Raw genomic sequence first — 268560 nt, 5'->3', positions numbered from 1 at the left:
TCCTCAAAGAAACAACTGCCCAATAAATAAGTGGGCGAAAGACTTAAAGAGAAGCTTCTCTGAAGAAGAAAGAAGGATGGCCAATAGACACATGAAGAAATGTTCAACATCCCTAGCCATAAAAGAAATGCAAATCAAAACAACATTGAGATATCACCTCACTCCAGTTAGAACAGCAAAAATCAAGATCTCTAACAACAACAGATGCTGGAGGGGATGTGGACAGAAAGGAACCTTACTTCATTGTTGGTGGGAATGTAAACTTGTTCAACCACTTTGGAAAGCAGTATGGAGGTTCCTCAAAAGACTTCACATAGATCTCCCCTATGATCCAGCAATCCCACTTTTGGGCATTTACCCAAATGTTTACAAACAAGACCACACTAAAGCTACCAGCACAACTATGTTTATTGCAGCATTATTTACTATAGCTAAGATATGGAACCAACCCAGATGCCCCTCAGTAGATGAATGGATCAAGAAAATGTGGTATATATACACAATGGAATTCTATGCCTCCATCAGAAAGAATGACATTTCCCCATTTGTTAGGAAATGGAAAGGTTTGGAAAAAATTATATTAAGTGAAGTAAGCCAGGCCCAAAGAAGCATAGGTCCCATGGTTTCCCTTATTTGCAATATCTAGTATAGGGTATGAGTCAAGCGGAAAAGGTCAGATAATGTGATGTTAGGAAAATGAACCCTTAAATATGTATTTTAATGTTTTCGTTTCTTTCATGCATGTGTTTCTAACGCATTTATAAGATTATTTCTTTGTTGCTTTGTATGTCCCTCCCCCACAGTGTAACCCCCGCTTTCACTATATTTGATGTCAGTATAACATGTGGAGGAGATGGGGACAAACAAGTCGTTTAAGGATTCAGGTGGACCTGTTGCAACAATGCGAAGTACAAAATGTCATGTCAAAACCAGCTTTACAATGTCGGTGTGGGGGGGGAGGGGGGTATGATTGTGTGGGGGGGAGGGGGGTGGCTGGGAAGGGAGGTGAAGGGTAAACAAAGGAGGAGGCTGCAATGCTTGTTAAGAAATGTATGCATTATCCTGCCCATGTAATTGTAACCCCTCTGTACAGTATGTTCTCAAATAAAATAAAATAAAATTTTAAATTTAAAAAAATAAAAATAAAAAAAATAAAAAAATAAAAATTGAAGTTAGTATTAGTTCCCTCCAACAATAATCATACTTTTCTCACTCAAAATCCTATTTTTCACTCTTACAATCATATTTTCTGATTTTTTCTTTTTCATAATCATATTTCTCTTTTAAAATTGTATTTTTCTGATATCCTTTTTATAATCATATTTATCTCTCAATTAAAATTATATTTTTCTTTTTGCATAACTGTATTTTTCTCTCTCAAAATCATATTTTTCTCTTTTAAAATCATATTTTTTGGGGATTTTTCTCTATCATAATGCTAGTTTTCTCTCTTTTTCAGTACTATTTTCTCGTGGTTTTCTTTTTACAATCATAATTGTCTGTTTTACAATAGTATTTTTCTCTTTTTCATAGTCATATTTTTCTCTCTTAAAACTGTACTTTGTGGTATTTTACTATTTTTCATAATGGCATTTTTCTCTCTCAAAATCATATTTGTCTCTCTTAAAATTGTATTTTTGGGGGGGCGGGGGGAGGATGGGAAGGGATGGGAAGGGGAAACAAAGGAGGAGGCTACAATGCTTGATAAGAAATGTACTCATTATCTTGCCCATGTAATTGTAACCCCTCTGTACAGTATTTTCACAATAAAATTTTTTTAAAAATAAATAAAATTGTATTTTTCTCATATTTTTCTCTTGTTCATAATTGTATGTTTCTCATTATCACAATCATATTTCTCCATATTGCTGCAGTCCGACACCCGCCCTCCCACCTGCTGTTAGAAGCCACCAGTGCCCAGGCAGTCAGGCAGGCGCCTTAGGGTGGGAAGTCACAGACATGCAATAGCTGCGTGCATCTGATCATATAAGGCAATATTTCTTGAAATGAAGTCCAGGAAGTGGAGAGGATCTGTGTGTGGGGGGTTGGTTTTATTTCTTGGTTCCTGTTTTAGCTTTCATTTCTTTTTTTGTCCCATTTGTGCATTTATCTCTCTTTGGGATGGTAAGGGTGAATTCTGAAGTGGAGGGACAAAGGGTGAGCAAATGCAGCAGTGGTGCTCACTCCACACTATGTTGAAAATGAACTATAGGTGCTGGGAAGGTGGCTCAGTGGGAGAGTGTGTGCCTCCCATACATGAGGCCCTGGGTTCAATTCCTCAGAACCACATAAACAGAAAAACCCACAGTGCGGCTGTGGCTCAAGTGTTAGAATGCTAGCCTTGAGCTGAAGAGCTGAGGGACAGCGTCCAGGCCAAGAGTTCAAGCCCCAAGACTGACCAAAACAAACAAACAAAGAAAAGCAAAAAAATGAACTGTACAACTTGTCGGTGGGATGGGAGGGACAACCAGGGAGCTTGCTCTCTCCCTGAAGAGGTGACATTATCCAAAAACAAATGTACTCTTTACATGACTTATGGAATATTAACCCCTCTGTATATCACCTATACAATAACAAATGCAAGAAATGAAAAATAACATTCTTAGGGGATATGAACAGATACAAGTAGATCCAAACAGAAACAGATAACCAGACACAAAACTAAATGAAATCTAATTTTTCATGGGTTAACCAGATACAAAGCAGCTACAGAAAACAAGCCACAGGGCTAGGAATGTGGCTTAGTGGTAAGAGTGCTTGCCTAGCATGCATGAAACCCTGGGTTCGATTCCTCAGTACCATATACACAGAAAAAGCCAGTAGTGGCTCTGTGGCTCAAGGAGTAGAATGCTAGCCTTGGGATAAAAGAAGCTCAGGCACAGTGCCTAGGGCCCGAGTTCAAGCCCCAAGACTGGCATACACAGACACACAGAGACAATCATTCATTCATTCAATCAATTCATTCCCCATGCTCAGTCCTGACACAATGGTGGTGGCAGCACCTGCCTGTCCTCTTTCCTCCATGGGGTCACAGCCCTGGAGAAACTAAGGGGGCTGAGAGGGTTTCCTGGTAGAGGCGACATCTCAGCTGCGACTTGAAGTGGCAATACCAGTGGGACAAGGTGGCTGGGGTGGGGCGTGGCCTCTAGGGCAGGGAGGACAGAGCATGCAAAGGGGCAAAGAGATGGTGTTCCAAGTGCATTGTGGGGACTGGAAATTGGATGGTGGAGGGAGGAGTAGGGAGAGGCCTTGTGCCACTGGGGTGTGGAGGGGTCCCTGCAGTACTTAGGCTTGAACCCAGGGCCTCTCCTACGTGCAGGGCAAGTATCCCAAGCCTTCCCTTTCTCCTGACTGGGACTTGTTTTGTAACCCAGGCTGGTTTCAAACTCATGATCCTCATGCCTCAGCTCCTGGGTGATGGCATTATATACACACACCACCAGCCTTCGCTGTGCTTTTTTTCTTTTTAATTTTTTTTTTTTTGATAGTCATGGGGCTTGAACTCTGGGCCTGGGCGCTGTCCCTGTGCTCTTCAGCTCAACATGAATGCAGTACCACTTGAGCCACAGTGCCACATCTGGTTTACTGGAGATTAATTAGAGATAAGAGTCTCACAGACTTTTCTGCCCCAGCTGCCTTTGAACTGAAAGCCTCAGATCTGTCTCCTGAGTAGCTAGGATTACAGGCATGAGCCACTCAGGCATGACTATAACTCTGGATTTAAAGATCTGAGGATCTTAGTCTGAAGCCAGCCTGGAAGATCCACTCCATCAGTCTCTTATCTCCAGTGAAACACCCAAAAGCTGAAGTGGAGCTGTGGCTCAAGCAGTAGAGGCCCAGCCTTAAACAAAAAAGCTCAGGGACAGTGCACAGGCCCCTGGTTCCAGCACCAGGACTGGCACAATCCAAACAAATAGCAAAACCCGCACAAACCAAAATAAATTATCTTTCATAAATCACTAGAGGCACACAAAGGGATCGTTTAGGAAAACCAGCCATCTTCTCTCAGTCCGCCAGCACCATGGGACCCCACTTTCCTTGTACTGCTCTGGGCCCTCACTTCTGCAATCCGACCAATTCTCCCCTCTCTTCCCTACTCACATCCATTTGTCATAGCTTCACAGGTAGGAGACTCTGTGGGTTAACCCCAACGGCGGGGGCAGCATGAGCAAGTGCACAATGGATACATTCGCGAAGTATTGCACGGGCCGTTCACGAGTTAATCTAAACTCCCTACGAAAGGCAGCTGCATTGTGATGACAGTTTTGGTGGACATCAAGTGGAGCCTCAGCAGGGGATTGAATGAGCATAGCAAGCCGAGTTAACTCACCAGCAAGGGCATTGCCACAGGCATCCCACGGGGCTCTCCCATCTCCGCAGGCCTCTCCCAGCTCCGCAGGCCTCTTGGCTCTTCACAGGCCTGTCCACCTCTCCGCCGGCTTCTCCTCTCTGCCGGCCTCTCTGCACCTCTCCACTCTCCACAGGCCTTTCCCTAGGCCTCTCGGCCCTGCGCAGGCCTCTGCTCTGGCCGGGGCTTTCCAGGGCCTCTCTTGCTAGGCCTCTCTTCCGGCCAGGTCTCCTCTCAGGCAGGCCCTCTGTCTCCCCTCTTCAGGAGAGCCAGGGCACTGATGCATTCTGGGAGGCAAGAGTCTCCCCTCGTGTCTCTTGCCGCTTTTCTCCCCTCACCAGAAGCCCCACCTCCCTATATCCGGTGACTCGATCCTCCGCCCTAAGCCGCCCTTTGAGGTCCCGGCTCCCAGCATCCTGGTGTGCTTGGCATTCACATCACCATGGAGGCGGGACTTCCGCTCAGAGGTTCTCACACCATCCAGGGATAGTGCAGCCCATGGCCCCCAGCACCAGCCCACGAGGCATATTCATTGAACATTTCCTACAGGCCAGGACCGTCCTAAAGAGCGTTGCCTGTGTCCCCATCCCTCCGGGGATCCCCAGTGGACAACTAAGGAAACTGAGGCACAGGCTTGCACCAAAGGCCGCCTCCACTCTGCTGGCTGCTCAGAGACACCCACGGGATTTGAACTGTCCACTGTCTCCCTCTCAATCCCCCCAGTCCGGCCCCAGAGCAGCGCCGTCGCCCTGAAGGCCCCGCATCCACAGTGCTGCGTGTCCACCACCGGGCGTCCAGCCCCCTCTGCGCCCACGCCCGTGGCACTGGGAGTCCACCCACGGGCACCTGGCTGCGCGCCTCTCCTGGTCCGCTCACCTACACGGAGCCCCTAACACCACCCAGGGGCCAGGATTGTGGCCCAGGACCATTTCTGTCTTCAGAGTCTTCTCCGTGGTGCCCTCCAGACAGGTGCACGGCCAGGTCGTCACCTGCGTGGTGCAGCACCAGACCTGGGAGGAGCCGCTGCGGCTGCCGTCCACCTGTCTGTGCTTTGTGCGTGTGTCCGCATATGCCCAAGGGAAAGAACGCCTCCTCCCCCCATGATGACATCACCCTATTCACCCCCACTTCCCCAGGCCACGGCCCACATTGCCTCCAGCGTCTGCCTGGCTCCCCCTTCTCCCACCTTATAAGAGCAACAACAAAAAGTGAGTTTCAAGGCCCCCAGTACTGGCACCAAGACACAGAAGTACCTAGGAACAGAGTAGGCCTGGCCTGCCCCACATGGCCGAGGATGCACAGGCCTCTGTTCTTGGAGGACATGTCCTGACATTCACATGGGTCTGTCCACCCCAGGCAGCTGAGGAGCTTCATGCCCTGAGGGCCTGTGACTCTGACCCCAGTTTGTGCCCATACCCTATACCCCCCCTGAGATCTCCATTGTTGGATATGACCACAATTGGTATGTCGGTAACTGTGATGTCACCCTGAGAAACCCAGTGCATACTCACTTCAACTGGACTACATGCATCATGGGTACTTCAGCCTGCCCTGAGGAGGGAGGCTGGGGCCTGGACCCTGGGTCTCAGGGAGGAGACTGGTGCCTGGACCCCTGGGTCTGAGGAAGGAGGCTGGTGCCAGGGCCCCCGAGTCTGAGGGAGGAGGCTGGTGCCAGGGCCCCCGGGTCTGAGACTGGAGGCTGGTGCCTGGACCCTTGGGTCTGAGGGAGGAGGCTGAGGCCTGGAATCCTGAGTCTGGGGAAGGAGGCTGAGGCCTGGAACCCTGGGTCTAAGCAAATAAGCATCAATGACTCAATCAATCAGTTGTTAGAAGTGATTGCTATCAAAGTTTGGCATCTTTACTGGTGGGAGTGAAGGCAGTGATCAGGTGCTTGCTTGCCTTACACGGATTCCTCCTTAGTAATTTTTTTTGTAATTTTATTTTTATTTTTTTTCATGTCCCAGGGTTTGTACTCAGGGCCTGGGCATTGGCACTCTACCACTTGAGCCACAGAGCCACTTTGGCTTTTTCTGTTTATGTGGTACTGAGGTATTAAACCGATGCTCGGCATGCACTCTACCACCAAGCCACATTCCCAGCCCAATTCCTTTCTTTTTTCTTTTTTTACATGTATGCGGTGGTGCACCTCTGTAATCCCAGTTACTCAAGAGGGAGAAGTGGGAGGGTCCGGGTTCAAAGGAAGCAGAGGCAAAAGTGCCATCCTCTATCTAAGAATTAACTACAACCAAAAAGCCTGGAGAGCAGGAGGAGGGTAAAGTTCAAGAGGAAGCCCCATCTTCCCCAGCAAGCACAGGGCCCCAAGTTCAAGCCCCAGGGACACCAGAAACACCACCAACAAAAAAGCCTGGTGGCCTTGACTTGTCCTACCTTGAACCACACAATTTAAAGCTCCCACAGGGCTGGCTCTGCTTCCTGCATGGCTGATCCTTCCCTGTGCCACCTGCCATTAGCCAGCAGAGGGCAGAGAGAGCCAGCTGAGGTGGTTGGAGGCAGCAGGTGGCAAGTCTGCTGGGGGCGGGGCCAGCTCTGCCTGAGGGGGTTTGAGATGACCTGGGCTCCTGCGACCCCTGCTGGCGACAGACCTAAATGGATTCAGCTGCGCGCCTCCCTAGTGGCCATATAGGGAATGGCACAGACAGGTCTGGTGAGAAACATGCTGGGGAAGAGGCTGGAAAGGCAGCATCCTTCTGAAACGCACAGGGTTTTCAGATGAGCATGGCATGGGTGATACAGAAGAGCCACACCCTGTGTCCCACAGAGCCTGAGGCTCTCTGTGTCTTTGCTGCCCCACCCGGGACCTCCAATGGAGGCATCCTCTTCCTTACCCATCTATCTCTGGGCCAGGACCTTGGGGACCCTGCCCGGCTTGGCTCAGGTCCAGGGCACCCTGCTCCACATCGCTGCGCTGAATGAGGCCATCAACATGACTTTGATCTGCAGCACCACCAACGACATGGGGACCGGCCAGGGAGAAGTAACCATTGTCCTCAGAGGTGAAGGGCTGGCCCCAGGATGCCTTCTGATTCCTGCTTCACACAAGACATCTCATGATGAGACTAGTGTGGTCAGCTTTACTCTCTGGTGCCCCTCTGTAAAACCTGGGTCACTGGTGCCATTGGTCATCTGCTGCCTGGGCACAGACCTGACAACAACCCAGGCTGAGCAAATTGTCATTTGCTTCTTTTCCAGGTTGGAGGAGGGGGAGTGGGACTCAGAAAAGCTCTTCTAAATACACTAAATAGGGCTTTCTTATAATTGATGGAAGAATGGCTGAACAAATCTTTTTTTGTTTTTTGTTTTTTGTTTTTTGTTTTTTGTTTTTTTTTTGACGGTCGTGGGGCTTGAACTCTGGGCCTGGGCGCTGTCCCTCAGCTCTTCAGCTCAAGGCAAGCACTCTACCACTTGAGCTACAGCGCCACTTCCGGTTTTCTGGTGGTTTATTGGAGATAGGAGTCTCATGGTCTTTCCTGCCCGAGCTGGCTTTGAACCGCGATCCTCAGATCTCAGCCTCCTGAGTAGCTAGGATTACAGGCGTGAGCCACCAGCGCCCGGCTGAACAAATCTTTTTTTAAGACTTTTTGAAAATGTGTCTTCAGTCGGGCACTGGTGGCTCATGCCTGTAAGTCCAGCTACTCAAGAGGCTGAGATCTGAGGATCGTAGTTCAAAGCCAGCCTAGGCAGGAAAGTCCCTGGGATGCTTATCTCCAATAAACCACCAGAAAACCAGAAGTAGGGCTGTGGATCAAGTCGTTCAACACTAGTCTTGAGCTGAAGAGCTGAGGGACAGGGCCCAGGCCCAGAGTTGAAACTCCACATCCAACAAAAAAAAAAAAAGGAAAATTCATCTTCAGGCCTAGTTAGATCCATGTACACCCCAACCATGTCACCAAGGAACTGTCTTTACATCTCTTATATCTGATTAGTGATTGATTTCTTTGTTCCCCATTTTCTTTTTCTTTTTGACACTGAGGTTGAACTAAAGGTCGACACCATTTGAGCCACGCCCCTTATGGCCTATATTTGCTTTAGTTATTGTGTGGAGTAGAGTCTCTCATTTATGGCCACATTATCCTGGCCCATAATCCTCCTGTTTACACTTTTCATGCCATTGGGATGGCAGCCACAAGGCCCAGTTATTGCTGGAGATGGAGATCTCACTATTGTTGCCCAGGCTGGATTCAAATCACAGTCCTCTCCATCTGCCTGCCAAGTAATTAGAATGATAGATATGAACCACTGCACCCATCTAGATCTGCTTTCTTTTCTTTTTCGTGAATTCTCTTCTTTTTTGCTTGAACTCAGGCCTGAGCACTGTCCCTGAGGTTTTTCACTCAAGGCTACCACTCTACCACTGGAGTCACAACTCCACTACTAGCTTTTGGGTGACTCATTGAAAATAAAGGTCTCATTGAGTTTCCTGCCCAAGCAGGCTTCAAACCAGGATCCTCAGATCTCAGCCTCTAGAGTGGCTGGGAAGACAGACGTGAATCACCTGCTCCGAGCCCAGTCCACTTTGTTAGCAACCTCCCTGGGGACAGAGCACATCATTCACTGTCAGTAGCTGTAATGAAAATCCAAGGGTAGGCACTCATTGGCTCCACTTAAACCTCTGTCCACCTCTGAACCAATCACAGCAACCAAGGAAAATGAGAGGTTCTAATTGGCTAGGTCTGAGCTCCTCCAACCCAGTCCCATCTAGGTGTCATTGGGTGCAGTGGAGTCCACCAGAATGCAGGGAATGAGGGAGGTGATGTTTTCTAAAGGAAATCTGGGGTGCTCATTCAAGGATGGGAGTGATACATGCCAGGCAGATAAAAAAAAGTACCCAGCATTTCCTCATCTGCCTGTTTCCTTCCACTCCAGAGAACCCCGGGCTCCAGGTCAGCCGGACCCATTGTCGGTGTCATGTTCAAGGTGCTGTGGGAGGTGGGGGGAATCACGGTGGTCCTGGTGCTTCTGATCTTCGGGTATGGGAACCTTCACGGTGAGCTCAATGCTCTGCTTGCCCCCCCCACTGCATTCCTGCTGTGTACAAGGTTTATCCTGAAGGGAGAGGGTACTTGGGGTTCCTAGGTGCCCACCCAGGTTTCTGGCCCATCTCCCCAGATGACTGATTCTCCAGGTGCACAAAAGTTGAACTCCTCTACCAGTGGTGTAAGTGGAGAGGAGAAGAGAAAGAAGGGGAGGTAGAGTGCTCCCTAATGGCTCCTGAGAAGGGCCCTGGCAGGAGCTCAGGCCTAGCCCGTCAGAACCTGGCATTTTCCCTGGCTGCTGTGATTGGCTCAGGGATGGGCAGTGATTTATGTGGAGCCAATGAAAGCCTGCTTTGATTACAGCTATTGACAGCAGACTACAAGCCAAGTGCTGAGGCTATGTCTAGGGGGGGAGGAGCCCATGCCCTTCAGACTTCAAGTCCCATGACAACCAGCATAAGGAGATAAAACAAAGCTGGCTGTAGTGGCGTGTTGCAATCAATAGTGATGTCTGTCCCATGTCTGGGAAAATTTAGCCTGGGTACCATAGCTTGCGTGCTGGGATGGAGTAGTTATGTCTGCCCCCAGGACAGGCATGGGAAGATGGGTCTGGGGAAACCACACAGTCTTCATCCTGTTCTCCCATAAGATTTTTCTGCCCTGAGATGCTGCTTGACCCACCCAACAAATAATGGGAATCTCTGAACTCATTCATTCAACCCATACGTATAAGCACATAAATGGATATGAAGGGTAAGATTATGGATATCAGCTGGATAGGTCTTAAAACTGCCTGTGTTTCAGTTGAGCAACAGTGACTCATGCCTGAAACCAAGGTAGTCAGGAGGCTGAGATCTGAGGATCATGGTTCAAAACCATCCTGGGCAGGAAAGTCCATGACACTCTTATCTCCAATTCACCACTAGAAAACTGGAAGTGACGTTATAGCTCAAAGTTATAGAGTGGGGGCTGGGAAGGTGGCTCAGTGGTAGAGCACTTGCCTTGCATGCATGAGGCCCTAGGTTTGATTCCTCAGCACCACATGAGCAAAAAGAAAAAAGCCAGAAGTGGCGCTGTGGCTCAAGTGGTAGAGTGCTAGCCTTGAGCTAAAGAGCTGAGGGACAGTGCCCAGGCCCAGAGTTCAGACCCCCCCCCAAAAAAAAGTTATAGAGTGGTAGCCTTGAGCAAAAGATCTCAGGGACAGCAACCAGGCCCCCAGTTTGAGCCTTACAAACAAGAGAAAGAAAGAAAGAAAGAAAGAAAGAAAGAAAGAAAGAAAGAAAGAAAGAAAGAAAGAAAGAAAGAAAGAAAGAAAGAAAGAAAGAAAGAAAGAAAGAAAGAAAGAAAGAAAGGAAGGAAGGAAGGAAGGAAGGAAGGGAGAAAGAGATAAAGAAGAGATAAAGAAGAGAGAAAGAGAGAGAGAAAGAGAGAGAGAGAGAGAGAGAGAGAGAGAGAGAGAGAGAGAGAGAGAGAGAGAGAGAGAGAGAGAGAGAGAGAGAGAGAGAGAGAGAGAGAGAAAGAAAGGACAGAAAAGCCTCATTTTATTTTTGCCAGCCCTAGGTCTTGAACTCACAGCCTGGGCACTGTCCCTGAGCTTCTTTTATTCAAGGCTAGCACTCTACCATTTGAACCACAGCACCTCATCCAACTTTTTCTGTTTATGTGGTACTGAGGAATCGAACCCAGTGCTTCATGCATGCTAGGCAAGCACTCTACCATGTTCCTAGCAACAAATATTGTTGACTAACAGCTGACTGTCTCCTTCTAGAATGTTGCATATTCACCTGTACGCAAGGAGGATGGTCCTGTGAAAGACACAGCAGCCAGCAACGGTGACAGCATCACCGGCCCCGACTCCCACCATGTGCCGTGAATGCACAGACAGAGGGCTGGCGGCCTCTCCTTCTCTACAGCTCATGACCCGTCCACAGCCTCACGGGCCCAGCCACTCAGAAGACTGACATCCAGGGATACCAAACATTCAAAACCTCAAGACTCCATCACCAGTTACTAAGCAAAAGGCCTTTCTGGAGGCATGGCACAAGTTGCATAGCACAAGCTGAGCCAACAGAAGACCTTGGGCTCAAACTTAAGACCCCTCCAGAGCCCACACCAGTCAGATATGCCCTCAGCCACTTCTGCCATTTGCAAGGAGCCTTGAGAGCTCTGAAGACACCTATGGCATTTCTGAAGGGACCAGGCTGGATCTGCCACTCCCTTTCCCAGAGGACTCGTGGGGACAGTGCTCAGTCCCTTAATAACAAGCTGAGTGTGGTAGCACACACCTGTAATCCCAGCTACTAAGGAGTCACCAGTCTCAAGCTGGCCTGGGACCACCTCTAAGGCAGAAGCCTCCACCCCGAGCAGCAAAGTAAACTTTTGTTTGTTTATTTATTTGTTGTGGGTCTGGGGGAGGAGTGTTAAACGGGGCCTGGGCGCTTTCCCTGAGCTCTTTTGCTCAATGCTAGGGCTCTACTATTTTGAGAAACAGTGCCACTTCCCATTTTCTGGTGGTTCACTGGAGATGAGTCTCATGGACTTTTGTGCCTGGACTGGATTTGAACCACGATTCTCAGATCTCAGCCTCCTGGGTAGCTAGGATGACAGGCACTGAGGCTTAAACTATTAAAAGCTTATTTGTGGTCTTGGCGGCAGCAAGAAGCAAATAAAGAAGAGTGGAGAATTGGCCGGATAGCAGAAGTGAGGCGCCAGAGCAGAACAAGGAATGCAGGGTCCACAGTGTTGGTAGACTTAGAGAAGATGACTGGTTTTCGGGAATGATCCCTTTCTCTGCCTCTAGCAATTTATTAAATTAATTATTTGTTCATTTTACTTTGTGGAATTTAGTTATTTGTTTTTTTGTCAGTCCTGGGGCTTGAACTAGGGGCCCATGGGCTGGCCTGAGCTTTTTTGCTCAAGGCTTGTGCTCTACCACTTCAGCCACAGCTCCACTTCAGCTTTTGGGTGGTTCATTGGAGATAAGAGTCTCACCGAGTAGGTCTCCCAGGCTGGGCTCAGACTAAGATCCTCAGATCTCAAACTCCTGTGTAGCTCGGATAACAGGAGTGTCACCATTGAATAATGGAAAAGGATTCAAAGTGTGTGAGACAGACAGACAGACTGAAGGAATGTCTGAATCAATGACTAGCTGAATGGCTAGAGGAACTGGAAAATCCAAAGCATCTTCTCTTGAAAATAAATCACTGCAACGCCTTCCCAAGGGGCAGACAAGAAATCGCACAACTGCAGCAAGGAAGACTTTGGGGGAACCCCTCCCAGACAGTGGGGATCACCACCATGTTCCCCAGGGCCTCATGCTCACCGCTTTTGTTTGTTTGGCTGGTGCTTTCCTACCTGAGCCAGGGCCCCATGCATGCTAGGCATGCACTCTACCATCAAGCCACACTTCTAGCTATTTTTTCTCTTTATTTTGTAATGCATGTGGTGGTGCACCTCTGTAATTCCAGCTACTCAAGAGGAGAAAGTGGGAACGTCTGCATTCAAAGCCAGTAGAGGCAAAAGTGCCAGACTCTACTTAAGAATTAACCACAGCAAAAAGACTGGAGAGCAGGAGGAGGGTAAAACTCAAGAGGAAGCCCCATCTTCCCCAGCTAGCACAGAGCCCCGAGTTCAAACCCTAGAGCCACCAAAAACAGCAACATCAAACATGCCTGGTCGTCTTGATTTGTCTTACCTCAAACTGCACAATTTGAGGCTCCCACAGGGCTGGCTCTGCTTCCTGTATGGCTGTTTCTTCCCTGTTCCACCTGCCATTAGACAGCACACCTAGCTAGGACAGAGAGAGCCAGCTGAGGTAGTTGGAGGCAGCAGGTGGCAGGTCTGCTGGGGCAGGGCCAGCTCTGCCTGAGGGGATGTGAGATGACCCGGGCTCCTGCGCCCCCTGCTGGCTACAGAGCTAAATGGACTAGCTGCACGCCCCCTGGTGGCCATATGGGGAATGGCACAGACACGTCCAATTAAAAACAGGAGGGGGAAGAGGTTGGGAGTTCAGCAACGTGGTGAAACACACAGGGTTTTAGGATAAGCAGGATCCTGGTGATTCAGAAAAGCCACATCTTGTATCACACAGAGCCTGAGGCTGTCTGTGTCTGCCAGCCTACTTGGACCGCCAGTGGAGGCCTCCTCTTCCTTACCCATCTATCACTGGGCCAGGACCTTGGGGACTCTGCCCGGCTCAGCTCAGGTCCGGTACCCAGGTCCAGATTGCTGCAGTGAACGAGGCCATCAACAGGACTTTCAAGGTCACAACTTGCAATGCCACTAACGCCATGGGGACCGGCCAGGGAGAAGTGCCCATTGTCCTCAGAGGTGAGGGGCTGCCCCAGGATGCCCCCTGATTCCTGCTTCACACAAGACATCTCATGATGGAACCAGTGCGCTCAGCTCTGCTCCATGACCCTCCCCCCACTTAAAACCTGGGTTCCTGGTGCCATTGGTCCTCTGCTGCCTGCACACAGACCTGCCAACAACCCAGGCTGAAGAAATTGTAATTTGCTTCTTTCCCAGGTAGGTGGAGGCAAGGGGGGTTCAGAAAAGCTCTTCTAAATACTCTGAATAAGACTTTGATATTTAAAAAAAAGACTTTGATAAAATTGATGGAAGTATGTGAGAGAGACAGACAGACAGACTGACTGACAGACTGAATGAATGAATGAATGACTGGAAGAACTGGAAAATCCAGAGCAGCTTAGCTTGCAAATAAATCACTGCATCACCTTCCCAAGGGGCAGGTAAGAAATCACACAACTGCAGCAAGGAGGACTTTGGGGGAACCCCTCCAGACAGTGGGGGTCACCACCGTGCTCCCCAGGGCCTCATGCTCACTGCTCTTGCTTGTTTGGCTGGTGCTTTCCTACCTGAGCCAGGGCTCCAGGCCAGCTTTCTTCTGGTTACTTTGGAGATGAAGTGTCCAGGACTTTTCTGTCCAGACTGGCTCTTGACCTTGATCCTCTAGATCTCAGCCTCGTGAGTCTCTGGAATTACAGGTATGAGCACACAGTGCCTGGCTTACAGAGTTATAGCCAGGTATGTGTGGCTCACGCCTGTCATCCTAGCTACTCAGGAGGCTGAGATCTGAGGATTGAGGTTCAAAGCCAGCCCTGTCAAGAAAGTCTGTAAGACTCTTCTCTCTAATTAACCTCCAGATAACCAGAAGTGGCGCCTTGGCTCAAGTGGTAGAGCATCAACCTTGAGTACAAAAGCTCAAGGATAGTTCCCAGGCCTTGCAGTCAAACCCCGGGACTAGCACAAAAAAAATAAAAAGAATCAAAGCACAGCCAAGGCTGGGTGTGTATGTATATAACTCCAGCACCCAGGGGCTGAGGCAGGAGGATCGGGAGTTTGAAACCAGTCTTGGTTACAAAGCAAGTCCCAGTCAGGAGGAAGGGAAGGCTTGCAACACCTGCCCTGCACGTAGGAGGCCCTGGGTTCAAGTCTAAATACTGCAGGGACCCCTCCCCCCACCCCAGTGGCACAAGGCCTCTCCCCACTCCTCCCTCCACCCCCCAATTGCCAGTCCCCACAATGCACTTGGAACACCAGCTCTGCCCCTTTGCATGCTCTGTCCCCCCTGCCCCGGAGGCCCCGCTCCACCCCAGCCACCAACTTGTCCCACTGGTATTGCCACTTCAAGTCGTAGCTGAGATGTCGCCTCCACCAGGAAGCCCTCTCAGCCCCCTTGGTTTCTCCAGGGCAGGAGCCATGACCACCACTGTGTCAGGGACTGGGTACTGGGAATGAATTGAATGAATGAATGAATGAATGAATGATAGTCTCTGTGTATCTATGTATGCCAATCTTGGGGCTTGAACTCAGGGCCTAGGCACCATCCCTGAACTTCTTTTATCCCAAGGCGAGCGCTCTACCCCTTGAGCCACAGCTCTACTTCTGACTTTTTGGTGGCTCATTGGAGATAAGAGTCTCCTGGACTTTCCTGCCCAGGCTGGCTTTGAACCGCAATCCTTAGATCTCTTCCTCCCGAGTAGCTAGGATTACAGGCGTGAGCCACCAGCCCGGGCTGAATGAATGCTCCTGAAAAGGTTATAAGCGAGCCCTGGGGCAGGCGGGTCAGAGGATGAACTTCCACCTCTGCTCCCAGCCACCTTGCCAGTCTTCCTGAGCCTCAGTTTCCCCAGCTGTGCGGTGGGAAGCAGGGGTGGGGTGTGTGTAATTAGGAGGAGGCTGGGGAAAGCCCCTGGGTGAACTTCCCAGTCACCTGCGGGGAACTGGTTCAACCAGTGTCCCTGCTTCCAGGCAGGTGGAGCCTGGGGAGGCCGTGACAGGACTGTGGGGTGCGGGCAGGCACCAGGCAGCCGCGCTGGGTTCCTGAGTCCCCTGGGAAGCTCCCACCGGAGACACGACAGACACACTGGGACCCTTGGGCATCGCCAACGGACGCCACATGGGGCCCCTTGTTGGCCCCCAGGGCCACCTGGCGAACAGCCTCTTCCTGTCAGGTAAGAACAAACCGGAAGGCTGACTGGAGAAGGTAGGACTTGAACCCAGGTCGGGGAAGGGGAGGAGGTTCCTCCTCAGAAAAAGGGAATATTACTGGAGAAGGTAACATGATGAGAATAAGCAGGGAGCCATACACAGGGGGTGGAACAGCAGAATCACTTCTCCATTTCATCTCTGGAATGTTCTATTAGGTCAGAAATATGGGTTTTGATTCCTGTTTGTTATTGTTGTTGGTTATTCACTTATTTATTTTTGTTTTTTTGTGGGGCTTGAACTCTGGGCCTGGGCGCTGTCTACTTGAGCCACAGCGCCACTTCCAGTTTTCTAGTGGTTCATTGGAGATAAGAGTCTCACGGACTTTCCTTCCCAGGCTGACTTTGAACCTCAATCCTCAGATCTCAGCCTCCTGATTTGATTCCTATTGAATCCCCAGCCACTAGAATTCAAGGGGAGTGTGTGTGTGTGTGTGTGTGTGGACACACATGCGCGTGCATGTATGCATGTGCATCCATGTGCCCATTCTGAGGCTTGAACCCAGGATCTGGCCACTGTCCCTGAGCTTTTCCTCTCAAGGCTGGTGCTCTACCACTTGAGCCACAGCTCCTTCTGGGTGTTTGGGACTCATTGGAGTCAAGCATCTCACAGACTTTCCTGCCTGGGCTGGCTTCGAACAGCCATCCTCAGATCTCAGCCTCCTGAGTAGCTGGGATTACAGGCGTGAGCCACCCATGCACAGCTGAAACCTAGGGAAATTTAAATCCTGTCTGGCTGATATCCATCATCCTACACTTGATATCCATGTATATGCTTATAAGTATGGGTTGAATGAGTTCAGAGATTCCCAGTGTTTGTGGAGTGGGTCAGGCAGCATCTCAGGGCAGAAAAGCCTTCTGGGAGAATAGGATGGAGAATCTGTGGTTTACCCAGGGCCATCTTCCCACACCTGCATCTGGAGCAGACATCACTAATGGATCCCAGCACACAAGCTGTGGTATCCAGACCAATCTTCCCACACCCGCACCCAGGGCAGACATCACTAATCGATCCCAGCATAGTGTGCAATGCAGCCAGAGGGAAGGTCTCTAGAAAGGGGGATGGCAGTGGTCCCTGCCAGCCCTGACTGCAAGCTCAGGCCCCACTCCCTTCACGCTTCCCTGTCCTCCTCCCACAGCTTCTGTCCTGGTCCTGTGGCTGCCTCAATGCTCCCAGGCCTCCCTCAGCATCCAGAAGATTCCAGAAATGCCTCAGAAGAACCAGGATCTTCTCCTGTCCCTCCACGGGGTCCCCAGCACCTTCCAGGATGTCACCTGGTACCTGGGGGAGACCACAGACGGGGGTACCAGACTGTTCACCTACATCCCGGAGCTGCCGCGGCCCCAGAGGGACGGAGAGGCCATGGGGCAGAGGGACATGGTCGGCTTCCCCAATGGCTCCCTGCTGCTGCGCCACGCCCAGCCCGGGGACAGTGGCCTCTACCAAGTCACCCTGGCCGTCAACGCGGTCTGGACCATGAGGGCCAAGGCCCACGTCCAGGTGGTTGGTGAGTGGAGGAGGGGTTGGGGACGAAGTGGGGGTGCTGGTGACTCCCCTAGAAACTGCCACACGCCAGGATCCACCATTCCCACCAACACACACGGAGCGCCCACGGCGTGCAAGGCCTTGGTCCGTCTCCACTCACATGAACTGGCAAAACGCCCAAGGCCAGATGCACTCCAAAGAACACCGCCATCTTGCTGGCTTCAGTCATGCATTCACGAGCCCGGGACTTATTTAGCGCCCCCTGTCTGCATGATCCTGAGAAATGCAGGCCATCCACCATCTTCATGTCTACCCATGTAGCAGCTCTGGGAAAGGCACTGGGGGCAGGGTGGGGGACAGCAGGGGACATCTGACTTTTCTTTTTGTCCTGTGCCTGTCCTGGGACTTGAACTCAGGACCTGGGTGCTGTCCCTGAACTTGTGTGTGTGTTGTTGTTGTTTTGGCTCAAAGTTGGTGCTCTACTACTTGAGCCATGGCCCCACTTCCAGTTTTAGAGTGGTTCATTGGAGGTCAGAGTCTCATAGACATTTCTGACCTGGCTGGTTTTGAACTCAGAGCCTCTGATCTCAGCCTTCCGAGTGCTGGGAGGACCAGTGTGTAGCACCTGGCTGTAGTTTTATAAACCATCCTGAGGGTGGAATGCTGGGGTTGGAAAACCAGAGAAAGCTGGCCCGAGGACCTCACACACTGGAGTGGAAGGCCACCCCCCCCCCCGGGGAGCCTCACATGGTCCTTTGTCACCTGCAGAAGGAACACACACGGAGCCCACCACTGCACACGTGCCCATGAACGCCGGGGTGGTAGCCGCAGCCATCGTGGGCCCTCTGGCCGTGGCTAGTCTTCTCATCGGTGGCCTCGCCTACCTCCTGGTGACACGGAGCTGGGGGGAGCAAAGTTCCAGGTACAGAATCTCCCAGGCCTGCCTTTCTGCTCTCTGTCTCCCCCTACTGGCCGGGCTGGGCCTGGCCTCAGCAGGGACTGGTCTAATGAGTTTTCCCTTGTGCCTTTCCAGGATGCCAGCCAGGGAGAAGCCAGAGCTGAGACCCAATCGTGATACGGGTGAGCCGGGAGCACCCCCCCTGCCATGCCCCACTTATCTCACCCACACCTCTCTGGGGACCCTCCCCCCAAGCCTCCACCAAACCACACTCCACCTCCAAGATCCCCACTCAGTCTCTCCAGCGCCCTTGGGACAAGGTTCAGGCTCCTTAGCATGGGGCCCAAGACCCTTCATAAACTCACACTTAACTTGCTCTGCCGGTGCCCTACCGCTTCAACCACGCCTCCCTCCTGGCTTTTGGCTGGTTAGACAAAGATAAAAGTCTCTTGGGGCTTTCCTGCCTCTTCTTCCCCCACTCCCTCCTCCCCTCCCCGCCCCCATCTCTGGGGCTGGCTTTGAGCATCAATCCTCAGATCTCAGCTTCCTGAGAAGCTGGGATTACAGGTGTGAGCCATTATGCCCGGCCTCTCACTGTCTTTCTTGACTTCATCCCTCACAAGTCCACAAACTGAGCGTGTGTGTGTGTGTGTGTGTGTGTGTGTGTGTGTGTGTGTGTGTGTGTGTGTTTGTGTGTGTGTGTGTGTGTAGCCAAGTCAAATGTGGTTCCTTGAGCTGGGTCAGCCTCCCACAGGCCCCAGGAGGGCAAGAATGGGACTGGGACTGTGATGGTCACAGTTGGGCATGGAGGTAGAGCAAGCCCAGGGCCCCTTCTGTCCTCCGTCTAGGTGACAGCAACGTGTATGAAGTGATGCCATCCCCGGTGTTGCTCCTGACCCCAGCTGCAGTGAGTCTATCCTGAGTCTTCTTATTTTTTAATTTGGTGCCTGTCATGAGTCTTGACCTCAGGGCCTGGGCACCGTCCCTGACCCCTTCCACTCAACGCTGGTGCTCGAACACATGAGCCACAGCTCCACCTCCAGCTTTCTGGCAGTTCCTTGGAGATAAGAGTCTCAAGGACTTTCCTGCCTGGGCTGGCTCGGTACTGGGATCCTCAGTTCTCAGCCTCCTGAGTAGCTAGGATTACAGGCGGGAGCCACAAGGCGGGAGCTGGCAGGCAGCTCTATTTTCTGTCTGTGATCATCTGTGATCCTGAGATTTTCCCTGTATTATGGGGAAACAGAGGCGGGAAGAGTGAGTAAAATAAATGATTTTAATTCTTTTTTTTAAAGGAGAAATCTGGGGCTGGGAAGGTGGCTCAGTGGTAGAGCCGCTTGCCTTGCATGCCTGAGGCCCTGGGTTCCATTCCTCAGCACCATATAAGCAAAATGAAAAAAGCCAGAAGTGCTGCTGTGGCTCAAGTGGTAGAGCGCTCGCCTTGAGCTGAAGAGCTGAGGGACAGCGCCCAGGCCCAGAGTTCAGGCCCCACGACCGACAAAAAGAGAGAGAGAGAGAGAAATGTACCAAGCAAAGGCTTAGCCAGGCATAATGGGGCTGGAGCAGGAGAATGGCAAGTTCTAGGCCCTATCTCCAAAACAAAATAACAGCTAGGTGCTGGTAGCTCACACCTGTAATTCCAGCTACACTGGAGGCTGAGATCTGAGGATCATGGTTTGAAGCCAGCCTGGGCAGAAAAGTACAGGAGACTCTTAACTCCAATGAACCAGCAAAAAGCCTGAAGTGGAGCTGTGGTCCAAGTGGAGGATTAGTCTTGAGCACAAAAGCAAAGGAAGAATGCTCAGGTGCTGAGTTCAAGGTCCAAGTCTGGCACACGTGCACACGCGCACACACACACACACACACAGAGGTAAACAGGGCTGAGGTGGGGCCGGTGGACAGTTCCCCCCCCTCCAGACATTAAGGACACTGAGCACCAATGGACACAGCACCCAGATCATGTGGACCGCAGGGGCTGAGGCTGGGGATATTGGGGGGCCTGGCTCACCCATGCTGTTCTCTTGCAGCCCCCACTTCCTGAGCCACAGCCACAGCCAGAACCCCAACACTACCAGGTACAAAGGGGGGTGCCTCTTGGAGCCAAGGTGGGTGAGGGCAGTCAGGGTGGGGGGGGCTACGCTCACCCTGGGGGATCCCCGAGGGTCCTGGGCAGGCCCGTCCCTCCCAGGTGTTGGATTTACACAAAAGGAACAAGGCCCAGAGAGGGAAAGACACCGGCCCCGGGTCTCACAGCAGCGGGTTGGTTCCCCCTATGTGGACTAGGCCTCAGGCCCGCTCCACCCCTCTTGCCAAGGGGGAAGGCAAAAGTAGACAGCTCACCTAGCGTGTGCAAGGCCCCGGGTTCAAAGCCCAGCACCCTACAAAGAGAAATACACTGTCCAGTCTGCCCCTATGTGTCTCTGGCCCTGTCCCGCACCCCCATCTCTCCCCATGGGGGACTCTGGCATCCTGGCTGTCTGCACCCCACCCCCATCATGGCTTCTTCTCTTGCCCCCCAGGACCTGCTCAACCCCGACCCGGCCCCTTACTGTCAGCTGGCACCAACTGCCTGATGGCGCAGCCCCCACCATCTTCTGGGGGTGAACAGGGGCACCACAGCCAAGGCTGCAAGGACCTTGGCCGCAGCGTGGGGGCCCCGAGGGGATGGGACAGCATGGCCCGGCTCCCCCAGCCCCCCAGACTCCCTTCACCACGCAGGGGTGAGGCCCATAGCTGACTCCGTCCACCCCCCAAAAGCTGCAGTGCCCTCAAAATCCACTCTGAAGGTGGGACACAGTGGCTCACGCCTGTAATCCCAGCTGCTCAGGAGACTGAGGTCTGAAGATCATGGTTCAAAGCCAGCCCGGAAAGGAAAGCCTGTGAGACTCTGATGTTCAATGAACCAGAGAACAATTCACCAGGGACGCTATGGCTTGTGTGGCAGAGTACCAGCCTTGAGCATAGAAGCTCAAGAACAGCGCCCAGGCCCTGAGTTCAAACCCCAGGACTGCCACAACATAAATAAACCATTAATCATTAATGCATGGATTGTGTGGTGTGGAAAATTATACCTCTATAAAACTTGTTTAGGAGGCCAGGTGTTCGTGGCTCACGCCTGTCATCCTAGCTACTCAGGAGGCTGAGATCTGAGGATCATGGTTCAAAGCCAGCCGGGGCAGGAAAGTTCGTGAAATTCTTATCTCCAATAAACCATCAGAACACCAGAAGTGGCACTGTGGCTCAAGTGGTAGAGTGCCAGCCTTGAGCCAAAGAGCTGAAGGACAGCGCCCAAGCCCAGAGATCAAGCCCCACGACTGATCAAAAACAAGAACTTACTTTGGAGCCAGGTGCTGTGGCTCCAGCCTGTCATCCTGGCTGAGATCTGACACCATCCAGACCCTGAGTTCAAGCCCCACAACTGATGAAGAAAAAAAAAACTGTTCTGGAATAAAAAAAACAGGGTTTGGAGGCGTGGCTCAGGTGGTCACGCACCAGCCAATGAGTGAAAGCGTCAGGTACTGAATTTTAGGCCCAGTCTCAGACAAAACCCACAAAACAACGGGAGGGAAGGAAGTGGTGGCTGAGGCCAGTCTGGAGTCCATGGGAGCTGTGGGAGGGAAGGGAGCAGCAGGCCCCTGGAGGCCAGGCTTGAGATACTGGGGTCAGATGAGGTGTCCCCGACACTTTGTCATCCCAGAATGGTGAGGGCTCCTGGCCATGGGCAGGATGGACTTCCACCTGCGGCCAGCAGGGGGCAGCAGAGACCATGACCATCTCCAGTCAGGGTGTGTGTGTGTGTGTGTGTGTGTGTGTGTGTGTGTGTGTGTGTGTGTGTGTGTGTGTGTGTGTGTGTGTGTGTGTGTGTGTGTGTGTGTCCCTCCTCCTCCCTCCCCCTGACATGCTGTTGTAAGATAAATCATCCCAGAAGCCGCACTCTAAAATATAGAATATTGGAGTCTTTATTATACAGTTAACAGGCTGCAGGCCGCCAGTTATTACCAAGGCTTGTAGCATGCAAATACACATAACACAGCTAGGAAACATGATAAAGAGGAAAGAGATAACCAAAACAATACCAACAAGCCAATTCAGCTCCAATGGAGAGCTGACTTGGGACGCCGTGATGACTGGAGATGAGCCAGGAGACAGGACATGGGACACGATCACAGAGACTCATGTGGCATGGAGTCCCAGCGGCTAGGCTGGTCTGGGCCTAAGTAGGTCTGGGCAGGGGGCAGATCCTCAGGAAATTCGCAGTCTCAGGCACTGGACTGACAGATTCAGTAACCTATCAGCCAAGGGGCTGGGAAGGTGGCTCAGTGGCAGAGTGCTTGCCTTGCATGCCAGAGGCCCTGGGTTCGAATCCTCAGCACCACATAAGCAAAAAGAAAAAAGCCGGAAGTGGGGCTGTGGCTCAAGTGGTAGAGCGCTAGCCTTGAGCTGAAGAGCTGAGGGACAGTGCCCAGGCCCAGAGTTCAGGCCCCAATACCGGACCCCAAAAACACACACAAAAAACAAATCTATCAGCCAAGTGCCTGCCCCTGCCTCCAGGGATCCGAGCCGGCACATTACCTGCAAGGCAAGGCAGGTGATTGGGGGGGGGGGTCCTTCCCCCAGCAGGAAGACCCTACCATCCACCATATGGCCAATACGGCACTGGCCAGACCTGACCTCCTTACTTCAACACCAGCCCCCTCCATGCTCAGCTCATTAAACCTCCCGACCCCAGGTCCTTTACACGTGCCATGCCAGCTACCAGAACACATTCTTCGTCCCCTTCCCCCCTCCCCCCATATCCACAGGCTCCCGGTCACCTCTGGAGGAAGGTGGGCCCCCTCCCCCATCTGCTGCCTGGTTTTCTGGTGTCTTCTCCCAGTCTTTGCCACTACCTGACTTTAGGTGTCAGGTTTTGTTTTGGTTTTTTTGGCCAGTCCTGGGGCTTGAACTCAGAGCCTGGGCACTGTCCCTGAGCTTCTTTTGGCTCAAGGCTGGCACTCTACCACCTGAGCCACAGCGCCACATCTGGCTTTTTCTGTGTATATAGTACTGAGGAATGGAACCCAGGGCTTCATGCCTGCGAGGCGAGCGCTCTACCACTGAGCCACCTTCCCAGCCCTGTGTCCTTGTCTTTCTGAAGATGAAGGTTCGTTCGATGATGGGGTGAAGCCCCAGCCTTGGCTGTAGGGAGGCCATGGAAGAAGACAAGGCCCAGCCCTCCCCCAACCCCCACCCCCTTCCACAGGTGAGTGAGTAATGATTGGAAGGAGGCCTGGATTCCCATCTCCCAGCCTGCAGCCACACCCACCCCCGGAGACCACGCCCTATTTCAGAGGCCACGCCCCCCTCAAACCCTGGTGACTGGGGAGGAAAGGCCCCACCCACCACGCAGCCTGGCTCCATCTCCAAGACAGATATTGATAAAGCCAGTGATGGGGGGGGGCAGGCACCCCCTCCCTGAGCTCCCCAAGGGACTGGTGAGATAAGGGACAAAATAAGGTCATGGGGCTGTGTCCCCAGATGGCCCAGCAGAAAATCACCTGCCGCCTCTTGGCCAGGCCGTGGCCCTGAGCCTTGGTCTCCTCTGCAGCCTGGCTGCTTTGGGTTGGGCTGGAGTAAAGCCACCATGGCAGAGACCCCACCCCCACCCCCCCAGCTCCTGTGGAGGCTGGGGCAGGAGGAGGGTTCGGGGCCAGGAGTCCCCAGATCGGCGGCCTGGGCAACCTCGTGAGACCCAGGTCTAGGACTGTCAGAGAGAGATCAGGACAGCCAGACCACCAGTCTGCTTTGCTTGTTGGTTGGTGTTTTTGTTTTATTTTTGTGCCAATCCTGGGGCTTGAACTCAGGGCCTGGGCACTGTCCCTGAGCTTTTTCACTCAAGGCTGGTGCTCTACCGCTTGAGCCACAGCATCACCTCTGGTTTTCTGGTGGTTCATTGGAGATTAGAGTCTCACGGACTTTCCTGGCCCGACTCGCTTCAAACCACAATCCTCAAGATCTCAGCCTCCTGAGTAGCTCGGATGACAGGTGTGAGTTACAGGCACCTGGCCCACCAGTCTGCTTTTGCCACAGGGGTTCTATGAAGCCACTTGGGGGGGGCACAAAAGATTCATGGTGAAAACCCTGAATTTTCTCCCAAGGGACTGGGGGTTGGGGAGCCACAGCAGGATTCGAGCAGAGGAAAGACAGGAGTTTCTGTTTTAATTATCATTATTTTTAGCTGGGAGCTGCTCAGGAGGCTGAGACCTGGGGATCTCAGTTCAAAGCCAGCCTGGCCAGAAAAGCCCCCAGGAGACTCTTATCTCCAGTGAACCACTCAAAAACTACAAGTGGAGTTGTGGCTCAAGTGGTAGAGTGCTAGCCTTGAGCAAAATTGCTCAGGAATGTACCCAGGTCCTGAGTTCAATTCTCACCACCAACCAAAAAAATAAATTAGCTGGGAATGTGGCTCAGTGGTCGAGTGCTTGTCTAGCATGCATGAAGCCCTGGGTTCGATTTCTCAGTACCACATGAAAAAATAAAATAAAGTAAAATATTATTATTTTTTAATTCTTTTAAGCAGAATGCTAGGGTCTTTTTTTTTTTTTTTATCTTTTTGTTGCTGCTTGACACTGAGCTGTGCTCTGTGGCACAGGCTCACTCGTGATCTTCCTGCCTCAGCCTGCCAAGTGCTGGGATTACAAGCATGCGTCACCACGCCCAGCTCAGGTTTCTGTTTGAGAAAGACTCTCTCTCTCTCTCTCTCTCCCTCTCTCCCTCTCTCCCTCCCCCCCCTCTCTCTGCACCCTGGGGGAGGGAAGGGACCCTGGAAATGGGGGCTTGGAAGGGTGGCAGAAAGACAACCCAAAGCTGCCTGGAACAGGATGAGGGTGGAGGGAGAGAAAGAACGGAGAAGGAGAAGAGGCAGGTGTAAGTCACTGCGCCTTCCCTGATAAGAGGCCTGGCCGGGATGCCCAGGGCGATCGGGGACAGGTGAGTCACAGGAGCCCAGGGACATTGGAGAGACATCATCACAGGTTCTGGGACTCAGTCCCAGGGCTAGGACTGGACGGGGTGAGGTGAGGTTACAGGTGGGGAGGGCAACAGTCCCCTCCCCTGACCCCCCCCACCAAAGAGGGCGGCCCGGGACACAGCACACGTGGGAGCAGCCAGGACAGGTGAGGCAGGTATGGCCTCCCGCCCAGAGCCGGTGTCCACAGGTCCAGAGAGGCGCCAGGACCCAGAGCCATCAATATCTGGTACCGCTCGGATGGCAGGAAGTCCCCGCCAGCTCAGAGCCTTCCCAGAACCCCTCTGCCACCCCAGTGTAATCCACAGACCCCCCACACACAATCCCTGCCCTTCCTTTTTTTCTTTAAGTCGGTCGTGGGGCTTGATCTCCAGGCCTGGGTGCTGTTCCTGAGCTCTTTTGCTCAAAGCCAGCACTCAATCACTTTGAACCACAGCTCTGCTTCCAGTTTTCTGGTGGTTCAATGGAGATAAGAGTCTCATACGCTTTTCTGCCCAGGCTGGCTTTGAACCGTGATCCTCAGATCTCAGCCTCCTGAGTAGCTAGGATGACAGGCGTGAGCCACCAGCTCCCAAATCCCCTGATTAATCCCCCATTTCCCCAACTCCTAGCAAATACACTCCTCTTTTCATGTTTATTTTTTTATTGTGTGTCAGTCTCAGGTCCCAGGCTCTGTCTCTGACTTTTTCATTCCAGGCTGGTGCTCTACTGCTTAAGACCCAGCTCCAGTTCTGGGATTTTTTTTTTTTTTTTTTTTTTTAGTGGTTCATTCAAGATAGGAGTCTCCTAGAAAACCAGGCCCCAGTGGCTCACCTCTGTCTTCCTAGCTACTAAGGAGGCTGAGATATGAGGATTGTAGTTCGAAGCCAGCCCGGGCAGAAAAGTTCCCATGTGACTCTTTTCTCCAAATAACTACTCAAAATAAAACAGCAAAGTGGAGCTGTGGCTCTTGAGCAAAAGAGCTCAGAGTTCAGAGACAACCACCCAGGCCCTGAGTTCAAGCCCCAGGACAGACCCAAAAAAAAAAAAAAAAAAAAAAGGCTCATGGACTTTCTTGCCCAGGATGGCTCCGAACCTATGACCCTCAGATCTGAGCCTCTTCATTTGTAAAAGGTTCAGACCTCCAGAGTCATTTGTTTGTGATGGAAGCCAAGGCCTTCGAATCCTAGGCAAGTGCTCCTCCATTGAGCACCCCCAGGTGCCCCCAGGCACATCCCCTTCCTTCCCATCCCTGTCCCCTGAGACCACATCTGGACTTACCTGAAGAGCGGAGATGGGAGAGCCACCCGCCACTGCTCACCCCTGCCTTGCCCCTCCATATGGTGACCATGGCCCCCACGCAGGCCACGGGGTGCCCTGGGGCCCTGCAATCTTGCCCTGTCCCTTCTTCTCCCTCCCTCCCGATGACCTGGTTCTTCTCCCAGCACCAAATCTGGGCCTTTGGCACCGGCAGGTTTAGGCAGCAGCCCCAGGAGGCCTGGCTGGGGTCGTGGCCTTTGGCTGTTCCTGCCACGCCCGCCCTGGTCCCCAAATGGGGCCTCAGATCTTTGGTGACTTGATCCCTCCAAATTCAGGTGACCTCCCCAGCTCCAAATTGCAGAGCCCTCTCAGGTCCGGGGGCAGACGCAGCCGAGCACCGGCCAGGAAGGGCCTGCGGGGTCTGTGGGTACGGCACCCCAACACCATCATCGCCAAGAGCCAGGAGCAGCCGGGGGGGCTGGAAGATGGCGCCGGCCCCGTGCCTCTGCCTCCTCTTGAGTGGTGAGCAAGGAACAGCCCAGCCTCTTCAGACCCCTCCAGGAGCCCAGGGAAGGGGGGACCCAAGCAGGCTGGGGAGGGAGAGTCTCTCAAGAGATCCCCAGCTGGGCAGTACCACCACAGACATACCAGGAGTTGGGGGGGGGACACTGGGGGCTTTGAGGACCAGACAAGGGGTGGCCCCAGCACCCAGGCTCTTGTGACAAACCCCAGTGCAGCAAGGGAAGCCTGGCGCATCGGGGTTCCCTTCCCTGAGGATGGGGCTTTGGGGTGATTGCAGCCTGAGCCTCAGCCTCTCACCCTCAGCCTGTCAGGATGTGTCAAGGTCATTTGAAGGTCGCAAGGGCAGTATGTGTCCCTGAACTCTCCCTGGGCTAAAGGACCTTATTTTGCAGACAGGGAAACTGAGGCTCAGAGAGGGGAGGCCCCTGCCCAGGGACTGACAGCACACAGTGGCAGAGCCTCTTGCTGGACCCAAAGCTCCTCTCACCCAACCACGCTGTTTTACCTCACTCAACTCTCAAACCAGCCCTTGGAGGGGTGGGGTGGGGGTATCTGGGGCTTCTCTGTCCCCTGGGTGGTGGGGTACAGTGGTCCCATCCCTGCTTGTGGCACCTACAAGGCCTGACCTGGGCATCAGGACCTGGAACTGCTAATAAGGAGCTGTAGTGTCGGGCATCGTGGTGCCTACCTGTAATCCCAGCACTCCCGAGGCTGAGGCGGCGGATCCTGAGTTTGAGGCCACCATAATGAGATAAAAAAAATAATAATTCATGGGGCTGGGAAGGTGGCTCAGTGGTAGAGCGCTTGCCTTGCATGCATGAGGCCCTGGGTTCGATTCCCCAGCACCACATAAGCAAAAAGAAAAAAGCCAGAAGTGGTGCTGTGGCTCAAGTGGTAGAGCGCTAGCCTTGAGCTGAAGAGCTGAGGGACAGCACCCAGGCCCAGAATTCAGGCCCCACGACCGGACCCAAAAAATAATAATAATAATTCATGTGTATATATGTATGGGGGGCACTTTAAGCCTCGTCCTGGACCCTCTTCCCTGGGAGGTCCCCTAACTCCCCCAGTTTTCTGCTTTGTGAAGCACTTAGTAGGCACCAGCTGTGTACCAAGCCTCAGGCTGGATCTTTGTTCCAGGCCATTCAATTCTCCACCCACCCCCCCAAGAAGAGAGAGAAGCCAGGCAGAGGGACAGACAGACTCCAATTAAGAATTTGTAGGTGGCTCAAATAAAATAAAATACAATTAAAAAAAAAAAAAAAAGAATTTGTAGGTGGGGCTGGGAAGGTGGCTCAGTGGTAGAGCGCTTGCCTTGCATGCATGAGGCCCTGGGTCGATTCCCCAGCACCACATAAGCAAAAAGAAAAAAGCCGGAAGTGGCGCTGTGGCTCAAGTGGTAGAGCGCTAGCCTTGAACTGAAGAGCTGAGGGACAGCGCCCAGGCCCAGAGTTCAGGCCCCACAACCGGACCCCCCCCCAAAAAAAAGAATTTGTAGGTGGTTCCTTGCAAAGGACCAGCGAGCTCCAGGTTCGAATCCCATCCAACTGTGCCTGACCCCGGTCCTCTCTTTCTCAGCTCTGATCCTGAATGTGGGGGCCGAAATCTCCATCACCCCCCAGCCGGCCCAGCCAGCCGAAGGAGACAACGTGTCGCTGGTGGTCCGCGGGCTCCAGGGGGAGCTGCTGGCCTACAACTGGTACGCGGGGCCCACGCTCAGCCTCACCTACCTGGTGTCCAGCTACATCGTGAGCACAGGGGACGAGACCCCTGGCCCAGCCCACACAGGACGGGAGGCTGTGCGCCCCGACGGCAGCCTGGACATCCAGGGCGCCCTGCCCAGCCACTCCGGCACCTACATCCTGCAGACACTCAACCGGCAATTTCAGACCGAGGTGGGCTACGGACACATGCAGGTTTATGGTGAGACACTCCCATTGGTCCTTCCCAGCCGGCCAGGCTTTCTCCCCTCCTTCTCAAACCTTTGGTGGGGGGGGGGGGATCAGCCTGGACAGGAAAGTCTGTGAGACTCTTGTCTTCAATAAACTACTCAGAAAATGTCGGAAGTGGAGCTGTGGCTCAAGAGCTAGAGCGTCACTAGCCTTGAGCCAAAGCTCAGGGACAGCGCCCAGGCCCTGAGTTCAAGCCCTATGACCTGCACCAGAAAAAGAGAAAAAAAACTAAAGGCAGAAAAAGAAAATTAAAAAACAAAACAAAAAACATCCCCCCCCCAAAAAAAAAAAACAACAAAAAACCATTGAAATGTTTGACTACCTCCAGGATGGCTTCCAGGATTTCAACCTGCCTTATAAACTCTAATTCTTGTATCTTCTCCACAAAGATGCAGTCATGCCCCTAAAGGCCACACCCCAAAGCCACGCCTTCTCTCGCAGGCCACATGCCCCTCCTTTGGGCCACGCCCCCCATGCAGATCACCCCTCATTCTGATGCCCACTTTGACCATGTCCCCATTAAAGACCAAGCCCACGGTCGACCACGCCCAGCATCTGGCCACGCCCATTCACTTGGCCATGCCCATCAGGCCATGATCTCTCCCATAGGCCTGGCCTGCTCTGACCACGCCCCCATCCCAGACCATGAGCATCCCAGGCCACTCCTTCTTTGTGGGCCATCCCCCACCATGTGGCCACGCCCATGCTGTAGGCCACGACCCCTTCCCCCAGGCCTGAAGCTGCCCCCCAGAGCAGGTGGTGCCCGGTCCCCTCCCCCTCTGCCTCTCCCTCCACAGAGATCCTGGCTCAGCCCAAGGTCATAGCCAACAACTCGGCCCTGGTGGAGCGGCGGGACACTCTGCGTCTGACCTGCAGTAGTCCCAGCCCGGCTGAGGTCCGTTGGTTCTTCAATGGTGGCACCCTGCCTGTTCCTGTCCGCCTCGGCCTGTCCCCAGATGGCCGGGTGCTGACCCGGCGGGGGGTGCTCAGGGAAGAGGCCGGGGCCTACCAGTGTGAGGTGTGGAACCCCGTGAGCATCAGCCGCAGCGAACCCCTCAACCTGACTGTGTACTGTAAGTCCTCTTCAGCCCCAGAATCACTGTCTCAGATGGGGAAACTGAGGCGGGGAGAGGGAAGCCATGGGCGTGGGCTCAGTCAGCAGGCAGTCCCCGGGGAAGAACCTAACGGGATTAAGGAACCCTGGTTCTGATGAGCCACCTAAGGCCTAGGGCCTCGAGTAACCCTTTAGTCGGGAGCAAAATACTTCAGCCGAGCATGGTGGCGCATGTCTGTAGTCCTGGTACCCAGGAGGCTGAGGAGGGAGGATTGTGAGTTCTAGGCCAGCCTGGGCTAATTAAGGAGTTCAGGGTGAGCCTAGGTTTGCATAGTGAAACCTTCAGAGGACCCAGGAGTCCATGTCCTTGAAAGGACACAAGAGGCAGGAATGGTGGAGGGACAAGACTGAACATCCGGAAGCCCCCACACAGCACCTTGTGGCATAGATAAAATCCCAGGAGGGAAAATAAACCCACTGAGCACCATGAGGATGGGTGATCTAGGAAACCTAAGATCAGAGGATTCCAGAATCTTCCAGCAAGACCCTTCAATAGCTCAGCTTGCTCTGGGCTCTTGTGCTCACACCTGTAATCCCAGCTTCTTAGGAGGCTGAGATCTGAGGATCAGGTTCAAAGGCAGCCTGGGCAGTGCCTGAGACTCTTACCTCTAATGAACCACCACCAAAAAAGTCAGAAGTGGAGCCGTAGCTCAAGTGGTAGAGCACCAGCTCTGAGTTCAAGTCCCAGTCCTGGCCCAAATGTAAAAGAAGAATAGAAATAAAATAGAAACCACCCTGGAGTGAGTCAGAGACCAAGTGGATTCCACAAAGGCAGGACTTCTTGCTTCCCCAGCCCCTGGCTGTGGGGTAGAAAGCTCTGGGGAGCACTTGTGCACTCCAGCCCTCCACCCCTTCTCTCTCTCCATCCTGCCCGCCCCCACACCAGTTGGACCTGAGCGCGTGGCCATCCTGCAAGATTCCACCACACGCACTGGCTGTACCATCAAGGTGGATTTCAACGCGTCGCTGGGGCTGTGGTGTGTGGCCCGCTCGTGCCCAGAGCCCCAGTACGTGTGGGCCTTCAACGGGAAGGCCCTGAGCAGCGGCGGCGCACAGCTCAACATCTCCAGCATGACAGCCGCCCACGAGGGCACCTACACGTGCATCGCCAAGAACCCCAAGACCCTGCTGTCGGGGTCTGCCTCCGTGGTGGTCAAGCTCTCTGGTGAGTCTTTCCTCTCCCCATGCCCCCTGGCCATCAGCCACCCAGCACCTGGTCACGTGGTCCTGCCACACATGCCCCCCCCCTTGCTGGGAACACAACCGGAAGTCACTGCCATTGGTGGATGGAAAGGCTTCACTTCTGACCTTGGGGGAGGGAGGGGGGAGAGCAAGACAGAAGAGATTTGGGGGGGTATGGAACTGTTGGGGAGTGGGAGGGGTCCCAGAGGGTTCTGACCGCCCCCTGTAAAGGGGTTTTGGGGGGGTGGCTTTGAACATTAGGACTTTGTTAATTCTACCTGGGTTTCTCTCCTAAATGGTGATCATCGCCCCCCCCAGGGGGGAAGGAGGGCAGCAGGATGGTCCTCCCCCTCCTTCTGTGCTCCGCCCTTCCCTCCCCCTACACAGGCTGGGTCTCACCCCAAGGGGGGGACAAATAAACCCCAGAGCAGAGATGGTGATGGGGGCCACAGAGGTAAGTCCACCGCCCACCCAGGGCCACGGCAGGAGACACGGGCGGGTCAGATGGCTTCTGGGGACCCCCCAGCCCTGGCTGAGTAGGTCAAAAACAGAAGAGACAGAGACAGACAGAGACTGACTCTGTGATTCCCTTCCTGGGGGAGAGGCTAGTCAGATGGTAGAGACCTGGCCTCATTCAAGGAGCTGCCAGTCCAAGAGAAGAGGCCATGCTCACCCTCCATCCCTGGGTGTGCTTCTGTTCTGATGGAGGAGACACAATGAGGAGAATATTCCTAGTCTGATGAGGGAGGCCCATTTTCCACCACTGGGGTACTCCCAATCTGATGGGGGAGTACTGGCCTGCCCCTCTTTCTTTCTAGGAATTTCTCATCTGATAGGATAGGCCTGTTTCTCCCCTTAATTAATCAATCAATAAACAAACCTGGGATTCCCCAAGCTGCAATAGTATGGAGTTTTCCAGTCTGATGGGGGAGACACGGCCTCCTCCCTTTTGAATCTTTGAATCTGAGGAGGAATTGGGTGCCCCACATGCTGGGAGGGGGGCGCTTGACCTAACAACACCCACATGGTATGGGGGGGTCACAAATTCTAAGCCTCTGTTGTAGAGAGATGCCAACCACCACCACCACCACCACCCCCCAGTCTAGAATTTCCAATCTGATGGAGGAGACAGACCCTGACCCCTTTAGGGTGTTCATGTGACAGAAGAGACACTGGTTTGGGGGAGATGCTGCTTTTGGTGACCTATCTCCCCGTGCCCACCGCCTTCTGCCTCTCCCCCAGCACCCCCATGGGCAGTGCCAGTCAGACGGGGGAGGCTGGAGTCCGTGGAGTCAACTCTCTGTCTCCCCAGCGGCGGTGGTGGCCATGATGATCGTGCCGGTGCCCACGAAGCCCACGGAAGGCCAGGACGTGACGCTGACCGTGCAGGGCTACCCCAAGGACCTGCTGGTGTACGCCTGGTACCGCGGGCCCGCCGCCGAGCCCAACCGGCTGCTCAGCCAGCTGCCGTCGGGGAACTGGATCGCCGGGCCGGCGCACACCAGCCGCGAGGTCGGCTTCGCCAACTGCTCCCTGTTCATCGCCAAGCTCAACCTGACCGACGCCGGCCGCTACACCCTCAAGACCGTCACCCTGCAGGGCAGGACGGACACCCTGGAGGTGGAGCTGCAGGTGGCTCGTGAGTGTACGGGCCGGGGGGGGGGGGGGGAACACGCCTGTCTCCTCCATCTGACTAGGTCAGAGGGCAGAGGCCTCCTCCACCAGACTGGAGAGACATCCCCCCAGGGGTGCCCGGCCGCTGCCACCCTCCTTCCCCCCCACACTTGGAAGAGGTTCACAGGGTGAGGGCAGGCATCTTCTGCAGCTCAGTGGACTCCCAAGATGGTTTCACCCCTTCTGCTATAATTGGGGGGCTGAGCGCCTGGTGAGTGTGTGTCTCCCCCACCCAGCTGGAGACGGAGCACAGGGGTGCCCCAGGGACCTCAGTGGGCCTACACCATGGGGCCACCTCTCTTCCTTCCTACCATGGGAAGAATGAGGACAACAGCCTCCTCCATCAGACTGGGAGCTCCCAGGAAATTAGGGACTGTGTCTCCTCCATCAGACTTGGACTTCCCAGAAAGTTAGGGACTGTGTCTCCTCCATCAGACTGGGAGCTTGCAGAAAAGTAGGGGTCAGGTCTCCTCCATCAGACTGGGAGCTCCCAGAAAACTAGAGACTGTGTCTCCTCCATCAGACTGGGAGCTCCCAGAAAGTTAGGGACTGTGTCTCCTCCATCAGATTGGGAACTCCCAGAAAACTAGGGGGTCGTGTCTTCTCCATCAGACTGGGAGCTTGCAGAAAACTAGGGGTCATGTCTCTTCCATCAGACTGGGAGCTCCCAGAAAACTAGAGACTGTGTCTCCTCCATCAGACTGGGAGCTCCCAGAAAACTAGAGACTGTGTCTCCTCCATCAGACTGGGAGCTCCCAGAAAGTTAGGGACCATGTCTCCTCCATCAGACTGGCAGCTCCCAGAAAGTTAGGGACCGTATCTCCTCCATCAGACTGGGAGTTCCCAGAAAGTTAGGGACCATATCTCCTCCATCAGACTGGGAGCTCCCAGAAAGCTAAAGACCATGTCTCCTCCATCAGACTGGGAGCTCCCAGAAAGTTAGGGACCATGTCTCTTCCATCAGATTGGGAGCTCCTAGAAAATTAGGGGCCATGTCTCCTCCATCAGACTGGGTGCTCCCAAAACTCAGACAGGCCTGCTCAGTAGAATGGTGCGTTAGAAGGTCACTCAGATCCTGGGAACCAGGCCATTTCCCAAGTCTGGAGTCTTGCCTCCCCCATCAGATTCTCAGGAGTCCTGTGACTGAGTCAAGGGTGTTTCTGCCTCAAACTGGAAGCTTCCAGGCTCTGCCCCACCCCCACCCCATCCCCTTTAGACAGCCTTCCTCCTCAGTGTGTGATGGAATGTGGATGAGGGGTGGGAAGGCCAGCAGCCATCCCCAGCCAAGCTGAGGACGGGGGCCAGGGATGGAGGGGGCCAGGACTGGGGGGAGGCCTGGGGATGGGGGGGGGCGCCGGGGCCTTACCTTGTCTCTCCTCCCAGTCAGGCTCCTCCCTCGCTCCAGGACACGGAACTTGGCAGCTGCCTGGCCCTGGCACCGGCTGAGCAGGGGTGGGGGGTGGGGGGGAGGCCAGGCTGGGGTAGGGGGACAACAGGATGGGGGGGCACCAGGGGTGGTTCCCCCATTTAACTGATGGCCTGGTCCCCTGCCCCATCCTCTCCCACAGCCCTGGAGTAGCAGCCGGCGAGCTCGCCTGGGACCCCTGGGGGAAGATCTCACTGCGGCGCACCCCCGACCCCCGCAGGACCACTGGCTCCCCAGCCTGCCCTTGCTGGGGGGCCGCCTGCTCTGCGTCCACTAGCTAGAGCCCGCAGCGCCCCACTCCTCCCCCACCCCGAGCTGTCAGACAGCCTCGCTGGCCATAAACGTCCTGGTTCACGCAGCTGGTTCACGTACCGTCTCTTTCCTGTCCCGCTCCGGATCTGACAATCTTCTGGGCCCACGCATGCCCACCGTGGCCCAGAACTCAGTACCCCAGGCTCCACCGCTGCATGGCGGTTCCCAGGCCTCCCTATGGCTCCCCAGGTTATATCCCGGGTTGGGGGTGGGGGAGGACAAGACCCTTTAATCAGAGCCAGGTAATGGGAAAAGGGGGCCCCAGGAGCCCCACGCTACACCTCACTCCATCACTGGGCTCTGGAAGGTTCCAGCACCTTCTGGCCCACACCTAGTTACGATGGTCCTTTGCTGCATTGTTTTGGGGTCCCCACTGTGTACACCTCCAGCCACACCACTCCTCACCCACCCCAGGTCCCGAGACTCAGTAATGCGCAGGGAGATGGGGTAGAATTTCTTCTCTGGCTAGTAAGAGACATGGGAAATAGTACCTCACGCCTGTAATCCCAGCTATTCAAGAAGCTGGGATCTGAGGATCACAGTTCAAAGCCAGCCCAAAGTGGGAAAGTCCACAAGATTCTTATCCTCAATGAACCATCAAAAAGCTGGAAGTGGAACTGTGGCTCAAGTGGTAGAGCGCCAGCCTTAAGGAAAAACAAACACACAAACTGAGGGACAGCACCTAGGCCCTGAGTGCAAACCCCAGGTCTAAAAAAGGGTCCCTAAGACAGTAGATAGCTGGATAGCTGGTATGCCTCTGTGTGTGTGTGTGTGTGTGTGTGTGTGTGTGTGTGTGTGTGTGTGTGTGTGTGTGTGTGTGTGTGTGTGTGTGTGTGTGTGTGTGTGTGTGTGTGTGTGTGTGTGTGTGTGTGTGTGTGTGTGTGTGCCTACTTAAATCTGATTGGCCATTTTGGTCACATGTCTGCTCTGGCCGCAAGGGACTCTGGGAAATGTAGTCTTTCCCTTGGGCTCTGGTTTTAATGATGGTCATGGAGAATGCATCCCTCAGTGGGTAGCTGGCAGGTTGGGCTATGGGCCACTGACCTCCCAACTGGACAGAAAAAATAAAAAGAGAAAGGCTTTTGTTCCCTGTCCCATCCACCCCCCCCCCCGGGTGACAGCCATACTCAGGGTAGAACTGCAGAGCCTGGAGGGGTGCATGCGACCTGGGTACAGGAACCAGGCCAGCAGGAGGGGCAGTGGGAGGAGAGACAAGAGGCCACTCAGGTTTCTAGGTCAAGACAAGTATCTTATCTTCAGGGAGGGGGGCATCAGGTGTCCCCAGGAGCCTGTCTCTCTGGGGGTGCCACTGGATCCTTCATCCTCCACTCAGGACAGAGCTGCCTACACACCAGCCAGGTTTTCACAGGCATATCACTGGCTGGAGCTTTTCCACCATCCAAGGAGAGAGGTGCTGTGATTGCCTCTGTTGTAGTCAGGCTGGGCAAAGGCCCTGAGTCCCAGAGATTCCCCAGGAAGAGCCCTGAGGCCACATACCCGACCAGCGCCCCCTCTCGGCAGCCTGCGGAATTGCAGGAGCTGGAGCCACATTTTTCAGCTCTCCCTGCCTCAGTTTCCATCCCTGCCAAACAGGGAGAGCTCTGGGAGGAGGAGGAGAACAACGACTTGTATATAAACTTGTACCTAGTCAGGATTTAGCCCAGAGATGGCAAGACACCAGGCGGAGACACACAGCAGGTTTCCAGCTGAGGACTGACCCTGGGCTCCTCTGTCCAGGGAAGCCGCTCATGGCTCCATCAGCTTCATGCTTGGAGCACTAACCCAGGAGGAGAGCAGGACTCAGCCTCTAGGACCCTTCTGCCTCCCTCTGCCTCACCCCTCCCCTTTCCCCCAAGTAACTGCAGCAGGGAGGGGAGGGCAGGGCAGGAGTGGCCCTGAGACCTTCCGAAGATAGCCCATCCCTGGCTGGAGCCCTGCCCAGGAAGGAAGCCTGCCCTGTTTTCGTACTGCACTGGAATGTGGGTCCAATATGAAAAGGCCAGAAGGTGGAGGAGGAAGAGGGAGGAGGGTGAAGAAGGGGAGAGGGGAAGGGGTCAGACATGGGGGGGGTGTCTCCAAGCTTCAAGGCCACCCTGAGGGCACCAGCAGAGCCAGCCTCCCCTCCCCAGCCTCCTGTCCCCCCCAACACACACACCACCAGCCGTTGTAGGGTTTTCCCTCAGCCCGCAGACCCCTCTTCCTGCCCGGGAAGCCCCGAACCCCCAGTGGCCTCTTCCTCCTTCCCCATCCCAGCAGGATGGGGCTCCTTGAGGCCCTTCATCCAGCCAGACAAAACCCCGAAAGGGGAAGTGGGTCACCCCACCACGGGGTCAACTCGGGACATGAGAAGCTCCCGGTGTCCCCCGCTTCCTCAGCGGCTCTGGAGGCTCCACCGGTTTCACGGGAGAAAATGGGGTTCTGGGAGAGACTTTATGTTCACTTGAGATTCTTCACCGGTGGGACTCGAACCCAGGTCTCCCAAGATTGGCTCAGAGGGGGGAAGGAAGATGGAGAGAATGGAGCCTGGCCCTCTGCATGGTCCCAGCCCAGATGCAGGTGGAGCTCAGAGGCTTGGGGGGGGGGCGCCCACAGAGAAATCCCAGAGGACTTCCTGGAGGAGGGGACAGCTCTTCTGAGAAACACTCCCTGTGTGTGCCAAGGCCTCTGATTAACAGGACACTGAGGCTGTCCAAGCCGATCACATCTCTCCTGTTAGGAAACCCAGAAACAAACATTAGGGTGTCGGGGCCTACCCTAGTCCCACTAGGGTGTGTGATCCCCCCTCTCAGACCTGGGGCTCCACAGAAGGTGTTGAAGAAGGAGATCTTTGCAGGAGGACCTCAGGAGGAGGCCGGAGCCAGGTGCCAGGGAAGAGGCTGGAAGGGTGTTCCGGCACAGGGAACAGCCTGTGCGAAGAGCGGCACTCAGTTCCCCAGGGCCCGCCTCCTGTCTGCCTCCCAGAGCACTGGGGAGCCATGGAAATATGGGGAGCACTGGAGAGAACAGGGGTAGAACTGACCTTTAGAAAAGACTCCCCAGCCGGGCGCTGGTGGCTCATGCCTGTCATCCTAGCTACTCAGGAGGCTGAGATCTGAGGATCGTGGTTCAAAGCCAGCCCAGGCAGGAAAGTCCATCCGACTCTTATCCCCAATAAACCACTCAGAAAACCGGAAGTGGCGCAGTGGTTCTTGTGGTAAAGCGCTCACCTTGAGCTGAAGAGCTGAAGGACAGTGCCCAGGCCCAGAGTTCAAGCCCTATGGACAACAAACTAAGACACCCCGGTGTCCCCGGCAGGCAGGAGGGCACCAGGCCTCTGCCTGGGGGTCCCAGGGAACACCAGCCTCCCTTCATGGCCTTGCGGGGTCCTGTGCTCCACAGTTCCCCCATGGCCATTAGGTGGCGCTGGTGAGCCAACAGCCTACCAAGGCCTGGCTAAGACCAAGAGCAGGCAGAATCGAGCCTGGGGTGGGGGGCAGGCTGACCCACGTTGGCCTTGGGTCCTGGCCCCCAGGTAGGTGGCCCCCAAGACTGCTGCTTGCAAGAGCTGGCTGAGCAACAGGTTAGAGAGCCGGGCACCATGGCTCACACCTGTAATCCTAGCTACTCAGGAGGCTGAGATCTGAGGATCGTGGTTCCAAGCCAGCCCAGGCAGGAAAGTCCGTGAGACTCTTATCTCCAATGAACCAGCAGAAAACCAGAAGTGGTAGAGCGCTAATCATGAAGGTCAGGGACAGTGCCCAGAATTGGCACACACGTGTGCACGCACGCACGCACACACACACACACACACACACACACACACACACAGACTAGATGGAGCTTCTCAATTCCCCTATCAGATTGGAAGAAACCACATCTCCCCCATCAGACCAGAAGAGAAACGCCCTCCCCACCCCTCATCCCCCCTGCAAAACCTTCTTCCTCCTTGCTTCCATCCCAGAGAGGGAAACTGAGGCCTGGGCAAGCAAAGCCTCAGTGCTCAGCAGGGCTGCCAATGCGCCCTCCCTCTACCTTGGCTTCTTCCACATACCTGTCCCCGCCCCAGCCTCACACCCTGGGTAACTCCCCTGGCACAGGGACCAGGGGAATTCTGCCCCATGGCCCTTGTCTGCCCTCCTTGGCGCCGTGGCGGCGACAGGGGTTAAAGTCCGGAGCTCAGCTTGGGGCTCCCAGCGGATATGGAGGGGGGGTTGGGGGGGGAGTTGGGCCCAACCCAAGACAGGGGAATCCCCAGAGGCCCAGCCCTCCCCCCCACGAGCCTCCATGTTCCTTCTCTTCTCCCCTCTCCTCCCCTCCTCTGGGCCCAAACCTTGGCCCTGGAATCTCCCTGTGTCCTCGAGCCTCAGTTTCTCCAGCTGGAAGGTTGTCACCCAGGCCTCTGGGAATGGCCACCTGCTGTCTCTCCAGCCCTTGGCTCTGCCCCCTGCTTACGATCGGTCTCCATTTCTTGTTGTATTAGTGTGTGTGTGTGTGTGTGTGTGTGTGTGTGTGTGTGTGTGTGTGTGTCCAGTCCTGGGGCTGGAACGCAGGGCCTGGTGCTATCCCTGAGCTTTTTCACTCAAGGCTAACCCTCTGCCATTTCACCCACAGTTCCACTTCCAAGTTTTTGCTGGCTCATGGGAGATAAGAGTCTCCTAGACTTTCCTGCCCTGAGCTGGCCTCGAACCCTGATCCTCAGAGCTCAGCCTCCTGCCTAGCAAATGGAAGGCCTCGAGTTCAAATCCTAGCACCATCAAATAGAGAGGGGGAGGGAGGAAGGAAGGAAGGAAGGAAGGAAGGAAGGAAGGAAGGAAGGAAGGAAGGAAGGAAGGAAGGTTCTAGTCAAATGGAGGATTCCAGTTCCAGTCTGATGAAGGAGGCAGACTCAGGAGACTCCCAGAGCGCCTGGTATAGCACGCTGGTGGCAGTCTAGCCTGATGGTTTTTTCCCATGCTACCCCCTCTTCAGTGAACTGCTAGTCTGAGAGGGGAGACTTCCTCATGCTGGTGAAGATGCAAGTCTGACGGCGGAGGCATGTCCTATGGCATCTGGGGAGAAGGCTCCCTCGTTCTCAGAGACGTCCTGATCCCGACAGAGGCGGCAAAATGCAATTCAGATCCACAAGGAATTCTTGAAACTGCTGGGCAAACATGGCCTCCATGGGCTGGGAAGGTGGCTCAGTGGTAGAGCGCTTGCCTTGCATGCCTGAGGCCCTGGGTTCGATTCCTCAGCACCACATAAGCAGAAAAAGCCAGAAGTGACGCTGTGGCTCAAGTGGTAGAGTGCTTGCCTTGAGCTGAAGAGCTGAGGGACAGCGCCCAGGCCCAGAGTTCAGGCCCCAGGACGGGGGGGGTGGGGGGGGACATAGCCTTCACTCAGGGGTCTCCTAGTCTGAGGGCGGAGGCCTTCTGTTCTCCTGGGCCTCCTCTTCAGGACCCATAACCTCTTCCCTCCCTCAAAAAAAAATTCTTTCTTTTTTGTCAGTCGTGGGGCTTGAACTCTGGGCCTGGGCGCTGTCCCTCAGCTCTTTAGCTCAAGGCGAGCGCTCTACCACTTGAGCCACAGCACCACCTCTGGTTTTCTGAAGATAAGAGTCTCACCGGCTTTCCTGTCCGGGCTGGTTTTGAAACGTGATCCTCAGATCTCAGCCTCCTGAGTAGCTAGGATGACAGGCTTGAGCCAGTCTTATTCTAGAGCCTCAGCTGGCCTCAAACTAGCAATCCTCCGGCCTCAGCCTCCCTGGCACTGGGATTACAGGTGTGCACTACCATGCCCGGCTCAGAATCTTCCTTGCCTGTTCTTCTTGACATCTGAGGACTGAACGAATGTATCCTAGGCCTCTCCTTCCTCATTCTGTGATGGATCTGAGAGGGAAGGAACTTCTAGGAGACCAGGAATTCCACGTTTGGGGCCCAGGACTTCTGTGGCCATGACCCCCAGGGCCCCAGTAGGCCAGCATGGTGCAGCGATACCCGCCCCCCTTCCCCCCTCAGCTGGTGACTGAGTGTCCGGGGCAGACGGGAGAGCGTGCCAGGTTCCTCGGGGCTTTCCAGACTCAACCTCGCCCTGCCCTGGCCTGGCCTGGCCTGGAAGGGCCCCCTCTCATCTCCTACATAGTCTGGGGGAGGGGGGCTGGGCCCTGGGGGAGGGTCATGGCGACAGGGAAGAGCGGATGACACCAGAGGCTTTGCTGGGCCGGGCAGCTGTGCCCTGGGGGTCTCGTGACCGACTCACCCCACTTTCCTAGCTATCATCTTTCTTGTCTTCCCGTCAGGCTGTGACGTAGGGGGAAACTGAGGCCCAGGGAGATCAGAGGAGCAGGAGGCAGAGAAGTCCTCAGAGCAGCTCCACCACGCTTCTGTTGAACTGAAGGGGAACAAAAGATGGGGTGAAGCGGCACTGGAGAGAAGGGGGGGCCCCCGTCAGACCCTCCTGTCCCCACCTGGCCAGCCTTTCTCTTTCTCTCTCTGGTTCTGAGGCCTGGGCGCTGTCCCTGAGCTCCTTTCTCATGGGTAGCACTCTACCACTTGAGCCACAGCGCCACTTCCGGTTTTCTGGTGGTTAATTAGAGATAAGAGTCTCATGGACTTTCCTGCCTGGGCTGGCTTTGAACCACCCTCCTCAGATCTCAGCCTCCTGAGTAGCTAGGATGACAGGCGTGAGCCAATAATGCCTGGTTTATTTCCTTTTTGGAGATAGGGTCTCACCACGCAGCCTGGGCTGGTTGTGAACTTGTTATAAAACCTAAACCATCTCTGAACTCTAGATGCTGCCACCTTCCTGAGTGCTGAGACTATAGGCATGCACAATGACGCCCGGCTGAACCCAAACCATCTGAGCATCCTGTTTCCAAAGGGGACCTCAGGGCCCATGGCCCAGCTTTCTCTCATAGTCTCAGGAGGAGTCCTGTGGCCTTCTATCCTAACCCCAACCTTCACAGCCCCTCAGGGCAGCCTCCAGCCCCGCCTCCCCCCACCCCGTCCCCACAGGGAAGGCAATCAAGAAGGGGTTGATGAGCAGTGGGATGGTAAAATCCTGACTCAGCGCCTGCGTGCAGACCCAGCAGTCCCCAGGGGAGAAAGGGGAAGACGAAGCCTTGGCCTGGGCCCTAAATGGGCTGATTTGGTCCAGTGCCAGGGGCTCTGGCAGCTGCCCAACCCCCAGGGCGAGAGGGGCTGGGATGAGTGATCCACCATCCTGGAAGCAGGCCTGTGTTCTCCCCTGGAGGGCAGGGTGGCCCCGCCCAGGGAACAGAGCTTCTGTCCAAGGTAAGAGGACCAGCCCGGTGAGGTCCAGGCTGGAGACTCAGTTTCCCTGACCCCGTTGGTCCCAGGTGTGTCTCGGGATCTATTGAAGTCTAACTCTCTCTCTTCCTGCTGCATGGAGGGTGTCTCTCTACCACCTCACCCTCCCCGTTCCTGGAGGCTAAACACATGACTCCCTCTTTCGAAGGAATGTACGGGGTACACACAGATATGCTGGTCCACAGCCACTGGGATTAATGGCCAGGCTGCTGGGGGCACAGAGTCCTGACCTCATCTCAATTCGTAGGCTTAGTGAGGTGGCTCACACCTACCATCCCAGCTACCTGTGAGGCCTTAAATAGGAGGATCACAGTCCAGGTCCACTTAACTGGCCTTTGAGACCCTATCTGAAATATAACAAAAGGCCTGGGGTTGTGGCTCAAGTGGTAGAGCGCCTGCCTAGCAAGCGTAAAGCCCTGAGTTCAAATCCCCATACTGCCAAAAAAAAAAGGAAGGAAGGAAGACAGAGAGAGAGAAAGGGGGAAGGGAGGAAGGGAGGGAAAAGAAAAAAACCGAGGAGGTCCCGGCCTGAGGGCTGGGGTAAGGGTTAAAGCAACAGTGTGGAGAATGGACATCATTCATTCATCCATTCATTCCTTCCACACACTTCTCTCTACTTCCTCCGCCATTTGAAGTAAGACCTGCTACCAATGGTTGGAGCCAGGCTTGATGGTACATTCCTGTAACTCCTGCCCTCAGGAGGCTGAGGCAGGAGGATCACAGGTTAGAGACCAGCCTGTGCTACATAGTGAGACCCTGACTTCAGAAACAAATCAACAACAACAACAAAAGGGGGGAGCCAGAGAAAAGGCCCAGAGAGGGAAAGCCACTCAGCGGAAGGTCACTCAGCATACACTGAAGAACGAGGACTCGAAACTTGGCATGTCCTTAAATACTGTGGATTGAAGTCCTTTCCCGATGAAATGGGGTCTACACTAATTGAAAACCTGGATTGGGGGGGGTATTCTGTCATATTTGGTGACTCCTGGCAGTTGAGCTGATTCCGGCAATTTCCACACTCCAGGCTCTGAGGACGGCGTGGAGCTTTTTCTCATTTCGCCTCTCCCCAGGTGAAACCAAAGCTCTGCCATGTTCACTCAGAGCTGAAGGGCAGGAGGCAGGATTCGCACTCAGGCCACAGTGGAAAGCAAAACCTTACGAGGCCCAGGAATCGAGACAGCAAGGAACTTGGGATTGGACCAACTTCATCTTCTCTGCTAGTAGGGGAAATCGAGGCCCAGAGAGAGAATCAAAGAAAATGAAAACCTGTCCTTGGTCCTCAGTCCTTTTGAGCTAGACTTGATTTCCCTCTGGGCACCTTGAACAGGTAAAATGTGGGCTTTCTCCCCACACAACACCCCCCCCAACTCCCCAAGAGTACTTGAGAAGAAACAGAAGGAGAAAAAAAATGGGAACAGATACAAAGGCCGGCTGTGCAAAGGAAAGTGGTTAGACAGCAAGCAGGACTTCCAGGCTTTCTCTGAGTTTCTGGGACTCATCCAGGGGCTGTCCCTTGCCGGTGGGAGGCTCAAGGGCCAGAGAGGGGAGACCCTCGTTCTCCAGGGCCGGGGAGAAGGAGGGGCTGGTCATCCTGGTCCCACATCCTCTGTTCCCGACATTGGAGGGAGGCTGCGGTGGGAGCAGGGACTTTCCTGAGCTGCAGAACGTTCTGGGAAATTAGAGACAGCTGCAGGGCGGGGCTCACTCCTGACCTCCCTTCCCTCCCCACTCCCCATAGCAGTGTTGGTCCCCAGGCACCCCTCCTTCCCCTTCTACCCCCCCAGAAGGGGGGGGCTCCCCAACTGCCTCAGCCTCAGAGCTGTGGGCCTCCTCCATCCAAGTTCTCCCTCCTCCCTCAGACCCCCCCACCTCGGCCTTCAGACCTCCCATCCCCTCCCTCGGACCCCTGCCTCCCCCCTTAGACTCGCTCATCATCCCTCCCCACCCTCCGACTGCCTTCTCCCATCAGACCCCGATCCCTCCCCAGGGAAGGGACAGGGCTGGGGCAGGCCTCTGGGTGCGCTGAGGGCGCCCGGCCGCCCACTCTCCAGGGTAAACTGAGTCTCACGAGAGGGGGGCTGAGATCCCAGGGCCTGCAACCCTCACGTGCCTCACCTAAGGGGGGAGTGAGGGGGGCCAGGAGGAGGAGGGGGCACCCACACCCCCCCTCAGCCCGCATCTCTGGTTAACCATCCACTTGGGTGGGGCCCAGCGGGCCAAAGTCCCTTCCGGGGACCGGGCCGCACCCCTGGTCCCGGCCCAGAGGACACAGACGGATGGCAGGGAGCCGCGGAGGGGCGTGGCCAAGGGGCAAGGGGCGTGGTCAAGGGCGTGGTCTGGGCGGGGCCTCTGGTAGGGCAGGAACGAGGGGGCGGGGCCAGCCCTGCCACGGATGGGGCGGGGCTGGGGGGGACGACACAAGGACCCTCAGACAGGAGATCCAGGGACACCCGGTCTGTCCCCTGGGCATCTCTGGGGTGCAATCTCCGTTTTCCTACCACCCCCATCTCCCGACCCCTCCCCTCAAAGCCTGTGACTCAGTGACCCGGACGTAACCCCAGCGGCAGCCCGGCTCCCAGGGAAATCCGGGAAAGCCCCGCGCGCCACCCGGCCCCACCCCGGGGCGGGGAGAGGCGAGGGGCGTGGCCGCGGCTCGGCGAGGGCGTGGCCGCGGGTGGGCGTGGTCTCTCGGGGGCGTGGTCTGGAAAGAGGACGCCTCTGTTTCTGACTCACGCGCCCAACCCGCCCGGCCTGTCCGCCGCTCACCGGCCCCTCCCTGGGGTGGGAGGGAAAATAGGGGTGCAGAGGGGGGTCAGCCTGCTCCCCAGCTGCAGGACCTGGCCTGGGGCGCCCAAGCGACTGCTTGTCTAGCCTCTCCCCTTTCTCTCTCTCTCTGCACCGCAGCCTCTCCTCTGCATCTGGGGCTCCTCCAGCACCTCTTGGCGCCCGGTGGGCCTTGGCTGGCCTCAGAGACACCCCTGCATTCATTCAGCGCTTCTGCGCGCGCACCCCGTACTCCCCCCTCCCCTACACCCCCAAGTGAGGCCTATGGAGGAGGCAGAGACGGACCAGGGGAGGAGGAGAGCCGGGGCTCCTGCCCCGTGCCTGCCCCGTGCCAGTCCCAGCCAGGCTGGGGTTTGTCCTCGTACCCCCCCCCCCAGAAAGGAGGAAGCGGCTCCGAGAGGGCTGATGTCCGCTTCAAGGTCACCCAGCCCGGAAGGAGGAAGGCAGATTCGAACCTGGCCACCGGGGAGGCCGCGCAGGTAATGAATGGCCCGCGACGCAGACCCCGCCCCCGCGGGCGCGGCGGGGCGGCGCGGGTCCAGGAAACCCCTGGGGCCGGCGGGGTGGCCCGGGGGGCGGGGAGGCGGGCGGCACCGCCCCGGCCGACAAAAGTCCCTTCGGCTCCGCGGGCGGCGGGGGGGAAGTCCCTGCGCCCCGCGATCCCGCCTCCCCGGCCGCGCTCCGGCCGGCCGTGTCGGGCCGCCCCATGCCCCGATGCCCCGCGGGGGCCATGGACGAGGGGCCCGTGGACCTGCGCACCCGCCCCAAGGCCCCCGGGACCCCCAGGACCCCCGGGGCCGCGCTGCCGCTCCGCAAGCGCCCCTACCGCGCGCCCTCCCCGGAGCGCGCCGCCCCCCGAGGCACCGCCGCCCCCGGGGTCCCCGCCGACCCCCTGCGTGGAGGCTGCGACGCGCTGGGGGTCCCCGGGGTCCCCCACGGGCTGGCCAGGCCGGAGGCGCTTTACTACCCGGGTGAGTGCCGCCCCCCCCCTCCGCGGGCTGGGGATGGGGTGGGGGGATTGGAAACCACTGCCTGCCGAGACCAGAGACAGAACCCGGGGCGCAAAGAAACGGGGCTCTGGGGAGAGTGGAGGTCGAGGTTCCAGGGACACAGGAACAAGAAGATCTGGGAGCCAGGGAGCAGTGACTTGGGTCCCAAGGCACTGGGGGGTGGAGGGGATCCCGGGAATAGAGCCCCAGGGGGGTCTCTCGTAAGGGAAATTTGGGGGGAGAATCAGAAGTTGGCATCCAGAAACACGGAATTACAAGCTCAGGAGAAGCAGATGAATAGGGTTAGAAACTGGGGTTCCTGGCACCCGGATAATGTGAAGGCAGTTACCCCATCAGAGATGGGGGTTCCCTAAGATATTGGGGGTCTTAAGAGGTGAAAAGTCCCAGGAAGCAAACTCTCAGGAGGAGTCGGCATAGGAGAAGATATACTTGGGGTTCTACACACCCCAATATCTGGAAACTCACAGCTTCAAGGACCTAGACACGGCAAGGGGCTGGAGAGCCAGTGTTCTAGCACCCAGGTGTGCGTGTTCTCCAGTGGTCAGGACTTCCTGTTGGGGGTCACAAGGTTCAGAGTTCCCAGGGGCATTGGGGACCCAAGGAGTTCAGAGATGCTAGGGGGACTGGAGTCCAGAGTATTAAGACTAGCCAGGGGCTGGACACCTGTCACTCTCGCCTGTCATCCCAGTAACTCAGGAGGCTGAGATCTGAGGATCACAGTTCAAAGCCAGCCCAGGCAAGAATGTCTGTAAGAGTCTTAGGTCCAATGAGCCAGGTGAAAACCGGAAGTGGAGCTGTGGCTCAAGCAGTAAAGCGCTAGCCTTGAAAGTTGAAGGACAGCATGCAGGCCCTGAGGTCCAGGCCCAGGACTGGCATGAAAAAAAATTTTTTTAAGACCCGTTGAGCAGTCTTTGAATGGGAGGCCTTAGGATCCCAAGGGCTGACTCTGGACATAACTGGGACCCAAATGGACGGGAAGGGGAGCCAGAGAAAGCCAGATTCTCTCTTCTTTATTTTTATTTACTTATCTTTTGCCAGTCCTGGGGCTCGAACTCAGGGCCCGGGCACTGTCCCTGAGCTTCTTTTTGCTCAAGGCTAACACTCTACCACTTGAGCCACAGCACCACTTCTGGCTTTTTCTGTGCATGTGGTACTGAGGAATGGAACCCAGGGCTTCATGCATGCTAAGCAAGCATTCTACCACTAAGCCACATTCCCAGCCCTAAATTTTTTTAAAAATTTTTCCCCCTGGTACAGAGGTTTGAACTCAGGGCCTAAGTGCTGTCCCTCACTTTTTGTGCTCCAGGCTAGTGCTCTACCACTTGAACCACAACTCCACTACTGGCTCTTGTTCTCAGCCCCCTAAGTAGCTGGGATTACAGGTGTGAGCCAACTATGCCTGGCCACTATCTCCTTATGACTTAAAGATGGGTGTGGGGGGGTTCCCTTTCAGGATCAGCTTATCCTGGTGACTGGGTGACCCGAGAACTGCCCAAGGCAGTGTCCCTAGTGCCCCTAGTTTCTTACTGCCTCAGTGGCCTGTGCCTCTGCCCAGCAGGAGGCCGGCCCCTGCCTCCTCTTCTTATGCCCTCGCTAGAACCTGAGCCTTACTTTTCCTATCTGCACAATGGGTGTGTGCAGATCGACAAAGGTGCCTTCTCCCTGACCTGACCAATGAAAGATGGGGGACTTTTCTCTCTCCCCCAACCCACTGAGCCTTCATTCCATGCCCTCCCAGCACCTAGTTCATTCCTCAGTTATGTGTCCCCCCCACAAAGCCTGAGTAAACAGGCCCCTGGGGACCTCCGCTGGGTCCCTTCAGAGAACAATGATCAGAATCAGAGTTGGGGGGACAGGGAGGCTCAGAGGAGGGCTATGGACTGGGATGAGCACTTGGCTTGGTCTTGGGGCTTTAAGGACCTAGTTCAGGATGGGCTGGAGGCATGGCTCCATTGGTAGCACCTCCGTGAGCCAGGTACTGAGTTCAAGTGGCAGGTACTGAGTTCAAGTCCCGGTCTTGGGCATAATAATAATAGTAATAGTGGAAAGTGGGTCTGGGAGGAAGGGAGATCCCACTGTAGGAACCAAGGCTCAGACAGAACCTGGCTTCACTCAGCCCCTTTCTGTCCTCCTTTCTTCAGGACCATTATTGCCTCTTTATCCCACCCCGACTCTGGGGTCCCCCTTTCCTCTGCTCAACCTGCCTGCACCCTTGTACCCAATGGTGTGTCCTGTGGAACACCCCCTGGCAGCTGACATCGCTGTGGCCACCCGAGCAGATGAGGATGGAGATACGTGAGTGATGCTCAGGGGAAGGGGGGAGGGAAGCCGAGATCTCTACCACCCGCCCAGCGGCCAGTCCTGTCCCCACCCCTGAGCCTCAGTTTCCTCCTCTGAGAAATGGGCTTCTAAGAACATGTATCTCCTGGAGCTGCTTTTGAGGCAGTGGTACTTGCTTGCCCTCTCTCTCCTCTCCCCCCCTGACTCTCGAACCCAAGCCTTCACGCCTTCTAATCTCTTAAGCTATACCCCTGGCTCCCCATGTTTGTTTGTTTGTTTTAGAAAAATAGGAGGCACACATTCCTTGATCACCTTATAGGGTTTGTTTGTTGCTGGTTTCCTGATTTGAACTCAAAGCCCTGTGCTCGCTCACACTGGTGCTCTACAGCCTGAGTCATGTCCCCAGCCTCGCTTTTTGCTAGCTATTATGGAACTAAAGAGTCTCACTAATTTTTCTCCTGGCCTGACTTCCAAGTGTGATATCCTGATGTCAGCCTCCTGAGCAGCCAGGATTACAAGCGTGAGGTACAGCGACCATCTTGATTGATTTGTGTGTGTGTGCGTGCACGCATGCGCAGATACTGGTCTTGAGACTTGAGCTCATGAACTCAGAGCCTGGGCGCTGCCTCTGAGCTCACCTAGAACTCCGCACAGGAGACAGTTTAGCTGTGTGCCTGGTGCATAATTGGTGCTCAGAGCCTTTCACCTTGGGGATTATTGTCACTCATTGGACATGGGTTTGACTCCTGGCTGGCCACTTTCTTGCCCTACCATGCCTCAGTTTCCCTCTCTATGCAAACAGGAACTCTAAGGGTGTGTACCTCTCTGAAATGATGTCTGTAATGCCCTTTCATGGGAATTGAGTTGGGGACTCGAAACCACAGGGAAAGGCGTAGAGACCCATTGGGCTCACCATCCTGTGGCCCCAAGCCTCAATTTCCCATTTTACAAACTGGGCCCCATCCCAGCACTTCTCATAATTCGAATTCAGCAGATCAGAGCCTAGCATAGGCAGTCGGTGCTCAATACTTGACATTGCGCACTGAGACAGAGGAGCCCCAGGTAGCAGTTGGAGAAAGGTAGTTGTCTAAAAGCTTGAACTTGCCGGTGGGTCAGGCACCTGTGGCACACGCCTGTAATCCAGGCTGTTTGGAAGGCTGAGATCTGAGGATTGAAATTCAAAGCCAGCCTAGGGTAGGAAAGTCCCTGAGACCCTTATCTCCAGTGAACCATCAGAAATCCACTAACCTTGAGCAGAAAACGCTAAGGAACAGCATCCAGGCCCTGAGTTCAAGTCCCAGGACTGAGGCGTGCGCACATACACACACACACACACACACACACACACACACACACACACACACACACACACACACACACACACACACACACGCGCGCACGCACGCACGCACACACAGAGCTGTAGTTCTGGATGCCTCCACTGGGCTCTTATGAAGCAGGTGTCGCTCCGGGTCAGCCTCAGGAGGGACTGGTCAGTTGTCTTGGAAGCAGGGTGCAGGCCCTCAGCCTTCTTGCTCTGTTCCCTGTCGCCCCCCCTTCCCTCCCCCCACCCCAACACAAACACTTGTGTCTCAGCTGCCTGCCGGGGAAATCCCTTCTGGGGGAACTTGACCGCAGCCAGCTGCTCACCCCAGCACCCTCCCTCCCCAACTCCCTCCAACCTTAACCCCTTCTACTGGGGCCCAGACTTTACCGGAAAGGACAGCCACCAGCCCTGCTTCACACAGGGAGGGCTGCTAAGTCTGACTCCCCAAAACAAAGCAAAGTTCTACAGGCTGCACTTCAGAGTCCTTATTAAGAGAGCCAGAGCCATGCCAGTGGTTCACGCCTGTAATCCCAGCTACTCAGGAGGCTGAGATCTGTGGATGGTAGTTCAAAGCCAGTCAGGGCAGGAAAGTCCATGAGACTCTTCTCTCCAAGGAACTGCCAAAATGAGCCAGAAGTGGAGCTATGGTTCAAGTGGTAGAGGGCCAGCCATGAGCAGAAAAGCTCAGGGACAGCAGCTGGGTCTTGAATTCAAACCCAGGGACAAAAGAGAGAGAGGGACAGGGCTGGGAAGGTGGCTCAGTGGTAGAGTGCTTGCCTTGCATGCTTGAGGCCCTGGGTTCGATTCCTCAGCACCACATAAAGAAAAAAGCCGGAAGTGGCACTGTGGCTCAAGTGGTAGAGCGCTAGCCTTGAGCTGAAGAGCTGAGGGACAGCGTCCAGGCCCAGAGTTCAGGCCCCACGACTGACAAAAAAAAAAAAAAAAGAGAGAGAAAGAGACAGAGAGACAGACAGAGAAAAGACAGAGACAGAGACACAGAGAGACAGACAGACAGACAGAGGGTTGTGGAGAGGTGGAGGTGTAGGAAGCTTGATCCCAAAGAAATTAGGGACAGGAGAATTAGAAACTGAAGTCTTCAAGAGATGAGGCCCATGACTCTGAGTTGGGGTGCTGTACGTATTCTGGGGAACAGGAGAAGGGACCAGCTGCAGGACCTGGCTCCACAAAAGCCTTAGGGGAAGAAGCCAGCTCCATTCCTTTGCAGAACCTTGAACTCAGTACCTGGGCCTCACAAAACACCATAAATCTCACACAGTGATACCCAGAGACTGTGGGGCTCAGTTGAGGGTGGGGGGCGGTGGTGTCCATCTCCTCCCACCCACCCCACCCAGGGTGGAGAACTCTGAGCCCTTTTTTCTTCACACACACATACACACCCATCCTAGTTTGAAGGTGGAAATTGGGGTTGTAAGGTGGGGGTGTCAGGGTAGATCCCCCAAGGGACCAGCTTCCCTCCCCCGGGAGCAGGAAGCGCAGCCCCGCCCGGCCGGCTGTTACTGGAAGTCCAGGGCTGGGCCTCCCCTCCCTCCCCACTTCCTCCAGCCCCGCCCCACCCCTGCAGCCCTCGCGTTTATGGGAACTCGCGCCGGCTGGGTTTCTCTGAAATCCTTCACTGCACTGCCCTGGCTTAACCCCGCCCGGGGAGGGACCTAGGCTAGAATCCAGGGAGATTCAGGGGGAGGTAGTGGGGGCTGGGGGGGGGGGGCGCCCTGGCCCAGGGCCAGACCCACCCCAACATTCTCTATTTAAATCGGGTTGGCTTTGAGAGTCACCTGCTTAATCTGTCCTGGCATGTGGCCTGCTGCGGTGTTTCACCAGGGGAGAAGGGAAAGGGGGGGGGCTCATCGAGTCATGTGATTTGGCCCTAGATGGCACTGTAGGGGTGTTTGCAAGTGGATCTTGTCCCCTCCAAGCCCCTCCCTCATGGGAGACACCCCAGGATTTCCCTCCACCCCTCCTCAGAATCAGCTGGGACGCTAGCTCCTATTACATAGTTAGGAGTCAAAGTCTTGGCAAGGCATTGGGGTGCTGCGCTCTGTCCCCCCTCTCTAACACCCCATCCCCAGATTGGGGTACCTTGGAAAGTGAGGGCTCACTGAGAGTCTGGCTCCCAACAGTCAGCAGTCTACAAGGGAGAAGAAAGCAGGTCTGGGCAGCTGGCCTTCCCTCCCCGCTCCCATCCTCCACCCTCTCATCCCCAGACAATATAGAAGTTGGGGTGTCCTTTGGCCTTGAGTCAGGAGGCTGGAGCCATCTGAGAGCTGATCAGTTCCTGCTCTCATCGGTCCATCGGTCCATCAGCTCTCTTCCCCTCAGCTTATTTGACAGCCCATGACCCCAGAAGCTAGGAGAATGTCTACTTTAAGGCCAGATGCAGTGGCTGCCACGTGTAATCCAAGCTAGTCCAGAGCTACAGATGAGGAAGATCAGGCTTTGAGGTCAACTTGAGCATAATCCTATGTCAACAAAAGAGCTGAGGATGGTGAAGCCTGCCCGTCATCCCTGCTGTTGAAGGCATAAGTAGGAAGATCGCAGTCCAGATTAGCCCAGGCAAAAATTGGGACACCCCATCTACAAGTAGCTAAAGCAGAAAGGATTATGGGTATGGCTCTAGGGGTAGGCCACCCACCTAGCACTTGTGAAGCATTAAATTCAAATCGTAGTACTGCCAATTAAGGAAAAAAGAAAAGTCCTGGGGCTGGGAAGGTGGCTCAGTGGTAGAGTGCTTGCCTTGCATGCCTGAGGCCCTGGGTTCCATTCCTCAGCACCACATAAGCAAAAAGCCGGAAGTGGCGCTGTGGCTCAAGTGATAGAGCCCTAGCCTTGAGCTGAAGAGCTGAAGGACAGTGCCCAGGCCCAGAGTTCAAGCCCCACGACTGGACCCAAAAAAAAAAAAGAAAAAAAAGAAAAGTCCTTCAATCTAGACTCCCTGTTCCAGAGCAGTGATACCCCCACATCCCAGTTCTGTGCAGATAGCATGAGTTCAATTGGAGAATAGACTTAAATCAGCTATCAGAGAGCTTGAGGCTCCTGCCCTCCCACAATTTACAATAGGAGAAGAGCTTGGCCCAGAGATTGTGGGGTGGGAGCTTGGCCACTCAGCACCGGCAGAACATCAACTGCCCACCAGAGACTGGGCAGTGAGGCAAACCTGGCCCTGGTGCAGCTACAACTATATCAGGAGACCTAAGCATAGGAGACAGCCAGTGCAAAGGCCCTGGGGCACACTGTGAAAGGGTCCTTTTACCTGCTCTTTCTGTCCCCAGCTGGCAGAGAAGGGTGTAGTAAGGAGGAAGGGGAGATTGGAATGTTCTAGAAGGCTGCAAAGGTGGCTATACCAGAGCAAAGGCCTGCAGAGGTAGGCTTCCCAAGCACCCCAGGGCTCATCAGTGTTAATTCTGCCACCATGGTGTGTGGGGGGGGGGGACCGCTAATATCTGTGGTGGTCCCTGCCCTGTCCTTCAGGCCTCTCCACATCGCCGTGGCCCAGGAGAATCTTCCAGCTGTGCACCGGCTGATCAGACTTTTCCAGCATGGAGGCCAGGAGCTTGATGTCTACAACCACCTTCGCCAGGTGAGGTGGGCTGGAGGGAGCTGGACTTGAGGGCCTAGTGGGTGGTACCCGAGAATCTGCCTTCAGAAACAGAGGCTGTGGCTCAAGCGGCAGAAGTCCAGCTTTGAGCATAAAAAGCCAAGCCCAAGATGGAGGCCATGAGTTCAAGGACTCATTCCCCTAGTTTAAAAACAAAAACAGTCCACAGACTCTGGCTTCCCTATGGCCTTGCCCTCTCACTGGTGCTCTACCGTTTGGCCCATGCCTCCAAGCATCTCGAAGGCTTTCCTGACCAGGTTGACTTAGAAGAGCCTGGATCCTCCAGGTCTCAGCCTCCAGAGTAGCTAGGTGAGCCACCAGCGCCCAGCTTGGGCCCTGGTCCTTAAATGTGAGGAAGTGGCTTCCCCCCCTCTCTTCCCCCCCCACGCCCCCAGGCAGGGTTGGGGTGCAGGACACCAGCCCCTCACAATCACCCTCCCGCAGACGCCGCTCCACTTGGCTGTCATTACCACATTACCCACCGTCGTCCAGCTCCTGGTGACCGCCGGGGCCAGCCCCATGGCGCTGGATCGCCATGGCCAGACGGCAGCCCACCTAGCGTGCGAGCACCGCAGCCCCACCTGCCTGCGGGCCCTGCTGGACAGCGCGGCCCCGGGCACGGTGGACCTGGAGGCCCGCAATTACGACGGTGAGTCCCGCACTTGCGGCCTGGGGTGGGGCGGGCGGTCCTGACACCGCGGGACCGGGCTTGACCGCGGCTCCTCCTCCCCCAGGGCTCACCGCCCTGCACGTGGCGGTGAACACCGGTTGCCCAGAGACGGTGCTGCTTTTGCTGGAGCGCGGGGCCGACATTGATGCAGTGGTGAGCAGGGAGGGGGCGTGGCCCACGCGTGGGGGCGGGGCCGGGTGGGCGTGGTCGGCGTAGCAGCGCGCCTGTGGGTGGGGCTTGGATTGTCTAATGGGATCCCAGCCTTGTGATAAGTCATCATAGTGGGGCGTGGCCAGAGGCGGGGTTGGTGGGGAAGCTCGCCTCGGTGGGCAGGGCTTGGAGTATCCAATGGGATCCAGGCCAGAGGCGGGGCTGTTGAGCACCGCCTTGATGGGCGGAGCTTGGAGCATCCAATGAGATCCTAGTGGGGCGTGGCCCGTAGGGAAGCACGCCTAGTGAGTGGAGCTTGGAATGCCCAATGGAATCCAGGCTGGACTGAACTGTGGGTAGTGGTGATGGGGCGTGGCAAAGGGCGCGGTCCTAAGGAGACACGCCCTCGAGGGGCGGGGATTAGAGTAGCCAATGGGATTCGCCCTGGATTCAGCCTCTGGATGCCCAGGGGAGTTTTGCATCCAGTGTGGATTCCAAGACCTCTCCTCCCGCCGCAGGACATTAAGAGCGGCCGCTCCCCGCTCATCCACGCGGTGGAAAACAACACCCTGAGCATGGTGCAGCTGCTGCTGCAGGTGGGTGCGGCCCCGGCCCTTGGCTCCTCCCCAACCCCCTCTGACGCCCACGCAGCTGTCATCCGGACCCCCCCTCTTCCTCTCCTCCCTCCTCCCCCCAGCCCTGCTTCCACATCCAGCTTGGTCTCATGCTAGGAGTCCGATTTCATTCTCTCTCTGCTGCCAACTTGGCCGGGAGCCCCTGCGGTTCATCCTCCGTCCCTTCCAAGGCCACGCCCCGCCCCGCGATGGCCCCGCGCTGGCCCCGCGCTGGCCTTCTGCCCCGACTCCATCCGTGATTCCTTCTTTTTTTTTTTGGTCGGTCATGGGGCTTGAACTCTGGGCCTGGGCGCTGTCCCTCAGCTCTTCAGCTCAAGGCAAGTGCTCTACCACTTGAGCTACAGCGCCACTTCTGGTTTTCTGGTGGTTTATTGGAGATAGGAGTCTCATGGTCTCTTCTGCCCGGGCTGGCTTTCAACCGCGATCCTCAGATCTCAGCCTCCTGAGTTGCTAGGATTATAGGTGTGAGCCACCAGCGTCCGGCCCGTGATCCCTTCTGACCCCTTCCCTACCTACACAAACCACCCTATCTAGTTCTGGTCCCTGTGTGTGTGTGTGTCTGTGTGTGTGCCGGTCCTGGAGCTTGAACTCAGAGCTCTGTTCCTTAGCTCTACCGCTTGAGCCTCACCTCCACTTCCAGTTTTTTGGTGGTTAGCTCATAGGGGCTGGCTTTGAACTTCGATCTCAACCTCCTGAGTGGCTAGGATGACAAGTTTGAGCCGCCAGCTCTGGTACCTTTATTTGAGAAAGGATCTTGCCGAGTCATTCGAGGCTGGCCTCAAACTGGCGATCCTCCTGCCTCAGCCTCCCGAATGCTGGGATCACAGACGAGTGCTATTACTCGGCCCAACATAGCTTCCGTCTTTCTAAGACACACACACATCCTAATCCTGATCTGGCCCTGCTCCAAGCCTAGTGGCAGATGTGATGCGGACCCCAGCCCCACAGCTCTTCCCAAGCCCCTCACTCTGGCCCCACCCCGCCCGCAGCACGGCGCCAACGTGAATGCGCAGATGTACTCCGGCAGCTCGGCTCTGCACTCGGCGTCCGGCCGCGGGCTCCTGCCGCTGGTGCGCACGCTGGTCCGCAGCGGAGCCGACAGCGGCCTCAAGAACTGTCACAACGACACACCGCTCATGGTGGCGCGCAGCCGCCGGGTGAGCCGGGGCGCCTGGGGTGGGGGGCGCCGGGGGTCCGGATCGCGGCGCACGGGCGGGGTGGGCCCGGCCTGGGCAGCGCGCCCCGGGGGCAGGGGGCAGGGGGGGGTGTCTGCGGGCTGCTGACCAGTGACCTAGCAACAGAGCATGGGGGGGGGGGGAGTGGAAGGGGAAGCGCGATGTGAGACCTAGAGATGGGGAAACTGAGGCAGGAAGAAAGATAAGAGAGGGTAGGGGAGGTGAATATGATCCAAGTACATTACATGCACGGGTGAAAATAGTATAATACAGTCAGGCACCGGGGGTCATGCCTGTCATCCCAGGTACTCGGGAAGCTGAGATCTGAGGCTCATGGTTGGAAGCCAGCCTGGGCAAGAAGGACTATGAGACTTTGGGGGAGGGGGGGTTTGAACTCAGGGCCTGGGCGCTGTCTCTGAGCCTCTCTATGCTCAAGGCTAGCACTCTACCGCTTGAGCCGCAGTGCCACTTCCAGTTTTTGAGTGGTTCATTGGAGATAAGAGTCTCACAGGGTCTTTTCTGCCCAGGCTGGCTTCAAAACATGGTCTTCAGATCTCAGCCTCCTGAGTCACTAAGATGACAGGTGTGAGCCACCTGCCCGATGCTCGCTGAGCCTCTTATCTCCAAATAAGCCAGAAGTGGAGGTATGGCTTAAGTGGTAGAACATTAGCTAGCCCTGAGCAAAACCAAACCCCTCAGCAACAGCACGTGGGGCCTTGAGTTCAAGCCCCAGCACTGGCACCAAAAAAAGAAAATAGAAAGAGGAAGAGCTCAAGTGCTAGAGTACCAGCATGGAGTTAGAAAAGCCAAGCAAGAGTACAAGGCCCTGGGCTGGGAAGGTGGCTCAGTGGTAGAGTGCTTGCCTCGCATGCATGAGGCCCTGGGTTCGATTCCTCAGCACCACCTAAACAGAAAAAGCCGGAAGTGGCGCTGTGGCTCAAGTGGTAGAGTGCTAGCCTTGAGCTGAAAAGCTGAGGGACAGCACCCAGGCCCTGAGTTCAGGTCCACGACTGGCAAAAAAAAAAAAGAGTACAAGGCCCTGAGTTCAAGCCCCAGTGCCAACACACACACACACACACACACACACACACACACACACAGAAATGCCTGTCTACCTTCACCTGCTGAGAAGCGGCCCTCCCCTGCATGCCGCGTCCGCTGACCCATCCATCTACCCCAGGTCATCGATATCCTCAGGGGGAAGGCCACCCGGGCTGCCTCTGGGTCCCAGCAGGAGCCATCCCCCGAGCGCAGTGTCACCGCCTCCCCAGAGAGCAGCAGCCGCCTCAGCTCCAATGGTGAGAGCCCGCCTGCTCCCCCCCGAACCCCATTGTGGCCTCAGCCCGCCCTCAACCTCCCCACCTCTCTCTCCCTCCACAGGTCTCCCGTCTGCATCGCCATCCTCCTCGCCCTCCCAGTCTCCCCCCAAGGACATCCCTGGATTCCCTCTGGCTCCCCACAACTTCTTCTTTCCTCCTCCATCTCCACCTACCTTCTTGTCCTTCCCTGGGGTCCTTCGAGGCCCTGGCCGGCCCGTGCCCCCCTCACCAGCCCCAGGAGGCAGCTGAGAGGGATGGGGGGGCAGATCCGGACTTGTGAGGAGCCCCCGCCCCCCCGCAAAGCGGCAAACACTTCTGTAAACTGTGAAGATCTCACTCTGTCCCCCATCTTTGGGAACAAGATTTGCACCAGTGCACATGTCATGTCCACCCTGAACCCCATCTTCTGTGCAGATATCACCCCATATCCTCCCCGCCCCAAGGACTTCACCCCTTCATTCTCAGGCACCTGCTACCTGTCTGGCGCCCATCACAGCCCCTTCTAGAACAGGGGAAACAAACCAGGGAGCAAGGGCTCCCCTTGTCCTCTCCCAGGTCTGAGGAAGGAGGACGATGTAAATTATTAGGCATTTTGGTTTGATATCTTTTGTAATAAACTATTTTTGTACCATACACCAGGCTCAATGGGGGATCTTGTAAGAAAGTCTGGCACAACGGGGTGCATCTGGCTCACACCTGTAATCCCAGCTACTCAGAAGGCCTAGGATCATGGTTCAAAGCCAGCCTAGGCAGGAAAGTCCCTGAGACTCTTATCTCCAATGAACCACCAAAAAGCCAGAAGTGGAGCTGTGTGTGGTTCAAGTGGTAGAGGAACAAAAACAAAAGAGCTCACACACAGGGCATGAGCCCTGAGTTCAAGCCCCATGCTGGGCACTTGAAGAAATAAATAAATATCTCTGGGTGCTTGGGGTGTGTTTGCCCCACATCCGGGTCACATGGTGCTGCCTGACACCAAGCATGCTGGGAAATGTAGTTTGATCTCAGAAGCAGCTACCCAGATGAGATGCAGTTCTGTTTCAAAAGGAAGAGGAGAGGTCTGGGGTCTGTCTGACTCAGACTTAAGTGACTTACCACCCCATGTTTCAGTTTCCTCTTTTGCACAAAGACAATACTTCCCAAGCCCTGAGGAAGAGGAAGATTCAGTGAAGGTGTGAATGCAGATGCTGGACACAGTACTGGTCCTTGTGTGATACGGGGTGTACATTGGAGAGCTGGGGTGCTGGGCGGTGATACAGGCTGGGGGTGAGGGGCCTCTGTGTGTGAGAAACTGGGGTTTGAGGCTGAACTCAGCCTTAACCTTGCACTTACTTCTCTAAAACAGAGGCTCTTGTCCCCTCTGCGTGGAAATCCCCTCTCGGCCTCCAGACCTCAGGATCTTGGCACAATCCGGCTGCCACTCCTTCAGTGACAGCTCATGTCCCTGTTGCCAGTGTCACTGGCTTATTCCACCCTGGAAAACCCAGTGGGCATCAGGCAACTCTTCCAAACTTCCATGTGAAATCTGCCAAACTCATGGGTTGTTTTTTTTCCTTTTTGTTCCAGCTGGCCTCCAACTTTGATCCTCCTACTTCTGCCTCCCAGTTAGTTGAATAACAAACTTGTACTTTATTTTATTTTGGCCACACCTGGGCACTGTCCCTGAGCTCCTTTTGCTCAAGGCTAGCGCTCTACCACTTGAGCCACAGCGCCACTTCTGGCCTTTTCTGTTTATCTGGTACTGAGGAATCAAATCCAGGGCTTCATGCACACTAGGCAAGCACTCTACCACTAAGCTACATTCCCAGCCCTGTATTTTATTTTTTTAGTATAGCTAATCTAGAACCCATGATCCTCCCATCTCCTGTGTAAGCCACTATGATTGGCTTTTTTTTTTTTAATAGTATCTCACAGTGAGCACCAGTGGCTCACACTTGTAATAGTGGCTACTCAGGCCGGGCGCTGGTGGCTCACGCCTGTAATCCTAGCTACTCAGGAGGCTGAGATCTGAGGATTGCGGTTCAAAGCCAGCCGGGGCAGGAGAGACCGTGAGACTCCTATCTCCAATAAACCACCAGAAAACCGGAAGTGGCGCTGTAGCTCAAGTGGTAGAGCGCTCGCCTTGAGCTGAAGAGCTGAGGGACAGCGCCCAGGCCCAGAGTTCAAGCCCCATGTCCGACCAAAAAAAAAAAAAATAGTGGCTACTCAGGAGTTGAGACCTGGAGTACCAAGGTTCAAAGCCAGCCCAGAAAGAAAATTTCACAAGACTCTATCTCTAATTACCCAGGAAAAGCCCAATTGGAAGTATAGCTCTAGTAGTCAAGCACCAGGTATAAACAAAATCAAGAGTGTGAAGCCCTGAATTCAAGTCCTGGTACAGGTATACAAAAAATGTTATGCCAACGTTACAATAGATTTTTTTTTTTGTCAGTCATGGGGCCTGAACTCTGGGCCTGGGTGCTGCCCCTCAGCTCTTCAGCTCAAGGCTAGTACTCTACCACTTGAGCCACAACTCCACTTCCAGTTTTCTGACTGATTTATTGGAGATAAGAGTCTCACGGATGGGCTGGGAAGGTGGCTCAGTGGTAGAGCGCTTGCCTTGCATGCCTGAGGCCCTGGGTTTGATTCCTCAGCACCACATAAGCAAAAAGAAAAAAGCTGGAAGTGGCGCTGTGGCTCAAGTGGTAGAGTGCTAGCTTTGAGCTGAAGAGCTGAGGGACAGCGCCCAGGCCCAGAGTTCAGGCCCAAGACCGGACCAAAAAAAAAAAAAAAAAGAAGAAGAGTCTTACAGACTTTCCTGCCCAGGCTGGCTTTGAACTGTGGTCCTCAGATTTCAGCCTCCTGAGTAGCTAGGATTAAAGGCATGAGCCACCGGTGCCCAGCCCAATAGATGTTTTTAAGAACATGAGACCTGCCAGGCAACCAATGGCATATTACAGACTCTCAGGTAGTCCCAGCTGCCTCTGACAGCAAAGGAAACTGAGGCCTAGAGCAGAAAGAAACTGAACTTTGTATCTATAGGTCCTGGATTTCATGATTTCCCCATAACCAAACCAATCAAATTGATCACATCATGTCCCTCTGTCACCAAGCAGAGGGAGTGTCTAGCATCCTTTCTAGGATATTCCTGACACCAGAATCTAATCACAAGGAGATACAAGACAAATCCACATCAAGAGGTGTCAGTGGCTCACACCTATAAGCCTAGCTACTCGGGAGGCTGAGATTTGAGGATCGCAGTTCAAAACCAGCCTGGAAAGTCTGTGAGATGCTTATCTCCAATGAACCACCAGAAAACCAGAAGTGGCACTGGGGCTCTAGTGGTAGAGCGCTTGCTTGAGCTGAAGAGCCAAGGGACAGTGAGTGCTCAGGCCCAGAGTTCAAGCCCCACGACTGATCAAAAAAAAAAAGAGTCTGTAACCTCCAAAACTGTCAGGTTCATGATACACACACAAAGACAGATGTGATCCTCACTACTCAGAAGGCTGAGATCTGAGAGGATCCTGGTTTGAAGCCAGCGGGGGCAAAAAAAAAAAAAGTCCCTGGGACTCATCACCAGTGTATCACCAAAAAGCCAGAAGTGGAGCTGCGGCTCACGTGGTAGAGAGCCAGCTTTGACAACACCCTGAGTTTAAGCATAAGTACTGGCACGCACACAAAAACAATAAAAAGCAATACACAACCTCAGGTTTGGTGTTCTTTGTTTTTAAGTCTAATTTTCAGTTTTGTGCTTGTAAGTTTCTAAGTCTGCACACATCGCTGGTCAGAACTGGGAGATGAATTTGCTCCCTGGACACAGCTGAATTGAGGTCTAGGGAATGTGGTCAAGGCCGGGGGGTGTGGCCAGAGTCTGAGGGCGTGGCCTTGCCTGGAGGCGTGGTCACAGTCTGGAGCCTCAAAGACTTAGCGCTCCAGGGCGGAGGAAAATCTGTGCTCCGCGCGCCCTCTTGTGGTTAGCTCAAGGAGACTAACTTTTTAAGTGTCTGGTTTCCACTTTTCTTAAAAAACAGATTGAGATCGAATGCAAACACCACACGGTTTACTTAATGTGTACAACTCACCGCTTCATATGCTTCAAGAATTATGGAATCACACCAGAAACTGTGTGTGTGTGTGTGTGTGTGTGTGTGTGTGTGTGTGTGTGTGTGTCCCCGTCCTGGAACTTGAACTCAGGGCCTGGGCTCTGTCTCTGAGCTTTTTTCCTCAACGGCGGTGCGCTACCACTTGAATCACACACTTGCAGCTTTTTGGTGGCTCATTGATGATAAAAGTCTCAACAGAGTTTTCTGCCTGGGCAGGCTTCAAACCACGATCCTCAGATCTCAGCCTTCTGAGTAGTTAGGATGACAGGCGTGAGACCCAATGCCTGGCTTAACCTGGGGATTTTTTTGTTTATTTTTTTTCCAGTCCTGGGTTTGAACTCTGGGCCAGGGCAATGTCCCTGAGCTACTTTTGCTCAAGGCTAACACTCTACCACTTGAGTCACAGTGACACTTGTGGCTTTTTCTGTGTATGTGATATTGAGAAATCGAACCCAGGGCTTCATGTATGCTAGGCAAGCACTCTACAGCTAAACCACCTCCCCAGCTCTGTTTTGTTTTTTGTTTTTTGTTTTTTTTTTTAACTTTCTGCTTCAAGTGACAAAGCCTGAGGAGTCCTGTGTTTTAATGCAAACAGACTCAACGCTCTGTGATACAAAATACAACTCACAGAAACATCAGTCCAGCAAGGACACCAAACCAAACAGTAGATTTTAGGCGTGTGAATTTATATTACATTTTGCTTCATATGTAAGCAAATCTTCCCACCATAATAGATGCTGAGCACTGACACTTAATGCTCAGGTGATGAATGCTGCTTGTATCTTGGTTTCTCATACCAAACAGCCACAATGGCTAAGTTATCAATACTGTCTCAGTTTTAAAATGTGTGCCAGAGGCTGGTGGCTCACGCCTGTAATACTAGCTACTCAGGAGGCTGAGATCTGAGGATCACGGTTCAAAACCAACCCACCCAGGAAAGTCTGTGAGACTCTTATCTCCAATAAACCACTCAGAAAACCCAAAGTGGCGCTGTGGCTCAAGTGGCAGAGTGCTCGCCTTGAGCTGAAGAGCTGAGGGACAACGCCCAGGCCCAGAGTTCAAGACCCACAACTGACAAAAAAAAAAAAAAAAAAGCATGCCAGGCACCTAATGGAACAAAGATCTACAATCCAGGCAGCTGCAAACAACAGACATTTATTGGCTGCAGTGCTGGAGGCTGGGGAACTCAAATCAAGCCCTCAGCTCTCTCCTAGCTCTCTCCCAACTCACCATCCTCCTGCCCTCAGCCTCCTGAATGCTGAGATTACAGGTGTGCGTCACCATGCCCAACCCAAATGTTCATCTGTAAGGACACCCTTAGATATCAATCCTAATGAATCACATCTTCAAAGACCCTGTTTGCAAATATGGTTGTGGAAGTGGCAGGCGAGGCCCATTCCACTCATCCTCACACTTTATGACTCATGCTTCTACTATTCATCCCCACTGCTGACTTGAGGCCCTGTGGGAAGACCACAATTCATTCATTCCATCTTCCAGTGGGCAAACCTATTTCCTTCCTTCTCTCCATTTCCATCCAACAAAACTGAAATGAATATCCCCGTTATGTCTCTTTAGAGCAGCATTTTATGAACTTCCAAACATGACCCATTAGTGGGGTTTGAGGTCCATTTCGTGGGTTGCACACACGATTCTTTCATTAATGTAACCTGAAACTGGGCAAAAGATATGAATGTGCATACTTGTAGCCAAGATAATGGCTAGGATGTAAAATGTTTGTTTTAAATGTCTCTATCTGGGGAATGGGCATGGTAGCCCACACCTGTAATACCAGCATTTGAGACACTGACTCAGGAAAATTGAAAATTCAAGGCCGGCCTGTGATACCTACCAGATCATGTCTCAAATGAAAAAAAAAAAAAAAAGTTTATACTGGCACGGCACTGATGGCTAACTCCTACAAACCTAGTTTAGAAAACTGAGATCTGGCTGGGCGCTGGTGGCTCACGCCTGTAATCCTAGCTACTCAGGAGGCTGAGATCTGAGGATCGCGGTTCAAAGCCAGCCCGGGCAGGAGAGACTGTGAGACTCCTATCTCCAATAAACCACCAGAAAACCGGAAGTGGCGCTGTAGCTCAAGTGGTAGAGCGCTCGCCTTGAGCTGAAGAGCTGAGGGACAGCGCCCAGGCCCAGAGTTCAAGCCCCACGACCAACAAAAAAAAAAAGAAAGAAAGAAAACTGAGATCTGAGGATTATGGTTCAAAACCAGCCCAGGCTGAAAAGGCTGTGAAACTCTTATTCCAATTTATCCCCAAAATAAGTAGTGAGCAGTGGAGGTGTAACTTGAATGGTAGAAAACAAAAACAGTTAAAGGACAACGCCTAGCTCCTGAGTTCAAGCCTCAGTATCGACGCAAAAATAAAGAATAAGAATAAAAACAAAACCAGTGAACAAATGCGCATAGAATCTGACACACAGGACCTCACCTAACAGCGCTTACTGGCACGAGCTCACATTTGTGATTGGGTCCCGGTGCTGTTCCAGGTACAAATGAGTGAATCAACTATTATTGTCTGATTTGCAGCTCTCCAGGGATGCGCATATATGTGCGCCTAGAAGGTCTCCTTGGGCGAGGCTAGAAGGGGATGGGGCCGACAGGGGCGGGGCCTGTGGTGGGCGGGGCCTTGATGGGCGGGGCCTTGATGGGCGGGGCTTCACGGGGCCCACGGCCCGGCGCGCAGCCTGGGTCTAGGTGGCTGTAACCGGTTGGGCCAGTTGGGGTGAAAGCCTCGCCCTGCCCAGCCCAGCCTCCTCTCCTCCTCCCCCCAAGTTTCCCACGTCACCCCTGTGGAGCCCAGGGGTGTGCTGCCTAGGAAATCTACGTATCCGGACTCCAGCCTGTCCCGGGCAGGGCTCCGCACACCTGTAATCCCAGCTATGCCAGTGTGCTGCCTAGGAAATCTACGTATCCGGACTCCAGCCTGTCCCGGGCAGGGCTCCGCACACCTGTAATCCCAGCTATGCCAGCGGAGCCTCGGTTACGAGGCGCAGGATCGGGGTCTGAAGCCCGCCAGCGACAAAAACCGGAGACTTGGGGAAAGTTGTGGGGGTTTTGGGGGGGGTTCTCTAAGGCTAGGGCATTGGACAAGTGGCAGAGCACCTGCCTGAGTTCAAACTCTTAAAACACACACACACACAGAAACAAAAACCTCGAGCCTAATTTCCCGCTAGTCCCCCGCCATGGGGGTGCAGTGGGTCATTCTGTGCCCTGAGCCCCTTTTGGGGGAGCAAAGGGCTAGTACCCGCTCCCCAATAACCCCTGAGAAGGTCAGGAGCAAAGACCTCGGACCTCCAGGTGTGCGGAGTCCAAAACCACCCAGCCCGGGGGCGCCTTGAAGCCCCCAGGAAATCTCCTTTCCTGCCCCCCCCATTGGAAACCAGAGACCCCGCCCCACCTGCAGAGGAGCCCCGCGTCCCCAGCTCCAAGCCACGCCCTCTGGCCACAAGTCCCGCCTCCTACAGCAGGCTCCGCCCCAGAGTCCTCACCCATAGAGAATGTCTACCTACTACCGTGATGTCCCCCCCCCCGCTGGAGGCCACGCCCACTCATGTGGCCCCGCCCGGCACGACCACGCCCATAGGTGGTGTCACGCCCATTCGTGGGAGGCTCCTCCCCCCAATAGAGGCCACGCCCGTTCGTATGACCACGCCCTCGCCCGCAGGCCCGCCCCTGCTCGGACACGCCCATCTGCATGCCTCGCCCTGCGCGGCCACGCCCCCACGGTGCCCGCGCCCTTCCCGGTCGTCCTGGGTCCCCGACACCTGGGGGCCATGGCCGCGGTGCCGCAGGGGTGGCATCGCGGGGAGCCCCGCGCGCTCGGCCGAGCCGTGCGGCTGCTGCAGCGTCTGGAAGAGCGATGCGGGGACCCCCGGCTGGGCTCGGGGCCCCCCTCGCTGCGGGACCTGCTGCCCCGCATCGCGCAGCTCCTCCGCGAGGTGGCCCGAGCCCGGCGGGGCGCGGCGGGAGGCGATCCCGAGGGCCCCGGGGGCGCCGGGCACTTCCTGGCCGTCTACCTGGCCAACCTGGAGGCCAAGGGCCGGCAGGTGGCGGCGCTGCTGTCCGCGCGGGCCGGGGCCGAAGACCGGCTCTTCCGGGAGGGCGCGCGGCCCAGGTGAGCGCGGGCGCCACGCGGCCTCCGCCCCGGGACCTCACGGCCTCCACCCCGGGCCCCCACAGCCTACGCCCCAGGCCCCCACGGCCTCGTCCCTGGGACCCCACAGCCCAGCCTCCTCCCTGGGATCCTCCACAGCCCAGCCTCCTCCCTAGGACCCAGGAAAACTGGGTCCTTGAAACCCTCAGTGTCTCCTTGCTCTTATTTCTGGGTCTCTTCACAATGGGGATCCAGATGCCCACTGTCCCTTAGATGCTGTGAATGTGGGGGGCACAGGCTTCCGGATGGAAAGGCAGCCCAGCCCTGGGCTCCCGTTGAACTCAGGTGTCAGGGACCAGCAGGGCCGACCGAGGACTTTGGACTCTGCCAGTCTGAAATGTGGGGGAGGGAAGGGCACCTAGAGTCCGGAAGCAGGTCTGCATCCCAGTCTGCAGGTCTTCAGGAGCCACGCCCCTTTCTAAACAGTGGCTGCTTAGAACACCTGAGCCCAGGTGACCCGCCTGCATGTCATTTTTTTTGTTTTGTTTTGTTTTGTTTTGGTCGTGGGGCCTGAACTCTGGGCCTGGGCGCTGTCCCTCAGCTCTTCAGCTCAAGGCGAGTGCTCTACCACTTGAGCCATAGTGCCACTTCTAGTTTTCTAGTGGTTTATTGGAGATAAGAGTCTCACAGACTTTCTTGCCCAGGCTGACTTTGAACCAAGATCCTAAGATCTCAGGCTCCTGAGTAGCTAAGATGACAGACATGAGCCACTGGTGCCTGGCTTGTTTTTGAGACAAGGTCTTGCTGTGTAGTTCAGGCTAGCCTGGAACTCTAGATTCTCCTGCCTCTGCCTCCTGAGTGCCCGGATTACAGGCGTATATCACCGCACCTGGTTTTAGGAAAGGACTCTTACAATGCACTCATATATTACACAAGAGTCTGGGGGTTTAACCTTGTGGGGATTCCTAGACACAGATGTGACTGGGAGCCCCAGGGCCAGCTGGGTCCTCAGAGCTTATCTCTTCAGGCGGCAGCTGGCCAAGCTGGCCCTCATCTTCAGCCACATGCATGCAGAGCTGGGCACACTCTTCCCTGGGGGAAAATACCGCGGCCACCTCTACCAGCTGACCAAGGCCCCTGCACATACCTTCTGGAGGAGCTGCTGTGGAGCCCGGTGAGTGATCACCCCCTGTCCAGGGACTCCTGAAACAGAAGGCTTCTTCCTACAGGCCACCCATCCTCAGCCCCCTTCCCTTCCCCTACCCAGGTGCGTGGTGCCCTGGGCTGAGTTCCAGTCGCTACTGGACACCTGCCACCCTGTAGAGGCCGGGCCCACCGCCCAGGCCTTGCGCTCTACCATGGACCTCACGTGCAGCGGCCACGTGTCCATCTTTGAGTTCGACATCTTCACCAGGCTCTTCCAGGTCAGGGTCATGGGGCCTGGGGGGTCTGAGGAAGGAGGCTGAGGCTGGACTCTTGGGTCTGAGAGAGGAGGACTGGGGTCTGGATCTCTGGATCTGGGGGCAGAGGCTGGGCCTGGACCCTTGGGTCTGGGGAAAGCAGGGTCGTGGGTCTCTCCCTTGGAAGGATTACTGTGCCCAGCCAACCCCGCCACGGGTGTAGGCTAGAGCTGGAGGTTAGCCCCAGCGATGTGAGGGGCGTGGCTGCCTCCTTGCCCCGCCCCCTGTGACCCGGCCACGCCCCTCGCAGCCCTGGCCCACGCTGCTGAAGAACTGGCAACTCCTGGCCGTCAACCATCCGGGCTACATGGCCTTCCTCACGTACGACGAGGTCCAGGCGCGCTTGCAGTCCTGCAGGGACAAGCCGGGCAGGTAGGTGCATGGGGAGGGGGTGGCTGGGGGGTGCAGAGGAAGCGGGGGTGGGCGGCTGGAGGGAGCTGGCATTTCCCAGTCAGGACGGTGGAGACCACTCGGCATACCTTCACCCCTCTCTGGCCCCTCCAGCTACATCTTCAGGCCTAGCTGCACCCGCCTGGGACAGTGGGCCATCGGCTACGTGAGCTCGGGTGGCAGCATTCTACAGATCATCCCCTCCAACAAACCCCTGTCCCAGGTGCTCCTGGAGGGACAGAAGGACGGCCTGTGAGTCCCCATCCCCTCAGGTAGAAGGTGGTGGCAAAATCCACCTGGAAAGGTTCTGTCCAAATCAACAGGGGCCCAGGTTGGCCCCCCTGGCTGCAGTACCGCCGCCAGACAGCAGGTGGCAGTCAAGCATCTGGAGTGTCACCGAGCTCCATCCACAAGGGGCTGTGTGAGGTCAGGTGGACAGGTGGACAGGTGGACAGATAAACTGGATTATCAGTGCTCATCGAAGCCGTGTTCTCTGAAACCACATGGAGGGAAGGTATTAGATCCTGAGCTATTGTTCCTCTGGTCAAAACTTTTAGTTATCTTTAGTAGTTGTACAAAGGAGTTGCCATTCGACAAGGCAGTTTATGAGTACAATGCCCCTGTTTTGGTTTTTTGGGTTTGTTTTTGTTGTTGGTGGTGGTGGTGGTCGTGGGGCTTGAACTCTGGGCCTGGGTGCTGTCCTCAGCTTTTCAGCTCAAGGCGAGCGCTCTACCACTTGAACCACAGCACCACTTCCAGTTTTCTGAGTGATTAATTGGAGATAAGAGTCTCACAGACTTTCCTGCCCAGGCTGGCTTTGAACCCTGATCCTCAGTTCTCAGCCTCCTGAGTAGCTAGAATTACTGGTGTGAGCCAGTGGCACCCAGTGTACAATGCATCTTGAACAACATCATCCCTTTCAACATTCCTTCCCTTGCATTGAATGTAGAATATATATTGAATTTTGCCAGATACCAGTGGCTCACGCTTGTAATCTTAGCTACTCAAGAGACTGAGATCTGAGGATCAGGGTTCAAAGCCAGGCCAGGCAGGAAAGTCTAGGAATCTCTTATCTCCAATAAACTATTCAGAAATAGCTAGTAAGTGGCATTCTGCTCAAGTGGTAGAGTGCTAGTCTTTTTTTTTTTTTTTTTTGGGTCCGGTCTTGGGGCCTGAACTCTGGGCTTGGGCGCTGTCCCTCACCTCTTCAGCCCAAGGCTAGCGCTCTACCACTTGAGCCACAGCGCCACTTCCGGCTTTTTTCTTTTTGCTTATGTGGTGCTGAGGAATTGAACCCAGGGCCTCATGCATGCAAGGCAAGCGCTCTACCACTGAGCCACCTTCCCAGCCCCCCCCTTTTTGTTTCTTAATGCTGGTCCTGGGCTTGGCCTCAGGGCCTTGTGCTCTCCCTTAGCTTTGTCATTCAAGGCTGGCACTCTACCAGCCACAGCTCTGCAGGTTGGGGATTTCCAGTGATTCTCATGGAGGGAGGGGGGGAGGAAGGGGGGGGATGGTCCTTGCTAGTCTGGAAGTAGGAGGTGCTAGGCGACCTTTGTGATGGGCTCTCTCCCTCCCCAGCTACCTGTACCCTGATGGGAAGAATCACAACCCAGACCTGACGGAGCTGTGCCGTGTAGAACCCCACGAGCGCATCCACGTGTCGGAGGTGAGCCCCTGACCATAGCCTCTGTCTAACACCTTGTTTCCAAGGCTGGGGTTCTGACCCCCCAGGCTTGGCCACTCTTGAGACTCATATCACCCACTGGAAACTTCCCACCGCCCCTACTGCTTCCTGGGAGTTCTCAGGAAACAAGCTGCAAGTAGAGAGGCCCAGTGTGGTGATGGATGCCTGTAATCCCAGCTATGCAGTGGGAGGAGGACATAGGAAGACCCCCAAGTCAGAGATCAGCCCAGGAAAAATGGATCTGAGACTATTTGAAAAGCCACTAAAAGCTAAAGGGCTGGAGGCGTGGATCTGGTGACAGTGCTTCTTCCCAGCAAGGGCAGGGCCCTGAGTTCAATCTCCACTACAAAAAACAAAAAGCCAGGCACTGGTGGCTTACACCAGCAATCTTAGCTGAGATCTGAGGGTCAAAGTTCCAAGCCAGCCCAGGCAGAAAAGTCTATGAGACTCTTAACCTCCAATTAGAAAAGAAGCCAGAGCCCAGCGCCGGTGGCTCCTGCCTGTTATCCTAGCCACTCAGGAGGCTGAGATCTAAGGATCATGGTTCAAAGCCAGCCTGGACAGGAAAGTTCATGAGACTCTTATCTCCAATGAACCACTCAGAAAAATGCAAGTGGCGCTGTAGCTCAAGTGGTAGAGCGCTCGCCTTGAGCTAAAGAGCTGAGGGACAGTGCCCAGGCCTTGAATTCAAGCCCCAGGACCGCCCCCCCCAAAAAAAAAAAATTCCTCTCTCTGTGCTACAATTTTTTCCCCCTGAGGCTGGCCTGGAACTTACCATCCCCCTGCCCTTAGCTTCTTGAATGCTGGAATTACAGGCATGCGCCACCCAATATTACTTTTTTTTTTTGTTTTTTGGCCAGTCCTGGGGCTTGAACTCTGGGCCTGGGCACTGTCCCTCAGCTCTTCAGCTCAAGGCTAGCACTCTACCACTTGAGCCACAGTGCCATTTCCGGCTTTTTCTGCTTATGTGGTGCTGAGGAATCATACCCAGGGCCTCATGCATGCAAGGCTAGCGCTCTACCACTTGAGCCACAGCGCCACTTCTGAGTTTTTGGTAGTTTATTGGAGATAAGAGTTTCATGGACGCCAGGCGCTGGTGGCTCACGCCTGTAATCCTAGCTACTCAGGAGGCTGAGATCTGAGGATCGCGGTTCAAAGCCAGCCTGGGCAGGAGAGACTGTGAGACTCCTATCTCCAATAAACCACCAGAAAACCGGAAGTGGCACTGTAGCTCAAGTGGTAGAGCGCTCGCCTTGAGCTGAAGAGCTGAGGGACAGCGCCCAGGCCCAGAGTTCAAGCCCCACGACCGACAAAAAAAAAAAAAAAGAGTTTCATGGACTTTCCTGCCCGAGCTGGCTTTGAACCTCAATCCTCAGATCTCAGCCTCCTGAATAGCTAGGATGACAGGTATGAGCCACCAGTGCCCGGCTTCCCAGCCCTCTTGTTCTTAGCATCAGTATGTCCCATGCTATATTTGGGATAGGCTCATGCTTAGAGTCTCTTGGCTGGGCATGGGGAATCCCAGGAACAGGGCACCTGTGTGTTCTCCTGGCTGAATCTCATGCTGAGGAGCTCAGAGAAGGAATCTCAGGCCAACAGGAAACCTACGAAGCAAGGCTTGAACTTGGGACTTGGGGAGGGGGGGCTTGGTTTGGGGGGTGACTTGGGACTGGCCCAGAGGCTTCATCCCATCCCTGCCCCCCTCTCCCCTCCCCTGCTAGGAGCAGCTGCGGCTCTACCTGGCCATGGACTCCACGTTCGAGCTTTGTAAGATCTGCGCGGAGAGAGACAAGGACGTGAGGCTGGAGCCGTGCGGCCATCTGCTCTGCAGCCGCTGCCTGACCACCTGGGAGGTGGGGGTCAGCCCCGATGGGGAAACTGAGACCCGGAGAGAGCAGACGCCTCCTCAGGACACTCAGGGGCCTGCCTGTCTGTGTCCCCAGCTCACCCCACTCTGCGAACCTCCACTTTTCCTTTCCCAGCTGTATAATTAGGACAGAGCGCTCTTTCCTTCCTTGCTGGGCCAGCTAGGGACAGCTGCATTCAGTCTCTGGGCCTTGACCCCTTCTAGGGAGCAAGACTCTGCTGGAGATGATCGTGGCACCCCCCCCCCAAAAGGCTGTTGTGAGGGTCTGAGCCTGCAAGTCCCCCCCTACACACACAAAGGCCTGGCTCTGGGGGACCCTGTGTCCCCTCCTGGCCCCAGGGCTCCATTCCCAGACCCCCACCAGCGTCTCCCTCCCAGCCTGTGACTCCCTCTATCCCCACCATGGGGGGGGGAGGTATTCCCCAGCCCTGGGGGTTGAGTGACGGTGCCCCCCCATCCACCTCCCCCAGCACACGGACAGCCACACCTGCCCCTTCTGCCGCGGGCAGATCAGAGGCCGAGAGGCTGTCAGCATCTGCCAGGCCCAGGGCGGGGCGCATGCGCGGACCAGTGCCCCAGATGGCCTTGGTGAGGAAGAGGAGGAGCTAGGACAGGTGAGAGCCAGGGAGGCACCCTAAGAAGAATTCTTGAGTCTGAGGGAGGAGGCTGGATGATAGAGGCCAGGATGTTTGCTACGTAGGACTCTGGTTCTGGAGCCTTTCCTATCTGAATCTCCCTCCCCCCCCCCCCCCCATACCAGATTCTAGAACAGCCTCTAACTACAGGAAGTAGTTAGAACAGGGCTGATCTCAGCTCCTCCCTCCTGCCTCCTACAGGTATCTCCTCCCCCCCTGCCCCCCAGGAGGCCCAGGAGCTGGCTGGAGGTGGTAAGTGACCTGCAGGGCTGATGTGGGGTGGCTGGGGCCTCAGTTGGTCCCAGGCTTCCTGCTCTAGCCTGGCTCCTGAACGCTGGGATTACAGGCATACACTACCATGCCAGACAGCCAAGCACACAGGTGGCCCGGGCCCTATGTGGGTCTGGTTTATGGGTGGTTCTTATTTTTTTAGTGGCTAAAAAGCAGATTGGACAGCCAGGCCCTGGTGGGTGGCTCACGCCTGTCATCCTAGCCACTCAGGAGGCTGAGATCTGAGGATCATAGTTCAAACCCAGCCTGGGTAAGCAAGTCTGTGAGACTCTTGTCTCCAATGAAGTACCAAAAATATGGAAGTGGAGCTGTGGCTCAAGTGGGTAGAGCACCAGCCTTGAGCAAATAAAGCTCAGGCACAGTGCCCAGGCCCTGAGTTCAAGCCCCAGGAACAATGCACATGCAGACACACACACACACACACACACACACACACACACACACGTGCATGCACAGACCTGAGTCTTGCCAACATCGATAAAGGCAAAAATGTCCCATTTCCCAGGAAGAGAGCAGCTCAGAGAGGGGCCTGTACCAGCCAGAGCCACACAGCCTGAAAGAAGATAAGGCAGCCTTAGGGCATTTCAGAATATGGGGTTTGAACCTGATAGATAAGTGTTCTACAAACAGAGCCGCGCCTTCCCAACCCTTCTTTTCTTGTGTATGTGTGCTGGTCCTGGAACTTGAACTCAGGTCCTGGAACTTGAGCTCTTTTGCTCAAGGGGAACACTCTACCCCCTTTGAGTCACAGCTCCACTTCCAGTTTTCTGATGGTTTATTGGAGACAAGAGTCTCAGAGCCTTTCCTGCCCGGGCTGGCTTTGCAGCACGATCCTCAGATCTCAGCCTCCTGAGTAGCTAGGATGACAGGCGTGCGCCACCTGCGCCCAGCAACGCCCAGCTTTTTGTTTTTGTTTTGTGGGGTTTTTTTTTTCCTCCTCTTACTACTGCTTTGCAGAGGTGGGGATGGAACAATGGCCTTGTGTACCCCAGGCTCCCCTTTTCTCCTGGCCTGCCCGCTTGGGGAGAGGAGGGGGATCAGCCCTCCCTCCCTCCTAGCTGCGCACAAAAATCAATACAGCCAGGACGTGAGACAAACAGCTCAGGAAGTCCGGGAACGCAGCTCCACCAGTGGGAACAAGGGAGCCAGCAGGAAGGGGGGGGGGAGAAAAGGGAGGGGGGGTGAACTGGCCCTGAGCTAAAAACAGCCCCGGATCGCAGCCAGAGGCAAATGGAAACATTAGAGACACTCAGCCACTCCCTGAGGACCAGGCCCGCGGCAAGGAGCCTGCCAGGCTGCCCAGCACCCGGCCTCTGCGCACACCTGCACCGGGCTTGTGCCCCCCACCCCCCCCCGCCCGCCCAGCATGCCCTGCCAGATCTCCAAACCCGGGGTGACCCCAACTCCTGTCCATTCCTAAGTCATTCTTCAGAGCCTGCCCTGGGCATGGCGCTGCCAGCCAGGGTGACCACTGAGCCACGCCCAGGCCCCTTTTCCCATGGCGTCTCCTTCCTGCCGTTTGTTTTGAGGGTGGGGGAAGTGGTACTGGGACTTGAATTCAGGGTCTAGGTGTGGTCCCTTAGTTTTTCTCCTCAAGACCCGTGCTCTACCATTTGAGCCACACCTCCGCATCTGGTTTGGGCCTGGTGAACTGGAGATAAGAATCTCCCAGAGGCCCAGGCGCAGGTAGCTCACACCTGTCATCCTAGCTACTCAGGAGGCTGAGATCTGAGGATCGTGGTTTGAAGTCAGCCCGGGCAGGAAAGACTGTGCGATTCTTATCTCCAATAAACCACCAGAAAACCAGAAGTGGTGCTGTGGCTCAAGTGGTAGAGTGCTCGCCTTGAGCAAAAGAAACTCAGGGATAGTGCTCAGGCCCTGAGTTCAAGCCTCACAGCCGACCCAAAAAAGTCTCATGGACTTTCCTGCCCCAGATGGCTTTGAAGTATGATCCTTAATCTCTCAGCCTCCTGAGTAGCTGGAATTACAGGTGTGTGAGCCACCAGACACTTGTCATTTTTTTTTTAATGTGGGGGTAGCCTGGGATAGAGATCTTCCTATCTCGGCCTCTGGAGGTCTGGGATTACAGGCGTGCATCACCATGCCCGGCTTGCTCACTGTCGATCACAGAGGTCATCTCAAGCCTTCTGTCCAAAGCCTCTGCACTCCCTCTGTGCCCATTCCGTCTCCCACAGCCGCCCCCCCTCTCCCCGCCCCGTGTCCTGGTTACCCTGACTTTCCCCATCAGTCAGAAGGGACTGTGAACATTAGAGGCACTTCCTTGTTTCTGAGCTGATGGCTCAGAGCCAAGCTGTCGCGCGAGCGGTGCCCATCAGCTCGGCAGGATGGAAATTTTCTTCTGTCTTGGTCAAGCTAGGTTCCCAGAGTTTGGGTGGGAGTAAAGGAATGGATGGACAGACGGATGGCGGTGGACAGACAGAGGTTCAGTCAGAACATCTTCCTGCTCCAGGCAGAGAGTGGGGGGCGGGGAACAGCACTGACGGGGGACAGGACTCTGCCTTAAGCACTAGTTCCCAACCAGCAGCTCTCTGGGACATGTATTATTATTATTGTTGTTGTTATTTGTTATCTTCCTCCTGTTCCTTCTCTTTGTTCCTCCTCCTCCTCCTCTTCCTCCTCCTCCTCCTTTTCTTCTTCTCCTTCTTTTGTCGGTTGTGGGCTTGAACTCTGAGCCTGCGCTCTTCAGCTCAGGGCGAGTGCTCTACCACTTGAGCCACAGCGCCACTTCCAGTTTTCTAAGTTTACTGAAGACAAGAGTCTCACAGACTTTCTTGCCCAGGCTGGCTTTGAACCGAGATCCTCAGAACTCAGCCTCCTGAGTAGCTAGGATTACAGGCGTGAGCCTCCGGTGCCCGGCTCTTCCTCTTCTTCTTTTTCTCCTCCTCTGAGCTTCTTTTGCTCAAGGCTAGCACTCTACCACTTGAGCCACAGCGCCACTTCCAGCGTTTTCTGTGTATGTGGTGCTGAGGAATCGAATCCAGGGCTTCATGCATGCTAGGCAAGCGCTCTACCACTGAGCCACCTTCCTGGCCCCAGCCTTCCTCAGTAGCTAGGATTGCAGGCGTGAGTCACTGGGTGCCTGCCTGCTGTCAGTACTTTTTGAATATGATCTCATCTCTCTGCCCCGGGCTCAGCCTGGAACTCCATCCCATCTGCACTTTCTGTGCAACGGAGATCTCAGTTGGAGCCTACCAGACTTGACCCGTTTGTTGTGATGGAAACTTTTGTTTCCAGGCTGGCCTCCCAATTGCGATCCTCCCAATCTCTGCCTCCTCAGTGGCGGGGATTACAGGTATGAGCTACCATGCCCAGCCTACCTGAGACATTTCTTTATCTTCTCCCTTCCAGGCCCCTCTGGTCCTACCCAAACTCCGGGCTCCTCTTCCCCTGCCTAGAATAAAAACCATGGCCTCAGCCCCGTGGGACGCCACCCCCCACCTCCAGGCCACGGAGGAGGCCACGGAGTAAGTGCATAGGGCTTCAGACTGGTCTGGGCCTCCAGGGAAAATCAAGTGGGGTGGGGCGGGGACACTGAGTCCCAGGAGATCCACAGCCCCCCCAATTCTCCTTGCAGAAGCTCCTGAGGGGAAGAGTCACCCCTCCAGCTGGCCCTGGAGGGGGTGGCAACCCCGCCATCCCGGGCCTGGAGACCAGGTGAGGCCACGCCCCGTCTTCCAACTTCCCGGAGAGGATGCTGCTCTGGGCATCACACATTCTAACCAGCTGTCTTCTGTCCCCACAGGGCAGCCCGCCAGCCAGACACACACACAGTGGACCCCAGATTGGGGGCTGGGGGCCCCGGGGGGGCGGGGGTAGGGGGAAAGCCAGGCCAGGTTGGTGAAACTGAAATAAATGCCAGCAACCACCAGGGGGCAGTTTTGCTGTGGGGAAAGATGGGGGTTCCCTCAGCCCCTCATATAACACGGCCAGCCTCCCTCTGCCCTGGCCTCACCCTCCCTCCCCTCCTTTCTTCTCCCCACAACCACATCCTCCACCAGACTGTTTTTGGTCAGCTGCGGGGCTTGAACTCTGGGCCTGGGCGCTGTCCCTGCGCTCTTCAGCTCAAGGCGAGCGCTCTACCGCTTGAGCCACAGCGCCACTTCCGGTTTTCTGGTGGTTTATTGGAGATAAGAGTCTCCGGGACTTTCCTGCCCAGGTGGGCTTTGAACCGCGATCCTCAGATCTCAGCCTCCTGAGTAGCTAGGGTGACAGGCGTGAGCCACTGGTGCCCTTGTCACCAAGGGATTAAATGGGCCAACTCCTGAGGTCCTGCTGGGTGCCCAGCCCTGGGGACAGCATGGTGGTCACTGCCCCCTTCCTGCATGTCAGGAGTGACCCCACGTGGGGGACTGAGGGGGCCTCAGGAGCACACAGGGAGCAGAAGGTGGACCCACCCTGGGAAGTCCCAGAGGGCTTCTGGGAAGAGGCGGCGTCCAGGCCGAGCCGCAGAGGTGAGGGGACGGGCGGTGGCCCCCAGAGCGTGGCTTTCTGTTCCAGGCAACGCCGCACGCCGCCGCTGCCGCCTCGGGGACACAGAGGGACTTTGTTGGAAGGATTTGGGGTCAGTCAACAATGCCAGGAGTCAGTCAGAGAGCTGGGATTGGAAAAGCCAGCCAGGAGACTGGCCACTCGCCAACCAGGTCACCAACCACCGCTGCCGCACGGAACCGGCCCAGCGAGGCCTGGGGGCAGGGGAGGAGGGGCCAGCGATGACCACCGGCCTTGCCATCAGCCAGTCACCTTGTGCCAATGGGGTCCCCCGGGCAGGCGGGAGAGCTGGACCAGACAACGGTCCCAGGGGTCCCCCGTGTGGCTGCCACCCACTACCTTGGCTCCTAAAGCCACAGCACCAGGTCCCCAGGGAGGCACAGAGCTCTGTGGTGGCCCTGGAGCGCGGGCTGGCCTCAACTTACAATCCTCCTGCCTCAGCCTCCTGAGGACCAGGACTGCAGGTGTACACCAGGATTCCTGGCTGAGCCACACACACACACCCCCAACCCTTTGGCTTTCAGTTCCTTTTCTCAGATAGGGTCTCAGGCTTTGGCCTCCGACTGGCCTTGGACTGTAATCCTCCTCCTTCCTCTGCCTCCCACGTAGCTGGGATTACAGGTGTGTGCCACAGCGCCTAGCTGACCCCCTTATCTGTGTGTGTGTGTGTCTGTCTGTCTGTCTGTCTGTCTTTCTGTGTCTCTTGGAGCACTAAGGTTTGAACTCAGCCACATACTCTTGCTTAAGCAGGTGCTCCACCATTTGAGCCACGTTCCAGTCATGTTTCAAGTAGGGTCTCACATTTTTGCCCCTGGGGCAGCCTCAGAGTGAGATCCTCCTGCCTCTCTGCCTCTTGTATGGCTAGGATGGCAAGCGTGAACTACGTACGAAATCCAGCTTGGTGGTTGAGGGGGGTGTCGCGCTCACTTTTCTGCGTGGGCTGGTCTCAAACTTCAAAACCCCCCATCTCTGCCTCCCATGTATCTAGGATTACAGGTGTGAGCCACTGCTCCCGGCTTTGGTGCAGAGAGAAAGTCAGGCTTTGATTCAGATAAGCACCAGGAAGGGGGTGGCAGGCTCCTCTGGAAGACAGGAGGTGCCCAGTGGCCAGGGCTGGAGGAGAGGAGCCACGCCCAGCTCCTCCTGCGGGATTCGCTCCTGCATTTGTCACAAGTCTGGCTCTGCTACCAACGCTGACATCACCTTGCCTCCCACAGAAGCAAGAAAGCAAACATCCGTCCTTTTTAGCTTATAGAGGGAGCATCAGAGCCAGACACCCGTAACTCACTCCTGCCATCCTACCTATTCAGGAAGCTGAGATCTGAGGGACTGGAGTTCAAAGCCAAGCAAGCCCCGGGGAGGGAAGTGCTTGAGACTCATAACTCTGATTAACCAGCAAAAGGCAGGGCTGGAGGCATGGTTCAAGCGGTGGAGGCACCCACTGAGCAAAAGCACGAAGCCTTGAGTTCAGGCCAGAGCACATACACATAAATGCAAGATGGCAGGATGCTGAAAACGTCTGGGCAAATACTACAGCCTTTCACGGAAGGGTAGCAAGGCGTTCCTCACCATGACTGCTGGCCAAGGAGGTGGCCACGTAAGGTCCCATGGCCTAGTGACTAGCTGTTGTGGTTGGAGTGTGTAGCGTTCGCCCCGTGGCGTTCACGCAATGACAAGATAGCCCCACATCACATGACCCCTTGTGAAGTGACAGGTGACTGTGTGATCAGCTCTAACCTGGGAGACAGCCCGGCCAGAATTAGAACACAATTCAGTTCACAAATATTTACTTGTCTTATGCCAAGCAAAGCCAGGCAGGGGCACTGCAAAGAAAAAAGCAAAAAAACAACAACAAAAAACAGAAAGGTAATATAAAACCGTAGCTCACGCCTGTAGTCCCAGCTACTCAGGAAGTTGAGATGTGAGGATCATGGTTCAAAGCCAATCCAGACAGGAAAGTCTGTGAGACTCTGCTCTCCCATGAACTATCAAAAAGCTAGAAGTGGCTCTGTCTGTGGCTTAAGCAGTAGAGCACCAGCCTTGAGCACAAAAGATCAGAGAGAAGAGCCCAGGTCCTGAGTTCAAGTCCCAGCATAGGCACCAAAAAAGAAACAACAAAAGACAGCCAAGCCTCTTAGAAGGGCTAAGACAGGGCCATTCCAATGGGGACCACCCAGAGCATGCAGGATGGGGGCCGGGGCTAGGGCAGAGAGAACTTGAAAGAGCGAGCCCATCCATTTTGAAGGAGGGAATAAATATTGCTAATACCCAATTGCTGTCTTGTCCCACCAAGGAGAACAAAGTCGCTTTGGCAAGTCAGGCTACCTGTAATCCAAGCCTTCTCTGATACTATAGGAAGCTCCCTTCCAGCTGATCAGAGGCGTGACCAGTGACCCCCACCACTGACTACCACCAAGTACCACCCCTCCCATCCACCCCACACACACTCTGAGCTGGTTTGTACAAAGCCTTGAGCTTCCTGATCTGTGACACCCCCACCAACCCATTGCCTGACCTGTGAACCCTAACCACACGTGGCCTGGCTCCACCTCCTCTTTCCCTCTCCTTCCCAGGAGCCCTGGCTTCCACCCCCTCCTCCCCTCACCTGCCTTGGCCTGCCAAAGGAATGAAGGGGAGAGAAGGAAGGAGAAAGGAGGGGGTGACATTCCTGGGATTCCCTGAGCTGGGGGGGGCAGAGATAGGGCCTTTCAAAGAGAGAGGGGGGAAAGGGAGAGAGAGAGCGTGCTTGGGAGAGGAGAGGGCACCCCGCACCCCCACCCATCATTCCAGAGTTCTATAGGCAGAACTGAAAATGGAAGACAATTCGAGATAAGAGAGTGAGTGAACTGGTTTCGTTCCAGGCCACTGAGGGTCGGATGTGAGGTGCAACCAGGGAGAAAGAAGCTGCTTGGGGTCAGAGGGGGGACAGTCACAGGAGGAGAGGCCTCTAACCTCACCTGAGGTCAGATGGTTCAAATCCACACTAAGCCAGGTGCTGGTGGCTCACACCTGTCATCCTAGCTATTCAGGAGGTGCCGTCAGAGCATCAAGGCTTGAAGCACAGTCCCTGAGACACTTATCGCCAATGACCCACCAAAAGTGGAAGCTGTGGCTCAAGTGGTAGAGCACCAGCCTTAAGCTCAGGACAGCATCCACACCCTGAGTTCAAACTGGCACACACACAAAATCCACAGCCACTGGTCACAGGGTAAGGGGGTTGGGGGGTCTTCTAAAGCCTCAGGTCCAAAAGGGAGTGGGGGGACAAGCTCAGGACCCCAGCTAGGCGGGTTGGGCAAAGCCCTGGGCCCCCCACCCCCACCCCCAGGGGGTGGACGGAGCTGGGGTGCACGCGCGCGCGCGCAGGGGTCCGCTCCGGGCAGTGGGAGGTCCTGGCCCGGCGCCCAGGCAGCAGGGAGGAGTGGGCGTGGTCGCGGTGCGGAGTGGGCGTGGCCCAGCGGAGAAGCGGGTGCGATTGGTGGGCGTGGTTCGGGGGCGTGGCCTCTGCCGCCGGGCCCCGCCGCCGCCGCCGAGCCTCACCCCAAGCTCAGTTGCCGCCGCCGCAGCCGCGAACATGGAGCCCCCGGACGCGGGAATCGGGGCGCGCGGGGCCCCGCGGCTGCTGTGGCTCGCGTTCCTGCTGACGGTGCACCCAGGTAGGGACTCGGGGTGAGAACAGGGAGGGGTTGGGGAGAACCCCGGGGAAGGAAACAGGACTAAACACCACCGTCCCAGGGTACAAAATCTGGGGGACCCCTGGAGAGGAGGAGGAGGAGACACGAGGACGCGGTGATCCACTCCTTCCCCTGCTCAGGACCCCAGGAATCCCCTTGTTTTCTGGGGTTCCTGGAATCTGGGCCGTTGGGACCCGAGTCATGACCCTCCACTTGCTAGAGTGAAAAACAAACCCCGGAGAAAGCTGTCCCCCCCCCCCCTCTTCCAGTTTCTCTGGTAGCTCAGGGGGGGACTCTGTGGCCAAACCAGCCATTCGTGTAGTTTGAAAGTAGTCTCCTGGTTCAGCGAGGGCCCAGAGTCCCAGCCCTGGCTGTGAGTCCTTAGAACAAAGTGACCGCCACCCCCTTTCCCCTCCACTGTCCTGTGGGGCCTCAGCTAAATCCACACACCTGCGTGGTGGCCTGAAGGGCTGGCCGGAGGACATCCGATGGCCAGCCCTGGCTGTCTGCAGCTCCACCCCAGCCCTGGGAACCAGCCTGGCCCCATCTCTACTCCCTTGGGGCAGGCTGGGGCCAGAGGTGAGCCCGCGAGCCTAGGAATCCAGGCTCCTAAACAAGCATGGTAAATAGTGGGTCCCCAGGGGTAAGCCCGGGCCTGGCTGGGAGGTTCTCAGAACTGGAAGCTATGCCAAGATGCCAGCCTGGAGGGTGCATTCCCAGCACCGAGTGCTCAACATGCCAGGATCCTCACGGGAGTCCCAGACTCAGCCGCCCATGCCCCCAGGACCCAAATCCTGACCTCACCCGTATCCCATGCTGGGTGACTCACCTTACCTTCTCTGCTCTTCCATTAAAAGGGTTGGAGAGCCAAGGGGCGGGTAGGGGGCTCTGGCGCCAAGCCGGGCAGGTCTCAGCCAGCCTGGCCCTCCCACATTCCTGAAACCTGCCCAGCCCTGTCCCCCCTGGCCACCCCCACACACCCATCCTTCTCCAGGCCCGGGCCGCAGCCTACACCCCAGCCCCCCATGCATGAGGGAGCACAAAAGCTCCAGGAGCTCAGGCCCCATCCAGGGAAGCACAGAGATTCACAGCGATCTGGAGACCAAGCCAGGGAGAGACCCTCTTGCAGAGACCCAAGTCTCTGAGCCAGACCTGCACAGGTGCTGGAGGGCACGGATGAGCCAGGTGTGGCCCTGCCCTTATTAAGGGGCCTTTGTTGTTGTAGGAAAAGCAGGAGTAGACAGTTTATTCTGAAGCATTGAGGGAAGGACACGAGGTTCTTGTGCCACCAGCAGTGCTGGCACAAGAGAGCTGTAGCTTTACGGGTGTAGGGATGAGAAGCTTCTCTGATGGTCCCTACCTGCCCGAAGATGCAGAGGTGGGAGATGGAGAAAGAAGGGAGCTGAGTCTGAGGGAGGAGGCTGCAGCCTGGATCACTGGGTCTGATTCAGGAGGGTGAGGTCTGGATCCTGCAGACTGAGGGAAGAGGCTGAGGTCTGGACTCCTGGGTCTGAGGGAGGAGGCTGGGGTCTAGAGAGCTGTCCAGGTGAGTGGCCATGAACAGTGGCACGCTGCCCGACAGGTGTGCAGGCGGAGGTGCACCTGTCCGTGCCCTCTCTGGTGGAGGTCATGCAGGGGGAGCTGGTCACCCTGGACTGCACCGTCTTGGAGAACCTTGACCAATACATGCTGGAATGGTTTCTTGTAAGTGCTTTGGGCTCAGTTCGGGAGACGGAAGGAGGGAGACAGGGTGTGGGGGGGGGGGAGTCAGGGGTTCAGGGCACAATCAGGGCTGCCCAGGTTTATACCCCAAGAATCAGCAGTAAAATTGGGGAGTGGAAGCCCAGTGAAGGGCTGGGAGGTTGCGTGACCCCAGATATCTGGACAGGAGGAATGGAGGGGGACAGGGGACCCAGAAAGCCAGAGGTGAGAGGCTGGGAGGGAGGAGGCCATGGAGAGCGGGTAGGACCTTGGGAGGAGGGGGGGACAGGCAGGGACAGGGACAGGGAGGGAGAGGAAAGGCCACAGCCGAGGGGAGCAGGGGCTGATGGGAGTGGGTGCCAGAGCCCAGAGCTTCCCCCGTGTCCATCTGCAGACTGACCGCTCAGGGACCCGCCACCGCCTCGCCTCAGCTGAGTACCGGAACTCCAAGCTCCAGGGTTCTGTGGACGATTCTGAGAGCCGCAGCCCCCCATACCAGCTGGATTCCCAGGGGCGCCTGGTGCTGGCTGAGGCCAATGTGGGCGATGAGCGAGACTACGGGTGTGTGGTGAAGGCAGGGGCAGCCGGCACCGCGGAGGCCACCGCCAGCCTCCGAGTGTTTGGTGAGTCTCCCGGGATAGACCGGGCAGATGGCCATGGACCCAGGAAGGAACCCCTGAATTGAACATCTCCCTTCCCCACAGCCAAACCAGAGGCCCCCGAGGTGTCCCCCAACAAAGGGACATTGTCAGTGATGGAAGAGTTGGCCCAGGAGGTAAGCTGACCTTGGGGGCTGACCTCGAGGGGCTCTGGGGTGAAGGATCTGGATGCGAGGGAAGAGGAGAACCAGACTTCAGAGTCCCCGCCCCAAGTTCAAGGCCACGCCCATGTCTGTCCCAGATCGCCACCTGCACCAGCCGCAATGGGAACCCAGCCCCGCAGATCTCGTGGTATCGGGATGGGCAGCACTTGAAGGTACCCATGGAGATGAACCAGGGTGAGTGATCAGGGACAGCCCCATGCCCGGGCTGAGCAGGTGGTGGTGACCGGGGTTGGTGACTGCCTGGCGCCTCTCTCGCAGATAGGTATATGACCAGCCGCACAGTCCGGGAAGCCTCGGGCCTGTTGTCCCTCACCAGCACCCTCTACCTACGGCTCCACAAGAAGGACCGCAACGCCAGCTTCCACTGTGCCGCTCAGTACAACCTCCCCTCCGGCCGCCATGGCCGCCTGGACAGCCCCACCTTCCACCTCACCCTTCACTGTGAGTTCCTGACACCCCCCCACACACACACACACTCTTCCCTGTCCCTCTACCTACCCTGACTTCTTGCTCAAGGCCTGCCCGCTGGCCTCTGACCTCCAATGGGAGCCCAAGGTGACACAGGAGGATCAGGAGTTCCAGGTCAGTCTGGACTACTTTGTTGAGATCTTCTGTCTCAAAAACAAGAGAGAGAGGAAGGAAGGAAAGAAGGGAGGGAGGGAGGGAGGGAGGGAGGGAGGGAGGGAGGGAGGGAGGGAGGCAGGCAGGCAAGTAGTTATCCTAGCTACGCAGGAGGCTGAGATCTAAAGGATGGCATTTAGAGGCCAACCTGAGCAGAATAGTCCTCGAGACTTCATCCTTGAAAAAACAAAACAAAGGGTTGGGAAGGTGGCTCAGTGATAGAGTACTTGCCTTGCATGCCTGAAGTCCTGGGTTCGATTCCTCAATGCCACACAAACAGTGCCAGAAGTGGCACTGTGGCTCAAGTGGTAGAGTGCTAGCCTTGAGCACAAAGAAGCTCAGGGACAGTGCCCGGGCCCTGAGTTCAAGCCCCAGGACTGGAAAAAACAAAATCAGTACTGGAGGCGTGGCTCAGCATTAAAGATGCCTACCTAGCAAGCACAAGGACCCAAGTTCAAACCCCACTAACACACATACATACAAAGTCCCAATGGGTATCTGGCTCTGTACCTCACATTCATTTTCACCCACTCTGACCCCTGACCCTACCCTCAGAGTACGTCCACCTCTGACCTCTGATGTCTCCAATTAGAATAAATGTGAGCTGGGAAGGTGGCTTAGTGGTAGAAGTGCTTGCCTCGCATGCATGAGGCCCTGGGTTCGATTCCTCAGCACCACATAAGCAAAAAAAGCTGGAAGTGGTGCTGTGGCTCAAGTGGTAGAGAGCTAGCCTTGAGCTGAAGAGCTGAGGGACAGCGCCCAGGCCCAGAGTTCAGGCCCCACAACCAACAAAAAAAAAAAAAAAAAAAAAAAAGGAAATAGAATAAATGTGAGTCTGAGATTTGAAATCAGTGCCCTTTGGGGCAGGGCTTGACCTGACTTGTAGTCCTGCCTTTGCGCATGCACGCGAGGGGTGGGGGGCGCTCACCTGCGTGCACCTGTTGCGCATGTGCGCATGGGCACACAGTGGGCGGAGGAATCCTCACACTGCGCATGTGCTGATGGTGCTTGCCTTCTTTGGGTCTTTCTGCAGACCCCACGGAGCACGTGCAGTTCTGGCTGGGCAGCCCGTCCACCACCGAGGGCTGGGTGCGCGAGGGCGATTCGGTCCACATGCTCTGCCAGGGGGACGGCAGCCCCAGCCCAGAGTACACTTTTTTCCGCCTACAGGTAACCCCCACTTCAACCTACCCCTGTGCTCCCCACCTTCGGCGTCCCTGGCCCCTAAAACTCCCTTGCTATTCTAACCTGCACCGGCTTATGATTGATCTATGTATTTTCTTTGCGGTGCTGGAGAGAGAATCCCGGGGGCCTGGTGCATGCCAGACAAGCACTCAACCACCAGAGCCACCCCAACACCCCCATCCCACCTAAGCTAGAAGGACCTCGGACCTCTGGCTCTACACACACACACACACACACACACACACACACACACACACACACACACACACACACACACACACACCAGCTTGGGAGAGTTGTGGCTAAATATATGCAGCTTGGATGACCCCTGACCCTGGGCCCACCTCAGCCTGTGACACCTCAGTCCCTGTCCCCTGGCCTAACGGAGGGTTCCCGAGCCTTGGTTTCTGGTCTCTGGATCACACAGAACGACGAGGAGCAGAGAGTCGGCGTCAACCTCCAGGGAAACTTGACCCTGACGTCTGTGCATCGCAACCAGAGCGGGACTTACGGCTGCCGTGTGGAGGATTACGACGCTGAGGACTACGTCCAGCTGGTCAAGACCTTGGAGCTACGCGTGGCGTGTGAGAGCCTGGGGAGAGAAGGGGGGCCCACCAACTGTCTCCTCACCCCACCCACTCCCACACCTGCCTCTTTCAGTCTGGGCCACCACACCAGACCACCGGACACCTGTCATCCTAGCTGCTCAGGAGGCTGAGATCTGAGGATCATGGTTCAAAGCCAGCCCAAGCTGGAACTTATCTCAAGTGAACTACCAAAAAAAAAAAGTCAGAAATGGAGGTGTGGCTCAAGTGGTAGAGTGCCAGCCCAGGACACTCTCTCTCTCTCTCTCTCTCTCTCTCACACACGCACACACACACACACACACAACCACCACCACCACCACCACCACCACCACCACCACCACCACCACCACCACCACCACCAGAGAGCAATATCATGACCCTCACCTGCATAGAACCTGCTATGGCTCCTTAGCATAAGTGAAGGAGGGAGGAGCCTAGAACCTGTCCTTGGCCTTTAAGGCCCATCTTCCTGCTACATCATCAATGGACCCTTCCTGAAAGCTGTGGTTTCCCCCCCCTCGCCCCCCCCAGACAGACAGACAGACAGACACACACACACACACATACACACACACACACACATCCATCTCCTCACCTGATTGTTAAGTTCTTATCTTCTGGACTCTGTTTTATTTGCTTAATTTGTTTTTACAGTCCTGAAGATAGAACGTAAGGCCTCCGGCTTGCTAGCTAGACAAGAACCACAGCTCTAGTCCTTTTGTTTGTATTTTGTTTTTGAAACAGGGTCTTGATAACTTTGCTCAGACAAGCGTTGAACTTTTTTTATATGTTTGTGCAGGGCCTGAGGCATGATCTCAGGGCCTGCGCACCGTCCCTGAGCTTTGTTGCTTAAGGCTAATACTCTACCACTTGAGCCCCAGTTCTACTTCCAGCTTTTTGGTGGTTCAGCGAAGATCAGAGTCTCACACACTTTCCTGCCTGGGCTGGCATTGAACTGAAATCCTCTGATCTCAGTCTCCTGAGTAGAATCAAGTCTGGTGCTCTAATGCTTGAGCCACAGCTCTGCTTCTGGCTTTTTTTCTTTTCCTTTTTTCTTTGCTCATTAACTGGAGATGAGAGTCTCACAGACTTTTGTGTGCAGGCTGGCTCCTAAAATCCTTAGATCTCAGCCTTCTGAGTAGCTAGGATTACAGGCATGAGTTACCAAGCCTAGACTCGATCTTGTTTTTCTAGGCAGTATTCACAGGGCAGAGGCTCTGTTCCTCTTTGGCATTCACTGGTTCCCCTCAGCCTTCCTGGGGGAGGAGGGAGGAGGGCCCTGAGTGGATGGTGGGGACCCCACTCTAAGGCAGACAGTGCAGTCTTCCTTCCGCAGGAGAGCAGCCAGCAGACACATGCTGGCCGAGACTCTGGTCTTTTTGGGTAACAGCGCTGATAATATCAAGGGAGGGGATTAGACAAGGAGTAACGCAGTCTCCTTGGCCATGCGACTCTGTGGCAGAGTCTGCAGGGCATCGAGAGGGCTCCATGTCTGTTGGGAGATGAGAGTGGGCAGGGCAGAGGTTGGCCTGGGTCTAAAGAAGGCCTGGGTTGGCCCTCCAGGGCTCTTGGACAGGAGGCTGGCCTTTGCCAGCTGTCCCCAGTTGGGACAGGGGAGCAGGCTGTGTGCTGAGGGGGTGAGGGCCCCTGCGCAGCTGAGGCCGTTCCCAGAGAAGCAGGACAGCTGCATCTGGCAGCTGTCAGCTGTGCAACAGCTGGGGAATCTGTCCTTCAGCAGTTAAAGGAGGATCTGAGTGCCCACGGAGGGGGGGAGGGTGGCACGTGGGGGCAGGAGGAGGCCAGAGAGGCGTCAGGAAAAGGGTGAGAAACTGAGAGGGGAAACCCGAAATGAAGGCTGGAGGCATGGATCAAGTGGAAAAGGGCTTGCCTAGCAAGCTTACAGCCCTGAGTTCAAACCCCAGTACCTAGCCCAAGGCACCGGTAGCTCATGCCTGCCATCCTAGCTACTCAGGAGGCTGAGATCTGAGGATCGAGGTTCAAAGCCAGCCCAGGACCTGGGCACTGGTGGCTCACACCTGTCATCCTAACTACTCAGGAGGCTGAGAGCTGAGGATCACAGTTCAAAGCCAGCCCGGGCAAGAAAGTCTGTGAGACTCTTATCTCACAAATAACCACCAGAAAACTGGAAGTGGTGCCATGGCTCAAGTGGTAGAGTGCTAGCCTTGAGCTTAAAATCAGACCCAGAGTTCAAGCCCCATGATGGGGGTTGGTGGGAGGGGGAACAAGCCAGCTTGGACAGGAAAATCCTTAAGACTATTCTTTTTTTTTGGTCAGTCGTGGGGCTTGAACTCTGGGCCTGGGCGCTGTCCCTCAGCTCTTCAGCTCAAGGCTAGCACTCAACCACTTGAGCCACAGTGCCACTTCCAGTTTTCTAGTGGTTTATTGGAGATAAGAGGCTCATGGACTTTCCTGCCCAGGTTGGCTTTGAACCGTAATCCTCAGATCTCAGCCTCCTGAATACTAGGATGGCAGGCATGAGCCACCAGCACCCAGCATCCTTAAGATTCTTTTTTTTTTTTTTTTTGTCGGTCGTGGGGCTTGAACTCTGGGCCTGGGCGCTGTCCTTCAGCTCTTCAGCTCAAGGCGAGCGCTCTACCACTTGAGCTACAGCGCCACTTCCGGTTTTCTGGTGGTTTATTAGAGATAGGAGTCTCACTGTCTCTCCTGCCCGGGCTGGCTTTGAGATCCTCAGATCTCAGCCTCCTGAGTAGCTAGGATTACAGGCGTGAGCCACCAGCGCCCGGCTAAGATTCTTATCTCCAATGAACCACTGGAGAACCTCAAGTAGCACTAGCCTTGAGTGAAAAAGCTCAGGAACAGCGCCTAGGTCCTGAATGCAATCGACAAAAAAAATAGAAATGCAAAGAGCTAAACACAGCAGCATAAGCAAAGCATGTTTGAAGGAGCTGAGGCAGGTCAGGACTTGGCACTGGAGAAATCTAAAACTAGCAAGAGATCCCCTCAGTGGAGCCAAGTAGGAAAAGGAGCAGAAGATGCTGATCAGAAGAGGCCAGCAGGGCGGGATCTTGTGGGCTGTGTCAGGGAATTTGACTATGGGATCCAGAGTTATCCCGAAGCCATTGCAAGAATTGCTTTGAGAAGAGTCTTCTTCATTGGAAGATGCAGTGAGAAAGGGGAATCAAGGAGTAGGGGTGGGGTGTGGCCGTGTGGTGGGCGTGGCTCTAGGTGGGTGTGGCCCAGCTGGCTTTGCAGATGCCCATCAAGCAATGAACCCCGAGGTTCATTCCTCAGGTGGGGAGCAGGGCCAGGAAGTGAGGAGGAGGCCAGATCAGAGATGGAGGGAAGGGAAGGAGGCTCCTTCTTGCAGGTGGAGCAGGTGGCGATTTTGCTGGCACTTGTGGGGCTTGAATTCCAGCTTTGTGTTTAATCTGCAGGCTTTGGGCCTTGTAGAGTCACCCTTCCCACCCAGTTTGCTTCATTTCATTTTCAGATAGAGTCTCCAGCTTTTGCTCAGGGCTGGCCTCGGACTATGATCCTCTTACTTCTACCTCTCACATAGCCAGGATTATAGGCATGAGCTACCAATGCCCACGGTCTGGGCCCAGCTTCATAAAGGTTTTGTTTTTTATTTTTATTTTTTGCTGGTCCTGGGACTTGAACTCAGGGCCTAAATCCCTGAGTCTCTTTGTGCTTAAGCATAGCATTCTACCACTTGAGCCACAGCGCCACTTCTAGTTTTTTCTGATAGTTTATTGGAGATAAGAGGCTCACAGACTTTCCTGTCCAGGCTGGCTTCATACTGCAATAGTCAAATCTCAGCTTCCTAAGTAGCTAGGATTATAGGCGCGAGACTACAGGCACCCAACTAGGTTTTTGGTTTCTTAAATTGTTATTTAAAGTCAGGTAATGGACAATGTCACCTTCATAAAGTCTTTTTTTGGGGGGGAGTGTGGGGGGTCATTCTTGGGACTTGAACTCACCTGAGCACTGTCCCTGAACTCTTTTGCTCAAGGCTGACAACTCTACCACTTTGAGCCACAGCTCCACTTTAGGTTTTTGAATGGTTCGTTAGGGATAAGAGTCTCATGACTTTCCTACCCAGGCTGGCTTTGAACTGCGATCCTCAGATCTCAGCCTCCTGAGTAGCTAGGATGACAGGCGTGAGCCACCAGCCCCATGCCACAAAGTCTTAAACCACATACACATGATGAATGTGGATCCATGGGAAGGAGGCAAAAGTTAGAGCTTGAACAAGCATTTGGATGGAGGCTGGAGGGGCGGGGGTGGTTGGGGCTTGGAAGCAGATCCCTTGCTTTAGCCTCAGGGAGGCTCTGGGATCCATCGCCAGACAACACAACAAAGCTTGGGGCTCAGCCATCAGCCTGAGAGCAAAGTGGACCTGGGCTTTGATTCCTGGACTTGTAGATTTTGGCCTGAGGGCCTAGGTGAGGGATTGGAGGAGGAGATCCGGTGGTGTTCTTACCCCAGACAGCCCTGCAGAGTCCCTGGTTGAGGTGGGGGCTTTCTGGGGTAGGTAACATGCTGTCCCCCCCCATAGACCTGGACCCCCTGGAGCTGAGTGTAGAAGAGCAGCTCCCTGTGTTTCTCAACAGCAGCCTTACACCTGTCCACTGCTCTGCCCACGGCCTGCCCAAACCCACCCTCCACTGGACCAAGGTAAGGGGTGGGGGGAAACGGAGCCCCAAGTCTCCGACCCTCTGCTTGGCCCCCTTCACCTGCTCACAGCCCCACCTGGCCTTCTCCTCTCTCCTCCCCAGGATTCTGTCCCCCTGGGGGATGGCGCCACCCTCTCCATCAGCGACATCACCTTTGATTCGGCGGGCACCTACCTGTGTGAGGCCTCCACGCCCACCGTCCCCCTCCTCAGCCGCACCCGGAGCTTCAGGCTGCTGGTTCAAGGTTCGAGACCAGGGACGGCTGGGATGGAGACAATGGCACTGTCTTCTCTCTTCTCTTTCTCTTTTGTGTGTGGGGGGGGGGGGCGGTTCCCCTGGGACTCGAACTCAGGGCCTGGGCACGATCCTCGAGCTGTTTTTGCTCAGGGCTAGGTAGTAACTCTACCACTTGAGTCACAGCTCCACTTCCAGCTGGCTCATGGGAGATCACGGACTTTCCTGCCCAGGCTGGCTTTGAACTTCGACCCTCAGATCTCAGCCTCCTGAGTAGTTAGGATGACAGGCGTGAGCCACCAGAGCTCAAGGAACTCTTCTTCCCCTCCCCTTCCTCTCTTTTCCCCTTCCCATGTCTTTGGGCCTCCCGCTCACTTGTTCTGGGATCCCCCATTTTGCACAGGGTCACCTGAGTTAAAACCCTTAGAGATGGAGCCCAAGCCCAAAGATGGCTGGACGGAGGGAGACGAAGTACGACTGGCCTGCTCCGCCCGCGGCTACCCAGAGCCCACGCTCACCTGGAGCCAGCGGGGTGGCACTGTAAGGGACAGCCCTGAGCACCCCCCCAACCCCTAGCCCATCCCAGTATCCTGTATTATCCCTGCACCTCTGGGGGACAAGGCCTCCTCTGGCCTGTCCCCTGTCCCCCTCGGCCCTTGCCCTGTAGCCCAAGGGCCGGGCCTCATCCAGGTCTCCGCAGCCCCCAGAGCCGAGTGGAGGCCCGGGCTGGGTGAGCAGCGTGCTGACCCTGAAGGTGAGCAGCGCCCTGGGCCGAGAGGGCGTCTCCTGCGAGGCCTCCAACGTCCATGGCAAAACCAGCCACGTCTTCCACTTCGGGACGGGTGAGTCACCCCCTCTGGGGAGCCAGGGGTGGGGTGCTGGCAGGCCCTGCCTGGCAGGCTGAGCCCACCTCCCCACCCTGTCCCCACAGTGGCCCCCCAGATGGCCCAGGCCGGCGTGGCGGTGATGGCCGTGGCGGTCAGTGTGGGTCTCCTGCTCCTGGTCGTGGCTGCTTTCTACTGCATGAGACGCAAGGGTCGCCCCGGCTGCTGCCGGCGGGCGGAAAAGGGGGCCCCGTGAGTCACCCCAACTTCCTCCTAGCTTCCCTCAGCCCCCCAGCCCACCCATGTACCCCAACCCCTCTGCCCCACCTCTCCTCAGATACTCCCAGCCCCCTACCCCACCTCCACTCCACCCCCCTCCAAATCTATCCACCTCGACTCTCCCCACCCTGCTCACCCCAAACCCTCAGATCTGCCTCCATCTCTCTCTGTTCCAGTCTTTTTGCGGGGGGGGGGGGTCCGGTCGTGGGGCCTGAACTCTGGGCCTGGGCGCTGTCCCTCAGCTCTTCAGCTCAAGGCTAGCACTCTACCACTTGAGCCACAGTGCCATTTCCAGCTTTTTGCTTTTTGCTTATGTGGTGCTGAGGAATCGAACCCAGGGCCTCAGGCATGCAAGGCAAGCACAACTACCACTGAGCCACCTTCCCAGCCCCTCTCCGTTCCAGTCTTTTGTGTTTTGGGGGGAGCTGGGGTGGAACCCAGGGCCTTGTGCTGGCAAGGCAGTACTCTTCTACTTGAGCCTCACACCCCTAGTGCTTCTGTTTTGGCCCCAGCGGGTTAGAATTCTTGTATCACAGCTTCCTGAGTGGCTGGACTTATAGGCATGTGCTACAGCCCCTGGCTTTGTTTCCACTGTTGTTGATCTTATCCAGTCCTCAACCAGTCCCCTAGTTCCTTCTCTTCTTTTTTTTTTTTTTTTAAGTCGGTCATGGGGCTTGAACTCTGGGCCTGGGCGCTGTCCCTCAGCTTTTCAGCTCAAGACGAGCACACTACCACTTGAGCCACAGCGCCACTTCCAGTCTTCTGGTGTTATTTGGAGATAAGAGTCTCCCAGACTTTCTTGCCCTGGCTGGCTTTGAACTGTGATCCTCAGATCTCAGCCTCCTGAGTAGCTAGGATTACAAGCATGAGCCACCAGCGCCCAAGCCTAGTTCCTTCTTAGGGGTGACCCCATCCCCATTCTCCCCCCCCCCCCCCGCCCCGCCTTCCCCAGGCCACCGGGGGAGCCAGAGCTGAGCCACTCGGCATCTGAGCGGCCGGAACACACAGGCCTCCTCATTGGAGGCACCTCTGGGGGCGCAAGGAGTGGCAGCGGGGGCTTCGGCGATGAGGTGAGCAGGGGCCTGGGATGGGGAGCAGACTGGGCCCGGGGCAGCCTTGTGGACATGGGCTGAGTTATCCTCTCTCTCTCCCCAGTGCTGAGCCCAGGTCCCCCCCTCACCCCTCCCCCAGAAGCCATCACTGGACCTGACACCTTGGACATGCGGGACAAGGCCCGCAGGCCTCCGCCCCCTTCCTTCTGCTGCCTACCGGGCCCTCCCTTCCTTCCTCCACCGCCATGGCCTCGGCCTGGGGCGGGTGCAGTGAGGCTGGGGGGGGGGGCCTTCCTCCAGGGTGTGTGTGTGTGTGTGTGTGTGTGTGTGTGTGTGTGTGAGTGTGAGTCTCCCAGGCCCAGAATAGCTGCTGGACACCAGCCCAGCACCCGCCAGCGCCCGGCCAGCCCCAGGCCCCGAGGGTCGGGGCCTGCGCGGCTATTTTTACCTCCGCCTCTCTCGCCGGTCCCCCCCCCCCACCTGACTCCATCTCTGTCCTGCTGCATAGTCTGACACTGGATCTCCCCCCACCCCATTATATGTGAACACTGGAGACCCCAATAAATGCCACCTGTCACATGACCGGAGTCACACGGGGGAGGGTGCCCAGGTGATTGTCCTTCCCTGCAGCTGTTCCTGGAGAAGCATGATGTCATGGAGAAGAGAGAAAGAGAGAGAGACTCCCCAGGGTGACTCAGCTAGCCAAGGCTGACAGAGAAAGCTGCCAGGGATCTTCTGAAGCCTTGGGGACCAGTGGCCAGTGCCCACCTGGGAATGTGGGGGGGGGCGATCCCTTTAAGGAGAAATGCCAGCAACTCTAGCTGGTCCCCCCCCACACACACCTAGGGAACCAAGGCCGGGGGAAGGCATTCATGGCTTCACTGAACATGGTGCCTCCCGCTGTGGGAGGCCAGGAGCCCCCACCCCGCCCTGGGGAAGTCAGGCCAGCTCAAGCAATGCTGCCAAAGCTTGGGGCCAAGCGAAGAGGCACACGGCTGGACTTCCTGAGGTCTAGGAAGAAGGATATGGGAGAAGAATGGAGAGACACAGGATGTCCATGAAGGAGAGTAGAGATGGGGGAAGCTTGGAGAAAGACACAAAAAGTGGGTTGGGAATGTGGCTTAGTGGTAGAGTGCTTGCCTAGCATGCACAAAGTCCTGGGTTCGATTCCTCAGTACCACATACACAGAAAAAGCTGCAAGTGGCGCTGTGGCTCAAGGGGTAGAGCACTAGCCTTGAGCAAAAAGAAGTTCAAGGATGTGAGGATCATGGTTCAAAGCCAGCCTGGACAGGAAAAGGCCATAAGACTCCTATCCCCAATAAACCACTCAGAAAATCAGAAGTGGTATTGAGGCTTAAGTGGTAGAGCGCTCTCCTTGGGCTGAAGAGCTGAGAGACAGCATCCAAGCCCAGAGTTCAAGCCCCATGACTGATCAAAAAAGAAAAAGAAAGCTCAGGGACAGTGCACAGGCCCTGAGTTCAAGCCCCAGGACTGGCAAAAAAAAAAAAAAAAAAAAGATGTGGGGAGCCCAGTGCCCATGGCTCATGCCCACAATCCTAGCTTCTCTGGCTTAGGTCTGAGTATCATGGTTATCTTATCTGCAGTTTACCACCAGAAAGCCAGAAGTGCTGTGGTTCCAAGTGGTAGAGCAATAACCTTGAGTAAAAGCACTCAGGAACAATGCTCAGGCCCTGAGTTCAAGTCCCATGACTGACTAAAAATAAAAAAGATAGGGCTGGGAAGGTGGCTCAGTGGTAGAGTGCTTGCCTTGCATGCATGAGGTCCTGGGTTCAATTCCTCAGCACCACATAAGCAAAAAAAAAAAAAAAAAAAAAAAAAGCCGGAAGTGGCGCTGTGGCTCAAGTGGTAGAGTGCTAGCCTTGAGCTGAAGAGCTGAGGGACAGCGCCCAGGCCCAGAGCTCAGGCCCCATGACTGGCAAAAAAAAAAAGGAAAAAAAATAAAGTCCATGAGACTCTTATCTCCAATGAACTACCAAACAACTGGAAGTGGCACTGTGGCTCAAGTGGTAGAGTGCTCGCCTTGAGCTGAAGAGCTGAGGGACAGCGCCCAGGCCCAGAGTTCAAGCCCCATGACCAGACTCCCCCCAAAAAAAAAAAACCAGACATGGCTTAAGTAGTAGAGTGCCAGCCAAGCAAGCCTGCGGACTTAAGTTCAAACTCTGGTACCAGCCAAAAAAAGTAAATAAATAAAAGCTGAGACTGATGGTGTGCGTCTGTAATCCCAGCCTCTCCAAAGACTGGGGCAGAAGATTCAATTCAGGTAACTGAAGACATCTCAAACACAATCCTAGGATCCTGGGGATGTGGCTCAGACAATGATGATGTGACCTCAGCCAGGAGACCTCACCTCTGCCTCAGCCTTGTGTCTTCATGCTCTGGCCTCTAAAGGCTTCTCCTGTGAACTGGAAGAGCCTTGGGGTAGGCAGCCCAGCAGGGCACCCTCAGACCTCCCTGCCAAATTAAGAAACTCAAATCTCCTGGTTTATTGAATCCATTGAAAACAAACGGGGAGCCGGGTGCTGGTGGCTCATGCCTGTCATCCTAGCTACTCAGGAGGCTGAGATCTGAGGATCATGGTTCAAAGCCAGCCTGGGCAGGAAAGTCTGAGAGACTTATCTCCAGTAAACCACACAGAAAATTGGAAGTGGCGCTGTGGCTCGTTTACCTTGAGCTGAAGAACTGAGGGACAATGCCCAGGCCCAGAGTTCAAGCCCCATGACTGACAAAAAAAACCCTAAACCCTGAAGTGGAGTTATGGTTCAAGTGGTAGAGCACCAGCCTTGAGCAAAATAAGATCAAGGACAGTGCCTAGGCCCTGAATTCAAGCCCCAGGACTGGCACATAGGCGCGCACGCGCGCACACACACACACACACACACACACACACACATACACACTCACACTAAATAACACTGATGTAAGTGAAAATTGAAAAATTATTCAATCCAAGAGCTGAGGACCTCCAGGTATAGCTTGATCCTGGAGCTCAGATCCCTATCTCTGAACCAAAGCCAGTGGCTGGTGAGATCAAATGCCCTAATTGGCCAGGCCTGGGGAGGCGAGGGTGGGGCTGCTGCTGCTGCAGGTTTCTGGGCAGGTGAAATCCTTAGGAGTGTGTCCACTCTGAGGGTCTCTCAGGAAACCTTTGATGGCTCTGCTCTTGAGTGAAGTGCCACCTCTGAGACTCCTTGAGGCAGGAAGTTGACTCTCTAGGCACAGGACCTACCCAGTCATTTGTCATCAAGTGGCAGTGCTCAGCCCTAAGTATCCCCCCAAGTGTGATGGGAGGGGGGAAGGGAAATCGATTGCCACACCTGGGCTTCCTTCCTGGTCTCAACCCAGTGTCCAGACCAGCCAGGAGGCAACAGGGCCCGCTCAGTTGCTGGAGGAAGATAGGAGGCCTTTCTGGAAGAAGACTCCCGGGTTCTTTTTTTTTTTTTTCTGAGACAGGGATTACAGGCATGCACCACCATACTTGACTTTGGTTCTTTTACTCATGGGAGAAATCCAGGATGTAGGGTGCAGGGTTTTACCAAACAAGACTCACGAAAACCCAGACCTCCTGACCCTGGCAGACAGACCTGAGACTTGCATAAGTTCCTTCATCCAGTCTGATGCCAGTGGCTCACACCTGTAACCCTAACTACTCAGGTGAGATCTGAGCATCTAGGTTCATAGTCCTACTAGGCAGGGAAATCTGTGTGACTCTTATCTCAAATTAATTAATGGGTTTCAGAGCACCAACCCTGAGCTAAAAACACTAAGGGGCAGTACCCAGGGCCTGGGTTCAAGTCCCAGTACTGGCATGCAAAATAAAAATGACCAATCTGCTTTTTGTACCTTCATTTTCTTTATCCTACAATGTCCTGGGCAAGTTAATTGTGATAATTGGACATAAGAAGAAGTACTAGACATGTTTTTTAAAAACAGCATCATTATAGGTGACCTACAGTAGTGCGCACCTGCAGTTCCAGACTTCCCAAGGCTGAAGCAGTATGATGGCAAACTAGAACCTGAGCTTCATAATGAGTCCTTGTCTCAAAAAAATAAATCATGAAGCTGGGCACTGTAATCCTAGCTACTCAGGAGGCTGAGATCTGAAGGTCTCAGTTCAAAGCCAGCCTGGGCAGGAAAGATTGTGAGACTCCAATCTCCAATAAACCACTAGAAAACTGGAAGTGGCGCTGTAGCCCAAGTGATAGAGCTCTTGCCTTGAGCTGAAGAGCTGAGGGACAGCGCTCAGGACCAGATTCAAGCCCCAGGACTGGCCAAAAATAAATAAATAAATCATGTTGGGTGCCAGTGACTCACACCTATAATTCCAGTTACTCAGGAGGCTGAGATCTGAGGATCATGGTTTGAAGCCAGCCAGTACAGAAAAGTCCCTGTGAGACTCTTATCTCCAATTAACTACTCAAAAACTGGAAGTGGTGCTGTGGCTCAAGTGGTAGAGCACTAGCCTTGAGTACAAAGAGGCTCAGGGACAGTGCCCAGGCCCTGAGTTCAATCCCCACAACCGACTAAATAAAAAGGGGGAGGTGGATGGGACCTGGAAGCATGACTCAGGGAGGAGGTACCTGCTTAGCAAGTTCAGTTCCCTGAGTTCGAATCCCAGCAACCCCCTAAAGATTTGAATGCGGGTCAGTTAGAGCCTTCAGTCCATGGGGAGGAAAACCCGGTGGATGGTAGGTGGGGAGGGAGGGAGGGTCCTAGCCTGGGAGAGCCCCCCCCCAGTGTTCTGCATCCCTCCTCCCCTGTCCTCTCCCTCCCCACGCAACCCCCTCCTCTGTCCCAGCAGGCTGTGCGGCCTCCCTAGCTCTCCCAGCCCCAGGAATGTGAAGAGGTGGGTGGGGGTGGGGAGGAGGGAGGCGGCCGGGGAGACACAAAGGCCGGTGGAGGGGGCAGGGGAAGCGGGACAAGGACGCGGGGCGGGACCGGCCGTCTGGTGGGCGTGCCCGAATACTGGCCACACCCTCAGATTCGTGGCCCCGCCCATCCCGGCCTGGGCGGTGCTTGGCGGCGCGCGGGCCGGTCTGTGCTGCCCCCTGGCGGCCCAGCGGGGTCCTCCTCCCTGAATGTGGGAGGTCGGGGGGGGGGGGACCCCAGGAGGGGGGACACGAGGAAAGAGGCAGGGGCAGAAACACGGTGCTGGCGGGGAGACAGACACCCAGAGAAACTGACTTACAGAGGACAGGATCAGAGACAGACAGCACAGCCCCAGGCAGGGTCAGTGACGGGCCGAGTCCCGGGGATGGAAGGAGACTCCGGGGACGCGCGACGTGGAAACTCGGCGAGACAAAGAAAGATCAGGAACACGGCGACACGGAGGCGTCAGTCCTGAAAGATCTCCCCACACCCTGAGGCCAGAACCCGGAGACCAGAGTCAGAAAGGCCGAGATGCCCAGCGAGGCAAATCTAGAAAGGCATGATCGAGATCTTTCAGGCGACACGCGAATCCAGAGATCATTAGAGACTGGGATACCCTGAAAGCTGCCCCTGACACAAGCCGGGACCCGGGGGGCGGGAAACACCCGGGGGGGCGCCCCGGAGAGAAGGAGGGCCCACGGGAGCCCACGTGACTCCCGCGGGTGTAATGGGCCCCAATTGAGGCTGAGGGTTCCCCGGGACCCAGGGGACAAGACACCCGGAGGGCAGGGGGCGTGGTGTGGGGGCGTGGCTTCAAGAGGGCGGTGACCGGAAGTTCCGATGGGGCGTGGTCAGAACCTGAGTGCCCGGGCCAATCGAGAGGGCAGAGAGGACTCCGAGCAGGGGGCGTGGCCGTAACGCCAGTAGGCGGGGCTTAACGTCGAGTCGATTCCTGAATGGGCGGGGTGTGAAATTCCAAGGGGCGTGACCACACCATCAAAAAGGGGCGTGGCCGGAGCCCAGGATCGGCTCCGCGGGGAGAGTCACCGGGAGAGGGGGCGTGTCCTGTGACGTCAGCGAGTACGGATCGCCACAACTAACCCCGGGGCTGGGGGCGCGGATCCTGAGAGCCGGGCGCGCGAAGCTGGAGCCCGGAGAACCGAGCTGGGAGCGCCGTGCGGGGCGGGAACCGGGCTGGAGCCGGATTCTGCAGACACCTGCTGGCCCTCCCAGCCGATCGGTGCACGCATAGTGGCCCGCAGGCCCCCGCCCGGGCCCAGACCCCTCCCGGGCCCTCCATGGCCCGGGCCGCAGTCCTCCCGCCGTCCAGACTGCCGCCGCCGACGCTGCTGCTGAGGTCGTTCCTGCTGCTGCTGCTGCTGCTGCTGCTCCGGGAAACAGGTGCGAGGCCGCGGATGCCCTTCCTTTCCCTTTCCCTTCCGAGGGGGCGGAAGCCTGGGCATCTTTCCCCCATGCCCCTCGCGCCCACTTCCAGGCCAGCCCTACTCCCTTACGTCCTCCCACCCCCTTTTCCATCCGAGCCCCCGATCCCCCCTCCTAACCCCACCTGCCCATCCTACCCCGGCTTCCTCCGATCCCCGCGCCGAAGGGGTTAAATCCGAGGTCCGTCGGAGGCCGCGCACCCCCTCCCCACCCCGCGCCGACCGGGAAGCTGGGTTTCCGTCTCCGCCGCCCCCCCTCAGGAATGTGGGGAATGTGATCCCCCAACCCCCCTTAATTTTTCCGTCTTGAAGGGCTTGGGACGTTTGAGGCCCCGGTAAGATTTGGGGGGGCCATTCACTGGGGTTCCCCTGGAGAAGGGGCGGGAAGCTCGGACTTTGGGGGCCCTGGGGGGTGGGGAAGAAGGGCCTGAGGCCAACTCCTACCCCAGCCTCTGGGGGTGGTCTGGGTAGAATTGGGGGGGTTCACATTTGTGGGGTGTCAGTTTAATTGTGAGCAGGGTGCTCTGTCTGATCCTGGGGTCCTAAAGGTGGAAACGGGGTCAGGAGGCTCCGATTGGACGGTGGGCCGTGAAGATCTGAGACTCAGATCCTCAGGTGGCCATGGCGACCCCGTCCTCCGGCCTACTGATGGAAGCCAGGACCGCCCCCCACACCCTAGCGCTCTGCCTGGAAGCTGGAAGTGGGGGGGGGCTGGCGATCGGTTGTGCCTATCGGGGAGCCCCCCTCTCCGGGGAGACTTCCCAGGGGAAGTTTTCCGGGTATCGCTTTCGCCCAGCCCGGGAGGGGAGGGCGGGGAGGGGCGGGGTGGCCGCGCCGGGCTGCGGGCTCCTCTCTCCAGGTCGGTTTCGGGAGCCTTATCTTTCCTCGGGTCCCGTCTTTGTCCTCCCAGCCTCTTGGGGGGTGGGGGGACGGGTTTGGAACCCTGCCTGGCTAATCCCGGCGTCCCCTCTCCACCCCTCCACCCGGGGGGAGGGGCTCCTGCCCCGGCCAGGGCGGGGGCGGGGCGGGAGGAAACAGGTGTAGCGCGCGGCCCCGCCCCTCGCAGGTGGCCTGGCCCAGCGCGCTCCCAGCTCGAAACTCTGGAATCCTGGTGTCGCCCAATGGCTGAGACGGAAAAGGGGGGCTCCGGGGGATCGTGGAGGGGGGGGCTGCTGTCCCTCCACTGGCCAGTGGACATTTGCCCTCTGATGTCGGGGTTTCTGACTTGTGAAACTGCTTCTTCTCTCTCCGGGCCTCTCCCTCCTATGGTAGCCGGGTAGGGAAAAGCGGGGAGCTGGGGGGGGCGGGGGCGGGGGGGGTTGGGGATCAAAACCCCGCCATCCCTGAGCTGAGAGCCTTGGAATAGAGGGAAGCTTTTACTGGGGGTAGGTGTTCGTGGAAGGTTCCAGATTCTCTTCCGCCTTCCCACCCCCTCCCCCCCAAGGAAGAAGTCTTGATTTGTGCAGATGAGGAGACAGGCGCTTAAAGAGAACCAGCCGCTTTTGCCAGGGCCCCACGGCCTCCAAAGCCAGCACAGAGAGCGCCCAGTCAGCACTTCTGGGCTGTTGGCTGAGCAGGTGCTTGTGACACTTACTTCCTTCTGTAAAACTGAGGACAGTCCCTTCCCTGTGGGAACAAGGGGACCTTTAAATCCTGTCCCTGAGGGATGTTCCTTGATGTCTTCAGAAAGATGAGAAGGGGCTTTTACTTTCCTAACCTTCCACCTTCTGCCTCTGCTCCGTCTGTCTGGCTGTGTCTTTCTGTCTCTCTGTCTCCTCTCTGTGTCTTCCTCTGTCTCTCTCTGCCTGCCCCCCCCCACATGTGCCCTTCTCTGGGAATGGGAGTGCACCACCTGGACCTCTGCCTGAGCCCGCAGACAGAGTTCTCCCCCCCCCCCCTTCCCCATCTTCCTCTCTGGCTTTTTCTGTGCTCTGCTCCTCCCTGTCAGCCAGGCGGCAGTGGGGGAGGGGAGGAGAGGGGACTCCAGGCCTGGCTGTCTCTTCTTGTTAGGGAAGGGGGACTGAGCAGAGGAGGATGTGTGTGTGTGGGGGGGGTTTGTGGGGGGGGCAGGGGTTCAGGGAGATGGGGAGAGAGGGAGGGGTCCACAGACAGGATAGACATACAGGAATGGGGCTCGAAGCCAGGGAGGGGGAGGGGAATGTCAGAATCAGACCCAAGGATGGGGTAGGGGACAGAAAAGAGACATGGGGTGGGGGGAGACTGTCCCCTGGGGATGGGTAGAAAGACCAGAGAGGGACAGAGTGGGGGGGGGAGATTACCAGAGTAAAGGCCGGGACAGCCAAAGGAGAGGAGCTGAGAGGCTTGGGGGTGAAAAATGGGGGAGCCCCAAAGACCCCAAAGCTTAGGGAGAGTGTGGGTAATGTGACCCAGGGTTCAGGGCCCCAGCAGGCTGTGAGTGCCGTGGGGAGGGACAGGGAGTTTCACAGGAGCCCCAGCTCCCCCGCCTCTGCCTGGGACTCTTGTTACATTTTTAATGTCCCAGCGCTGTTGAGAAATGGAGCAGAGAGGGAGGAGGAGGACAGGGGACCCGAGATGGCTGCGTGGAGAAAGTGTTGCAGATATAAGGAGAGACTGGAGCGCCAGGAGGCAGGGAGCTGCAGAGACACAGAGTCTCATTACCAGACATCTTGGGGTGGTCAGAGCCCCCCCCTCCCTACCCCCCCATCAGGAATCTTCCCACAGAGAAGATTGAAGGCCCTGGGAGACCCCACACCCTGGAAACTTCAGATGTATAGTTAAAAAGAAGGCAAGGACTCGGAAAGCCGGTCATAGTAGCATCCACCTGTAATTCCGGCTCACTTAGGAGGCTCAGGCTGGAGGATCTAGAGTTCAAAGCCAGCCCAGGCAAAGTTAGTGAGACCTTGTCTCAAAGACAAAGAGGAAAATAAAAGGGCTAGGGCTATGGCTGAGAGAGAGAAGAGTCAGGAATGTGGGCATCTCCGTGGCTACCAAGAATGTTCTAAAACTGTGAGGACAGATGCACAACTCCGAATGAACTGGAAGATGTTAAACTGGATGCTTTAAGTGGGTGGACTGAACCGGGTGACTGTGGGGGGGGGGGGTCAAGCCTATCATCCTAGCCACTCAGGAGGCTGAGATCTGAGGATCACAGTTCGAGGCCAGCCAGGGGCAAGAAAGTCCACGAGCCTCTTCTCTCCAATGAACCACCGAAAAGCAGGAAGCGGAGCCACGGCTCAAGTGGTAGCGCTCCAGCTTTGAGCAGAAAGAGTGAAGAGTGTGAGGGACTGGCATGAAAATGAATAATAAGCAAATAAATAAGGGGAGGGGAGAGAGAGGGGAGGGAGGAGCCCTAACCCCCCCTCCCCCAGGAATGACCCGACTTGGAACCCAAATCAGGGAGATGTTTCTAGAAAAGATGTTTGAGAGAGGACACTAAGGTGTGAATTTCCTGAGACGGATGTAGGGGGGAGAGGGGGGGGGAAGGGGGGGAGCCCGACCTCAGGCCACTGCAGGGGGGTGTGGGGGAGGGGGGCTCCTTAAGGCCTTGGAGACTCCAGGCCAGACAGCCCTGCCCCCCCAGACCTGCTCTGGGTTTCCACTGTGGGGGTGGGCCCCGTGATTAATGTAATTAATTAATTAACCCCGTGGTTGAGGCGGCAGCTGGGGCCTGAGCTCCAACCACTTCCACCTTCCGAGACCTCCAGTCCTGCCCCGCCCTGCTCAGAGAATGGGGTCACCAGGTTTTTATAGTCCACAGAGGCTCCCAGACCCAGGTCTCCTGGCCTCAGCCGCCTCCTCCAGGGCCCCTTTGCTCTCCCCAAGCCTCCTGTCTGTCCCGGTCGTCCCTCCTGCAGTCCCGGACTCCGTGTCTCAGTTCACTGATGTCTTCCCTGGGCCTCTGCGGACCCTAGGCCCTACAGGAAGTCGGACGGCCAGTCCGCAGGGACAGAGGAAGTGTGTTTGGGGACCTGGCTGATCTCTCCATAAAGCCATCACCGGCAGCCTGAGCAGGCACACACTGCATCCCCGCCAAGGTCACGGCCACCGCCTGGCCACCCTGTGCTGGACAACAGGGTCCTAATCCCAGAGCTGCCATCTTCTGTTCTTTCCCGGCCTCCACCTGACCTGCAGGTGATCACGCCCTCAGCCACATCACCTCCCGCCATAGCCTGCCCGCCCCTCTCTCTCTCCCCGCTTCCCTGTTCCCAGTCCCACACTCCCATTCCAGAAAGTTCCAATCCAGAGCCCCAACTCTGTCCTCAGATTGCTTGCTTTGCTTTCTTTTCTTCTCTTCTCTCTCTCTCCCCCCCCCCCTTTCTTCCAGTCCTAGGATTTGAACTCAGGGCTTGGCACTGTCCCTAAGCTTCTTTTGCTCAAGGCTAGTGCTCTACCACTTGAGCCACAGCTCCACTTTGGGCTTTTTGGTGGTTCATGGAAGCCTTACACATGTTCCTACCTGGGCTGACTTTGAACTGTGATCCTCAGATCTGAGCCAACCTGAGTTGGCTGGGATTACAGGGGTGAGCCATTAGACCCCCCCAGCCCCTGGCTTATCAGGCAGCTTTCTAGAGCACCAGCTTCACCCTGTTTCTCCCTGAGGTTATAGGGCCATAGCCGCCCAGGGCTGGCAGAGAAAAACGCTAAATGCAGCCTCAGCCGGTGTGATCTAGTGAGCTTTTGACTCTCCAGCTTGATCTCATTCATTCATTCAGCAGGTGGATGGGTAGGGAGCCTGTGGAGCTCTGTCTCAGGAGACCAGCCTCCAGTGGAAGGAACAAAGATCTCTTGCCCCTTGGGGCTCCTGTCAGGTGGGGAAGACAGACAGGATCTGCCCCACTCCTAGTGACTCTGAGCTTAATTAGTGAAAAGAAAGCCACAGAGTGTCCTTATGGACCCAGTGGTCAAGGAATGTAGCCAAAAGGCCCTAGGGGAAGTGAGGAAAAGGGTGTATAGCCCAAGCAAAGGCCCTGGGGCAGGAGAAAAGCCCAACAATGTAGTTTACCTCTGGCTGTGTGTGAGCCTAGAATCCGCCAGGTGGAAGGTGGCTCCCTGGGAATGCAGGGGTGGTGATGGTGGATTGATCTGGGCTGGCAGGTGGACCACCTTGGGTCTCATAGATGGTGTGAGTGCGTGCATGCATGCATGCGTGCGTGTGTGTGTGTGTGTGTGTGTGTGTGTGTGTGTTTCTGCTTGCCTGCATTAGGGCTTGAACTCAGGGCTTGAGCGCTCTACCATTCCAGCCACACCTCTATTTGCTGCATTTTTGCCAGTTAATTGGAAATAAAAGTCTCACAAACTATGTGCCAAGGCTGGCCTCAAACCTCAGTCCTCAGATCTCAGCCTCCTGGGTAGCTAGGATTACAGGTGTGAGCCACTGGCACAGGCTCACTTCTTCCCTTCTATAATCCCATAGGAACAAATGTTCTCTCCGTGTGTGTGTGTGTGTGTGTGTGTGTGTGTGTGTGTGTGTGTGTGTGTGTGTACATGCATAAATCTGTGTGTGTGTGCGTGTGCCCACGCACACCCACACGCACACCAGTCCTGGGGCTTGAACCCATGGCCTGGGTCCTGTCCCTGAGCTTTTTTTTTTTGTCGGTTGTGGGGCTTGAACTCTGGGCCTGGGCGCTGTCCCTCAGCTCTTCAGCTCAAGGCTAGTGCTCTACCTCTTGAGCCACAGCACCACTTCTGGTTTTCTGGTGGTTCATTGGAGATAAGAGTCTCACAAAGCTTCCTGTCCAGGTTGGCTTTGAACCGCGATCCTCAGATCTCAGCCTTCTGAGTAGCTAGGATGACAGGCGTGAGCCACCAGTGCGTGGCTCCCTGAGCTTTTTTGCTCTAGGCTAGCGTGCTACTTTGAGTTGCAGTTTTGCATCTAGCTTTTTTGGGTAGTTAATCGGAGATAATAATTTCATGGAGTTTCCTGCCTAGGCTGGCTTTGAACTGTGATCCTCAGATCTCAGCCTCCTCAGTCCCTAGGATTACAGGCGTGAGTGAGCAGTCACATGTCTGTCTTTTAAGTTTTACTTCCTTAGAAGAGCCAAAGCCTGGGGTATTTGGCCTGTGGGGCCTGCTTGTCTTGCCTTTCCTCTGGGGTGCTGGGCTGGCATCCCCTCTCCTTTACCCCTCCCCCCACCCCAGTCCCCAAGCTGCAGCTCCAACCAGATTCTGTTTGTGTGGCTGGGGTGTGCCCTGTCCCTTAAGATGGGCTAAGAACCCTTGTCCCCACGCTACCCTGGGTTGAAGTGCCAGGAGAAGGTGTTTTTTGTAACTAGCTCTTATCTTGAGTGTCCGGTGGCCTACATGCTCTCCAGGCTTTAAGTAACACACACCAGAGAAACAAGCACTAATCATTATTGTCATTTGCAGCTGAGAAACTGAGGCACAGAGATGTTAAGTCACCAGCTCAGACAGGGGGAGGATTCAAACACGCACATTCTGAATCCCTGGTCTGTACAGGGAGAAAGCCAGGCTAGGGTATGCCTTTGTGATAGTTCTTACCCAGCATGCCCAAGGTCCTCTGACCCCTAGCACTGTGAACAAGAACACACACACATACACACACACACACACACACACACACACACACACACACACACACACACACACACACACACACACACACACACACACACACACACACACACACACCAAAAACAAGAAGACAGATGGTAGGCTGAGAAATGAACAAATTAGGTTCACACAAAAATTCATATACAAGGGGCTGGGAAGGTGGCTCAGTGGTAGAGTGCTTGCCTTGCATGCCTGAGGCCCTGGGTTCGATTCCTCAGCACCACATAAGCAAAAAGAAAAAAGCCGGAAGTGGTGCTGTGGCTCAAGTGGTAGAGCACTAGCCTTGAGCTGAAGAGCTGAGGGACAGCGCCCAGGCCCAGAGTTCAGGCCCCATGACCGGACCCAAAAAAAAAAATTCATATACAAGCCAGGTGCCAGTGGCTCACACCTGTCATCCTAGCTACTCAGGAGGCTGAGATGTGAGGATCACGGTTCAAAGCCAGCCTGGGCAGGAAAGTCCGTGAGACTCTTATCTCCAGTTAACCACCAGAAACCCAGAATGGTGCTGAAAGGCTCAAGTGGTAGAGCACTCACTTTGAGATAAAGAGCTCAGGGACAGTGCCCAGGCCCAGAGCTCAAGCCCCACGAACAACAACAACAACAACAACAAATTCATATCCAGGCCAGGCATGGTGGCTCATGCCTAGAATCCTAGGTATTGGGTAGACAGTGGGATCTTGTCTCAGTGACACAGTGGGATCATGTCTCAGTGAGGCCAGGCCAAGCAAAAAGTCTTAAGACCCTCTCTCAAACACTTGTTGGGAAATGATGGTACTCATCTATAATCCCAGTTCCTCAGGAAGCAGTGGTAAGAGAATTGGTGTCTGGGCAAAATCAGGCAACTCTTGTTTGCAAAACAAACTTTAAAAAAAGCCAACCCATGGGCTGGGAAGGTGGCTCAGTGGTAGAGTGCTTGCCTTGCATGCATGAGGCCCTGGGTTCCATTCCAAACCACCCCCAAACACACACATACACACACACACACACACACACACACACACACACACACACACACACACACACACACACACACACACACACACATACCACCACCACCACCACCACCACCACCACCACCACCACCACCACCACCACCACCACCACCACCACCACCAAAAAAAAAAAAAAAACCCGCACATGGGTGGCTCCCGCCTGTCATCCTAGCTACTTAGGAGGCTGAGATCTGAGGATCATGGTCTAAAGCCTGCCAGGCAGGAAAGTCTGTGAGACTCCTATCTCCAATAAACCACTAGAAAACCAGAAGTGGAGCTGTAGCTCAAGTGGTAGAGCGCTAGCCTGGAGCTGAAGAGCTGAGTGGCAGTTCTCAGGCCCAGAGTTCAAGCCCCACAACCAACAAAACAAACAAAAACACTAGTGGCTCACATCTACAATCCTAACTACTCAGGAGGCTGTTAGCCTGGGGAAGGAAAGTCTGTGAGACTTTTTTAAGGGGGTGGGGTCTGGTCATGGGCCTGAACTCTGGGGCCTGGGCGTTGTCCCTCAGCTCTTCAGCTCTTCAGCTCAAGGCTAGCGCTCTACCATTTGAGCCACAGCGCCACTTCCGGCTTTTTTTTTTCTGCTTACGTGGTGCTGAGGAATTGAACCCAGGGCCTCCTGCATGCAAGGCAAGTGCTCTACCCCTGAGCCACCTTCTAGCCCCAAGTCTGTGAGACTCTTATCTCCAGTTAACTCTGGAAAACCAAGAGTGGAAGTATGGCTCAAAATGCTAGAGCACTAGCCTAAAATGAAAAAGCTCAGAGACAGCGCCCAGGCCCTGAGTTCAAGCCCCATGACTGACAAAAACAAAAAACAACAAAGTGACTGGGATGAGGCTCAAGTGCTTACAGCACCAATCTAGCATGTCTGAGGCCCTGAGTGGTTAAAACAACACATTAACCACTCCAAAAACAAGTCAGAGGCAGAGCTGTGACTCAAGTGGTACTGCCCCAGCTTTGAGCAAAAAAGCTCAGTGACAGTGCCTAGGCCCTGAGTTCAAGCCCCAGGATAGCACGCACACACACACACCAAAAAAAAAAAAATTATATCAAGCACAAGAATATTCATAGACTATAAGATGAGACTGACTCATCTCCAGTTAACCAGCAAAAACCCTTAAGTGGAGGCATGGAGCAGGTGGTTAAACAGCCTTTAATGAAAAAGCTGAGCAAGAGCAGCAAGGTCCTGAGTTGAAGTCTCCGTGCTTGAACTTGAAAAGGGGGACAATAACTGTAATCCCAGCCATCAGGAGGCTGAGACAAGGAAGATTGAGAACCTACTCTACTTACTGAGAGACCCCCCCCCATCTTTTTGTTTTTGGTCGATTGTGAGGCTTGAACTCTGGGGTTGGGCACTGTCCCTCAGCTCTCTTCAGCTCAAGGCTAGCGCTCTACCACTTGAGCCACAGCACCACTTCTGGTTTTCTGGTGGTTTATTGGACATAAAGAGTCTCACAGATTTTTCCTGCCCAGGCTGGCTTTGAACTGCCATCCTCAGATCTCAACCTCCTGAGTAGCTAGGATGACAGGCGTAAGCCACTGGCACCTGGCGAGAGACCCCATCTTTAAAACCGAGCCGGGGTGTGTTTCTTCCCAGTTCTCTAGGTCAGGTCCAGTGGGTAGGAGGATGGCCCTGGAGGCCCCAGATCCCTTCCCCAGCTGACCCCCTCTTCTCTGTCTCCCCCAGGAGCCCAAGATGTCCAGGTCCAGGTACTGCCCGAGGTGCGGGGTCTCCTGGGCGGCACGGTGGAGCTGCCCTGCCACCTGCTGTCACACAGCCCCAGCGTCCGCATCACACAGGTCACCTGGCAGCTCCTCAACTCCGCGGTGGCCGCCTTCCACCCCTCCTACGGCGTCCACTTCCCCAATCCCCAGTCCACCAAGGACCGCCTGTCCTTTGTCAGGGCGGGAGACGATGCGCAGTCAGACCTGCGCGACGCCACGCTGGTCATCCAGGAGCTGAAGGTAGAGGACGAGGGCAATTACACCTGCGAGTTTGCCACCTTCCCCAACGGCACCCGCCGGGGCGTCACCTGGCTCCGGGTCATAGGTGAGCAGGCTGGGGAGGGTCGGATCGGGGTGCTCCAAAGCGCCCCCCCCCCCCACATTGCTTGTCTTGACTGCAAGGGGCTTGGGAAATAGTTGTAAGAGCACTGTGGGCTGTGTGCGTTTGCAGCGTTTGGGAAATAATCATCGAAGCAGCTACTGTGCTACTCAGGAGGCTGAGAGCTGAGGATCGCGGTTTGAAGCCAACCCAGGCAGGGAAGTCTGTGAGACTCTGATCTCCAATGAACTCCTCAGGAAAAGCTGGAAGTGACACCGTGGCTCAAGTAGTAGAGCGCTTCACCTTGACCACAGAGAAGCTCAGGGAGAGAGTTCACTGGAGATAAGAATCTCACAAACTTGCCTACCCAGGCTAGTTTTGAACTGGGATCCTCGGATCTCAGCATCCTGAGTAGCTAGGATTGAAGGCATGAGCCACCAGCACCCAGCTTCTATGAGATTCTTTGTTGTTGTTGTTGTTGGTCATGGGGCCTGAACTCTGGGCCTGGGCGCTGTCCCTCAGCTCTTCAGCTCAAGGCTAGCACTCTACCACTTGAGCCACAGCGCCACTTCCAGCTTTTTCTGTTTATGTGGTGCTGAGGAATGGAACCCAGGGCCTCATGCATGCAAGGCAAGCACTCTACCACTGAGCCACCTTCCCAGCCCATACTTCTGGCTTTTGGCTGGTTCACTGGAGATCAGAGTCTTCTGGACTGTCCTGCCCCAGGCTGGCTTTGAACCATAATCCTCTGATTACTTGAGTAGCTAGGATTACAGGTATAAGACTCTTTTGGCTTGTTTGTTTTTATGCCAGTCCTGGGGCTTGAACTCAGGATCTGGACACTGTCCCTGAGCTCTTTTACTCAAAGCTAATGCACTGGGGGCTGGGAATGTGGCCTAGTGGTAGAGTACTTGCCTAGCATGCATGAAGCTCTGAGTTCCATTCCTGAGTAACCAAATAAACAGAAAAGGCCAGAAGTGGTGCTGTGGCTCAAGTGGTAGAGTGCCAGCCTTGAGAAGAAAAATTCAGGGACAATGCCCAGGACTGGCCAAAACAACAACAACAAAAGGTTAATGCTCTAACTACGTGAGCCACAGCTCCACTTCTGGATTTTTGCTGGTTCCTTGGAAATCAGCGTCTCATGGACTTTCCTGCCCGAGCTGGCTTCAAACCAAGATCCTCAGATCTCAGCCTCCTGAGTAGCTGGGATTACTGGCGAGAGTCCCTGGTACCCTCCTTACCTCCATTCCTTTTATCTCAATCTGCTTTGAGTGCACAGATTGATTGTAGCTACATGAAAGCCGGACTTTCCGTCAGGCTCTGTTTGTTTGTTCAGTAGTTCTGAGGGTTCACCCCAGGGCCACCCCGCTCTGCTACGCTCCTTCTACCACTTGAAGTGCCTGCAGCACTCTTAGTTTTGTATCTTGTTTCTTAGGGTTCTGCTTTCTACTGATTGGCGTTGAGTTAGTGATCCACCTACCCCCCGCCTCCCGAGAGACTGGGATTACAGGAGGGCAGTGCTGTGTCCCCCATCTGACATTTCTTTTTCTTTCTTTCTTTTTTTTTTTTTTTTTTTTTTGGTCATGGGGCTTGAACTCTGGGCCTGGGCACTGTCCCTGAGTTCTTCAGCTCAAGGCGAGCACTCTACCACTTGAGCCACAGCGCCACTTCTGGTTTTCTGGTGGTTCACTAGAGATAAGAGTTTCATGGACTTTTCTGCCTGGGGCGGCTTTGAACGGAGATCCTCAGATCTCAGCCTCCTGAGTAGTGAGGATGACAGGCGTGAGCCACAGGCTCCCGGCTCCCATCTGAGGTTTCCAAACAGCACAACAGCAACATCATAAAACAGTTCACACCCGGGAGAACATCATGTGTGCTGGCCACCTGTGTGGGTTTCTTTGCTTTCTTTGATCACACACCAATCCCCAGGGCTGAGACTTTGTTCATGTATCTTGACACAGAGGAAACAGTGTTACCACACATCTGTCTTGGGGGGTTGGAGGTAGGGGCTGGTGACTCACACCTATGGCCCTAGCGACTCAGGAGGCTGAGATCAGAGGATCATGGTTTGAGGCCAGCCCGGCCAGGAAAGTCCATGAGCCTCATCTCCAATGCACCACTAACTGGAAAGAAACCGGAAGTGGTGCTGTGGCTCCAAGTGGTAGAGTGCTTGCTTTGAGTGCAAAAGCTCAGGGACAGGATTCAAGTCCCATGACCAACAAAAAAAAAAAAAAAAAAAGACTTGGGGATTCCTGCAGGCCTGCAGTGGGGCCCATGGGATGCTTAGGCAGGAATGACATACCCCCTTTTTCCCCCTTTCCCAGCTCAGCCTGAGAATCACGCCGAAGCCCAGGAGGTCACCCTCAGCCTGGAGCCCATGCCCGTGGCCAGGTGCGTGGCCACAGGCGGCCGCCCCCCTGCCCAGATCAGCTGGATCTCCACCCTGGAGGGTGGGGAGGCCAGAGAGAGCCAGGCACCGGGGCCCTACACGGGCACTGTCACCGTCACCAGCCGCTATACCCTGGTGCCCTCGGGGCGGACGGATGGCGCGAAGATCACGTGCAGAGTGGAGCACGAGAGCTTCGACAAGCCGGTGCTGCTGCCCGTCACGCTGGCTGTGCGCTGTGAGTGTGGGGCGCTGTCCTCCATCTCCCCCAGTCCCCCGTAACTGCCGCCTGTTAGACACTGGGGTCCCATCTGCCAGGGCCATCATCCACCTAGGGCTCTAACGTGTGCATGTGCGCATGCGTGCCAGTCCTGGAGCTTGAACTCTGGGCCTGGGCGCTGTCCCTCAGCTCTTCAGCTCAAGGCGAGCGCTCTACCACTTGAGCCGCAGCGCCACTTCCGGCTTTCTGGTGGTTTATTGGAGATAAGAGTCTCACGGACTTTCCTCCCCGGGCTGGCTTTGAACCGCAATCCTCAGATCTCAGCCTCCTGAGTAGCTAGATTGATGAGCCACCAGCGCCTGGCTGTCCCTTCGTCTTTTTCACTCCACATTGGTGCTCTACAGCTTGGGTCAGGCCCCTCAGCCTCAGTCCCCAGGGGCGCCTCCCAGGTCCCTCACCCAGATCCTGGCGAACTCTCCTGGGCCAGCGCTGCTCCAGGTCACCCTGTCCCCCAAACGCCCGAGTTCCCAGCCCAGGCCTGGGGCTACCTCCCCTGCCCGGCACTGCTGCTCCTCCCTCCTTCCCCGAGGCCGCCCTGCATCAGCAGTGACACCCCCGCCCGCCCTCTGCTGCCCTGTCCCCCCTGGCGCTGTCCCTGTCCCTGAGCCAGGCCCCCCGTCTCCCCAGATCCCCCCGAGGTCTCCATCTCCGGGTACGATGACAACTGGTACCTGGGCCGCACGGAGGCCTCCCTGACCTGCAGCGCACGCAGCAACCCCGAGCCCACGGGCTACGACTGGAGCACGTGAGTCCAGGCTGCACCAGGGCTGAGGGAGGAGGCCAGGCCTGGATCCCTGGGGCCAAAGGAGGAAGAATGGGGCCTGGAACGCTAGTCTGAGGGAGGAGGCTGGGTCGGCACCTCTAAACCTGAGGGAAGAGGTTGAGGCGTGGACTCCTGGGTCTAAGGGAGACTGCTGGGTATGCACCCTTAATCTGAGGGAGGAGGGCCGGGTCCTGGACCCCAGGGTCTGAGGGAGGAGGCAGGGTCTGGACCCCAGGGTCTGAGGGAGGAGGGCTGGCCTTTAGGGCCTTCTTGGGTGAGGAGGGATAAGCCCTGAGGCTCTATCCCGGCCCTCACTGCCCCCCCCCAGGGTCTCGGGCATGTTCCCCACTTCAGCGGTGGTCCAGGGCCCCCGGCTGCTCGTGCACTCGGTGGACCGAGAGGTCAACACCACCTTCATCTGCACCGTCACCAACGCCGTGGGCACCGGGCGCGCCGAGCAGGTCATCGTGCTCCGAGGTAAGCAACTTGGGGCTCGCTGCATGGGAACACAAAGGCCCCAGGGCGCTCTTTGACGTCTCTGACTTTGGGGTTCAGGGCTACGCTGTGGTCAGTGCCATCTGGGAAGGGAGGGGCTCAGACCCGCCTCGCTTGGACATGGGGTAACGAGGGGACCGGGAATGCCAGCCAGGCTGCAGCAGGGGCAACGTGCACCCCAAAGTTCACACCAAGCAACCGAGAGCCAAAACACCCCGAGTTCCCGGAGCCCCAACTTAGAAACAGATCAGAGCTGGGCACTTGCAGTTCAAGCCAAGCCCCAGGGAAGGAAAGTCCGTGAGACTCTTGACTCCAGTGAACCACCAGAAAACCGGAAGTGGCTCAAAGTGGCTCAAAGTAGTGGAGCGCTCACCTTGAGCAGAAAAGCTCAGGGACAGCGCCCAGGCCCTGATTTCAAGATCGAGAACTAACCCCTTCCCCCCTAAAAAAAAGAATAGATCAGCCCAAGATGCAAAGCCAGGAAGAAACGGAGGACTGGGGTGTGGCTTTCTGGTAGAGAGCCTGTCTGGGCAGAGAGCTGTCTGTGCCCCATCCTGGGCAGGATTAGCCCATTGGTGGTGGTCACGCCTGTAATCCCAGCTACTCAGAAGGCTGAGATCTTATAGATTGAGGTGGGAAACTAGCCAAGGAACGAAAGCCTGTGAGATTCTTGTTTATCTCCAATTAACTAGCAAAAAGCCAGAAGTGTACCTGTGGTTCAAGTGGTAGAGCACCTGTCTTGAGTGAGAAAGCGAAAGGAAAAATAAGAAAATGAAAAAGCAGCTGGGGGTTTATGCCTGTAAATCCTTCAGGAAGCTGGGATCAGGGGATTTGCTATTCAAAGCCAGGCCTGGCAGAAGTCTGTGAGACTCTTACCTCCAATGAACCACTAGAAAACCTGAAATGGTACTGTGGCTCAGAGTGATAAGAGTGTTAGCCTTGAGCAAAATGGCTCAGGGACAGTGCCCAGCCCTGAGTTCTAGCCCATGACTGAAAAAAATGAAGCCCGGTGCTGGTGGCTCACACCTGTAATGCTAGCTACTCAGGAGGCTGAGATCTAAGGATTGAGGTTCAAAGCCAGCCGGGGCCAGAAAAGTCAGTGAGACTCTTATCTCCAGTTAACCACCAGAAAACAGGAAGTGGTGCTGTGGTTCAAGTGGTAGATCTCTTGCCTTGATAGCTGAGGGACAGCGCCCAGGCTCCCAAATTCAAGCCCCACGAATGAAAAAAAAGAAAATGAATGATACAGAAGAAAACTTTGGGAGGGCTGGGAATGTGGCTTAGTGGTACAGTGCTTGCCTAGCATTTGAAGCCCTGGGTTCGATTCCTCAGTATCACATACACAGAAAAAGCCGAAAGTGGGGCTGTGGCTCAAGTGTTAAAGAGTGCTAGCCTTGAGCAAAAGAAGCTCAGGGACAGTGACCAGACCCAGGACTGGCAAAACAAAACAAAACAAAACAACAACAAAGAAAACTTTGGGAGATTTAACAGCTCTTCTCCCTTTCCTGTTCCCCAGCCTCTTTCTTCAGTGTGTACCCCCACATTTTCCCCAGACAGTTTGGTGTACCAGCTACCTCGGCTGCCTCCCTCTGTATTTGGTGTTATAAGCAATCCCCTGGCGATTCAAGGTTATGGGAGTGTATATGCAGATTTTATGCAAATACTAAGCTATTTTACGTACTTTACTGGAAGTGGGGGAGGGAACCAATTTCTGCCTGTGCTTCCTGTCTTGTCTGCCTGTCTAACTGTGTACTGGGGCCTGAACTAAGGGCCTGGGCTTTTTGCCATTCAAGGTTAGTGCTCTACCACTTGAACCACAGCTTCAAACCCTGATCCTCCCATCTGGGCCTAGGATCACAGGCATGAACTACCTGCACCCGGCCTTCTATTTTCTTTTGCAGTGCTGGGAATGGAACCCAGCACCTCCCACACACCCACCAGCCCTTTTGTGTTAATTTCATTTGGGGGGGGGGCGGTGGGAGATTTGAACTCAGGGCCTGTTACATTTCATTTTGGGGACAAGGTCTCCAATTACCAAGCCTCTCCACAAATTTAGGATTCTCCTACCTCTGTCTCCTGAGTAGTTAAGATTACAGCCATGTACCACCATGCCTGGGCAGGTTTATTTTTATTTTATTTTATTATTGTTTTTGTTGGTCGTGGGGCTTGAACTCTGGGCCTGGGCACTGTCCCTCTGCTCTTCAGCTCAAGGCTAGCGCTCTACCACTTGAGCCACGGCGCCACTTTGGGTTTTCTGGGGATGCATTGGAGATAAGAGTCTCAATGGATTTTCCTGCCCGTGCTGGCTTTGAACTGCAATTCTCAGATCTCAACCTCCTGAGTAGCTGAGATTACAGGCGTGAGCCACCAGTGCCCAGCTAGGTTTACTTTTTAAAGAAAATTGTATCTTGGGGATACCTATCTGTCCCCCCCCCGCTCCTCCCCCCCCCCCGCTCCATACCTGTACAAGGGTCTCCCTAAAGTGAGAGATCATGCATGCCTTCTCCCATTTCTCCCCCTCTTCTTTTCCCAGCCAGTCACCCCGCTAATTCCTGTCACTAACCCCTGTGTCCTGAGTTCCCCAACCCTCCCCCCAGATGCAGCCTCTTGACTTTCATCTGTCTCTGTTTCTCTCTCTTTTCTCAGACACTCCCCAGGCCTCCTCCCGTGACGTGGGTCCGCTGGTGTGGGGGGCCGTGGGGGGAACGTTGCTGGTACTTCTCCTTCTTGGGGGGGCCTTGGCTTTTGTCTTGCTGAGGAGGAAGAAGAGGAGGAAGAGCCCTGGAGTTGGAGGAGGAGGAGGCGGTGGCGGTGGCGGCTACCGGGGATCCTACGATCCTAAGACTCAGGTGTTTGGAAATGGGGGCCCTGTCTTCTGGACACCGGACATCCCAAGTCCCCGGAGGCCGGATGGCAGGGAGGAGGAGGAAGAGGAGGAGGAGGAAGAGGAGAAGAAGGCTGAGGAAGGCCTCATGTTGCCTCCGTCTGTGGTGCTCAAGGATGACATGGAATCCCACCTGGATGGCTCCCTCATCTCTCGCCGGGCGGTCTATGTGTGATACAAGGACACACGGATGGATGGACAGACAGACACACTCCCGCCCTGACCCCCTGGCTATGGGCTCCAGACTGGTTGGACTGGTTCATCTGGCCACTGGATGTGGAGGACAGAGGGGACAGTGGCAACACACACCAGACTCCTTTGGGCTCTGGGGACACATGGGGGAATGGGGGACCCCAGAAGCTGCATGGTGGTACACCCCTCCTTCCTCCCACTAGGAGGGCCCCTCAGAGACGCGGTTTTGGCCTCAGCCCACCCCTTGGTCTCTTGCCACTCAGGAGTTAATAAATGCCTTGGGGGTGAACTCTGGGGTGTCTTGTAATACATGCCCCCCCTCTTTTGGGAAGAGCATGTGGGGCAGGGACAGCTTAGTCCTGGGGCTTGGGAAAGATGAATGGGGCTCCTTGGGGCTGGGAGGGAGAGGGGAGGGCATTAGGCCATGACCCCTCCCCCCTCCATAAAGCTAATGGGACATTGGGGCTTCTGTGTCCCAGGACAGGTGCAGGTCCAGCCTGGCTGCCCTTACCCTTCCTTGGGGCATCAAGTTTCTTTTTGGGGGGTCAGGGGGAAGGTCAAGCATGGGTACTGAGGATGCTGGGAGAATCTCATCCCAGCCTCCCTTTATCCTCGGGGACCTGGGAATGGATTCCCCCCCCAAAAAAAAACTAGAAAGCTAAAGAGTTGGGGAGAAGAAGCAGCAGGCATCGCCCCCTGCGTGGATCAGCCTGGACCCCAGGACTCCAAGATGACTTCACTCAGTGCCAACCTTCTCCAGACAAGGCTGAGACCCCCACTGGCCACACAGGACCCAGCAATGGCCTGGCTGGACAGCTTGGCCCTGCCTTCCCAGGGCGCCCGCCATTGATACCTGCAGGAAGAGCGTGTTTAGGATGCTGGGGGCGTGGCCTGGGCGCTGGGACCCCCGCTGTCACGCACACTGGAGCTCTGGAGCATGGAAGCCACACAGCCTCCACCCGAAGCCACATCTGCACCTGGGGACATCTGGGTGGCTATCACCTGTGGGTCTCTACTGCTTGTAGTCCCTGGTCCCCAGGCAGCCCCGGGATACACAGTCAGTACCTTAAGGCTCCCTAGTCTAGGAGACAAATGACAATTGAGTAGGTAATGATTGTAGGGACTACTCCCATCAGGAAGGACAGAAGTGGGAAAAAGAAACAAAACGTTGTGACAGAGAAGCCATGAGCCCTCAACCCCTTCTGTTCCTCTGTGATGGACCCTGTCATAAATGAGGGGTTCTGCTGCCTGGCAGAGTGTCTTCCATTTCACCTGTTAGGTGACCTTCTGGCTGGTTCCTTCCTTTATAGTCATCTTCTTTCCTTTCATTCTGGCCCAGCCCTGATGTGATCTTCCTACTCCTTTAAAACACCATGAGGATGCCCCAGGACCTTTGCACTGGCTAATCCCATTGCCTGTGACACTCCCCTGGCTTGCTCTTGCTTCTCCTTCACCTCTTATCTTCGGGGGGTCCACTCCAATACTTCTCCCACTCTGAGGTTTTTTTTGTTTTTTTTTTTTTTGGTGAGCCTGTACTAGAACTTGAACTCGGGGCCTAAGTGTTTTATTTTTTTGTTTTTGTTTTGTTTTTTGTTTTTGCTCAAGGCTGGCACTCTACTACTTGAGCCACATTCCACTTCTGGCTTTTTGGTGGATAATTAGAGGTAAGAGTTCTCATGACTTTCCTGGCCAGCTTTGAACCTCGATCCTCAGATCTCAGCCTTTTGAGTAAGCTAGGATTATAGGTGTGAACCACTGGTGCCTGCCTAAACACTCTACTACTGATCTATATATTCAGTCATTAAGACAGGGAGCCAAGGCAGGCCTTGACCAGAACCTCCTGTCTCAGCCTCCCAAGTGTTGGGATTACAAGCATGTGCCACCACACCCAGCTCCACTCTTGATCTTTATTTGCTGTTGGCAAATGAATGTGTATTCTGGGGAGGTGGACGCTGAATATATTTGGCTCCCCACTGTCAATCACCCATCATCCATCCCCCCCACTCCCCAAAATATTCATACACCTGTGCTTGCTGGTGCTCAGCGAGGACTGATTGGATGGCACAAGGCAGGGGGGTGGTGACTTGGGGCTGGAGACCCTTACTTTGTCTTTCTCCTTACAGAGACGCCCAACACGGCAGGTGCAGGGGCCACAGGAGGCATCATCGGAGGGATGATTGCGGCCATCATCGCCACCGCGGTGGCTGTCACCGGCATCCTCATCTGCAGGCAGCAGCGGAAGGAGCAGAGGCTACAGGGGGCAGAGGAGGAGGAGGAGTGAGTGATGGGTGCTGGGGAAGGGCTGGCAGGATGGGACAGTGCTGGGCTCCTTCATTCACACTCAAAGATGGTGGTCCACTCTGCCATCAAGGCCTTGTATTGTGTACTTGTGATCACTTGAATAGAGAACATGTGACTAGCCTGTAAAGAACATCCCAGTTACTTGGTACCCCTTCTCATTTCCTATTGGCCAGAATCAGGTTACATGGCTGTTCCCCCTGCTGCAAAGGAGCCTGGGAAATGTAGTCTTTATTCTGAGTGGCCATCGGTCCACATTAAATATCAGTCACTATGAAAATAAAAAGGCTGGGAAGGTGGCTCAGTGGTAGAGCACTGGCCTTGCATGCCTGAGGCCCTGGGTTTGATTCTTCAGCATCACATAAAGCAGGAAAAAAAAAGCCAGAAGTGGCACTGTAGCTCAAGTGGTAGAGCGCTAGCCTTGAGCTGAAGAGCTGAGGGACAGCGCCCAGGCCCAGAGTTCAGGCCCCACAACCGGATCAAAAAAAAGAAAAAGAAAGAAAAGAAAAGAAAAGGAGATTGGAGAGAGTCTCAAGGTCTTTGCTGCCTGAGCTGACTTTGAACCATGATCCTCAGATCTCAGCCTTCTGAGTAGCTAGGATGACAGGTGTGAGCCACCAACCAGGCTGGGTTAATAAATAACATAAAGTAAAGCTCAGCTGGGCAACAGTGGCTCACACCTATCATCCTCGCTGACTCAGAGGGCTGAAATCTGAAGATCACAGTTGAAAGCCAGCCCAGGCAGGAAAGTCCAAATGAGACTCTTATCTCAACAAATCACCAGAAAAACGGAAGTGGCACTGTGGCTCCAAGCAGTAGCACACTGGCCTTGAATGAAAAAATCTCAGGGACAGCACCCAGGCTAAGTTCAAGTCCCACGACCAACAAAACAGAAATGAAATAAACTATGAAGGCTCAGCAAGGTCCCTGAGGATGTGACTAGCAGTTTCTTTTCTGATCCCGGAGCGGAATCAGGGATGCTTCCAGGAAACGGTGGGATTCACAGGAGGAGGGATGATGGGTAGGAGAGGGCCAGATCAGGGACAGGAAGAGTCTCCTTGTGGAGGATTTGTGCAGACATTCTCCTGCAGAGGAGGCATTTTCAGGGCTGAGCCTCCAATTGACCTGCCTCCTAATTGCACAGCCTGGAAGCTCCTCCGTCCTACAAGCCACCGACCCCCAAGGCCAAGCTAGAAGAGCCTGAGATGGTGAGTCCTGTGGCCCAACTCAGAACCTACCCTTCCCCGTGGAGGTGGGGCTTGGCCCACTGGGTGGGAGGGGCCTGTTAGGCCAAGTGGGGCTGCCTTGGGTGTGGTTCCGTGGTGGTGGGCGTGGCTGGTGGGTGGGACCGGAGGGGAGGGGGAGGCGATGTGGAGGCATCCTGACCTGGTCCTCCTCTCCTACCACAGCCCTCCCAGCTCTTCACCCTGGGGGCCTCTGAACACAGCCCACTCAAGACCCCTTATTTTGATGCTGGCGGCTCAGGCCCTGAACAGGTATTTAGTCATAGGAGGACCCGGGTGGCTTTTGGGTCTGAGTTTATAGATGACATTGAGAAGTGTTGAGGATTCCTTGAGGGAGGTGCGGGGTGCAAAGTCCAAGGACAGGAGGTTACAGTTACTCTGTCACTGTAGACTGCTGTCCTTAGAGCTGGAACACAACAGTCATTTCCCCTCTCCTGGAGGTCAGGGGGGTCAGGTTTGGAGGCTGAGAACCAACTCTAAGTTCAAATGCAACTTAGGGCTCAAGGTTAAGTAAGGTGAATTCAAGTTTGAGGTCAAAGGTTCATGGGTAAAGAACTGAGAGGTCATAGATCAAGGGTCATAGGTGAGATCCAGGATTGACCAAGTGAGGTCCAGATTCTAAGTTTGGAGTTACAGATTGACATGTACTTGTACTTGTCCCTGTTCAGAGGTGGAGGGGTGACAGGTAAAATTAGGTCTGTTATGCAGAGAGGGTGTTCAGGATTTGGGGTCAAATGGCAGATTGGGATTCTGTAATAGTCAGATGACCTAGACTTCCCGTCCTCTCCAGGAAATGCCTCGGTATCATGAGCTGCCCACCTTGGAAGAGCGATCAGGGCACATGCTGCTAGGAGCCACAAGCATGGCACCCCCCATCCTGGTCACTCCAGCACCACCAACTATAGAGGGGGTTTCCTTAGATCTAGAAGATGACGATGACGATGATGAGGATGAAGACTACCTGGACAAAATTAACCCCATCTATGATGCCCTAACCTACCCCAGCCCCTCTGATTCCTACCAGGGCAAAGGTTTCATTGTGTCCCGGGCCATGTATGTGTAGTAGGCTGCATATGTGGGTTTGCCCTCTCACCTCTCACCTTTGATCTCTTAGCTTTCTGCCAGGGATCTAGTGGCCCTGAACTCCCAACCAAGCCACTGTCACTTAACACATGTATATTCTCCCTGGTGACATCGACCTTAGCCAGTCCACTGTGACCTCTGACCCTGAGAAACCTGCTGCACACAACAGTGGAAAGCTGGTGATTTTATCTCATGTGGCAGGGGGTAGCGAGGATGTGTCTGAGCACCACCTCTGTCCCCAAGAAGTCCTAAGACTTCTTAGGACACCTTACACCATGCCACTCACTTCCCGGCCACCCACATCTCACCACCCACAACTCCAGACCTCTCATTCCTTCTCAGGCAGTAATCGCCGCTGGGTCGGCAAGCACTGGGCAGTAAGAGCTCCCTGCTATCCAGACTTGAGCCCTCCAAGCAGCAGAGCTCCCCCTGCCCCCCCTCATCCTTGCTCCCCAATGTAGGAGGGAGTTCCCCATCCTGAGGGAATGTGCCCATCTCCCTCCTCATCCTTCTCTGAGCCCCTAGCACCCCAATTCCCATGTAAAGAGCAGTTGTAGCTTTGGGAAACATTTGCTGATTTCTTGACTACTGAAGCCTTTTACTTTGGCCCAGTGGCATAAAACCTAAACATCCCTCTTTGGCAGGGCAAACATGGGCCACCTGGGTTGGGTGATGCGATATTGTTTTGTACACTAGTATTTCCTACAAAAGATGAATTTATACTTATCAGGTCTGTGTTTTCTGTGGGCTGTGGAGAAGGGTAAGACACGAGGGGAAGGGGAAAAAAAAAGGAAAAGGCTGCACAACTTGAATGGCTTGCAAACACAAACAAAAGAATCAAAGATGCCCACCAAGGAAAAGAAAAATGACAAGGTCCTCAAGATATAGCAAACCACCAACCAAAATAACCAACGGGTGTGAGGGTAGGGATCGATCTAACAGAAATAAAGTCTGACATCACAGATGATAAACCTACCGTCACTAGGTAGAAGGATTCAAGGGATAAATCGCAGGTAAAGTTAGGCTAAAGACGAAACTAATAATTTACCAGGCCCCCAAGGCATGATGGGTAATTTACCTGAATGAATGGAGGCAGAGACAAAGTGATGGAGGAGGGATGGAGACTGGGGCATGATGGGTGCTGGGCCGGTGTCGGGACAGCCAGCACCCACGTGACGGTCAGTTAAAAGAAAGACCGGAAGGCTGCTGGGAGGTAACCAGGAAGAAATGGGCCACGGGCGGTGGAAGCCACGGGAGTTGGAATGAATGAGGCAGGTGCATGCCGGGTAATGGGACGGGAATGAATGGACCAAAGACAGAAGCCGCAGTGACGCCGGGGCAGGCGGCATGATGGGTAACGGAAGAGGTAGGTCTAGGGCAACTGTGGCTTTAAGAGCTGAATCCGGGCCTTGTGGGTGAGCCAGCACCGGGGCCGGGCTGGCGAAACAGGCGAGGAATGGCCCGCAGCACTGTGGGAAGGGTCAGCACTTCCGGCATTCAGGGGGTGCCTTCCCACCTCCCCCTTCTCGGCCGCAGTGCCTGGTGGGATGCGGGGGCCTGACCTTGCTGCCTAGCAGCGTCTACCGCTCAACCCATCTTCACCGGTGTCCTTTGACCCCAGCACGTTAGCCAATGAGAAAAATCAAGCTGATACGTCACTAGGATTGACCCGCCCTCGTATGCTCCCCGGCCAATCAAGATGCTCCGTGAGCCAAAATTGTCCAATTATCGGGACATTCGCCTTCAGTGGAGGCGGGGGCTTTCCCACCAGGGAGGGGGCGGGGCGACGCATTGATAGGCGTCTCTTGGCAAGCAGTACAGACCAGTGCCGCCCTTAGAACTGAACCCGCGGCGTCACGAACCAATAGACGCAGGTAGTGTCGGCCAATAGGAAGGGTGAGGGTCTGCTCAGGCCCTCTTGCGAGTGACAACCAATTAGAGTAGGACGTTGGAAGTGAGTGGGTGGGACTTCCAACCACAAGCCCAATAGCAAGCCCGGGTCCTGAGGGGAGGTGGGTGGATCTTGGAGAGTACCGAACCAATGAGGTAGGTGGGGCGGGGCGACGGTGGTGGCAGCGGCGGCAGCGGGTTCGGTTGCGCGTGGCGCACGGGGTGGGAGCGGAGCCCAGGCCGGGAGCAGGCGTCGCCGCCAGTGAGAAACCAGGGTCCGGAGCAGGGCTGGGGGAGGGGCTGAGCTGAGGCTGAGCCGAGCGGGGGCGGGGGGGCGGGGGGAGAGGAGAGAGAGGGTCCTGACCTCCGCCCTCTGACCTTTTCCCTTCGCAGGCGACCATGGGGAACGTGTTGGCCGCTAGCTCGCCGCCCGCGGGGCCGCCGCCGCCTCCCGCGCCGTCCCTCGTGGGGCTGCCGCCGCCGCCCGCGCCGCCCGGCTTCACGCTGCCTCCGCTGGGGGGCGGCCTGGGCGCCGGGACCAGCGCGGGCCGAGGGTCGGAGCGGAGTCCCGGGGCCTCCGCGGCCGGCGCCGGCGGGGCCGTGGACGATGGGGCCTACGGCTGCCTGCCCAACCCCGGCACGTTCGAGGAGTGCCACCGGAAGTGCAAGGGTGAGGGGCGCCGGGGGGCGGGGCGGCGTCTGGGGACCCTGCCGCGGGGGGCCGGGGGCGGACCGTGGGGGGTCCGCGGACTACGGGAGCCGATGGTGCAAACTCGGGGTACGGCAGAATCAGACTCCTGGGGGGGGGTGATCACGGAGGGGACCGACACCCAAGGTCACGGTGTCAGCAGGGCTCCCTGGACAGGTGGGAAACCCCCCCCCCTCCAACGCGCCTCACTATCAAGTCTGGAGTAATTGGGGTAATTGTGGGGTGACGGTGGGAGGAACTGACAAAGAGTCCTCGAATCCTCAGTCTGGGATAACTCGTCAAATCCTTCCCGTCCGCATCCTGCATGATGAGGCTCCCCATCTTCCAAGATGATAAGGCCCTGGTGCCATCCACTGTTCTGGTTGGGATGCCTTGGAATCTGTTGTGCTGCTGGCAGGGTCTCCGGGGAGAGAGATGGGGTCGTAAGGAAAGAAGAGTTTTGTGTGGATTTCTCTTCCCCAGAGCTGTTTCCCGTTCAGATGGAGGGTGTCAAGCTTACAGTCAACAAAGGGTTGAGTAACCGTTTCCAGGTGGGTTTTTCCTGGGACCCTGCCCTCCCAGGACCTCACAGCGCTGTCCCCTAAGTCTTCTCTCTGCCTGAAGGACTGGGCTCCCTGGGCTTGGAAACACTTTAAAAAAAAAGAGTGTAGAGACACACACCTATGATCCTGGCACTCAGGAGGCAAAAGGAACAAGAGTTCCTAGGTCAGCCTGGGCTACACTAGGAAGACATGGAGGGCCCCGGGGGAAACCAAAGACAAATAGAATGCTCACCACTTAGTGGTAGGACTTCAGGACTCAGAGGCCTGGAACCCACAATATCCAGGCAAGAGTGAAGGGCTAGGTGTGGAGAACACCCCAGCTCACCTTTTCGGATGCATGGCTTCTAATCTAGTCAGGCCCCACCTCTGAATTTATTCACCTCTGTGCAGATCCAACCCAAGGCCCCTGAAAGCAGTGTCCCATCACTAGGCCACACACTCCCTCCATCCCCCTGCTGGGGACCCTGTCTTTACCCTCTGTAGGGGGGCCAACCCAGGCCAGCAAGTGCCTCAAGCTTTCCTCCTTCTCCTAGGTGAACCACACGGTAGCGCTGAGCACAATTGGGGAGTCCAACTACCACTTCGGGGTCACCTATGTAGGGACAAAGCAGCTGAGTCCCACGGAGGTGAGGTTCCTGCCGCTTCAGTGTCTTTGGACAAATATGTTCACCACATGGCCCGCCTGGCTGAGGTGCTGGAATATTTGGCTGGGTTGTGGGCTTGGGTCTCCCCAGCGTGTGGACTGGAGTACAGGGAGCCTCCTCCTCCATCAGCATCCCCTGAGCCCTACCTGTTCCCTGGTGCACCTGGTGCAGACCAGCCAGGCCTGCTGCCGGGACTGGCTCTAGGGGGCGCTGGTGAGCCATGGAACACCTGACCCAGGCAAACACGGAGCTGTTAGTTGATGCTGTAGACATGTAGACATGCCTGCCCTGGGAGTGCCAGACCTGGGGTGCAGGATTGAGGCTTATGGAAGGCGGAACTGTATTAGGTTCCTGTCTATATTGCCTGAATTCTTTCAGTGAGTTCCTGAAACACCTGGGAGGCTGAGATGGGAGGCTGGCACCTTCCAGCCTCCCTCCCTGGGCTGCATTACCATCTGCCATTGTGGGACATAGCAGGGACTGCGCAGCCATGAGCCTCCATCCCATGTGTCCAGGATCTGTTCCCAGAGAGCTACTGGCCTGGGTGAAGAGGCCTGGAAGGGCTGTGGGAGCCCCAGGGGTCCACAGCTTAAGCAAGGTGGTTTGGGAGAGGGGCTCACGGCTGACACCTGACCTTCGCCTGCTCGGTGTCCCCAGGCATTCCCCGTGCTGGTGGGCGACATGGACAACAGCGGCAGCCTCAATGCTCAGGTCATCCACCAGCTAAGCCCAGGCCTTAGGTCCAAGATGGCCTTCCAGGTGAGTGCGGGGCTAGGGCCTGCCGCTCGCCTGCAGGTGCACCCCGCCTGCCGACGCCGCCTTCACCTCTTCTCTCCCCACAGACCCAGCAGTCCAAGTTTGTGAACTGGCAGGTGGACGGCGAGTACCGGGGTTCCGACTTCACAGCAGCTGTCACCCTGGGGAACCCCGACGTCCTGGTGGGATCAGGTAAGGGGTCAGCCTCTGAGGGGGCTCCCAGAACTTGTCCGCTGTCCCTCCTTTCCTGCCCTTGCATTTGTCAGGGAACCAGTGACCCCAGAATGAGAGCCCTGGTGGCATGGCAGTGCCTTGGGCCCCTCTGCAAGGCCACTCCTCCTCGGGTGCCAGCGATTAGAGAAGCTCAGGTCTGGAGGCCTGGTCCAAGGGGGAAAGCACCCACCTAACATACAAGTCCCTTAGTTCAAACCCCAGTGGTGCCAAAGGAAAAGCTGATGCACAGAGAAAGCTTAGTTGAGGCGGGTGCTGGTCGCCCCTGGTGAGCCCTAGTGGCTGGTTCTAGAACACAGCAGGTCACAGGGTGGCCCAAGACCATGTGCAGGTGGGGAGATGAAGGTCTGGCTGGGGGTGGTGACTACTATTGGGCAGGCGGGGGGGGGGGCAGGTTTGACTACTGACTGGACTTCCAAGTTCTTCCTTGTGGTTCCTCTTGGTTTCTGCAAGTAGCTAAATACCTACACTCTTCGTGTGTGTGACAAGATCTTGCTGTGCATCCCAGGCTGACCTCAAACTCACTATCTTCCCACCGCTACCTTCTTGTGCTGGAATTACAGGCATGAGCACATATGCTCAATGCATTCTGTTTTTTTGTTAGGTCAGTCCTGGAGCTTAAGCTGTGGATCTGGGCGCTGTCTCTGAACTTGTTTTGTTCAAGGCCAAGGCGAGCACTCTGCTACTTGAGCTACAGCTCCACTTCTGGCCTTTTTTTTTTTTTTTTTTTTTTTTGGTCGGTCGTGGGGCTTGAACTCTGGGCCTGGGCGCTGTCCCTCAGCTCTTCAGTTCAAGGCAAGCGCTCTACCACTTGAGCTACAGCGCCACTTCCGGTTTTCTGGTGGTTTATTGGAGATAGGAGTCTCACGGTCTCTCCTGCCCGGGCTGGCTTTGAACCGTGATCCTCAGATCTCAGCCTCCTGAGTAGCTAGGATTACAGGCGTGAGCCACCAGCGCCCGGCTTACTTCTGGCCTTTTCTGAGTAGGTTATTGGAGATGAGAGTCTCATGGAATTTCCTGCCCAGGCTAGCTTTGAACCATGATCCTCAGATCTCAGCCTGCTGAGTAGGTAGGATGACAGGTGTGAGCCACTAGCACCCAGCTTCAGTGTGTATGTCTTCAGCATGTTCTGTACAGTGCCTTCTAGGTCCTGAGGAGAAGGGATAAATGGATGACTGAAGTGTCTGCCCTCTGGACTTCCTTTTTTGCCAGTCCTGGGGCTTGAACTCTGCCTTGGGCACCGTTCCGGAGCTGCATTTGCTCAAGGCTAGCACTCTACCACAGTGCCACTTCTGGCTTTTTCTATTTTATGTGGTACTGAGGAATCGAACCCAGGACTTCATGCATGCTAGGCAAGCACTCTACCACTAGGCCACATTTCCAGGCTGGGCTTCTTTTTTTTTTGGTCGATCATGGGGCTTGAACTCTAGCTCAAAGCGAGCGCTCTACCACTTGAGCCACAGTGCCACTTTCTGGTTTTCTAGTGGTTTGTTGGAGACGAGAGTCTCACGGACTTTCTTGCCCGGGCTGGCTTTGAACCCATGATCCTCAGATCTCAGCCTCCTGAGTAGCTAGGATTACAGAACTCAACCTTCTTCCTGAGCTTGGGGCATTGCCACCAGAGCTGAGCTAGTGAGGGACAGGCCTGGCCTTGTGCTCAGGGACAGGGAGCAGACAGCAGACTACAGGGGCTCGTTTGTGGAAAGTGGAGCGCTGGGAATGGCTGCCAGGGGAGCATGCGTGTTGGTGGAGGGCAGGCCCTGTCCCCCATGTCTTGGACAGAGTCCTCAGGGAGGAAGTTTGAGGTTGCATGGTCAGGACGGGCCTGTGTACCCAGGAGGCTGAAGCCAGAGCATCCTGAGCAGGGGGCAGTGGAGAAGGGCATGGCGAGAAGCTGGGGGCTGGAGGGCTTGACGTAGGCTTGGTCAGGGGCTCGAGGGTGGAGGTCATATTTCCTGTGTCCTGCTGACCTGATGGTATCTGCCACCCACTCGGCTTACACTGTCGCCCCGGTTGAGCCACAAAGCTCCACCAATACGGCACTTTCCTCCGGGCCTTTACACGTGCTCCTTGTGCGAAATGCTTCCCCTCGTCCTGTTGTGCTGGATGTTGACCCTTGTTACTCTTGCAAAAGGCAAAAATGGTGCCACTTTGCTTGGCATGGTGGTACAGGCTTCAGTCCCAACACGGTCTGGAACAGCCTAGCCCAAGGGTGGGTGCTCACTCAGACGGTAGAGAACGGGCCTGCCGTGCTCCAGCTCCGCCTCGGGCCCTTGCTGCCTGCTTGGGTCTCTGGTGTTCTGCAGCCTTGGGGGCTGTCGGGTGCTAGTGGCCCAGGCAAGGCCCACGGCTGCATTCTTGCTGCCAGGGATCCCGAGCCTCCAGCCGTTCAGGGTGGCCCTGCCTAGACTTGTCTGGCCCTGGTCCTGGGCCCCAAGGTGCGGGGGCTCTGTGTCACCTGGGCTGCAAAGATGGGCCAGGACTTGAATCCCGGTTGCCTGACCTGGGCTGTGTTCTCTGCCCGGCGGCCCTGATGGCTCATATAACACGGGACTGGGTGGCGGAGGCCCGGGTTGGCACATCGGTGCCGGCTTAGGGTGCGCAGGCGCGGTACTGGGTCTTGGGTGTGCAGGCATGGTGCTGGCTCCAGTTGCGCAAGCACACTGGCCACCCGGACCCACCTCAGCCTGGCGTTGTGTGTGTCCCCAGGCATCCTCGTGGCCCACTACCTGCAAAGTGTCACGCCGTGCCTGGCACTGGGTGGAGAGCTGGTCTACCACCGGCGGCCGGGTGAGGAGGGCACCGTCATGTCTCTAGCCGGGAAGTACACATGTGAGTGGGGCACGAAGGGCTGGGGATGGGGGAGCTGGGGCTGGAGGGGGTCCCGGGGTCCCACCTGGGACATCACCTCCATTCTGCTCTCCTCAGTGAACAACTGGCTGGCCACAGTCACACTGGGCCAGGCGGGCATGCACGCCACATACTACCACAAAGCCAGTGACCAGGTGAGGGGTGGGTGTGGTGGGGGGGGAGCCAGGGAGGGCGCATGCACAGGGGCCCGCCCCTCACCCCTGTGGCCCCACCCCTCCAGCTGCAGGTGGGCGTGGAGTTTGAGGCCAGCACGAGAATGCAGGACACCAGCGTCTCCTTCGGGTACCAGCTGGACCTGCCCAAGGCCAACCTCCTCTTCAAAGGTGAGCCCATAGAGTGCCAGCCCCGGCTGGCCTGTGCCACCCCCTGCCTGGAAAGTGGAAACTGAGGCTCTGAGAGCCACCAGTCCGATGCAGACCGTCCGTTTGGGCGGCTGTCCTGGCCTTGCGTGTCACCCCCTCTCCCCCTCACCGGGGTTGGTGGCTCTGTCCAGCCCCGTGCTCCCGCACTGACCGCTTCATCCTTGCTGGGCTGGGGAGTAGGGGTCTAGGAAGTAGGGCGCCCGGTACTCAGCTCCCCCACCACCTGCTCGCCTGCAGGCTCTGTGGACAGCAACTGGATCGTGGGCGCCACGCTGGAGAAGAAGCTTCCCCCGCTGCCCCTCACACTGGCCCTGGGCGCCTTCCTGAACCACCGCAAGAACAAGTTCCTGTGCGGCTTCGGCCTCACCATCGGCTGAGCCCGGCCTCCGCCTTTCGTCCTCCACCCTGCGCCTCCCTCCCTCCCTCCCGGGGCGGGGGCAGTGGAAACGGGGTTCCGGCCCCCCCCCCAGCAGCCCACCAGGGGGGTCTCAGGATTCCCAGCGCCAGGGGGCCTGGGGTCCTGGAGGGGATTCTGGAATATTCCGAGCACCGTGCAAGAGGCAGCCGGAAGACCTCAGGGCGGTGTCCCAGCAGCCCGGGGCCCCACCGAGCCGGCCCTGGGCAGCGAGAGGAGCTCCCGCCCCGTCCACCTCCCCCTCCCCCGTATAAATCATGTTTATAAGTTATGGAAGAACCGGGACATTTTGCAGAAAAAAATATATACATGGAAAAAAAAAACCACTTGGGAGGAGGACGTGGTTTTCTCCGGTGTGGGCCGGCAGGGGGCGCTGTGGGGCCGGGCCTTGGCCGCACCGCACCCCGTGCTCCCCTTGGGGGGGCTGGGGGGAATGCGCCCTCGGTCAGATCCCAGGCTGAGCTGCAAGGACTTTGTCCCTGTAAACAAGCCATGGGGAGCCCAGAGTGCAGGGTTGGGGGCCGGAGTCCCACAGCCCAGGGCCTTTCCCGGCCCCCCATGCAGAGCAGGAGGCGGGGTGCCCCAAGCCTGGCAGTCACCTAGGGAAGGACACAGGCCCCACCCGGCCAGACCCAGCCCCTTGTGTTAGGGGCCAGGTGACCCAGGATGGCCTCCTCAGTTCTCCAGCCGCTGACTCCCAAAGGTTGGGACTACCGGAGCCTACCACACTGCCCGCCCTCCCCAGACAGGAACAGAGACCTCACCCGCCCCTGTCCAAGGTTAGGCTGGCGGCCAGAGGTGACCCCTAGTTAACCAGGAACCAGCCTAGGCTCCAAGGCACTGGACCAGGTGTCCACCCTGCTCCCGCCCCAGGGCCACTTTCCAGCTCTAGGGGCCAGCTGGTACCCTGGCCCCAGCTTCTGGCCTGCTCTGCCCACACCCTAGATGGGGGGGTAGGGGGGCCTCAGGCAAGGCTCAGAGGCTGCAGTGCACACTAGAGGCTCAGTCACTTGCCCAGAGCCACCATAGGGGTGACCGGCAAAGTCTGGCAGGCAGGTTCCCCTGACTGGTGCGCTCAGCTTCCAGATTGGTGGGGGGGCACTGCTTGTGTTTCCAGGCCCCCAGGGCAGGGGATAGGGTCCAATTTCTCAGCTGGGGACAGAGGGTCCCAGAAGTGTATCACCCATGATCACAGCCACGGGAGGCTGAGGCCAAAGCCCAGCACCTGTCCATCCAAGTGCCTCATCCCTTCCTGCGCTTCTATGCGAACCCCAGCCCCTTTCCCATAATGTATATACATCGTCCAGTTTAGCGGGGAGTAAGTACTGGGGGTTCCAGTCCGCCCCCCGAAATAGAGGAGGACACCTGTATTACTGGGTGAAGGGTTACCTCCCTTTCAGGGGGCTGGGAGGGGGGGGTCACTAGGCCTCCAAGCCCAGCCCCACCTTCTCCCCTCCCCTCCTCGTGACGGCCTGGCCCAGCCCTCGGGCCCTGGGGAGGGGGCGGAGCAGGGAGCCCTATAATTGGGCCGGTCTGGGATCCCAGATCGCTATTCTGCCCCTGGAGGAGAGGATCGTGCACCCCCCTGGAGCTGGTGAGGAGGATCACAGAGCCGCAGGGAAGGGTCTGGGGACACAGCCTGACCTGGAGCAGTGGGGAGATAAGATGGAGGATCTGGGGACTCCCTGGCCTCCAAGGAAGAGTTGGGGACAGGCAGGACAAGGCTGGAGCATAGAAAAGTCACTTGGGGACTGGAGAAAAAGCAGCCCGTGGCTGGGGCCACAAGAGTCCAGCTAGAAAGTGAGCCAAGGGGGCAGCTGGGAGACCACAAACGACCCAGGATTAAAACCTGTTACTGATCGAACACCACTGAAGGCTCCCACAGTCCTATTTTCATGCTGGGGGGCACAGGGGTACCTCAACTACATTGAAGGACTTTTTTTGGGGGGGGGGGGAGACTTTAGCCTTTCTATGTACTTAGGTTTGGCCTCAAACCTCCGTGCTACCTTTTCCCTCAGCCTCCCTTATATGGGATTACAGATTTGCACCTCTGCTCTGGACCAGGAGTTTAAAATGAGGGTTACATTAGCACAGCAATGGAAAGCAGGGATTTAGATGTAGAGTTAGTTTGGACCTCTGGGAACACAGCAGCAGCTGGAGATTGGGGGTGGGGTGGGATGGAATTTGAACCCTGGGAGAGCAAGGTGGAATTTTTGGCAATGGAGAGGACCTGGGGATGGAGCGAGAGAGGAGGCTAGGACAAAAGACGGGGGTGTGGGGGCATCCTGGTAGGTGTTTGTGATTGGATTAGCCCCCTAACCTGGGGCAGGGCTGAGGGTGGCAGGGAGGAGCCATCTCTTGGCTGTTTATTGACAGTTTCTCCTCCGCAGACTGGCCAATAGCAGGCTCTGAGAAGATGAAGCTTTTGTGGGCTGTGCTGGTGGTCACGTTGCTGGCAGGTATGGGGGCAGGGTTTGTTCCCAGCTCTGCCCTTCTCCCCTGGCCCATCTCACCCCCTCTCCCTAACTCAAGTCCTAGATTCCATTGCTTTTTTATATTTTGGCCACTCGTGGGGCTTGAACTTAGGGCCTGGGCGCTGTCCCTGAGCTTCTTTGCTCAAGGCCCGCACTCTACCCCTTTGAGCTCCACTTCTGGTTTTCTGATGGTTCACTGGAGATCAGAATCTCACCTACTTTCCTGCCTGGGCTGGCTTTGACCTGAGATCCTCAGACCTCAGCCTCATGAGTAGCTAGGATGACAGGTGTGAGCCACCAGTGCCTGGCTTCCATCTCATTCTTTTTGTGTGTGCCAGTACTGAGGGCTTGAACACAGGACCCTGTCTCTTACATTTTTCATTCAAGGCTGGCACGGTACTACTTGAGCTCTAATTCCACTTCTGTTTTTTGTGCTTGGTTCATTGCAGATAAAAGTCTCACGATAAGATGGAGCTGGGAAAGTAGCTCAGTGGTAGAGTGCTTGCCTTGCATGCATGAGGCCCTGGGTTCCATTCCTCAGCACCACATAAGCTGAAAAAGCCGGAAGTGGCGCTGTGGCTCAAGTGGTATAGCACTAAACTTTCCTGACTGGGCTGTCTTTGACCCATGATCCTTAGATCTCAGCCTCCTGAGTGAGTAGGAGGACAGGCATGAGCCACTGGCACCTGGCTACATCTTCTTTTTGAGAGCAAGTCCCATATCTGGGACTCTCCTGACATTTGCCCTGAGCAGTTTTGGACTGGGTGGGCTTTGGGTATAAACATGGGAATTATAGTCAGGTGCCAGTGGCTCACGCCTGTCATCCTAGCTACTCAGGAGGCTGAGATCTGAGGATTGCAGTTCAAAGCCAGCCTGGCAGGAACAGAATGTCTGTAAGACTCTTATCTCCAATGAACCACCAGAAAACCAGAAGTGGCGCTGTGACTCAAGTAGTAGCACACTCACCTTGAGCTGAAGAGCACCGAGGCCCAGAGTTCAAGCCCATGACTGAAAAGAAAAAGGGAGGGAGGGGAAATTGTAGCCCCAGAATTAGTGCCCACACTAGTGGCTCATGCCTGTCATCCCAGCTTTTTAGGAAGCTGAGATCTGAGAACTGTGGTTCAAAGCCAGCCCAGGCAGAAAAATGCAAGAGACTCTTATTTCCAACTAATCATTAAAAGCCAGAAGTAGAGCTGTGGTTCAAGTGGTAGCACATCTGCTTTGAGCAAAAAAGTTCTGGGACAGCGCCCAGGTCCTGAGTTCAAGCCCCAGCACGCACGCACACACACACACACACACACACACACACACACACACACACACACACACACACACACACACACACACACACACACACACACTATAGTAATGTGCCCATCACAGGTACACAGAGACCATAAATGTTGGCCAGGTAAACGAACAGTACCCTTCAGTGGGGAGGGTCTGGGTGGCTCCAAACACACCCAGGAGCATTAATGGAGCCTGTGCTGTGTACCAGCTCCCTCAGGCCAAACCCTCACAGAGCCATGAACTTGCTCCACACAGGATGCCGGGCTGAAGTGGTGGAGCCCGAGTCGGAGCCGGAGATGCTTGAGCGCTCGCAGTGGCAGGCCAGCCATCCCTGGGAGCTGGCGCTCGGCCGCTTCTGGGATTACCTGCGCTGGGTGCAGACAATGTCTGACCAGGTGCAGGAGGAACTGCTCAGCTCCCAGGTCACCCAGGAATTGACGTGAGTCACCCACCCTCACCTTTGACCCTCCTGGTGGCCAACTGCCTGTGGGTGGATCCCTGGGGCCCCAGGTCCCTTGCATTCCCTGTCCCCTCTCTTTAGGGTCCGAGTCTCTGCACCTTCCTGTTCTTCCATTGATCTTCCTGTCTCTGTTCTCTTTCTGGTGCCCCATTCTGCTGGACTTTGAACTTGGGGCCTTGGTCACACCGCACTTGGGCAGTGTCCGACCCCACCTCCAGCCCCCCCATCCCCAGCCTGTCTTGCTTCCATTTATTTTCCAGACAAAAGCTGGCACTTGGGGCATGATGGGCGTCAGGTGGAGAGCTGGGATTGCAGGCGTGTGCTTCCATGCGAGGCCCTTGCTTTCTCATGAGTCCATGTGTCTGTGGATCTATGTCTGTTTTGTGCCTCTGTGAATTTCTCTCTCTGGGGGAGGGTTCCCTCGCTCTATGATGGCCATCCACCCTCGCCTCCCCCCTTCCCCACCCAGGGTGCTGATGGAGGAGACCATGAAGGAAATAAAGGCGTACAAATCCGAGGTGGAGAGCCAGCTGAGCCCGATGGCGGCGGAGACCCAGGCCCGGCTGAACAAGGAGCTGCAGGCAGCGCAGGCACGGCTGGAGGCAGACATGGAAGACGTGCGCGCGCGCCTGGCGCAGTACCGCACCGACGTGCAGACCATGCTGGGCCAGAGCACGGAGGAGATGCGCGCGCGGCTGGCCTCGCACCTGCGGAAGCTGCGCAAGCGGCTGGGCCGCGACGCCGAGGACCTGCAGAAGCGCCTGGCCGTGTACGGGGCCGGGGCCCACGAGGGCGTGGAACGCAGCGTCAGCGCCCTCCGCGAGCGCCTGGGGCCTCTGGTGGAGCAGGGCCGCACGCGGGCCGCGGGCCTGGACGCCGGCGCCGCCCGGCTGCGCGATCGAGCCCAGGCCCTGGGCGCCCGGCTGCGAGGGCGGCTGGAGGAGGTGGGCAGCCAGACCCGCGACCGCCTAGAAGAGGTCCGCGTGCAGGTGGAGGAGGTGCGCGCCAAGATGGAGCAGCAGGCCCAGGCCTTCCGGTCCCGCCTCAAGAGCTGGTTCGAGCCCCTCGTGGAAGAAATGCAGCAATACTGGGCCGAGCTGGTGGAGAAGATGCAGGCGGCCGTGGGCCCCAACGCCGTCCCTGTGCCCGCCGTCGACAACCACTGATCCGGCCGCCCAGCCACCCACCCATCGCCTGGGCAGACCACCCCAGGAAGGGCACCTCCCCGGCCCCCCCTTCCCAGCCCCCTTCCTACCCCCCTCCCCTGGCTCCCCTGTGTCCCGGGGATCGACAGGAGACCCCTGGCCCCCAGCCTGGCTTAATAAAGATTATCCAAGCTACACAGCATCTGCTGGCCTCAGTTTCTCCCCCCTTCCCCACACTGTCCCCTAGATCTGTGTGTGTGTGTGTGTCACTGCCCTGTAAACAGTCCTCAGGAGGCTGAGATCTAAGGATGGTTCAAAGTCAGACCCAGCAGGAAAAGTCTGTAAATTCAACTGCTATACTGGCACACCCACAGGAACAAAAACCACACTCAGTTTTTGGAACCTCTCTGTCCACTGACAAGTTCGAGGTCCCCACCCCCCACCCCGCCCCCGGCTTCATTTTGGCCTCACTGATTCACTTTTGTCTGTGGGTGCCACCCAGAACCCACAGACCAAAGTTACCGAAAGCCCTTAACCCTGAGGGCAAAACCGAACTTTGCTGGGCTCCTGATTCCCTTCTTTTTACCTTATTTTATTTTTTTTGTCGGTCATGGGGCCTGAACTCTGGGCCTGGGCGCTGTCCCTCAGCTCTTCAGCTCAAGGCGAGCGCTCTACCACTTGAGCCACAGCGCCACTTCCCGTTTTCTGGTGGTTTATTGGAGATAAGAGTCTCACGGACTTTCCTGCAGGAGCTGGCTTTGAACTGAGATCCTCGGATCTCAGCCTCCTGAGTTGCTAGGATTTCAGGCGTGAGCCACCAGCACCCAGTTGTCTCTATTTTTTTTTTTTCCTCTCAAAACTAGCGCTCTACCACTTGAGCCACAGCACCACTTCCGGTTTTCTGGTGGTTCACTGGAGAGAAGAGTCTCACAGACTTTCCTCCCCAGACTGGCTTTGAACTGCCATCCTCAGATTGCAGCCGCTTGAGTAGTTGGGGTTACAGGCATGAGCCGCTGGCATCTGGCTGAGACTGGTTTTCTTATCTTCTCTGCCTCTCCCTTCCCTCCCTCCCTCCCAAGGTCTTATCTGATTTTTGATTTTCTTCCTCTAGCTATTATCTATTATCCTTGCCTCCCCTGCCTGCGCTCCCCCTGCCCGGAGGGAGATTCTCCCCCTCCTGTCCTTCCGAATAAACCTTTGAGGCCTGAGTGCAGGCTGGGGAGGCCAGGACGAAGCACCCCATATCCGTCACCAGGCCAGTTGGGGCTGGCAGAGCCGAGAACAAGAAGGAAGGTCGGGGAGCCGCCTGCCACCCCCTCAGTTCTCAGGACCCAGAGCCGGGTTCCCACTTGCAGGCAGGCCAGGGCTTGAGCTGCGAATCCTGGGCCAGGCTTCCTCCTCTCCAGGCCCCTGCTGGCTTGGCACACCCTGAGTCCAGAACTTTCCCTGGCGCAGACAGCTCTAGATGCCCATCTGAAGGCCGGGCCAACTCCTCTCCCACACTTACTATGGGGCCTTTCCAAGGGAGGAAGGGGGTGGGGAGGGTCAACCCAGGAACTTGCCTCTCAGAGCCTCAGTTTCCCCAGCTGTTAATGGGAGAAGGCATCAGTTGTGTCTGCCACTAAAGAACGAGTCACCTTTGGTTTGTTTGTTTTTTGAGGAGGGGGGTCTCCTTCTTCAGCCCAAACTGACTTCCAAGTTAGTCCTCCGGCTGGGATTCTAGACAGGTGCCACCATGCCCTGTAAGGGGCTTACTATTGAATCCCCAGGATGGAAGACCTAAGCCCTGAGCCTCACTCAGACCCAGAGATCTTGTAGGGCAGTGGGGGCCTGGCTGAGGGGTGGGAGGAATCTAGAGGAGAGTGTCAGAAGCTCTCCCCTTTCACTAGATCATTGCACGTGCACAGCTGTGCCTCAGTTTCCCCACACACAGCACCACTGTGCTATGCAAACCTCAGTGATAGTTTCCTCTGTGGGGCTGGACATGTGGGCAGACAATGTATGGGGGTAGGTGTGTGTGTGTGTAAGTGTCTGGGCAGCTCAGGGCACGGGGTTCAGCCACAGAAGCAGGAAGCGGGGGAGGGGGGGTGTCAGTCTCTCCCCACCCCACCCCTGCAGAAACTGGGATGTCGAAATCCTGTCAGGGTCGCAGGCAGTCATCTGTGTGACTCCTTGCATAACCACGTGCCTGCCCCCCCCCCCCGCGCTGACACGTGGTTGTGGCTGAGCCAGGCCAGCCTGGGCCACCTGCCACCCTCCTGCCCCCCCCCTCCCCACCCCCGCCCCCGCCAGCTACCAGGGATCACTAGCGGTCAAAGCAGCCTAGGGGAAGGGGGGGGGGCGTTGGCAGCCGGGGAGGCCGGAGAGGATGTGTTCATGGTGGGGAGGGGAGGCTTGGAGCCAGAGGGGCCTAGATGGGGGGGGGGGGGGGGGGGGGGACGGACCTTGTTTGCAGCAGCAGTTTCCCTCCCTTAGAGAAATGGAGACTCCCCCCCCCAAAAAAAAGGAAGATGGGAACATAAAACTAAGATTCCTCTGTGTCTCCCCCCCCCACCAACCCCCCCCAGAACATCAAGGCAATCTGGACCAGTGGGAAAGAAAAATCTGAGTGGATTCGGGGTGAATCACATGAGCAGAACTGAAGCCCAGGAGGGATGGGGGGTGGGTGCCACCAGGGGACACAGTGTGGGGGGGAGGGGGGGACTGATCCTGAGACCCTCCCCAAAGACGGGAATGCCACAGAGACAGGGTTGAACAGTTGTCCCCTCAAAGAAGACAGGGGGTGACAGGCAGGCTGAGTCACCCCTCCCTCCTTTGTCTGTGGTCAGGGAAGTATGGAGGTACAGGACTTCTGAGGCAGGGGGGGAGGGGGAAAAGTGGGTGGTCACGATTGCAAGGGGGAGGGAGGGACAGAGAGAGAGAGAGAGAGAGAGAGAGAGATCCTGCTGCCCCGCCCCCTCCCCTCCCCACACTAATAAAGGTTGGGGCATCCGGGACCTTCCACTCCACCTGTCCTAAAGTTGTCCTGCTTGACTGCTCAGCAGATCGAGGTTGGTGGAGCCCCCCCCCCCCCACCTAAAGAATGGGAGTGGAGAGGTGGGGAGGGATGAGGTCCCAGCCACCTCCTCTGCCCTGTCTTGTCTCCAGGGAGCCCTTCCAGCCACCATGAGGCTCTACCTGTCGCTTCCGGTCCTGCTGGTGGCCCTGTGTGTGGCCTTGGAAGGTAACTCAGGTGTAGGAGGGCTGGCTGGCAGGGGGTGGGGAGGGTTCGAGCCCCAAGTCCGGACTTACAGAAGGGCCTTGAGAGCTGGGAGGTCCCCTCTGTGTCCTAAGGGTTCCCCTATGGCCCTCTGATTGCCCCCCTCCCCCAGGCCTCACATAGAGGTCAAGGTTTAATCATGTTGGTCCAGTTGGCAGTAAATCTGTCCAGGGAGTCCTAGCAACAGATGATGTAGAGTGCATGCTTTTTTGGGATTGGCTGTTAGGCTTTTCCAAACTTGACAGGGGCTGGGTGGGGAGGAGAACCAGTATTGAGTCTCATGCCAGTTACCCCCATTCTAACATTGTGACCACCCCCCATGAATTGTGGTTTGTTGGGGGGGGGTTGTGCTGGTCCTGGGGCTTGAACTCAGGGCCTGTGCACTATCCTCGAGCTTCTTTTGCTCAAGGCTAGCACTCTGCCATTTGAGCTACAGCTCTACTTCTAGCTTTGTCTGAGTAGTTTATTGAGAGAAGAGTCTCGTGGACTGTTCTGCCTGGATGGTTTTGAACTGCAATCGTCAGATCTCAGCCTCATGAGTAGCTGGGATGATAGGCATGAGCACTGAGCAGGTTGTATTTATTTATCTATCTATCTTTATTTTCTGTCAGTCATAGTACTTGAACTTGGGGCCTAGGCATTGTCACTGAGCTTTAGCTCAAGGCTAATGCTTTACCACTTGAGCCACAGCACCACTTCTGGCTTCTTTTTTTGTCGGTCATGGGGCTTGAACTCTGGACCTGGGCGCTGTCCCTCAGCTCTTCAGCTCAAGGCGAGCACTCTACCACTTGAGCCACTTTCCCAGCCCCCTGGCTTTTTTTTGCTATGGTTAATTGGAGATAAAGAATCTCATAGACTTTCCTTCCCCAGGTTAGCTTCAAACCCCAATCCTCAGACCTCACCCTAGGATACAGCTAAGATGACGTGTGTGCATCATCAGTGCTGGGCAAGAATCTCATTGAAAGACTTGATCAGACAGCGTGGCTCACACCTGTCATCCTACCTACTCACGAGGCTGAGATCTGAGGATCACAATTTGAAGCCAGCCTGGGCAAGAAAGTCTGTGAGACTCTTATCTCCAATGAACTACTCAGACAAAGCTAGAAGTGGTGCTGTGGCTCAAGTGGTAGAGGGCTAGCCTTGATCAAAAGAAGTTCAGGGGCAGTGCCCAGGCCCTGAGTTCAAGCCCCAGGACAGAAAGGAAGAAAGGAAGAAAGGAAGAAAGAAAGAAAGAAAGAAAGAAAGAAAGAAAGAAAGAAAGAAAGAAAGAAAGAAAGAAAGAAAGAAAGAAAGAAAGAAAGGAAGAAAGAAAGGAAGAAAGAAAGAAAGGAGGGAGGCAGGGAGGGAGGGAGGGAGGGAGGACGAACTTAATCGCTCCCTTGAATCCCATCCTAAGGGATCCTCCCAAGTGCTTTTATCCCCCCCTTTGGCAGTACGGAGATTTGAACTCAGAACCGTGCATTTGCCAGGCAGCCACTCTCCCATGCCACCTCTAACATTCCTTCCTCATTTCCCTTCTGAGCAGGGCCTGCCCCGGCGCAGGCAGCCCCAGACTTCTCCAGCACTTTGGAGAAAGTGAAGGAGATTGGAAATACTCTGGAAAACAAGACCCGCACAACCATCGACCGGATCAAAAACAGCGAATTTCTTGCCAAGACACGGTTAGGACCCTCCCAGGTTCCCTAACTCCTGTCTTTGCTTCCTGGGAGAGACGGCTCTCCACAGCACCCTAGCTTCGGAGTCCACAGGCTGTGGTAGACCCTCTAGTCCCTGTGGGTGGATTTGGTGTTATTTGATTTGGGGCCTCCAACTCTCCTTCCTCCTGCCTTTATCTTCTGAGTGCTGAGATTACAGGTGGGCGCTACCATGCCCAGTCTCTCTGTGGTAGTGAGACAGGGGCATCACCATGAGCCTCAGTTTCCTCGCCACTGAAGGGAAGGAAGGAGCACTTATAAATGCCCAGCAGGTCAAGGGGCCAGCTTTCACTCCCTTTGACAAGTAGAGAATACACTTGTAAAAACAAAAACAACTTTTTGAGAGACGGGCACTGGTGGAGTCCAGGAGACTCTTATCTCCAATGAAGCACCAGAAAACTAGAAGTGACACTGTGACGAAAAGTGGTAGAGCGCTAGCCTTGAGAAAACAAGCTCAGGGACAGTGCTCAGGCCCTGAGTTCAAGCCCCATGACTGGAAAAACAACAAAACAGAAAGAGAAAGAGAGAGAGGGGGGTGGGGGAAGACAGGAGGCCGGGACGAAGCTCTTTTGACTTCAAGGTGAAAGTTAGGCACAGAAGCCAAGCCTGGAGATCCAGGAAGAGGATAGGATTTGGATGTCCTGGCCACAGCAGGGACCCCTCCATCTCTCTCCATAGGACCTGGATTTCAGAGAAATGGGACAAAGCAAAAGAAAGGATCAGAGGCGCTTTCTCCTGAGCACATAGGAGGGCTGGGCCTGACAACTGAGCGCACAGAGTGCTCCAGCCCCCCCCCCCCAACCCCAGCCCATTAATAAAAATCCTTCAGAGAACCCTCCCTGAGTGTTTCCTTACTGTGGGGCTGGGGGTGGGGGGGATGGGCAGGGGAGGCAGCAGGAGAGAGGGGCCCTGAGGATCTCCAAAGAATCTTCAAAAAGGCTTCTTTGAGATGGAGCTGGGTCTAGTGGCTCATGCCTATAATCCTAGCTACCCAACAGGCTGAGATCTGAGGATCCCTGTTCGAAGCCAGGACAGTGAAATCCTAGAGACTCTAATCTCCAATTAACCAGCAAAAACCTGAAAGTAGAAATATAGTTCACGTCGTAGAGAGGCCAGCCTTGAATGAGAAAAACAAGAAGCAGAACAAGGCCCTGAGTTCAAGCCCCAGTTCCAGCACATACCCTCAATATCATAATCGTAATCATTATCATCATAATAAATGATGTCTGGACCCACTGGGCAGAGATAGATAAGCCAAGGAAGCTGTTTTGTTTTGTTTTATTTTTGTTGGTCATGGGGCTCGAACTCAGGGCCTGGGCACTGTCCCCTCAGCTCTTCAGCTCAAGGCTAGCGCTCTACCACTTGAGCCACAGCGCCACTTCCGGCTTTTTCTTCTTATGTGGTACTGAGGAATCGAACCCAGGGCCTCATGCATGCAAGGCAAGCGCTCTACCACTGAGCCACCTTCCCAGCCCCTTCTTTTTGTTTATCTTTTGTTAGTCCTGGGGCTTGAACTCAGGGCCTGGGCACTGTCCCTGAGCTGCTTTTGCTCAAGACTAGCACTTTACCACTTGAGCCACAGCACCACTGCTGGCTTTTTCTGTGTATGTGGTGCCGAGGAATCAAACCTGGGACTTCATGCATACTAGGCAAGCACTGTACCACTAAGCCACATTCCCAACTTGACCACTAATGGGTTTTGAGTGGTTCATTGGACATGAGAGTCTCAAGGGACTTTCCTGCTCAGGCTGGCTTTGAACTGTGATCCTCAGATCTCAGCCTCTTGAGTAGCTAGGATGACAGACATGAGCCACCCTGCCCAGCAGAAGATTCCATTTGTGAGAAATGTTCAGGATCTCGCAAGTCCAGCCATACCATCAGAAAGCAAGGGCAGACACCTCAAATCAAGCATGCGGGTGGGTTGTTTTAGGAGATGATGAAATTGTGCTGGAATGTGGATGTGATTGTGCAAACTGGAGAATCAGCTAAAAAATAAATCTCATTGTATACTTCCTGTTATTTATTTATTTGCAGCACTTTGGGTGGAATCCAAGCCCTGCTAGCACGCCAGGCACTAGATCCACCGTGACCCACAGCCTCAACCCCAAAGGGGTGAATTTTCTAGAATGGGAGCATCTCTCTCAGGAAGAGAGTAGAAGGCAAAAGTAGGGGGGGGATATTTCAAAGTCATTTTCACCCTAATTTCGCTGCTCTGAGCAGCCAGAGACTCTCACCAGGACATGGGAACTCAGGGTTGATGGGAAGCCCTAGAACAAGCACCCTGGGGTTTAGAGGAGGGGGGCCTGATGACTTGCAGGATACAGATCCTCTGGTCTCAGGGGTGTCCTGGTCCTGACCCCACTTCCCTCCCCCACACCCCTGCTCCCATTCTCCATAGCTGTTTTCCTCCCTGACCACCCTGAGCGACCTTCAGCCTGTTCTTAGCCCCAGGAACAGCAAACATTGCAGACTGCAAACACCCAGCACCCCACTGTACCCCCTGCCCGCTGACCTTGGTGCTGGGGTAGGGAGTATGGAGGGCAGAGATCTCTTTCAGACCAGCCCACCCTAGCTCCCTCCCTTCCTCCCTTCCTCCCTCCCTCCCTTCCTCGCTTCCTCGCTTCCTTGCTTCCTTCCTTCCTTCCTTCCTTCCTTCCTTCCTTCCTTCCTTCCTTCCTTTTCTTGAGGGTCATAGGGCTTCAACTCAGGGCTTAGACACTGTCCCTAAGCCCCTTTCCTCAAGGCTAGCACTCACAGCCCGACTTCTGGTTTTCTGATGCTTTATTGGAGATAAGAGTCTCATAGAGGGGGCTGGGAAGGTGGCTCAGTGGTAGAGTGCTTGCCTTGCATACATGAGGTCCTGGGTTCGATTCCTCAGCACCCCATAAGCAGAAAAAGCTGGAATTGGCGCTGTGGCTCAAGTGGTAGAGCGCTAGCCTTGAGCTGAAGAGCTGAGGGACAGTGCCCAGGCCCAGAGTTCAAGCCTCAAGACCTGTACAAACAAACCCCTGTACCACCAAGAAAAGAAGCAAGAAAGCAAAGCAGGGAGCCGAGGGGATGGAGGAAAAGAAAAAAATGAACCAGGTGCAGGTGGCTCACACCTAATCCTAACTACGCAGGAGGCTAAGATTTGAGGATCACAGTTCAAAACCAGCCTGGGCAGGAAAGTCTATGAGACTCTCTTCAATTAATCACAGAAAAAAGCTGGAAGTAGAGCTGTGGTTAAAGTGGTAGAGTGCTAGTCTTGAGCAAAAAAAAGGAGCTCAGGAACCACACTCAAGCCCAGAGTTTGAGCCCCAGGATGGACAAAAAGAAAGAAAGAAAAAAAGCCAAGGGCTGGGAAGGTGGCTTAGTGGTCGAGTGCTTGCCTAGCATGCATGAAGCTCTGGGTTCGATTCCTCAGTACCACATACACGGAAAAAGCCAGAAATGGTGGTGTGGCTTAAGTAGAGTGCTAGCCTTGAGCAAAAGAAGCCCAGGGACAGTACCCAGAGTTCAAACCCCAGGACAAGAGAGGGGGTGGAGGGGTAGGAGAGGGAAAATAAAAAGAAAACCAAGGACAGGGAGCACATGCGTACTGGATTCCAACAGGGGTCGAAATGGCTGGGGCCAGCTTGAAATCTGGTCACCTGACTCAGTATTATGACCTCTTCCATCCACCTTTGGCCTTGTTTAGGCTTTGCCCTATGGCCAGTCCTCAAGCCCAGTAGCTCAAAGATCTTAGAAATAAAAAAAGGTAACTATAGGAGTTGGGTATGGCGGTTCTTGTTTGCCTGCCTGCCTAGTCTTCTAGAGGCTGAGGCAGGAGGATCTAAAGTCTGAGGCCAGCTTTAGATGACATAGTAAGACCCTGATTCCCAACAAACACACACACCCAGCCCTTGATGTGTGATCTAGCCTGCTGGCCAGCTCCCCACGACCTGCTTCCTCTTTTTTCCGGGACCCCCGCCCCCCAAGGGTGGGCTGTTGTCCTGCTTGGAGAGGAGAATTTCTCCTGGAGTCAGGATTTGAATCCAGTTCAGTTCAGGATAGCAGAGAGCCTTTGACTTCCCATCAGGCCATCCTGCTGCTGGGAGGGTGGGTGGGAGGAGGCCAGCAGGGGCGGGCATGGCTTCTGACGGTCACCTCTGTCCCCTGGGTCCTTCTCTCTGAAGTCCTGCCAAGGGGCAGGCTCTGCAGGCCTGGACACTGAGCACAGAGGGACAGAGGGATGCAGCCTCCAGAAATGGCCCCTCTGAGTCGCGGGTTCCGGGCTGGGTCCATCCTGGGCTACGGTGTACTGTTCCTGGCCTTGGTTTTGGGTGAGAAACAGGAGGTGGCCGGCCAAGCGGGGACCCCGGTGGGGAGGGGGGAGGTTAACCATGCTGCTTGCCCCATGTGGACATGTGTGTGTGTGTGTGTGTGTGTGTGTGTGTGTGTGTGTGTGTGTGTGTGTGTGTGTGTGATGCTGAGGGTGGACAATGGGGTGGGGGTGGGGCTGCTGCCAAAGATGGGGATCCTTGGTGCACATCTGTGCATGTGCAAAGGATGCAGGATACTCCACTGTGCACAGGTTCCTACAAAGTGCACACCTGCCCATGTTTTGAGTGTCTGTGAATGGCTCTTTTCTTTCTTCTTTGCCAGTCCTGGGGCTTGAACTCAGGGCCTAGGCGCTGTCCCTGAGCATCTCTGTGCTCAAGGCTAGCACTCTACCACTTGAGCCACAGCACCACTTCTGGCTTTTTCTGTGTATGTGGTACTGAGGAATGGAACCCAGGGCTTCATGCATGCTAGGCAAGCACTCTACCATTGAGCCACACTCCCAGTCATTTTTTTTTTTGATACCTGGTTTTGAACTCAGGACCTTGTACTTGCTCTGCTGGCACTTCACTACCTGATCTATGCCTCCCCCCAAAAAAAAATTTTTGTGCTCGTCCTTTTAGAAATATAGTCACCCAAATTTCTATTTGTTTTATTTTAATTTTTTTGTTGTTGTTGGTGGTGGGGCTTGAACGCTGGGCTTGGGCGCTATTCCTGCGCTCTTCAGCTCAAGGCAAGAGCTCTACCACTTGAGCCACAGCGCCACTTCCAGTTTTCTAGTGGTTTATTGGAGATAAGAGTCTCTGGGACTTTCATGCGTGGGCTGGCTTTGAAACCTGATCCTCAGATCTCAGCCTCCAGAGTAGCTAGGATTGCAGGCATGAACCTGTAACTCAAAGATGGTAGAGATCTATCATTGAACCCGGGCTGTGAGTTCAAGCCCCAGAACTGGCACCTAAAAATGAAAATAATGAGCCAGTGTTAGTGGCTCATACCTGTAATCCTAGCGACTCAGAAGGATGAGGTATGAGAATCATGGTTCAAAGCCAGCCTGGGGAGGGAAGTCCATGAGACTCTTATTTCCAATTAACCAGCAGAAAAACAGAAGTGGCACTATGATTCAAAGTGGTAGAGTACTCACCCTAAGCAAAAAACCTCAGAGACAGCGCCCAGGCCTTGATGCCAAGCCCCATGACTGACAAAAATAAACAACAATAACAAAAAACAAAAACAAAAACAGACCACAAGTAGAGCTGTGGCTCAATTGGTAGAACTCTAACCTTGAGCAAAAGGTTTTGAATTCATGGGGCTGGGAAGGTGGCTCAGTGGTAGAGCGCTTGCCTTGCATGCCTGAGGCCCTGGGTTCGATTCCTCAGCACCACGTAAGCAGAAAAAAAAAAGCCGGAAGTGGCGCTGTGGCTCAAGTGGTAGAGTGCTAGCCTTGAGCTGAAGAGCTGAGGGACAGTGCCCAGGCCCAGAGTTCAGGCCCCACGACCGGACCCAAAAAAATAAAAATAAAAGGTTTTGAATTCAAACCCCAATATTGGCCCATGCACATGTGCATTGTGTGTGCGTATACACACACACACACACTACACACTCTTTCTCCTGTATTATGTGCCTACATTGTAATTCCCACCACGATGCTAAAGTAGGTACCTACCCCATTCGCCAGGAGGGGAAACTGAGTCTTGGAGCACTGAGGCGCTAGGGATTATGCCTGTTGAATGGCTGGACTCGGAGCGGAGGCTCTGCTCAGGTGTGCAAGCTGTGTGGAAGGGAGCAAATTGTGAGTGGAAGTGGGGGCTGGGGGAGGAGATGGAGACCTCTGGGTGGAGGCCACTCGTGAGGAGAGGAGGTGGGGAGAGCGATGGTGGGGTCCTGGCTCTTAGGTTGCTTTCTCCCACTCAGCCTGCTCATCCTCCGCAAGCCCGAGCCCTCCACCAGCGCCCGATGAGGGTCGCTGGAGCCTGGTGCGGACCAGGGTAAAGGAGCTGGTGGAGCCGCTGGTGACCGGGACGAAGGACAGGTGGCGGTGGTTCTGGTGAGGCGCTGCTGGTGCTGGGCTGTGGAGCAGAAGCAGGGCTCAGAGTCTGAGAGAGGAGGCTGGGGCCAGGATTCCTGGGTCTGAGGGAGGAGGCTGGGGTCTGGACCCCTGAGCCTGAGGGAGGAGAACTGGGCCTGGATCTCTGGGTTTGAGGGAGGAGGCTGGAGTTTGGATTCCTGGGTCTGAGGGAGGAGGCTGGTGTCTGGACCCCTGGGCCTGAGGGAGAAGGCTGGGGCCTGGACCCCTGGGTCTGAGGGAGGAGGCTGGTTTCTGGAGCTCTGGGTCTGAGGGAAGAGGCTGGTGTCTGGATCACTGGGTCTGAGGGAGGAGGCTGGGGCCTGGACCCCTGGGACTGAGGGAGGAGGCTGGAGTTTGGATCCCTGGGGCAGAGGGAGGAGGCTGGAGTTTGGATCCCTGGGGCAGAGGGAAGAGGTTATGGCCTAGATCTTTGGGTCTGAGAGAGGAGGACTGGGTCTAGATTCCTGGGTCTGAGGGAAGAGGCTAGGGTTTGGATCCCTGGGTCTGAGGGAAGAGGCTAGGGCCTGGATCCCTGAGTCTGAGGGAGAAGGCTGGGTTCTGGACCCCTGGGTCTGAGGGAGGAGGCTGGTGTCTGGAGCTCTGGGTCTGAGGGAATAGGCTGGGGTCTAGATCCCTGGGTCTGAGGGAGGGGGCTGGGGCCTGGACCCCTAGAACTGAGAGAGTAGAACTGGGGTCTGAACCTCCTCTCTGAGGGCCCCAGATGGACGTTCTGGGCAATACCCTAAGCAGCTGGCATCTCACTGGCACCCCCTCTGGCACAGGGGTCCGAGCACCCTTCGGGGTTTTATGCAGACCTACTACGAAGACCACCTGCAGGACGTGGGGCCGCGCGCCCAGGCCTGGCTGGCGAGCTCCAAGGACAGGCTGCTGGAGCGCACCCGCAGCCTGTGCCCGCGGCTCCTGTGCGGGGCGCCGAGCTGAAGCGGGCACCCAGCCCGCACGTGGGAAATAAAGCTGGTCTTCCGTGTCCAAAACCTTGTGTTGCTGTCCCTCTGTGCGGCCACCCAGCCCCTCACACCCCCTGGCCCTGGAGCCGGGGCACCGGGGAAGGGGATCTAGGGGGAAATGACTCGCGCAGGGAAGGGGGGAATGAAAGACATCAAGGGACCCCTGCTTAGGGATATGGAGGGCTTGGACAGTAGCTGGGATACTCTGTCCCCTGGGTGGGCCCTCAGCAAATTCTGGGGTTCTCAACTCCTCCTGAGTCTCCAAACCAGCCCTATGTGTGTCATGGTGTGTTCTCCCAATGCGGGTTCCCCATAATGTCACCTGCTGCTGATGGACACGTCACCAGCCGGCCTGTCCCCTGCCCCCACCCCACCCTCCGCAGCACTGTTGGCCAGGACTTTGGCCTAGGCGAGGCAGTGGCCTTGGAGAGAGGGGGGCCCCAGAGCTATAAAGGCTCTTGGCTGCTTCGCCTCCGGGGACAGCACTGGCCTGCCAGAGTCACAGCCTGGTAAGATGTGTGTGCGCATGCGTGTGTACGGGGGGAGGGGGAGAGGGGAGGAGTGGGTACCTGGGAGTGGAAGTAGTGAGGGTGGAAGGGGCTGGGGATGAACTTCACTCCGTGAGAAGCCCAGGTGGCCATCACAGCGTTCCCAATGGTAGCAGAAGTCAGGCTCACGCCTGTCATCCCAGCTATTCTGGAGGCTGCGATCTGAGGATCAGGGGTGGAGGCCAGCCTAAGCAGGGAAGTCCATGAGACTCTTGTCTCCAAATAAACTATTGACTAGACAGGAGTGGTGCTGTGGCTCAAGCGGTAGAGCGCCAGCCTTGAGAGAAAAAAAGCTAAAGGATTTGTTCTCAGGCTCTGAGTTCAAGGCCTAATGCCCTCATCATCACCACCACCACCATCCCTCGCCCCCCTTAAAAAAAAAAAAATCTGGAGGAGTGGAATTCTGGAATGTGAGAATGGAAGACATAGCTCATGAGCGGCCTGGTGCTCTGGGAATCCTGGCTGGGAATCCTGGAGGGGGATCTGAGGACACAGCCCCTCCCTTGGTGGGGCGGGACCCCAACCCATGGCTCCTCAGGTGATCTTCCTGTCCTCTGCAGTCCAGGTGTCACACCATGGGCCTCCGATTCCTGCTGGCTTTGTTCCTTGTTCTCATAGTACTGGGACACGGTGAGTCGGTGCGGGGCGGGGTGGGGTGGGGCGGGGTGGGGCGGGGCGGGGCGGGGCGGGGCGGAGTGGGGTGAGGCTGAGAACTCTGAGTTGACCTCTCTCTGTGTAGCTTAGTCCTCCATCCTCTCAAGTGCCGGGATTACAGGCGTGTGTCACCTTGCCCGGCAACTAGTGTTTCTTCACTTTTTCATTCCCATGGATCAGGTTCCAGGGTGACATAAACCTGTCCGTCCTGTCTAAGGCTCCCCTCAATTAACGATCAGCCCCTCATCTCGCCACAGAGGCCCAGGGGGCCCTGCTGCCCCAGAGCGAGCCGTTTGCCAGCCCAACTCTACTGGTTCAGGTCCAAGAATCCCTTTCCACGTACTGGGACACAGCCAAGGCCGCCGCGCAGGGTCTGTACGAGAAAACTTACCTGCCCAGTGTGGATGAGAAGCTCAGGTACCTGCCCTCCAACACTTACCTGGTCCACACCCCAAGCCTCCTCCCTCAGTCCCCAGGGGTGCAGGCCGGGCCTCCAACCTCAGACCCTGTCTTCTCCTAGGGATATGTACAGCAAAGGCTCAGCTGCCATCACCACGTACGCCGGCATCTTCACAGACCAGCTCCTCACCATGCTGAAGGGAGACTAAATCCCATCATGGGGGAGGGGGATCTGAGCCCCCTCCCCACGCCTCTGACCCCCTCCACGGACTGTACTGAGCTCCCCATCCCAGCGGCTCGCATTGTGTTGTTGTCTCCCCAAGATTTGCCTGAATTCTTTCAAATGAAGGAAGAAATAAAGAAAAACATATGCCATTTCTTCTTTTTCTTTTTTTTCCTTGCCAGTCCTGGGGCTTGAACTCTGGGCCTAGGCACTATCCCTGAGCTTCTTTTGCTCAAGGCTATCGCTCTACCACTTGAGCCACAGCGCCACTTCCGGCTTTTTTCTGTGTATGTGGTACTGAGGAATCGAACCCAGGGCTTCATGCATGCTAGGCAAGCGCTCTACCACTGAGCCACCTTCCCAGCCCCGTTCACCATTTATGCTTTCAGGTTGCTGCTTTATCTGAGGTGCAGAGCCAAGTATAAGGGTAGATTGAGTTTAGCTGACACGATTGTAGCCTTTACCTAGAACCTGGATCACAGGAATGAACACGTGAACAAATGCTACTAGCTGCGCGGGGCGATTGTTAGGAAAGTGGAGGAGAAAGAAAGGAAACTAGCCAGACTCCATCTTCCACAGGAAAGAACTGTTTCGGGGTTTGTTTTGTCAGTTGTGGGGCCTGAACTTTGGTCCTGGGCGCTGTCCCTCAAGCTCTTCAGCTCAAGGCTAGCGCTCTACCACTTGAGCCACAGTGCCACTTCCGGCTTTTCTGCTTATGTGGTACTGAGGAATCGAACCCAAGGCCTTAAGCATAAAGGTAAGAACTCTACCACTGAGCCACCTTCCCAGCCTGAGGACTGTTTATTGAGATAGAACAGCGAAGGGCATGCCTTCCCATGGGCTTGGAGACTGTGTAAAAAGGTGGGCCAAGATGGACTGGGAATGTGGCTCAGTGGTAGAGTGCTTGCCTAGCATGCATGAAGCCCTGGGTTCGATTCCTCAGTACCACATAAACAGAAAAAGCCAAAAGTGGCACTGTGGTTCAAGTGGTAGAATGCTAGCCTTGAGCAAAAGAAGCTCAAGGACAGTGTCCAGGCCCTGAGTTCAAACCCCAGGACTGGCAAAGAAAAAAAAAAAAAGGTGGGAAAGAAGTTGGATTTTTATGAGGTCTGAGCAAGGAGGCAGAGGAAAAAGCCATTAGGTCTAGGGAGATGGGGGCTTTTAGGTTGGACCCGCAATGGAATGTTTACAGCAGGCTTAGGTACATTGGCCCTGTCTGAGTATACCTTTGGTGGCTTGTCTGATGTCTGAATGCACCTGGGAAAAGAGAATGGGGGTCAATCCTTCAGTGATACACACCTGTAATCCAGGAACTTGAGAGGATGAACCATAGACAGACCTTCTCTCCAACCAAAGAGACAGAAGAAAAAAAAAAAAAAAAACCCAAAACCCAGGCTGGGAAGGTGGCTCAGTGGTAGAGTGCTTGCCTAGCATGCATGAAGCCCTGGGTTCAATTCCTCAGCACCACATACACAAAAAAAGCTGGAAGTGGCGCAATGGCTCAAATGAGTGCTAGCCTTGAACAAAAAGAGGCTCAAGGACAGTGTCCAGGCCCTAAGTTCAAACCTCAGGGCTGGCAAAAACAAAAACAAAAAACAAGCCAAGCACTAGTGGCTCACACCTGTAATCCTAGCTACTCAAGAGGCTGAGATCTGAGGATTGCAGTTCAAAGCCAGCCCAGACAGGAAAGTTCATGAGACTCTGATCTCCAATGAACCACCAGAAAACCAGAAATGACACTGTGGCTCAAGTGGTAGAGTGCTTACCTTGAGCTGAAGAGCTGAGGGACAGCGCCCAGGCCCAGAGTTCAAGCCCCATGACCAAGAACACACACACACACACACACACACACACACACACACACACACACACACCTTGAACCCAAGATGTGACATTAGCAGCAGCCTGGTCCATTTTTTTTGTTGTTGTTGGTCATGGGGCTTGAACTCGGGGCCTGGGCGCTGTCCCTCAGCTCTTCAGCTCAAGGTGAGCGCTCTACCACTTGAGCTACAGTGCCACTTCCAGTTTTCTGGTGGTTTATTGGAGATAGGAGTCTCAAGAACTTTCTTGCCCAGACTGGCTTTGAACCGCGATCCTCAGATCTCAGCCTCCTGAGTAGCTAGGATTACAGGCATGAGCCACCAGTGGGTGGCCATCTTTTTCTTTTGACAGCTGTGGGGCTTGAACTCAGGGCCTGGGAGCTGTCCCTGAGCTCTTCAGCTCAAGGTTAGGGCTCTACCACCTTGAGCCACAGCTCCATTTCTGGTTTTCTGGTGGTTCATTAGGGATAAAAGTCTCACAGGCTTTCCTGTTTAGGTTGCCATCGAACTACGATCTTCAGATCTCAGCCTCCTCAGTAAGTCACTAAGCTAGTCACCAGTGCCCAGCTAGTATCCCAGTCCTTGAGTGGCACTGTTTATGGGTTGGTGGCACTAGGGCTGCATCCATCCTCTACCACTGAGCCACACAGCCAGCCAGGCCCCTGCCTGGTGGTTGACATATGGTCTGGAAGTGAATTGCTCAGAGTCCTGTGACACAAAGATGGCAAGCTTGCAGATGAGTTCCCACTCAGCTTGAGAAATCAATGCCTGTGCTGGCTGTGAGCCAGGAAGACTGTCAGCCAAAGCCTGGGCGGATCTTTATCAACAATGCCTTCACAGTGCATGTATTTATCAAGCACTTCCTAAGGTTGGAGGATACAACACAGCAGGGCAAAGACAGTTAGTGCTGACCTCATGTGATCTCTCAAAATGTCCCTCACTGGTCAGGACCTGGTGCAAGTTCAGATTTTGTGATTATTGAATTCGTGTGTGTGTGTGTGTGTGTGTGTGTGTGTGTGTGTGTGTGTGTGTGTGTGTGTGCATGTACCTGTGGGGGTCGGGGGTTGGTGTGTGTGGGGTGTTCCTTTCTCTCCAGGTTGGCCTTAGACATCCCAGGCCCTCACAGAGCAAAAAGATCCTTGGGTTGTTATCTGAGAATGGTAGTGCATGTCTGTAATCTCAGTTACCCAGGAGGTAGAGAGCTGGAGGATAGTGGGGGGTGGGGGTGGGGCACAGAGTCAGGAAGTCCCTGTCTCAAAAACAAAATTACCAGCCAAAGAGGCTCAAGAAAGTACTTGGCTTGGGTCTTGGGTGTTGTCTCTCTCTGGAGAGGCAGAGTGTTGGGGTGGAGACCCAGAACTGTCACTTAAAGGCATAGGTGATCAGGCTGTACTGCAGAGGGCTATGTGGCTGGAAAGTAGGGGGAAGGTGGAGAGGCTCTTATTGGGCCCCCCGGTCAGAAATGGGGGCGTGGTGGACAGACCAGGGTATCTATCTAGCAGTGGGGACTTTGCTGGGGAAAAGGAAAAGGTGGATGAATAAGAGCAGAAGCTCCATGGTTTGCGGGTGAGCAGGGCCAGGCCCCTGGGTGAAGTGTGCCCGAGGCCTGAGGGCAGCACCCACCCCTTTTCCAAGTGCCATGAATAAGGCTGTTGCTTTCTGAAGATCCACAGGCTGCATTTGTCCTCATTTCTTTGGCATCCACCCTCCAGCCAGTCTTTCAACATTTCTTTTTGGGGCAACTTTCCCAGGTCCTGAGGTTGGGCAGCTGTGAGCCCAGCAGAAAAACAGGGGCCCAGCCAAGGGCTATGGGTAATGCCCCCAAGCCCGGAGGGCCTGGGAAGAACTGAGCTGCCAAGCCTAGTGGGTGACTGGGACAGGGGGGAGATCCTGGGGGAACAATCCTTGCTCTGTCCACTTGTTTCCCACAGACTCAAGCCAAATCAAACCATGGCCCAGGCCAGCTCTGCTTCCAACCAATCTGGAAGCCATTCCCAAGCTCCTCCTTCCTTTCTCAGAATCCCCTCCCCCACATACACACACCCTAACTCCCTTCAGGACCCCAGCATCCAGGCCCCCAGACTCTTCTATTAACTCAGAAATCTGGGCCCCTGATACCTCCTCCCTCACACTTAGCAAATGACTCAGAATCTTTTCTTCCTCAGGACCCTAAAGCTCAGGTCCTCTCCAGACTCATTGGTGTTGGGGCACCCCCTAGTGGAGGGTACAGTGTGTAGAGCATCCTGCAATTCCCTTAAGAGAATGGAATTTATTTATTTATTTATTTTATTTTTAGGTGCTTGAACTAGGGCTTGAACTCAGAGCCTGGGAGCTGCCCCTTAGCAGCTTTTATGCTTTTAGGCTCAAGGTTAGCCCTCTACCACCTTGAGCCACAGCTTCATCTGCAGTTTTCTGGTGGTTCACGGGAGATAAGAATCTCATGGACTTTCCTGCCTGGGCTGGCTTTGAACCATGATTCTCAGATCTCAATCTCCTGAGCAGCTAGGATTACAGGAGTGAGTCACTGTACCCAGCTGAGAATGGAATTATTTATGGTCACTTACAAGCCAGGGAACCTGGATCCCTGCAGGACCTTCTCCAAAGCCTTTGGTCTAGCTGACTGTCACTGTAGGAAGCTTAAGAGAGAATTTGGAGTACTTTGTAAATAGAGCTGAGAGCAGAGGAGCTCAAGGTGAAGCTAGAGGATGTTTATTTTCCCAGCACCTTGCATGCCTGGACTTTCTGTCTTCTTTTATCTAAATCCTCAAATATATTTTTGTTGTCATTTTTGGTGCTGAGGATGGAATCCAGAGCCTTGTGCAAGCCAGGAGACAAATGCTCTATGATGGCCTGAGCTACATCGCTTGAAGTATATTTTGTTTACCAGCTGTTATTTCTGATACAGGGTCCAGGCTGGCCTAGAACTCATAGTCCTCCTGCCTCAGTCTCTCTAGTACTGAGATTACAGGTGTGTAGCGGTGCTTAACAAATTGTCTCTTATTTTGTGTGTATGGGGGGGAGGGATGCTGGTCCTGGTCCTTGAACTCAGGGCCTGGGCATGGTCAAAGAGAGCGCTCTACCATTTGAGCCACAGCACCATTTCTGGCATGTTAGCATTTGATGAACTGGAGTTAAAAGTCTCATGGACTGTTCTTCCCCGGGCTGGTTTTGAACCTCGATCCTCAGATCTCAGCCCCCTGAGTAGCTGGGATGATGGGCATGAGCCACTGAGGCCGGGTTTGACTTGTCTTTGTGGCAGGAGGCGGGCAGGAGCGGCGGGCACTATTATGATCCCTAATTTATGCGTGGGGGGGGGCAGAAACTCCAGAGGCTGTGGCCTCAGGGTCACTCAGCCCACCGGTGGAGACCCACTGCCCCCCCCTCCGTCCCTCTCTCCCTGGCATCCTCGCAGGAATCCAAGCTTGCAGCCATGGGAAGATACATAGTAGCTAATGAAAACTTATGCAATTCATGTAAGGAGCGGCCGGGGTCCAGGACTTGGAGGTAAGCTGGGGAGTCAAAATAGAAGGGGAAGAAGGGGGGTGGGGGGAAAGGAGTCAGGAACGCGCATGCGCATTAAACCAGGGTACCCACTAGCTCCGAGAGGGGGCTGACAAGGTCTCGTCCCAAGGTAGGGGCCCCGTGCCAAGCTTCAAAGAGTTACTTTGTGCTCCCGGCTGTAATCCTAGCTACTCAGGAGGCTGAGATTTGAGGATCGCGGTTCAAAGCCAGCCCGGGCAGGAAAGTTTCTGAGACTCGATTTCCAATAAACCACCAGAAAACCAGAAGTGGCGCTGTGGCTCAAGTGGTAGAGCGCTTAGCCTTGAGCTGAAGAGCTGAAGAACAGTGTCCAGGCCCAGAGTTCAGGACCCACGACCGACAAAGAAATGTCAGTTTGTGACTAGGTGCGTTGGGAGGGAGGGAGGGAGGGAGGGCGAGAGAGACACAGACACACACAGACTACAAACCAGCACGGTCTGTCCGCGCACGCGCAGCCTGCAAACCAGCACGGTCTGTCCGCGCACGCGCAGACGGCGGCCGGCGAGGTTCGTGGCGCGCGGGGAGGGCGTGGCCTGGACAGGACGGGTGGGCGGAGCGACGGTGGCTGGGAAGGCTCAAGAGTCATGGAAACGGACCTCAAACAAGAACAAAGACACTCAAAGAACCGGCGGGCCAACAACCCCGGCGCCATGCGGGTAGAGACCGATCACCCACGCGAACAGGCGGCTTCGTTTTCCTGGGGAGCAATTTTGTGAGGAGAGCCCCCCCTCCCCTCCCCAATGGCGCGGAAAGTGACGGGATTTCGCAGTACGCGTTTTCTTCTACCAACGCGCTACGGTGGCCCGGCGGGGGCCAGCGCCACCGGAAGTGGCCTTTCCGGAAGGCGTGGCTAAGCCTCTTTATTTTCTCTCTCTCTCTCCGGCCGGATATAGGCCGTGAAATCTCGCGCGATCGCGCTGGCGCGGTCGGGGACGGGGCGGGACTGGCGGCGGGGGCGGGGACCCGGAGCGGGAAGATGGCGGCGGCGCAGGAGGCGGACGGGGCCGGCAGCGCCGTGGTGGCAGCCGGGGGAGGCTCCGGCTCCGGTCAGGTACGGAGGCCGAGAGGGGACTGAGGGGGGGTTCTTCCTCACCCGGGGGGGAGCCTCGCGTGGGGCGTGTCCCGGTCCCCCTTTCCTCGTCGTCCGGTGCATTGTGTCTGGGGGGGAGCCCTTGCCCGGGGACGGGAGGACGAGGACCTTGAGTGGTGGGGCCCAGACGCGGCCGTGGGGGTACGGGGAGGCCCGGACAGTGGCGGAAACGGGGCTCTGTTGAGCTCTCGGGGTCGCGGACGCTCGCGCCTGGTGGCCTCAGGCCCTTTGCTCGAGCCGGGGAGCCTGGCGCGGAGGGGACGTCGACCCCGTCCGTCCCCCGGTGTCCGGGGTTCCGGACTCTCTGCGATGCTCGGCGCCCCCCAGACCATTGGGTTGAGTGGCTTGGCGCCTCGCTGGGGTGGGGGGTTGGGGTGTCGCTCTGGGCCCCTGCGATGTGAGGCTGGGGCCCAGCGGGGAGTTGTAGTTATTGGGAGTAGCGGGGGATGGGGAAGGGGATGAAATCAGATGAACTCCCCCCCCCCCCACACAGACCCATTTTACAGACTGGCAGCCGAGTCCAAGCCACCCCCAGGCGCTTGCAGAAGAAGGTCGCTGAGTTTGGCATCCATTTCATGTGGAAGCTGACACCCTTGGGTGGTCTGCACCGGAAGAGGGGGGGTGATAGGAATTTCTAGCCTAAAGTGGTCCTGGTACTGATGACTTCTGACCCCCTCTCCCCCCTAAAATAATCAGAGACACTTTCACCCCCCCCCCCCCGGCCTCTCTCCAAGAGCTTGCCGACTGAGGTACCCAGACACCATGCAGGCATCTGGGGAATTGATGGGGTGACAGCAAGGTGCTGTGGGACCTGCCCACTGAGCTGTCACTGACATGTGGGAGTCTGCTCCAGGGAGGGGAATGCGGGCTGGGAAGAGGAGCATGAAGTGACTCTGTGTGTGTGTGTGTGTGTGTGTGTGTGTGTGTGTGTGTGTGTGTGTGTGTGTGTGTGTGTGTGTGTGTGTGTGTGTGTGTGTGTGTGTGTGTGTGTGTGACCTTGGGTAAATTTCTTCCTGGGGTTCTCCCTCCACGGGAGGGGGGGGAGGGAGGGGGAGGCGGGTGAACAGAAGAGTGCATAGGAGAGCCAACCCTGTGATGAATGGGCCCCTAAGATGGCTTCAGTCACAGCATGTCCTAGCCGGAAAGGAGAGTGAGTGGGATAAGGAGACATCCTTGTAAACAGAGTTATGATCTTGGAATACTGGAGTTGTAAGAAAAGTCTGGATGCAGGGATTCTGGGAGCCTAAGGAGGGGCATATGGAATCATCTTTGAAGGGCAGGAAGGTGGAAATTGTGTGTGAGGAACCCCAGGGCAAGTGACCTGGATGGTCTGGGCTGTAGAAATGTTGGTTAATGTTGTTTTGGTATGAACTCACCTTGTAGGCCTTGTCATCAGGGGCTTTGCATTCTCTCTGAAGGGAGATCTTTTCCTTCTGTGAGTTTCTGTTGATTATGGGGTGGGGGTGGTGGGAGAGAGCAGGTAGGGTTTTGGATTGGCTTGATAGGCCTCACATATCCCATCATCCCTTGTCCCAGCTCTGTGCTTGAAACCTTTCCTTGCTCATCCTTTGGCCTTCAGGATAAAGTACAAGTTTTTTTTTTTCCCCCCCCTCAAGCAGATCAAGGTCTTGCATGAGCTGACTCTTGTCTAGAGAGGATTTGTCAAGCTGGACACTATTGACATTTTGAACTGGCTGGTTCTTTGTTGGGGAGCTGTCCTGTGCATCCTAGGATGTCTAGTAGCACCCTGGTCTCTATACATTACATGTGAGCATACACAGCCCTTCTCCAGAAGTTGCCAAGTGTGCCCTGCTGGGCACAATCACCCTGCACAAGAAATAGTGGAGTAAAGTAGGCTCAGCCACTCTGAGCCTGCCTCCTTTGTTTTGTTTTGTTTTGTTTTTCTGCCAGTCCTGGGACTTAAATTCTGGGGCCTGGCTCTACCCCTGAGCTTCTTTTTGCCCAAGGCTAGAGCTCTACCACTTGAGCTACAACACTACTTCCAGCTTTTTTCTGAGTAGTTTATAGGAGATAAGAGTCTCTCAGACTTTCCTGCCCCAGAAAACTGAGATCCTCAGATCTCAGCTTCCTGAGTAGCTAGGATTACGGGCATGAGCCACTGGCACTTGGCCTCTCCCTTTTTTAGTTTCTTTGTTGGTGGTAAAATTGGGCTTTGAACGCAGTGAGCCATGCCTCCAGCACTTTTCTTTTTCTTTTCCTTTCTTTTTTTTTTTAAGTTTTGTGCTGATCCTGGGTCTCTAACCAGCCTGGGCTCTGTCCCTGAGCTTTTGTGCTCAAGACTAGCACTTTACCAGTTGAGCCATAGCTCCACTTCTGGCCTTTGGGGTGTTTAATTAGAGATAAGAGTCTCAAGGACTTTTCTGCCTAAGCTAGCTTTGAACTTCGATCCTCAGATGTTAGCCTCCTGGGTAGCTAAGCTTACACATGTGAGCCACTGGCACCCAGCAAGCCCCTGGTTTTGATGTTCTGAGAGGGTATTGACTCTGTTCAGGTTTCCTTGAGTTTTCTACGTAGTCTAGGCTGGCCTCAACCTCTCCATCCTCCCATCGCAGACTCCTGAGTGCTAGTATTGCAGGTGTGCACCACCATGTCTGATTACATGTCCTGAGGGAAAGGGCTGGCCCACAGTGTTGCATCTTCATTGCAGTATAACTTAGGATGCTGGCCTTTCTTCCGTTGTTGCCTATGTGGGGTGGTGCATGTCATTGGGCTCTGTGGTAAAGACCAAGGTCCACCGACCTCAGTGGAGTCTCCACAGGTCCCTCGGGCCTCTCCTCCTCAGGACCTGAGTCTTAGCGCTCCTGTTCCTGCTGGATCCACAGCTCCCTGACTTGGGCTATTGAGGCCTGGGACCACTGTGGCAATGGCTGCCACATGGCTGTACCTGCTCACCACACATCAGTTTGAATCCTGGGGTGAAGGCCCCACAGGCCCAGCCACTGTCCATCTCTCCCCTTCATTTTCTTTTGCAGTCACTGTCTGCATTACAAGTTTTGTTTCTTCCGAAAGTGTCGTGTGTGTGTGTGTGTGTGTGTGTGTGTGTGTGTGTGTGTGTGTGTGTGTGTGTGTGTGTGTGTGTGTGTGTGTGTGTGTGTGTGTGTGTGTGTGTGTGTGTGTGTTGGGGTTGAACTCAGGAGCCTGGACATGCTGCAATTTCTCTATAACCACCATTAGCCCTTGGTCATTCCTCACTCATCCCTGAGCTAGGTTGGAGTCAGGGCCTCCTGTGTGCTAGTGCTCTACATGTTGGTTTGGGGTGCCTCAGCCTGAGTGCTGTCCCTGACCTTTTGTTCTCAAGGCTAGTGCTCTACCACTTGAGCACCACTTCAAGCTTGGTGGTTTATTGGACATAAGAGTCTCATGGACTTTCCTTACCCTGCTGTCTTTGAACTGTGCTCCTCAGATCTCAGCCTTCTGAGTAGCTAGGATTAGAGACGTGAGCCACAAGTATCTTTGTATATTGTTTTTGAGATGGTCTGCTACCCACACTGGCCACCTTGAACTTTCAGTCCTATCTCCATATTACAAGTAGGGTCACCATGCTTGGTTCAAAGACTTTCTTTTTTTCTTTCGGGGGGGGGGGGGTCCAGTCGTGGGGCCTGAACTCTGGGTCTGGGCGCTATCCCTCAGCTCTTCAGCTCAAGGCTAGCGCTCTACCACTTGAGCCACAGCACCACTTCTGGCTTTTTTCTTATGTGGTGCTGAGGAATTGAACCCACGGCCTCATGCGTGCAAGGCAAGTGCTCTACCACTGAGCCACCTTCCCAGCCCCGGTTCTAAGACTTTCTTACAACACGCATATCTTTTTTGTGTCTGGGCAAAAGATCGTGAGACCTGCTGTTCCCTTCTGTGGCTGAGCAGTTTTCTTTGGGCACTGGTTTATTTGCCATTCAATTCAGGATTTTGGCTGGTTGTAGCTTTTGGTCACTACTGTGAACATTTGTGCGGGAGCTTTATTATGGATCTGTTTTGCTGTGAGGGATTGGCTTGCTGGTTTGTATGGTAAGTGGAGTTTAACTTGGGAAGAAGTAACTGCTGCTGGATGCTGGTGGCTCATCCCTGTAATTCTAGCTACTGATGAGGCTGAGATCTGAGGATTGTGGTTCAAAGCCAGCCTGGGCAAGAAAGTCCATGAGACTTCTTTTTGGCAGCTGGGGGCTTGAACTCAGGGTATGGGCCCTATCATTGAGCTCTTTTGCTCAAGGCTAGCATTCTACCAATTTTCTTTTTTGTCAGTTGTGGTGCCTGAACTCTGGGCCTGGGCGCTGTCCCTCAGCTCTTCAACTCAAGGCTAGTGCTATACTACTTGAGCCACAGTTCCACTTCTGGTTTTTTCTGCTTATGTGGTACTGAGGAATCAAACCCAGGGCCTCATGCATGCAAGGCAAGCACTCTACCACTGAGCCATCTTCCCAGCCCTCTACCAAATTAATTTTTTTTAATTTTTTATTTTTTGTCAGTTGTGGAGTTTGAACTCAGCCTGGGAGCTATCCCTGAGCTCTTCAGCTCAACACCAGCACTCTACCACTTGAGCCACAGAGTGACTTCCAGTTTTGGGGGGTTAATTGGAGATAAGAGTATCAATGGATTTTCCTGCCTGGCTGTCTTTGAACTTCGATCCTCAGATCTCAGCCTCCTGAGTAGCTAGGATGAGATGACAGGCATGAGCCACTAGTGCCCAGCGTGCTCTACCAATTTTAAGCCACAGTGCCACTTGCAATTTTCTAGTGGTTCATTGGAGATAAGAGTCCTATGGCAGGGTGCTAGTGGCTCACTCCTGTAATCCTAGCTACTAAGGAGGCTGAGATCTGAGGATCATGGTTCAAAGCCAGCCCGGGCAAGAAAGTCTGTGAGACTCTTTATCTCTAGTTAACCACCAGAAAACTGGGAGTGGCGCTGTGGCTCAAGCGGTAGAGTGCTTGCCTTGAGCTGAAGAGCACAGGGAAAACACCCAGGCCCAGAGTTTAAGCCTCACAACCAACAACAAAAAAAAAGTCTTCTGGACTTTCCTGCCTTCGCTGGCTTTGAACCACAATCCTCAGATCTCAGTCTCCTGTGTAGCTAGGATTACAGGCGTGACCCACCAGTACCTGGCTCCTTAAGACTCTTATCTCTAATGAACTACCAGAAAACTAGAAGTGGAGCTGTGTCTCAAAGTGGTAGTGCACTACCCTTGAGCAAAAGAGCTCAAAGACAGTGCCTAGGCCCTGAATTCAAGGCCCACAACTGACCAAAAAACAAAAAAGTAACTACCATGTTTTCCAAAACACCTGACATTCCCCCTTCCCCCTCCCTCTTTTTGTTTTTGGTGTGGAAGCTGTCCCTGACCTCTTGCTCAAGGCTAGTACCACTTTGAGCCACAGCTCAGTGGTTAATTGGAGAGAAGAGTCTCATAGACTTTCCTGCTCGGGCTGGCTTTGAACCGTGATCCTCAGATCTCAGCCTCCTTAGTAGCTAGAGTGATAGATATGAGCCACCAGTGCCCAGCTTTATTTTTTTTTAATCATAGGATCTTGCTATGTTGTGGGCCATAGTGACTGGCTCTGTTACCCCCCTCCCTTTTCTTTTTTCTTTTTTCTTTTTTTTTTTTTTGCATAGCCCAGGCTGGCCTGGAACTTCAGGTCCTCCTGACTGAACCACCTGAGTTCTGAGACTACAGGTGTACACCACTGAGCCCAGCTACATTGCTCTATTTTTTCAAATGGACTTTCCTGCCCAGGCTGACTTCAAACCACAGTCCTCAGATGTCAGCATCCTGAGTAGCTAGGATTTCAGGTGTAAGCTAACATTGCCTGGCTCGTTGCTCTTTTTCGTGTGTGTGTGTGTGTGTGTGTGTGTGTGTGTGTGTGTGTGTGTGTGTGTGTGTGTGTGTGTGTGTGTGTGTGTGTGTGTGTGTGTGTGTGTGTGTGTGTGTGTGTGCCAGTCCTGTTGCTTGAACTCAGGCCCAAGTGCTGTCTCTGAGCTGCTTTTTCTCAAGGCTAGCACTCTACCACTTGAGCCACAGTTTCACTTCTAGCCTTCTCTGAGTAGTCTCACAGACTTTCCTGCTTGGGCTTGTTTCGAACCATGATCCTTAGATCTCAGACTTCTGACTAGCTGGGATGACAGATGTGAGCCACTGGCCTGGCTTCATTTCTCATCTTTTTTTTTTTTTTCTTCTGTTGATCATGGGGCTTGAACTCTGGGCCTGGACGCTGTCACTCAGCTCCTTAGCTCAAGGCTAGCAGCGCTCTACCACTTGAGCCACAGCGCCACTTCCGGCTTTTTCTGCTTATGTGGTACTGAGGGATTGAACCCAGGGCCTCATGCATGCAAGGCAAGCACTCTACCACTGAGCCACCTTCCCAGCCCCATTTCTCTTCTTTTAATGACCCTGTTTTCTGCTGTGCAGCTTTGCTTCCCTCTAGACTCCGCGCTGGGGCCTGGAGCCCAGCAGGTGTGCGGGAAAGCGGGTTTTGGATGTGTGAAGGACAGGTTTCCAGTGCACGTGGTTCCAATGTTTTCCTAACCTGGGCCAAGTTGCTGTGCCGCCAGGGCTTGTGGGCACAGGACTGGTATGGTCTGATTCACCTGGTCCCTCGCTGTCCTCCATGGCCGTGCGTTTCAGAAAGTAGCAGGACAGAGCTCTCTGGTGGTGGGGTGGGATGATGGCTAGGCTCAGCAGGGCAGCAGGGTGGTGGCCTGGCATCCTGGGCAGAGCCTCGGGAGCAGCCAGGTGCTATGTGCTGTGGACTCCAGAGGAAGCCCCCCTCTCCTCCCACACCTGGCCTCTCCAAGTTGCATGTACTAGGCTGTGAATGGAGCTGGTATGGCCAAGGTGTGGGTGTGGCAGAGCATGGGCACCGCCCACTGTGTTGCTCTGCCCCTGTCCCTTGTGTCTGTCCCACCTACTGGACTAGCAGCCTCTGTGGGCCCTGGCCAGGGACCCTTTGGTTGTCCCCGGTTGCCACCTCTGCTAGGCCCCAGCCCTGGGGAGCAGTGGCTGAGTGTGCACAGCCCATCAGCGAGCTGTGATTCACACTCCATGCTGGCCAGGTGCTGCTCAGGCTCTTGCCTCTGGCCTGCCAGTTCTCGGTCTGTCCAGAAGGGCGGTGCAGGACTGGGTGGGTGCTCCATGTCCCCAGCAGAGGTGCTGTAACTGCTTTTCCCTGAGGGAAGACGTAAGCACTCAGCTTCCTCCTTGTCAGCTGCTGATCTTGCTCTGTATGGGCCCTGCCTGGCAGGCCCTTGGGGGTGCCTAAGGCAGCTCCCAGGTCCCCTTGCCCTCCTCACCCTGTCCTTGTCCACCCCCCCCCCAGGTGACCAGCAATGGCAGCATTGGGAGGGACCCGCCGGCGGAGACCCAGCCCCAGAATCCCCCACCACAGCCAGCGCCCAATGCCTGGCAGGTTATCAAAGGCGTGCTGTTCAGGTGAGTGGGTGCCCTGGCCTTGAGGAAATGGGGACAAAGGGGGGGCACCTGCTCGCTTGTTCTATGATGAATTAATCTCTGGCTTGTGTGCGTGTGTCAGTCCTGGGCCTGAACTCTGGGCCTGGGCACTGTTGCTCAGCTCTTCAGCTCAAGGCTAGCGCTCTACCACTTGAGCCACAGCGCCACTTCTAGCTTCTGCTTATGTGGTGCTGAGGAATGGAACCCAGGGTCTCATGCATACAAGACAAGCACTCTACCACTGAGCCACCTTCCCAGCCCTGTAGCCTCAAATTCTTGATCCTCCTGCCTCAGCTTCCTTCCTCTAGGATTATAGGCACGTACTACTACAACATGGAACTTAATTAAATGTGATTGTGTGGTGCTGGAGAAAAGTCCTTACACCCTGTCCCCTGGTCCCCAGCTTCTAGCACCCGCTGTTCACGCTCCCTGTGACTCCCAACCACTGCAAGGTAGAGTTCCCGAATTTACCTAGAAAATGTAGCTCCCCATCACGTTCAGGTGTGGGCTGCACCCTCTGTCCCTGGGCCTCCAAGTGTCGTGCAGGAGCCCCAGAGCACAGCTCCCCGCTGTGTTCAGCCCCAGAAGCTGCGTGTCTTCTTTCCCTGTGTGCCCCAAGCTTCTCAGCTGTGGAGCCCGCAGCCCACAGAATGCTGGGATCACACTTTGCTTTTACCATCTCCAAGCAGCTCTGCGTGCCCACCTTTGACCTCTTGTTGCTCCTCACAGTCTTCTTTTTTTTTTTTTTTTTTTGGTCCGTCATGGGGCTTGAACTCTGGGCCTGGGCGCTGTCCCTCAGCTCTTCAGCTCAAGGCAAGTGCTCTACCACTTGAGCTACAGCGCCACTTCCGGTTTTTCTGGTGGTTTATTGGAGATAGGAGTCTCACGGTCTCTCCTGCCCGGGCTGGCTTTGAACTGCGATCCTCAGATCTCAGCCTCCTGAGTAGCTAGGATTACAGGCGTGAGCCACCAGCTCCCGGCTCTTTTTTTTTTTGGGTTGGTGGTCGTGGGGCTTGAACTCTGGGCCTGGGTGCTGACCCTGTGCTCTTCAGCTCAAGGTGAGTGTCTACCACTTGAGCCACAGCGCCACTTCCAGTTTTCTGAGTGGTTTATTGGAGATAAGAGTCTCACGGACTTTCTTGCCCCGGGCTGGCGCCCGGCTCTGACAGTCTTCTTTAGCCGTATAGCTGGGGAATCTCTGCAGTATCAGAGCCCTGCCTTACCTCACCTTGTAGGCCCAGGCCACCAAGTGGGTGTGAGGTGGGTACTCACTGCCCATAGCGCTAGAGGTCTTGTCTGTTGGAGACGATCTCCCTGCATAGCCCTCGAACTTGTTATATAGCTCAAGTTGGCTCAGAACTCCTGATCCTCCTGCTTCAGCCTCCTTCGTGCTGGGATGTCCGTTGTGCACTACCAGGTGCAGCAGCGTGTGAAGGAGGGTTTGTGTCTTTGTTGGCTCAAAGAAGTCAAAACCTACCAGACACTGATTGCTGGACGCTTATCATCCTAGCTACTGAGGAGGCTGTGATCTGAGGATTGTGGTTTGAGGCCAGCCCAGGCAGGCAAGCCCATAAGACTCTTATCTCCGGTTAACCAGCAAAAGGTCAGAAGTGGAGATGTGGCTTAAGTAGTAGAGTGCCAGCCTTGAGTGAAAAAGTTCAGGGGTAGTGCTCAGGCTTGAGTTCAAGCCTCACAACTGGCACAACGAGAACAAAAAAAAAAAAGGAAAAGAAATTGGAAAGGCTTAAAGGAGGGTGTGCCTCCTTCAGGCACGCAGGAAGCGAGTGTCCCTGGGCCCTCTGTGTGGTTCCCCAAGCAAGGACAGGCAGGGCCCCCTTCTCCAGAGGACTGGCCCCTGGGAGTCCTGGAGGGCCCCTGTCAGGGACGTTGCTACAAGCACAGCGCCACCTGTGGGCGCCCCGCTCCCAGCGCTCCCTTGGAGTTTTTAATAAATTGGGAGGTGCTGAGCTGTAGGCACCGCTGGCTCCAGCCCTTTGACAGCCACCCTCATCAGGGGCACGTTGGGGAAGCAGCAGATGGCTCAGCTGGCCATGGCCCTTGAGACCCCGGACCCCAGGGCTTCAACAGGCCGAGGCATGTCCCCATGCCTCATTCTGCCTCAACCAATTCGGGCACAGGCAGGAGCTCCTACCCACCTGGGCATTCACTCCTGGTACTTTTCCATTCCAGAGCATTTTTGTTTTTATTTCTGTTCTGCAGTGCTAGGGGAGCCATGCCCAGGCCCTGGGGTGAGATGAGAACCGTGGTTAACACGGGTAAAGCACGTGCTACTCATGTCCCTTCCGGCAGCGATGTCCCATGTGTGTGCAAGGGGGCATTTCCTGCTGACAGACAACTGGGGGAAGGGGGCACTGCCGGCAAAAGCAGGAACAGCATGAATTTGAGGCCAGCCTGGGCTCTGTAGTGAACTCGGGGCCCTGAGTTCAAAGCCCAGTGGCAGACAAAAAGCACTAAACCCAGAAGCTCAAACCTAGCCCTTGGTGACTCACTGCTGTCCTCCCAACAGCTCAGCTTCAGCTGAGCTTGGAAGGTTTGTTTTTGTTTTTTTTCTTTTTCTTTTTTGTTTTTGCCCATCCTAGGGCTAGAACTTGATCTGGGCACTGTCCCTGAGCTGCTTTTTGCTCTCTACCACTACTTGAGCCACAACACCACTTTCAGCTTTTTGGAGTAGTTTATTGAAGACTAGTTTCACGGACTTTTCCTGCCCAGGCTGGCTTTGAACCATGATCCTCAGATCTCAGCCTCCTGAGTAGCTAGGCTGACAGGTGTAAGCTATGGGCGCCCGGCTTGAAATTAACCAGCATCAGCTTTGCCCTGAGGACCCTGGAAAAGAGGGCTCAAGCTGGGACCTGCATGCGGCTCCGTGATATCAGGGTCTCTCCTGGACACCCCATGTCAGGCCTGGGGAGAGGAAGGGGAGGCCTGACCACTTCGCTCTTTCCTTCTCAGGATCTTTATCATCTGGGCCATTAGCAGCTGGTTCCGCCGAGGGCCGGCCCCTCAGGACCACACGGGCCCCGGAGGAGCCCCACGTGTCGCCAGCCGCAACCTGTTCCCCAAAGACACTTTAATGGTACTGCAGTGGGGAGGCCAGGGGAGGGCGGTGAGGGTGGTCAGGACAGCGTCCAGCTTGGGGATCAATGAGGAGCCCCAATTGTCATAGCTTGTGATGTGACTACTGCAGGGACGCCAGCAGGAAATGGGCACCTCCTTGGGGGGGCGGTGAGGAGGGTGCAAAAGCTTTGCCTTGTTTAAAAACGGTTACAACGGGGTCCAGGGGTGCTTGCTTGCAAAGCATGCTGGGTCTTTGCAGGTAGGGGGTCCCAGCCTTGGCTGCTCCCAGCAATGGAGGCCAGGTCAGGGCACCTTGCTCCATTCCCCCTGCATTCTGCCTGGCGGGCAGCTCTACTCTAGGTGTTTTTTGAGAGAAGGATGGTGGTGTTCTGAGGTTTGAACTCAGGGCTTCATGCTCGAGCCACGTCTCTAATCCTTATGGGCTTGGTTTTGTTTATGCTGGTATTGGGACTTAAATTCTGAGCATTCAGATTCGTCTCGGGCTGGTCTCAGCTGTGATCCCCTACCTCAGTCTCCTGAGTAGTTAGGATGACAGGTGTGAGCCATGGCGCCTGACTCTGAAGGTATTTTTTTTTCCTCAGTGCTTTTTTGGGGGGGTGAATCCCAGGGTCACATGCTAGACAGGCATTGTGCCCTTGAGCCCCACCCTGTCCCTTCTTTGCTCTTTGATGGCAAGGCAAATAGTGGGCGAGAGTAGAAGAAGGCCAGGGTCCTCTTCCCGGCAGCCCTGAGCCCCCACCTTCACCCCCCCCAACCCCCCCCCCCCCCAGAACCTGCACGTGTACATCTCGGAGCACGAGCACTTTACGGACTTCAATGCCACATCGGCGCTGTTCTGGGAGCAGCATGACCTGGTGTACGGCGACTGGACGAGCGGCGAAAATGCGGACGGCTGCTACGAGCACTTTGCTGAGCTGGACATCCCACAGGTGGGGTGGGGTGCCCCCCCGCGGGCCACCAGCTCAGTAACCCTGGGGAGCCCCCTGCGTCACCCGGGACGCTCCTTCGCGTTGCTTGTGTGCTGCCAGTGGGCTGACCACAAGGAAGCCAATGGGAGGGTGGGGGGCGTGGCCACCTTTCCCAAGGTCTAAGGCCTCACACGCAGTTCTCTGGCTGCGGGCCTGCTAGCTTCAGCTTTAATCCCTGCCTCCCCCAGGAAGCCCTCCACCTGTGGCTTGCCTGAGTGTCATCTCCCTGCCCTCACAGTTGTCAGGGGTCCCCAGCATGGCTCCGTCCACACTGGAACCCCAGTTTTCGGTGGCAGTCTTGTCCCCAAAAGAGCTTGACGCTGGGCTGCATGGTCCCCACTGCTGCCCAGCTGGGGCCTGGCAGAAATCAGTTGACAGGGGAGAGGGGCATTTTCTGGGAGCTCCCCTGGGTTAAGCCCCCATCTCTTGTCCTTAGCTTGTTGGGAATGAGGCCGCCACTTCCTTCTGTCTTTGTGGTCATAGAGAGCACAGTTGGGGGGGCGGTTAAATCAGGCCAGGCCACAGCTGGAGCTGCTCCCTGGAACTGGGAAGCACTCCGTTCAATCTGGGGGTCTGTGTGGATGTCACAGGCAGGGTCTAGGCCTTGCAGCGCCGCTGGCAGTGGCAGAACACACCAGGAGGGCTTGGGTTCTCTTGTGCCTTCCACACATGCCCAGGGCAGCTTGGCACCTCCCTGTCCCCTCCATGTCTGTGAGCGTGGCGCTCCTGGAGGCAGGCCGAGCTGATGAGCTGCCTGGGACGGCTGGAGTGCGAGGTAGCCTAGGAGAGAGCCCAGTGCATCAGCAGCAAAATGGGGGTCCCACCCAACCCACCCCCTTGCCAGATGACACATGCGTTCTGTGACCTTAGCTCACTGGGATGGGTGAGGCTGCCCTGAGAGCTCAGAGCATCTGCTGAACAACGGGGGACTGCGGGGACCACACTTGGGGCTCTGGATGGCCCTGGCCACAGTGGGGCGGTCTTGAAGCCTGCCCAATCCCTCCCCCCCCCCCCCCCACGGCCGGCCCCGGGCTGCCTCCCACCCACTGCCGCCTGTCCCCACAGAGTGTCCAGCAGAATGGCTCCATCTACATCCACGTCTACTTCACCAAGAGCGGCTTCCACCCAGACCCCCGGCAAAAGGCCCTGTACCGCCGGCTCGCTACAGTCCACATGTCTCGGAGTAAGTCATTCTCATGGGGACCTGGGCCAGAGGGGTGAACAGGTCAGAGCTGGGATGGTTAGAGGGACGCCACACTGGAACTGGGCCTTCACCACCGCGTCTGCTTGAGTGTCTGGTAAATCTTGTGTTTCATGTGAGGGCTGACAGTGCAAACACCCTGCCAGGTCAGCAAAGCCCACGTGTTGGCTCCTGAGTTTCCTAACCCACAGGAATTTCTATGAGTTGAACTCTTGAGTGTTTAGGCCATGTGTGGTGCTCATATATGTAATCCTAGCTATTCAACAAGTAGAGATTGGGAGGACAAGCTTCCAGACCAACCCAAATAAAAACCTGGTGAGAACTGGGCGCTGGTGGCTCACACCTGTAATCCTAGCTACTCAGGAGGCTGAGAGCTGAGGATCACGGTTCAAAGCCAGCCCAGGCAGGAAAGACTGTGAGACTCCTATCTCCAATAAACCACCAGAAAACTGGAAGTGGCGCTGTAGCTCAAGTGGTAGAGCACTCACCTTGAGCTGAAGAGCTGAGGGACAGTGCCCAGGCCTAGAGTTTAAGCCCCACGACCGACCAAAAAAAAAAAACAACTACTGAGATCCCATCTCAGCTAACTGGCTGTACATCGTAGCATATGTCTGTGGTCCCTGTTATACTTAAGGTTGAAGAGATTGTAAGCTGAAGCCATAACCAGGCAAAAACTCAAGACCCTACCTGAGGGCTGGGAAGGTGGCTTAGTGGTAGAGTGCTTGTCTAGCATACATGAAGCCCTGAGTTTGATTACTCAGTACCACATACACAGAAAAAACCAGAAGTGGCACTGTAACTCAAATTGATAAGAGTGCTAGCCTTGAGCAAAAGAAGCTCAGGGACAGTGCCCAAGTCCTGAGTTCAAGACCCAGGACTGGTTTAAAAACAAAAAAACACCCTACCTGATAAATAATAGCACAGAAGTAGAAAAGGCTTAAGTCAATGGTAAAGCACAAGGCCTTGCTGGGAAGGTGGCTCAGTGGTAGAGCGCTTGCCTTGTATGCCTGAAGCCCTGGGTTCGATTCCTCAGCACCACATAAGAAAAAAGTAAAGCACAAGGCCTTGAGTTAAAACCCTATACTGGTTTTTAAAAAATTCAAACAAAGCGAGGTGCCGGTGGCTCACATCTGTAATCCTAGCTACTCAGGAGAGTGAGATCTGAGGATCACGGTTCAAAGCCAGCCCGGGCAGGAAACTCCGTGAGACTCTTATCTCCAATAAACCACTAGAAAGCTGGAAGTGGTGCTGTGGCTCAAGCGGTAGAGTGCTTGCCTTGAGCTGAAGAGTACATGGACAGCACCCAAGCCCAGAGATTGACCAAAAAAAAAAAAAAAATTCAAACAAGTCAGGCACTGGTGGCTCACACCTGTAATCCTAGCCACTCAGGAGGCTGAGATCTGAGGATCACGGTTCAAAGCCCACTTGGGCTGGAAAGGCCATGAAGCTTTTTTTTTTTGGTCCGGTCGTGGGGCCTGAACTCTGGGCCTGGGTGCTGTCCTTCAGCTAGCTCTTCAGCTCAAGGCTAGCGTTCTACCACCTGAGCCACAGCGCCACTTCCAGTTTTTTTCTTTTTTGCTTATATGGTGCTGAGGAATCGAACCCAGGGCCTTGAGCATGCAAGGCAAGCGCTCTACCACTGAGCCACCTTCCCAGCCCACCATGAAACTCTTTACCTCCAATAAACCACCGGAAAACCAGAAATGGCACTGTTGCTTAAGTGGTAGCGCACTAGCCTTGAGCTGAAGAGCTGAGGGACAGCACCCAGGCCCAGAGTTCAAGTCCCATGACCAGCAAACAAAAAATTCAAACAATGTTTAAATGTTTTATTTATTGAGTGTCTCACTGTGTAGGCTAGGCTGACCTAGAACTCAAGATCCTCTTGTTTTTAGCCTCACGAGTTTTGGGATTTCAGATATTCACTATACCTTGCTTTTTTCTTTTTCTTTTTTCTTTTTTTCTTTCTGGGTTGGTAGTAGGGCTTGAACTCAGGGCCTGGGGGCTGTCACTGAGCTTTTTTGCTCACTACCACTTTGAGCCACAGTTCCACTTCTGATTTTTCTGGTAGCTAGAGATAAGAGTTTTACATATTTTCCTGCACAGACAGGCTTTGAACCACCACCCTCAGATCTCAGATTCCTGGGTAGCTGGGATTATAGACGTGAGCCACTGGGCGCCCTTCTTTGTTCCTTTTTTCCTCTCTGGTATGGAAGGTTGAATGAACCCATGGTTTGTGTCTCTCCCTCCCCCTCCCCAGGCTACACTTGAAGTCTCCTTAGTGTTTTTTTGTTTGTTTGTTTGTTTGTTTGTTTTTTGTCAGTCGTGGGGCTTGAACTCTGGGCCTGGGCGCTGTCCCTCAGCTCAAGGCGAGCGCTCCACCACTTGAGCTACAGCGCCACTTCCGGTTTTCTGGTGGTTTATTGGAGATAGGAGTCTCACGGTCTCTCCTGCCCGGGCTGGCTTTGAACTGCGATCCTCAGATCTCAGCCTCCTGAGTAGCTAGGATTATAGGCGTGAGCCACCAGCGCCCGGCTTTTTCCTCAGTGTTTTTTGTAGAAGTTTTGGGGCCGGTACTGGCAGGGCATCAAGTGCTCACTAGCCTTTCTTGCTCATAGCTGGCACTTCCACTTGAGATGTACTTCTGTCCAGCTTTTTTTGCTGGTTAATGGGAAATAAGAGTCTTATGGCAGGGTTGGGAATCTAGCTTAGTGGTAAAGTGCTTGCCTTTCATACATGAGGCCCTGGGTTCGATTTCTCAGCACCACAAACACAGAAAAAGCCAGAAGTGGCACTGTGGCACAAGTGGTGGAGCACTAGCCTTGGGCTGGAACTGAGAGACAGCGCCCAGGCCCAGAGTTCAAGCCCCATAACTTAACAACAACAACAACAAAAAAGGCGAGGGGGAGCAGGGGACCAAAAGAGTCTTACGAGGCTGGGAATGTGGCTTAGTGGTAGAGTGCTTGCCTTGGATACATGAAGTCCTGGATTTGATTCCTCAGTACCACATACACAGAAAAAGCCAGAAATGACACTGTGGCTCAAGTAGTAGAATACTAGCCTTGAGCAAAAAAAGCTCATGGACAGAGCCTAGGCCCTGAGTTCAAGCCCCAGGACTGGCAAAAAAAGTCTCATGGACTTTGATGTCCACGCTGGCTTTGAACTGTGATCCTCAGATCTCAGCCTCCTGAATGGCTGGGATAACAGGTGTGAGCTGATGCCCAGCAAGTGGTGTTTGGCTCTTGAGTGCTGTTGCGTATATGGCTGTTGGGCATGTCTGACCCACACAGTGAAGCAGATTACTTTCTTTTCCCACCCAACTTCCCAGTTTTCATAAGGTTAATTGTCATCTCTGTACTTGCCTGGCCTTTTGTGACATTTCCTTGAGTCCCTCTGGGTGACAGGTGGCAGTGTGGTCTGTAAGAAGGTTGGGCCTGTGAACCTGGAAAGGTCACAGCCTCAAAGTGGGGCCCTAGGCGCAGCAGGGGGGTAGCGAGAGTGATCAGATGCAGCCCCTCCCTGCAGGCGGTCAGTAGGCGGTGAGGACCCTGCTGGGAGACAGTCCAGGGGCCTCTGTGGGCAGCGCCGTCCTAGGCAGTGTGCAGGGACGGCTGTGGGCTGCTCTGAGCTCAGCTGTGCTTCCATTCCACATGGTTCCAGACACGGGTGAATGTGCTTCCTTCCCTTCCCCCTTCTCCCTTCCCCCTTCCCCCTTTCCTTTTTAGGCTCAGGATTCAGAGTTGTGTGTGTGTCCCACTCCAGCATGCTTCTGCTTGCACCAGCCACGATTTTAGTAGGGCTGGAGGTGGGGCTTGGTGATAGAACACTTCCTAGTGAGTACAAGGTCCTGAGTTCAATCCCCAGTGCTGTCTGAATGAGTGAATTAAAAAAAAAAAAAAAAAAAAAGTGAGTAGCCAGCCACCAGTAGCTCACACCTGTAATCCTAGCTACTTAGGAGGCTGAGATCTGAGGATCGCAGTTCAAAGCCAGCCCAGGCGGGAAGTTCCATGAGACTCTTTTTTGTGGGGGGAGGGCGGTTGTGGGGCCTGAACTCTGGGCCTGGGCACTGTCCCTCAGCTCTTCAGCTCAAGGCTAGCGCTCTACCATTTGAGCCACAGCGCCACTGCCGGCTTTTTTCTTTTTGCTTATGTAGTGTTGAGGAATCAAACCCAGGGCCTCAGGCATGCAAGGCAAGCGCTCTACCACTGAGCCACCTTCCCAGGCGCCCCCCCCCCCCATGAGACTCTTATCTCATCTCCTGGAAACCACTAGAAAACTGGAAGTGGTGCTATGGCTCAAGTGGTAGAGTGCTAGCCTTGAGCTGAAGAGCTGAGGGACAGCACCCAGGCCCAGAGTTCAAGACCCACAACAGACCCACCCCCCCAAAAAAAAAAGAATAAATAAATAAGAAAATGGGGGGCTGGGAAGGTGGCTTAGTGGTAGAGCGCTTGCCTTGCATGCATGAGGCCCTGGGTTTGATTCCTCAGCACCACATAAGCAAAAAGAAAAAAGCCGGAAGTGGTGTTGTGGCTCAGGTGGTAGAGCGCTAGCCTTGTGCTGAAGAGCTGAGGGACAGCGCCCAGGCCCAGAGTTCAGGCCCCATGACCAGACCCCCCCAAAAAAAAAGAAAAAGAAAAAGGGGCTGTGACCTGCAAGGGAGCCAGACCCATCTTAGTCCCACCCACCCCCACATGAGTCAGGACCCCCTCTTCCTCTCCTGAGTCTCCGCAGAACAGGTCCCTGGTGTTGATTCTCAAAGGGTGCTGGTTACAAACAAGCTCATAGTAAGAGAAACAGTGGAGTCCGATGCTCGTGGCTCATGCCTATAATCCTGTACTCAAGAGGCTGAGATCTGAGGATCCCAGTTCAAAGCCAGCTGGGGTAGGAAAGGCTGAGGCTCTTATCTCCAGTTAGCTACCAGAAAACTACACGTGGCTCAAAGTGAGAGAGCACTAGCCTTGAGTGGAAGAGCCCAGGGACAGCAACCAGGCCCTGAGATAAAGCCCCACAGCTGATCAGAAGAAAGAAAAAGTAACAGCAGGGTGGGGTTGGCAGCAGGCGCAGGGCAGTGATGTTACCACTGTCCTTTAGCTTGTGGGAGACCCCTTAGGACTTGAGCCTCGCTCCTGGCTAGCTCTCTATCCCTCATCTCCTGTGCATGGCCAGGCAGTTTTCCTCCCAGCATCACAGACTGGGAGAAGCGCAGGGGCTGGGGCTGTGGGCAGCCCGGCCTTTCCCAGAGGAAGTGAGCTGCATTTGTGGTTGGGGGTTTTCTCATGGCGGTGGTGGCTCTAGGCCCTATCCAGAACCCCACCGTGGTCTTGTGTTGGATGGGCTGTGTGTGAACCTGTGCTCGCATTGCTCAATGCTAATGATAGGCTCCCTCCTGCCACTGGCCGAGGAGACCGTGGCTGAGTAGCCAGTGCCCAGGGCTGGGGTGGCAGGACTTACAGCTGCCGAGCAGGAGGGCTGGCAGCATGTGGCAGAAGGGGCAGCTGACTGGGAACCTGCAGGCAGGTGGCAATGGCAGGGGATGTGTGACAGGGGGCCAGGGTCGCCTGACTGGAGGCCCAGGGTGAGCGGATGAGAGAAGAGGGAGGGAGGGGATGTGTGGGACATGGGGAGTAGAAGATGTTCGCATAAAAAGAATTCTTTGAGGGCTGGGAAGGTGGCTCAGTGGTAGAGCGTTTGCCTTGCATGCCTGAGGCCCTGGGTTCCATTCCTCAGTTCCACATAAGCAGAAAAAAAAAGCCGGAAGTGGCACTGTGGCTCAAGTGGTAGAGTGCTAGCCTTGAGCTGAAGAGCTGAGGGACAGCGCCCAGGCCCAGAGTTCAGGCCCACGACTGGACCCCCCCCAAAAAAAAAAAAAAAAAAAAGAATTCTTTGAGCTACGTGCAGCAGTATACACCTGTAATCCCAGCATTCAGGAGGCTGAAGCTGGGAGATCATGAGTTCCAGACCAGTCTGGAACTGTATTGCCAGATCTCAAAAAACAAAAAAAAACCCAAAACAAAAGCAAATGGGTAGTAGGAGGCCAGTAAGGAGGTAAGCGCAGTCATCAGGGGAGACCGGAGTTGGGAGGGGTGGCGCCCTCCTTTGAGCTGCTGAGATGGGCTTACTTGTTGTGGCTGGGTGGGTGGTGGCATCCAGTAGAGACAGGGAATGGGTGGCAAGGGTTGGGGTCGGGGAGGAGGCCAGGGGACCTGCTGGTGGCCTCACCCCATCCCCGCCCTTGCCCCTTCCTCAGTGATCAACAAATACAAGCGCCGGCGGTTCCAGAAGACCAAGAACCTGCTCACAGGAGAGACTGAGGCTGACCCAGAAATGATCAAGGTGAGCTGCTGTGGGATGCAAGGATCCTGGGCTGGCAGGCACAGGTGCCATGGAGCCCTGAATGGGCCTGGTCAAGTGAGGTGGCTATGGGAAAGGTCAGGCCAGGCTCTGGATCAGCCAGCCCTGAGATGTGGGTCTTACCCCCATCCCATTGAAAGATGTCCCCTAGCAGGAAGTGGTGGGGCGGGCCCATGCCCAGGGAGCCAGCCCATTGGAGGCCCAGGGAAGGCTTCCAAGCATGGGCTGCTTTCCTGGTGGGCATCACGGAGACTGGAGGCCCCTTCCTTCTTGGGTGTCCCCATGTAGGGCACCAACCCTACCCTGTCCTCCCTGGTCCTCCCCCTCCTGCTCTGTGTGGAGAGGAGAGCCCTGGCTGGTGGAGTGAAGACACATTGGGCCAGCCAGGTGCTGGGCTCAGGGCCGAGCCCTACCCGTGGTGTCCTGAGCGCCATCAGGAGTGCGCGAACACCCAAGGGTATATCTGCCCCTGAGACCCAACGTGTGCCCTGTCTCCCCACAGAGGGCCGAGGACTATGGGCCCGTGGAAGTCATCTCCCATTGGCACCCCAACATCACCATCAACATCGTGGATGACCACACGCCCTGGGTGAAGGGCAATGTGCCCCCACCGCTGGACCAGTGTAAGCCCAGCCCTGTGCAGCTTCTGGGGACCCCGTCTCTCCCTGCGAGGCCTTGTGAGGTCTCCACCCTCCTGCGCCCCTACCCTGTCCCACTCCGTCTGTTCTTGGGTGGGTCCTTTGTCCCCGTTGGTGTGCAGGCAGGGGTCACTGAGCTCCGGGTCACTGGCATTCTCTGAGGAGGCCGAGCCACTGTGGCCTCCTGCGGTCCCCTGGGCCCCTGTACTGAGCTCCAGCCCTTCTGCGGGCCGTGGCCCAGCCCAGTGCCCGGTGGGCTGACCGCTGCCCCGCCCGCTGCCCTGCAGACGTGAAGTTCGACGCAGTAAGTGGCGATTACTACCCCATCATCTACTTCAACGACTACTGGAACCTGCAGAAGGACTACTACCCCATCAACGAGAGCCTGGCCAGCCTGCCGCTGCGCGTGTCCTTCTGCCCACTCTCGCTGTGGCGCTGGCAGCTCTATGCTGCGCAGAGCACCAAGTCGCCCTGGAACTTCCTGGGTGACGAGCTGTACGAGCAGTCTGATGAGGAGCAGGATTCAGTGAAGGTGGGCGCTGCCTGACACCGTGTGAACTTGGTGCCTCCACCACCCCTTCGTCCCTGAGCCGTGCATGCGGGCGCACACGTGCACGCTCTCTGCACACGTCTCCCTTCTGTCCTGTCCGCCTTCCCCATCGTGGGGGAGAGGGGGTCCAAGCTGGCTGACCGTGCTTGTGCCCCTCCTCCAGGTTGCCCTCCTGGAGACCAACCCCTACCTGCTGGCGCTCACCATCATCGTGTCCATCGTGCACAGCGTCTTCGAGTTCCTGGCCTTCAAGAATGGTAAGTTTGGGACCTTGGGGACGGGGAGAGGCCTCACGCCCCCTCCCCCCAACATGCCCACCCCCTACGTGGGGTCTTGGCTTTATTCTCTGGAGGCCTGGTGAGCGGGGCGGGTGGGGACAGCGGTTCCCAACTTCTCAACCCCACACTGCCCGGCACCGGGTACGGAGGTGAGAAGGGCTGGGCCCGCAGCTGGGGCCGAGGCCAGGGTGGCACCACCAGGAAACTGGGCCGGGGAACTCCAGGGCCAGGAGCAGGGAAGCCCCGGAGCGGTTCCTGCACCCCGCCTGGCAGGCTGCCTGTTGGGGAGGCCCCTGCAGGCCAGCTCTGTCCCCTGAAGGGCCCACCATGCTGGGGGTGAGTGGCCCAGGCCAGGGACTGCGCAGGGCCCTCAGCCACAGCCTGAGGAACCGGAGGCAGAGGTCAGGGAGGGAGGCCGTGTGCCTTGCAGGAGCCCCCAGCCAGGCATCGTCCTGATCACCGAGCACGCACATGCGAACCAAGGGGTCACGAAAGCCCTCTGCAGCCAGGTCTCTGTTCTGATGAAAGCGAGACCCCAGGAGCCATTTGGCCAGGGTCACACCCTCCACCTCCCCAGGCGCCGTCTCAGTCCTTTCTTTCTCATCAGGACTAGGGGTGCATCAAGTGGGGGTTGGGGTGGGGGATGGGATGCCAAGCGCTGGGATTAGAGGGCGGCCATGTGTCACCTGCCCAGCTTTGCCTCTGGAGGCCAGGCCCTGTGTGTGGGCTTCCTGGTAGTCCCGGCCCACCGCCCGCCAGCGCATCAGATGGCTGTGGCCTTGGGTCTGTTGCCCAGGCTGTCTGAGTAGTAGTCAGAGCATAGGGCTCATCCCATGGAGGTCCGAGGGTTAGTTTCCTCATGTCAGGAGTGGCGGGGGTAGGGAGGGCATGCTGTGACACAGACCCAGCGTGTCTGGGCTATGCCAGCCCAGGCCACAGGGCCATGGAGGCCGCTTCTGTGGTAGGCACTGGCTGTGGACTGCCAAGCTCATCCCTAGATGTGGGGTGCTGGGTGTCCCAGTCCCGCGCGGGGACTGCAGGGGTCCTGCCTGGCTAACATCTGACCCCTCTGCAGACATCCAGTTCTGGAACAGCCGGCAGTCCCTGGAGGGGCTGTCGGTGCGCTCCGTCTTCTTCGGCGTGTTCCAGTCCTTCGTGGTTCTCCTCTACATCCTGGACAACGAGACCAACTTTGTGGTCCAGGTCAGCGTCTTTATCGGAGTCCTCATCGACCTCTGGAAGATCACCAAGGTCATGGACGTGCGGGTGAGTGCGCTCTGGGGGGCAGGGGCGGTGGGGAAGGGTCGTCTGGCCAGCTGCACCCCTGGGGTTTCCCGACGCCGGCCTCGCCCCAAGCCCTAGGGGATTTCACACCAGGGGATTTTTTGGGTCATGCATAGGGCAGGGAACTGGGAAGAGCAGGCAGGCGCAGGGCGGGGCTGGCACAGGGGAAGGGGGTTGTTCAGGCAGGGTCTCGTGTCCCCTCTACCGCCCGCCCCCCTTCCTGCCAGCTGACCTCCATCCCTTTCACAGCTTGACCGGGAGCACCGGTTGGCGGGCATCTTCCCCTGCCCAACCTTTAAGGACAAGTCCACCTACATCGAGTCCTCCACCAAAGTGTACGATGACGTGAGTGTCTGCATGCCCCCCGCCCCACTCCCCCTGCACCCCCGGCACCCCGCTGGGCCCTCTGCCTGCCAGTACCCAGGCTTCCCCTCTAGGGCCCATGTCACACCCTCTGTCCCCTCCCTGCCATGTCTACCTCCTGGCCAAGTCCAGAGTTCCCAGGGCCACCGGGAAATTCCCCTACCGTGGCGTACCAGGTGTGGCGGGTGAAGGTGGGGAGCAGAGTGCCGGGCAGGCCTGTGGAGCTGGTCCCAGCCTGTCCCGCGGCCCCGCAGATGGCGTTCCGGTACCTGTCGTGGATCCTCTTCCCGCTGCTGGGCTGCTACGCCGTCTACAGCCTGCTGTACCTGGAGCACAAGGGCTGGTACTCGTGGGTGCTCAGCATGCTCTACGGCTTCCTGCTGACCTTCGGTGCGCCCTGCAGCCGCGGGGACCAGGGGAGCCAGGAGGGGCGCCTGGCCCCGACGGGGGTCAGGAAGGGCTTGCAGGAGGAGCAGGGCACGTTCCTGTCCCCAGAGGAGCAGTGTACCTGCAGGGGAGCCAGCAAACACAGCCAGGTGGTCAGAGCGAGGGAGGAGGGCAGTGAGGGGCCACGCGTGGGGTGTCTGAGAGGGGCTGGGCGGCATCTCCTAAGAGGACCTTTCAGCTGAGGCTCAGCGTCAGAGGGCAGAGCACATGCAAAGGCCCTGAGGTAGGCAGGGTATGGGTGGGGGGAGGGAAGCTCAGGGCTCAGGGATTCCTCCCTTGTGTCTTCCATCATGGCAGGCTTCATCACCATGACACCCCAGCTCTTCATCAACTACAAGCTCAAGTCTGTGGCCCATTTGCCATGGCGCATGCTCACCTATAAAGCCCTCAACACCTTCATTGATGACCTGTTTGCCTTCGTCATCAAGATGCCCGTCATGTACCGGATCGGCTGCCTGCGGGACGGTGAGACCCCCCCGCATCCCGGGTGGGAAGATGGGTGGACTCGGGCCCCAGTGGGCAAGGGGCTTGCACACTCACACGTGCGTTCGTGGGTGCCTCCCGCAGACGTGGTCTTCTTCATCTACCTCTACCAACGGTGGATCTACCGCGTCGACCCCACCCGCGTGAACGAGTTTGGCATGAGTGGAGAGGACGTAGCCCAGGCCTCCACGGCAGCAGGTGCCCTCACCCCTGTCCCCAGCACGGCCACCACTGCCAGTGCCAGGGAGGAGGCCACAGCCCTGCCTGCCAAGCCCACTCCAGGGGCCGGCTCTGCCAGCGAGCCCCAGGACACCCCTCCAAAGCCAGCAGAGGACAAGAAAAAGGATTAGCCGCTCCGTCCTCGTCCTCTGCAGCTCCTGGTGACACCACCCGCCTCCCGGCCCCTCGCCTCTCCTCCCTACCGCCCTCTCCCCGGACAGATCAGGCCGGGCCAGTGGGAGGCCCCTTAGGCCAGGGCCCAGCACGCGAGGTGGGGCCGGGGAGGCCAGGGTTTGGCTGTGTGCGGAGGCGCCGTCTGTCTGTCTGTCTGTCCTGTGTGTTTCCAGCCATCGCCCTGCCAGCCCAGTACCATCTGAAATCATGGGGAAGCTGACAGGCGCTGCCGAGGGGGGGGGCCCGTCGGGGGAGGGGCCGGGCCGGCTGTGGGCCACCTGCGGTCATCCATCGTCTTATCCCTCGTCCCCACCACCCCTCCTCCCAGACCGCCGCCCTTTAACAGTCTGGATTTAATAAATTCATATGGGTGTTTAACTTAAAACTTGACCTCTGCGCTCCTCCTCCTTCCTGCCGCCTGCATAGCAGTTTGGGGGCCGGGTACAGGGACCACAGGCTCTCCTGGCCCTAGAGAAAGGACTGGTGGGGACCCCATGTAGGGTCAGATGGCCCGCTCGAGCCTTCTGGCCTGGCATCGGGCTTGGGCAGAGCCGCGCATGCGCACTGCTGCAGTGGGTTCCGCCCAGGCCTAGGACGCCCAAGACTCAGTGGGCCCTGCTGCCTTCCCACATGAATCCCCAGAGCCAGGGGACTTCCTGCGCTTGGCAGAGGGGAGAGGGGACACCCCGAGGGAAGAGACCCTGAGCTAGGACCACGCCAGGGGCTTCCAGGCTCCTCCCGCCATCCTCCCCCACCGCGTACAGCCGGAGGCCCTTGAGGGATGGTGGTCTCCCACGACCCCACTCTGCGCCAGCCTTTCCCAAAGCCCTTGGTGCCCCACAATCGCTCGAGTCTTCCATTGGGGCAGGCTCCTCCTCCCTTCTGGAGAGCCCAGCCCAACTTCCTCCATGGCTCTCTCTATAAAGTATAAGCTTAGCCCTCCTAAACTTGGGGTACCTCAGAAGTGCCCAAGCTCCTAAGGGATGGGAAGCTAGAAGCTTCTTTTTTTGTTTTTTGTTTTTTTGTCGGTCATGGGGCTTGAACTCTGGGCCTGAGCACTGTTCCTTAGCTCTTCAGCTCAAGGCGAGCACTCTACCACTTGAGCTACAATGCCAATTCCGGTTTTTTGATGGTTTATTGGAGATAAGAGTTTTGTGGCCTTTCCTGCACAGTCTGGCTTTGAATCACGTGATCCTTAGATCTCATCCACCTGAGTAGCTAGGATGACAGGCGTGAGCCACCAGTGCCGTGCGTGGAGGCTTCTTAACTCCTACAACTTGCTGTCTCACCTCTGTGCCAGCCATGCTGTTCCTTTCTGGACCATGCTGAGTGCACATGCTCAGCTCCTCGTACCTGAGGTCCTTCCCCCATGCCCCATGCCCTCCCTGACCCCCTTAGTCCTCTGTGCACTTGCTCATGACAATGCTGCCCATTCTGGGTTCTCACTGCCTCTAACGGTCCTAGGCCTGTCTTGTTGGCTACCTTGTCCCCAGTACCTGTAAAGCATGTTTACAAAGTGCTTACAATGGCTGACATCAGTGGTGTGGCCCTCCGTAAATAGCCTGCACTTGTGCACCTGCAGACTGACTGAGATGCAGACAACAAAGACGTCTAGGTAGGGGGAAGCACTCCATGTGGTTCAGTATGTTGAACTTCATGTGACTCAATGTCCCCTTCACCCTACAGGCCTGGAACTCTGGCTTTTATTTATTTGTTTGTTTTTGTTGGTTTTGGGGCTTGAACTCAGCCTGGGCGCTGTTTGTGAGCTCTTCAGCTCAAAGCAAGCACTCTACCACTTGAGCCACTTGATTTCTGGTGGTTTACTAAAGAAGAGAGTTTCATGGACTTTCTGGCCTGGGCTGGCTTTGAACTGCAGTCCTCAGATCTCAGCCTCAGAGTAGCTAGGATTACAGGCCACCAGTGCCTGGCTTGGAACTCTGGCTTTATCTCTGCCTCTTCTCTATCAGTCTACCCCAGCTTGCTGTCTGTCCTCCAACATATGATGCTTGAACTGGGTGTGGCAGTGTATGCCTGCCTGTAACCCAGGTCTCAAAAGGCTGAGATAGGGGGATCTTGAGTTCAGGCCAGCCTGGGCTACATAAACTTAAAACTAGAAACAAGCAATCATGAGATGCATGTGATACACAGTTTTCTTTTCCTTTTTCTTTCTTTTTAGTCATTCTCGGGGCTTGAACTCTGGGCCTGGGCACTGTCGCTCAGCTCTTCAGCTCAAGGCCAGTACTCTACCACTTGAGCCATAGTGCCACTTCCGGTTTTCTGAGTGGTTTATTGGAGATAAGAGTTTCATGATCTTTCTCGATCTTTCCCTGCCCTGCTGGCTTTGAGTGCTATCCTCAGATCCCAGCCTCCTGAGTAGGATTACAGGCGTGAACCACCAGTACCCAGCCAGAGTTTTATTTTCTACCTCAGAGCTTTTGCATTCCCTGTACCTGTGCCTGAGTGTGACCCCTGCCTTCAGGTCTCTTCAAATGTTACCTCTTTCAGACCTTCACCAGCCTTCCCTGCACAACCTGCATTGCAAACTTGGGGCACATTGCCTGCTTTGCCCATCGGCTGACACATATTTGTGAAATATTTTCCCCAGTCTTTCACTTGGATTTCTGCTTGATGGCAAAAGCTTTTGTCCTTGAGTTCCCTAGTAGGTCCCCAGCTTTTACACTAAGTGTAAGATGACTGCTGTTAACCTATTTTATTTGTTGGTCGTGGGGCTTGAACTCTGCCTGGGCGCTGTCCCTGCGCTCTTCAGCTCAAGGCGAGTGCTCTACCACTTGAGCTACAGCACCACTTCAGGTTTTCTGGTGGTTCATTGGAGATAAGGATCTCACTGACATTCCTGCTCAGGCTGGCTTTGAACCGTGATCCTCAGATCTCAGCCTCCTGAGGAGCTAGGATGACAGGCGCCCGGCATGTGTTTACCTATTTAGACAATGAATTCTAAAAAGACCCCAGGAGTGCAGCTAGGTGGCAGGGGTGTGGCTAGCGACTTACTCCATGGACTGGGCATCAGTGGCCCCGGGTTTCAATGGTCTCGGCCAGCGCAATGAGCAGCGGGCGCCCGCCCGGCCCCTCCAACGGGGCCCAACCTTCCCTTCCCGGCCGGCCCCGCCCCCTCCATCACGTGACGCGCGGGGGTTTTCCCGTTTCTCTGCCGTGATGTCACGGCGGGGTGTGAGCCAATGAGCGCGCAGGCTGGCGGCGCCGGGGAATTCCGCCGCCCCGCCCCCGCCCGTCGCCCGCCCGGCCCGGCCCGGCGCCCCCCGCAGCCCGGGGCGCCCTGCGTCCAGCCCGGCCCGCGGTTCCCAGTCCCTGCACGGCTCGCGCGACCCGCCATTCCTCCGCGGGCTGTGCTGCCCGGCCAGCCGCGTGCGAGCCTTGGTTTGGGCCGGTCTCCGAGCTGTCCGTCCCCACCGGTCGGGCCATGCCGAGTCGCCGCGTCGTCAGACCGCCCCCTGCGCCCGAGCTGGGGGCCTTGGGTAAGCGGAGCTGAGGTTCCCGGGAGAAGCCTGGGGCGGGGCCGGAGATGTGGGAGCTCCGGGGGTCTCCAGGAGCAAGGCGGGGGTTTCTAAAGGCGCCCAAGGGATCTGGCGCGGGGACACCGTGCTAGGAGGAAGCCGGCGGACGGTACGGGCGAAGGGTCCGGACGAGGTACCGCCGAGGCGTCCCGCGGGAGAGTGGGGAGGGGGCGGGGCCTGCCCCAGAGGCAGCGGAGGGGGCGGGGCCTGGAGACCGGGGGTGGGGCGTGTACTGCTCCGAGGGGGACGGGGCGGGGCCTGCCCTGAGAAGAGGCGGGGCCTTGGCCCTGAGGAACGAGGGGCGTGGCTAGCGGGCATGGAGATAGAAGGAGGGTTCGGAAAACAGGAGAGCCAGGCCTGATGCTGAGAAGGATCCGGTCTGCCAGGACAGTTTGTGAAGGAGTCCCTCAGGCCCATGCCTTAAAGAGGGACAGAGCAGATCTGCAGTGAGGAAGGATGGGACGAAAGGGCGAAACAATGAAGTCTGAAATGTCTGGTCAGGGGAAGAACCTGACCCTAGGGGAGGGACCAAGGGAAGAAAGGAAGTGGGAGCTTGGGAGATTGTCTGGTCTTCTGATGGCCTTTCTGTGAGACCTGCCTCCTTCTTGCAGGGTCCAGTGGTGACCCCTCCTCGCTCTCCCTGGGCATTTCCAGGACCACAGGTGAGCAGTCCTGTCCACCTGTTTGTGGGAGATGGAGTTGGGGGAGCCTCTGTGGAGATGGGTTGGGCACATCTCTGGGGGATTCACCCACGTTCACCTTTCCTTTGATGGGCTGTGACCCTCTATGCCCTGTTGAGCTAGCTTGGTTATCCCTACTTTCTGGAGGTTAGGAACTTCAACTACTTATACTCTTCAGAGGATAATTAATTTAGAAATTCACCTCAGATTATAGCAGACTGACAACCACCACCTTGGGTGTTGAAGCAGGAGTTTATATTCCTCATCCAAGAATGTCTGCAGGTTGCTTTCCCATACCTCAGTTGGCCTGTCTTTACAATGGACTGATATCAGTTCCTTCCTTTTGCTGGTGGGGGATTTTCAATAAGTCCATAATAGACAAACATGGGAGGCAGAAATAGGAAGATCACTGTTCAAAGCTTTGGGAGCCCTACCTGAAAAACAAACTAAAAACTAGAGGACTAACTGGGCGTGTGGCTCAAGTAGTATAAACACTTGTCTAGTAAGTATAAAGGCTCTTTCAAACCCAAGTAGTACCAAAAAAATGGTGGTGGTAATAATTATTACAGTGACTATAACATTTGCATCAGATTCATTAATTAAACCATATGCGTTGGAATCACCAGAAGGCTCATTAAGACAGATTAGTAGGCATTCTATCTAGAGTTTCTGACCCTGTAGGTTTGTGACTGGCCCTGAGAATTTGCATTTTGAGGAAGTTCCCAAGATCTACATGCCTATGTTTAGCTACTCTGGAAGCTGGACCTGAGAATTGAGATTGAAAGCCAATCTGGGCAGGCAAATCCATAGGACTGTTATCTCCAATTAGCCAGCAAAATGCTGGACTAGAGATGTGGTTCAAGTGATAGAGCATCAGCTGTGAGTGAACAAAGTCCAGCAGAATTTGTAGGGCTTGAGGTCAAGTCCTAGTACTGGCATAAGATGAAAAAAAAAAAAAGTAATGTGGGTCAGGCATACTAGTCCATGCCTGTAATCCCAGCTAATCAGGAACAGAGGTAAGGAATTACAGTCCCAAACCAGCTGGGATCCTATCTGAAACTAAAAATGAATAGATTATGGTGTGCCTCAAGTGGTAGGTCAAGGGCCTAGCAAGCACTAGGCCTTGAGTTCACTCTCCAGTACTGTCTGCCACCCCACTTCTCAATTAAAAAAAAAAAAAAATTAAGATAGGTAATGGCTGAAGCCAAAGAACTAGCAAGTCAGCAAAGACAAGATTGTAACCAAGGTGTCCATTCTGAGCTACAGCTACTGCTGCCCACGACTTAAGCTTCCTCTGTAATCTGGCAGCCTCTTGAGCACTCTCCCCGCCCCCCCCCCAAAAAAAAATCTATGCCTTTGAGTCCCTTGGTGTGTATAGTACAGATCTTCAAGGACAGTATTCCAGCCAGGTGTGGTAGTGAGCACACCTGTATGTAGTCTCTTCATTCAGGAGTCTAAAGTAAAAGGATTCAGGCCAGCCTGGACAACATAGCCCTGATGAATAGTTTCTGTCTTAATTTTATTTAAAAAATGGTTTTTCCAAGCTGAAGTGACTTGATGTCCCTGCCAGCACCCTCCAGGCATTCTCCCCCAGCCTCAGTATCTCCTCTGCCAGGTGGGAACCTTGCCACCTGCTCATTTCCCCAGATCCATAAGATAAGGGGTGTAAGGAAAGCTGCCTTGCAGGGGGCAAAGTTCTGGCTGTTTGAAGCCACTCCCCGAAGCAGGTAGAGGACAGAGCCGGCCCAGATCAGCCCCCAGCCAGTGGCCTTCAAAGCCCTGGGTGGGGCATAGGCTCAGGCTGCCAGCCAGGCTGTGTGACTCCAGGACCTGCCGGCTCCCTCTGGGCTCGTGGTCTTGACTGTGGAATGATGGGAGGTTGGTTTTGATTTCTGGCCCCCTCTGATATTGCTGTGACACTCTGCCTTCCTGGAAACAAGTGCGGATCCAGGATGTGAGAATGTGCAGGCAGCCTTCTGGACGTAAGAGAGGTTGGCCCAGAAGGGGAAATGGGGACTGGATGGCATCCCAGGGAGTTGCCCTCAGATTTCCCAGGATGGAGGAAGGGGGAAGGGTTATGGGATAGATTGGGTGGGGAACTTCCTTGGAAGATGACTGGTGATGGCCACTCTGAACTCATCTCTCTCTTTCCCTTCTCTGTCTCTCTTTCTCCGTCTCTCTCTCCTTCCACAGATGAATTGGGTGAGTATCTAGAGGCAGGTGGATGGGACGCTTAGGGGGTGCTGATAGAGGGGAGTCTAGGACTTGCCCCTCCAGTGAAGGTCACTGTGATGATGGGTCATTCAGCCACTTGGCAGACTCATTACACCCTCCAGAGTGCCAGGCACGGTTTTCTGAACATTGGGAAACCAGACTTCCCAGAGCAGTGGTCTCTGAGAAGCCCCAGGACTGCAAACACTGAAAGGCCAAGAAATGAATGAACAGGATACAGTTACGTTAGAGCTTGAGAAGGAAAAGAAAAAAAGAAACTGAAGAGGTCAGATGTGGTAGTGCACGCCTATAATCTCAGCACTTGAGAGGCTGACACAGGAGGATCTTGTGCTCAAGACCACCTGGACAAAAGAAATGCCTGAAAACCAAAGTCGGCTGAGCGTGGGGTGGCACATACCTGTGATCTGATGGGAGCTACTGGGGACTGGGGAGGCAGAGATAGGAGAATCAAGGTTCAAGGCCAGCCCAGACCAAAGTTAGTAACATCTTAAAAACAAACAAGCTGGATGTGATGTGTCCAGTCCTGGAATCCCAGATAAGGAGGCAGAGCTGGGCTATTGAAAGAAGAAAGAGAAAAACAAAAACCAAATGCCAAGCTCTATCTGACAAACCAACTAAAAGCAAAAGAGCTTCGGGGGAGATGGGGTGTCTCAAGTTCATAAGCACTTGCCTAGCCAGCAAGAGGCTCTTGAGTTCAAATCTCAGTACTGCTAAAGCAGCAGCAACAACAAAAAAACAACACAAAACCAGAAATGATGATTTCCTAGCCCTGAATTGAGCAAGGGCAGGGTCACGAAGCAATGCAGCCAAACCCTTCCAGATGGTGGCAGGGGGTCCGCAGGTACCCTGTAGGGGTCTAGGCCAAGCAGAGCTTTCCAGCTGAGGCGCTGGGCCTCCGTCCTTACAGCCTTAGGATCAGGGCCCTTCCTGCCTGCAGGTGGAGGGGGGGGGGTTGGTGGATTCAGGAGCACTAGGGAGGGGAGGGCAGTGAAAAAGGGGGGCGGTTGGAGGAGGAAAGGAATCCGACGACCCTCGGCTTCCAAGCTGTGCGGAGGGGGGAGCTGCGGCCCCGTCCGCAGGAAACACCTCTGGCCGGCGGGGCTGGGAGCCGGTGTGACCCCCGCCTGGGGTTTCAGCCCGCATCCCCGCCGCCCGCGTCGGCTTCTCCCGCAGAGATCATCGACGAGTACATCAAGGAGAACGGCTTCGGCCTGGACGGGGCGCAGCTGGTGCCCCGCGGGGCGGCGGCGCTGAGCACCGTGACCCTGGGCCCCGCCCCGCCGCCCAGCCCGGCCACGCCGCCGCCTTGGGGCTGCGCCCTCAGCCGCCTGGGCCCGCCCGGGCCCGGCCCGCGGCCGCACCTGGTCATCACCGAGCAGCCGAAGCAGCGCGGGATGCGCTTCCGCTACGAGTGCGAGGGCCGCTCGGCCGGCAGCATCCTGGGCGAGAGCAGCACGGAGGCCAGCAAGACGCTGCCCGCCATCGAGGTGGGCGGGGCTGGGGGCGGGGCTATGCGCGGGGGCGGGCTGGAGGCGGGGCATCGATGATGGGCGGGCGAGGGGACCTTAGATACGGGGAGGTGGGCGGGGTGGTGGGCGGAGCTTGAAGAGGGGGAGCTGTGGGCGGGCGTAGATGGTAGGGTGGTGGATCGGGAAGGACCTTAGTAGAGTGGGCGGGGCGGAGGGCGGGACTATGGCTGATGGGCGGGTGTGGGGGGGAACCTTAGATGCGGAGAACAGGGACTCCCGGGTGATGGGCAGCATGTGGGCGTGGCAGTGGGCGGGCCTTGTCGGTGGTGGGTGTTGCTGCTGTGGGCCGCGTTTGGAGCTAGGACATTGTAGAGCTGGGCTTTATCATTCTTGCTGTCCTTGCGCCAGGACATAGAGTACCACCTATTTCCAAACCCCAAAAGTAGTAATGAGCTGGGCATGGTGGGGCACCTGTGTAATCTTAGCATATAGGAGGAAGATGAAGCAGGAGGACTAGAGTTCAAGGCCAACCTGGGCTACTTAGCAAGTTCAAGGCCGGCCTGAGATACAAAGGAAGTTCAAGGTCAGCCTGGGCTGTGTAAGAAGTTCAATGGAGTGGTGCCCACAGCTGGGTAAAGATGGAGGGCTGAGGCTGTCTACTGCATCCCTGTTAGCCTGGGCAACAGTGAGGGAGATGCTTCCAGGTTAAACACTGGAAAGCTGGTGAAATAAACCACATGTGCGTGGCACAGCACTGCCCAGAAACAGCAGAGCCCGGGAATGTGTGTCCATACATACGCAGACCCAAAATTCAGAAATGAAGGTGTGCCCCAGGTATTGATGGGAAGGTGTGAACATGCCTGTAATCCCTGCTCTTAGGAGACAGAGACGGAAGAAGAGTTTTAAGCCAACCTGGACTACATAGTGAGACCCTGACTGAGAAAGAAAAAAATAGTAACTACTTCCATTAATTAGTACCCGCAGGGCTAGAGGTGTAGCTCAAGTGGTAAGAACATCAGTTTAGCAAACATGAGTCCCTGAGTTCAAACCCCAGGACTAAGAGAATAAAAACTTCCCTGGAAATCGAATTGTAGACTCCTACACAAGTACTATATTGTTCTTCTGCAGCTGGAAAAGGCCTAGCATATGGTAGGAAGTGGTCTAGCACTGAGTTATAATCCCAGCTCCTATGTTAAAGGGTTTTTTGTTTTTGTTTTTTGTTGGTCATGGGGCTTGAACTCTGGGTCTGGGTGCTGTCACTGTCTATAAGCTCTTTAGCTCACAGAGAGCACTGTACCAGTTGAGCCATAGCACCACTTCCTGTTAAAGGTTTTTTATTTTGTGTGCATGCATGTGTGTGTGCTCATTCGAGCGTGTATACACATGTGCATATACTAGTATTAGGGCTTTAACTCAGAGCCCGGCTTTCACTTGGCTTTTCCCTTACCATTTCTGGCTTTTTGGTGGTTAACTGAAGATAAGAGATTCACAAACTTTTTCTTCCCGGGCTGGTTTTGAACCATAATTCTGAGCCTCCTGAGCAGTTAGGATTACAGGCATGAACCACCAGCACCTGGCTTCCCTGATCTTGAATTCAGGCTTGAATTCAGGGCCTGGGCGCTTTCCCTGAACTTTTCTGCTCAAGGTTAGCGCTCTATCCCTTTGAGTCATAGCTCCACTTCTGGTTTTCTGGCTTTGAACCATGATCCTCAGATCTCAGCCTCCTGAATAGCTAGGATTACAGGCGTGAGCCACCAGAGCCCAGCAACCTGATCTTTTTTTTTTTTTTTTTTGGTCGGTCATGGGGCTTGAACTCTGGGCCTAGGCGCTGTCACTCAGCTCTTCAGCTCAAGGTGAGCACTCTACCACTTGAGCCACAGCGCCACTTCCGGTTTTCTGGTGGTTTATTGGAGATAGGAGTCTGACGATCTCTCCTGCCCGGGCTGGCTTTGAACCGCGATCCTCAGATCTCAGCCACCTGAGTAGCTAGGATGACAGGCGTGAGCCACCAGCGCCCGGCAACCTGATCATTTTTAACAACGCATTTAGAAGTTTTGGATGACACCAACTAGTCATCTGGAACTGCCCCTAATATTAGGAAATGGCAGCTGGGGTCCTAGATACAACCTGTCCCCCAGGAACCTTATCATCCAACACCATCCTCGGTACCCTCTCCAGCCCCTAGAGGGAAGCACTGTACCACAGAGACTCAGATGAATTACCTCTAGTTCCACACTGCCCAAGCTGGCCTTGAACCCTTGAGCTGCCCATCTAGAAATCTGAAATCATATAGTGTCAAATAATTTTAAATTGTAGACTCCAAATTCCTCCAACTTATTTATTTAGGCAGTGCTGAGGATAGAACCCAGGGCTTTGTCCTGAGTTCACAAGCTCTCACAATTTTTATTTATGTTCTTTTATTTTTTTTCTTCCTCTCCAATTCAAGAGCTGATAAAGGGTCATATGGTATGTGCTAATATTGGGGCTTTAACTCACAGTTTTGTACTGTCACTTGACTTTTTTTTTTTTTTTTTTTTGGTCATGGTGAACTCTGGGCCTGGGCACTGTCCCTCAGCTCTTTAGATCAAGGCTAGTGTGCTCTACCACTTGAGCCACGGCACCACTTCCAGTTTTCTGAGTGGTATTTATTTATTTATTTATTTTTGGGTCTGGTCATGGGGCCTGAACTCTGGGCCTGGGCGCTGTCCCTCAGCTCTTCTGCTCAAAGCTAGCGCTCTACTGAGTGGTTTATTGGAGATAAGAATCACAGACTTGCCGGGAGCTGGTGGCTCACGCCTGTAATCCTAGCTACTCAGGAGGCTGAGATCTGAGGATCTCAGTTCAAAGCCAGCCCGCGCAGGAGAGACCGTGAGACTCCTATTTCCAATAAACCACCAGAAAACCGGAAGTGGCTCTGTAGCTCAAGTGGTAGAGCGCTAGCCTTGAGCTGAAGAGCTGAGGGACAGCGCCCAGGCCCAGAGTTCAAGCCCCACGGCCGACCAAAAAAAAAAAAAAAAAAAAAAGAGTCACAGACTTTCCTGCCCAAGCCCACTTTGGACCTGGATCCTCAGATCTCAGCCTCCTGAGCAGCTAGGATTACAGGCATGAGCCACCAGCACCCAGTTTGGCTGTTTTTTTTTCCTACTCAAGGCTAGCACTGTACCACTTGAGCCCTACACTTCCACTGCCACAGTCATTTGTTATATTTGGTTGTAACTCTTCTGTCTCAGGATTGTTTTTTGAGACAAGATCTCACTGTGTAGCACAGGCTGGCCTTGAACTGTCCATTCTGCCTGAGCCACCTGAGTGCTGGGATTATAGTCTTGTACTACCATACCTGGCCAGTAGAGGGGACTCAACCAGATACCTTTCCATCATCTTGAGGGAGAAGGTCAGGATGCTACAAGGGAGTCCCTGAGAGTTTGATGGAGTTAGGGGATCTGGTATAGGCCACCTGACCAAAAAAAGCTTATTTATCTTTGCGCAGCTCCGGGACTATGGCGGGCTGCGGGAAGTGGAGGTGACTGCATGCCTGGTATGGAAAGACTGGCCGCACCGGGTTCACCCACACAGCCTTGTGGGGAAAGACTGTACGGACGGTGTGTGTAGGGTGCGGCTAAGGCCTCACGTCAGTCCTCGACACAGGTATTTGACTCCCTGGACCTCTGACCCCTCACCCCTAGGCCCTGACCCCTCACCTCTGGTCATAGAGACTCTGAAGGTAAAGATAAACCCAGGGAAATGCAAGGCAGGGGCAAATTGGCCAAACCCTCCCTACAGCATCCATCTTGTGGGTGAGGAAACAGGTCTAGGTGGCAGAGGGCCCCATGTCCCACATTCTCTGTGGGGAGACTGAGGCATGGAGGGAGGTAAGGCACAGATGGTTCACAGCAGAGCTGGGCTTTGACTCCAGATCAGGCTTTTTTTTTTCTTTGCTTGAACTCAGGGCCTGGGCGCTGTCTCTGAGTGTCTTTTTCTCAAGGCTAGCACTCTACCACTTAAGCCACAGCACCACTCCAGGATTTTTTGGTAGTTTATTGGAGATAAGAGTCTCATGAACTTTCCTGCTTAGGTTAGCTTTGAACCAGGATCCTCAGACCTCAGTCTCTTAAATGGCTAGGATGACAGGCATGAGCCACTGGTGCCTGGGTTCTAGACGAGACTTAACTACAAGACCTGATCTTATACTCACTTTGCACTTTATGTACTTTTCGTAAGTAAAAAAATGAAAGGTTCAAGCCAGGTGCATGTAGCTCACACCTGTAATCTTCACTTCCCAGGAAACTAAGATGTAAGGATCATGGTTTAAAACCAGCCCAGGCAGGAAAGTCTGTGAGACTCTTATCTCCAATGAACTACCAAAAAGCCAGGAATGGCATTATGGCTCAGAGTGGTAGAGCGCTAGTCGTTAGCACAAAAGCTCAGAGACATCTCCAGAGTTCAAGCCCCAGGACAGGCACACACAAAGAAAGAGAGAGAGGGGCTGGGACTGTGGCTTAGTAGTAGAGGGCTCGCCTAGCATGCATAAAGCCCTAGATTAGATTCCTCAGTACCACATAAACAGAAAAAGCCAGAAGTGGTGCTGTGGCTCAAGTGGTAGAGTGCTAGCCTTGCACAAAAGCAGCTCAGGGACAGTGCCCAGGCCTGGAGTTCAAGCCCCAAGACCTCCCCCCCCCCAAAAAAAGTCCATTTTTCTAAAATAGTATCCCCCAAATAGCTAGCTTACTCTGGCCTAGAACTCTCCATCTTCCTGCCTCAGCTTCCCAAAGTGCTGGGGTTTCAGGCCTCATTTGCAGTTTTCTGATTATTAGCAACACTGCTTACTCTTTTTATATGGCAAACATACAGTGGGTTTGCCAGGTCTCCTCCAGATTCCTGGTGACACCAAGTACTTGTGGCTCACACCTATAACCTTAGCTATTCAGGTTGCTGAGCTACCAGGATCACAGTTGGAAGCCAGCTCAGGGAAGAAAGTCTGTGAGACTCTTATCTCCAGGTAACCACTAGTGGCGCTGTGTGGCTCAAAGTGGTAGAGCGCTAGCCTTGAGTGAAGTTTAGGGACAGTGCCCAGGCTGTGAGTTCAAGCCCCATGACCAAGAAAAAAAGAAAATCTTGGTAAGCACTGTCAGATGTTTCAACCCCAGGCCCTTTGCTGGGATCTGGGAGGCTGGGGTGTCTGAGCCATCCTGCTGGCCCTCATAAGCAGCTGTCTCTGTCCCCACTCAGCTTTAACAACCTGGGCATCCAGTGTGTCAGGAAAAAGGAGATTGAAGCTGCCATTGAGCGCAAGATTCAGCTGGGCATTGACCCCTACAATGGTGAGCACTTTGCCCTACTCTTTGTCCACCTACTGCATCTCCTGTTGGCCCACTGTCCCCTTCCCTTCCCACCCCCCTTCCTCAGCCATCATGTCTCCCAACAGCGGGCTCCCTGAAGAACCATCAGGAAGTGGACATGAATGTGGTGAGGATCTGTTTTCAGGCGTCATACCGGGACCAGCAAGGACAGATGCGCCGCCTGGACCCTGTGCTCTCTGAGCCTGTCTATGACAAGAGTGAGTGTGCGTGTGTTGGGGAGAGGCAGGGTTCACTAGGACCGTCCTGGGCCTTTCACTTACAAACAGGAAGTCATTTCTCTTATTTTTGTGTGTGTGCTAATACTGGGGCTTGAACTCAGGGCCTGGGTGCCATTCTCGAGCTTTTTTGCTCAAGGCTGATGCTCTGATCACTAGAGGCAGAGATCTACTTTTGGCTTATTGGTAGTTAATTGGAGATGAGTCTCACAGCTTTTTCTGCCTGAGCTGGCTTTGAACTCAGTGGTACCGGTGCCTTATGTGAGGAGTTCATTGTTTGCAGGCACCTGCTCTTACCACTACAGCTCCACTGTTTTTAGCCCAAAGTCTCACAGCTGTCTCTCATTGGTTATTTGCATCTCTCTGACCAGTCAGCTGTGACTAAAGGGAGGTGATGCTCTGATTGGTCAGATGGAGGGTCACATGATCAGTGAGCTAGAGCATGGTTTCAGCCCTGCCCACTCCCCAAGATTGATGTGAGTGTTGGTCCCTTAAAAGAAGTGGGGACTCTTTACAGAATAGTTAGGACCGGCAAACAAATGTCCAGGAAGTGGCACTGTGGCTCAAGTGGTAGAGTGCTAGCTTTGAGCAAAAGAGCTCAGGGATAGCACCTAGGACCTGAGTTCAAGCCCCACAACAGGAAGGAAGGAAAGAAGGAAGGGAAGGAGGAAGTGAGGGAGGGAGGGGAAAAAGAAAAACAAGTGTCCACTAGTTTAGCCATACACCCTCACTCTGGGCCTTCTCTGACCCCTAGTCCCACTAGCTCTCCTGAGCATGACATACACTCAGCTGACCTGAATGGAAGCATGGAAGAGCTGAATGTCATCTTGGCTCCACCAGGACTGTGGGGGCCAGACTGAGCCTTTCTCCATCTCCCACATGACCATAGAATGCCCCTCAAGGTTTGATGACTGAATTCTCGTTTTCCTTCCCAGAGTCCACAAACACATCAGAGCTTCGGATTTGTAGGATTAACAAGGAGAGTGGGCCGTGCACGGGTGGGGAGGAGCTCTACCTGCTGTGCGACAAGGTGCAGAAAGGTGAGGGGTGCCACAGGCTGGGTGGGGCTCAGGAGAACCCACCACCTTGACGCGGATGATTGGTTCACACACCTGCCTGTTACCTGCATAAGGATGGAGGTGGGGCTTATACCTCCCCCCCTCCTCCCCAGGTTCTACACACTTTCATGCCAGAGGCACAAGTGCATAGATGGTTTAGGAGGGGCTGGGGAGCAGCTCAGGCCCTGGATTCTGTCCTCATTACTGGAAAAAAAAACAGATTAATAAAAGCCTGGCACTACTGGCTCATGTTTAAAATCCTAGCTTCTCAGGAGGCTGAGATCTGAGGATCATGGTTTGAAGCCAGCCTGGGCAATTAAGTCCATGAGAAGCTTATCTCCAATTAACCACAAAAAAGCCACAAGTAGAGCCGTGGCGCAAGTGGTAGAGCACCAGCCTTGAGTGAAAAAGCTCAGGGACAGCACCTAGGCCCTGAGTTCAAGTCCCAGGACAGGCACACATACACACAAATCTTAAAAATAAAGGGCTGGGAAGGTGGCTCAGTGGTAGAGCGCTTGCCTTGCATGCATGAGGCCCTGGGTTCAATTCCTCAGCACCACATAAGCAGAAAAAAAAAGCCGGATGTGGCGCTGTGGCTCAAGTGGTAGAGCGCTAGCCTTAAGCTGAAGAGCTGAGGGACAGCGCCCAGGCCCAGAGTTCAGGCCCCACGACCAAACCCAGAAAAACAACAAAAAACTTAAAAAATAAAAAAGATTCTGACAGTGGCTTTAAGGAGTAGGAAAGGTACAAAGGGCGTGGGACAAATGTCTTCAGCTAATCTGCATCTGTCTAAATGTCCTCACATAGGTTTCATAACCAAAACGGAAGAACAACTTCCCTCTAAACAAACAAAAACCTCCAGCCAGGTGCCAGTAGTTCATGCCAGTAAGCTGTAGCTACTCAGGAGGCTGAAATCTGGGGGCTAGTGGCTCCAAGTCAAGCCTGGGCAGCAAAATCCATGAGACTCTTGTTATGTCCCATTAAATAGCAAAAAGCTGGGCTGGAGGTGTGGTTCAAGTGGTGGAGCCCCAGCTGGATTGAGCCAGTATGAGGATCTCAGTTAAAGTTCTGGTACCAAGACAAAAAAAAAAAAAAAAACCACATAAATATACAAAATACTTGAGTGATCAGTGTATGATAGAATGTAGGGTTGTTTTTTGGTTCCTTTTTTTTTTTTTTTTTTTAGGTTGTAGAGTATGAAGTGTAGGTTTGTTTTTTGTTTTGCTTTTTGCTGGTCATAGGGCTTGAATTTAGGGTCTGGGTACTGTTCCTGAGCTCTTTTTGCTTAAGGGTAGTGCTCTACCACTTTGAGCCACAGCACTACTTGTGGTTTTCTGGTGGTTCATTGGACATAAGCATCTCATAGACTTTCCTGCCCGAGCTGGCTTTGAACCTCCATTCTCAGATCAGGTGCCAGTGCCCGGCAAGAGTGTAGTTTTATCCTCAGGAACAGTGGGGTCTGTTTGGAGGATGCTGAGTGGGGTTCGGGCTGGCTGAGGACCCCCCCTCAGCCACTGCCCTGTCCTCCCACAGAGGACATTTCTGTGGTGTTCAGCACGGTCTCCTGGGAGGGCCGGGCCGACTTCTCCCAAGCCGACGTGCACCGGCAGATCGCCATTGTGTTCAAGACCCCTCCCTACGAGGACCTGGAGATCTCAGAGCCCGTCACAGTCAATGTCTTCCTGCAGCGGCTCACAGATGGCGTCTGCAGTGAACCTCTGCCCTTCACCTACCTGCCTCGGGACCACGGTAACCATGACAACCAGCCCACCAGCCCCAACCAGGTCTTCAGGCTCACTGAAGAAATTCAGCTCGAGTCATTTGATCCTGGGTGCAAATCAGGGAGGCTACTGGTAGAGGGGACAGCTGAGCTGAAGAAAGGAGAATGACTAAGAGGTCTAGTGAGAGTTGAAGGAGGGTATTTTAAGTAGCTTGAAAAGCAAGTGCGAGTGTCCTGAGATAGTATTGTGCTCAGGTGTGTCTGGAAGGGAATTTGGTTTTATCTGATATGGACGATCAACATCTGTTTATTTGCATCGGTTGGTTAGGTACAAGCGCAGTTGGGGTATAGTGGTACCCACCTGTAATCCCAGCACTCTTGAAGTTATGGAAGGAGAGAGGGTCTTTGGTTCCAAGGCCAGCTTGGGCTACATAGCAAAATCTTGACTAAAAGAAAAAAGGAAGCCGGGCACCAATGGCTCATGCCTGTAATCCTAGGTACTCAGGAGGCTGAGACCTGAGGATCCAGGCTTAAAGCCAGCCCAAGAAGGAAAGTCTATGAGACTCTTACCTCCAGTAAACCACTATAAAACCGGAATTGGTGCTGTGGCTCAAGTGGTAAAGTGCTTTCCTTGAGCTGAAAAGCTCAAGGGACAGTGCCCAGGTCCAGAGTTCAAGCCCCATAATGAGAGAGAGAGAAAAAGCTCAGCCACTTTCTAGATGACTGTATGATTAACCATCAGTTACTGACTGTGATAAATGGTTAAGTGATCATTATTTTGTTGGCTGTATGGCTTGAATTCAGGGCCTGGACTCTGTCCCTGAGCTCTTTTGCTCAAGATGAGCGCTCTACCATTTGAGCCAGAGCACCACTTCTGGTTTTCTGATGGTTTATAGGAGATAAGAGTCTTACATTTTCCTGCCTGGGCTGGCTTTGAACTGTGATCCTCAGATCTCAGCTTCCTGAGTAGCTAGGATGACAGGCCTAGCTGATTAATTACTTTTTGTATGCTTCTGGTATCTTCCAACAGACAGTTATGGCGTGGACAAAAAGCGGAAACGGGGAATGCCAGATGTCCTTGGGGAGCTGAGCAGTTCTGGTCTGTCCCCTGGACCCCTTTCCACACTTAAGTCCCTGGGAGTGTGTGTGGGAACCCCCCCCTTTAATACCAGCTCATGGAGGGGGAGCTCTGGGAGTTAAGGGGTCATCTACTCTGCCTCCCTCAGACCCCCATGGCATTGAGAGTAAACGGAGGAAGAAGAAGCCAGCCTTCCTGGACCACTTCCTGCCTGGCCATAGCTCAGGTAGGTCCCAATCCCCTGCCATGAGCTGAGACTAAGTGGCAGCCCTGCTTTGTTGGTCTCTTTACAATGTGTTAAGGATGGCTCCCAGGGGCTGGGAAGGTGGCTCAGTGGTAGAGCACTTGCCTTGCATGCTCGAGGCCCTGGGTTCAATTCCTCAGCACCACATAAGAAAAAAGCCGGAAGTGGCGCTGTGGCTCAAGTGGTAGAGTGCTAGCCTTGAGCTGAAGAGCTGCGGGACAGCACCTAAGCCCAGAGTTCAGGCCCCACAACCGGACCCAAAAAAAAAAAAAAAAGGATGGCTCCCAGCTCCGCAGAGTAGGAAGATATGTGTGTGATCTCTGCTGGGCTGTCCACTTGCAGTGTAACCTTTGTCAACCTGGTCTACCACTCTGAGCCTCAGGGACAACTTGGGGAAATCTCAGTGTATACCTACCTGTGTCCTGGGCTTTTACAGTTGAGTGCCCATACCATCCCCATCAGACATCCTGATCTTACGTGATTTCAGGAACTAAGTAGGGTCATGCCTGACTAGTACATGAATGGGAGACTGCTCAGGAATACTGGGTGATACATGCTTTTTGTTGTTGTTCTACCACTTGAGCCACACTTCCAGCCTTTACTTTTCTTTCTTTTTTACTTTCTCTCTTTTTGCAGTTGGCTTAAATTTTTTCTTTTGCCAGTCTTGGTGCTTGAACTCGGGGCCCAGGTACTGTCTCTGAGCTTTTTTGTTCAACGCTGGTGCTTTACTACTTGAGAGCCACAGCTCTACTTACAATTTTTTCTTTTTGTTTTGGTAGTTAATTGGAGATGAGGGTCTCATGGGCTTCCCTGTCCAGACTGGCTCCAAACTTCAATCCTCAAGATCCCAGCCTCTTGAGCAGCTAGGATCATAGGTGTGAGCTATTGATACCTGGCTCCAGAAACTTTTTTTTTTTTTTGCCAGTCCTGGGGCTTGAACTCAGGGACTGGGCACTGTCCCTGAGCTTCTTTTTGTTTAAGGCTAGCACTCCACCACTTGAGCCACAACGCCACTTCTGGTTTTTTCTGTGTATGTGGTACTGAGGAATCAAACTCAGGGCTTCACACATGCTAGGCAAACACTCTATCACTAAGTCATATTCTCAGCTCCCAAAACTTTTTTTTTGGTCGGTCATGGGGCTTGAACTCTGGGCCTGGTGCTGTCCCTGAGCTCTTCAGCTCAAGGCGGGTGCTCTACCACTAAAGCCACAGTGCCACTTCCCGCCTTTTCTGCTTATGTGGTGCTGAGGAATCAAACCCAGGGCCTCATGCATGCACAACAAGCACTCTACCACTGAGCCACCTTCCCAGCCCCCCAAAATATTTTTTAATAAATGTGATGCTAGCGGGGCACTAGTGGCTCATGCTTTAATCCTAGCTACTCAGGAGGCTGAGATCTGAGGATGGGGGTTTGGAACCAGCCCGGGCAGAAAAGTCCCTGAGATACTCTTTTTCTCCAATTAACCACTCAAAAAAAAACAAAAAAACAAAACCCCGAAGCCCGGAAGTGGAGCTGTGGGTCCAAATGATAGAGCATGTGCACACACGTTTCCCTCCTGGTTCCACATTAGGACAGCTGTGTGCGGTTATTTTCTCCACTGCCTCCTTCCACTTACGTAGTAGGAATGGTAGGATGACAGTCCTCAGCTGGAACGGAAGGAGATGATCTGATGAGGCCTTTAGCCTGAGGCGAGAGAGGGCTGGGCTGGAAGTTGCTCCAGAAACCAGAGCTAGCTTTCTCTCCCCTTCTCCCCGCAGGCCTGTTCCTCCCTCCCTCCATCCTGCAGACTGACAACGACTTCTTCCCCGGCTCCGTGTCCTTGCCAGGCCTGGAGCCCCCCGGGGGTCCTGACCTCATGGAAGACTTCACCTACGACCCCACAGCCCCCACCCTCTTCACCATGCTGGACCTGCTGCCCCCAGCGCCGCCCCTGGCCAGCGCCGTGTCCAGCAGCGCGGGTGCCGGGCCCTCGGTGGCCGAGTCCCCGGATCCCGAGCCTCTGACCCTGGACTCGTACCCGGCCCCGGGCCTCGGGGACGGAGGCACCGCCAGCCTTGTGGGCAGCAATATGTTTCCCAACCAGTACCGCGAGGCAGCCTTCGGGGGTGGCCTCCTGTCCCCGGGGCCCGAGGCCACGTAGCCCTGGCGATGCCGGGAGGGATGGGGGGTCAGACCTGGGCCCCCCTCGGGTCAGTCTTCCGGTCTCCTCTCCCTGTGCTTCGGACGGACATCTGCAGCGCTGGCGACAGTCTCGGGAACACGGGCTCCCCTCGGGCCTCCGTTTTATATGAGAAATCGGGTTGGAGGAGAGGCTAAGGGGGGGGGGAGGCATGGCTCCCCTAGCGGCCCCCACACACGTGGCCACCTTTGGGAGGGGCCCCCGGATTGTGATTGTTCCTAGGGGAGGAGAGGGAAACTCCTTGGCACCCTTGCGGGTGAGAGGAGGTTGTTTGTGCAGAGCCTTCTCAATAAAGAGGAGTTTTTGAACCTTGGGGGGGGCCTCTCTTTGCATGGGGCGTGTGTGTGGCGGGGGACGAGGAACCAGGTCCGGGGGTCAGCAAGGCTCCTAGGCTCCTTCCGGAACGCGCCACGCCCACTCCAGGCACAGGCCACGCCCTCCCGCCGCGCAGGCCCGAGGACGTCATCGTCGCTGTCTTTTAGGCCACGCCCTCACGCCGTCGGAAGCTCCGGCCTTGCCGTCCCTCCCCCCCTCCCTTTTCGCGCGGCCTCCAACTTCCGCTTCCGGTGTGGGCTGAGAGAGCGAGCGCGCGCGCGCGCGTGAGCGCGGGGGAGCGAGCGCAGCAGTAGGAGGCGGCGGCGACCAGCCAGCCGGTGAGTGCAGGCGTCGGGCCCGGACCTCCCGTTTGTTGGGCTGCGTCAGAGCCTCTTGGCTCTCGTCGCGGGTTCTCCCGCGGTGCTGTCCGCGGGGCCCTGGTCCCGAAGCCGGCCTCGCCTGCACCCCCCTTCGTTCCCGACAGGCCTCGGGCCGCGCCGCTGAGGGCCCGGTTCGCGCCGTCGGCCTCGGCCCTGACCAGGTGCTCCAGCCCTGTCCAGACCCTCAGCTTCTCCCCCTGCCCCCCGGGACGCACTCCGCTCCGCCTCCGCGCGGTACCCCACTGTTCCCTGGATACTCTCCTTGCTTCGGGGCCATCCATGTAGACTTCAAGTGCGCCCCAAGACCCCCCCCCCCGCTTCTATCCACGCCCTTCACCTGCCCTCGACCCCGCCTCTATATGGCCTCGGGGGGTCCCAGGAGGCTCGCCTGGGATCCTCCCTGGAGGATCACTCGGGTGGGGGAAGCCTTTTCCGTTTTTCCCTTTGGGCGAGTTTCGGCCCGAGCTGCCCTTGGGTGTGCCTCCTCCTCCCTACCCAGAAGGGATTGATTGGGACTCCAGCGCCTGCAATCTGAGGCATGTGCGCACCCCAGAATGCCCTGGCTTCCCGTGAAGAGTACAGTTAGTGGTCTGGGTTACCCATGAATTGTATTCCTTGCTTCTGCAAAGGACTTCCTTCTTCCCTCAACCGAGAGGCTCAGTCACCAGGCTGGTTAATTGACCCAGGCCCACCCTTTTGGTTTTTGCTGCCCATCGGACACTGCCGCTCCCCTCATCCCTCAGGTTGGGGCGCCACGCTTGGCTTCACCACCACCACCACCATGTGGCACGAAGCTCGGAAGCATGAGCGCAAGCTTCGCGGTATGATGGTGGACTACAAGAAGAGGGCCGAGCGGCGTAGGGAGTACTATGAGAAAATTGTGAGTGACCAAGCTTTTTGTCTGGGTTGGGGGAGGGTGGGCTGCCCTTCAGAAAGCAGTCATCAGGATAGGATTGGGGTTTGGAGGCCGCATGGGGTGGCACAAATCTATAATCCCTATTAGGGAGGTGAAGGTGAGGATCTTGAGACCATAGGTTCAGGCCAGCCCAAACCAAGTTAAGTCCAAATCCCTATCTGCAAAACAAAAGGGAAAAGCAAAAGGGAAAAGCCAGGGAAACGGCTCAAAGAGTAGAACATTTGCCGAGCAAGTTCAAGGCTCTGGGTCTATCCCCAGTATTGCAAAATAAAAATGAAAAAAAAAATTGAGCTGGGCACCAAGTGGCTCACACTTGTAATCCTAGCTACTCAAGAAGTTGAGATTCGAGTGAGGATCACAGTGGGAAGTCAGCAAGGAGCAGGAAATTCCTCGAGACTTACAATCTCCAGTCAACCATGCAAAAGCCAGAAGTCGAGTTGTGGCTCAAGTGGTACAGTGCTAACTTTGAGGTTGTAAAAAAGCTCAAGGACAATGCCCGGGCCTAGAGTTCAAGTCCTAGGACTGGCACACATGTATGCGCGCACACACACATAGAAAGGAAGAAGAAAAAGGAAAAAAAAAAGCAATTGGGTAGTTGGGTTTATACCAGGCACTCTTTCCTTGGAACAGTGGTCATTCTTTGTGTGGAGGCCGTTGTCAGATAAGAGCGTGAGGGGGACTCCATTGGTTGCTGGTTCCTCTGTGTTTGCAAGGCCCCAGAGAGCAGGTCTGGAGTTAAGTGGAAGAAAGGAAAGACTTGTAACCCTGTGCAGTGCACATGTAAGACTCACTGCTCCTAGAACACTCTGTTGCCCGCTGCTGGGTGCCTAGTGCTCAGAAGAGCATGGCCACTCCTGAGGCTTGGCATACAGCAGCAGGATTGTTTGAGTGTCATCTGACCAGGCCACTTTCCTCACTGGTGCTTTGTGATTTTGGAGAAAAGAGCACACCCCATGCCTGGGTTTATGCATGAGGCCCTTGTAATCCCCTCACACCGTCTTACTCCCTGGTGCTTGCAATACCAGCCCAAAATGGCCTTGTGTATGGGCATGGCTCAGGAGATGGGGAATTGCCCAAGCTAAGTGCCAACCCAGCAGTGAGCCCACAAGTGACTTGTGGCCAGTTGGAGAGGGTGAGACCAGCTCTTGGAAGGCTTGGTAGAGAGTTGGTTAGGCACATAGTAGAGTGCCTGTGCCTGAAATTACCATGTGATGTTAGATCTTGTTACTGCCCTCACTACCACTTAATTGTGTGCAGCTCCAGGCCATGTGTATGTGTGTGTGTGTGTGTGAATGTGAATGGAGGGGACCAAGAGGAAAGAAGACTGCATTTGGGACCCTGGGAAGCCCCAGAATTCCCTCCTCCTTAGTAGCAGGGAGCCTCCTGAGCTTGCTTCTCCTTAGGGCGGTGGTGGTGCCAGCACCTCGCTGGTGACAGGACGGGAAGGGCTTCACGAGAGTCTATGGGTGCATTGTGGCAGGGCCCGAACAAGCAGCCAGTGTCCCTGGCTGGGAACGAGATGGGCATTCAGATGTGCTGTGCCAAGCCGTGGGAGCTGGCAGCCACGTGGTGGCTGTCATCTTGCTCTGAGGCTGAGTGGGGAGGCTATAGTGCTGGACCCAGTGGACATGGACGGGCTGGGCGAGTGTGACATCTATGAACAGCCATTCTCTCTGTTCCTGCCTGGGCCTTGGTGCCTGTGGATGTTCCCTACCCTCGGTCATTAGCTGACCCAAGTCTGTCACTGCTCCTGTGCATTGGTTAGATAAAGAAATCGTTGGGCTGGGAATGTGGCTCAGTGGTAGAGCGCTTGCCTTGCATGCATGAGGCCCTGGGTTCGATTCCTCAGCACTACATAAGCAAAAAAGAAAAAAGCCAAAAGTGGTGCTGTGACTCAAGTGGTAGAGCGCTAGCCTTGAGCTGAAGAGCTGAGGGACAGCGCCCAGGCCCAGAGTTCAGGCCCCATGACCGGACCCAAAAAAAAAAAGAAAAGAAGAAATAGTTGCCAGGTGTCAGTGGCTCACTCCTATAATCCTAACTACTCAGGAGGCTAAGGAAGATCTGAGGATTGCTGTTTGATGCCAGTGTGGGGAAGGAAAATCTGTGAGACTCTTACCTCTAATCAACCACCAGAAAACCAGAACTGGAGTTTTTGCTCAAAGTGGTAGAGTGCTAGCCTTGAGCAGAAAAGCTCAGGGACAATGCCTAGACCCAGAGTTCAAGCCCCATGACTGACAAAAAGGAACCAGTCTCCTCCACTGGCCCATGCTGGCAGGGATGGGGCTGTGTCTTTGTCACTGGGAACTGGTGCTTGACTTGATGGGTGGCTCAGAGTCCTTCCATGGCTCTTGTGGCTTCCTCTGATGTGACTCCAGCCAGGGCCTGGCCCTGAGATACACTTCCCACCCCACACAGTCCACTCGTTTAAAGTGAGCATTTGCATGGTCCTGTGCCTGTTTGGTAGCATGAGGTCTTGAGTTCAGACCCTAGTAGCACGAGTAGAATGATTAGGGAAACACAAGTGTGAAGGAGGAGTGTACTGCAGTTTCTGTGTAGGCTGCGCACCATCGTCACAATTATTTTAGAACTTTTGTTTCTTTTTTGTGTGTGTGTGTCAGTTCTGGGGCTTGAACTCGGGGCCTGGGCATTGTCCCTGAGCTGCTTTTGCTCAAGGCTAGCACTCTACCACTTGAATCACAGCACCATTTCTGGCTTTTTTTTTTCTTCTGTGTATGTGGTACTGAGGACTGGAACCCATGCTAGGCAATCACTCTACCACTAGGCCACATTCCCAGACCCTTATTTTAGAACTTTTGGGTGAATGTGGTGGTCCTCTTCTGAAACCTTTAGATCTCAGTCTCCTCAGTAGCTAGGATTACAAGGCTGAGCCACTGGTGCTCAGTACAGACAACAAAATTAAACAAATGCCAGCCAACTTTCTGTTGTTGTTATTGGTCGTGGGGCTTGACCTTTGGGCCTGGGTGTTGTCCCTCAGCTCTCTCAGCTCAAGGCTAGCACTCTGCCACTTGAGCCACAGTGCCACTTCCGGTTTTCTTGTGGTTCATTGGAGATAAGAGTCTCACGGACTTTCCTGCCTGGGTGGCTTTGAACCGTGATCCTCAGATCTCAGCTTCCTGAGTAGCTAGGGTGACAGGCGTGAGCCACCAGCACCCAACTAGTGCCCAGTTTTGTCCTTTCAATTTTTGCCAGTGTAGTAGGTGAGAGTTGGTCCCTTATAGCTGTGCCTGGCATTTTCCTGGTGACAGTGGCATTGGCTCTCTTTCCCTTGTGAGTACACGGGCTTGCTGACTTGGAGGGTGCTCCAGTTCCAGTGCTATACTTGCTCTGGATGGATGGATGGATGGATGGAGGGATGGATGGATGGATGGATGGATGGAGTGAGTGAGTCAAGTGAGTTGAGTGAGTGAGGATTGGGGGTGATATTTTAGGCAGAAGATGGTGGCAGAGGCTGGGAATGTGGCTCAGTGGTAGAGTGCTTGCCTAGCATGCATGAAGCCCTGGGTTCCATTCCTCAGTACCACATACACAGAAAAAGCGGGAAGTGGCACTGTGGCTCAAGTGGTAGAGCGCTAACCTTGAGCAAAAGAAGCTCAGGGACAGTGCTTAGGCCCTGAATTCAAGCCCCAGGACTAGCAAAACAAAAAACAAAAAACATGGTGGTGGCAGAGCTCAGAGCCATTGGCCATCTCCAGGGAAGAAGTGGTCCTTGTGTTGGGCTAGTTGAGCCATCCTGGCTGCACACGGGTTAAATCACCTGTGAGGTAGAGCCTGTGCCACACAGGTTAGCTGGATGTTGGGCCTGCTTGTGGGGCCTGGAGGACTTGGAGCTCAGCTGAATGGTGACCTCCGTCCTGTTCAACCCACAGAAGAAGGACCCAGCTCAGTTCCTGCAGGTGCATGGCCGAGCCTGCAAAGTGCACCTGGATTCTGCTGTGGCCCTGGCTGCTGAGAGCCCTGTGAACATGTAAGATGGTGGGGTGGGGCAGGGAGGCAGCGTCTACAGCAGGGGGTGAGGGGTGCAGCAGAGGAATTGGGGTTGGCCAGACCTTTGGACACTGGCAGGAAAAGGCACAGGGGAAGGTGACAGTCACAGAGTGTGGAGTAGGCAGGCCGACTTAGAGGGGCGGGGCAGGGCTGAGGCACAGGAGACGAGCTCTTCCTACCTGGTTTAAGTGCCCTGCCATTATTGATACTGGAGAAATGGGCTCCTTTCTCCTGAGGCAGTACGGGTGGCATGCTCTAGGCCCAGCTGTAGGAGGGTCTGCGAGCCGGGCCTAGGTGGGTGTCTGAAGCCAGTGAGGGAATCATGGCCATAGGCCGGGCTCCCAGCCACGGAGAACAACAGGTGATGTGTGTGCAGAGCACCCTCCAAGCCTCTGCCGCCCCCTCCGTTTCAGGATGCCCTGGCAGGGTGACACCAACAACATGATTGACCGCTTCGATGTCCGTGCCCACCTGGACCACATCCCCGATTACACCCCCCCACTGCTCACCACCATGTAAGGGGCCTCCCCAGAGGCCCACTCGGCCTGTCCCCTCCTAGCCCCAAGTCCCGGCAGCCCCCCCTGCCCTCTGCCTGCTGCCTCTGACCTGGAGATCTCTGATTCTCCAAGCTCCCCAGAGCAGGAGTCGGATGAGCGGAAGTGCAACTACGAGCGCTACCGAGGCCTGGTGCAGAACGACTTCGCGGGCAGTGAGTGGGAGTGGGGGCCCCCCGAGACTACGAGGCCTCACCAGCAGGGGAGGGGGACCCCAGGGACCTAAAGACCTAGGCAAGCAGGAGCTCTTTAGCACTGTTGTCCTGTGGCAGTGCCCACACCCCAGGCATTCACTGTGCCAGAGATCCCATCTTACAGAAAAGGAAACTGAGGCATGGGGCTTAATCACTGAACTCAGGGTCGCGGGGCAAGTGAGTGATGGAGCTGAGGCTATGCTGTAGTTACTTGTGCCCCAGCAGAGGGGTGATGGTCAGGAAGTGGTGAGTCCACCCCAACCCCTCAACTCCACCATATTCCTGTCTCTAAATTCCCTGTGTCCTAATAACCCTCACCCCCTCGCCCCTTGTCCCCCCTTGCCATAGTCTCGGAGGAGCAGTGCCTGTACCAGATCTACATTGATGAACTATATGGTGGCCTGCAGAGGCCAAGCGAGGATGAGAAGAAGAAGTGAGTTGGCTGGTTGGAAATGTGGCATAGTGGTAGAGTGCTTGCCTAGCATGCAGGAAGCCCTGGGTTTGATTCCTCTGTACCACGTAAAAGGAAAAGGCTGGAAGTGGTGCTGTGGCTCAAGTGGTAGAATGCTAGCCTTGAGCAAAAGCAGTTCAAGGACAACACCCAGGCCCTGAGTTCAAGCCCCAGGACTGACCAAAAAAAAAAAAAAAATGGGTTGGAGGCCGGCTGTGGCAGCCTGGGGGGGGGGGGGGGAGGAGGCAGGCAGGCCCTCTGGGGATGGGAACTGTGAAGCGGAGGCCCTGGCCCGGAGCTGAGCAGCTAGGGTGGAGTGGTCTGAGTCTGTAGGAGGCTCTTGGGGAGCTGACCTGTGTCAGGGCCTGTGTACGTGGTGGCCAGGGCACTCTAGAAAGCTGGGTCCCCCAGGGGTGGCCGTGGTGACCTGGGTGTCAGCTTTGTGCACTCCTTCCTGTCGGCTCTGCTGGGCACTAGGTCATACTCCCAGAGGCGGCGCGGCACCGGCTGACAAATGAATTCAGCAAAGGCCCCCCAAAGCTCCTGGGAGCAGAGCTAGGCCACATTTTTGCCCAGTGTAACTTGGGACTCTGTGTTCGTGGGACTGGTGCTCAAGCAGACAGACTGCATCCTGGCAGCAGTGACCAGTGTGGGCGGGGCGGGGAGCCCAGGACAGCGCAGAGCAGAGCTGGTGGGTGGGCTGGAGGGTCCCTTCCCTCCCTTCTGCGGGCGCACCCACCCCAGCCGGCCCGCTCCCATCCTAGGCTGGCAGAGAAGAAGGCTTCCATCGGCTACACGTACGAGGACAGCACGGTGGCTGAGGTGGAGAAGGTGGCTGAGAAGCCGGAGGAGGAGGAGTCCCCGGCTGAGGAGGAGAGCAACTCGGATGAAGATGAGGTCATCCCCGACATCGGTGGGGTCCCCTCTCTGCCCTTCCCACCCACAGTCCCTGGGCATCGTTCTTGTGTCTCGACCCTCACCCTCTGTGGGGCACCCCACACTGAGGAGCCCGGTTCCTCCCCCTGTCCCACCGCCCAGGCCTTGGCCTCCTGCCTCCTCCCTGCCACACCCCCTTTTTCCCTTTCCGCCCTCCCCCCATTTCCAGGCCACTTGTCTGATTCTGGGTCCCACGCGGGTGTCACTTCTGCCTCTCCTTCCTGCTTTTCTCTATCCCCTGGGAAACAAGTCCCTTTTTCAGGGCCCCTGTCCCTTACACATCTGTCGGCCCATCCCGGGAGTACCTTGTTCCCCTCCCACCCTGCGCCCATTATGTAGACGCCTCCCGTCTCCATCCTCATCCTGGCGTGCACCCCACCCAACGCATCTGTTTGTGCCCACTAAGGCAGAGCCCTGTACTTCCATCTGTCCTTCCCACCCACATGTTCATGGTCCTCCTCCATCCACCAACTGTCCACCCCATCTTCCCTTCCCCTCCCCACCACACAGCACACCCACTGTGTTGCTACCCAGAGCCGAGCCAGAGCTGCCCCAGACCCTCCTTGAACACTGCTTGGGCTGGAAGCTGTCTATCCCGCTTCTGGGCACTGCCCTGTCCCTCCTCCCCATGGCCTTGGCCCCTGACAGCTTTTCTGTTGGTGCAGACGTGGAGGTGGACGTGGATGAGCTGAACCAGGAACAGGTAGCGGATCTCAACAAACAAGCCACCACCTACGGCATGGCCGATGGCGACTTCGTCAGGTGAGATCTAACCCTGCTACTACCAATGCCAACTTACTGCTGTGCCATGAATATCTGTGACCCTGCTAAAGACGATATTACATAGAATTACTCAGCCAGCCCTGTTCAGTGTGACCTAGGGCAAATGGACTCCCAGTGCTCCAGCACCCTCTAGTGGAGGGCTCCAGCACCAGATCCTTTCTTAGGCCCAAGTTCTTTTGGAGATTGAGTCTTGTGGACTTTTCTGCCAGGGCTGGCTTCAAACTGTGATCCTTTGGATCTCAGCCTCCAGAATAGCTAGGATTACAGGTGTGAGCCATACATTCCCCCCCCCCCCCCAGCTAGTTCTGAATTCTTAACACCTAAACTAAAACTTGTACACATAAGGTGTCTGAAAGTTGCATGAAATATGTATGGGTCCCATCTCCAGTGATTGATTTCCTCCCCTCTGCAGGATGCTTCGGAAAGACAAGGAGGAGGCGGAGGCCATCAAGCACGCCAAGGCCCTGGAGGAGGAAAAAGCCATGTATTCGGTGAGGTCTGGAGAAGGTGATGGGCAGAGGTGGGGCTCATGGAGGGCACACTCCTAATGGGCTTGGCCTCCCTGCCCAGGGCCGTCGCTCCCGGCGCCAGCGGAGAGAGTTCCGGGAGAAGCGGCTGAGGGGGCGTAAGATCAGCCCGCCCAGGTAGGCCTCTCCCCAGGGCCTCCCGTGTCACTGAGGCTTGGGAGAGTGGGCATGGGGCCAGGAAGGCACTATGAAGGCTGCTTTATACACGCGCTTTCACCCATTAAGTGGCCCAAGGTGATGGCTTACGGGGAACACTCCCTGAGGTGACTCTCAGATTGGGCACTGTCCCCTGCAGGAAGGGGACTGAGCCAGTTTCCCTGCTCTCCCTCCTCCCCCTCCAGGTATCAGTGGGGATCTGGGCAGAGCAACCTGGGTTTGGATAGAGTCTCATAGGCCCGTGGTCCAGGGCAAACCCATGCATCTTTTTTTTTTTTTTTTTTTTTTTTGCCACCTGTGGTAGAGGAGGTTTATGCTGTGGGCTTGGGGCTCAGGTTGGGTATGGCAAAGCCCAGGCCCAAGCCACACCATGTGCTCTGGGTTTGGATAATTGCTCCTTCATTCAGCGGACTAGGGAGTGAATTTGTCTCTTCAGGCCTGGCTCTCATCAGAGTGAGGGGGGGTGGGGGGAAAGAGCCACTAGAAAGCACTTGGCCCACACAGCGCGATCCTGTGTGGGCCTCAGTGAGCTGGGCGGGCAGGTGTGGGGTAGATGAGGGTCAGAGAGGGTCTGATAGGCAACAGAGGAACAGCTGTGCGCCCTCACCTGTCCCCTGTGCTTTCTCTCTAGCTACGCCCGCCGAGACAGCCCCACCTACGACCCCTATAAACGGTGAGTGGGTACCCCACTACACAAGTAGCACAAGGGAGGGTCTGTGGGCTTGCAGGTGCTTAGTGTTTTCTTATGTCAACTTAACTATAATGCACCTTTTTGTGTCATTGGGCAAGTGTGGCAGTAAGGGTCACTTAGAAACTTTAGAATTTTTAGTTCATGGGCTGGGAAGGTGCTCAGTGGTAGAGCGCTTGCCTTGCATGCCTGAGGCCCTGGGTTCGATTCCTCAGCACCACATATGCAAAAGGAGAAAAGCCGGAAGTGGCGCTGTGGCTCAAGTGGTAGAGTGCTAGCCTTGAGCTGAAGAGCTGAGGGACAGCGCCCAGGCCTAGAGTTCAGGCCCCACAACCGGACCCAAAAATAAATAAATAAATAAAATAGAATTTTTAGTTCGTGAGAAGCTCATGTCCTGGGTGCACCAGGGGGAGGGCGCCCCGTGCCCCCAGGTCCTAGGAACTTGGGGTGGTTCAGGCTCGATCACACCCCTCCCCACACCGCTTCTGGTGAACTGGGGTTCAGCTTGCTGTGGAGGGGTGATGACCAGGCATTCGGCACCTTCCCCCCCCACCATCTGCCCTCTACCGGCTCCCTGGCACTCCAGCCACTCCCGGGTGGTGGGCTCCCCGGCTCCCCTGAGCGGCCATGCGGCCGTGCGTGGCCCTCGCTGACCGCCACCTCCCGCAGGTCGCCCTCGGAATCCAGCTCTGAGTCCCGCTCGCGGTCGCGCTCCCCTAGCCCGGGGCGGGAGGAGAAGATCACCTTCATCACCAGCTTCGGGGGCAGTGACGAGGAGGCGGCCGCTGCAGCCGCCGCAGCTGCCGCATCTGGGGCCGTCCCCGGGAAGCCCCCCGCGACCCCCCAGCCCGGCGCGCCGGGACGCAATCCGGGCGCCCGGTCGGTAACTCGCGCCCGCCATCCCTAGGCCGGCCGCCCGGGGAGGGGGCGCGGGCGGCGGGGGGCGCGGGCAGCGGCTGACGGCCTCCCCTCCGTGCCCTCCCCTCCGTGCCCCGCAGCCGCCGCTCCTCCTCCTCCTCCTCGTCCTCAGCCTCGAGGACCTCCAGCTCCCGCTCCAGCTCCCGCTCCAGCTCCCGCTCCCGCCGCGGTGGGGCCCACTACCGCACCAGCCGCCACGCGCACTCCCGCTCTCGCTCCTGGTCCCGCTCCCGATCGCGTTCCCGGCGCTACTCCCGCTCCCGCAGCCGCGGCCGGCGCCACTCCGGTGGGGGCTCCCGAGACGGACACCGCTACTCCCGCTCACCCGCCCGGCGCGGCGGCTACGCGCCCCGCCGCAGAAGCAGGTGGGCAGCCCAGCCCGGTACCGTGGGGTCCCGCGTCCAGTAGGGCCCAGGATGTGCTGGGAGGGAGGTGAGGGAGAGGCCCCGGCAGATTCCCACCATCCCCGCCTCCAGGGCCAACATGGGCCCCGGGGACAGCACTGGCCTGCTGACCCTGCAGGGCAGAGTTGCATGGCGCTTCCCTGCCCTGCCTAAGCACGGACCACGCCTGGGCCGCCTGGGCCCTGGGCCCTGCACTGTCCTCACCCTACTTCTACCGTGCCACCCAGGAGTCGCTCCCGCTCTGGAGACCACTACCGGCGGGGGGCCCGGGGCCCCCGGCACCACAGCAGCAGCCGCAGCCGCAGCAGCTGGTCCCTCAGCCCATCCCGCAGCCGCAGCCTGACCCGCAGCCCCAGCCACAGCCCCAGCCAGCCCCACAGCCGCAGCCCCAGCCGCAGCCGCAGCCACTCGCCGTCGCCCCCGAGGGAGAAGCTGACCCGGCCAGCAGCGTCCCCCGCTGTGGGCGAGAAGCTGAAAAAGTGAGTAGAGAGGACACCAGCCTCAGTGAAGGGCCCCACCCCGCCCCCACTGCGGGTTTCTGAGGGACCGGGGTTCCCCACTGGCCAGGCTGGGGCTCGTGGGGACACAGAGGTCCTGGAGTGCCTTGGTGGCGGAAGGCCAGTTGCAGCCGTGGGTCAGGTGGCACGTGTTTTTTTCTCCACCCAGGACTGAACCTGCCGCTGGTAAAGAGACAGGAGCTGCCAAAGTCAGTAAGAATTTGGAACTCGCCCGTCTAAGTCCCGCCAGCAGCAGTGCCTGAGCTGGGCCCGATGGGCCTGTGGGGGGGCCCGGGGAGCTGGGAGAGCCGCCCTGGGATGGGGAAGGGAGGAGACGGAGGCTTGCCCTTCCCCCGTGTCCCCTCCCCACTTCTGTACACCGGCCGCAGCTGTCCCAGAGCCTCCCGGAGCCTTGTGGCCGTGGTCCCATCTGCCCCTCCCCCGCTTCCCCAAAGTCCCAGGCTCTTGGTGAGGTGGCTTTTGGGGGGCTCTAGGACTCACCCCTCTCTGCCTCTTTCCCTCCCCGCCAGCCCAAGCTGACGCCGCAGGAGAAACTGAAGCTGAGGATGCAGAAGGCACTAAACCGGCAGTGTAGGTCCCACCCTGGCCCTGGGGAGTCCCGAGCCCGCCGGGCAGTGCCCCAGGGACAGGGCCGTGTCCAGGGTAGAGGGCCAGCAGAGCCCTGGAGGCCCCTCAGCCCGTGTCCTCCATGTCCTCTACAGTCAAGGCGGATAAGAAGGCGGCCCAGGAGAAGATGATTCAGCAGGAGCACGAGCGCCAGGTTAGCCCCGGGGGGGACAGGAGGGGCGTGGCTGCGCCCTGGCCTGGCCTGGCCTGACCAGTCTCTGCTGCAGGAACGGGAGGACGAGCTGCGCGCCATGGCCCGCAAGATCCGCATGAAGTAAGGCTCCCTCCCCGGCCCTGCTCTCTCCCTGACCCCTTGGCAGCCTCCTCCCCGTGACCCCCCCGATTCTCACCTCACCTGGGGACAGCCCCCGTGTGCCTGCTGTGAGGCAGGGGAAGCCGCTCCTACCCCCCACAGGACCCACCCATGGGTGCAGAGTGGCCCCTGGCTGCGGGGAGGCCTGCTGCCTGTCACCCTGTGTGCTTCCTGAACTCACGACTGCCTAGCGCATGCCCATTCTGGGGCCACTGTGGCTGTGCTGTGTGCCAGCCTCAGACAGTGCAGAAGGTTTGAGCAGTGTGGAGCACGCCTATAACCCCAGCACTCTGCAGGCAGAGGCAGGACAAGCACTTCAAGGCCTGCCTCAGCTACATACTGAGACCCTGTCTCTAAAGCAAACAAGCGGAGGCAGAGTGTGGAACGGCCAAGCAGTTGGGGTTGCCCCACTGGGCCTTTTCCTATCTGAGCCTTGGTTTGCGGGCCTGCTCATTCCCAGGCTTGGGAATGGGAGGGAGTAGCTCACCCTCCCTGTGCCAGCCGCTGGGGAGGGGGGCTGTGCCAGCCATGGGGGGGACGGTCCTTATGTTTCCCAAAGCCCACAGGTGCTCACCCTGCCCCCTGGTTGCCTCCCCTTTCCCCACGCAGGGAACGGGAGCGTCGAGAGAAGGAGAGGGAAGAGTGGGAACGCCAGTACAGCCGCCAGAGCCGCTCACCCTCGCCCCGCTACAGTGAGTGTCCCCCCAGCCACAAGGTGTTCAGAAAACTAAAGCTGAGGGCTGGGATGTAGCTCAGTGGCAAAGCGCTTGCCTAGCAAGTGCAATGTCCTGGGTTCGATCCCCAGTACCAAAAAAGAAAAGACAAAAAAAAAAATACAGTTAAAAAAGAAAACTACAGCCGGGCGCTGGTGGCTCACGCCTGTAATCCTAGCTACTCAGGAGGCTGAGATCTGAGGATCGCAGTTCAAAGCCAGCCTGGGCAGGAGAGACCGTGAGACTCCTATCTCCAATAAACCACCAGAAAACCGGAAGTGGCGCTGTAGCTCAAATGGTAGTGCGCTCGCCTTGAGCTGAAGAGCTGAGGGACAGCGCCCAGGCCCAGAGTTCAAGCCCCACGACCGACAAAAAAAAAAAAAAAAAAAAAACTAAAGCTGAGGCAGGAGTGTCAGGTCCGAGACCAGCCTGAGCAGAAAAGAGTATCAGACTGTCTCTGGAATCGCCAGCCAATAGTTGGGCTGGAGATGGGGCTCAAAAGTGCTAGAGCTCCAGTTGAACCAACAAGCCAAAAACTGCCAAACATTTTTTTTTTTTTTTTTTTTTTGTCGGTCGTGGGGCTTGAACTCTGGGCCTGGGCGTTGTCCCTTAGCTCTTCAGCTCAAGGCGAGCGCTCTACCACTTGAGCTACAGCGCCACTTCCGGTTTTCTGGTGGTTTTATTGGAGATAGGAGTCTCACGGTCTCTCCTGCCCGGGCTGGCTTTGAACCGTGATCCTCAGATCTCAGCCTCCTGAGTAGCTAGGATTACAGGCGTGAGCCACCAGGCCCGGCCCAAACATTTTTTTTGTAAAAATTAAGCTGTGTATCTGGGCACTGATGGCTCACACCTACCATCCTAACTGCTCAAAAGGCTGAGATCTGAGGATCACAGTTGGATGCCAACCTGGGCAGGAAAGTCTATGAGATTCTTTTTTTTTTTTTTTTTAATTTTATTTTATTTGTGAACATACTGTACAGAGGGGTTACAATTACATGGGCAGGATAATGCGTACATTTCTTACCAAGCATTGCACTCTCCTCCTTTGGTTTACCCTTCACATCCCTTCCCAGCCTCCCCCCTCCCCCCTTCTATGAGATTCTTACGTCCAATAAACTACCCAAAAAAAGAAATGGCTGGGATTCAAGGCTCATGCCTGTAATCTAGCTACTCAGGAGGCTGAGATCTGAGGATCACAGTTCAAAGCCAGCCAGGGAAGGAAACTCCGTGAGACCCTTAATCTCCAATAAACCACTCAGAAAACCAGAAGTGGGGCTGGGAAGGTGGCTCAGTGGTAGAGCACTTGCCTTGCATGCTCGAGGCCCTGGGTTCGATTCCTCAGCACCACATAAGCAAAAAGAAAAAAGCCGGAAGTGGCGCTGTGGCTCAAGTGGTAGAGCACTAGCCTTGAGCTGAAGAGCTGAGGGACAGCGCCCAGGCCCAGAGTTCAGGCCCCACGACTGGACCAAAAAAAAAAAAAAAAAGAAAACCAGAAGTGGCGCTGTGGCTCAAGTGGTAGAGCACTGGCCTTGAGCTGAAGAGCTGAGGGACAGTGCCCAGGCCCAGAGTTCAAGCCCCATGACTAACAAAAAAAAAAAAGATAGTCTGTACCCAGGGGTTTGGGACTCGCCTGGGCAACCGTGGGAGAAGACCTGCTCATGTAGGGTCACCAAAACCACCGGCCTTGTCCGAAGGAGCTTGCCTTAATAGTGCTTGGGGCCCAGAGCGGGTTGTGTGAGTGGTGCAGGCGTGGGTGTGGGTGCCACAGCACACGGGTGGATTTCTGTGGGGACCCTGGCCTTCGGGACCCCACCCTGGTGTAGTGGTCTTGTTGTCCACCCTCCTTTCCCCTTTGCTTTGCAGGTCGAGAATACAGCTCTTCCCGGAGGTGAGGACCCCAGTCCCCATCCCCACCCCGACTTCATCCCAGCCCCACTCCTCCCTCACCCTGCACCCCTGCAGCTGGCAGGGCTGGTCCTCTCTGCTGCCACCGGAGTGTGGCCCGGGCATGCTGAGGCGTGCGCACCCTCACAGGCCTGCCCTTCTCTCCGCAGGCGCTCCCGGTCCCGCTCCCGCAGCCCGCACTACCGCCACTAGGCAGAAGAGCCCAGCGTGCGGGGTCACGGGTGGCCGAGCTGCTGTTGCTCTCTAGTGAAATAAAAGTGTATTTAATGCCTTTCTGGGCCTCCTGTCATGTTGGGGGCCTCAAGAGCAGGTGCCCTCGTGGCCAGGCCCGCGTATCTACTGCCTGATTCAACGAGGGTGCAGACCTGCTGCCCAGGGCCTCTGGGGACAGGTCCGGGCCGCTCCCCACCCTCGCCCGGCCCCTGCCCTGGCCTCACCCACCCCAAGAACTGGGCGCGCGGCTTTCTGTGCCAGTCTTGCTGTGCCCCAGGCACTGGGGACCAGCCTCCCCCTCACTCCCCCCCCTCCAAACCGGTCTGTCCAGCCGTCCACCCCGCAAAGGGGACGCCTTCCACCCCAAGAGAGCCAGAGGCCAGGCACGTGGGAGACAGGGGAGTACTTTTATTGGCAGGAAGGCAAGGCAGGGATGAGTGTGGACAGGCCCCCCCCCCCCCCCGGGGCTCAGGCCACCCTGGGGTGCTTCTGCCTCAGGTGCCTGTCCAGCGTGGCGCGCAGGCCAAAGGGCACAGCACAGAGCGGGCACTCGTAGCGGGCGCAGTCGGGCCCGGGGCCGTGCGTGCGGCGGTGTCGGTTGAGCTTGCTGCTCTGCGCACATGTGTAGGGGCACTGGCTGCAGGCGTACGGTCGCTCCCCGGTGTGCGATCGTCGGTGCACCGTCAGGTTGCTGCTGCTGCTGAAGTGACGCCCACAGAACTCGCAGCTGCCCCCAGGCCGGGGCCTCTTGCCCTTGCTCACCGCCTTGGGCATCTTCTTGGGCTCAGCACTCTGGCTCTTGTTGGTGTGGGTGCTCTGTCCTTGGGGGACAGGATCCCATCCATCCCCACCAGGGCCTGCCTGGGCCCCACTGCTGGGCGCGCCGGGCTCCTGCACGCCTGCTGTGGCTGCAGCCCCTGTGCCCTGGGCACCAGGGCTTGTTAGGGCGCTGGCTGGGGCAGCGGCATGGGCTGCGGGCTCAGGTGGGGCAGGGGAGGCCTGCTCCGGGCCTAGGATGGGCAGGGGCCGGTGCGTCTTCTTGTGGCGGTTGAGCTTGCTGCTCTGTGCGCAGGCATAGGAACACTGGTCGCAGGCGTAGGGCCGCTCACCTGTGTGTGAGCGCATGTGCACCTTGAGGTTGCTGAAGGAGCTGAGGGTCTTCTTGCACACTAAGCAGGTGGGGGTCCTCCGGTCGGTGCCACTGGGGCCAGGGGACTTGATCTCTGCTGGGCGCTCCACCTGCGTGGACATGGCTGCAGCTACCTCAGCCAGGCCCAGCAGAGGGGCCTCCGGGGACTCCAGCTCCGTCTGGTAGATGGACAGCCCGTGGTCCCACTGCGCATGGCGAAGCAGCTTCCAGGCTTCTGTGAACTGCCGGCCACAGTGGAGACAGCTCAGGGCCTTCAGATCCAAGCGTTCTGCAAGGGAACAAACAAGGGGCGTGGGTCAGCACTAGTGGCGGGACAGACACAGGTCAGGACCAGCTGAAGACCTGGGAAACACTCCAATGCTGGGGTGAAGGGGGCTCAGGGCTACAATGAAATGTCAGATGCTTCAAGAACCTTCTGGAAAAGAACTTCTGTCGGTAGTGGATGCTGATACTCAGTCCCCTCCACTCCCCATTGTGACCCCAAGCAGGAAATAGAGCCAGGGGTCTACACAGTCAGCACACAGACCTGGCCCACCAGCCAACCACTCTAATCCCATCATAGTACCTCTCCCCCCACCCCCTTTAAGATCCTCCTAGGCCCAGCCCCTAATACAACGTGATTTCCCAAGGCCCAGCAGGGCAGGCCCTGGGGGCTGAGAACCCACCCTGTTTAGATTCCTTCCCAAAGGAAAGAAAGGCCCCTAGGAGTCCAGGACGAGTCCTAGCTAGGAGCTGGGGCTTTTCCCGGCATCTGCCTGAGAGATTTCCCCCAGGGTGGAGGGCCAGAAGCCCTGACACCAGTCCCAAGGGCCTGGCCCAGCCCTGAGGAGACAGGAGGGGCGGCCACCCCTGTTCCAGCTGGCCTCCACCCCCTCCCCACAGGTCCAGCCACCTGGCCAGTTAGTTATTTCTGTCCAAAGAGAAGGAGAAGTGAAACCACATGGGGAAAGTATGGGGGGGGGGTGTCCACAAATCCCCAAGCCACTTAACTATCTGGGGCCAGCCACACCCTGTGGCCAGCTCCCCCTCCTCCAGCCTCAGCTTCACCCCTAGTCCCAGGTCCTGGGGGGGTGGAGGGGGGCACTGGCAAGCAAGTCCTGGCCCGGCCTCGGCTGCACCAGGAGGGGGAATGAGAAAGGGGAAGTGGAGCAGAGCGCACTGCCACTGCCTGGCTGGCCTGTCCACCTCAGCCTCTCTCCCGCAGGAAGTTGGGGGGGGGGAGACTGTGCAAAGGGTCACTCACCTGACACCTGCCTGGGGCTGGGACCGCTCGATGGCTGACACCCCAGCTTCTTGTGGTCCACGAAGGCCGTGATGGCGTCCAGCGGGAAGGTCTGCAGGCAGCGGCCGCAGGTCAGCAGATCAGCGTGGTTGTCGGTCCAGCGCTTGTCTGCGGGGAGGGAGGAAGCGGGTGGTGAGCGTGGGTGGAGCCGGACTTGGGGGGGGGTGAGGGAGAGGGGAAACCCGAAAGTCAGAACCGGGCGGAGGGAGGACTGCTGGGGGGCCAGCACGGGGCAAGAGAGAGAGAGGAAAGAGACGGACAGACCACCTGGACAGAGCCCCATCCCCGGCTGAGATCTCCCGAGTCGGGTCTGGGAGGGGAGGCCGGGGCCGGGCCCGGGCCGAGGCGGGGGACTCACCGGTCACGGGCATCCACACGGCCCAGTGGTTCCTGGAGCCCGAGGCTTGGAAGGAGGGCCTGAAACCCGGGGACTGTTCCTGGGGTTCACCCCCGAATCTCCTCTCCGTCGTGGACAACCCATTGTGGACATAGGATCCTAGCCCCAGGGCCCGCAGGAAGTGCGGCTCGGGCTCGGGCTTCACGTCTATGATGAGGTCCGAGGTCTCCATCTCGTCGTCCGGGCCGGAGGCGGCGGCGGCGGCGGTGGCGGCGGCGGGCGCGAGGTCTACTCGGCGGGGCGCGCTGCCGGCCTTGCGGCGGGACATGGGTTGCGCGCCGGCTGGCCGACGAGGCGGGGTGGTGGTGGGAGGAAGGAGGCTGGGGAGGCAGAGGGCTGGAGCGGAGGCCGCGGGCACCGAGGCCACGCAGGACTCCGCGGCCGTGCGCGCTGGGAGCCCGGAGCTCAGGTGAGTGGCTGCGGAGACCCGCGGCGAACTTTTATTACACGTGCTGGCCAGGCATTGGCCACGCCCACCTGGGCGTGGTCTGCCCGCGGCGGGCGTGGCCTTCAGGGAGTGGACGGGGCGGGTCCCGTAGAGGGCCCCAGCGGGACGCCCAGGCTTCCCAACGCTTTTGCCTTTGGGCTTTAGTGATCCGAACCTAAGAATCCCTCTCTATCATCCTTACCTTGCCAAGAAAAAGAAATGGCAGACTGCCCGTTCATATATGCCCAGCGCCTGGTAATCTGGCCCGCGCCATTCATTCCGTGCTAAGACAAAAATACCCAAAAATAAAACATAAAATTGCATTTGGCATCAGTTTGTTGAACGTCTACTAGGGTAGGTACTGGGGCTGTGTGTGTGCGCGCCGGCGCGCAGAGCACTGCCCCAAAAGACCCCGTAGGCAAGATGATGGAGTATAGCCAGTTTAGGAAGAGGCCCCTTTTGTGGTGACAAAGTAGCCTGGAGGACAATAAAGGGAGGAAAGGGAGACTGAGTGACCTTTTTCATGGGGTTTCAGTTTTCTCCTCAAAAGGCAGGGTGAGCAGTGGGGGGGGGGGAGGGGGGAGGGAGTCAGTCCATTAAGGAGTTTAAAAAAAAAAGATCAGGAGTCTAAGGTGGGGGAGAGAGGAGGATAGGGTGTGTGCTTCTGGAAGGGTCTTTGGTCCACTTGAAGGTCATCTGGAGACCAGACTTGTCTCTGGGCTATTTGCAAAAGTTTTGTTGTTTTGTTTTTCAATCCTGGGGTTTGAACTCTAGGCCTGGGCCCTGTCTACTGAGCTCTTTAGCTCAAGGCTAGCATTCTACCACTTGACCACAATGCCACTTTGGGCCTTTTCTATTTATGGGGTGCTGAGGAATCAAACCCAGGACCTCATGCTTGAGCGGCAAGCACTATACCCCTGAACCACCTTCCCAGCCCCTCATTTTTTTTTTCTTCCTTCTATGACTGGGCCAACCACTAAAGCTAAATAGCCAGAGGTCCTACAGCCTGGACTCTGGGCCCCAGGAACTTCCCTCCCTTTGGCATTTTGGTCCAGTCTGGTCTGCTCCTTGTGGTATCTTGACAACCCTGCCCCACCTTAAATCCTTTCAGGACTTCCTATCATGGACCATCACTACTGTTGACTGTCCTGTCCCCCTACCCCCACTCAACGCAAACCCCCTGAGGTTAGGGCCTGGACCTGTCCTCCTCCAGGTGTCCCCAGCCCAGCTGAGAGAATTCCAAGGCGGATCTCCTGGAGTTCTGCATATTGTTATTCAAGTCTTAGCTCCATTGTCCTCCTTGCAGCCCAAGGCCTTTCTGGCCAGCCTATCTAAAGTAGCCCCACCCTGCTGAAGGTCTTGTAAATTAAACAGGATGGTCTCCATCTGTCTCCTTTTTCTCTCTCCAAACCCACTTTCCTCAGCTATCCTGAAGAATCAGGGGACATTGACTAGCTGGTTTTGCAGCTTCCCTCCCCAGCTGGGCAACTTAGGATCCCATCATCCTTTGTTTTACATTTTATGAAATCCTGAAAGATCTTGTTTATGGGCTTATCTAGACACATCCTGTCCTTCCTAGCCCTGCTAAAATATCTTCCTCCCTCCCTCCCTCCCTCCCTCCTTCCCTCCCTCCCTTCCTTCCTTCCTTCCTTCCTTCCTTCCTTCCTTCCTTCCTTCCTTCCTTCCTTCCTATGGGATTGCACTAATGCACTCTGGCTGGTCTGGAACTGCAAGCTTCCAGCAATCTTCCTGCCTCAGCCTCTCAAGTAGCTGGGTCCAGCTGGTGCTCTCGGCTCCTGTCTTTCATGAATAAGCCAACACAGATTTATTGAACTCCTACTACTCCCTGGGCATTCTTTATAGCAGAACAGTTCAGTGCCTGTTAGTAAGTAAAAGGGGGGCCTTACAGGGTCTCTGTCTACTCATTCCTCAGGCAGGGCCTCGGTTTCCCCCTTTGTAAACAACAAGGTGTAGGGAGGCCTGGTGAACAAAAATGACCGCCTGTGGTCCATTAGGAGCTGCCTAACTTTAAGCCTTTTTTCGTGATTTTTGAAAGCACGATCACGGTCGCTGGAAGTGGGGGGCAGGCGTGGGATTGTGTAAAAGGGGTGTGTGTGTGTGTGTGTGTGTGTGTGTGTGTGTGTCCCACGGCCATGCTCTGCCCGGAATCCAGGAGGGGAAAATCCCTCGCCGAGCCTCAGTTTCGTGCTCCCTAAAATGGGCTTCCGAGATACCCCCCCCACCCCCGCCCCATTGGCTGAGTTGCGGGGGGCTGAGCGCGCAGCCGGCGACCACGTGGGGCGGCGGAACCCGGGCCCGGGGGCTCGCGGCGGACCCGGGCGTCTATCTCGGTGGCGCCGCCGGAAGTGGGGTCGCCGCGGGCCGCCGCGGGAGCGCGGTGAGTGCCGGCCGGCCGGCTTTGCGTGGCGGAGCGCGGGCTCGCGTCGGGGATGGCGGGCAGAGGCCGTGGGGCCGCCTCACGCGGTGGAGCGGGCTGGGGGCCGGCGGGGTGGCGGACGATCGTCCTCCGGGCAGTGACCCCCGGACGGTGGCCCCGGACGTCGTAGGCCCCGGGGCGGAATGGCCGCCCGCGACCCCGGGATCTGGGGGCGGGAGCGCGTGGGGGCGGGGGGGGGCGATGCGGGGGCGGGGGACCCCCACTCTCCCTACTTCGCCCTGGGGGCCCCGGTCTGCACACCTGCCAGCTCTCCTGCACCGAGAGCTCTCCTCACCTTTTTGATTTTTAACTTTCTAGCCTTGGGTTGCTAGGGAACCAGTCCGAGTCCTTCCTTGTGTGCTAGGTCTGCAAACCTCTACTGCTATCCTCCTATTGGCCTATGTATTCATGGTACATAGGGATTTTCCATGCACTTTTTTTTTTCTCCTCTCTTTTTCTGTGCCAGTACTAGGGCTTGAACTCAGGGCCTGGATGCTGTCCCTCAGTTTTGTTTTTGTTTGTTTTTTGGGGTCCAGTCCTGGGGCCTGAACTCTGGGTCTGGGCGCTGTCCCTCAGCTCTGCAGCTCAAGGCTAGTGCTCTACCCCTTGAGCCACAGCCCCACTTCCGGCTTTTTTCTTTTTCTTTTTCTTTTTTTTTTTGCTTATGTGGTGCTGGGGAATCAAACCCAGGGCTTCATGCATGCAAGGCAAGCGCTCTACCACTGAGCCACCTTCCCAGCCCTGTCCCTCAGTTTTTACTTATTGTTCAGAGCTACCTAGTGTTCTATCACTTGATCCACAGCTCCAGTTCAGGTTCTTCTGTGCTTCGTTGGAGATAAAGGTCTCCAGGATTAGCCTGACTTTGAACCAAGTTCCTCAGATCTCAGCTTCAGCTGAATAGCTAGGATTATTGGCACCATTTACACACACACACTCACTTTTTTTCCTCATCCAGCTTCTTGTACTTTTTTCTTGGGGGGGTGGGGTGGTCATAGGGCTTGAACTCTGGGCCTGGGCACTGTCCCTGAACTTTTTTGCTCAAGGCCAGTGCTCTACCACATTGAGTCACAGTGCCACTTCTGGTTTTCTAGTGGTTTATCAAGATGAGTCCTATGGACTTTCCTGCCCAGGCTGGCTTTGAACTTCCATCCTCAGATCTCAGACCCTTTTTCAAATAGGGTCTCTAGTTTTTGCTGCTGTTGACCTCTGGCCTCAGCTGCCCAGTAATCCTCCTAGTAGCTAAGGTGACAGGCATGCACCATCTCACTTTGTTGAGATAGTGTTCTTTTGTTTTGTTTTGGTCTGGTTGTGGGGCCTGAACTCTGGGCCTGGGCACTGTCCCTCCGCTCTTCAGCTCAAGGCGAGTGCTCTACCACTTGAGCCACAGCACCACTTCTGGCCTTTTTTTTCTGCTTATGTGGTGCTGAGGAATCGAATCCAGGGCTTCATGCATGCAAGGCAAGCGCTCTACCACTGAGCCACATTCCCAGCCCATGAGATAGTGTTCTTAATAACTTTTTGCAGGCTCAGAATGTGGCTTAGTAGTAGAGTGCTTGCCTAGCATGCATAAAGCCCTGGGTTCAATTCCTCAGTATCATATAAACAGAAAAAGCTGTAAGTGGTGCTGTGGCTCAAGTGGTAGAGTGCTTGCCTTGAGCACAGAGAGGTTCAAGGACAGTGCCCAGGTCCTGAGTTTAAGCTCCAGGACTAGCAAAATAATAATAATAGTAATAATAACTTTGCCTAGGCTGGCCTCAAACAGAGACCCTCCCAATCTCTACTTCTCAGTCCTTTATTGTTTGTGGGGTTTTTGTTTTTTTGCCAGTCCTGGGGCTTGAACTCAGGACCTGGGCACTGTTCTTGAGCCTCCCTGTGCTCAAATTGAACCCAAGGCTTCATGCATGCTAGGCAACGCACACTCTACCCCTAAGCCACATTCCCAGCTACAGGTCCCTTATTGTCTTTTTTTTTTTTGGGGGGGGGGTCTAGTCGTGGGCTTGAACTCTGGGCCTCGGTGCTGTCCCTCAGCTCTTCAGCTCAAGGCTAGCACTCTAGCACTTGAGCCACAGTGCCACTTCCCGCTTTTTTTTTTCTGCTTATGTAGTGCTGAGGAATCAAACCCAGGGCCTCATGCATGCAAGGCAAGTGCTCTACCACTGAGCCACCTTCCCAGCCCCAGTCCCTTATTGTCTTAATGTGAGTTCTGAAACTTGGTTCCTTCACCACTGACCTAAGGGGTGTGGGTGGGAGGGCTCCAGATTCTGATTCCCACCTGGTGGACAATGGGTTTGGATATTTTTCCTCCTTGTTACCTTAAGGGCAGGAAATCCCTGGTTGGGATCCTGAAAGGATTAAGACCTCTGGGCCTGATCTCCTGAGAGCATGGATAATAGGAGGCTGCCCTAGCCTGCTTGTACACACCCTGTGTGGCCTTTCTTAAACTAGTATATATTTTTTCCTTTTAATCAGATCATACCTTCATTCTTGAATCTTTCAGTACTCACTTGTGCTTTGGGAAGATGTCTGCCCTCCTTCTTAGGGCCAGCTCTCCAACCAGTGCTCAGTGGATAGATTAGCCATCTCCTAGCTTCATTTCTACTTTGTGAAAGTGAAGATTACTGACACAGGATGAAATCTGCCACCCCCCTTTTTTTGTCCTAAGTAGAGAGAAAGGGTCTCTACTGTCTTCCCCTCATTTTGTTTGTGTCAGAGACTTAGAACCATTTTTGACCACTGGCTTAATTCTCAGCACTAAGTACTAATCCTAGAGACCTGGGCATTTTGCTTCTTATTTCAGGATGAATCTAGGCTGGAGTGAGGCCCTGTGGACCAAAACTTGACTAAAATGGTGAGGTTTAAAAAACAAATGTAAATAGTCCCTAATCCTACCTAGTGTGGTCTTGTGATCTAAGCCACCCAACAACAACAACAAAAAACCTTTGAGGCCAGTATTGATTGGTTTCTCTTAACCTACAGCCACCTAATCCAATCCCCTTGTCTCATCCTGTCTTGGCAGAGTTCCCACACTCCTCTGGGGGCAGCAGGCAGGCAGGGGCTCTTGGGAAGGCCTGGGCCAGGTCCCTCCTTAATGCTTTCCCTGTTCTTCACTCAGCACCCGGAACAATGCAGTCGCCACCTGCCATCCCTGTGCCTGTGCCTGTGATCCGGCTTCCCCGGGGTCCTGATGGCTTTAGCCGTGGATTTGCCCCTGAAGGACGCAGGGTCCCCCTGAAGTCTGGTGGTTCTGAACTCCAAGAAGGTCCCATGAGCGAAGACTCTCCAGAAACCCAGGAGCAGCGAGCCCGGGCCACACTCCGGGAGCGCTACCTTCGCAGCCTGCTGGCCATGGTGGGCCGTCCAGTGAGCTTCACCCTGCACCAGGGCGTGCTTGTGGCTGCCCATTTTGGAGCCACTGACCTGGACGTGGCCAACTTCTATGTGTCGAAGCTGCAGACTCCCATAGGTGTGCAGGCTGAGGCATTGCTTCGGTGCAGTGACATTATTTCTTACACCTTCAGGCTCTGAAGAAGAACCTTCCCCCAGCCCTGGCCTTTTAACTGTGTGGCCTAGCCCACCATTCCGGGCCTCCAAAGGGCCCAGGCCAGGACCTTGGCCCATGAAGGTCTCTGCCTCTTTGAGTTCCAAGTCAAGCTCCAGCGCTCTTCCCACCTCCAGGGTCAGTGGAGAGAAACCAGAGCCATGAGTTTTAGGTCCCAAGGGAAGAAACCTGAAAGGTATTCTACCTCAGAACTGGGTCCTGCAGAACCGGGCCTGGTGGGAAGGAGGGCACTGAAGGAAGCCAGCTACCTAAGGGAGCTGTTTATTGAATTGGTTGAAAAGGTCACCTACCCTGAAGATTCTTCTTCTCCCCCTCCCCTCCCCCTCTGATGCCAAAGAAGCTATTTTCCACGGAAAATCCGACTTCTGTCTTTCCTATGTTTATATACAAATGTCTATTTATTGGGTCTAGGGTCTCACTGTAGTCCAGGCTGGCCTTAGAGTCCTTATCTTCTGGGATTACAGGTGTGAACCACTGTATCTGGCTCTCATGTTTTAAGTGTACGTCGTAAGGGATGGAGGAGCTCCATTTAGGAAGGGACTGGGGTAAGGGAATGTCTAGCATCCCCCCCAAATGGGAGGTTGTATTCGGGGTGGGTAGGGATCAAAAGGCCAGAGGTGTGGCCCATACTGGGTTTAAGATCGCCCGGCCTCCAAGTGACCACCTCCAAGTGACCACCGGATGCGGTGGCGATCATTGAACAAAAGCCACGGATCAGTAGTTCAGGCAAAGCCGCTGTGCTTCATTTGTACCTGGGCGACCTTAGCCTTCCGGCCACAAGAAACCCAGGTAGTTTCTGTCCCCTCCCCAGTCCCTTCAAGATCACAATGCAGGCGAAGCCCTTCCTTGCCACCGGGAACGGGACCTTCGGGACCTTCGAACGCTGCCGCCACCGCCCGTCCATTCACAGCATCTGCGGCGAGGCCCCGCCCAGCGGCCGGGTGGCCTCGTTCACGGCGTAATTCGCCCCGCCCCGTGTTCGCGTTGCCATGGCAGCAGCCGAATTGGCCGTACCCGAGCGCAGGTTTGAGGTTTCAGGCCCCCCCTCATGCGCAGGCGCGCTGGAGGCAGCTTGACGAAAGTGCCGACGCGAATCGTGGGCTGGCGAAGGCATCGACTCCAGCCGGGCTGGGTGATCCTCCTCCGCCACCTGGTGGTGTTCGGGCCGGTGGAGTCACGCTGCTCGCCTTTTGGGTCTTTGTCTTCTCCCAGGTGTTTTGTATTTTCCCAATCGGATTTGACACTGCTCGCCGAGCGGTTTTTCTCGCTACAGTTAGGTACTGAGCCAGTTTCTCGCGTGTACGCAGGCAAGCGCTGTGCCACTGAGCCACAGCCTCAGCTCTTCCGTGTTTACATCGAGGCAGCGTCTCGTTAGGTGGCCCCGAGCCAGCTCAGGCCTGCCTGGAACCTGTGAGCCTCCTGCCTCAACTTTTCCAGTTGGGGGGTTGCAACGTGCACCACGACGTCCAGCCGGGTCTCGACAGTGTAACCCTACTGCATGTATTTCAAACAGTGCTGCCACATTCCTGACAGCCAATGACGACATCCCGTCTGCCAATGAGAGGCCAGAGAATAAACAAGGGGCCAGAGGCTCCGCTTCCAGACGGAAAATCCCTCCCGGTCAGCTGTGCGTCCTCACACAGCGCAGCAGCGCCGGTCCCTTTGTCCTTCCGCATCCCGCAACCCCTTGTTTTCTCCCCACCCCCCTTTCTCCTCGGTTGTTCTGGCTCCCAGGCCTTTGGATCGCTAGCAACCTGTCGTGACGAAAGTGCGGGAGGCGGAGCCTGGACGGAGGCGGAGCGGCTCGGGTCCGCGCGTGCGCGCTGTCCGGGGAGACGGCGTCCAGCTGGGCCCGCCCCTCATTTTCTGCAGTTCGGGCGCCGCAGATTCGCTACTCACGTTTCTCTGGTGTCGTGGCTTTTCCTCTCGTCCGCGGCCCCGCTCTTCCATACCACCCGCGAGACGATCGTGTCCTCAAAGAAGCGGGACACACTTCCCCATTTTCTTCCCGCGCCGCGGGCCCTGCGGCATTTTCGCGAAAGTGCGTCTGCGGATGAGCAGGTGCGCTCGGGACGCGGCGGAGGCGCGCTGGGGCTCCCGGCGACGACGCGGAGAACGGACGCAGGCGGCGCCTGAGGCAGCTGCGGAGCCCATGCCCCGGGACGGCGGGCGGGCCCGGAGAAACGAGTCCGGGGCCCGGGGCATGTCCCCGGGGCCCCCGTGAGCAGGCGGCGGCGGCGGCTATGGAAATCCCGCCGCAGGAGGCGCCGCCCGGGCCGGGCGCCGACGCCGATGCCGACGCGGACGCCGACGCCGAGGAGGCCTCCGCCGAGGCCGGGTCCTCTAGTCCGGCCTCGCCCCCCGCCGACGGCCGCCTCAAGGCAGCGGCCAAGCGCGTCACGTTCCCGTCGGACGAGGATATTGTGTCCGGAGCTGTGGAGCCCAAAGACCCCTGGAGACACGGTAGCTACGGCGGTGGGGAGGGGGGGCGACCCGAGGGGCTCGGGGTGGGGGGCGTCCGGGCAGGGTCGGACCCCGGGCCGGGGGGGGGGTGCGCCCCCGTCACTTGAATCACCCGACGGGATGGCTGAGAGCCGGAGCTCCGAGGGCTTTGGCGTTGGGAAGGTGGAAAAAAAAAGTCTTGGGTTTCTCGTCTCCCTCCCGACCCGTGACGCCGGCCCGAGCGTTTCTGGATTTTCAAAACGCTGGGAAATGAAAAGTTGGACATCTTGTAAGGTTTGATAGGATGGCAGTCAGCTTTGGGGGGGTCCCCCCCACGCCAGTACCTCCCCCAGCCCTTCCCCCCCACCCCCCAATAAAGAGCAGAGCGGCCCAGGGGCTACGAATGGGTCAGCACTGACCGGAAAAGGGCGGTTGGAGGAGTTGGAGGAGCCCGTGGGGAATGGCACGAGATTAAGCGGGCGCTCTGCAAAGCTCGGGGCCCGGGCGGCCATGCCGATCATGCGATCGCTTTCCTCGGCTGGAAGGAGGAGAAGAGGAGTCAACCCTTGCCGGTGTCCGTAAAGAAATGAGAAAAGTGTGGGGTCGGAGAGGGACGAAAAGGAAGGCAGCCCCCCAGAGAAAGAAGCAGAAATGGTCCGGGCCAGTGTCAGGGCTTGGGATTAAGAAGAAAAGCCACTATGGCCAGAGGTGGGGTGATGCCCACCTGTGATCCCAGCTATCCTGGAGGCCAGAGACAGGATTAGTAGTTGGAGGCCAGTCCAGGCAAAGTTAAGGACATTCCGTCTCAAAAACAAGGAAAGGACTGTGGGCGTGGCTTAGGTGGTAGAACCTTGAATATAGGGGGCTGTAGGTTTCATCCCCAGTACCCTGCCCCCAACAAAACCCAACTCCTCTCCCTCCACCACCACCACCACCCCAAAAAAAGGGAAACATGCATCAAATGTTCACTGTCCACAGGCTGAGGGTCTTTGGCAGGTGGCCATGCAAGGACCTTTTTTCCTCCCTGGGAAGGGTGGGGGCAGTGTAAAGCCTGGTGTTGGAGGTGCTGAATAGAAGGTGGGGGGGGGATGTATCAGAGCTTGGTGCTGTCTGGGAATTGGGAGGGAAGCAGTCTGTGGGTTTGGGGTCCTCTGGAGGTTGGGCCGGCTTGGAGTAGGGAGGGATGCTGCCGAGTGGGTGGGACTCAGGGAAGGGTGTGTGTAGGGGGGCGACACTGTGCAGCTGGCCTGCCTCAGTGTTGGAGCAAGCCTGTGGGCTTCCACTGGTTGGTCTGCTGGCCTCAGTGGGCATCAGAGGAATCCGTGGCTTTGACAGGAGGGATCTGGCTAGTGGCTGTGAAAAACATGGTGGTGAGTGTAGACTCTGGGTATTCATTGGGAGCCAGCCAGGTCCCAGACTTCAGACAACAGAGCAGGTCAGCCTAGGGTGAGGAATGCTTGCTATCACTGCAGGCTGGCTGGTCAGGACCCAGCTGAGAGGCTAGGAGGGTTGGGGGGGGGCACTGCAGAGAGAATAGGAGAGTTGGGGGGTAGCTCTGTGAACCCCTGATGGCACAGGGGTGGCATCTGAGCTGAGGGCCCAGAAAGATGGGTAATGGAAGAGTCCACCTGGGACCTGCTGGGCAGCGTGACCCCAGCCAAGGTCCTGGGTTGGGTGACGGAGGAGTATGAATCGAGAGGCAGGGTCCTCCCCAAGCTTCTCAGTGGAGGTGGAGATTGGGAACCTGTGTGGGTACCCGCCATTTAATCCTCCCTACGGTGTGTACTCCAAAGGGCTGGGGGATCTACCACCTTTGGGGGTCAGATAGCCAGCGCAGGTGAGGCTTTGGGGGGACCTAGGTGGAAATGGAGAGTGAAGGGGGGCTTCAGTGCTTCCAGGCTGGGCACACGGGGGCCAGGGTGGGGCTAATCAGCAGCTTGGGGCGGATCTGTGGTCGCAGCCAACGCTGCTATGCTCCCCGGCACAGCTGAGCTCTGTGGAGATTTCGAGAGGAACTTGGGAACTTGTGATCCAAGCACATGACAGTGGCACAGCCCCCTCCTTTCCTCCCCTCCCTCTCTCCTTCCCTTCCCCTGCAGTGACTCATAGCTGGCTCTGCCCAGAGTCCTGAGAGCGTGTAGGGGTCGCCCACCCAGAGCGTGTCTGGGGAGTGAAGGACATGTCACTGTCCACCTGAGCTTTGGGGCAGTGAGGACGGTGACTGAGCTTTGGGGAGACCTAAGGCTGGTGGTTTTCTCTGGCACCAGCTACACTTTCCTTCTAGAAACTGGTTTGGCAGGTAGAAGTCACCTGCCCAGGCCGAGAGAGGGGGAAGAGGGAGGGGGTCCCCAGGCTTCTCTGTGCCTTGTTTTCTATCTGTGAAGTGCAATGGGGAATGGGGGGAGGCAAGGGGGAGGAGGCTCAGAGAGTCATCAGGAACACTGCCTGTAAGAGGAGCACCCCAGTCCTGCCAGAAGCCACTGAGGCCCAGCCTGAGCCCTGGCTGCCCCATAGGGTCCATGCTGCCTTATGGCCACCTTTCCCTGTCCCCCTGGGCCTGGTGCCCTCCCCCTGCACCCCAGACTCTTGATGTGTGTTCCAGTGATTTCTGTCTGCAGGGGCAGGGGCTATGTGCAGATCGCCTGGTTCACAGGAGCCAGAAGGGCCTTTTCAAGGAGAGCTCGGGGACAATTAAGCAGGTGTGTGACAGGATGGGTTCTTCCTCTGCTCTCCTGAGCTCCAGAGAGAACACATGAAGCTGATCGGTGGTGAACGGCCACTAGGTCACAGCGATGCTAGTGTGATCCTGGGAGCCTAGACTGGCAGCTCCAAAGGCCTAAGAAAAGTGCTGGGGAGCACCCGCTTGGCTGCGCATGTCCTCTCGTTCATCCCTGGATCCCTGAGCTGCCCTGCAGGTCTGGCTGCTGGGGGGCTGCTCTCGGCATCGCTTTGGAGACTAAGGTCAGGCAAGCCCTGAATTGTCTGAACCAGGGAGTCCTAGAAACTCACTGTGTGTGGGGGGTGGGGGGAAAGGGGAACAGCCTGGCCTGGTGGGGGAAGCGAGGCACCCAGTGAGAAGCCCGGCACCAGACCCCTGTAAACTGACTGCAGCCTGTGCAGTGCAGGTGACAGCGCCGGCCTTTCGGGGTGAGGCAAAGGGCACCCCGAGGGGTTCCAGGACAGCTGGGCTGCGCTCCTGCCCCACCCCCCACCTCCAGCTTGCTCTGACCCTGGGTCGTGGGGACGTGCTCTCTGGAACGTGTTCTCCCAGCCACATAGGTGGCAACATGCGTGCCTGCTACACTGATCTTTGCCGCCTGAGTGACTTGGTGACCTGTGACCGGTTGGTCACCTATTCTGCCTGGCCAGGTGGGTGTTAAGGCTGGGGAGAAGACAGGCCCATCCCCATGCATCGGAGTGCGGGAGCCAGCGGCAAACACTTCCCCCTGCCAGAACCAGGCTGGTGTGTCCCTGAGCCCGGGCAGGGCACAGGCGGGGCAGGGACATAATGATAAGAGCTCACAGGAGTCAGCCAGGTGCTGTGCAGTGGGAGTTCGGTGGCAGAGGACAAGGTGGCATGTTCAAGGAACAGGAAGGAGCATGCTTCCTGCAGTGGAGGCAGGGAGGCCACAGGTAAGGCTGGAAAAGGCTGCAGACATGCCCACCTGGGTGGCCAAAGCCCCCAGATTTTGCACAGCTCTGAGATGATGGTTGATCAGGACACCCCGCCCACAGGGGCGAGGGGGTGCACACCCCCTGTGTGACTTCACCCCTGCAGGTCACCACCAGACCAGGCGCCGGGGTCCAGCATCATCTCCATACCCTATCACTCACCAAATCCAGGACGCCTCAGTTCTAGAGCAGGCCTGACCCCAGGATGGGGGTAGAAAATAACCACAGAGGCAGCATCGAACCTGGAGTGTTGAGTCTTAGATCTGGTGCATTTGTGCCCAGGTGGGGGATGAAGTGAGTTAATCTGCAGTCAGGGCAGGGGGCTTCGAGGCCCATTAGCCTCCCTTTTTCCTGCGGGAGAAGTCTTCTGGCCTTGGGGACCTGAGCCCTCGCTGGTGGTCTGGTGCCGGGCCTCCCACCGACCTGCCTTTGCAGATGAGAAGTCTGTCCAAGGCTAGCCCATGCGGGCCCGCTCCCTTTTCCAGGCTGCTGATCTGGTGGCAGAGGGCTGGAGTGGGTTTTCCACCCTCTCCGTGGGCTGCAGCTGGGAGGCTGGGGGCTGGTGTTCAAGTTCAGCGTGGGTGAAAGGCACCCCTCATAGCAAGAGGAGTGGGATTCCTGGAGGCCTCCTTGGGAATGGGGAGCTCGAGAGATGGTCACAGGTTGGCCCCTTTCCTTCTAGGAGGAGGAGGAGGGGGAGGCGTGTGGGGTGGTGGGTGGAGGTTTGCCACGTGCGTCTGCAGTGCTCATGTGACTTGCCCAGCGCTTCCTTCCCTTCCCTGCTGCAGCTGCAGCCGGAGTCCCGCTGGAGATGGCCTCTGGTTGGTCGGGGTGGCCTGTCCGGCTTGAAAGCGGCACCTGGGACCCTCCACCTAGCAGCACCCCTCCCTCCAGCACTCCTGTTCTGGGCACCTTAGGGCCAGGCTGGCAGAGGTGAAAGCGGAGCCGGTAGTGACCTCATGCAGGTTCATGTTTCCCAATGGCCAGGTGATAATGGGACCGGCTAACCAGGGCTTCCTTTCTGGAGCTGTGTGACATTTACTCCCGTCATCTAGTGGAGAAAGGGAAAATGAGCCCTCTCCCCTGGTCCCTGGCTGGGGAGGGAGGCACCGGCTTCCCCCCATGAAGCTTATCAGAAGGCCTGCCTCCCAGGCCTGTCCACGCCCCAGCTCGGTGAGCCCACCCATGTGGCTGTCCAGCTCCCGCCCCACATGGTTCCCCTCCTTCTCCTCCTCCTCTTCATCCTCCTTTCCCCCTTAATCCCCAGATAGTACTGCTTGCCCTGTCCCTGTCCCTATGCGTTCCCGCTGAGCTCCCAAGGCATCTCTGCACTTTGTTGTTATTTGTTTGGGTTCACTTCCCCTCGCTGTTTCAGAAGCTCAGGGGACAGCATCTGAGCTCTGCTGCATCCTCCTCCCCGAGACTGCTCAGAAGTGCCCAGGCATGGGGCTGGCTGCCCCTTGGAGCCAGGGAGACCAGGGTGAGGTGCCTGGACCAGCCATGGATGGGGACCACATTGAACTGTGGAGATCTGCCACGTGGTTTATTTTTGAAGCAGGGCCTCTCCAGGTAGCCACTGCCTTCCTATGTCCACCAGTACTGGTGTGGGGGTGCAGGGGTGGGAGTGGGCTCCACCCCTGCCCCCTCCCAGAGCACCCTCTCCTCACCCCTGCATCGCTGCTCCAGCCCTGGTAGATAGAGCTTGGGAAGTGGGGTTCACAAAAGCCACGGGGACCTTGCTTTGCCAGTGCAGCATGCACTCCTGGTCTCTTCCCAAAAGAAAAAATGAAAAAGCTGGAAAGTCCAGGAAAAAAGAGAGAAAGAGAGAGAGAGAATATGAATATCACTTGTTCATCTTGCCATCTGGGAGTTTTTAAAAATAGCTTTATTGAGATGTGTTTCACATACCATAAAGTTCACCCATTTAAAGCATGGTAGTTCTCAGCATTTCACAGTGGTACATCCATCATCATAATCCAGCGCTGAGCAGTTTGGTTTTTTGTTTTTTGTTTTTTGTTTTTTCTTTCTGCTGGTCCTGGGGCGTGAACTCAGGGTGAGCATTGTTGCTCAAGACTAGCATTCTACCACTTGAGCCACAGCTTCACTTCTGCCTTTTTGCTAATTAATTGAACATAAGAGTCTCTCAAGGGGCTGGGAAGATTGTGCAGTAGTAGAGCGCTTGCCTTGCATGCTTGAGGCCCTGGGTTCAATTCCTCAGCACTACATAAGCAGAAAAAGCCAGAAGTGGCCCTATGGTTCAAGTGGTAGAGTGCTAGCCTTGAGCTGAAGAGCTGAGGGACAGTGCCCAGGCCCAGAGTTCAGGCCACATGACTACCCCCCGCCCCCCCAAAAAAATCTCAATTTTGTCTGCTCAGGCTGGCCTTGAACCCCCATCTTCAGATCTCAGCCTCTTGAATAGCTAGGGTTACAGGGGTGAGCCTCCAGTACCTGGCTAAGTTGAGAGCATTCTAATCAATCAGGAAAGACACCTGCATTGCTACCTGACACTTCCATATTGATGGTCAGGTCCTGGTTTCTTCAAGAGAATCTACTTGCAATGAGTGGAATGTTCTTAAGGTTCAACGGATAGCAGGGGCCGGAACTTCACTCTTTCTCATGGCCAGACGGTGCCTGTTAGAGCAGGCGCTGCCCTGTACTCGCCAGCTCACCCACCGTCCCATTGATGTGCACACTTTCCCGTGGCCGTGCTTTTCTCTCCCTCTCCCATCGGTGTGCAAATGGGTGACCGTGGAACTGCCAGCTGCTTTCCACACCATGTGTGCCCACGTGACACTGCGTGCGTGCAGAGCAGATGAAGGCTCATGCCCCCTTTGTGCCAGCACTTGTCATTGTCCTTTCTGTGTGGCTCCCCCAGGAAGCTGGCAGGGGTGCTCGTTGTGGGTGTGGCATGCATTCCCTGGATGGCTTTCATGTGCTTATTGGGCACCTCAGCATCCTCTTTGGAAAGATGTCTTCAGATCTTTTTATGCATTTTTAAGCCGTGTTGTCTTTTTCTTGTTGAGTTGGGGGAGTTCCTGATCCATCGCAGAGGCATGGCCTTGCTGCCTTGGTGGTTTGTACCCCTGGGATGTTTTCACTGTGAAGGCACAGCTGGGGTGCCTTCCCATCTCCTCTCTGGCGGGACACTGCCACGGCCGGCAGGGTCCTGGTGGGGTGGGACTGTGTGTGCTGCTGCCGCCCCCCCTCCCCCAGCAAACAATGCGACAGTGCGACTAAGCTGTCTGTGTCTACATGGCTGGGCACTTAGGTCCTTCCAGCGTGTGGGCACATGAACAACACCGTGTCTCCATCCTTGTCCCACAGTTCTTCTGCTTGTCACCTGTAGCTTTCTCAGGTGGGGACTTGACTAGGTCAAAGGAGAGGTTTGTTTTTGTTTTTTTTTTTCCAGTCGTGGGGCTACCACCCACCACTTGAGCCACAGCACCACTTTTCTGGTGGTTTATTGGAGATAAAGAGTCTCAGAGGGGCTGGGAAGGTGGCTCAGTGGTAGAGCGCTTGCCTTGCATGCCTGAGGCCCTGGGTTCGATTCCTCAGCACCACATAAGCAAAAAAGAAAAAATAACCGAAGTGGTGCTGTGGCTCAAGTGGTAGAGCACTAGCCTTGAGCTGAAGAGCTGAGGGACAGTGCCCAGGCCCAGAGTTCAGGCCCCACGAACAGCCCAACAACAACAAAAAAAGGCTCAGAGACTTCTCTGCCCCAGCTGGCTTTGAACAGTGATCCTCAGATCTCAGCCTCCTGAGTAGCTAGGATTACAGGTGTGAGCCACCACCCAGGTGTTACTTCTGGTTTTCTGAGTGGTTTATTGGAGATAAGAGTCTCAGAGACTTTCCTGCCCCAGCTAGCTTTGAACTGAGATTCTCAGATCTCAGCCTCCTGAGTAGCTAGGATTACAAGTGTGAGCCACTGGCGCCGGGCAGGAGAAGAATTTGAAGCCCCAACTTCGCTAGGGCTTCTGACCTGTTTGCCTTGAAGATCAGTGTCCCGTGGGGAGCTGGAGGTGGTGAATGAGTGTGTGAGATGAATGAATGAATGTGCAGTCCCGTTAGCTCCCAAACAGACAACGTTAGGGCTTTTTCTAGATTCAGAGAGAAGCAGGGCAGTAAGAAACTGTGGGCCAGCCAACAGTCACATTCCTTGATTCTCAGGTGCGCACTAAAGTGTCTATAGCCTGGCAGTGCCATCAGCCCATTCTGGCAGGGCTGGCTGCATCCTGGTGGGCACCCAGTTCCCCAGAGACCCCATCTCCACGATGGGCGTGAGCACCAGTGCTGGGGAGCATTGAGCCACGACTTGCCAGCATCCAATACCTGCATGCTCCCAGATCTGTGCAGAACGCCGCATGACCTTCTGTTCCCTAGGGGGCAGCTGTGTCTCTGCACCTGGGCACACACCGCACCATGTCACACACACCATGTCACACTGCACAGCACTCGGTCCCCGACTGCAGCCTCCTCCCCTTGCTGAAATCACTGCTGCCCCTCTTGCCGCCGTCACCTCCACCCTGCAGACCTGTGTGCAAGTCTGGGGTCCCCTTAGACAAGGACTGCCTGCTCACCTCAACTTCTGCTGCAGGATGGCAATCCTGCTGGTGGAATCGTGTCATCCCACCCTCGTGCGCTGAAAAGTGATGTGTTTTTCTTGGTTTTGGCTTAAAAAAGTGATATGAGCTGGGTGCTGGTGGCTCACGCCTATAATCCTAGCTACTCAGGAGGCTGAGATCTGAGGATCGTGGTTCAAAACCAGCCCCTGCAGGAAAGTCCGTGAGATTTTTTTTTTTCTTTTGTCAGTCATGGGGCTTGAACTCTGGGCCTGAGTGTTGTCCCTCAGCTCTTCAGCTCAAGGCCAGCGCTCTACCACTTGAGCTATAGCACCACTTCCGGTTTTTTAGTGGTTTATTAGAGATAGGAGTCTCACAGACTTTCCTGCAGGGGCTGGCGATCCTCAGATCTCAGCCTCCTAAGTAGCTAGGATTACAGGCATGAGCCACCAGCACCTGGCTTCGGTGAGTTTTTTTTGTTTTGTTTTGTTTTTGGGTCCAGTCGTGGGGCCTGAACGCTGGGCCTGGGCGCTGTCCCTCAGCTCTTCAGCTCAAGGCTAGCACTCTACCACTTGAGCCACAGCGCCACTCCTGGCTTTTTTCTTTTTGCTTATGTGGCGCTGAGGAATCGAACCCAGGGCCTCAGGCATGCAAGGCAAGCGCTCTACCACTGAGCCACCTTCCAGCCCTCAGTGAGATTCTTATCTCCAATAAACTACCAGAAGAATCTGGGTCTTGTGTTTCCTACCACTCTGTTGCCAGTCTCGCAGTCTGGCTCTGTACGGTCTCCCTTGCTTGGCCACAGGGCAGTTTGTATTGGGCAGGAATCTGGGGCCCTCGGCTGGAGCAGAATTGCTGCCTGCGGTTGGTAGCTGTGCTGAGCTGACCTTTTACCTGGCAAACACCTCCCTTCCACCTGTCTCTCCTTCTGCAGGTGCTTAGCAAACACATGCCTTCTAGTGGCCTTTGGTGTTTGAGAACCCCACCTCTGGGAAGTCCCCAGGTTATAGGCGTCGCCTATGTCACCATGCCCGGTGCCCAGCCCAGCCCAGCCTGGCCCATCGCTGTTGGGGAGAGATCCGATTCCTCCTGACCAGGGAGCCCCTGGGGACAGAGGCAGGGTTTATCTTGGATTCTGTCCCAAGCATCGCCTAGCAGGGACCTAGTGAGGCGTCACCCTGGGTTTTCTGTAGAGATGGATCTGGGCCCAGTGCCCAAAGCTCAGCCCTTCCCCAAGTGCCTGGACCCTGATAGATGCCTTTGCTGGCCTGGACCCAGTGACAGAGCTAGCTGACCTGGCCCTGCCTGCACAGCATGAAGACAGTGGCTGGTGCCCGGCTGCATGCCCTCGGCCTTGGGCAGCGCTGACTTGGGCCGCAGCCTGGGACCGTGAGGCCTCACGGCCTCTGGGAGCAACAGGGCTGGTGTGAGCGATCTGGAATTTTGTTTGGCCTTTTGACCTGGCCTCCAACTCGTCTTCCTCCCTCTGCCTCCCTAGTGCTGGGGCTATAGAGCATCATTGCATGGAGGCTGTGGTGGGCTGACAGATCATCAGCAGATGCACCTACTGTGTGCGCCGGGGTTTTGCGCCGGGGTTTATCACGTCCACATGCCAAGGGTCATCCTCCCGAGACAGAGTAGACACCAGGCCCTGCTGTTGCAGCCCCTCCTTTCTCCCCAGCGGAGGGGGACCCCAGCCTTGGATAAATATTTGTCTAAGGGTGGGGGGGCAGAGGGGGAGGTGCAAGAGCACATCGCCTGGTGGAGGTCCTCCTGTGGGAACAGCTGCTGAGCCTGGTTTTGTTTGCTCTGCTCATCCAGGACCTTGTGGCACCTTGTCACCTGGGTGTCAGGTCCTGACAGCGCTGCCTGTTGACAAAGCAGCAGCTTGTTGTGTGTCTGGGTGATGTCACCGGCCGCTGTAGAAGTCTCTGTGTGTCACCAGCTCCACTTTCCAGGCCAGTAGCGCTGAGAGCCAGTGCCGCCGGCGGCGGCAGTGCAGTGGCGCGGGCTCCCAACTTGCCCAGATCAGAATCCACTTGAGGTGCTGTGGACAGGGTCCTGATGGTGTGCTCCTCCCCTCCCCAGGAGGGCCAGGAGGGAGAAGCTGTTGTCACCCAGAAAGTCATGGCGATAGGCTTCCGGAGCAAGGCCTTGGTGGGGACAGATGGCACAAGGCGGGTCCGTGGCAGAGCCTGGCTGGCCAGTGTGTGAACCCAGGAATGGCAGTGGAGGGGGCGTCACTGCATGGAGTGGCCGTCTGGGTGTCCCCCTGCCTGTCCAGGCCTTGGGGTACCCGTCTTGCCACACAACTGCGGCTGAACCCCAGACCCCTGGTGGGTCTGAGGCTCTGTAAAAGCCATTGCTTGCCAACGACATTGAGATCGAGTCACATTGACTTGGCCCAGTAGAGATGGAGGCTGGTCTCCGGAGAGTGCGGTCGCTCGGGACTGCCACCTCGTCTTTGCCTTGGACTAGGGGGTCCCAGTCGTGGGGTGAGACATCCCTGTAGCAGCCTGCACACATGTGCGTGCCATGTGTGGGTGTCCTGAGTAGGGAGCCACCCCCCAACAGCTGGACCTCAGGGTTCCCTCGCCTACCCTCAGGGTGACTTCTGGCAGCGACTCCCCCCCACCCCCACCCCATGACTGGCCTCTCCCCACCAGCTCCCAGCTGGTGAGGCTGCCTGAGTCACCACCGCCCCCTGGTGCCCATCCTGGCTTTACACCTGTGCGCATGCCTGAGCCGCAGCTCCCCCACCTGATGCCAGCGTGGGGGTTTCTCCCTGTCCCTTTGTCTGACAGTTGCCCGTCCCAATCCCGGGGCCTGGCCGGAGGGAAAGCCAAAGCAGTACCAGTGTTTATCTCAGAGCCCAGGCCTCCCTCTGCCTCTCTCAGTTCAGGGTCCCCTGCAGCCCCTACACCTGGGGACAGTGAAGCCAGGCCCTGGGTTCTGAGCAGGCCAGGCCTGCCCCTTCCTGGCCTAGTGGCTTGGGTGATGTCTTGCTTTCTGGCTTGCTTTCCTTTATGAAATGGAGATGGAATTGCGCCAGGCTTTTTGGATCACAGGGCTGGCTGAATGAGCTCGTTCGAGGAAAGCACTCTGTGTCCGGCCTGCCTTACACTGCATCTGGGCCTGGGCCTGGGCCTGGGCCTGGGCCTGGGGCCTTGCAGAGTGCACCCCACTGTCATCAGCTTCCGCCCCCCCCCTTTTTTTTTTTGGTCAGTCGCAGGGCTTGAACTCTGGGCCTGGGCGCTGTCCCCGCGCTCTTCAGCTCAAGGCATGCGCTCTACCACTTGAGCCACACAGCGCCACTTCTGGTTTTCTAGTGGTTTATTGGAGATAAAGAGTCTCACATTTAGGGGCTGGGAAGGTGGCTCAGTGGTAGAGCGCTTGCCTCGCATGCAGGAGGCCCTGGGTTCGATTCCTCAGCACCACATAAGCAAAAAGGAAAAAAAGCCGGAAGTGGCGCTGTAGCTCAAGTGGTAGAGTGCTAGCCTTGAGCTGAAGAGCTGAGGGACAGCGCTTAGGCCCAGAGTTCAGGCCCCACGACCGGAACCAAAAAAAAAAGTCTCACATTTATACCCTCTTCCTTTCCCATCGGATCTGAATGCTGGTCTTGGTGGTCCTAAAAGAGGGAAAGTGATAGTGAAGCTCGCTCATACTGCGTTGCAGTCTGGCATAACACGTGAGCTTATTTCAAACAGGATATTTAAAAAAAAAAAAAAAAAAGAGTCTCACATTTCTGCCCGGGCTGGCTTTGAACCTCAATCCTCAGATCTCAGCCTCCTGAGTAGCTAGGATTATAGGCGTGAGCCACCGGCGCTGGCTTCCGTTTTCTTTCTCTGCTGTCTCCTGCTGACTGAGCACCAGCACGGGGCCAGCTACTTCTTGGGTCTCCTTGTGTCCTATCACCTGAGACTATAGATGTCACTTTCAGAGAGGGAAGAGCAATCACTATGACAATCATTGTCATAGCTGCAGCAGGACAGGGAATGGGAATGTGGGTCTTACTTAAAGCTTACTGTGGTTTTGTTGTTGTTGTTGTTGGTCATGTGGCTTGAACTCTGGGCCTGGGTGCTGTCCCTCAGCTCTTCAGTTCAAGGCAAGCACTCTACCACTTGAGCCACATCACCACTTCCAGTTTTTTCTGCTTATGTGGTGCTGAGGAATCAAACCAAGGCCACATGCGTGCAAGGCGAGCACTCAACCACTGAGCCACCTTCCCAGTCTTTTTTTTTTTTTTTTTTTTTTTTTTGTCAGTCATGTGGCTTGAACTCTGGGCCTGGTCTCTGTCCCTGAGCTCTTCAGCTTAAGGCGAGCTCTCTACCTCTTGGGCCACAGTGCCACTTCCGGTTCTCTGGTAGTTAATTGGAGATAAGAGTCTCACAGATATTCCTGCAGGGGCTGGCTTTGAACTGTGATCCTCAGATCTCAGCCTCCTGAGTAGCTAGAATTACAGGCATGAGCCACCAAAGCCCAGCCTAAAGCTTACTCCTAAAGCCAGGAGTCGGCTGATCATGCCTGTAGTCCTAGCTACTCAGGAGGCTGAGATCTGAAGATTGTGGTTTGAAGCCAGCAGGACAGACAAATCTAAGACATTCTATCTCTAAACACCCAGCAAAAATCTGGAACTTGGGCTGGGAAGGTGGCTCAGTGGTAGAGCATGCATGGAGCCCTGGGTTCGATTCCTCAGTACCACATAAACAGAAAAAGCTGGAAGTGGCACTGTGGCTAGCCTTGAGCTGAAGAGCTGAGAGACAGCGCCCAGGCCCAGAGTTCAGGCCCCACGACTGGTCAAAAAAAAAAAAAATCTGGAATTTGGAAGTGTGGCTCAAGTTGTAGAGCACCAGCCTTGAGCAACCAAGCCAACCAAAGAGCTTGAGCCACCAGAATTCAAGCCCCAATACGGACACGTGCGTGTGCACACTCTCTCTCTCTCTTGTCTCTCTCTGTCTCTCTCTGTCTCTCTCTCTCTACCTTTTAGACTTGGATCTGGTATTTGGTTTCCCAAAGGCCTCATGAACTAACTGTGACCATTCTCGTCAGTTCCTGGGAACATTCACATCTTCAAGGGTGCAAACCAAATCTCCTTTCCTTCCTGGGGTGCTGTGGTTGCGTCTTGCTTGTGCTAGACAAGCACTCTACCCAAAGCCATATCCCCAGCCCGTGTCATCCCCAGCTCTGTGTCAGTGGAGATGTCTCTCAGTCTGATTTAGTTTTGTTCATTTGTTTTCTTTTTTTGGTTGTTCCCAGAACCTCCCCCTTGAAAAAAACTAAACCCTCAAGCATTTTTGTTTCTTGTTTTGTCAGTTGTGGGACTTGAACTCAGGACCTTGAGGCTGTCACTGAGCCTGTTTATGCCCAAACCCAGCGTTCTACCACTTGTGCCACAGTGCCCCCTTCTGTTTTTGAGTGGTTAATTGGAGATAAGCATCTCATGGGGACTTAACTTCCAGGGCTGGCTTTGAACTTCGATCCTCAGATCTCAGCCTCCTCAATAGCTAAAATTACAGGTGTGCGCCTCCGATAACCAGCAGAAACCAGAATCTATGGGAGCACACAGCAGACTCTATCTGAGCTATAGAGAGAGACCCTCTCTCCAACCAAGAGAGACAGAGGAAAAATAAATCCCCCCTGGGTGCCCATGGCTCATGCCTGTTATAGCATCACTGGAGGATCTGCTAAGTAGTTATTTTCTTTCTTCCTTATCTGGCCTATGTTAATTGGAAGGAAATGCTAGGTTTCACATTAGGGAAATAAAGAGCTCATTTTTCCCCCCTCAATTGGATGAAACTGGTTGATTAAGACCAGGGCATGGCGTGGTGCCTGCCGAGCGAGAACAAGGCTCTGGACTGAACCCCAGGTATTGTGGGAAAAACCCTCACAGCCTCTTTTCCTCTGCCCACAGCCCAGAACGTGACCGTGGATGAGGTGATCAGCGCCTACAGACAGGCATGCCAGAAACTGAACTGCCGGCAGATCCCCAAGCTCCTCCGGCAGCTGCAGGTAAGGGGTCGGGGTGGGAAGGCCTCTGTTCCACAACTTTAGGCTCATGCCAATAATCCTGGCTGCTTAGGAGACTGAGATCTGAGGATCATGGATTGAAGCCAGCCCAGGTAGGAAAGTCCTTGTGACTTTATCTCCAATGATCCACAAAAAGGCCAGAAGTAGGGCTCTGGTTCAAGTGGTAGTGTGATAATCTTAAGCAAAAGGAGCTTTGGGACAGTGCCTGTGCCCTGAGTTCAAGCACCGTGACTGGCAAAAGAAAACAAAAGAAGCTATTCTGCAGTGGAAAGCCATGCATACAATTCCCATAAGTCTGGGGATCTAGGCAGAAGGCATGAGACCCTTTCCAGAAGATAAAGCAAAAAGGTGGCCTGGGAACGTGGCTTAGTGGCAGAGTGCTTGCCTAGCATGCATGAAGCCCTGGGTTTGATTCTTCAGTACCACATACACAGAAAAAGCCAGAAGTGGCGCTGTGCTTCAAGTGGTAGAGTGCTAGCCTTGAGCAAAAGAAGCTCAGGGACAGTGCTCAGGCCCTGAGTTCAAGCCCCAGGATTGAAAAGGCTCAAGTGGTAGAGCCACCTGCCTGGCAAGCATAAGTCCCTGAATTCAAACCTCAGTACAAGAAGAAGAAGAGGAGGAGGAAGAGGAAGAAGTTGTTGTTTATTGAAGTTGTTAAAATATAGATGAGAAAGCAAATCTAAGCCGGGTGCCAGTGGCTCACGCCTGTAATCCTAGCTACTTAGGAGGCTGAGATCTGAGGATGGCAGTTCAAAGACAGCCTGGGCAGAAAAGTCCATGAGACTCTTATCTCCAGTGAACCACCAGAAAACCTGAAGTGGCGCTGTGGCTCAAGCGGTAGAGCGCTCGCCTTGAGCTGAGGAGCTGAGGGACAGCGCCTAGGCCCAGAGTTCAAGTCCCACAGCCAACAAAAAAATAAATAATCTACTTTAAATTTCAGAGTGCCCCTATGGAGATGAGTCCCCTCCCTAGGAGGGGAGGGCAGCTGTAGGGGAGGTTACCAGTTCCAAGGGCTGTTCAGTGTTTACTCAGCGCCCTCCTGTAGCCAGCTGTGCTGCCCTCTCTGCCCGGAGGCTTGGGTTCCATATAACACCAGAAGGGGGCGCTCCATGCAGGGCTGAGCCAGGACGAAGTGCACGCTGGGCCCTGCCTCACCTCAGCCCCTCACGCGGGCTGTGCCCTCGGCCTAGCCGTCCACCAGTAGCCTGCGCCCTCACTTGGTCTAGCAGGCCTGCCTGGCTCCTGGTGGGCCCATCCTGGGTTTGGAGCACCGCCATCCCGCTGTTGGGTAGCCTGGCATCTGGGGTGTCTTTCTGCCCCGAGCACAGACCGCCCCTACTTTTCTAGGAGTTCACGGACCTCGAGCACCGCATTGACTGCCTGGACCTGAAAGGTGGGATGAGCGCAGAGACACGGGAGCCCAGGCAGGGCTGGGGCCTGCGCGGGCTGAGGGCAGGGTAGGGGCAATGCCCACCGGGGAGCTCCCCCTCCCCAGCGCTCGCAGGCCATCTTGGATACCTCCACTGTCCCTGCCTCCTCCTCTCAGGGGAGAAGCTGGACTACAAGGCCTGCGAGGCCCTGGAGGAGGTCTTCAAGCGGCTGCAGTTCAAGATGGTGGACCTGGAGCAGACCAGCCTGGATGAAGATGTGAGCACAAAGGAGGGAGGGTGACCTAGCAGGTGGGGCCCCCGTCCCCTGCTTCCCCCCCCCCACAGGCCCAGGTGCCTGTCCACATCTGCCTAGAGCCCCAGGCACCCAATGTCAAGAGATGTGAGAGGGAGCTGGGAAGGTGGCTCAGTGGTAGAACGCTTGCCTTGCATGCATGAGGCCCTGGGTTCCATTCCTCAGCACCACATAAGCAAGAAGAAAAAAGCCGGAAGTGGCGCTGTGGCTCAAGTGGTAGAGCGCTAGCCTTGAGCTGAGTAGCTGAGGGACAGCGCCCAGGCCCAGAGTTCAGGCCCCATGACCGGACTCCCCCCCCCCCCCCAAAAAAAAAGAGATGTGAGAGGCCCCAGGAGGGGCATGGTGGCGGGCGGAGCCCAGGCTGCCCTGGTCACCTGGTATACCAGCTGGGACCGAGGCCAGGGCACCGGCTGGCCTAGCCACCTGGGCAGAGGCTGAACTGCCGTCTCTGTCCCCAGGGCGCCTCGGCCCTCTTCGACATGATCGAGTATTATGAGTCCGCCACACACCTCAACATCTCCTTCAACAAGCACATTGGCACCCGGGGCTGGCAGGCCGCCGCCCACATGATGCGCAAGGTGCGGCCCTCCTGCGCCCCCTGCCCCTGAGAGGTGGCCATGCTGCTGCCTGTGGCCAGAGAGGGCTGGAGCCAAGCCTGACACCCCCGTCCCCTGTCCCCGTCAGACAAGCTGCCTGCAGTACCTGGACGCTCGCAGCACGCCCCTGCTGGACCATTCAGCGCCCTTCGTGGCGCGGGCCCTGCGCATCCGCAGCAGCCTGGCGGTGCTGCACCTGGAAAACGCCAGCCTGTCGGGGCGGCCCCTCGTGCTGCTTGGTGAGCCCCGCCTCCCACCCCAGCGCCCCTGGGTCTTTGTGAGCCGGCCGCTGGGCTGCCAGCCACACACCCACCCCCCCATCCTGCAGCCACAGCCCTGAAGATGAACCTGAACCTGCGGGAGCTCTACCTGGCTGACAACAAGCTGAACGGCCTGCAGGACTCGGCCCACCTGGGCAACCTGCTCAAGTTCAACTGCTCCCTGCAGACCCTGGACCTGCGCAACAACCACGTGCTCGACTCAGGTGAGCCCAGCCCTGTGGAGCGGCGCTGGGCACCCAGGTGTGCACCCCAACCCCCCAGACTTCATACTGCCCTCCAGGGCTTGAAGTGAGTCCCAGATTGGGGCCTGAGCAAGTCAAGGGTACCCTGGCTGGGCTCAGGTCACGGGGTTCCCTGGAGTGGAAAGGAGTTGTTGGATGAAAAGTTGTGGCAATTCTGCTCTGCAAAGCCTGACAGGAAGGTGCGTTTTCAGAGTGAGGGTGTGCTGTGAAGATGGGCGGGGCCGCAGGGCCTGCGCAGGGAAGGAGGCATTGCAGGGAGCAGGGGCAAAGGCCCTGGGTGGAAACTAGCTCAGACACTCCATGCAGGGAGAAGGTCAGCGAGCAGGTGGGGAGAGGGGGAGAGTTCTGGTTCCTCCCTGCCTCTCTGTTGAGCAGAGTCCCTAGCTACTGTAAGGGCTGCGGGGCAGAGAGGGCACTGCTTAAGCACCCACCTTGGGGCTCAGCCTGGAGGGAGCAGTGAGTGAAATGCCATCTGCCAGAGGGCGAGACACGTGGCAGCCGTCATTGGGGCCCAGGGTCCCAAGCAGTTCAAGTCCAGGGTTTGGGGGGCTGTCCAGGCCAGAGACAGTAGGCTGGGCAGGCCAGGGACAGCGAGAAGAAATGTCCCCTGGGGACAGACTTCCCAGAGCCACAGGCTGGGCCCTGACCTCCCTTAGGTCTGGCCTACATCTGCGAGGGGCTCAAGGAGCAGAGGAAAGGGCTGGCAACCCTGGTGCTGTGGAACAACCAGCTCACGCACACGGGCATGGCCTTCCTGGGCATGGCGCTGGTGAGTCCCCGAGCCCGCCCGGCTCCGTGCCATTTCTTTCATTGCCATTGTGGGCCAGACGGCGGCATGGCCCTGTGCACATTTGCCTAAAGATGGTGCTGGCGAGGGCTTGGTCCTCCCGTTGTATAGCGCGGAAAGCAAGGCGAGCAGCTGCGGGGCTGGCAGGACAGGACCCGGCCGAGTGCCCTGCACAGGCTGGCCCGCGGGCGGGGCGCCCACACACGAGGCGGGGAGCGGCCCTGTCCGCTTCTGCACCAGCCTCTTTCCTGATGCGTCTTTGGTGGGGGGTGGGAACCCTGCCTACCCCCCCATGGGCTTTGCCCTTCCAGCCACACACACAGAGTCTGGAGACGCTGAACCTGGGCCACAACCCCATCGGGAACGAGGGCGTGCGCAACCTCAAGAACGGGCTCATCGGCAACCGCAGCGTGGTGCGCCTGGGCCTGGCCTCCACCAAGCTCACCTGCGAGGGTAGGGTGTGAGCCGGGGCGCGGGGGGGGGGGGGGGGGTGAGGGGGCGGCCAGCCAGCCTGGGGCCCCATGGCCAGCCCTTCGGTCCCCCTCCCAGGCGCGGTGGCGGTGGCCGAGTTCATCGCTGAGTGCCCCCGCCTCCTGAGACTGGACCTGCGGGAAAACGAGATCAAGACAGGCGGGCTCATGGCACTGTCGTTGGCCCTCAAGGTGAACCACTCACTGCTGCGCCTGGACCTCGACCGGGAGCCCAAGAAGGAGGCGGTGAGCGGGGTTCTGCCTGGCCCAGGCCCCAGGGTGGGGAGGGTGGCCCCCGTGGCCTAGCACCCTAACCAGGCCATGCCACCCGCAGGTCAAGAGCTTCATCGAGACGCAGAAGGCCCTGCTCACTGAGATCCAGAACGGCTGCAAGCGCAACTTTGTGCTGGCGCGGGAGCGGGAGGAGAAGGAGCAGCAGCTGCAGCTGTCTGCATCTATGCCCGAGATCACCATCACCCAGCCCCAGCCCCTCGAGGAGTCCGGGGACCCCACCGCCACCACCACAGGGGCACATAACGGGGCCACGAGCCCCAGGTCCCTACCCGACTCGGACTCAGACTCAGACTCAGAGGCGGAGGAGGAAGAGGAGGATGGCGAGGAGGAGGAAGACGACAGGCAGAGGGAAGAGGCCCACTGTGACCAGAGCCCTTCAGCCCCCTGCCCTGCCCTGGTTCCCCCCACGGACTCCCTGAGCCCCGAGGAGCCGAAGTCCCCAGGCAGCCCCTCCTCGCCCACGGAACAGCGGATTTCCGTGTCCAGCCCGGGCCGCGGCCACAAAGTGTTTGTGGTGACCCGGGTAGAGAGTCCACCAGAGAGGGCAGAGCCCCCGGTGCCCCCCGCCTGTGCCTCCCTGCCACCCTCCTCTCCTCCCTCTCCCCCTGTCCTGCCACCAGTGCAGCCCATCGGCACACAGGACTCAGGGGTGCCCGAGCCCCAGCCGGAGGCGCCCCCATCAGGACCGGCGCTGCCCAACGGCCTGAAGCCCGAGTTTGCCCTGGCGCTGCCCCCAGAGCCACCTCCGGGGTCAGAGGCCAAGGGGGGCAGCTGCGGCCTGGAGCACGGTGAGGCGCTGGGGGACCCAGGCCGGCACTGCTGGGGACGAGAGGGGTGCCCCCCAGAGCTGTCCCCGGGGTGGGGGGCCGGCGCCCGTGCGGGCCGGCCACTCACTGTGGGCGCCGCCCGCACAGAGCTGCGCTGCGCCCAGGACGAGCGGGAGCTGGAGGAGCTGCTGCGGGACGCCAGCCAGGAGGCGGCACAGCACACACTGTGACACTTTAGGTGGGTGCAGCCCCCCGGGGGCGGGGCGGGCGTAGGAGCCCCCTGCTCTGACGCCCCCTCTTCATCTCTGTCCCCCAGTTCCTCTTTTTTTTTTTTCCGGTCAGTCTTGGACAAGCTGAGGCCAGAGCCATGAGAACCCGCTCATCCCCCCCCCCAGCCCCCCCACACCCCCGGGGGACCAGGGCAGGGCCCACACGAGCTGCGGGACTGGGCAGCTCCCACGGACTCCGCCCTTATGCTTACATGTGTCTGTGCCGACACGGACTCGGGGCTCTGGGGGGGACTGGGGGGGGGGCTCCATGGACACAGGCCGCCCTGGTTCCAGAGCGCCCGCCACACAAGGCCCGCCCTGTGCGGCCCAGCGGCGCGGCGGCAGCTGGAAGCGGGCGGGCAGGGCCGCCGAGGGCCGGAGCTTTCCTTTTCTTACGTGCAATAAAATCTATCAGGGAGCCGGGGCTGGCAGCCATGGGGTTCTGAGGCTGCGCCCTGGAAGGCACTACAGTGGGGTTGGGGGGGCAGCGGGGTGCAGGCGGGGGCGGGCAGGGCCAAGGCTGTGGGGGGGTCACTCCTGTCCGTGCTGCTCTGTCCACACCTTTTCTAATAAACCGGGGCTGGGTTCACCACTTGCCCCTCTGCTTTCTGCTCACCCCGGTGCTCCTGCTGGGGGCTAGGCAGAGTTCCTGGCCCCTGTGTGACCCCAGCCATGGCTCCCCCCACCTACCTCCATTATGGGGGTCTAGCATAGCCCCACCCATTGGTCTCCCAGGCCCAAAGCCCCAGAAGCCCACAGGCCACTGCTCCATCACAAGTGCCTTGCAGTGGCTCAGCACTGCTGGGAATATCCCCCACCCCACCCCGTAGAGCTTGCGGTCACTGGTAAGGAAAGGCCATGACCCCCACTGCTGCTGTCCTGTGTGGCCTGCTGTGGGACAGAGGTGTCCTCGGTCTCTGCGCTGACCTCCCCTGTGTGTCGGTGACAGCGCCCTTCCCACTGAACACACCGCAGGCCTGTGTGCAGGGCACAGGTAGCCACTACGAGCCATGTCACCTGCCTGCCCTGCCTTGCCCCTCAAACCCGACTCCAGCACCGCTGTGAGCCCTGGCTCCCCCCCACCCCTTGCTGCTGTGGCCATCCATGTCAGAGGGGGCTGGGAAGAGCCCCCCCATCCAGGCCGCCCTGGTTCCAACCTCTTCGTTAAAGATAGTCCACCCTTGGTGCCCAACTAGGGAGAACCCCAATGTGAGGCCATCCAGACAGTGTTGGTTAGGGAGCATAGTACAGTGGTGTGTGTGTGTGCCTGTCATTCAGCCGAGCTGGAGGCCCTAAGTAGGAGGGTCATGGTCTGAAGCTCTCCTGGGCACAGTGCATGCCCCTGAGAAGCCTGACAGTGCCGAGGGCATGGCTCAATGGAAGGGAGCCTGTCCAGCAAGCTCCAGGCCTTGACTTCAAGCCCCTGTAGCTCCAAAACAGTGAGGAGCTTTGGGCTGGGGGCCTAGGACAAGCATGCCTGGGCCCTGGGTTCCATCCCTAATCACACAAAAGACAACCCAAGCGCAGGGCCAGTGACTCAGGCCTGTCATCCTAGCTACTGTGGAGGCTGAGATCTGAGGATTGCAGTTTAAAACCAGCCCGGGCAGGAAAGTCCATTAGACTCTTACCTCTGATTACCTACCAGAAAACCAGAAGTGGAGCTGTGTGGCTCAAAATAGTAGAGCTGGGGCTAGGAAGGTGGCTCAGTGGTAGAACACTTGCCTTGCATGCATGAGGCCCTGGGTTCAACTCCTCAGCACCACATAAGCAAAAAGAAAAAAGCCGGAAGTGGCACTGTGGCTCAAGTGGTAGAGCGCTAGCCTTGAGCTGAAGAGCTGAGGGACAGCGCCCAGGCCCAGAGTTCAGGCCCCGTGACCTACACAACCTAGGTGTTCACTTGTAGTCCCCATGCCAGAAGGCTTGAGTTCAGGGCCGGCCTGGCCAACCCAGAGAAGACTCAGGAAAAGGAGGGGCCTGGCCACAAAACTGGCCTGTGAAGGCAAACTGGGGCCTCGTCCACAAGACTGGGAAGGTCAAGGTCACCAGCTGGGAGCCAGAAGCCTGGAGGAGCAGTAAGAGCGCCCCCCCCCCTTTATCTTGAACTTGAAGCCTGCAGCCCTGCCAAGCAATAAACGTCTGCAGTTCTAAATCATCTTGTCTGTGGGACTTGGTTGTGACATCTGGGGGGAAGAGCTAGCTGTTCTCTGGGGTTTCTGAGTTGGGGGCTGGAGGCAGAGGGAACCCCTTGGCTTCCCCATAGCTAGTTCTAGAAGAGCTGGAGGTGTGTACAGGGCCATGTGTGTCCTGGTGACAGAGTCACCCACTCCTACATACAGGTATCTCAAGTCCTACATTGGTTTTACCAAGTAACTAACACCCCATGCCACCACAGGCCAGCAAAGCTGCAGCTTTTGACAGCTGGGCTGCACTTGTGCCAGCTCCCACCTGACCCCCGGGCACTGGGACCCGCTTGTCCAGCCCCCACTGGGCTAGGGGAGGGGACAGGAGACACTGACCTGATGGGGTTGCATGGCCCCCAGCACCTCACAGCTCCTTGAAGGTCACCGGGACTGACCTGTGTCCATCTGTCTGGTAGCCACTGGCCTGGGAGCTGAGTAACGTGAGCTCAGTTTTCCAACCCTGGGCCACGTGACCTGAAAGTACCTTCAACTTGCTGGGAGGGGGGGGCCCTCTGGGACTCTCAGTCCTCAGGGTGCTGGCTCAGTGACACCCTCCTGTTCCTGGCTGTCTCTTGTGCACTCCACAGAGAACAGCCTACCTGGGGATGAGCCTCCCTGCCCCATGTGTCCCATTCCTATGCCTCAACTTCCCCAAAATCTGGATTGGGGGGTTGGGGGCAGGGGCTTGAGCAAGTGATGGGCCCGCAGACAATAACTGCTTCTGGGAGGCGGCGCCACCCAGCCATGCTGACTGAGACCTCAGTAACCCCCATGGTGAGGCAAGGCGGTCTCCCAGCCCCTTGGGAAATGCCAGCTCCTGCCCATGGAGGCCAGGCCAGGGTGTGGGGGCGAGGGCTGGGATCGCTTGAGGCCTGGGTGCTCCCTTTGCCTGAGTCAACCTGGCCGTCCGCCTTCATCGTCTCTGCCCCCACAGCCCCGCCCATTGCCTCCTCAACCCTCTTGCCACCCAGGATGTCAGCTTGGGTAGCTCAGAGACCTGGCAAACGGAGGAAGTGAGCTGGGGCAGGGTGAGGCAGGCCTGGTTCCGGGCCTCCTGGAGCCAGGAAATCCAGGCCATGGAGACCAACCCAGCTTTCCACATCTTTTATTGCACTCGAACTCCGTGTCCTCCACTGGCCCTTCCCTTGGCGCTCAGTGACACAGGTCCACTTCTGGAGGCCACAGCCTGCCTCTCCCACTGGGGCTCTCAGAGCCATCCAGGGGTATGTGGTCACCAATGGCCTCCTCCATGTGGGGCCTGAGGCCCAGTCCCACCCCTGCCCCTGTCATCCAGGCGGGAGGCCCCCATTCCAGGACCCCTGGGGGTTTGGGAACTCAAACTACTGGCCTCAACTTGGCCCCAGAGGCCCAGTCCCGAGCGTGGACTGCATTGGCCTGCCTTGATATCTGTCCAGCTGGGGCTGCCCCCAACTCGTCGTTGGCTCTGTTGGCTGCATGGGAGGCATCCGGGGTGGCGGGGGACCTGGGCGGGCTGGGGGGCTTGAGGGCACTGACGGCCCGGATGAGCCCCATGCGACGGCGGATGGAGTGGTCCAGGTTGACCGTGCATCGGAGCAGGCTCTGCGCTTCGGCCACGGTGAAGGGAAAATCGCCCCCCAGGAAACGCTCGAAGAGCTCAGGGTCCCCGTCCAGGTCCAGCACGTTCCGCAGAGCCTTGGTCATGGTGTGCAGCTCGCGACTGTTGTCGCAGAACACGTCCCAGAGGCGTGCGCGGCCGTCAGGCGCGCCCCCGGCCTGCTGCCGGTCCTCCAGGCACTGCAACACCCAGCTGAGGCGACAAGGCCACTGGTTGGCGAGCACCACCCAGGCCACGGCCTGGCGCGGCGTGGGCCCCAGGCACTCGGCCTGCTGCTGCTGCTGCTGCAGCAGGCGCACGGTGATGGGCACCGTGTTGACGATGCGCCGCATGGACACCACGTTGTCGGGCACGTACTCGTAGAGACAGTCGCGCTCGTCGTGCAGGCAGAGCAGCGCCTCGTGGATGCGGCGCGCCGCCTCCTCGTCGATGTGGCCTTGCGAGCGCGCGCCCTCGACCGTCTGCGTCTCCACCGCCAGCAGCTGCACCACCTCGCCGCCCGCGCCTGCGCCCTCGCCCACCACCGGCAGCCGCAGCTTGCGCGTAATCTCACGATACAACAGGTCGTCGCGACTCTGCACGGCGTCGTGCAGGAACTGCAGCTTGGTGCGGCGGCCCATGATGGGCACGGAGAAGGGCAGCGTGACCGTGCGGTTGAGGAAGAGGTAGCCGTTATCCGCCGTGCCTTTCATGTTCCCCGCGCTCTCCAGGCAGGCGGCCAGGATGCTGGGATCCACCACCAGGATGAAGATGAAGGGCGCGTGGCTGTCGGAGAGCAGCGTGTTGATGGCGTTGAGCACGCCCACCACGCGCTCCGGGTAGCACGTATCCAGCCCGGTGACCTCGAGCACCACGCGCAGCCGGCGCCGCTGGTAGATCTCCAGGAAGCACAGGAAGTCCGTCAGCAGCTCCACCTCCTTCTTCACCTCGCACATGAAGCCCAGCTGGCTGCCGAACTTCTCGCGAGACACCAGCCGCTCGATCTTCTTGCGCTGGCTCACGAACAGGTGCTTGCCCACCGAGTACACGGCCATCAGCAGCCCCGAGCCCGACAGCGTGGTGGCCGCGCCGCCGAACACCTTGAGCAGGTGGCCGCCGGCCACCGCGCCGTGGCCCCCCGCGTGGCTGCTGCCCAGGGACAGGTAGAGCAGCCCCACGCCCAGGCCCAGCGCCGCCACCAGCGCCACCAGCGCCAGGCACACGCGAACCCGGCAGTGCCACTCGCGCTGGCAGAAGCTCGTCGCCGTCGTGGTGGGTTTGTTCCCCAGCACCGAGTACACGCTGAAGGGCAGCGCGCCGTAGTGGTGGCGGATGCCCTCGCACAGCGTGGTCACCAGCCCGGCCCACAGCTTGTCAGTGCCCGCGTACTGCCAGGCGCTGAAGCGGATGAAGAGGAACTGCACGTTCTTGCGTCGCAGGTGCACTTCGGTGATGATGGGCTGCAGGAACACCAGGTACCACAGCAGCTGCGGGACGCCCCAGCCCCGAACCTGCCGCGGTCTCCACTGCACTCGCTGCAGCTCCTCCGTTTCGCGCTGAGCGGCCTCCTGCTGCATCAGCACTGCAGGGGGGGGGGGGAGGAGAGGGAGGAGCTTAGGGCGCGGGAAGTCCTGTGAATGGCGGATGCGCTGGAGGCGTGGCCAGATGAGGGGCGTGGCTGTCAGGGCGGTACTGGGGAAAGGCATTGTCGGACTGGAGAGGGGGCGTGGCTGGAGAAGGGGTGGAACTCAAATGGGTGATTTACAGGAGGGGCGTGGTTTATCTGAAAAGTGCGGTCAGAGGCGTGGCTTGGTGGCCTGGGCGTGGTTATAAAGGGATGTGGCGCTTCTGAAGAGACCGGCTAAGCAAAGCGGAGACCAGGACCTGAAAGCGAAGCCGACTTAGCCCACCTTAAAGAGCTGAGAGCGGGTGCAAGTGGGGTGTGGGAAGTCTGGTGCCCCCCTTTGCACCTGCATTGTTAGAAGGCAAAGCCAGAGAGCAAGGGCAGAAGCAGAGCAGATGGGGAGGCAAGAGGACCAGGAGAAAGAGCTAGGACTGGTGTCCCTCTCCTGTGGGAGGCTGTAAGTTCTGTGTGTGTGTGGGGGGGGGTGTTCTGTGGGGCCACAAGGAATGAATGAATGAATGAATGAATGAATGAGGCAGCTGAGACACCGCCTGGGGCTGTTTTCCTGGCTCTGTCCTCTCCTGCTGCTGATTGCCTGGGTTCTTCCCACTTTGTGTCATCAGTGTCCGAGACAAATCTGACTGTCCTCCTGGACCGTGAGCCAAGGACAGGAAGGGCCCTCTAATCTTGGTCACCACTGAGTCCTCTGCACCAAGAAGATGCTGGAAATGTCTAAACGTTGGATCAAAGGCTGGAGGTATGGCTTAAGTGGTAGAACATCATCCTATGAGCAAAACTACCAGGTTCTGAGTTCAAGTTCTGCTTCAAAAAAAAAAACTTTTAAAGTTGGATCATAAAAAGTCCAGGACTGGATCTTTGAGGCCAGTGAGTAAAAGAGCAGGACGGTCACCTCCCATGCCACTAAGCTCAGGGTGGGACTTTTTGGACCCTTCCTTTTTCCAGACCCCCATGTGTCCCTGTGACCATCCAGGTGCAGATCTGTGCCAGTAGAGGCATGAAAGCTTTCTCGCCAGGGTGCTGGGGATCATGGGATTGTAGAATGCTAACAGAGGAGGAACAGGACAGTCATTATTTTAGGAAGATCCCTTGAAGTGGACGCAGCAAGGATGGAGGCCACAAGGAAAGGATGGGACTCTGAGGCATCCAGGAAGCCAGGATGTTGAGCAAGCCAGGGACCAGGTGGAGTCTGTGTGCCTGGGAAGGACCTGGTGGCTGCTGAGTCACAGCTCTTTGGGCTGGGACAGGCTGGCTTTGGGAGAGCGGGGCTAGGGGCAGCCTGGAGCTGGGCAGGGACCCAAAGGCTCCTTTTCTCATGTCTCCCACCCGCCCTCAACACCGAAATGCTCACTGGTTATCTTGTCTAACATCATGTGCAGGCGGCAGCCGAAGGGGGCATAGAAACCCACGGTCACAGGGACTGGCACGTGGCACAGAGTCTTGGCCAGGCAGCTGCAGTAGACATCATCCTCAGTCAGGATGTCTGAAGGGCGGGGTGGGGAAACTGAGTCAGTGAGGCTGGCTGGGTGCCACCCTCCCTCCTCCCATCTGCCCTCCCCTGGTCCCACATCCAGCCCCGCCAGGCCTCAGCATCCTCTGCCTGACAGGTAGAGGTGACTCAGGTCACCATGGAGGATTCTTATCTCACACATGTGCCATGTGTGGCCAGGGAGGAGGCTGACCCGGGATCCCCTGAGCGAAGCGGGCAGGCTGGCCATGCCACCCTTGGAGGTTGTGGGGTTCAGCTGGCCTAGGAAGCCTTCCTGCCCCCCCCACAGCTCCCACTGTTCCAAATCACCACTCTGCTAGCCTGACCCCCAATATCCAGAGTCCTCCTGCCTCTCTTGTACTCCTTCCTGTCCTCCCCCGGCTCCCTCCCGGCCTCTGCCCTGCCAGTAACGGGTGCACACTTGCCTTTCAATCTTAGCCCCCCCCCCCAACTTTCTCTACAGGGGTACGGGAAGTGACCTCTGAGAGACCACGAGAAGACAGCAGGCCAGACAAGGGGACAGGCCAGCCACATCATCAGTCCCTGGGTGTGGAATTGGAGTGAAGGAAAGTTAAGGCTCAATCATGGGGGAGGGGGAGGGAGGGTTGTAACCCCCCACTTCCCGAGGCACCTAGAAGGAACCTGCTAGGAAGATGGAGGTCAGCTGAGGTGGCCAGGGTGGACCTAATCAATAGGTATGCTTGCTTCATCAATGATGGGTGACCTGGTCTTACTCAGCCTCTATTTTCCTGCGTGAAATAGACATCCTGGCCCCAGGGCTCCAGGAACAAGGGTGCCTGATCTAGACCTGCGTCCCCATCCAGCATGTCACGCTACCGTCAAACCAGACCTTAAAACAACTCTGTCCCCACCTCCGCGCCGCCACCCTGCCCAGGCCGCCAGCACCTCCTGCTCTACTCAGCCGCTGCCGGCTTGCCAGGCACCTGCCTGGGCCCCCTCTCTCTGTGTTACACCCCAAGTCAGCATACGTCTCTCCTTGGCTTGGGAGCCATCTGGGGTTCCTGCCATCTAGGGCTGCCCCGGAAGAAGCTACCTCAGGGCCTCGGCTGCCCCTGCCTCCCAACGGCCAGTCTCATGTGCAGCTCTGCCGTCCCTACCTCTCCCTGTGCGGGTCACACGGTGTCACCTCAGTACAATGCCACTTACCTGGTGCCCACCCCCACCCCCAGCACAGCTCCACGAAGACACGTGGGGCAGCTTCCATGAATCCCTGCTCCTCCCCCAGCCAGCCCTGTACCCCCGTTCCTGTACCTCCATGTTTCACCCATCTCCCCCACCCCTGAGCAGGCCAAGAAGCTGCCCCCAGTCAGTGCTGCCACCCCCCTGCCCCGTGGCCTTCCCTTGGCCTCCTGGGTCAAGAGAGACAGGGAGGGCGGCTGGGGACAGAGAAAGCAGAGCAGAGGGACAGGCTCAGGCCTGGCCCGGAAGCCATGAGCCCAACGGGGGCGAGGCAGAGGCGACCACCTAGGACCCAGCCCCGCCCCCCCAAAAGGGACCAGAGTGCGGGAATGCAGACAGGCCCTAACCAGGCACCAGTCAGGGAGCAAGAGGCCCAGGCAAAGCGAGGCAGGAGCCCCCCAAAAAGCCTGGCTGGGCACCGGCGCCGTAGGTGAAGGAGCCGCAGGCTGCGGGAGCCCGCAGGGGCCGGGCTTCTGTGGGCTCGCTGGGCTCCAGGAGGGCGCCGGGTGCCAAGGGCTCTGTTGGGCCGCTGCTGGTCGTGCTGGGTGCTGCACTGGGTGACGTGGTGGGTTTGGGGGGCAGCTGGGGGGCGCTGACAGGTGTTGGGGGAGTGGTGGCGGCTGTGGGCAGCCCCTTCGGGGCCCCGTGCACTGGGCAGATGCGCTGCCGTACGGGGCTGGGGGGCGGGGGCTGCCGCCGCCGCTGCTGCTGCTGCTGCTGCTGCTGCTGCAGAACCGGGGACAGGGGGCCCCGGTGCCAGCTGCTGCCCCCCCGGTGTCTGTGGTAGGCCTGCTGCCAGTGTGATTGGGGGGAAGGCCGACAGGGCCCATGGGCTCGAGGCGCCGCAGGGTCCTGACGTGACCGGTGACAGCATCCTGGAAGGAAGGAAGTGGGGGTGACTGGGCCTGGGCCCCCCGAGCCCTGGGGGTGGGCACTGGCACCAATCAGGCTGAGTGTGCAGGTGAACGCTGTGTTGGAGGAGTATTTGGGGGCAAGTCAGGGACACCAGCAAGGAGGGTATGGCAGAGAAGGGGGCCGTACCCCCTCCAGCACCGGGGGGGGGGGTCAGCCAGGTGAGGGTGGGAGAGGACACAGGTCCCACTCAAGACTTGTGCCGCCTGCCATCCTCATGTCCTGCCCTGCTTCCTTGGGGGGCTCTGGCTGGAGGCCAGGGGACTGGCGGTGGCCACGGAGGGGGGGTAACCAGGGAGAGGGAGGGGTGGGTTTTGCTCCTGGGTTCAGGCTGGGCTGCAAGGAGATGCTGGCCCTCGTGGTCAGGAGCCCGCAGGACTCCGGGGAGGCTGGACCAGGCTATGGCCCCTCCTCATCCCACATTCATTCCCCTCTCCCTCTCCCTGTGCTGTTCCCCGACATGGGGGCTGTCGCCCAAGCCTGGGGATTTGGAGCAAACCTCCCTGCTCCTCTCCTAGAGCAGGCTCCCATGTTTGGTCCCCCCCAGACCCTGTCTGAGACCCACCCTCCAGGGACGGGCGGGCACCTGCGTCTCCAGCTTCTGGGAGTCTGGGCCCAGCTTAGGAAACAGACCACACACACACACACACACACACACACACACACACACACACACACACACACACACACACACACACACACACACACACACACACACACACACACACACACACACACACACACACACACACACACACACACACACACACACAGCTTAGGAAACAGACCCTGTCTCACACACACACACACACACAGCCTCTACAGGTGACTTTTGACCCCTGAACCAAAAGTTCTGCCTCTCCATCACCTACGATGCACCCTTAGGCTTCCCTCTCTCTGCCATCCTCTCCCCCAAAAAACTGAACCCTTACCTCTTTGATGCCCCGCTTCAGGATCCAAGAAGCAGCGTTCGGCAGAGGTCCGGGCGCCCTTGGTGAACTGGGCTGCATAGTGCTTTTGCATGGTGGGCGGCGGTGTCCGGGCCTGTGCCTAGGCCAGGGACACACAGGACAGTCTTAGTGCCCGGCCCCTGGGGGGCAGGAATCGGGGGAGGGGGGCTAAGGGCTGAGTCCCTGCCTTGCCTCGGGATGGCCCTGTGTGGCCTTGCACAGGTGAGGGCCCCCGTCCTGAGTCTCTGAGCCACCAGGATGGGTACCCAAAGGAATTGGTACCCAAGGGGAGACGGGCAACCGCTGGGGTGTCGGGGTGACGCTGGGACTGAAGAGTACGGAGCAGATGCGCGCTGGGGAAATGGGGGTCCACGGGGGGCTGGGGAAAACCAGGGAGCAGCAGAGGGTGAGCCCTGTACCCTCAAGGGCTGAACCCAGCAGGTAGAGGGAGGGCAGATCTGGGGGAGCCTTGAAACATGGGCAGATTAGTTCACAGGGAGGCTCAGCAAACCCGGGGTGGGGGGGAGGGGGGAACAGGCTGGAAGAGAAGAGGATGGAAGCATGGCCGGGGTGAGGAAGGGAATTCTGTGGGCCTTCAGAGACAGATGAGGCTGGGGGGCGAGGGGGGGGGTAGACCAGGGCTGGTGAGGGTTGGAGGCCGGGTGGGGGCCCTGCCTGCCCCCTCCCCTGGTCCGGGGTCGGGCTACGTACCTGGCGGCGGCCTCGCGGCCCCAGCTCCCTGCCTGTGGCCTTGAGCTGCCCGGCAAGCCCCACAACTATCGGCGCAGGCCCAGCAGGTGCCCGCGCCGCCCGCCCGCCCCGCCCGCCTGACCGGTTTGCCAGCCTGACCCCACCCCCCTTGGCAGCCGCCTGGCCTGGTGCTCTCTAGGACTGGCACCCCAACAGGGCACGCTGTACCCCGGGAGAGGGATGATGGAGACACAAAGCCAGCTAGGCCCCTAGCCCTTGGCCACCGGGCCGGCCCCTGGCGTCTGGACACTCTTAATGGAGGTCAAGGGGCCCGACAGGGGAGGATGGAGATGCACAGCTAAGGCTATGTGACCTTAGGCAAATGACTTCACCCCTCTGGGCCTCGGCTTCCTCATTGCTGAGTGGGCCAGGCGGGGGCCTGCCTCCCCAGGTTGTCAGGAGGGCCTTTAGCAGTGGCAGCCGCTGACCCAGTTACCTGGGATGCTTGGAATATCACCCCAGCGACAGCACACGCGTGGAGCAGCCCTGGGGCCTGGTCACCCGGTGACCTGTGCCCTCGGCCCAGCCCACAGCTGCGGCGCTGCCCACCACACATGAGGAAACTGAGGCAGAGGTGGGAGACCGCTTGCCACACAGAGTGGAGAATTAAAGGCAAGAGCTCTCCTGCCTCAGAGGGGGAGGCATTGACACCCCATCCCCCGCCCCCCCCCGCCCCCCGCTGTCCAGGGTCATCTGCCCACGGTGGCTGGCGTGTCAGGATACGATGTCCCTTCACCAGTGGCGTGGTCTGCCGGGCGAAGGAACTCGGTATGGCCTTCCTTGGAGGTCTGGCCAGGGCTGAGCCCTGTCCCCCCCCCCCAGCTCCCCCAGCCCCCGGGGGGTGGCAGGGGTGGCAAGCCCGGGCCTGGGATGTGTGTGGCGGGTCACTGTGCCTGCCACTGCCCCGCGCTCAGGTTGAGGTGGTGGCTGGGTGGGCAGCGGTGGCGAGGGGGCTCTTGGAAGATGGGGAGTGGGGTTGGGAAGTAGGCATGAGGCAGGTGCCTGGCATGATCCCCAGGGAGGGGCTCTGGTGCCCTTCACCATGCCAAGGGCAGTACCGGGCTGGGTGACGAGCAGAGAGCCTGGGAGAGGCTGGGGAGCGGGGTGCGGACGGAGAGGTTACAGGGGGGGTCAGGACAGTCCGCTCTACTTTTGATTCCACACAAAGAATCTTTATTGAGCGCCTGCCACCCAGCATGACGCACCCAGGTCCTCCATAACAGCCCTGACTGCGTGGACCCCCGGGACTCGAAACCACCAGCCCTAAGACCCCCCCACCCCCCTGTGCAGCTCAGGGCTGGATGGCTGGGCTCAGACCGGACCATCTCCCGGGAGGTGGGGGGCTGGGCAGCCTGGGCTCATCAGGACTTGAGGATCACCACCTGGAACCTACCTGGAAAGGAGAGAAGGCTGCTTTACCTGGAGGTTAGGATGGGGGGGGCGGGCAGAGGGCACCCACCCAGCTCAGACTTCACCCCTGCCCTGCACTGGCAGCCTGGGTGGCCCAGGCCGCACACCTCAAGAGGATGATGGGTGAGTGGATCAAAGGGGGGGGTGCTGCACCCGCCCACCCCACACCTGGCCTGCACCTGGTCTGTGTGGGCGGCGGGGTGGAGCCAGCCAGGCCTCTGTGGCTCGGCTCTGTGCAGGCCCCGCCCACCAGACCCCACCAGGGGACGGGAAGTGGGGGGGCTTCTCACAGGCTGCCCTTGGCAGGAAGGGGACTCTGGCTGATCAGTTAGGGGGGGGACCTGTAGGTGGGCCCCAACTTCCCACCCACCTACCCTGATACCAGCCACCCCAGGAGGGGTCCCCGCCTCTAGGTTCTGTGCTGGAGGAAATGTTGGGGAATTGCCACACAATTTATTCCCAGCCTGAGCTGGAGAAAAAAAAAATTTCTCTGAGCTTCAACTTCTCCGTCTGTCCCTTGGGGCTTGGTCTCTGGGTTCCCCCCCTCCCCCAGTCCCCAGCACACTCACGGGACAAGGGCCCCCCCCACTCACAGGCAGGCAGGGTGGTCACAGAGGCGGTGACCAGGCTCTGGACGCCCAGGGTACGCAGCGTGCCACACAGAAGGCCACAGGTGAACGCCAGGAACTGGGGTGGGGGCGGGGAGGACACAGACCACTGTGGGGAGGGGGCGAGGCCAGCACCCAGGTCCCCAGCCTGGGAGAGGCCTAACATGGGGTGGGGGAGGCAGACAGGGGATGGGAAGGGCATGCTCCCACCCCCATACCTTGGGTGCTTCCTCCAGGTACTGAAGGCCGGAGGCCATGGGCACCAGGAGAGGGAAGTTGTTGTCCTGCAGGATGTAAGTCCCCTGGAGGCAGAGGAGCGGCCATGGGGGTCCCATCCCCGCCCACTCCTGCCTGCATGGTACCCCCATGTGGGGCTCAATCCTCAGAACTGCAGGAGGGCCCGAGGCTGACTTGGGCTTGACTGACCCACCAAGGCAGCCTAGGCTGTCAATGGGAACAGGGACAAGGGGCCTGGGCCACGCCCCCACCGGCCACGCCCACCCCGGCCACGCCCCCTAACCCAGGCTGTCACCAAGGCCGTGCTGGTGCTCACTGTGCAGCCCTAGCTCCCCACAGGAGGGGGAGCTGTCTTTGGAAGGGGAAGGGGGGGTCCCACTCTTCCCAGCACCCCCAACCTGGTGGTTGGTGCGGAGCCCGTCCATCTGCTTTTGGAACACAGCTACCCACAGGTCCTTGCACAGGAACTTGAGGACATCCAGCTCCTCCCTGAAGGCCAGGGTCTCCCGGGGCAGCCTGGCGGAGGGGGGCAGGTGGGCCTCGCTGATGCTGGGGGGTGTGGGTTAGGGGCAGAGCCAGTGGAGGGGGGGCGGGGAGGGCACTCACCTCTCACCCAGAGCCTGGCCCACACGGAAGCCGATGCCCTCCAGGACAGACAGGCTGGTCTTCTGTCCCTACAAGGCCAGGGGGGAGAGACTCAGGGGCCCCTGGCCACCTCTCCAGCAGCAGCCATTAGAGGAATGAGAACCCTGGCCGGGGAGGCTGAGTTTTGGGGCTCTGCACCCAGCACCCCGTGGCCCCCTGTGCAGAGAGGCTCTCCAATTTGTCCCAGCATGCCAGAGAATATCTCTGTCCTCCAAGGGCTCATCTGCCAGGCCTCAGTGAGGTGACAGGCGCCCCAACAATGCCCACTGACAATGGGTTTGGACCCCTGGGGCAGCTTATCTCGGGGCCCCGTGTCTCAGTTTCCCCACATGCAGTGGGGCTCACTACCTGCGGTGGCGGTGAGCTGTGGTCACTGCTATTGGGGGAACCATGGAGAGGGACAGAGACAGAAGGAAGAGGGGGAGCGCCTCCTCCCTGCCTCACCCCAGTCGCCTCACTACCCCTGGAAGCTCACAGAAAGAAAACCAGAACTTGCTGACAAGTCCTTGCAAAGCTCTTAGGCACTGGGGCGGGGGGGACTGCCATGCTCCCAGAAAGTCCAAGGTAGGGACTCTCCCATTCCTGTGAATAGGCTAGAGCCTGGCTCAGAGTCAAAGGCTTTTCTGGGGTGCACCACACCTGTTTCCCAAGGGAAAGGAAAGGACATCATGGTGTGGAGGGGACCCCTTCAAGGACAGGATCCAGGTGGGGGACAGTTCCCCAGTCACCTGGGCAACTGGGGTTTTCATTTTGCCTCTGACTGGCCAATCCTGTGTGGCCTCAGAAAAGACCCTTCTCCTCTTCCTAGCTCCAGCCCCGTCTGCATAAAAGGCAGGCAGGCATGATAGTACACGCCTGTAATCCCAACACTCAGGAGGTGGAGACAGGATTGCTGAATTCCAGGCCAGCCTGGGTTAGTTACATAGTCAGATCCTGTTACAACACAAAACCCAGGGCAATGATACCCATCTTGGAGGCTGGTTTTAAGGACTCAGATAAAACCTTTCTCCCTCAGGACCCCAGGATAAAAATCCAAGGAGGCTCAGGCCCTTCATAGGAATTAGTGTGTGCCCAGAACCTACAGAGTCTCCCACAGACTAGACATTTTCATTTTTGCAGTGCTGGGGTTGGAACCCAAGACCTTTTCACCTGCTAGGCAAACCCTCTAACCCAGAGCCAACACCCAGCCCTTCCATAGACTGTAAATCAGATCTAAATGATTATAATGCAAATGACTGGTGAGATTTCATATTCCATAGCATTTGCATAGCATCAAGTACTACGACGTTTACAAGACAAATTATATGTATATAGTTGTTATACTGTATTGTTTAGGAAATGACACGTTGCTCATTCATGCCTGTAATTCCAGCTACTTGGCAGGCAGAGATCCAGAGGCCAGCTAGGGCAAAAAAGTTAGTGAGATTCTATCTCTACAGCAAGTCAAGCATATTGACACAGCTTGTGTGTTGTCTCAGCTACTCAAGAGGCAAAAGATTTTGGTTGAAGGCTGGCACGAGCAAAAGTGTGAGACTATCTGAAAAACCATCTACGAGAAAAACAACTAGGATTTATGGCTCAAGTGGTAGAATACCTGCCTAAACAATCTTAAGGAGGGCTGGGAAGGGGCTCAGTGGTAGAGCGCTTGCCTTGCATGCGTGAGGCCCTGAGTTCGATTCCTCAGCACCACATAAGCAAGAAAAAAAAAAGCTGGAAGTGGCAATGTGGCTCATAAGTGGTAGAGCGCTAGCCTTGAGCTGAAGAGCTGAGGGATAGCGCCCAGGCCAGAGTTCAGGCCCCACAACCGGACCCCCCCCCAAAAAAAAAAATCTTAAGGAGTAAAGTTCAAATTTTTCTTTTTGTTGGTTGTGGGGCCTGAACTCAGGGCCTAGGCACTGTCCCTGAGCCTATTTGTGCTCAAGGCTAGAGCTCTACCAGTGCAACCATAGTACCACTTCCAGTTTTTGAGTGGTTCACTGGAGATAAGAGACTCTGAGCACTGCTGCTCCTTATTTTTCCTTGTCCTGCATTGTCTGATATTTATCACAGTTTCTGTTGAACATCTTTTTTAAGTATTGGGGGAATTTTAATCCTGCCATTCTTCCCCGCTATTTTCAGCACCCACCTGTCCCCCTGCACTTCCATGTTCTGTGACTTTTAAGAGAAGTGGGGAGGGGTCTCAGATTTTATGTTTGTTTGTTTTCTCCTTAGCAGTAGGACTTGATATTTTCAATTTTGGAAAAACTAAAAGATAAATAAACTGGGTTTTTTTGTTTTGTTTTTGTAAAAAAAAAAAAAAAAAAGAGTCTCTCGGGAGCGAGGCACCGGTAGCTCTTGTCTATCTTAGCTAATCAAGAGGTTGAGATCTGAGGATCACGGTTCAAAGCTAGCCTGGGATGACTCTTATCTCCACTTAACCACTAGAAAACTGGAAGTGGCGCTGTGGCTCAAGTGGTAGAGCGCTTGCCTTGAGCTGAAGAACTGAGGGACAGCGCCCAGGTCCAGAGTTCAAGCCCCACAACCTACCAAAAAAAAAAAAAAAGTTTCACAGGGACTTTTCTGCCCAGGCTGGCTTCGAACATCGATCCTCAGATCTCACAGCAGCCAACTGTGAAGTTCAATTTTTAAAAATGTCACGAATAGAGCTGGGTGCTGATGACTCACGCCTGTAATCCTAGCTACTCAAGAGGCTGAGAGCTGAGGATCATGAGTCAAAGCCAGCCCAGGAAGAAAAGTCTAGGAGACTCTTATCACCAATGAACCACTAGAAAACTGGAAGTGGTGCTATGGCTCAAAGTGGTGGAGTGTTAGCCTGAAGTGGAAAAAGCTTAGGAACAGCGCTCAGGCCCTGGTTCAAGCCCCACTACTGACCAAAAAAAAAAAAGGAACATTATGGGTGTCCCTGTCAGATGTCACAGAGGAAGTGCTTGTTCAAGCCACAGGACACAATGAAGGAACCATCAGATAAGGCATTAGGAGCCCAGTCAATCAGGCAAATGGCAAATGGTCAATACAGAGAAATCAGGTGGATCAGAATCTCAAGGATGTAGCTGAAGCCGGGCGCTGGTGGCTCACGCCTGTAATCCTAGCTACTCAGGAGGCTGAGATCTGAGGATCGCGGTTCAAAGCCAGCCCGGGCAGGAGAGACCGTGAGACTCCTATCTCCAATAAACCACTAGAAAACCGGAAGTGGTGCTGTAGCTCAAGTGGTAGAGCGCTCGCCTTGAGCTGAAGAGCTGAGGGACAGCGCCCAGGCCCAGAGTTCAAGCCCCACAGCCGACAAAAAAAAAAAAAAAAAAAAAAAAAAAAAAAAAGGATGTAGCTGAAAGCATGGCTCAGCAGTAGGACACCTACTTAGCAAGAGCAGACCTGAGTTCAAGTGCGCGCATGTGCACGTGCACACACACACGCACACAGTTTCATGGATGTTTCCTGCATAGGCTGGCTTCAAACCCATGACCCTCAAATCTCAGCCTCCTAGCTAGGATTACAGGTATAAGCCGTAAACAGATTTCTCTCCTCTGACCTCTCCCCTTCCCCAGCCCCCTGGCAGTACTGAGGATTGGACTTAGAGCTTCATGCTTACTAGGCAAGGTGCTCTACCACTTGAACCCTCCCTCCAGATCTTTTGCTTCTTAGTGACCGTGCCCGTGTGTGTTTAGGGTGTCACGCTCTTGCCCACTCTGGTCTCGGTCCTCCAAGCTTCTCCTCCTGAACCCCAGTACCGGCCCTCCTTGCAGGTCTTTGCCAAAGTCTGTCGGGTGAATTCATGAACCGCGATGACCGTGATGGTCACCCGGACGCTCACTCTGAGAGGTCGGGGCTGCCCGACGTCCACGTTTTCCGAGGTCATTCAAACACGAAGATTAAGTCACTGAGTGCGTGCGTGGTGGAGGCGAGCCCTCCTCGCGCCCCAGATTCGCCAATTATTATAATTACCGCCAGGGCTTCACCCTGAGTCACGTCACTCAACCCCTGCAACATCCGGCGAGCCAGAGGCCGGGCCGCGGGTTCGAACCCGCGCACCCCAAGAAACTTCCACCCGGGCCTGACGATCCGATCCTCGCCTCTCCCCCACTCCACCCTTCCAGGACCCGGAGCTCACCCCCGGGCCGGGGTGGAGGTCCGCAGCCCACAGCTCCGCCACCATCTCGGTGTGCAGAAACTCGAACAAAACCGTGTCCGCCATGCGCCAGACTCCCGCGCCGAACGACCGCCCAGCGCCCCCAGCTCCAATTGGTCTAGTTTCAAAAGCCCCGCCTCCCGTGGACCGCCCACTCCGGTTCCTATTGGTGTTTTAAACTAGCCCCGCCCTCCTCGATGGGCACACGCGGCGGACGCGTGAGCGTGTGAGACAAAAGCTCAAGACTTTCTCTGTTTTTTTCATTGGCTAAACGTCTTAGCTTCTTCCGCCCGTAACTGGAAGGCTTCGCCGTTTCCGAGTCCTCGAGCATTCCCATTGGCTGCATCACGATAGACACGTACACCCTCAGGTTTACAAGAACCCTATTTGTCCACTGCAGCACGTTTCTGGAAGCACAACACGGAAGCACCTACCCAGCCCTTGCCCCCTATTGGTCACGCTTGAATTCACGTGACTCCGTTGCTTCCACGCCCTCAAAGCCGGTTACTGAGGGCTGATTGGTTACTGATTGGTAGCTGAGCTGTCCGTCATGCCTTGGTCGCTCACGCCCACCCAGCCTGTTGCTCTCCTATTGGCTAGAATTGTAGCCCGCCCATCTCCCACAGTGAAGCTTCACTTCCGCCAAGCAGCTCGCCTCGCAGGTTGTCTGAGCTTCGGAGACGTGGTACGGCCTGGGCGTGGGGTGGGGTGGGGGGGTCGCGGCGGATCCGGGACCCGCGGGAGTGCGTCCTCCCTCCGGGCGTGGCCGTCCTTCCTGTGACAGGCCGTGGGGCGGCTCCCCACGGTTCCCCGCGTGCTTCCGGGTGTGCGGTGCGGAGGGTGTGGCCTGTGGTGGGAGGCAAATTCGGAAAGAGCTCGGGTGGGAGAGAGCCTGGGAGCCGGGCCCGGGGAGCTTCGGTGGGCCCGCGCCTCAGTTTCCCCAGCCGTCGCCCCCCGCCGTTCACGTCGAGAATTCCTCAGCCTGGGAATCGGGTTTCCCGCCGACCCCTCGCTCCTCTTCCCTCCCCTCTCCCAACAGCCGCGCGCCATGGCGTCCCGGGGTCGTCGGCGGAGGCCGGGCACGGTGGTGCCGGGGGAGGCGGCCGAGACGGACTCGGAGCTGTCGGCGTCGTCCTCGGAGGAGGAGCTGTACCTGGGCCCGGCGGGGCCGACGCGCGGCCGCCCCACGGGGCTGCGGGTGGCCGGGGAGGCGGCGGAGACGGACTCGGAGGGCGAGGCGGAGCCGGCGGCGGCGCCCGGGGACCTGCCTCCGCTCGTGGTGCAGCGCGGCGCGGCGGGCGAGGCCTGGGCGGCGGAGGAGAGCCCGGCCGCCGCGCCCGCGCGCTCGCTGCTGCAGCTCCGGCTGGCCGAGAGCCAGGCGCGGCTGGACCACGACGTGGCGGCCGCCGTGAGCGGCGTGTACCGCCGCGCGGGCCGCGACGTGGCCGCCCTGGCCGGGAGGCTGGCGGCCGCGCAGGCGGCGGGGCTGGCGGCCGCCCACAGCGTGCGCCTGGCGCGCGGGGACCTCAGCGCGCTGGCCGAGCGCCTGGACATCGTGGCTGGCTGTCGCCTGCTGCCGGACATCCGCGGGGTGCCGGGGACCGAACCCGAGCAAGACCCGGGGCCGCGGGCCTAGCCGGGCCCGGTGCGTGTGTCTGTGTGTCTCCCCCCTTCCCCCCCCCCCCCCCCGCACCCGTGATCACCTGATTGCTGCCTCTGGGGCCTGGCTCTGTCCCGTGCCACCCACCTGTCACTACCCCTCTCCTGGTCATGCTGGGACTTGAGGGCTAATCTGGACTCCCTCCCTGGAGAGAGCTCTGATTTCTCTCCTTGGACCTCACACCACTCCTGCCCCTCTCTGCCTTTTGTTTGATTCTGTTCGTACCCGTGCTGGGGCTTGAACTCAGGGCCTGGGTGCTGCCTCTGAGACCTTTTTTTTCCCCTCCGCTCAAGGCTGGTGCTCTACCCCTCGACCCACAGCTCCACTTCCAGATCAGAGTCTTACAGATCTTCCTGCCCTGGCCGGCTTCAAACTTTAATCCTCGGGAGCTCAACCTCCTTCCTGTGTAGCTGCGATTTACAACTGTGAGCCGCCAGCTCACACTGCCTGGCTGGCCAACGTCTTCATCTCAGCCTCAGGATGGAGAGGGGAGGAAGAGGCCGATGGACACATCAAACCTCAAACCTTTCCTTCTCCTGGTCAGTGCCTCTTGCTTCCCACCTGAGCCAGGAATCAAGCAAGCTGGTGATTTTCCCTCAGACCTCTAGCCCTGACTTGTGGAAGGCGAGGTCTCCCTCACTGTTTGCCCTGGTTGTGCATTTGTTTGTATTAAATTAATTCAACACACCGTTTTGGAGGTCCCAGGCCTATCCCAACTGCCAGTCTCTGCCCACACAGAACTCACAGTGCAGTGAGGGAGGAATAGACCTTCATAAAACATTCTATTAATAGTCTGGGTAATCACAATTGATGGCATAGACGGATTTCCTCTTGCACTATGATTAGAATCCTAAACGTGTAGGTGTGACAGACTGACTTGGCCTGGGGAGGGGGTGGTCACATGACTTCCCTGAGGCCTGATCAACAGGTGAGAGGGAGTGAGCTGGAGAAAACCAACCTGAATTGTATGTGCAAAGGCCATTGTATGTGATCAGCCAGGCTGTAAGCCCAGTGTGTTAGCTTCCCACGCACTGTGACACAGTGCTTGAGGTAATCAGCCTACAGCACAGAAAGGTTTATATTGGCCGATGGTTTCAGAGGGCTCAGTCCACCGTCACGTGGCTCTGTGGCAGGAGGCTCTTCATGGTATGCACGAGGCACTTGGTGATGAAGCAAAGGGCTGGAGTCCCAATCAATATCTCCTTCCTAGCCGGGCGCTGGTGGCTCACGCCTGTAATCCTAGCTACTCAGGAGGCTGAGATCTGAGGATCGCGGTTCAAAGCCAGCCCGGGCAGGAGAAACCGTGAGACTCCTATCTCCAATAAACCACCAGAAAACCGGAAGTGGCGCTGTAGCTCAAGTGGTAGAGCGCTCGCCTTGAGCTGAAGAGCTGAGGGACAGCGCCCAGGCCCAGAGTTCAAGCCCCACGACCGACAAAAAAAAAAAAAAAAAAAAAAAAAATATCTCCTTCCAGTCCGTGCCCCACCCCCCATGACCTAACTTCCTTCCATTAGGCCCCTCCCCTAAAGGTGCCACTATGTCCCAATAGTGCCACAGATTGGGGACCTAGCCTTGGGATTCATGTAAAGACTCCCCTGCCCCCAGCCCCATCTTTCAAGTTACAAAGAGCACATGGAAATCGCACAGGCCAGAACGGCAGAGTGGACTTGAAAAGACCGTTTGACAATTCTGCCAATGCGGAAATGCAGAACCTTGGGCTAGGCTGTTTGGGAAGAAACAGAGGCCCCTGTGTGAACCACAGTGCACTGAAGACCTGCGGATGCTTTTCTTCCTTGGTGTTTGGAGACTGTGTCAGGCTGGCCTTGAACTTGCGATCTTCCTACCTCAGTCTCTGGAGTGCTGGGAATACAGGGCTGAGCCTCCATGCCTGGCCTGATGGAATCAGTTCTGGGTCCCACAGCACTGGGCTAGGCCCTTGGCTGAGTCTCCAGGGGGGACTTCCTGTGTGGACGAGGGGCAGGGCTCTGAGCAGAAGGAACAAGGACTCAGTAGACACATCTTGAACCACTATGTGCATAATGGCAGGAAAGCATGACTGGAAATTTTCTATCTCTAGGAAGAGAAGCGAGGCTCTGCTAAGGCATCAGCCAGCTCTGAACTCCTACAACACTGGCCACTTGGAGCAGAGTCTACTGGGCTCCGTGCTGCCCCTAGAGCTGGCACCTGTACATCCTGCTCCTGCAGGGACCAGGGAGGCCCAGGGAACAGCCTGGACAGCAGAACTGTATTAGCCCTTTTCTCTGACTCTCTACCGCCCTCTACTGGAAAGCCTGTATAGAACACAGCAGTCTCCACAGTTCCCAACCCCGCACAGTGGTTCAAGTTGAGCCTGGTTCTGACCTTCCATTTTTCCCTTCATGCTAACTTTAAGGACATGGTAGCACTGTAGCTTGTTTAAATTTTTCTTCTCTGTTTACGTCCATTGAACCCAAGGTTTGGGGCCTGGGAGGCAAATGCCCTAACTCTGAGCCACATTTGCTGGCTTATTTGTTATTCTTATGATACTAGAATTTGAACTCAGGGCCTCATGCTCTCACTAAACTTTCTTGGCTCAAAGCTAGATCTAGCCTCCTTAATATCTGGCATTACAAGTGTGAACCACCAGGGCCTGGCTGCACATAATTAGTTCAATTTTCCTATCTGTTGCACTAACTCAGAATTAGTCCTTGGAGAAAATGTAACCATTCCACAGGGAAAAAGACATACAGTGTCATCTTTTCCTTAAAGTTTTTCAGCATTAAAGGAATAAAACTCTATGAACATAAATTTAAAAGTTGACTCTTTTTTTTTCTTGCTTTCCTAGTCATAGAATAACGTGAAAATACAGTTTTCTTGGCCAGCCTCGTTAGAAAAGTCCTTGAGATTCCATTTCCAATTAACCAGAAAAAGCCAGGCAAGAGGTGTGGCCACATGTTAGAGTTCTGCCTGGCACGCAAACTTGAGACTTCTGGGGGGGAGAGGGGGAAGGACTTCATGTTGACCTTGTAATGTCAGATTCATAAACAACACAAAGATTACAGCAGGAAGCCTCCACTTCACCACACATTATTTAGAATTCTGAAATAGTGCCAGGTGTGGCAGCATATGCCTATAATCCCAGTACTCAGGAGGACGAGGTTGGAGGATCAGTTCTAGGTTAGTTTGTGCTACACAGTAAGACCACCTATCTGGGGAAAAACAAACCCCAAACACCAGGGCTGGGAATGTGGCTCAGTGGTAGAGTGCTTGCCTAGCATGCATGAAGCCCTGGGTTCGATTCCTCAGTACCACATATACAGAAAAAGCTGGGTGGCACTGTGGTTCAAGTGGTAGAGTGCTAGCCTTGAGCAAAAGAAGCTCAGGGACAGTGCCCAGGCCTTGAGCTCAAGCCCCAGAACTGGCCAAAAAAAAAGCAAAACAAAAACAGAAAACACTACCCCCTTCAAATATAAGATTCCAGCCAGGCACAGGTGGCTCACGCCTGTCATCCTTAGCTACTCAAGAGGCTGAGATCTGAGGATCACAGTTCAAAGCCAGCCTGGGCAGGAAAGTCCATGAGACTCTTACCTCCAATAAACCACCAGAAAACTGGAAATGGCACTGTGGCTCAAGTGGTAGAGTGCTCGCCTTGAGCTGAAGAGCTGAAGGACAGCACCCAAGCACAGAGTTCAAGCCCCATGACTGACAAAAAAAATAAGATTCCAGGCTGGGAATGTGGCTTAGTGGTAGAGTTCTTGCTTAGCATGCATGAGGCTCTGGGTTTGATTCCTTGGTACCACATAAATAAATTAAAAAAAAAAAAGTAAGATTCCCACTTCTATTGTAGCTGTACTGGGATTTGAACTCAGGGCTTGTGATCTTGTTAAGGCCTAAACTCAGTGACTTGAGCCACACCCCCACGTAGCCACGCCTCCGCTTCTAATTGGTTTTTCTTGGGTTAGGGGCGTGGCTCAAGTGACAGCTGGGGAAGGTGGAACTCCAGGACTTAACCCATATTATATATACATATATATATATATATATTTATATATATATATATACACATACATACATATATATATATATATATATATATATATTTATATATATGCTCGTCCTTTTTCTCGGCTGATCCGGTGCTCCGAGACTTAGTTATCCACTCGCACGGGAGCGGGCATTTGGGTTGTTTGCCCTCCCCGGGTGTGCATTACAGGTAAACCGCGTATCTGCACAGGTGTTTCCTCTCTCCTAGGTTGGTACCTGAGGGCCCCATGACGCCACCGTGTGGTCAGTGCGAGTAACTTCAGGGAACGAAGTAATTTTTCCGCTGTGGGTTTTAAAATTTCATTTTGTGCCAGTCATGGGCCTTGAATTCAGGTCCTGGGAGCTGTTTCTGGGCTTTTTTTTTTTTTTTTTCCACTCAAAGCTAGCGCTCTACCCTTTGAGCCACAGATCTACTTCTATCTTTTTAGTGATTGATTAGAGAGAGAGTCTCATGGATTTTCTTGTCCCCCACTGGCTTTGAACCTTGATCCTTAGATCTCAGCCTTCTGAGTAGCTAGGATGACATGTATGAGCCAACGAAGCCTGGCTCTTCTAGGACTTTTAGAATTGTTGGTTTTATGTATAGAGCTGTTATCCATTTTCAGTTACCTGTTGTATAGAAGATCTTTATGTTTAAAGCACATTTCTTTCATTTTTATTGCTATTTGTTGAGAGAGGGTCCTTTTCTCTCCATCTCTCCTGCTGGGATTTACAGGTGTACATTACCATGACCAGCTAACACACAGTTGTTTGGGACAGCATATGTTTGGACTTTATGCAGACTGACAATCTTTGTCTTGTGATGAATTAGATGTTTGCACAGTTTGGGTCCAATGTGATAATCTGTACAGACCCGTGTAAATAGATTCCTTGTCTATTTTTTTTTTTTTTTTTTTGTCAGTCGTGGGGCTTGAACTCTGGGCCTGGGCACTGTCCCTCAGCTCTTCAGCTCAAGGCAAGCGCTCTACCACTTGAGCTACAGCGCCACTTCCGCTTTCCTGGTGGTTTATTGGAGATAGGAGTCTCACGGTCTTTCCTGCCCGGGCTGGCTTTGAACCGCGATCCTCAGATCTCAGCCTCCTGAGTAGCTAGGATTACAGGCGTGAGCCACCAGCGCCCGGCTAAAGACATTTTCTTTTTTTAAAATTTTTTGGGTCCGGTAATGGGGACTGAACTCTGGGCCTGGGCGCTGTCCCTCAGCTCTTCAGCTCAAGGCTAGCACTCTACCACTTGAGCCACAGTGCCATTTCTGGTTTTTTTCTTTTTGCTCATGTGGTGCTGAGGAATTGAACCCAGGGCCTCAGGCATGCAAGGCAAGCACTCTACCACTGAGCCACCTTCCCAGCCCCTCCTTGTCTATTTTTTTATGTCTCTCTCTCATCTGGTATGTATGTACAAACACACACACACACACACACACACACACACACACACACACACACACTATTTTTGACCAGTCCTGGGGCTTGAACTCGGGGCCTACGCACAATCCCGAGCCTCTCTATGCTCAAGGCTAGCGCTCTACCATTAAAGTCACAGCACCACTTCCAGTCTTTTCTGTTTATGTACTGAGGAATTGAACCCAGGGCTTCATGC

At 56.1% G+C, this 268560-nt stretch overlaps 20 protein-coding genes and 1 non-coding gene across 39 annotated transcripts; 18 read left to right on the top strand and 3 right to left on the bottom strand.

Moving 5' to 3' along the window:
- Positions 1-13631: 13631 nt before the first annotated feature.
- Positions 13632-20850, top strand: Ceacam19 (CEA cell adhesion molecule 19). The gene is made up of 8 exons (XM_070000428.1): positions 13632-13671; positions 15705-15818; positions 16991-17359; positions 18106-18259; positions 18371-18417; positions 19084-19142; positions 20260-20307; positions 20752-20850. Exons 1-8 carry the CDS (start codon positions 13632-13634, stop codon positions 20803-20805), a joined length of 885 nt encoding a protein of 294 aa, XP_069856529.1. The 3' UTR covers positions 20806-20850.
- Ceacam16 (CEA cell adhesion molecule 16, tectorial membrane component) lies at positions 20805-34621 on the top strand. Its single transcript, XM_070000427.1, has 9 exons — positions 20805-20952; positions 23035-23058; positions 26813-26999; positions 27277-27344; positions 28575-28919; positions 29746-30021; positions 30949-31227; positions 32557-32876; positions 34487-34621. The coding sequence occupies exons 1-9, from the start codon at positions 20805-20807 to the stop codon at positions 34619-34621; spliced, it is 1782 nt and encodes a 593-aa protein (XP_069856528.1).
- A 10727-nt stretch (positions 34622-45348) lies between these two features.
- On the top strand, positions 45349-57535 carry Bcl3 (BCL3 transcription coactivator). The gene is made up of 9 exons (XM_070001214.1): positions 45349-45694; positions 47875-48028; positions 52827-52935; positions 53398-53602; positions 53688-53776; positions 54292-54369; positions 55398-55565; positions 56764-56881; positions 56964-57535. The coding sequence occupies exons 1-9, from the start codon at positions 45430-45432 to the stop codon at positions 57149-57151; spliced, it is 1374 nt and encodes a 457-aa protein (XP_069857315.1). The 5' UTR covers positions 45349-45429; the 3' UTR covers positions 57152-57535.
- A 7226-nt stretch (positions 57536-64761) lies between these two features.
- Cblc (Cbl proto-oncogene C) lies at positions 64762-75315 on the top strand. 2 transcript variants are annotated; one of them, XM_070000578.1, is made up of 12 exons: positions 64762-65114; positions 66121-66267; positions 66361-66517; positions 66804-66925; positions 67058-67195; positions 68522-68609; positions 70349-70480; positions 70965-71108; positions 71331-71381; positions 74790-74905; positions 75016-75095; positions 75184-75313. In XM_070000578.1, exons 1-11 carry the CDS (start codon positions 64774-64776, stop codon positions 75023-75025), a joined length of 1446 nt encoding a protein of 481 aa, XP_069856679.1. In that variant the 5' UTR covers positions 64762-64773; the 3' UTR covers positions 75026-75095; positions 75184-75313. The 2 variants fall into 2 exon arrangements, with proteins under 2 accessions (XP_069856679.1, XP_069856680.1); XM_070000579.1 differs by lacking the exon at positions 70965-71108 and having other exon boundaries at positions 75184-75315.
- Positions 75316-79461: 4146 nt separating this feature from the next.
- Positions 79462-92146, top strand: Bcam (basal cell adhesion molecule (Lutheran blood group)). The gene is made up of 15 exons (XM_070001212.1): positions 79462-79582; positions 81183-81304; positions 81696-81924; positions 82006-82076; positions 82202-82298; positions 82383-82565; positions 83779-83915; positions 84358-84514; positions 89058-89176; positions 89278-89419; positions 89813-89949; positions 90110-90251; positions 90341-90485; positions 91465-91582; positions 91668-92146. Exons 1-15 carry the CDS (start codon positions 79501-79503, stop codon positions 91671-91673), a joined length of 1887 nt encoding a protein of 628 aa, XP_069857313.1. The 5' UTR covers positions 79462-79500; the 3' UTR covers positions 91674-92146.
- Positions 92147-97541: 5395 nt separating this feature from the next.
- Positions 97542-119836, top strand: LOC138812929 (nectin-2-like). Of its 2 annotated transcripts, XM_070001207.1 has the most exons (9): positions 97542-97853; positions 107129-107491; positions 109810-110109; positions 110779-110896; positions 111243-111391; positions 116609-116762; positions 117928-117991; positions 118193-118279; positions 118818-119836. In XM_070001207.1, exons 1-9 carry the CDS (start codon positions 97751-97753, stop codon positions 119088-119090), a joined length of 1611 nt encoding a protein of 536 aa, XP_069857308.1. In that variant the 5' UTR covers positions 97542-97750; the 3' UTR covers positions 119091-119836. The 2 variants fall into 2 exon arrangements, with proteins under 2 accessions (XP_069857308.1, XP_069857309.1); XM_070001208.1 differs by lacking the exons at positions 116609-116762; positions 117928-117991; positions 118193-118279; positions 118818-119836 and adding an exon at positions 114056-114768.
- Positions 119837-120388: 552 nt separating this feature from the next.
- Tomm40 (translocase of outer mitochondrial membrane 40) lies at positions 120389-127838 on the top strand. Of its 3 annotated transcripts, none has more exons than XM_070001211.1 (10): positions 120389-120476; positions 121394-121670; positions 122172-122239; positions 122785-122877; positions 123553-123654; positions 123738-123843; positions 126592-126714; positions 126811-126887; positions 126974-127076; positions 127353-127838. In XM_070001211.1, the coding sequence occupies exons 2-10, from the start codon at positions 121400-121402 to the stop codon at positions 127490-127492; spliced, it is 1083 nt and encodes a 360-aa protein (XP_069857312.1). In that variant the 5' UTR covers positions 120389-120476; positions 121394-121399; the 3' UTR covers positions 127493-127838. The 3 variants fall into 3 exon arrangements, with proteins under 3 accessions (XP_069857312.1, XP_069857311.1, XP_069857310.1); XM_070001210.1 differs by lacking the exon at positions 120389-120476 and adding an exon at positions 121180-121262; XM_070001209.1 differs by lacking the exon at positions 120389-120476 and adding an exon at positions 121182-121275.
- A 1204-nt stretch (positions 127839-129042) lies between these two features.
- On the top strand, positions 129043-133096 carry Apoe (apolipoprotein E). Its single transcript, XM_070001206.1, has 4 exons — positions 129043-129124; positions 129921-129989; positions 131550-131733; positions 132224-133096. The coding sequence occupies exons 2-4, from the start codon at positions 129947-129949 to the stop codon at positions 132918-132920; spliced, it is 924 nt and encodes a 307-aa protein (XP_069857307.1). The 5' UTR covers positions 129043-129124; positions 129921-129946; the 3' UTR covers positions 132921-133096.
- Positions 133097-135845: 2749 nt separating this feature from the next.
- Positions 135846-138685, top strand: Apoc1 (apolipoprotein C1). Its single transcript, XM_070001205.1, has 4 exons — positions 135846-135949; positions 136047-136122; positions 137684-137819; positions 138531-138685. The coding sequence occupies exons 2-4, from the start codon at positions 136065-136067 to the stop codon at positions 138589-138591; spliced, it is 255 nt and encodes an 84-aa protein (XP_069857306.1). The 5' UTR covers positions 135846-135949; positions 136047-136064; the 3' UTR covers positions 138592-138685.
- Positions 138686-142006: 3321 nt separating this feature from the next.
- LOC138812594 (apolipoprotein C-IV-like) lies at positions 142007-145211 on the top strand. 3 transcript variants are annotated; one of them, XM_070000575.1, is made up of 4 exons: positions 142007-142153; positions 143827-143910; positions 144063-144195; positions 144999-145211. In XM_070000575.1, exons 1-4 carry the CDS (start codon positions 142063-142065, stop codon positions 145156-145158), a joined length of 468 nt encoding a protein of 155 aa, XP_069856676.1. In that variant the 5' UTR covers positions 142007-142062; the 3' UTR covers positions 145159-145211. The 3 variants fall into 3 exon arrangements, with proteins under 3 accessions (XP_069856676.1, XP_069856674.1, XP_069856677.1); XM_070000573.1 differs by having other exon boundaries at positions 143827-143940; XM_070000576.1 differs by lacking the exon at positions 143827-143910.
- A 395-nt stretch (positions 145212-145606) lies between these two features.
- Positions 145607-147162, top strand: Apoc2 (apolipoprotein C2). Its single transcript, XM_070000577.1, has 4 exons — positions 145607-145693; positions 146293-146362; positions 146644-146803; positions 146907-147162. The coding sequence occupies exons 2-4, from the start codon at positions 146308-146310 to the stop codon at positions 146992-146994; spliced, it is 303 nt and encodes a 100-aa protein (XP_069856678.1). The 5' UTR covers positions 145607-145693; positions 146293-146307; the 3' UTR covers positions 146995-147162.
- A 5780-nt stretch (positions 147163-152942) lies between these two features.
- Clptm1 (CLPTM1 regulator of GABA type A receptor forward trafficking) lies at positions 152943-177342 on the top strand. Of its 2 annotated transcripts, none has more exons than XM_070001203.1 (14): positions 152943-153024; positions 160778-160890; positions 163879-164002; positions 164775-164933; positions 166038-166155; positions 172418-172503; positions 173024-173144; positions 173447-173691; positions 173873-173966; positions 175063-175253; positions 175521-175616; positions 175889-176024; positions 176379-176546; positions 176649-177037. In XM_070001203.1, the coding sequence occupies exons 1-14, from the start codon at positions 152953-152955 to the stop codon at positions 176912-176914; spliced, it is 1989 nt and encodes a 662-aa protein (XP_069857304.1). In that variant the 5' UTR covers positions 152943-152952; the 3' UTR covers positions 176915-177037. The 2 variants fall into 2 exon arrangements, with proteins under 2 accessions (XP_069857304.1, XP_069857305.1); XM_070001204.1 differs by lacking the exon at positions 152943-153024 and adding an exon at positions 153316-153419 and having other exon boundaries at positions 176649-177342.
- Positions 177343-180316: 2974 nt separating this feature from the next.
- Relb (RELB proto-oncogene, NF-kB subunit) lies at positions 180317-197036 on the top strand. The gene is made up of 12 exons (XM_070001202.1): positions 180317-180451; positions 181102-181152; positions 183364-183372; positions 184576-184889; positions 188359-188516; positions 190098-190189; positions 190294-190425; positions 191379-191483; positions 193035-193250; positions 194252-194320; positions 194448-194525; positions 196302-197036. The coding sequence occupies exons 1-12, from the start codon at positions 180397-180399 to the stop codon at positions 196682-196684; spliced, it is 1662 nt and encodes a 553-aa protein (XP_069857303.1). The 5' UTR covers positions 180317-180396; the 3' UTR covers positions 196685-197036.
- Positions 197037-197288: 252 nt separating this feature from the next.
- On the top strand, positions 197289-212268 carry Clasrp (CLK4 associating serine/arginine rich protein). 9 transcript variants are annotated; one of them, XM_070001193.1, is made up of 21 exons: positions 197289-197376; positions 198162-198298; positions 202222-202319; positions 202753-202854; positions 202969-203048; positions 203436-203520; positions 204303-204451; positions 205140-205236; positions 205670-205748; positions 205828-205901; positions 206572-206613; positions 207298-207507; positions 207627-207911; positions 208178-208429; positions 208617-208656; positions 208978-209038; positions 209170-209228; positions 209302-209350; positions 209975-210079; positions 211964-211988; positions 212155-212268. In XM_070001193.1, the coding sequence occupies exons 2-21, from the start codon at positions 198200-198202 to the stop codon at positions 212195-212197; spliced, it is 2034 nt and encodes a 677-aa protein (XP_069857294.1). In that variant the 5' UTR covers positions 197289-197376; positions 198162-198199; the 3' UTR covers positions 212198-212268. The 9 variants fall into 9 exon arrangements, with proteins under 9 accessions (XP_069857294.1, XP_069857297.1, XP_069857298.1 ...); XM_070001196.1 differs by having other exon boundaries at positions 197344-197376; positions 198048-198298; XM_070001197.1 differs by lacking the exon at positions 197289-197376 and adding an exon at positions 197427-197579.
- Positions 212269-212684: 416 nt separating this feature from the next.
- On the bottom strand, positions 212685-215440 carry Znf296 (zinc finger protein 296). The gene is made up of 3 exons (XM_070001187.1): positions 215009-215440; positions 214612-214758; positions 212685-213636 (listed from the first exon to the last, which is right to left on the bottom strand). Exons 1-3 carry the CDS (start codon positions 215313-215315, stop codon positions 212687-212689), a joined length of 1404 nt encoding a protein of 467 aa, XP_069857288.1. The 5' UTR covers positions 215316-215440; the 3' UTR covers positions 212685-212686.
- Positions 214623-221954, top strand: Gemin7 (gem nuclear organelle associated protein 7). Of its 3 annotated transcripts, XM_070001189.1 has the most exons (3): positions 217838-217872; positions 220709-220759; positions 221024-221954. In XM_070001189.1, exon 3 carries the CDS (start codon positions 221035-221037, stop codon positions 221434-221436), a length of 402 nt encoding a protein of 133 aa, XP_069857290.1. In that variant the 5' UTR covers positions 217838-217872; positions 220709-220759; positions 221024-221034; the 3' UTR covers positions 221437-221954. The 3 variants fall into 3 exon arrangements, with proteins under 3 accessions (XP_069857291.1, XP_069857289.1, XP_069857290.1); XM_070001190.1 differs by lacking the exons at positions 217838-217872; positions 220709-220759 and adding an exon at positions 214623-214721; XM_070001188.1 differs by lacking the exon at positions 220709-220759 and having other exon boundaries at positions 217799-217872.
- Positions 221955-223486: 1532 nt separating this feature from the next.
- Ppp1r37 (protein phosphatase 1 regulatory subunit 37) lies at positions 223487-244036 on the top strand. The gene is made up of 13 exons (XM_070001186.1): positions 223487-223933; positions 238055-238152; positions 239518-239563; positions 239717-239817; positions 240312-240431; positions 240538-240688; positions 240778-240933; positions 241629-241741; positions 242071-242212; positions 242309-242475; positions 242564-243311; positions 243438-243528; positions 243607-244036. The coding sequence occupies exons 1-12, from the start codon at positions 223714-223716 to the stop codon at positions 243518-243520; spliced, it is 2145 nt and encodes a 714-aa protein (XP_069857287.1). The 5' UTR covers positions 223487-223713; the 3' UTR covers positions 243521-243528; positions 243607-244036.
- Positions 235727-235852, top strand: LOC138812937 (small nucleolar RNA SNORA61). The gene has a single exon (XR_011367652.1). It is a non-coding gene; the product is annotated as a small nucleolar RNA SNORA61 (small nucleolar RNA).
- A 2797-nt stretch (positions 244037-246833) lies between the features above and the next one.
- Nkpd1 (NTPase KAP family P-loop domain containing 1) lies at positions 246834-254288 on the bottom strand. The gene is made up of 4 exons (XM_070000572.1): positions 254220-254288; positions 253491-253608; positions 250309-250440; positions 246834-248897 (listed from the first exon to the last, which is right to left on the bottom strand). The coding sequence occupies exons 2-4, from the start codon at positions 253579-253581 to the stop codon at positions 247075-247077; spliced, it is 2046 nt and encodes a 681-aa protein (XP_069856673.1). The 5' UTR covers positions 253582-253608; positions 254220-254288; the 3' UTR covers positions 246834-247074.
- A 1120-nt stretch (positions 254289-255408) lies between these two features.
- On the bottom strand, positions 255409-261380 carry Trappc6a (trafficking protein particle complex subunit 6A). Of its 2 annotated transcripts, none has more exons than XM_070000570.1 (6): positions 261264-261380; positions 257120-257187; positions 256912-257029; positions 256495-256578; positions 256262-256355; positions 255409-255651 (listed from the first exon to the last, which is right to left on the bottom strand). In XM_070000570.1, exons 1-6 carry the CDS (start codon positions 261345-261347, stop codon positions 255620-255622), a joined length of 480 nt encoding a protein of 159 aa, XP_069856671.1. In that variant the 5' UTR covers positions 261348-261380; the 3' UTR covers positions 255409-255619. The 2 variants fall into 2 exon arrangements, with proteins under 2 accessions (XP_069856671.1, XP_069856672.1); XM_070000571.1 differs by having other exon boundaries at positions 255409-255647.
- A 538-nt stretch (positions 261381-261918) lies between these two features.
- On the top strand, positions 261919-265717 carry LOC138812919 (biogenesis of lysosome-related organelles complex 1 subunit 3). The gene is made up of 3 exons (XM_070001184.1): positions 261919-261966; positions 262321-262926; positions 263235-265717. Exon 2 carries the CDS (start codon positions 262330-262332, stop codon positions 262915-262917), a length of 588 nt encoding a protein of 195 aa, XP_069857285.1. The 5' UTR covers positions 261919-261966; positions 262321-262329; the 3' UTR covers positions 262918-262926; positions 263235-265717.
- The last annotated feature ends 2843 nt before the right edge of the window (positions 265718-268560 follow it).

Source organism: Dipodomys merriami, unplaced genomic scaffold, assembly GCF_024711535.1.
Source record: "Dipodomys merriami isolate MVZ:Mamm:240054 unplaced genomic scaffold, mDipMer1.0.p SCAF_57, whole genome shotgun sequence".
NCBI lineage: Eukaryota > Metazoa > Chordata > Mammalia > Rodentia > Heteromyidae > Dipodomys > Dipodomys merriami.
This window is presented reverse-complemented; position numbering and strand designations above follow the sequence as displayed.

Coding starts and splice junctions, on each gene's coding strand:
- Bcam (XM_070001212.1), top strand. CDS start 79,501: ATGGAGCCCCCGGACGCGGGAATCGGGGCGCGCGGGGCCCCGCGGCTG. Junction 82,077..82,201: donor TGGAAGAGTTGGCCCAGGAG/GTAAGCTGACCT, acceptor TGTCTGTCCCAG/ATCGCCACCTGCACCAGCCG. Junction 89,950..90,109: donor GGAGCCAGCGGGGTGGCACT/GTAAGGGACAGC, acceptor AGGTCTCCGCAG/CCCCCAGAGCCGAGTGGAGG.
- Ppp1r37 (XM_070001186.1), top strand. CDS start 223,714: ATGGAAATCCCGCCGCAGGAGGCGCCGCCCGGGCCGGGCGCCGACGCC. Junction 242,476..242,563: donor GGGAGCCCAAGAAGGAGGCG/GTGAGCGGGGTT, acceptor TGCCACCCGCAG/GTCAAGAGCTTCATCGAGAC. Junction 243,312..243,437: donor CAGCTGCGGCCTGGAGCACG/GTGAGGCGCTGG, acceptor CCGCCCGCACAG/AGCTGCGCTGCGCCCAGGAC.
- Ceacam16 (XM_070000427.1), top strand. CDS start 20,805: ATGGCGCAGCCCCCACCATCTTCTGGGGGTGAACAGGGGCACCACAGC. Junction 27,345..28,574: donor ATTTGAAGGTCGCAAGGGCA/GTATGTGTCCCT, acceptor TCTCTTTCTCAG/CTCTGATCCTGAATGTGGGG. Junction 30,022..30,948: donor CCTCAACCTGACTGTGTACT/GTAAGTCCTCTT, acceptor CCCCCACACCAG/TTGGACCTGAGCGCGTGGCC.
- Gemin7 (XM_070001190.1), top strand. CDS start 221,035: ATGCAGTCGCCACCTGCCATCCCTGTGCCTGTGCCTGTGATCCGGCTT.
- Znf296 (XM_070001187.1), bottom strand. CDS start 215,315: ATGTCCCGCCGCAAGGCCGGCAGCGCGCCCCGCCGAGTAGACCTCGCG. Junction 214,759..215,008: donor CGTGTGGATGCCCGTGACCG/GTGAGTCCCCCG, acceptor CCCTCCCCGCAG/ACAAGCGCTGGACCGACAAC. Junction 213,637..214,611: donor CAGCCCCAGGCAGGTGTCAG/GTGAGTGACCCT, acceptor GTTCCCTTGCAG/AACGCTTGGATCTGAAGGCC.
- Apoc2 (XM_070000577.1), top strand. CDS start 146,308: ATGGGCCTCCGATTCCTGCTGGCTTTGTTCCTTGTTCTCATAGTACTG. Junction 146,363..146,643: donor TCTCATAGTACTGGGACACG/GTGAGTCGGTGC, acceptor ATCTCGCCACAG/AGGCCCAGGGGGCCCTGCTG. Junction 146,804..146,906: donor AGTGTGGATGAGAAGCTCAG/GTACCTGCCCTC, acceptor GTCTTCTCCTAG/GGATATGTACAGCAAAGGCT.
- Cblc (XM_070000578.1), top strand. CDS start 64,774: ATGGCCGCGGTGCCGCAGGGGTGGCATCGCGGGGAGCCCCGCGCGCTC. Junction 66,518..66,803: donor TCTTCACCAGGCTCTTCCAG/GTCAGGGTCATG, acceptor CGCCCCTCGCAG/CCCTGGCCCACGCTGCTGAA. Junction 67,196..68,521: donor GAGGGACAGAAGGACGGCCT/GTGAGTCCCCAT, acceptor CTCCCTCCCCAG/CTACCTGTACCCTGATGGGA.
- LOC138812594 (XM_070000573.1), top strand. CDS start 142,063: ATGCAGCCTCCAGAAATGGCCCCTCTGAGTCGCGGGTTCCGGGCTGGG. Junction 143,941..144,062: donor TGTGTGGAAGGGAGCAAATT/GTGAGTGGAAGT, acceptor TCTCCCACTCAG/CCTGCTCATCCTCCGCAAGC. Junction 144,196..144,998: donor GACAGGTGGCGGTGGTTCTG/GTGAGGCGCTGC, acceptor CCTCTGGCACAG/GGGTCCGAGCACCCTTCGGG.
- Ceacam19 (XM_070000428.1), top strand. CDS start 13,632: ATGGGGACCGGCCAGGGAGAAGTGCCCATTGTCCTCAGAG. Junction 13,672..15,704: donor AGTGCCCATTGTCCTCAGAG/GTGAGGGGCTGC, acceptor TCCCCTGGGAAG/CTCCCACCGGAGACACGACA. Junction 15,819..16,990: donor GAACAGCCTCTTCCTGTCAG/GTAAGAACAAAC, acceptor CTCCTCCCACAG/CTTCTGTCCTGGTCCTGTGG.
- Tomm40 (XM_070001211.1), top strand. CDS start 121,400: ATGGGGAACGTGTTGGCCGCTAGCTCGCCGCCCGCGGGGCCGCCGCCG. Junction 122,240..122,784: donor GGTTGAGTAACCGTTTCCAG/GTGGGTTTTTCC, acceptor TCCTTCTCCTAG/GTGAACCACACGGTAGCGCT. Junction 122,878..123,552: donor AGCAGCTGAGTCCCACGGAG/GTGAGGTTCCTG, acceptor CGGTGTCCCCAG/GCATTCCCCGTGCTGGTGGG.
- Clasrp (XM_070001191.1), top strand. CDS start 198,020: ATGAATTGTATTCCTTGCTTCTGCAAAGGACTTCCTTCTTCCCTCAAC. Junction 198,299..202,221: donor GGGAGTACTATGAGAAAATT/GTGAGTGACCAA, acceptor TTCAACCCACAG/AAGAAGGACCCAGCTCAGTT. Junction 204,452..205,139: donor TGAGGTCATCCCCGACATCG/GTGGGGTCCCCT, acceptor CTGTTGGTGCAG/ACGTGGAGGTGGACGTGGAT.
- Clptm1 (XM_070001204.1), top strand. CDS start 153,345: ATGGCGGCGGCGCAGGAGGCGGACGGGGCCGGCAGCGCCGTGGTGGCA. Junction 160,891..163,878: donor ATCAAAGGCGTGCTGTTCAG/GTGAGTGGGTGC, acceptor TTTCCTTCTCAG/GATCTTTATCATCTGGGCCA. Junction 175,617..175,888: donor CCACCAAAGTGTACGATGAC/GTGAGTGTCTGC, acceptor GCGGCCCCGCAG/ATGGCGTTCCGGTACCTGTC.
- Apoc1 (XM_070001205.1), top strand. CDS start 136,065: ATGAGGCTCTACCTGTCGCTTCCGGTCCTGCTGGTGGCCCTGTGTGTG. Junction 136,123..137,683: donor CCTGTGTGTGGCCTTGGAAG/GTAACTCAGGTG, acceptor CCTTCTGAGCAG/GGCCTGCCCCGGCGCAGGCA. Junction 137,820..138,530: donor GAATTTCTTGCCAAGACACG/GTTAGGACCCTC, acceptor CTCTCTCCATAG/GACCTGGATTTCAGAGAAAT.
- Trappc6a (XM_070000570.1), bottom strand. CDS start 261,347: ATGGCGGACACGGTTTTGTTCGAGTTTCTGCACACCGAGATGGTGGCG. Junction 257,188..261,263: donor ACCTCCACCCCGGCCCGGGG/GTGAGCTCCGGG, acceptor CTGGCCTTGTAG/GGACAGAAGACCAGCCTGTC. Junction 257,030..257,119: donor GGCCAGGCTCTGGGTGAGAG/GTGAGTGCCCTC, acceptor CCCCTCCGCCAG/GCTGCCCCGGGAGACCCTGG.
- Nkpd1 (XM_070000572.1), bottom strand. CDS start 253,581: ATGCAAAAGCACTATGCAGCCCAGTTCACCAAGGGCGCCCGGACCTCT. Junction 250,441..253,490: donor TGAAGCGGGGCATCAAAGAG/GTAAGGGTTCAG, acceptor CCCGCCCTTCAG/ACATCCTGACTGAGGATGAT. Junction 248,898..250,308: donor GATGTTAGACAAGATAACCA/GTGAGCATTTCG, acceptor CCCCCCCTGCAG/TGCTGATGCAGCAGGAGGCC.
- Bcl3 (XM_070001214.1), top strand. CDS start 45,430: ATGCCCCGATGCCCCGCGGGGGCCATGGACGAGGGGCCCGTGGACCTG. Junction 45,695..47,874: donor GGAGGCGCTTTACTACCCGG/GTGAGTGCCGCC, acceptor TCCTTTCTTCAG/GACCATTATTGCCTCTTTAT. Junction 55,566..56,763: donor TGGTGGCGCGCAGCCGCCGG/GTGAGCCGGGGC, acceptor CATCTACCCCAG/GTCATCGATATCCTCAGGGG.
- LOC138812929 (XM_070001207.1), top strand. CDS start 97,751: ATGGCCCGGGCCGCAGTCCTCCCGCCGTCCAGACTGCCGCCGCCGACG. Junction 110,110..110,778: donor CGTCACGCTGGCTGTGCGCT/GTGAGTGTGGGG, acceptor CCGTCTCCCCAG/ATCCCCCCGAGGTCTCCATC. Junction 117,992..118,192: donor AGCTAGAAGAGCCTGAGATG/GTGAGTCCTGTG, acceptor CTCCTACCACAG/CCCTCCCAGCTCTTCACCCT.
- LOC138812919 (XM_070001184.1), top strand. CDS start 262,330: ATGGCGTCCCGGGGTCGTCGGCGGAGGCCGGGCACGGTGGTGCCGGGG.
- Apoe (XM_070001206.1), top strand. CDS start 129,947: ATGAAGCTTTTGTGGGCTGTGCTGGTGGTCACGTTGCTGGCAG. Junction 129,990..131,549: donor GGTGGTCACGTTGCTGGCAG/GTATGGGGGCAG, acceptor TGCTCCACACAG/GATGCCGGGCTGAAGTGGTG. Junction 131,734..132,223: donor CAGGTCACCCAGGAATTGAC/GTGAGTCACCCA, acceptor TTCCCCACCCAG/GGTGCTGATGGAGGAGACCA.
- Relb (XM_070001202.1), top strand. CDS start 180,397: ATGCCGAGTCGCCGCGTCGTCAGACCGCCCCCTGCGCCCGAGCTGGGG. Junction 191,484..193,034: donor GTGCGACAAGGTGCAGAAAG/GTGAGGGGTGCC, acceptor GTCCTCCCACAG/AGGACATTTCTGTGGTGTTC. Junction 194,526..196,301: donor CCTGCCTGGCCATAGCTCAG/GTAGGTCCCAAT, acceptor TTCTCCCCGCAG/GCCTGTTCCTCCCTCCCTCC.